The following is a 288,358-nucleotide window of genomic DNA, read 5'->3' as shown; positions in this document are numbered from 1 at the left end:
TAGCCAATTCTGGACACTCTGAGGAGCAAAAGACTTCAGCAGTCCTTAGGGATCTTTGTAAAGCTGTCCACATTTTTAAGCAGAACATGAAATACCTTCTAAGCAAACTTCTCACCACAGTTAATTGCATCCAATTGTTCAGAAACATCCACGTGGTTATCATCTCATAAGCAAGTATAACAGGTAGTAAAAATCATGAAAACTTACATTTTGCCTCTGCTGAATTCCTAAAATTACCTAATTGCAAAGCTAGTTACAAAATGAAGAGGGAGAAAGCTGAGGACAACTACAATAAACTCTAAAGTCAACATTGACAGAGGCAAGGTGGCACATGTCAGATTAGATAAATTAACTTGTGATTCCATACCTCAATGTGGCTTCACTAAAAATACAAACAAATTTAAGCCTGAGGTTATGAAATTGACCTTAAATTGTCTTCATAATGATATCTAAAAATTTCAGAAAATGTTGGCAGAAAAAGAAACTAAAGACAACACTGTAAAGAAGTTTTATTTTTTGTACAAGATAATCAAAATTGAAATAAGCCTTAGGTTGGAAATCAGAAATATAATCTGGCTTCTAATTAACTGGGTAAAATTAGTTAATTAGGTAAAAATTAATTCATGTTACCTTGAGCCTGAAAGAGAAAAATATATAACTAAGTGGAGAAATGCACTTTACCTCCTGTGCTCAGCTGAATTCACGTTGCTATATGTTCAAAGGTACTTACAGTTTGTACATGAACCGTGTCATTATAAGGAAATCTTTACTTCTAAGTAAAAGCTAACCAAGGATCCAGTGCAATCACTGGCCTTCTGATCATTCATACTGGTTAACTCTTGGGTCATTACCTTGCAAGCTCTGTTTTTGACTGTTTCAATCAGACATTTCCAACACAGATCTGCTACTAAGGGACTGGGTCTAAGCATTATAAACTCAGGCTATTCCACATAACTCAGCTGCAGTGCCCCCTTGGTTTTCTTTTACTGAGACATACAGACATAGCCTGGGTAACTTGCTTTTACAATCTCAACCTTGCTGCCCTGCCCTCAGTTTTCCAGTATAGCAGCCACATACACTACACCTCTGCTATAGTTATTTTTTAAGGACACATCAAAGGGTTTTCTTTAAAAAGCGATCAGAACTTAAGCGTGAAGGCTTTGCTCATACAGCCACACCATTAAAGATCATACAGCATAGGCATGCTGTTACATTCTTAGCAGGGGTATGAATTTTGAAGGTATGGTCTATTTTGCTTGGGAAAGTAGAGCCACAGGAAAGCTTAAAGTGGTTTGGTTTGGTTTGGTTTTGTCTTAATCAAGTTAAGCTACAATAGCAAAATCCAAGTTTTGCAGCATAAACTGTGGGATTTCTTCAGCTCATTTCCATCGGTTGCACCATGCCACCCTTTGCTAACACGGTTTTGAGAGCTGAAACTTTTCTGACACCTAGAAAGCTGGCTCCTGTCTTAGGCAATTCCACACATCTGAATACAAAGTCATCCTAGTATAGTTTTAGATATGAGACTTCATTATTAAACACTAGGAAGGTATTTTATCTCTGTCTGACAAACAAAGGATATTAGAAAAGATAAACTGGAGTATCTGAGCCACAGAGGGGCCTAAAACGTTCATTAGATAAAAAATCAACATGAATTTAACTCCTAAACCCAAAAGATAATAGCAAATTGCTTGTGTTTGCATTTCAGCTGGGTGTTTTTTCCAGATTTCTCTACAAGTTAAGAAAAAAGACTTGGAAACAGTGACTCCTAAAACAAACTGAACAAAGATTTATGTCTATTTGCAGAAATATTAGTTCTCAGTGGGTATGTCTGCATTCAATATTTTCTATATTATCACATGGTTTCACTGTTGCCAGAGTCTGTTCAGCTAGTCTAAATATTTTTTTGCTTAAGGATATACTTTATTTCTGTTGATGGGAAAATCTGAGCCTTGTATCTTTCTGGGCTACAAATTCATAACTGACAGTCAGACATGAACAGTATTTCTCTCTCTCCTCATCACACTCGGAAAACACAAACATGGAGACGGTATCTTAAGTATAAGCAGGGAACACTGATGTTAGTGTTGTTTCAAAAACTGCCAGGAAGAAACAATGAAATTCATAGGTATTCAACAAAGAAAACTGAGAAAAAAGAGTGAATTAATCTATTTTCAGCCAGCAAACGTGACACACATTAAAAGGCCAGCAAAACCAAGCTCATGAAATAGGATTCCTCTAGATGAAACTCTTGAATTTGAAAGATGACAGTCATGTAACAAAAGCACTGAAACTTAGGAAATTATTGTCTTCCTCCACCCATTATTCCTCCTACTGAAACACCTCCTTAGAGGAAAGTGGGCTTATCTCACCTATTCAGTCCATGGCATGATGAGACACAGCTCTCCTGTGCAGAAGACTTGAATTTAAAGGACTTGAATAATGTGGTAAAATAAATAAAATTATGACTACGATAGAGGTTTTGACAGGTGCAGAGGTGCTATCTGTGTAGTTCCTTTTAGAGTAGGATTAAAGCTGCTAATCAAGGATTTTAGATTTGACTCAGCTCTTGCCATTGAATTTCCTGCTAACACTTGCAAACCTGCCTGGGGTAGAAACAGGACTTTTTTTGTAATAATCTTTTAATTATGATGTAAGTGAAGCAATTCTATAAAAATACTTGGGAAGTTAATGGGCAACAGAAAATCAAATTCAATTAAATAAAACAGAATCTTTGTAAAATATTATGAAGTACTGACACAAACATAGAAGAATATTACTTTGTCAACAGCATCAGAACAGTTCTGCAATAATCTTTAAGACAAGTGTGATACCTTTTAAAACTAATCATTAAAAATACATGGGAGAAAAAGAAAAAATCTATGTATCTACAAACCTTCAGCTTCGGAAAAACACAAAGATGCCAGCAGTAACACCTAGACACCACAAATGTATTCAATAAGAACACAAAAGCAGATGAGGCATAAGTGCTAAAATGACAAAGAGCTTTGCAGGATAATACATCCCCACTGAAGCACTTGCACAGTAAAATATAATATGAGGCAGCTGCTCCTAAAGCCTCTGCACTAGCACTGAGGAACCAGGTATCAGCTGAACGTCAGGCCCTTGAACCCTCCATCAACACTGCAATGAAAGTGCCATAACCAAGATCTCTGCGCTTCAGCACAGCGCACAGTGTGGAAATAATAGAGACTCATTAGAAAGCACAATGTGATAACAGGTAGTGAATGTTGACTTCTGCCAGTGACTGTGCAATTTTTTTTCTTTGCATTTTTAGCTTCACATCTTGACTGCTGAAAAACACTTTTCTTAGGGCTATCTTTGAAACATATAGAGAAATCTTGTCTGGCAGAAAATACAATGTGCATGACCTACTGTGGTACATATAAGCATGTGCTGTACTCTCTCATAGCTATCTGTTTGCTTCTGGGTGTTATTAGAGGTACCAGTCACCCTCCTAAACTCGTACTGCATATGTAACAATTTATCTTCAAAAGATTGCTTTTCTCATTGAATCTCTCACAGCAGTAGCAATGCTTTGCTTCCCTATTTCTGCGCAGTCCTAGGACTACATCTGGAGATGCCAGATATCCTACATGCATGGGCCACGCTCCTGGCCTTTCCCCTTGCAGGGCTCCAGAGAGAATCCCAGCTCCTGCAGTCAATAAAACTTACAGCTTGGATGTAACTCACAGCAAAAATTAAAAACTAAAAAACCACATTCACAACAACACCCCTGCACAACACATGCAGTGACACCGCCCTAGCCCAAAGGCAGCTCAAAACACAGTCCCTGAGAGAGGTAAATTGCCACATGTAGGATTATTGCTCCAATGCATAACAAAACAACTTCACACAGGAGAAAATGATGCAGCAGATCCAAAATATATTAACTGATCTATTTATATTTCTGACATAAACAGTAGGGAGGACTAGAGCCACCTACACCCCTCTGAGGTGCAACAGAGACTTCTGTAACTGCTGCCAGAGGAAAGAGTCATAGAATCATAGAATCGTTTCGGTTGGAAAAGACCTTTAAGATCATCAAGTCCAACCGTAAACCTAACCCTGCTGAGTCCACCAGACTACTAAGTCTCTGCCCATGGGTTCTGTCTTGCACCCTGGAAGAGCAACTGGGCCCAGCTCCAGTACAAGCTGAGCCAGAGCGTGGGGTGGGCCCTGGATGCCACTGGTCTGGCCCTGGGTGCTCAGCGGGTGCTCCTGAGCCCACAGGTGCCGAGCCAACAAGTACCATGCAAAGCCTGTAATTGCCTGCTACCCCGACACGCAGCAGCAGGCAACAGGGGTGGTGGTCGTTTTTCAGAAGACGTTTTGTAATTGCAACTGTGTGTTTCATATACAGCAGCAAGATGCCTGGGGGGAAGGAGGGGGAAGAGCTATAAATCTATAAACAAGTAATGGAGTGTTGGGCTATGAAATTCATAGATTAACATTGGAGAAATTCTCTCAGTGGCGGCATTAACTCCAGCACAGCGTTCAGCTGTTTATCACTTTGAAACGGCTCCTGCCTCTCTCCACAAAGGCCGTGCGGGGCTTGCCTGGGCTCCTGTGTGCTTTCCTAGTGTTCATCTCTGGCCATAAAGAATTAATTCGTCACTGAGACGGTACAATCAGGATCTCGGGCTCCGCTAATATCTGCTTAAATAATATGACTCTGCCTCATGTAACTCTCTGGTCTCAGAGTGCGGCTTGGTCCTCACTGCCTGTCTGGGAAGTTTTGGGGGAACAAGAGGCACAAGGGGCCACCTCAAGCCTACTTCTGCTCTCACGCTGTGAGCCCACACTTGACATCAGAGACCCCAAGGTCACGGCAATATTCCACACGCTTGAGACAGATCTGTGAGAGGATTTATCATTCTCTGAGAACGCCAAGAGCCACTCCTGGCTGTCAAGCAAGGACCGATGCAAACCTGCAGAAGCCCTTCCACATACTGCTTTCTCAGGGAGGAATTTAACACTCCTTAAACACAGCGGCACCCAGCTGCATGCTGTGCAGGCTCAGCAGGTGCTGGTACTGTGTCTGGTGGAGAGCTGCTGCCACGACCTGCAGGTGCCCAGCAGAGCCACGTCTGAAGTGGCGACCATCTTCCCAAAGCTGCCTCCCCCACGGCCCCCTCTGCTTCCCACCGCCCAGGGCACCACTGAGACTGCTGGCACCCCTGGGGCAGCTGCTCACCACGGTGGGTAGCTCCAAGCCTGTTTCTAACCCCGCTCTTGCAGGGACAATACGCACTTTGCCTCGCCCAGCTGCCCAGCTCAACACAAGACCTTGCCCTAGGTTTCCCTGCCGAGGGCAGACCCCAAGTGCAGAACGGGGTACGGGCTCTTGCACAGCTCACGGAGATACCTCTCTGTCCAGCACTTCAAACCCACGGCTCCTCTCTGTCTACACTTATCCTGTCCCTTACCTGTTTTATAATGCTTCTCTGACTGACTATCATCTTCCATCATGGAAATATCATAGGCTTTGTAGTTAGTCACTTTATTCCTGTGCCAAGGATGCTCTCAAGCTCCTGTCACTAGAAGCACCCTGTGTTCTCTTCATGCCATAGATCTTTAAATGCAGTAGTTATGCATTACTTGAGCTGCACATATTTCTTCCTAAAATAACACAGGCGTCTCTATAGACCTTCACTAGGCCTTTGATGCACTCCAGGCATCTTGCTTTTCAGTCTATTATTCAGTAGCACAACTAAAATAATTGGGCCTCAGTACTTTCTAAGTCTTCACAATTTTTTTGACTGCTAACAGGGTGAGTGGTCAGGTGTGATACAGAGGAAGCTGGAAGAAAAGAGAATAGATGAGTATGCTAGGAATTAAGCTAGTTCTTGTTGTTTGCCTCTGTAGAGGGGTGTAAGGCCTACAGAGGAGAAAATCATAGATAGTACTATCCTGAAAACAAGTGAAGAAGGTGAATGAATGGAAAAAATGTAAGTCAAAGCCCACAAAAAGTGTGGAGCTCCTGAAGAAGCATTTCATTGCTCTCAAAACACTAAGTAAAATCCGTGGAGATTCCTGTCTCGAGCAGACCAGCAGGGAAGTCCACAACTGTAGCGTGTGTGAGACAAATCTTGTTCCAGCTGCTTCACTGGGTGCTGCCTGATCTCAGACAGGAACATCCTGGAAGGATGCACGAGGTGCCCAGACCTGAGTCACTGAGACATCTATGCTGTCCAGGTGGAGCACTCCCCATTTTCAACCATGGTCCTGAAATCCCAGTTGCCCAGGGTGCATACATGTTGTAATTTGCATCTAGTCTTTGCTATGGAGTGAATTAGTTCTCTAGACAGGGAAACGTGAGTACAAATGAGACACTGGAGCTGATGGAGACTAAGCCCTCACAGTACATGCACGCTAAACATGATGCCTTTGGCCTGCTCCAGTTCTGTAAGGCTTCCCCAGCAAGGTCCTCATCCTGCCACAGCCCCCCAAGCCCATGCACTGTGTCCCCAAGTACTGTGGCTTGACACAAAAATGTGGTAATAGCAGGCTGCAAACCAACCTTCCCATTTGCTCCTAGATTTTCTGCCTACACATGTCACGTGTGCATTGTTTGAGATGAACGTCTGGAGACGACAAGGACCTGCTTCTTTGTGGATACCACATTTATAGACACAGATTTGTAGGTGGGAAAAACTGTTCTGAAAAAATACAGGTATTCTGGACTTGTGGTATGTCCTTTGCTAGGGCCCAGGAGTATCATCCACTTGGGTAATAGGGTCCTGGCATATCAGGGAGCAATATATCTTGTGACATACCTGTTGTCATCATTTTGAAGTACCTTTCCACTACTACCAGAGCTCTGGTGGCTTGGGGTTAAATGTTTATTAATTGAACAGAGTCAAATCATTATATATCTTTTTAACGCAGTCAACATTTGAAGTATTACAGCCTAAAGAGGCAAATTAGAACACTGATGAGGAAAACCACAGAATATCTGTTAAAAAAGACCCAGGGTCTGAAATAGGATGTACAGGTTGTAAACATATTCCATCATTTAGCTGCACCACTCTCTCCAAGGAAGCAGCCATGGGATATGCTCCCTACATACTAAGCTCCAGGAAAACATTTCTTCAGTATTGAGGCGTGCTGGCCAGACTTGCCCTGGAATCGTCTCTTGCGTGATCCCACTGAAATTAGTAGGGTTGAACAGGCTTTTATGTCAGGAAAGCAGGATGCCCACTTCTAGCTGTCAAAGTTGCAAACTAAATCTGATGATCACAGCCAGAAATGTATAACAGTTTGGTTAAAACGTTACAGAGGAGTCTAGAGATGGTGTGGCAAAAGTTCATGCTGTTTACTCCAGTAAGCCCCAAGCACTTCTGTTTAGGTAGGTAATTTTTTCCCCAGGTTTAAACCATTGGGACTACAAGCAGAGTTTGGAACAAGGGATGCAGTTTTGCCCGTGGCTGGCAGATAACTGAAGTCAGGAAGTTTTTTGCTGAAGTCAGATTAGTTGGGTAAGGGGAGCTGGACGAGGCCATAGGATGGCTCCTTGAGCAACGTGTGACATCAGTAACACCTGAAGTGGAAAATGCTCCATCCTAAAAAAGAAGACAAGAGAATGACTCTAGAGGCAGACTCTTGTTTTATTAGGTGTAAATCAGATGTGGTATTGCATCCATACGGTAAAGGTTAACATGTAAGAAGTATTGCATATTGATCGCAGCACTTCAGAATTGGCCCATTTTTCATTAGCGTTTTATTGGCTTCACAATAGGCAGCAACACTGATACAGAATGCCTAAGAATTAACTGCAACAGTAAATGATCATGCAAGTTTTAAAAAGATAATAATGTCTTCCTTACACTTGTGATGATAACAAACAATAGAGATCCCTAATAGCAGCATCCATTCCATCTCACAAACAAGGAAAAATTAACATGGGAGAAAGAAACTATGCAGATCTACCAATAAAATCATAAAGCTGATAGTAAAATGATCCAGCAGCAGAGGAAAAAGCAAAATCAATAGCAAAAATATATTAATTAGTACCTTCTCCATTCCGCTGCACGTATGTCAGACTCCAGTGCTTGCAAAAGCAGGAAAGCTTGTGGTATCAAGTCTCAGGTCTCTGAAACTCATCTTTCTATGACAGAGCAATTATCCCCAAAAGCCACTGAATTAAGTAGAGGGAGGCAGAGACAGTAACGTTTTTTTCCCAAGGACATAAGTGGATTGTAAGATTAGACATCTCCCTGGCACTGCTCTCGATGGAACTGTAACACGCTGCTTCCCCCTTATCGCCGCATATTAACATCCCAAACGCTGCACAATACCTCTGCAATGGGCACACCAGACCTGGCGGTGGCCCTGCACACTGACAGGAGTGGGCTGGGGTAGGCAGGAGGTGGGCTTCGAGCCCCCCTCAGTCCCTTCGAGGTCTGTGCCTCTCACAGCAGGGAGCAGTGGTCGGTCCTTGGCTCTGGGAATTACCCCACTGCTTGATCCTCGGGCTCACGCAGGGAGATCTGTGCTGATTTTTGTTTGATTTGCGTTTCACCGGCATGCCTGTTTAAATGTAAGTAACTGGGACTGTGAGCACAGAAAGTACACACGGTAAGGAAGGTACCAGTGAGTGAAACCACAGCCTGCAGCTCCACCTGGACCTGGACCTGTGCACCATCCTGTCAGCTGAGCAGAGCCCACACGCACGACTGAAGTTGGTTCTGGCCACCAGCACGTGCCCCACAGCAGCCCAGAGGCTGGGGGCCTCCGAGTCCCACCAGCGGCTGGGGAGCAGAGACGCTTTTTGAGCCAGGGAGAGCACAGTGATGGTTGGCATTCAGCAGACAGCTGAGCTGAGGATTTACACCACAGCAAAACAGTGAATTTTGTTCTGTGTGCCTCTGCCAGCAGTTCCAGGCAGACTCTTTTCTTTTTACCTCTTGCCTGCTGCTGAACACTGCTCTTTTCAGAAAACTGCCTGTTACAGCCCAAGCTCTTTCCCAAGCAGTAATAGCTAGGTCAGACCCCATTGTTGTGCATATAAAGCTTGGAGAAAATCTCCATTTGCACTGCTTTCTACCCGTCAGCACTGAATTTCACCTGCTGTTTTACTGTGTGGTCATTCAGTGTCACAAAATCCTTCTGCAACTCTCCAGACAGCTTTCATTTGCACTGCCCATGGTACCTTAGTGCCATCAGCCAGAGATGAAGTTATTTTGGCAAGTTATCTGAAATGTGGTCTTTTCCAAAAAAAAAAATTATTCTGTCAAATAAACAATCCCTCTTCTGTGAGCACACCACTCCAATTAATGGAGGTTAATTGTGTATAACAAACAACCATTCAATGTATTCATCGCACTAATGAGATTTCCTTTTTAGAGGATTTATTAGTTGAAAAATACACTTTTGTTCACTCAGCTTTTAACTGCAGCAAGGAAATGCGCTTGAATTTGGGGAAATCTTTCATTCCAAGAGAAAATTACAAACTACTCTTAAAAGAAAATGGATATTTATCCACTAGTTGACACTTTAGATCTCCCTGAGCAAAAGACCGAAACAACTACTTTCAAATGCATTAATTTAATATGCATTTTGTATTTTTTATATATGTGTCATAGTCCAGTTGCACGCACTTGTTACATTAATTATAAAGATTTTTTAAATCATAACTGACCCTAAGAAAGCAATCTGTCTTCCTATGTCACCACCAAGTTGCCATCATAGAGCTAAAATTACCTATTTTTAACAGCAATGTGCTGGAAAGCCAGTGTTAAGTAACAGTTAAGAGACTTTCAATTCTCTTATTTTAAAGTTTTCACAGTTAAAATAATTTGGCTGGTCAAACATTGCCCATTAAAATTAAAAGGCATGTATCACCAGAGACAATTACACTGGGCTGGGTTTGGCACTGCTAGAGCCAGACAACTACATCTTGTTAATTTAGAATTAGGCTGTGTATTGCTGTTCTGCCCTCCATTCATATCCATGTTTTCAGTGCAGACTATACCTCAAATAAGAGTCTAGTGTTTTAATGATTAATAAAGCAATATTCAAACTATTTGATAAGAAAAAAATAGATTTTGGTACACAGATACTAGCAAGCCCTTAAAGAAGGAAAGAGAATACATTGACTATGACCTTTGTCACATATTCCTAAGCCCACTCATAGCATTTTCACATCCTGTGAGTATTTGTGCAACTCTCATTTTGCTTGCACAAATGTTTGTGCTGATCCCTCTTCATTGTTGTGTGCCACATACTAAGCTGCTATCATAAACAAGGCTTCTTCAGGCCAGGTGTTCTGCAAAGACCTATAAAGAAATTCTATCCCAAGAAATTTGAAACTAAGAAATTTATAAAGCAACCACAGTGGTAACAACTTTAAGTCTTATGCACATGGCTTTATGGTATTTACCTGCCACTCATTTAGACTGCATTTGCCCTCACATCTGGGTGAAACTCCACCTCGAAGGTAAGGTCCTCCAGTGAGGTTGTCCATGTGCATGTGGACATGTAGTCATCACTTGTTAAAGATATGTAAAAGCTACATGATGTCTTATGAGGGAAGTGCTCTGCAGTACTTAGAGCAATTTTGATTTGATGACGAAAGAAGGCATATATAGGATGGTGAATATGAAGGGAGAGAAATGGGAAAGGAAAGATAATGAGAAGCCCCAGCAAAAAGACAGATTAAAAGCCTCAGGTACTCCACCATGCCAACAAGCCAACTCATTCTGAGTCACTTCCACAGGGCCAGTTTCACTTATCTTTTCCAAATAATACTTCTTTAGCTTTCAAGAAGGGCTTAGCTGTGAAGACTGAAAAACAGCATGGGCCACAGGGCAAAGAATGGTGCATGAATGTTTATAAGAGCATCTACTTAAAAGTAAAAACTAACTTTCATTGTAGGTGTAGGTTCATTTCTCACTTCAGCTGTGTGTGAAGAAAAGATCATTAAGAGCACAGGCATGAGTTATGAAAATATTTGACTGCAACTAATAAATGCTAATCTGAACAAAATGTGATGGAAAACACATCTCTTGGCATGGATTCCACCACTGATCCTTTTGGACTGAAGAAAGCAAATACCGGCTTCAACTCAATTATTTTACTCCAGCAAAAACCACTGTGGCCTTATTCATCCTATTGAATTTGCCTTCTCTTCATGTCTCACATATAGCTACTCCTCCATGAATGCAGAGACTAGCCAGATGCCCCCTGCCAATCACAGAATCACAGAATGATAGGGGTTGGAAGGGACCTCTGGAGATCATCTAGTCCAACCCCCCCGCCAGACAAGGTTCACCTAGAGCAGATCGCACAGGAATGCGTCCAGGCGAGTTTTGAGTATCTCCAGAGAAGGAGACTTCGCAGCCTCTCTGGGCAGCTTGTTCCAGTGCTGTGCCACCCTCAAAGTCAAGAAGTTCCTCCTCATGTTTAGATGGAACTTCCTATGACCAAGTTTGTGCCCGTTGCCTCTCATCCTGTCACTGGGCACCACTGAAAAAAAGACCGGCCCCATCCTCCTGGCACCCACCCCTTAAGTATTTATAAGCATTAATAAGATCCCACCTCAGTCTTCTCTTCTCCAGACTAAAAAGACCCAAGTCCCTCAGCCCCTCCTCGTAAGAAAGATGCTCCAGTACCCTAATCATCTTCGTAGCCCTTTGCTGTACCCTCTCCAGCAGCTCCCTGTCCTTCTTGAACCAGGGAGCCCAGGACTGGACACAATACTCCAGAGGCGGCCTCACCAGGCCGGAGTAGAGAGGGAGGATAACCTCTCTCAACCTGCTTGCCACACTCTTCTTGATACACCCCAGGATGCCGTTGGCCTTCTTGGCCACAAGGACACATTGCTGGCTCGTGGTCATCCTGTTGTCCACCAGGACTCCCAGGTCCCTTTCCACAGAGCTGCTCTCCAGCAGGTCAGCCCCTAACCCGTACTGATGCATGAGGTTATTCCACCCCACATGCAGTACCCTATACTTGCCTTTGTTGAATTTCATAAGGTTCAAATGACACCATGGTATTTTTACCAAAGATAAGTTCCAATATGCTGTTCCTGATCATTTTGAGGCAGAATCACCTCTAAATATAATCCACTTCTCTCAGTCCCCTTCCCCAAAGTCTCCCAACTAGTCAGACAGGCAGCCAGTAAAACAAATACAAAACACTACTCCATCAGAACTCATATTAACAGATTACAGCCTGAGGGACTGCTGCCACTCTGGGTAGTTTCTCAAAGCTAGCACTTCCAAATGAAACCTTTATCATGTGCCTTGGATATGCGATACCTTCTGGGTGAATGGGCTTAGGAACATTTTATTAATGCCAATTAAACAGCAAGAGTAGAAAAGGCATAAGATGTTCCAAAAATGAAACATTTAGTAAGAGTAAATAAAAAGAAAAAAGTGTAAAAAACAAGAATCCTCAATGTCACTTGATTAGGTGATACTGCTTTAATCAGCAAATTGCAATCTTGTTTCAGACTGAAGATTGTTGCTATGAAGAGCATAAGAACAAACTAAATCATCTAGCACTTATTTTAAATGCTGCAACACCAGCAGGCTTATTGTAATATAACAGAGTAGTAGTGCAATTACACTCTGAGATTAAAGTTTATAGAACACAATCAGATTTTCCTTATTTAAAATACTATTCAATAAATTGTGCTCCTTAAAAGCACCTTCAAAGTTGATGTAGGGTTTGAAATAAGTCTTGACAGAAAGGTATCAAGACCCTGGCAGGAATCTGGAACAATGTTCACTGCCCCTCAGAGATCACATGTGGTGTGGTGCCTGCAAGTCTTGCAGTTCAGGAGCGAGGATCTCCCTTTCTCATCTTAAGGAATAAACACAAGAGAGATTAGGGGATGGGTTATAAAACGGCATGAAGTAGGTGCTGTGAAAGGGATTTGCAACATTGCCTGGGACAATGGCCATTCTGTAGCAAGAAACACAAGAAACCAACAGAGGTCAGATACAGAACCTCACCAGGAGGAGGGAGAGGAGGATATTTTTCCACAAGCAATCCAAAAACTGTGATACTGACATACCAGCAATCCCTGTGAAGCCAGAGCCTCAGACAATTGAGTGCGAACCTCCAGGATGACCGGTCAGTGACACAAGGACGCAGTGACACAGTTCCCCGGGTTTCTTTCTTCCTGGATGGTACCCTCTCTCGAGCAGGAGCTGTTTGTCACCAGGTGTTCATACTGCCCAAAGCCCAAGCATGACCGGTCCAGGCGAAGGCCTCTATGGGCTATTGCAACACAAATGGTGTGTAATGATGACTATTATTTCTGGAATATAGTTAGAACTAGCATTGGAGCTTTTAAACTATTTACTTTAAATGTGAGAAAGGTATATGCCATGATTTCCTTATGTGAGTCAGAGCAAGAACAGTGCCCAGATTACAGAAAGAGAGATGAAGCTACAAGGTAACAAATCCCTTACACCCACAGCATAGGGGATGGATGTCTGCTTTCCATCAGTAGGAACTGACAGCATTTTAAGGTGCCAATTGCTAGTACTGCCAATTCTCAGCCCAATGTCTTCTGCTGTAGTGAGCCATGCTTCAAATTGCAAAATGCACGCCCATTTTATAGCGGGGTGTGAGAGTGTTGTTAATTGCTTAGCTGTACTCTTCAGGAAACTATTTCTTACATCTGAGTGTGTATAACTCTTGATCATTTTGTTCTTTGGCTTGTAATTCCCACTTCCTTTTACTGTAGAGTAAATACTCAAAGTGCTTTATAAACTTTGCACCTAATGTTACTAACCAAGACATGACTTTGCTTTATAAGCATGTGGGAAAGTCCTTCAGTTTCCCTGTCTTCAAGGTATGTCTTGCTTATAGACAGGACAAAACTGTCACCGGGTTCTGGAGTGCTCAGCATCCAGTTTCTCTGGTATTAGCAGAGATTCCCAGATCCTGCTCCTGGGACATCGCAGTCTCACTCAGCACCCAAAAGCTGCTTGGTGCTGCCCAGTGGAACCTAAGTTCAACCCAACACCCTCCTCAGATTAGCCTGGGGAAAAACTCCATGCCTCTCCTCTCTGGAAACAGCCTGCGACAGCAGTGGAGTGGAAGACAGCACAACCAAGTATCTTCATAGAGAATAATGGTAGGTGGGTTACAGCAGACACACAAATGGAGAAAACAGAATACTTGAGATTAAATTAATTAAATTAATTTCTGATACAGCTTCTGGCTTCAGCAAACCTGGGTTTTTACATCTCACCAAACACACAGCTCCCTGGCCTCCCTTCTTTGCGTTCAAATTGTAAGGCAAGTTTCTTGTTTGTTCGTACCCCCTGATCAGCTTCCTGGCAATAGCTGTCAGCAGTGGACGTCTTTTGACGTCATTTCACTAACAGGGACAACTTGCAAAGTATCAGTGCAACACAGAGCAAAAAATGTTTCAGATTTCATTTTAGAAAGCACTGAATAGCATATAGCATCCACCATGTAATTCCCCTGTACAGTCTCTGTTAACTGCTCAGAGGTGCTCAGTACTTCAAAATCCTTGAAATAAAAGAGCATTTCCTCTTGTGACTTGATCCAGACAAGCCCAGGCTGATTGGGGTTGCTGGCAGAACTGAAAACAGTTTTGCCCTCTGTCTTTTTTAAAATAGCAGCCAACCCTGTCAGTCCAGCTTTGCTTGTGACATGAGTAGGAGCTACAACAGGGCCACTTTCATTGTTTGTTTTTTAATTTCCGTCCATCAAACTGTACTTTATTTCACTTCACCTTCATATCTTGCCTGGCAATCCAGTGATTCACAAATTTATCTTTTTCATATCTTTAGCAAAGATATTTTAATAAAAATATTAGCTTGACTTAGGTGAACGATGCCAAAGTGTACTTCCAAGTGTAAGTCTGAATTGAAAATCAGGAATTTGCTTTGGTATTCACAGGGCCTTTGGTCCTTGTCAATATTCATAGAAAGGGTTTTTTCTCTACAAAGGCAACTGATATGTTTGCAAGTTCATGTGAAGGCACTGGCATTTTTATAAACAACAACAAGATAGTCATCTATTACAGAACAAAACAAATAGCAGGGGACTTAAGTGGCTATTCCAGCATCAGAAATAATACAGTACAAATGGATGACAATATAAATATTACCACGCGCAGGGGAATAAGAGTGTGACTTGTACTCACCTCTACCAATATATTAATCCATCTCTCATATGTATTATTGTTTTCATTATTTAAATAAACAGATGGATTTCTCCATCTTCAGTGGCTAATTCGGAAAGAGAAGATTCCTATTCCTACATCACATGGGTGAAACTAGAGAGGAAATCATAATTCTGTTTCCAGAAAAGAGACCAATCAGTACTGGATCACTGATTCTGTAATAGAGCTCAACATTTAATCCCATGTATCTCTTAGTTTTCTTTTTAACTTTTAGATTTAATTCTTTCTCTTTTTTTAATTTTTATTTTTCCTGTCTGAAATAATTAGTCGTGTTTTACATGTGAACCTGGAAAGTGCATCAGCTGGATCATATTCATTTAGAAGTTCAACTAGAAAAGTGCATTCTTGAACATAGACCCATTCCAGGAAGTCAGTTCCTGGTGTCTTGTGGAAGATGGGGAAAACACTTTGTGGTTTGCAACCTGCATCTTGAAGAGGGAGCGCCCGCAGTGCCTGACACTCCTCTGCACTCCTGAGAAAGATTATCAGGCTGCAGACCCAGGAAGGGCCTAAACTTTATTTCTTCACTTGAGGTGCACGAAGTGGGCAACAAAAACAAAGCACTGTACGGAAGTGCTGTGCAGCACGGGGCTGTGGCTGCTCACGGTGGCTGTCCTCTCCTTCTTCCCCCTGTTGCCACAGCTCAGTGATGAGCTGGTGTGGTGGGTTGACCCTTGCTGGACGTCAGGTCCCCATCAGGCCGCTCTGTCACTCCCCTCCTCAACTGGACAGGGGAGAAAAAAAATACAACAAAAGGCTCGTTGGTCGAGATAAGGACAGGAAGATCCCTTGCCATTACCATCATGGGCAAAACAGACTCAGCTCGGGGAAATTAATCTAATTTATTACCAATCAAACCAGAGTAGGGTAATGAGAAATAAAACCAAATCTTAAAAAAAACCACCTTCCCCCCACCCCTCCCTTCTTCATGGGCTCAACTTCACTCCCGATTTTCTCTACCTCCTCCCCCCAGGCAGTGCAGGGCGACGGGGAATGGGGGTGACTGTCAGTTCAACACACATTGTCTCTGCCACTCCTTCCTCCTCACACTCTTCCCCTGCTCCAGTGTGGGGTCCCTCCCACTGGAGACATTCCTCCATGAACTTCTCCAACGTGGGTCCTTCCCACGGGCTGCAGTTCTTCACGAACTGCTCCAGCATGAGTCCTTTCCACGGGGTGCAGTCCTTCAGGAACAGACTGCTCCAGCGTGAGTCCCCCATGGGGTCACAAGTCCTGACAGCAAACCTGCTCCAGCGTGGGCTCCTCTCTCCACGGGTCCACAAGTCTTGCCAGGAGCCTGCTCCAGTGCGGGCTTCCCACAGGGTCACAGACTCCTTTGGGCACATCCACCTGCTCCTGCATGGGGTCCTCCATGGGCTGCAGGTGGATATCTGCTCCACCATGGACCCCCATGGGCTGCAGGGACACAGCCTGCCTCACCATGGTCTTCACCATGGGCTGCAGGGGAATCTCTGCTTTGGTGCCTGGAGCACCGCCTCCCCCTCCTTCTTCACTGACCTTGGTGTCTGCAGGGTTGTTTCTCTCACATATTCTCACTCCTCTCTCCCAGCTGCTGTTGCACAGCAGTTTTCTCCCCTTCTTAAATATGTTATCACAGAGGTGCTACCACTGTCACTGATGGGCTCAGCCTTGGCCAGCAGCGGGTCCCTCTTGGAGCCGGCTGGCATTGGCTCTATTGGACATGGGGGAAGCCTCTAGCAGCTTCTCACAGAAGCCACCCCTGTAGCCCCCCTGCTACCAAAACCCTGCCACGCAAACCCAATACAGCTCGCTGTTTAAACAGTGTGGAAGATGGGACTGGTTTGTGAAATTCTTTTCCTGTGGATCAAAATGCTTTGTATGCGGTCTTTTTGACAGGTAGAAGCTCCTGTGCACTCCAAGGCTTCCTTTTCTCCTTTATTTAGGAATTCTTAATTTTAACATGAGAATATTGACTGTTGCAACCATGAGAAAAGTTATATGGTGTCAATCTCAGATATGATGTAGAAGGAACTGGTACAGAAAAGACTGCAGGTAAATTAATGCATGCTGTCAATCTATACTCACTGTTGCCAGGCATTTATAACCCCGTATCTAAATTATATTCATTTTTGACTGTCCATACTGCCAGCCTGACAGATGACTGGTTCATGTCATACATGTATTTTCTTCTCATTAAAAGATACTTGCAAAAGCATCTTTAAACAAATATACAAGTCACACGACAAGAAAGCCGTGTTTTTCTAGCAACCTTTGCTCTACATGTTTCTGGCAGGTTTTTTCACCACATTCCACATCAATAATCCAACAGCAACCAAAAGGCGGTGTAGGCATTTAATCTGTGAGTGCTGAAGGCACACAGCTACCGGCTGAATGCTCTGCAAACATCCTCTGTCATGTGCTTCCACTCCAGGGAGTTGCCATTGGAGACTCCTCAAAGTCTAAGTTAGATTCATTTTAAAATATAGCACTTTTTGACACTAAATAAGACAAACTCTTAGCTTTATTGAATTATATGAAGTGCTGCAGAAAAAAGAAGAAAAATTATGTCTTTAAACTGTATCCTTGTCTCATCTGAAAACAGCTACCAGGAGCAGACTAAAACTTTCAAGTGATGGCATGTAAAAGTACCCTTTGTCCAATTTATAACTTGTATATATCTACATAAATGTATATATCATCTTTCTTACTGCACCCAACAGAGCTACTTAACAGTGATGCCAGCAGGAGAGAAAGAGCAACCAAAGACAGCACAAAGAAAGGAAGCAGGGCTACAAAATGAAAGGACAGACAGACTCCATATCTACTCTCATGCAAGGAGAATGGAGCAATACAAATTATTTTCTCCAATGGTGTCTTCCAGACACAGCTGAAGATGCTCTGTTTGACCTTGCCCTATGCTTTGATATCATTCACTTAGTTAGACCAACAAATAAATACGGAAAGCAATTATTTTCGTGAAACGTGCTTTGAACAGTGAAATATTATTGATTACAACTTGTATCCCATTATATACACATTGCCAAAGTGAAATTAATCGTATGCAAACATTATAAACATTATCGTTGTCAATATTTAAAATCCATATAAATGCTTTTGCGGGTAATTAACATACAGAAAGCATACCCTCAGTTAAGGAAAGAGAACACCTAAGGAATAATATGGTAATCTTATCTTCTCTCAAAGGCAAAACTGTAAAGATTTTAGTGGTGACACTGTCTCTGTAATAAATGTAGGCTGCCTGAGCTAAACACATGAGAATATATATATATATAGCATGAACTTCTAAATAAAAGTTAGCTTGTTGTCCACAGAAAAATAAGAGGTTTTTCTCCCTTTTCTTGCATCTTCTGGTACTTTCTGACTCCTTAATGCCAGGAAGTAGAAAAAGCAACTGATATTAAAAATTACTGTCATTACATAGCAAATAATATATTACATAGTGCCCCTGACACCAAATCTTAGACAAGAATTTGGTCCACAAGAGGACCCTATTGGAAATGTTATTGTGCAACTGCCAAAAGAGAGACACAACCCTTGGTTTTGCTTCTCAGTCCCAGGGGCAGAAATAAAAATAGAAACTCCAGGGGGAGCAGGGACAGGAAAGCTCGGAGGGAAAGCAACTGGACTGCCTTCACTTCTTCCCTCTTGCAATGTCGCAGTAATCTGCTCCTGCTGTTATCCTAAGTATGCGTCTGTTGCCACTGGAAGGTCCTTGGCATAGCACAGTTTGAAAAAAACACTGCAGTTCACCAGAGGGAAAAGATACTGAGAGTAATGAAGTTAAAGGATAATCCTTTCTACCCATGAATATATATCCTTATACTTTATCTGCTGAATTTCTGGAACATCCAAGAACTTAGTCTTTGCATGTTCCTTGAAAAAAGAAGTGTACATAAACATACGGCAAACATGTTCCAGGAAAGAAAGCTCCTAATAAACGGGCTCTGAATTAGGTGACAAACCTGCTATAGGGGGAACGGCTGGAAAGATCAAGGTATACCCGCACTGTCGACTGTGATAGAGCTGCAATTGCTACTGTAAGTGCAGCAGTGCAGGTCTGGCGTTGTGCTAACTGCTTCTTGGGTGGGTTTGGCAGCCCAAGCTGTACTCGGAGCTGCTACCACTGAACTGCAGGCAGCAGCTGCGAGAGTTAATTTAAGGCTGGCTTGAGCATCCTTCCAGTATAGTGCTGCAATAGCACTGACTTCAGTGTACTGTTTAGGCAGTATTACAAAACTATAGAAGTATTATATATAAAATAATGATTAATGTAAACTAGGTAGATGGGTGTTTCTTATTTACTCTTTCGCATAAAACAGCACTAGGACAGCGTCGGTAAAATAGAAAACAAACACATCTAGGACAGACTTTTGCACGCGAGGCATAATTAGCTGACGCAGTTCCTCTCTAGCACACATTACTACGCCCAACAAATCAGAAGAATTCCAAAAAGGGTAGACATTCTATAAACTGTGAGAAGAGAGTGAAGAAGACAAATCACACATAAATACTGAAAAACATTAATGCTAAAGGCAACAGCAAAAACTCTCTTTCAACTGTTAGGATTTAGGAAGACTACAGACAATATGTTTCATAGTTGTTTCTTACACCATTTTCTAAACCGTTTGGCGTGGGCTGGTCTCAGAAACTGCTGCACATTGGAATAGAGGAGTTCCCAGTATGGGATTTGATACAGGAGGTGCTAATGATGCTGGGAATGATCATCACAGTTGCTCAGCACGCATTCCCCGGACGCGAAGCAAGTCTACAGATGCTGTTTGTGAACGCAGCTCTCCTTTTGTCCTGAGATGTTGAGCAGTGATACACTCAACAGCTCACTCTTTTACTGTATTGTTTTTATAGTCTTTAAAGGTCTGAATATGCCTTTCCATCCTTCCGGCAGTGCTTTTTCTTTATTGCTTGCATGAGTTGTTCCATTTCATTACCCACCAGCATAGTATATCTTCCTTTTTTTGACAGGGACTGTTCTGTTACAATTACCTGCTGTCGTTGCGGTTCAAGTGAAGGTGCTGCCAGCTGGACAGAGCTGTAAAGCAACACGAGTGAATTCCCCAATGTTAAAGTCTTTTTGAAAATACAGGAAGCAATTAGCTATAGCTATATTTAGAAGAGTGCTTGTATTGCAATGAGACACTGCCAGCCTGAGGTTGGGGGCAGATGGGGGGTGGATGCTTCCCAAACTTCAGAGATGTTTGACTTTTTCATCACATTTAAAAACTCTTCATCTCATCTGGAAAATTCATAACGTATAGGAACATGTGATACTTAGCCACAAAATAACATGGCGATAAACTGCACCAGACCCTTCAAGAGCAGTATTCCACATCATTCTTACAAGGGGAAACAAAAAGTTCATGACTGGTGGCAGAACTGACAGAAGAAGGAGGTGACTGAGCACCTCTTTGCCTCAGCTAATCTGAGTAGGAATCAGTAGGTAACAGAAACTAGGGCTTACCGGCATTACAGGTCTGCATCCAAAAACACAGAAAGGAAAGGGAGAGGATGCAGGAGATGGCAGCACGGGCTCATGCAGGTCACCTGCTCCACTACCAATGGATGGACAAGGAACTCCCTCACGCACCTGCTGGAGGAACAGTCTGTGGCTGATGGTGACCACTGGACCTGGACTGCTGGAGGAAAGTCTTAGGGCATATGGGACACCTACTATCTCCCTAAATATTTGTTCACACACTGTAACTACAAAAAAACCCCCAAAATACAAAAAAAACCCCAGTCTCATTTTAAGAAATTAACAAACACAGCATAATATTTCCAAGTCCTTTTTCAAAAAAATTACTAGAGCACATTTGGAGGCCATCACAACCCCAAAGCATACTACCATTAAACCAGACTTTGCAACCAATCATGCAGCTTCAGCAATGGATGAGTACAGACCAGAAGGCTGAAGCCATATATGAGAGGCTCTGCTCCTACGTGTGGGATAGAAGACTCAGAGAAAAAGAGGAATTTCAACTATGACATGATAACTGAAGCTAATCAAAATTTAGTACATTTAGCACGGTTAGTACTTTTTGCCAAATTAGTCTTAGTTAAATAAATTATCCTTATTTGCCTTAATAAGGAATAGAAACAATTTTTGACATTTTTTGCAACTCGTTTCTAGTGAGCTAGTAAGTCTAGAAATAATCAGTATCTGAAAAATCAAAATTCACCTCTTACTCGCTTGTTCTCTCTAAAAGGTTACTTGCTAATCATAATTGCAATATCCTTTCCTTTTTACAGACTATACAGTACAAACAGAAATATTTTTCTTCTCCAAAGCAGCTTCGGTTTCATGGAAACCTAGAGAGATTCCTGTAATTTTCCAACTACTACAGTCCCCAAACATTTTACTCTTGAACATTATTGTTAAATCCACCAGTTTTGTCTTTCATCTGTGTGTTCCTAACAGATGAGCTGGTTTTGTACCCGCTCATAAACTTACAAATTAAACTCCTACATGTTCTCCTGCTTCATAATTTGGTGCTTTGGGACAACACTGCTATTAGTTCACTTAAGAATGAAACCGTTACTCAGATGAGCTACAACTGCCTCATCTTCAAACAGCAAACTGCAACTTACAAATTTGCACTACAATATTTAGCTTAAAGATTGAGTACCACACAATACAAGCTCACGTGCATTCAATTTAATCATACATGGAAGAAATTCTTTCCAGAAAAGTAAAGTGAAATTTCTGTCAGAAGTCTGGGGTAATCTTGTGTTAATGAAGATGTTTTTGATGGGTTTTTTATAGTCAGATTCATCACTGACTGCCCCTTGCAGCACTGACAAGTGAATATGGGTAACTATTCTCAGGAGCAGCATATAATTGCCACTTTATACAGTATAAATAATTGCTTAGGCAGTGAAAAAATAGTGAACTGTTTGTTCCCTAGGCTTTAAACTGGACTATTAATTTTTTAACATAGAGAGACATACTGTAGCCTCTCACTGGAGTGTGTGATCCAATAATGAGGCATAAGGATAAGGAGGCAAGTTAATCCCTAACTCCTAAAGGCAATTGGGGTACCTAAAAGTACTAATTGCCAGAATGCTTCTAGTGACACTCTAGTGACGCTCAGTAGATAGCAAATTCAGGGATTGCAAGTGTCACGCCTTTGAAAGGTGCAGTGTATGCTCCAGGCCCAAAGCTACCAGCCAGTTTAGGGGAAAATACAGAGGTATTTTTGTCCTCACTTACACGGCAATGAGAGTGTGCAGGGGGCAGGCTAAACCTTGCTGTTTCCCCAACCCTGCACACTTGTTAAAGGTGGTCAATAATTGGCCTAAAATATTTAGCTCCGTTTTCTAACAACACTTGCATGAGGATAGCAATCTTCATAGAGCAGGCTGCAAATGTACACAAGAAATAACTATCAACACAGCAGCAGCTGCTGCCCTTCCAGAGGGATTGATGTGCCCAGGGGAGGGAAGCAGTGCTGGAAAAGAAGGTTTGGTCCTCCAGTTTCTTCCTAGAGGTAAGAAATACTTGTGAAACAGGCCAGCGTGGGTCAGCTAATTAAGAGATATGAGTAAACTCAGTCTCCTAGTGCTAAGGATGAGAGATTAAGCTAAGGAGCCATATAGCCAGGGAAGTCATGATGTAAATGAGACGTTACCTGAACAAAGCCTCCATTCATTTAATGAAAAAGTCCTTACAGAGACCTTTCTGGTGGACCTATGAACCCTCTCCTGTGTCCTAGCAAGGATGACATCCAGACAACCCCAGGTTCACAAAGGTCAGAACAATTCTAGGCTGCTGAAAGGTGTATGGTAGTGAAAGCAAAAAAACCCCAAACCTGATATTTGATATACAGTCCAGAGGTAAAAAGTGGAACTTCGATTACAGTAGAAGTGCTCTCATTAAAATCTTCCTCTTTCTGTTTCAAATGCTTATTAGTTGGAATACAGAGAACTACATGCAGGTTTTTACAAATCAAACAGCGCTGCATTTATGAGGGCTTATGATGCAGCGATGCCATTTTAATAATAATAATCATGATTATTGTTTTACTTTTGAAAAAATGTATATCTGAATATGACTTCTAACTCAGTAAATAAGTCTCATCTAGCTTGCAATTTAACTTTTTGAAAGAAATTACCAACTGTTTTAGAATTTGAAACAGTTGCTATTGAAATATTCACAGTGCTTTAAGTACATCATTTTACACAGGATTTAATTTCATATGGGTATGTATCCTAGGGAAACAATACCTATTTTGTCTCTTTGGACTGCACTGGTAGGTGACAGGTATGGCTCCCTGCATTCCTGCCCAGGTGAAACCAGGTAATCAAATCACTGTACCAGAAGGGGTCTAGGTACCCAACCAAGTTAACAATGTCATCCCGAACTGATGCCATGAAACACAGCACTGTTAATTCATTTCCCTGAAAGGTACAAGATATTTGGGAAAGTGCACTCACATGGTGACTGATATCCATAGATGTACATCTCCTTGCCCTGGCTTAATCTCTACCACCCTTAGCTCCAGGAGACCCATTTCCACCCAACTCTGAATTAACAAGCTGTTACACACGCTGCGTCTGTCTCCCTCCCCACTTCTCTCTCAGTGTGGATATCAGCTTCCATTTGCTGACAACCCACTTCTTATTCCTCAGATGAGAATTTGTGAGGTTCAAGCATTCCCGTTCATTTCAAGCCTTGGGAAGAGTAAACACTTCTATACTGGATGAAGTCAGGCATGTGGGTTTTTTTTTCCCTTACTCTGCTATTTTTCCTAAGGCAATTCTATTTTTCCTGTTGTTTCTTCTCCTGTGTAATTTTCCTTTACTGCCCTCTTCTGATTTAACTCTTGGATATTAGGTAGGTGAGTAAGGTAACCTGCAAGTCATCCAATATTGTAAAGATATTGTAAATATTACTGGCACTTCCCTCACTCTGCCTATTATAAATATTCATCATTATATGTTCAGTGATAGCATACACATAAAACATCACCAAGGACGCTAGACAAGAGAATCCCCAAGTTTAGTGGATAAATCAGAAAAATTAAATCAATATAAACATCCATACTTTCTACAAACTTCTATCACTGCCAGCAGTACATTTTGAGATGATGTCATAACGTGTACATCACAAATATCCAGATAAGCAAGGCTTGTAGCAATCTTCCTAGCAAACAGCCAGAGAGCATACATATATGAATATCTTTTTGACAGTATTTGTGCTGCAAGAAAAAACAACATTTTTCTCAGGCTTACCAAAAAGCAATCGGCTTTTTAAGCACAGGGTTTCATCCATGGGGGTTTATTTAGGGGACTTTATTGTTTTCAGCATTTTGTCATTGCACATTGATACAAACAACTTATTCTACGCATATTTTAAATTTTGGTTTTGCTCATTGCGAAATTAAATAGCCTGATAAGAAATTTGAAATTACATTCTTTTATTTCTGTGTAAATAGGATCTCCCAATAAAGTAACCTGTAATGCAGTTATGGAAGGAAATTATTTTAGAAATGGCAATTCTCAGTTGAATCAATCTGCTCCCTTTATAGATGGAGTCACCACATCTTTATAGACAAATGTTAGTCTTTACTACTTTTGCTTTTGCAAGTACTGCATTCACCTCTAGGAGCCTAAACTGGGGTGTCTTTATGAATCACTAGACTTCAAGAATCACAATGAGACCTATTAACTGCATCCCAAATTCAGAAATCCTGCTGCTGGTTGTTTACAAGCTATAGAGAACACAATCTTAATTTGCAGGATACATTTGCATCTGACAAAGCAATACACCTGACATAGAAATGACAGAGGTAGTCCATCTGGAGCCCTCCTGTCACCAATTTTACAGTCTTGTTTCAGTCCAGAGCTGCAGAGTCCTAACAGCACTTTTGGCCAGGGGTTTCTTGAATGAAGAGCAAGTTGGTTGCATCCATCGGTTCAGAGCACAAGAGGCAGGTTAAAGGATTGCTAACCTCCCCAGAAACAGTGGACTTTGGACCTCAGTCTTCTGAATCCTTATCAACTCAGCTGGATTTCTAGGAGGGGAACATCTGAAGTCGGCACAGTCAGACAAATGGAGATCCTCCCTCCAGTCTGCCAGACAACGGTTTAAGCAGCTGCTTTAACCTTGCCGAACCTGATTTAATCAGAAGAGGTGAGCCTCATCTTCTAATCACTCTGTCATAAAAAAGACTTTATGGCACCAGCTTAGAAACTCTCCCATGATAGAAAAGGACAGGTAAAGGGAGAGGTAAAGGGAGAGGTAAGGGGGCACAGGACAGCACATGCACCATAGCCCTAAAGAGGCTGGAAGGTCCTTACTATATCCTCACGTCAGGCGACTGTCTAATCATCATGGTCTGTGACCTCTTGCTCATGGCATTTGTCTCTGGCACAGCTAGCTAGCTGAACTGAACCACAACAATCATCCAAGCTGAACTGTAGGTAGAGATGTAATTGCACACACCCTGCTGCCACACTGAAAAAACTCACACACTGTAGGTTGGGGTGTTTCCAGGGCCCCAGGCAGTGTCTCACTGACAATACTTCTTATGTTTAGAAGCCACTCTCCTTTAATAGCCAAGTTAAGATTCCGTATATTACTCTTACAGCTTTCACTCTGTGACTTTTTAATGACTCAGCTATTAAAATCTATAGACTTTAAATGCAACAAAGGTGTAGCTTAAAAAAAAGAGAATCCCCAAAGCCCTACTATTGGTAGGTGGTAATGGCTGAGTTAAAAGGGGTGTTATTTCTCAGAAAGGATCACTCAAAGGGAAATTAGGAAACTCTGGAAACATGAACTGCCCGTTAAAGAGAAGGTCCCAGCAGTGGGAGTGAAGTGTAACAAGACAGACGCTGACGCAGAGTGAAGTTCATGCAGACTGCAAGGTAAGCTAAACAGAGAGAGAAAGGATCAGAAGTAGGTATGAGAAGAATTTAAGAAATGAGTTAAAGATCAGAATGAGGCACACAGAATAATACGGGAATATTCTATAGAAAAGATTTTAAAGTTCAAAGGTGTACCTTTGATCAGGACTGGTACGGACAGAAAGCCATAGACCCTGAGATTAAGAAAAAGTATTTTTATTTATAGGTCCAAGTAAAGAATAAAGCTACATATTTTTGGACCAAAGAGAGGACAAAGAAAGCTTAGGAGTACTAAAACCCTAAAATTAAACTCTGGAGGGCTGTAAGTATTGGTTTTAAAATACAGAACTAAGAAAATGCTTGGTATAAATATTTCTTGTTTCCATAACGGAAGACCAAACTCTCAGATTAGAATCCCTTCATATTTAAGGAGCAAGGCTGTGAACATCCTATAATAAGGACTCTCACTAACTTACTTCCAATCAACTTCAGGTCTCTAAAGTATAGGCTATAACATGCAATAGAGGATGAAGATGTTTCTAAATAAGCTTTGACGCCTGAGGAGGTCCAGAATGACACTTTTATTCCTCCAGGGATGCTGTGGAAATAGCTAACCGGGCTTTTGGCAGAGGTAGAGCACACCTACTCAGTGCAGGTCCATACTATAGAGCAGCAAATGCCTGAGCAGAAACATGCCCATGCCTAACATCTCTTTCTTTCTTCACCCTGGTGAGCAAACTCCACTGTCTTTGCAGTGCAGAGGTGGAGCATGATCAGCTCTGGCAGGAGAGCAAAGGGGTCCCAGTTCAGCTGCCGTGGTGCAGCTGTTATCTCCACCTGAGCGCTCCTGTCGGGGAAGCTGTAACGCTGGTACATCCTCAGCAGAAGTCCATACCTACTGGATAATATAGCAGAAGATAGGAACCAGTAGCTGTTTTTCAGGGGAAAAAAAAAAAAAAGAAGGCTATAAACATGGACTGAAGACTTACAGCAAGCTACTTAAACGCAACTCTTTAAATGCTAGTTGATCTATGTTTTAAACACAAAACTCAACACTTCCTTATTGTGAGAAAAACGTAAAATCTTCAGCGTGCAGCAAGGTCTCCACGAACTTTGCTCTCCATGGGTACATGTGTGACCCTGTTCTGCCGAAACCTAACCCTTTCACAAGGGCAAGGTGACTACTTTTAATAAGGTGTTTAAATAATATGGTAGGGTGTGGGGGGAAGGTTTCTATAACGCCCAGATTAGGAAATTCGTGGTTATTTATACCCAGTAACACTGAGCTAGAGGCAGGCCCAGGTGAATGGGAGTTCACAGCTTGCAGCCAGGGCAGTGACTTCTGCATGATGGTGTAACCTGAGGTACTGCTGCATCGTACGTGACCAAGAGGACTCAGGTCACAACCCAAGTCCCCTTAGTTATGTATTCTGCCTGCGCAGCACCCATGACATGTGAATTTCTTTCTGGAGGGAATATACGCTAAAAAAGGTTTTCAAACTGAACCATGTAATTGATGTCCTCTCACAGTCTGTACTGCTTAATTTCTGCCTCCGCTCCAATTACATCAAAAAGTAAAAGCTGTCTTCCAGGAGATTTATGGCCTTCATATCACATTGCATCGAGCTCATCAAAATTTAAGATCAATTGACAAGACACAGCGCATGAGACTTCTTAGTTTGTGGACATCCACACTATTAGGGAAGTGGAAAAGACATAAACTCAGCAGTACAAAAGGACAAGACTATGAGCTTGGACAAATCTTAGGCAGGTTTTTTTTTTTTCTTATCCAGGATGGAAAACCCACCCATTAAAGCAGATGTGAACAAAACAAAGACGGAGACAGGAGTCTCCATGGTTCTGCGGGATAACCTATCATTTTGCAAATGATTGCTTATTTTAAATGGAAATATTTCTAACCTCTGGTTTGTTCAGATAGCTACAGCCATGGTTGTGGTGCAACAGCAGAACCACTCTGTTCTGATCCTTGTTCTGATGTTTATATGACAGTTGAGGAATACTGGTTATTAATAAATTGGCCATAGCTGTATCTCCTTTCTTTTATGAAGTACTTTACTGAGGCAGATTTACCTTGGGGTAAAAGACAGGCAGATGGCAGGGATATACAGGTCATGTGCTCCTCAACACTGACAAAGGAACTCCTCCATGCCTATACATTGTCTGTCTCCTGCTGACTAAGACTGAGAATAACTATAAAAGCACTCATTATAAACTGAAATATCTGAACTTAAGGATAAACATACTGCCTAAACTAATTGTTATGTTCAATTCTATATATCCCCTGTGAAAATAGATTTCCTGATTAAACAAAATAAAGCATCTGATCACCCAAAATATGAAAGTGACACAATCTGCTGGTTTTTTCTATTGTTCCTATTGATTCCTCTAATTAGCACCTTTGACTTCCAAATGGGTGGACTAGGTGACACCATCTAATCTAGGATCATGTCAGCAGCTGTTGACAGTCCCAGATGCTTCAGATGAAGAAAACAAAATCCTCTTCTTTGTACAAAGATGAAATAGCCAGTCCGTTTCCTTATTTTAATGTTTGTTTTTAAGTCCCTGAATTATGATCATTTTTACTATCCTTCCTCTTCAGTCCTATGCATACTGTAGTATGTTCTATTTGAGGACATAAATATATTTTAACTTCCTCCATCTGGTTCTACTCCTGGTCTCAGAATTATAGTCTAGTATTGCATCCATTGCTGTCCATTATCCAATCTGTCTTTATTTAAATATGATAAGTTTTATCTTTTTTGTTTGACATTTGGATTGATTGAACATCTCCTTGATCGTGTATTATAACTAAAAATACAAGAACATGAAATGCCTTCCCTTGACTATTTTTAATGTGCACTTCTACAGTTACCCATTAATTTCTTATCCAGATAATCCTAATTTCAAGTTTATACGGAAATTTTTCTGTCATTCTTCCCAGTTGCTTCTAAATTCTTCTTTTCTGCTGCTTATTCTTTTTACATGATAACCAGAACTGAAATGTTCCAAATAAACATACCAGATTTATTTAGCATATAAATCCATACCTTCTTCCATGCCACTCCTAGATTTGCACTGAAGTTTTCACTCAAAACTTTCTTTTTTACTGGTTGCCATTAACTTTGAGCTCTGACATCTGTATAAGCAGTCCAGGCAATTCTTCCAAAATGCAATACCCACATTAATTTTCACCTGATGCTCGGTGACATAGCTTAGCTATCTCAGTAGTTTTCTTCGGTCTTCTCTTGTTTTAATTATCCCAAACAATTTTGTCATATTGCAAACGTTGCCACCTCACTGATCATTCTTTTTCAGACTGTGAATTATATTAATCACTGAGTACTGGTACTCAGCCTCAGGCCATTCCACCACTTCTTTTGACATTTATCTGTCTCACCGTGTTTCTACAACAACTTTTTCTTCCCCCACAACAATTAGCTTTTTTCACAGGTTCCTACAAAGAATTTTTCAGAAATAAAATACTTTTTATTAATTTCTGTAGAAAATCTGGCATTTTCTTTGATGGAAAAATGTTTGTTCCTACCACATTACATCCACTTAGGTGTCTCGTACCTATTCAGAATTGTTTAATCCAATTTATCCAGCAGTTAAGCAAAGCTTACAACGGCTGTAATCACAAGATTGTCCAGAGCACTTATAATCTGTTCAGCTGTCTAATACCTTTGCAATGTCTCATTTCCCATTTGCGCAGCACCTCCCTGGAACAAAAGCCAGCCCGGTGATGCAGGCAGAAGGCTCGGAGTCAACACTGGATTCTTTCTCCAGCTCTGCCAGCTACTGGCAGCGTAACCTTAAGTAAGTTCTCTAACCTTTCTGCATCTCCCTCCTTTCTCCAATGCAGATGGTGCTTAACAACATCACAGGAATAGATTTGACAGGTCTCTCCATTTGTCTTACTGCCAATTTCTGGGGGCTTGTTACGATGTCTCCAGCAGAGCATTAGAAGTTGGGGTACATGAGCGCAGAGCAAGCAGGGTGCCCTGCTCTTCTGCACATCTCTGAATACCCCACCAGCTTTCCAAGGATTTCCTTTCTGGATGGGACAGGGAACACTTTGCAGGCACCGGGTGGAGGCTGGCTCTGCGGGGCCAGAGAGTGGGGCTTTAAACTGTCCACCTGTGGGAGCAGACACATCTGGAAAAGCAACACATGAAGTTTTTATGAAGCTTGACTATTAACATTTTGTAAAATGCTTGGAGATCCTTGGTAGGAAAATTTTTCCACTTGCTAAGCCTTCTATAAATATTTCCAAGCAGGGCACAGTTGCCAAACGTTTTGGTTCAAGTTTAACTGTTCTAACACTGATGTGGGGGGAATTTTCATGACAACCCCAATCTTCTTCCTGAACAAATGTTTTACACTGTTCATTTTCCTGGTTTCTGTCTCAACAGTCCCCATTGTTTCCTGCCCTAACTTGTCCTTTAAATGGTCATTGTAATCACAGATATAAACATTTTTTTGTCAAATGTGTGTCTTCCTTCTGAAAGCCAGAACTATACAGTCTTAGTATTAATGCACCAGTATGCTGCAGATATTAGTTTCAAGGTCTTAACATACGTAATGTAATTAGAGAATCTGAATAACTTGTTCCAGTATTGTCATTTTAACACTGTATTGGTTTTCAGCTTCATGGAGTATTATTGCATAGGACCCTAACTGCAGAAAGTCTGAGATAAATTACACCACTTGAATTTTTGAATTATTTACTCAATCAGTAGCTTGTAGCAAAGTTCATAGCAGTAATTCTATTGGGCAAATTATGGTTGTAACTTTCTGGCAGCTTTATTTAAAATATTAGTACCTGACATCAAAATTAGTGAAGCGATTTAGTCCCATTCAAAATGATGCAAGACCAATATGCAAGTGGAAGAGAGAGAGCTTTAGAAATGTAAAACTATTACAATTTGAATACATATGTATTTAAATTTGTATTTAAATAAATACATCACAGAGACACCAGCCAATGCCAGTTGGTCCTGCTACAGTGTAGGCTGGCTTTGATCTCCATGTTCCACATATTTCTTTCCTTATTTCAGGAGAACTCTTGATGTTCTCTCTGCCAAAGCACCATCTAAATGGCTGACTTCAGAGCAAAGTTTTTCTTTTCTTTTCCACATGCTGGTACTTGAATCAGAAAATACTATTCTGATTTTGTGCTATATTTGTGTAGGACACGATTTTTCCTTATCTCTGTTTGCTGTGGTAAAGACAGGAGAGTAAAACTGTTTCATCGTTCCTGTTGAATTCCTGGCAACAACCTCTCATACTGTAAAGAAGATCCCGCTTGGGTCACTTTTCACTTAGCATCTCTCCCTTAAGCGTACTAAGAAGACAGGGGTAAAAATACACAGAATTGTATTGGGGAGTAATGTTTTCTTCATGTTGTATGTCCGGTCTACATGACCTGAAGATCTACTCTAAAAGCTTGGTGTTCTGCAGCAAGAAGCAGCAGCAAAGAAATTACTATCCAGGGCAGGCTACGGGGGGCGCGGGGATTCCTCAGTTAGTATCTCTCCTGCATTATCTCCCCCTTGGAGGGAGGTTTTTTTACTGCAGGCTGAAAATGAGCCAGGCATGCTTTCAGAGTGTACTTACTTGAGTTTGATATCACCATACAGAAGGCTGATTCAGTTAAACAGACAAAAGAAAGTTTTGGGATACTTAAACACACACTTAACCTTATGTATGAGAGAGCCCAAGTTTAAGGAACAGATTATAGATGTGATCTTTCAGTGTGCTGCAGGATTGAACCCCCAGGGTTTAAGATTGTGTAGGGACAAGGCTTTTTCTATACTATTTCTCCTTCCCAAAATGTTTTCCCAAACATTTTGCCTATCTGTCGAAGAATGACAAAGGTGCTTAAAATTGACCTTGAGTCAAACAAAGAGGAAAAAAAAGAAGATTTAATTTTGAGTCAAGAACTAAGTTTAATCAATTCTTTTCGTAAGATTAATTTAAGAAAGTCTCATGAGCAGTCTTCTGCTATATTTAGGGCTACTGTGTCATTTTTGTGACATGAAAAATCAAAGCATAAAGAGGAAAAGGTAAAATGAAAAATCAGGCAAATGCATAACGCAGTATCTAAGAAACAGCAAATTATGCTACCAGCCTCCTCTTATTTGAAGTGAGAGGTTAAACTTAAAAGAAAACAAAAAGCAGAAGTTCTTTTGAAAATCTTAACTTTTGATTTCAAATGTAATTCTAGTAAAACAAGAATATGCTGAGTAACAGCATACAGGTCTGCTGAGGGTAACAGGGCTGCTGAGACCTGTGACATTTTCACATTGAAGATGGAATCCCTCAGGTGTTGAAATTCAAACTTTTTACTTACAATTAAATTGCCAGCATTTTTTGCCTGTCCACAACAAATTATTTCTGTAAACGCTTTCAGCATTGGCGAGCATGTTGCAGAGATGAGTGATAGTTACGAGTGCTATCCATAGACTTCAAAGTACGAGACCTGAGAACATTTTCTGCACCGCAGCTGCTGTTAGCTGACAGTATCAGCTGTAAAGCTGGCCAGTGCAGGGAGCCGCAGCTTCCCAGAGCTCTGGAAAAAGCCAGGAGCTGGTGCAGAGAGCCAGGTTAAGGCATGGTGGTCAGTAAGATATCAGACAGGGAATGAATCAGATTTCACTCAAACATCTTGGCTCTGTATGCTTACAGAACGATGCCTGGAACCAAAAATAAAATTAACTAAGGGTATAACTTCACTGAAGACTGCAACGGACAGCACAGATATCTGAGCGAAATTTAAATTAGAGAGCTTTCATCAGAGCAAATTAACCTATGCAGAGCTTCGTGCTGTCATGTACAACTAGCTTAGCATATGAGCACACTCTTAGAAGTTTAGTCATAGTTGCTTTAGTTTATGACGTTTAAACTAAGGTATATAATCTTGCAACTGGGATGTGCCGGATGCTTAGGGACCAATAGACATCCATTTCGGTTGTAGCAGTCGTGGCAGAACCTCATGTGTTCAGTCAAAATGAGCTGGGTAGCTTCAGCAATTTAAATAATAAGTCTTCATTAATCCAGCTCATTTTCTAGAATGGTTTAGGAAATGATCACACGAGGGAGGTTGATGTTATCATTAGTATACCTAGCCTGACAGACAAGAAAGGGTTTAAAGATTCCTTGGAGAGATGAATGTTGTAGGCAAATTTGTGCCTGACGGAGCTGCCAGAACCAGCTTTCTAAGCCTGCTGCTCTACAAAACAGAGGACATGGCAAAGTGCTTGAGAAACGAGCGCCACCGCTAGCGACAAAGCTTCTGAGAAACTGAAGGAGAGGCCTGGAAAAGCAATCACAACACAAAGTTTTCTGCCACCCGCTCGGAGAAAGGCAGGGGCACAAGTCCTCTTTGAGCTGCATGGCAGCAGCGTGCATGTCGCAAGTGTCAACAAAATGCCAGCGCCCTCAAAAGGAGAGGGAGGCGATGGTCAACAGCCCCGCAGCTAGAAAGGTTCTCGCTCTCATTCCCCAGAGTTCAGTTTTAGCTGAAAGTGACTGTCAGCCACAGGGACCTGGGAAATTGTACTTTAAAGAGGGATATTCAGCTAGAGATAGGGGATTTGCAACTTAAATGTAAACCTAGGTAAGTTTTGGTGGTTGGAGGCACACTTTCCCGTTTAACAATAGGGCCGTGGTTCAAAGTCCAGAGTCAGATTTTACGTGAATCAAGCAGATAAAAAGCAACGGTAAAAACAGAATACGGATTTTGATTGTCAAAACTGCTCTTACAAACAAGTTTCTTACAAAATGTAATTAAAACTATTTACATACTGTGCCCAGCACATTATACTGTCTTTGCGGATTATCACGCTAGAATTGGGGGAAGCTCTTAGCGACAAATGGATGCTTAAAGACACTAGAGTGGTCATTTTTAAGATGTTATTGAAAAATGATAAAATGGACAGAGGTAACTCATTTAGGGATTGAAAACTCTAAGAGAAGGCCTAGAGATTTGTCCTGATCCTAAACAACTGATGCCATTAAGGAAGTGGTAAGACTTGTCAGATGGCACAGCAAGTGCTTGTTCCCAATGCAAAGGAGAAACAAACTTGCATGTACTGGCTGGAAAAGGAAAATATACAGTCAGCAGTCCCTTGCTCCTAGATATGTATTTAGAGTATTCTCATTTTCCTGAGATAGTGTTGCTAGAAAACATAACGGCTTATAAAGATGACATCCCAAGTTTGATTCGATATGCTAGGCCTGGTATACCTGATGTAGTAATGTCTGACATTTGTCAGGCTCGTGTTTAATCTTTCTGCTCTGAAATATAAGTTTAGTCATATAACCATAACCTCCATTATCTTGAGCCTCTGAAGGCTAGCAGAAAATATGTTAAAGAATATACAGGAACGGATGCCAATTCTGATCCATACTTGGCACTGTTAAATAACAGAGTGGTACCAACGTAACATGGCTTGTTACTTGCTGGTATTTTATTCAACAGAAAACTGAAAACAAGAGTACCTTCTCTTGAGCGCCTATTAGGAACTCATGTCAAAGTCACGGCAACTAGCAGATGTATGGGAAAGCTGACGGGGTAGGGGGAAGGTAAAAGGGAAACATAATCTGGGGTACTGGGTGCTGTCATCAGTTTGTAAAAAACAACTGTGAGAATGTCTATCATGAAAAGCAATGACTGCAAACAGCAATAACGTCACAAGAAATATCTTGTGGTCAGAGACAAACTTGACACACCAGGTGGACATATGCAGAGGAATAATTGACACTTTCTCCAAAGGATGGGTACCAACACAGCCATTTTACCCGAGAAATTCTGACAGCCAACAGCCACAGCAGGTTGAGATGAATTAGTTTCAGGACACGGCACAACTGGAACTAACAGACTTGCTGCCACCTGACAGCAAGAGTATTGATACTCTGGGAGAGATTTCTAGTTACATCAATCAGTGCAGAGTACCTCAGAGACTAATTGAACATGTGCTTGTTCATTACGTTAGATTAAGTTAGTATCTGAACTTCCTTATTATGTTAATATTTAATTTCAGGATGCAGAGAGAAGTTGCTGAGAACCATGTCTTTAAGAGATTCTGGCTTGAACCAGTTGTTAAATACAAGATACAAAGTGCAATGCTCTTGTTAAGAGCTCACACTCCGAGTAAGGCAGATCCCTATCAAACTCCATGGTGCCTGCTGGTCGCAGGACAACCCAGACATATGGAGGAGACATCTTTTTCACTTCTGTGGAAGGTGAAAGCCAGACCAGGAAAAAATAATACAATTCTCATTACTTTTTTAAAAGCTAGTAAATTTCTCCTTTTCTTTTAGGGTGCCCATTACTATATTAATGGAATTGTTTAAAGCATCCCTCTGAAAGATCAAAGGCAATATATCCCTGTTTTTTATAAGGGAAACTTAGGAACTTTGCTGGAGCTAATTGCTGCCTCCCCAGCATATCCAGAGTGATTATGCCCCAGAAATGCCTGTATCTGTTGACTAGATGTAAAGGAAGCCCAGATAACTAGTTCAGATGTAGACCTCTATACCATTGGTGTCTAAAGTTACATGAGATGATTCGTGTTAGAAACTCACAAGATGAGAAAACAGAATTAACGATCACTTGCCAAAAGCTTGGTTTACCTGACCAAGCTGGGCACTGGCTGTAGCTATACAGCAGAGTCAATAATATTGTGTTTTCCAATATACCATTCCTGGTGTGCGTGCCCTTCACATTCTTGAGCTGACATGCTTCTGGATAGGTACAACTACTGTGGACCACATCTGGTTTGGGATTATCTTCATACTTCCAACCAAAGACACCAAAGGAGGGTCAACACAACCACCATCAGGCCTAGTACTGTGAGTCACAACTCTTCCACTCATGGTATGATTTACCCATTGTTCTGACAATTACTGTAAATAAGTACTTAGCAATAATTATTAGATATCAATGCTAAGTTAGAAGTTTTTTAGATAGTATCGCCTTTCTTCTGAAACAAGAAAACACTCGATCCTGTTTTGTTCTTATTTGAAAGAATCAGTTATTATGACTGAACTCAAGCACCCTGTCTAAGAGTTGTCCTTTATCCAAAACTCTAATGACTGAGCACAGCCACACCCAAAGCCTGTGGGTGTGGAGCACATAATGGACACCATGGTATTTGTAAATTTTCCTCAAAGAGAATCCAAACAGCAAGGGAGTCTGAGGGATTTGAATGGCACATAGTGACAGCATGGTGAGGACACCAGTGTGTATTCCTGCTCTGGGCTGACCTCAGAGATGCTTCTCTGTTCCTGTGCCTGTTACAGCACAGAGGTTTGGGTGGACTGTCAGCAACAGGGATGGCTTTAATTAGCCTAAAAACACGGCAGTGTAAGTGGGTAGTTCAGAGTCTGAGTGACAGGCTACACAGCTATCTGTTCCATAGGCTGGGGGAGACAAGAGGTGTTAAAGTAGATCCCCCTTTCTTCATCATCAGAGCCCTAATTTTCTTAAGTTCCTTCTGAAGAAGCCAATACATCCATCCAGAACCCAGCTCTACAGCGACTAAAGCAGGAATTATTTAGAATTCATCAAAAAGTGTTACTTCTGGCTCTTTTCCTCACAGAAAACATAATTACTCCTAAAGCTGTGTCCTCCTGATAATTTACAGTAAAAATATAATCTTCCGAATTTAGTTCTGCTAGATGCTCTTGGCTTACTTGTGCTAGGGACATCACCAGCATCAGACAGAGCTTCTGATTAGGAATCATCATCCATAAAATACATACTAAGTTAGAACAGGTATTCTCAGTTTTTTAAAAAGTGTTTATACATTTCCGTGATCCTTGATTTTCCTCTGCTTCTATGATAACATATGGATTTTACATTGGTGAAGGAGCAGAGAGATGTGTTTGATGTTGCTGTACACCTGGAGCTGTGAGAAAACTGAGGGCAAAGTCTTGTCTCCAGATGAGCACTGTTGGCTGAAAAAACCTGAAGCTGAGCATACTGGCCTCATGTATAAACAGTGAGCAAAGCATCACCAGGGATCACACTTTACTACAAGGTAAATAACAATTTGTTCACCTGTGCGTCAATCTCCTGTCCTAACATCAAGATCCTCCTCCCACTTCTTCCCACCTTCTGTTATATTCTCCATTGACATTCCAACAGTGAGAGCAAATAGGGCAGCAGTCCTGAAAATAGTCTCACACATAGCACACAAATGCCTTTTCCCAAAGAAAAAAATATTTTGCCTTTGTGGAAGTATTTTTTTCCTCCTAAATGAAAAGGCCCCAACCTACTCATAAAAATCTCTGCTGAGATTCGGACCATGTGCAGCACACAGATGATCATCAGGGGAGTATGGCTCAAATCTCTTCAAAGGCTGCTCTTAAGCCCATAAAGGAAGAGATCAAAGAGATACTATGTGCTGGGTTTAGAGAGAGCTGTTACAGAGCATGGTTTTGGTTTTTCTCTCTCTGCTGTCTTCAAACTTCACTTTCATGACAGCTTTTTAGCTACAGCCAGAGTGTCAGGCTCCCAGCACAATGCTGCGTGCAGTGGACGCTACTTGGGACAGGAATACCCAGAGCCAGTCCCCTTGGGTGGCTGCCAGAGTGCTGCTGCCAACCATAGGAAGAAAGGGTATTTCTCTACCAGTTTCTCCCTCTGCCAGAGCTGAGTAGAATTTCATGGGACACAGAAAAGCATACATCTTTGCCCTCCAGGACTTTTTCCCTGCTAAATTTCAAGTATCTGTTGCAAACAATCTATGAATTGGATTTCTGCAGGCAAAAGATTTACGAGAAGCTTTCTCAATGGTAACTTGGCCAGTCCGAATCATGAAGTTGATACGAACTCCTTCAGTTGCAGGTGGTTTTGTTCTTGAAGGACAAAAGAGCCTCGAAGTTTGGGTGTGAATAATCATGCAGTGTCAGCATAACACTTCAGAAAGGGAGAGTGTAAGGAAGAGGGAGAAGGAAGTGGGAAGTAACTAAGTGGCCAGGCAAGAGGTGTTTGCTCTCTTCTGTGAAGCTATACCCCATCTGAAAAAAAGGTAGGCTGAGAAAACCAGGAGGAAAGGAAAAAAAGCTGGATGGCAAGGAGGAAGACAGAATACTTAGCAAATAATTATTTACAGAATTAGTATTCTCTTCTAAAGTTATAAAATGTGGTAAGCTTGGTTTACCCTGAGGCTATAGGATAAGTGGTAAAGCCATAGCTGTGTCTTAGAAGTCTTCAACTGTAAGCCTTGTCAGCTTTTGGGTTGTATTACTGCACATTAATAGAAATAGTGATCTGGGAAATGCAGTAAGAAAAAATAGGTATCTCAAACCTCATAAATAGGGTTTGGAAAATAAATTGGTGGCAGAATGAGAACAAAATAAAGGACAAAGCTGGGAATGAAAAATGAAACATACGATGAAACTAAAAGCCTGAGAATATAAGAAATGCCCTACCAGGTCCACCTAGCCCTACTTACCCAACAGAGCACAGACTGAGATCAATAATGTGGCCTTCGTGGGTAAGGATATTCTTTGCATTCCAGGTATGCTGACTCATGTGATTTCCCCGAATGTGGAGAAGCTGACTGCATAATTTGTAGTGAAAGACTGTATTTACACCTTTAAAAATTAAAACAGAGCAGTGGCAGTAGGAGATAATTTAGAAAGTGCATGAAAGCCTAGCCACTATCTGCAGTCAGTTCCCCTTCCACCTCCCCAGCATCTACATTTGCTGTACTATGGATGCTCCATGGAACACCCCTGCCTATTCCTTCCAGTATGTGTTAATAATGATGTGCCATCCCTGAAATGGTCTAATTCCTTTTTGAACCTGCTGATACTATTGGTCTCCACAGCCCCCTGTGGCAGCAAGTTCTCAAAGTTCACTATCATAAATATATGTGTGTATATCTTTTTTAAAAGGTGCTTTCATTTATCTGTCTTAAACAACCTTCCTACTTGTTTTACTGAGTGCCCCTTAGTTTTAGTATTGCAGGACGTGGTGAACAACATCCTTCACCTTATCTACCACCTTCGTGATTTTGTAAACCTCAACCATATCCTACCTCAGTTGTCTTTTCTGCAAATTGACAAGTCCCAACCTTTTGCCCTCTTGTGGCAAGGTGGATGGCTCATCCTCGGTTTCTTTTGGTCCCTTTCTCCCTCTGTTCCTTTGCAAACTCCTTTGTGTCCTCCTGGAAACAGGGCGGCCTGAAATGTCCCAGCCCTCCAGCTGTGCGTGCACCAAAGCTTTATATGGAGGCAAAATGACACCTTCTGCCTTGTTTTCATGCCTGTTCTGATACGCCCAGTATTTTATTGGCTTTTTTTGACCATCACTGCACCCTGCAGCAATGGTTTCAGAGAACTGCCAGGGTGAGTCTGAGGGCTCCTTTCAGAGCTGCAACTGCCAGTTTCAAGTTCAGCATCATGCAGGGATGGTGTAGATGAGGATTTCCACTAGATGCAGTATTCCTTGCCATCTATCTACACCAAAGCTCCTCTGGACACTTTCTCTGCTTTGCGGGGCCCTTCTGGAGTTCCTAACTATTAGGATGGCACCGGTCTACTCAAAAGAGCTTAATACGTTTCTACAAAAGATAGTAGGAAGGTAAGAAATGCAAGAAAAAAGGAAAAAATATATGAAAGGAAAATAGAGGTTTTGGGGGGTTTTTTGGTTTTATTTCAGTGCTAGTACATAGCATTTTGATATTGTCCTTATGACGTGATTTTTTATTATTTTTCTGTATATAGGTGCATGACTGGAGCATATGGTTGCAAATTTCTGTTTGGGATAACGATGAAAAGATAACTGGAATTTTGAGTTGGTTTTATTATCTGGTTTTTATCCCCTGTACATCTTGTAAGATCTTTTTAATTTAATAAAGTTTCAATAAAAGCATCATGGAGAGATTTCCTCCACAATAATTACTATTTAATCTATACCCTTCAATGAGGAAAAGTTGCAACTGGGGAGAAAAGAAATAAGCATCTCCAGTAATCCCAACAAGATTGTTCACAGGTACACAGTACGCAACGAAGGGGAAAATAACCAGAATGGCAAGGAATAGCTGAAAAAGAAACTCCATTAAGTAGGGGTTTGTGTAATTTTTAAGTTTTCCTCTCTCTTATGATGTTGCCAGCTGTTCCTACCTGGGATTGTTTCACCTTTTGAAATTGATTTTGAAGGGTGACCATGAGCTTCTTTGGCAGTATCAGATAGGCTCAGCTTTTGTTTAGTTTACTACCTATCTTCAGTAGTGGTACCGTAATTTATGTTTAATTATGACTACGATCTAATTACAGATGAGGAACGTGACTTTTTCCCTTACCATCCCTTGACCAAGACCTGGCTGATTACTTGACCTGGCACTCTCTCCCAGGGTTGGAAAGGGTGACTGGGTCAGCAGGAGCCGAGCTCTGGCAAAGGTCACCATGTCTGAAAGGCAGTGAAAAAAAATTCCTCATTCAAAAGAGGCAGCTTTTAGCCAGTTGCCTGAGGAAATGATGTTTATGCTTTGCTGTGTTACATATACATACAAGCCTGTATCTTTCCCAGGAACTTTTGAACCTGGAGGTCAATTTCAACAGAATTAGATGCCGGCAAGGTACAGATTCCAGAGATAAGCCCCAACTGTCCTTTGAAGATAGGGGGCTGCAGAAAAGAGACCTGATAGTGTCTTCAGTGAGGAAGGGTGGCAGTGAAAGTCCACTTCTTGTTGAACAATGGAGAACTGACACCACGGAGGAACTCAAAAAAAACTCCATTACGGAGAAAAAAAGCAGTTGGAGATTTATCTTCCTAGACAAACATCATTCACCTGTTAAGACACTCATTCGTGGGAAACCCGGCCTCCTTAATTACGGTGTGGCACGACTTGTCCAGTGTGCTACACCTGAGCTCTGCAGCTGCAGACTGCCCTGCCACATAGTAGGTTTCTAAGCTGATTTAATGATATATTTTTGTAAAAAGTTATCCAGACTTTTTCAGGGTTGGCTGATGGCTTTTTAGGGTTCTTTTGACCAACATTTTTTACAAGGATTGACAATGTCTGTGTCTGTCGTGATCAAAACATTGCCTATTTTCATTGCAACCAAAATACATTTCTATTGCCCAAAATATGAACTATTTTCAGTTCATAGAATTTGCACTCCTGAACAATACAGCAGTTTGTCAGAAATCCAGTAGGCCTCCAATATTCTCTCTTATGAAGTACAAACAGTCCATACCCATCTTCAGTGTCAGTATCATCCTCACACTTTGTAAGAGGGCGTGAATTAACGCCCACGTTACAAATGAAAGTACCCAGGTCCCTGTTATACTTGGAATCTGAGGTACAGAATTTGATGCTTTCTACATCTTTTGGATTATAGAACACTGTCAAACTCTTAGAATTTCTTGTTCATCATCACCTTTTACATCACACTTTTAAATGAAAACACTGTAAAGGCTGTTTGGAGGTAAGGGATAACTATGGTTCTACAAACAACCTTTGAAAAACTTACCTGCCCCATGGCTCACCAACAGTGTGCAGACCGTATGTGCACACCCTACAAAGACCACAGCCAAATAAAACTTGAAAACCCCATAAAATTTTAAGAAATGGGTTTTCTAGTGCCCGAGCCCACAGTCAGCTATTTTTTATGACTTTCAAATAAACTTTTGAATTAAACAATATCGGTTTGCCTAAAAATACACCACCTCAACCTGGCAGTTCAGAATCTGACAGACAGGCAGCTCAAACACATGCAGTGGTTTGGGGAAGGCTACTAGGGATTGTAAAGCATTTCCTTCCTGTGAATAGTCAGTGTCCTTTTCTTGCTATTTCCCTATGAAGAAGTCCCTTTCCCACCCCTGAAACGGCTGATGCCCTGAACTGTTTTCAGAACAACCATTAACCTTGCCAGTAAATGATTCCAAGTCTCAATTCTGCTTGTATATCAAACATTATTGTTACATACTTTTTAATAAGATGTTAGATGTGCGTATTTCAGAATTTAACCTTCAACTTTTAAATTAACTCTAGACACTATAAGGACATGCATTGGATACCTGGGTGAAAATCAAGAATGCCTGCCTGCGAAAGGGAAAGGCAATGACTACTTTCAAACTTGTGGCTGAAATTCATGATCACAAACATATCTGCATGTGCATTGCTTGGATGGTCATATTATTGGGTATTGGCTGCTGGCAAAATAATGCTCATATTTTCTTGATCCCATTCAATCTGAAACTGAGTTACAGCATAGTTCTCATTTGTTCTAGTAATTACTGATGTAGTGGTATCTTTGCTGCTTTTGCTGGTTCAGTATGCAACTTTTTATGATACAGATCTGCACACAAATCCCAGTTCAGACAGATTCTTCTCATGCAACTGAAATGGTAGGTAGAACCCGTTTGCACTCTCCCCCTGCACTGAATGTGGACAACTGACACGTTTGTAGGCTTTGATACATCTGCCTTGATTCTTGCCAGCCTAAGCAATGAATGCTACAGCTGCTCTAACAAGCATGTCATCTGTGCCTCAGAATGGAAAAAAACCAAAAATAGGAAGCCCAGCCCATCAGATGAAAAAAGCAGCCACTACCCTCCTTAGTGGAAGGTAATAGGACCCTTCAAGTAGGCTAGGTGCCAGGGAATGAACTGCCTCTCTTAGCGAAAGCCCATTTTGTTCAGTGTCTTCCAAGAAACTACCTTCCCACAACAACTCCAACTCTCCAACCTGTGCTCTGAGGCCCCGTCCATTAGCAGAAAAAGCACGTTTATGTGCTGTGTCATGTCAAAACGGAGCAAACTGCCCTCCAAAGCTCTTAAAGGGTTTGTTCTATTACAATATTTTGGCTCAAAGTCCCCCATGTACTATGCTTGGTATTCCTTGTTTTCAGTTTAATCTGTCACACCTGGGTGATGCGGCCTGGTGTGACTCTTAGCACCCGGCATCCAGGGGAAGGCGAGACCTCCATGAAGTGATGCTGCTAGAGTGGTAGAAGCATTTGCCTCAGCTTGGAAAGGGATCTGTTTTGAGCATTTTTCTTCCTTGTGCATTTTTGTATTGTTTTTTCTTGCTAACTTCTAATGATGGCTTTGCATATAGTCAGACTGCATATAGTCTGCTCTAAATAGAATTGAATGCTCACCCATATTCTAAAACTTACTACTGTCAGGGCTTTGTGATACTCAGCCTGATGGCCTCGCAAAAGGAAAAAATGGTTGTCCACATGTTTAGCTGTGTGAAATTTACGGAACAATCTAAATATATTGGCTTCTCGTTTGCATTCCAAATAGCAGATGGTGTTTAAACATTTTTTAAAGGTTTGTGTGGCGTAGAGCACAGCCTCACAGGAATGTCTCTCACCTTATATGCCACCATTGTGCAGGAGATAGATGTAATTATTTTCACAGCTTTTCTTGATTTTTTTCTTTTGAATTCATCTGGAGACAGGAACAAGGTGCTCTTGGTGAAGTGTCATCAGGTCTGCATTTTAAAGCTAACCTTTAAACCATTTCATCAGATAATTCTGCTTTGAGAGGTTTTTTCTGTGTGTGGGCAACAACTGTATAATTTACCTTTGTTAATGAGTTTTAAGAAGTTGCACGTGTGCTAAAGTACTTTGGCAAAAATAAATACTTTGTAAACTGCAACAGTTCCTGAGTAATTCCTTCAAAAGAGAGTTGCTTTCTTCTACAAACCATCTAATTCAAAACTTGGAAAAGCACACACATGTGCAACTTACACCTGTCTTTCGTATATAGTTTTCTGTGGAAAGTTATAAATCAGGGAACACGATACATCAGGTAAGTACTTAGTGTTTCAAAATCCACCGGATGTCTCAGACATTGTTTTTAAGTAGCTATTAAGAGAAACAACAGCCACCAGTGATTTGCCCAATTGGAAGAGTGTATCTAAGAGCGCTCCTAAAAGGTTCTTTTAATTCACTACTTTTAGGGCTAAAAAAAAGATGACTGCTTTCCTAATAACAAAGAGGGTTCAAATTGTGCTCCAGAAAATACTTACATCCTCTTGGGAAAAAAAAAAAAAAAAGCACTTTAACCGCCCCCGGACAAAGCTCTACACGCCCAGCTTTGCACAGAGGTTCTGTATTACTACAGCCGAGCTCGTGAGAAGGAGAAGGGACGCCGGTCCCTGCAGACCACGCGTGCAGCTGAAGCGCCATACCCTTTACCGAAGCAGCGGCCTTCGCGACCCGCTTTGGGAGCGGCAAAACTCCTCCTCCCCGCACCTGCCTACGCGCCGCACGCCCCCCAGCTCCAGGGCCGCGCTCCGCCGCGGCCTCAGCGCGGCGGGGCCGCCACTCCTTCTGCCGCCGGCTCCGCGGGAGCCGCCGGCGCTCAGCAGGTCGGCGGCGCGGAGCGGCCTGCCGGGCAGATAAAGAAGGTCGGTACCTGAGCCCCGCCCGGCCCTGCTCGCCGCCAGCCGCTCCCCCCACCCCAGCCCGACCGCGCCCTCGCTCAGCACAGCCGCCGACACCGACAACCGCCCCGCCGAGCCCCCTCCCCGCGCCATGACGTCATCCCCGCCCGCGCCTGCGCACACCGGCCCAGCCGACCCCCCTCTCCCTCTCCGACCCCCCAATAGGATGGTGGGCGGGGCCCCGCGCGCGATTCGGGCGGGGCGGGAGGGGGGTGGGGAGAAAGGGAGCGGAAGCGAACGCAGCCCCCCGCGTGCGTGCGTGCCGCGCCTGCTCGGCCTCTCAGGGCGCGCGCCCCGGTGCCCGCCCCCGCGCGCGCGCGCGCGCGCGCCGTGACGGCTTTGCGTGACGGCGGCGGGGCGCGCGCGCGCCCGCCCTCCAGTAAAGCAAGCGCCTATCGCGGCCGCTGCCGCTGTTGCTGCTACTGCTGCTTCTCCTCCTCCTCCTCGCGCCTGGGAGCGTAATCAACGGCCGCGCCTGCGACTCCCCGCCCCTCCCCCTTCCACTATTATCCTCCCTCCCGGCGCGCGCCCCCCCCCCGCCCCGGGAGCGCGCGGCCGCCCGCCCGCTCGGCGAGGGAGCGAGACAGCGCTGCCGCCGGCCCCTCTCCCCGCCGCGCCGCGCAGATCCCCTCCATGGACCTCGCGCCGCCCCGCTAGCTGGAGCCGCCCGCTGGCGCTGGGGAGTAGCCGGCTGAGAGGGGGAGGGAGGGGGCGGGAGGGGGGTGGGGGGCGGAGGAAGGTGGGGTCGCGGAGTGTGTGACACGCGCGGGGAGCGGCGGCGGCGGCTGCGGCCCTCGGGAGGAGGAGCGGGGAGTCCCGGCGCGGCCGCGGGAGCCCCCGGGCGGGCGGCGGCGGCGCCCCAGGAAGGTGGCGGCGGCGGCGGCGGCGGCGGCGGCGGCGGCAGCTGCTGTAGCGGTTGGGATTTACCGTGGTGGTGGCGGTTGGCGCTGACCGGCAGGGGAGCGCGCCGCGCGGCGGGGACCGTGCCCGCGGCCCCCCCTCCCCCCTCCCTCGCCCCCCCTTCCTCCCTCCCTCCCGCCCCCCCCCCCCGGGGCCGCCGCCTCTCGGGCTGATCCCCCCCGCCCGCACCATGGCCGACGACGACGTGCTGTTCGAGGACGTGTACGAGCTCTGCGAGGTGATCGGCAAGTGAGTCCCGCGGGGAGCGGGAGGCGGGCAGGGCAGGGCAGGGCACGGCGGGGCGGGCGTGTGCGCCACCGGGCAGAGCGGGGGAGGCGGCGGCGGTGCCCCCGTGCCCGGCCCCTCCCGCTGGGCGCGGGAGGGAGAGGGATGCTCTGCTCGGCACCCACCTGAGTCGCCGCCGCCAGCGGGTCCGTGGGAGCGGGGCGGGGTGCGGGTCCCCCCGGCGACGGTGGCGGTGACACGGCGAGTGCCTGCGCCGCGCTGCCCACCTGCGTTATTACGCGGGGGGCGGAAGGGGGAGAAGTGACCCCATGTTTCCTCGGCCACCATGATTAACCACCTAACCATCGCTCAGGCTGGCTGCAGCAAGCGGCAACCACTTCCCACCCCTTTTCTTCTCCTCCCCCCTATATCCCATTGCTGGCACACCCATCAAGGATTGCCTATTGGGGACGGGAAAGGGAAGATCTCTCTCTGTAGGTCCACCTATTCACTGGATGTCTGCGTATTTGTGCGCCAGGTGTCGGTTTTTCCTCTTCTTCGCTGCATAATAACCAGCTTGTTAGTGGCAGCACTAGTGACGCTCGGGTAGCGCTCGGTTTTCGTCCACATCTTTCCCTCCACTCTCATTCGTGTGGAAATAGAGATGTACGAGGCAGTAGGAGTGCTTGGCCTTTTGAGTCTTATTATGCAACTGCTATTAAAACGATGTTCGAGGCTTGTATCAAGCCAAGGAGTTGAGGTAGTTGCTAGCGTTCCCCAGATGCCTGTTTCGGGTAACCGCTGTTGTAGGGTGGATGAAAATGACAGTTCAAGTCTCAATTTGTGTAATCGCACCAAGAAAATGCATAGAATCCCCTAAATCAGATGGTGATAGAGAATTAAAGCTGAACTCCGTTCCCCCCCCCCCCCCATTTTTGTGGCTGCCCCGTTTCGAAATCCATTTTTTATTTATTTGTCATCTTTCATGTGTTTTCTGTAGTTGTGTCTGTGTTGCAAAATGGACATGAAAGATGTGGCAATATTGTGACTTCCTAAATTTTCTGTATGTTTCTGATTCCGAAGCTGAGATTGCTGTGGAAGCATTAGTAGTGACACTGTTCAGTGTGTTTGCATTTTTTTTTCTTCCTGACAATGAATTTTATAAGAGTAATTGTTCATTATGTTTTGATTACAAACAAAGAATTTTTTCTGCATGTGTTCTTTTGTCTGCTCTCCACCAGTATGCTTTTCATTTTATATCAAGTGCTGTCTACTTTCAAAGCTAGGGCTAAAAATATTCTAGAATTAATCTTTCCGCAGGATTATACTAAAATGCTCGTCTTGGACTTAGCAGGTGACTTTGTTGTCAGCAGAAGTTTCAGCACTCAGTTCTGTCATTTCACAAGGTGTTACTACCTTTCTTTTAACACAAACAACTTTTTAAAATATTGAGCTTAAAGGGCCTTGTTTGCTGTCATAAATGGTAAGCGATTGCTTTACCTTGATGCTGGTTGTTGGTGAGGAGCTTCTGTAGCTGAGAAGCAAAACTCTGTTATTAAACATGTTTTGAAGACAATTTTTGGCACACTCCATTCACAAGTGTTTTTATGCTAACCACTGCAGTTCACACACTTTTATTCGTACCTGATTACTGTTCGAAAGAAGGTGCAGTGATTATGCATGACTGCACACCCTTTTAGAGAATGCATGATCCACAGGGGTCCAGATGCTTGCAGATCTCAAATGACTTTTTGTTTTGTGATCGGAGAATTTTGAAGAGAGAGCTTAAAAACTGTGGATTAGGTATTAAATACAGAAGTTCCACATGAGATTTAGGTAGTGTAGATAGTGTTGTGATGTAATCAGATCTAACAGATAAATATTGAATCACAGTAGCATAATGATGCCAAGAGCACTGTAGCAAAAACAGGGTGGATCACTGAAAATAGCAGCAGTGATGGTGTGAAGAGTTGATAGCTCGTTGTGATTGCTCAGGCTTTTCTGCACAGATGTCATGTCAGTCCTCTAAAAAAACATTTAAAATAAATACACAATTTCATATGCAGTTGTATAAGTAGTATCGCTGTTTCTTTGCAGTACTACGCAGGTGACTTCCAGGGAGCCAGGCATGCAGCATCTTTATTTAGCTTACAGATTTTGGGTACCACTTTGCTTGTTTTTAAGCAACTTGAGGAAAGCTGCTGTAAATCTGCTTTGAATTGCTACATACGCATCTTGCTAAACATGTTTCAGTGAAACATGCACTAAATGTCTGCACGTTCCTGTGATTTATTATTGATTGATACAGTAATTTAGTTCTTGCAAGTAGCACATCTGGCCCTGATTTGCATTTCAGACACATGAAATATTAAAACATGTCATTTATCTGTCCTAAATAGGTAGTTACCACTGTCATTTAAGGTAGTAAAAGGTATTTTCACAAAGGGTGTGGGAAAGAGATCTTTGCCTGTAAAGTGTCTGACTATTTAGTCTAAGAGAAGTCCCAAAGTTCCCATACAACTCACTAGAGAAATCAGGAGATAGTTTCTTAGCTGACAGTATGCGGGCTGATTTGTTGAGGTGTAGTCTGATCTTTAGGATAAACTTTAAACACTTTTACATACAATAAACTGATAATACTTTGTGTAAACACAGTGATAATAGCTTTTGGTGTGCTGGAGTGTGGAACAATTACAATGCAATAGTTTATGAAAGAATTCATTGGAACGACAGTGATAAACTGTTTATTACGTGGCATTTAATGTGTTTAAGTTCTGCAAGTATGCATTTCTCATTTTGAATGGGTGCGGGAGCAAAGAAAGGCCAGGAGAGATAGAGAGAAATTCTAGTTCATGTTTCCTTTAGAAAAAAAAATTAAGGGAAATGTTCATTTGCATATATTTCCAGTATATCCTTCCATTGCTGAAAGCTCTACAGAGATAAAAATTTGAATAATAATCCCAATTTATTGTTGAACTTTTTAAAGTGGCATCTATGACGCTAACATTAGCCGTGCAGTTTTACTTTACCAGATGTATTACATTCTGAGTTACTGTCTTGTCTTCAGACCTGGCTGACACAAACACACTTCAAGCAAAAAGGGGATTTCTATATTAGCCTTCAAAAATATGTTAACGTATCTCAGGATAACTGGCAGTGATGAAAACCCCAGGTGTGCCATTTTTTTCCAAACTTGCTTCCAGGTAACTTTGAAGAGATTCTCCCTGTGTATTGCATTTGATTGACAGTTCACAGATGATAATGCTAAGTGTACTTCTTTATTTTTTATTAAAATTTTCATTCAGAATGTGTTGAGTAGTTTATAAAACATAGTAGGTGTAGAGTTGAAAGAAACAACTTGGGTGTTCATCTGAGGTGAAAACTGTTCTGAATTTATCATAGGAGTTCCACATACACATAGCAGTAGTTTTCTTTATGTCAAAGAGAGAATGCCTGTCTTTAGTTGGTATTGAATCTAGAAGACTGAAGCATGGCTTTTATGATAGAGTCCTTATTCTGCAAGGACTTTATTTTACATTATCTGTTTTTTACTTTCTCTTAAAATTCATGTCGGTTTATGTTAGCATTAGAGGAGTACGTAAGATTGTCTGATCTTTCTAACAGTAGGATTGCAGGTTGCTTAAAAATTTCTCCAAATTTTTAAGTTGTAAATACTATGTGATAGAGTTGGTAAAAGTTTATTTACATTAAAAAGGGTATTGGTCACAACTGAGATCATTAGTCTTCATATTAATAGTCACTTAAACTGTAAATTTTTGTAATTTTGTCTTCCACTTATGGACCATATATATGTACAATCATTGTGCACAGTAGTAGTGCAGTCGTTGGTATTTTTAATACCAAAGTATAATGTGATGATTGATGCTATTGTAGCTTTCAGGATGTTCTCTGCAATATGACTGGATTCAGTCTGGTCCTTTTCTGCACTGCACACTGAGGATTTTAGATTGCTTTCATCCCTCCTTCCCCTGTGATGGGATGATTCTCTCTGCTTGGGCTCTTCTGTCTAGCACAGAGGAGTTAAAGTGCCTAGAGCCTGCAGGTGTTCCTCTCTTCTGCAGGCTACCAGCTCTGCTGGAACACTGCAGGAGATGCCAGGGGAGGATGCAAGGTCTTGGGGCAGGAAGTGGGATGGGGGATATTTTGCATTAAAGTATGAAGGCTTATATCCCATTGAAGTCAGACAAGAGGATGGTGGTTGCAGTCCCATCCTAAGCTATTACCCTGAGATAGAGATGCTTTGGATTTGTGCCCCAGTCTGGGATTGTTTGGGAAAGGGAGGACAGAGCTCATGGATTCCTTGTCCAAGAAATATTTTAATAGTTTTAAGTATTGTGATAACAAAATTATCTAGAAGTATTTTGGTGGTTTCAGTGATACTGTTTTTCATTATTGCCTCCATTTTCTCTGCACGGGAGTGAGAATACCATTGACTGTCAAATGTAGTTTTTCTCTAGTACACCGCTGAAATTTTGTATCTCCCATAAAACCGATGCACATAACCAAATAAGTGATGGGTATAATTTTGACAAACCAAATGAAAATGTGAAACAACTGTGTTACATACTCACTGTTTGGAAAGGGCGGAGAGGGAAGGGAACTTCTCTGGGATATGGGAAGTGGTTTGTCTAGTTTAGCTTTTGAGTTTCTTAGTACTGTTTGAAACACTAGTGTACTAATAAAACATTCTCAGCAGTTTTCTGTGTTACAGTGTTTAAGATGAACAGATTATAATAAGTATTTGATTTAAGCATGAGGTCATAATGTGCATTGCTTCAGGAAAATAACAGTAGTTTATTTGAAGTGTATAGTTGCTAGAATATCTCCTTAGCTACGTTATTCTGCTATGGATTCTAACTGTAATAGTGACCTGTTTCTACTTAAGAGGTTCTACTTAGCCCTCTGTCTGATACACTGGCCTTTTTATAATCTCTTATACAGATTGCATGACAATGCAAGGTAATTGAGCAGTATTAACCCTACTACTTTTCGGAAACCTGTAGTCATATTAAAAGTGCCATCTAACGAATGGTGACTTCAGAATTGAAAGTGGTTGTTGTTGATGCCAAATTATGGAGTTAATAAAAAAAACCCCACCTCCTAGAAATTCTCCTTTTTCCAGGAGTGAGCACTTTTTTTCAATATGCAGTGTGAAAATATGTATGCAGGATATATTACATGCATGGCCAGAATTATCATCCCTAGTTGTTTAAATATTAGACTGATCTCTTACGATAGTGTACTAATCAGCTACTATGCCCATCGAAAGAACGTCAAGAAACCCTTTTCTTTTTCTTTGCATCTATCAGATAAGCATGTAAGAGGATACCTAGATAAAGCATCCAAAGCTTCTGCTGTATTCAGAGTAAGTTACACTGTTTCATGGGAGATGTCTATTGGTAAAAGGAATGGCTCCCTTGTCGGAAACAGAAGTGCACAGCAAGCTTTGGCATTTCAGTTACAAGACTGTTACTAGTGTTTAAGCTCCATTCTTACCAGAATCTTTGTTTTTCTGAAATGAACACTGCTAAATAAGGTTTGGAATAATTTTTGGAGCTTGACCATAAAAGGCCTTTGCATTATAATAAGGGTTTAATTTTCCACTTCAGCTTGTATGAGAAGCAAAGGCATCTTTTCAGAGAAGTGTCTAGAAAACTGTTACAGGATAAATTTAGGACTAAAAGGACCGAGGACTATTTCCTAATGTATTCTCAGATGACAGAAGTAACCCTCCCTTGGTTAACAAGTGCCTTGCTCTTTTACTTTCATAGCTTTTTGCTGGAATAGGGTAAGAAGGGGTAGCCAGAAAGTTACTACATACCTACTGTCTTTTATTGCAATATTCAAGGTACAGTGGGGCTGTACTTTCCTTCCAGGCTTAGGATTTGTCAGAATTTTTGTATTGTCAATATTTTGTTAATTTCTATATTGGCTTAGCTTTTTCAAAAACCAATAGTTAAAACATGTCTTCACCATGTTAAGACGCTTATAATTGATGCATAGTTCTTACACACTTACAGAGTTCATTGTGTGCCCTGTAAGTTCTGTATATTTTTCTTCCACCAGAGGTTTCTAAATAGCATTTGGTTAAATAGATTTTCACTTGGCTCCTTCACCTGTTTCTTTGGCTACTGAATGGCATGTGTAACTGCTTGCAAGTACTCTGATTTCATTTTTGACTAACATCCCCATTTTCTTTTCTGGGTAGTGTGGATATAAGTGGTTACTCCTAGCATTTAATACTGAGTAAATTTCCTAGGATATGTGAATTAAGAAGGCTGAAAAGAGCTTGCCTCTGAACAAAATTTTTACAAGTAAAAGCTGGGGTATAAGTCTTATATAGGCATTTAAATTGGTATAAAATATGTTTTGTTTCAGTTCAGTTGTTTAGGAAGTGCTTTCAGCTAAGTTGAAAAACTTGTTTTATCTCATCAAAGTGTCAGTTCTGCTGTATTTGAGATTGAGAAACCCTTACAATTTCCAAGTGTGCCTTTCGAGGCAACACGTGATTCTTACATAACTCGTGACTTCATTTAAACTCACTGTTACCAGGATTTGGAAGGTGGTTCACATTTGGAAATTTTTGATCCAAAGAGTTCTAGGGGTCAGGAAAAGGTCTTAGCTGAGTCTTCTCAGGTACAGTGGCCTTTAAGATATTCAGAACTTTATGAAATCTGTCTCTAGATGTCGTCTTACGTGGGTACATAAAGTATCCATTTTTCTTTTGTGCCTTCAGGATTCGTTATGGACTTTCCCGGTATTAGAGCTGTTGTCTTTTTTTTTAAAAAAAAAAAAAAAGCCTTTACAAAGGTGGGCCCCATTTCATTGTTTTTTGTCACCCTGAAGCTTCTCCTCAACTCTTCTACCTTTTTGATGGAGTACTGTATTGCTCTTTCCAGAGGTGAAAAAACCCAAACAACAAAACACAACAAAAACCCACAGTATTTCTCCTAAAAGGAAGTTTAACTTGTCCTGACAAGATCTTCAGATATGTTCCTCTATCTTCTTTATTCTCCCAATTTTGTTTTGAGGAGAGGGTCTATGAGTAAAACCTTTGGCTGCATTCCTGATGTTCTAGCTTAGAGAAGCCAGCCAAAAGGGTCTTCTGTGACTTTACTTCCACCCTGCTCCAGGGAAATCCTGCAGTGGTTGCTGCAAATGGAGTTCTCAGCTGCCCACTTTTCTCCTTTTTTTTTTGGCTCCAGATGTTGTTCCTGACACTGAACAGAGAGGAACAGTGGGAAAGCACTAATTTACACTGGATTAGAGGGATCTGTACACTTGTAAATGGAAGGGACAGTGAAGAAGCAAGTGAGGTAATCTTATCTCCCTTCTCCAAACCTCCCCCCTACCCCTCTCTTATTGGTTAGGAAAAGATGACGTAGAAGGTGTGAGTGAGGGTAGCCTGGGAAGATTACAGAAAAATTAGGGAATTACGTATTTCAGTGATAGGATCTTTCCTGCATCAATAGTGTTCTGACCAAGTAACTTTTCCTGGAACAGAGCAGATCTTTGTGGAGCTCTTTAGGTTTGCCAGGGTTGAATTTGAATCCAGCAGGACTGGATAGGTTGGGTTCAGATGGGTTTTAGAGAAAACATCTGTCTGGTCAGCACTGGTCTAGCTGTTCAGAGCAGCTAACCAGAGTGGGAATTGAGGTGAAGTCCTGCATCTCTGTAATCCTGCAGCCTCTTTAAGGATATCATGATTCCTGAAGGAGAGCTGTATCAAGTTGCAGCTAGTCTGTAGATTCTGTAAACATGGTGGTAGTAGCCTTTCTCCTCCTTTTGCCCTGTGTGAGGCACTGTGGGAGTCTATGAGTGCAATTTTGTGATGTGAGCTGAATTAAGTTTGCTGCTCCTGGAAGAGGGAGGTCTTGCTCTCTTTACGTGCTTCCATGCCCTGCGTGATCCACCCTTCCTCTGTGCCAGCTTTAGCATTCATCTGATCTATATAAGCCAGGTGCGCTACAAAAATACTCACTTGTTGGATGGGTTATTCTTCTGCTGTTTTCACTGGCTTGACGAGACCTACAATGCAGTCAGGGCTAGCTCAAGTTAGAAGATTTAAGGATGGAGAGAGATAAGGTGTGCAGAACCCCTCCCCTCTCCCCACCTTTGACAACAATGAACTATTATGTTAGGCCATATGATAAAATGCTTTGTTGTTGTTTTTTAAAGTATGTTTGGCTTTTTTGCATAATAAGCAGAAAAATAGCCTCCAAACTCTTTCTGCAATAATCCAGAAAATGGTAAGGAAAGGGGAGGAAAAAAGGGAGAGATATATATTTTTTTTTTAAGGAAAAAAATAAGTTGCAAATTGACAAACAATTATTAACATGCACACAAAAAATCACACTTAGTTGCTTTTACGTTAAATGCTTCTTCCTTCTTTCTATACACATAGACATTCCCCGTAATTAAAACCAAGCACTAACTTTATGTCAGAACCTCACCTCATTTGGGATTTAAATTGGATACACAATAGAGTCAAATTAAAGTTAGGAAGGCAACTGTGAAATCTGGAATTTTTATTTTTTGAATGTTTGAATTAACTCTTTGAAGCATATTAGCTTACGACATAGATGCTCTTCAAGTGTGCATGTATTTTGTTGGGTCCTTCAGGACTTAAATATTAGCAGTTGGATGTAATCTGAACTGCAAGCATGCTTAATGTCTGTGAGTGCTTCTAATTTATATAGAAACCAAATCTAGTTCTGTTACTTCTGGTTCTGATGTGATTATGCGCAAAAGTACTGATAGCATATATAAGAGAATTCAAGAAATTAAAAACCAAAATTTTCCTGAGCTACCGTTTTTCAGATTTTGTTTTGCTCTAAACCTAAATTTAAAATGTACTGCATTGATCAAGAACTTGTTTCAATTAAAATAATTGCCTTTTTTTTTTAAGGAAAAGTTCTGTGTTAGTGTATCTAGATCAAGTTTAGATTGAAAAGTGCCAGCCTCTGCTTACAGAAAACAGTTTTCCTATTTACAGCCCCCAAACTAGAGGTGATCTCTTCCTTAGTATGTTCCTGCAAGCATCTTAATTCCAGAGCTTCAGCACTACAGAGATGAAAGCAACAAAAAGGGCTTTCAAAACTGAAGGTCAGACCGAACTGTTTTGCTCGGTTACAGCTATGAGATTAAGAATATTTTTTTTTTTTTTAACTTTTTCCTCTGTTGAAAAAACTGTTACCTGTTGGCTGGGTTTCTCGGATGTTCAGCCCTTAAGGTTCAATTATCTTTAAAAGCATAAAGTAAACAAGGTGCTTAAAATATCAGGAGCTCTTTCTCTAATCTTAGATCTCAAGTGTGTCACTTTTTTTTTATCAGCTGCAGGCACTTCCAATTGGAAAGTATTCGTTACTTCATAGCTGGCATTGAGACAGGATACTTTCTCAGCTCTTGCAGATGTATCTTCTTTCTTGGATTCTTCTTTTCTTAGTTGTTTGAAGTTTTCAGAAGTCAGAATTGTCCGTTTGCTCTGCTGGTTAGGGATGTTTTCAAATAGATTGCTGGCTGTAGAGTTGGTTTCCTTGTGTTGTGTGTATGAAATACTTACAATTCTCTCAGAACAGGGACTGGGAATCAGATTTCTTCTTTTTTGCTTAGTGAGTATGATCATCACGGATGCTTCTTAGTGATCTGGTGACTATTAAATGATTCCATAAAACATCAGCTGGGAGTGTTGAGAATACAATACCTTTGTTTCCCGTATCTTCTAGTCTGGTGAGTGCTTTTTCACATGCTCGGTGTTAGGGAAGGACTTGAATATGGGCCTCCCAATTTCGGAGTGAGTGTTCCAAGCACTGATGAGTGAGTAGCAGCTGCCGCTGCACTGGGCATGGACCGGCAGGTTGGGTCTGAGAATGTGTCCCATTTAGTAGCTAGGCAAAATACATGGCAGAACTGTTGTTTTGGGTATTCTCCTTAGTTGTGAGATACTAAGCTATTCGTTGCTGTTGGACAATGCTTTTCAATATGCTGGGATCCTTTCCTTTTAGAATTAAACTGCAAACTCAGAAGTGTAGAATTTTTAGAGTATTCTTGGGGATGCAGTTTAGCAGAAAGGTGAGATCACTTTGTGAAAATTTTGTGATTCTTTCCCTGAATATTTGTCGTTTTTCAGAATAGGGCTTAGTTTCCTATATTGCTAACGTATTTTTAAAAAATGTGAAGTGTTGCAGAAAACTAAGAGTTGAAAATTCTCTTCCTGAAACAGAGCTTATACCCAGCTTTTCAGTATTTGTTACAGTTGCAAAGCCAAGGAAAAGCATGAGAATAGTACCTTCCTGAAATGTGGTTTCAGATACATGGCTGGAACATTCAGAAATCGGTGGTGACTTCTGAGAATATTGATACATGGTAGATATAAACATGGATATTTTGTTGAAAGCTGTTTTAAAATGCTAAAAATTGATCTGTAAAGTAATTGAATTTAAAAATAAAGCCTTACTGTGATTTATACCTGTTCTTTCTAATGGGTTTCCAATATTTTGACACTTTAAAAAAGGAAAAAACAACTCGAAATGTTTACTGTTTGAACAAAGCTGTAAGAATTATTCAGAACTTTCCCTTTCATTTAACTTTTTCTCTTACTCTCAATTGCTAGCTTGAGACTTTGCTGCCATCTCTAGTTTCTTGATGAAATTTATCTTGAGCTGCTGTTTGGTCCTACATTTTCATCTGTGCTCTTAAAAAGACAAATTTTGGCCGGATTTCATGACTGACTGCTGTAAGAAGAGTTTGTTTTGTAAAGCCTGTATCAGTGAAGAAGATAGCTGTGTCCTGTGTTTGTTTCCTTTAGAAAACATTAGGGAGTTTCTCTAAAGAGAAGTATCTTGTATTCTTTCTTGTCTCATCTTCAGATACAGCTGTAGTTAATAAGCAAACTTTTAGCACTTTTTCCTCTCATTTCGACTGTTAAAAATTTGCAAGGCACGCTCCTGTTACTGTTCTTACTATGATATAATATCTTAAGTTTATGTTCTTAGTTTATTTTCTGTATTATTAAGAGATATTTCAGAAAGATTGTAGTTTGGTTTTAGAGATTAATACATTGTCTTATACCACTTTTATGCACATTTATAACTTTTGTAAAAAGTAGTTTTGTTCATCTTCCTCCTTCCTACACCTTTGAGTGCTTTCAGAATATCTTGAAGAAAACATTATACTGGATCTGACTGCCTTCTCTGTTGGTTGGTTAATGAATACAGAAAAGTTTTGTTTTTTGCTAGTCTCTTCAGTACCATTTGGGTGTCAGTATGCCTTAATGTTTTTTAAGGGTTTCTCTGCCAGTTCTCATTCTTTCAGCATTTCTTTTATAATATAAAGCTCCTCAGTAGTTCTGCCAAAGGTTCTTTCTGGATTTTTTTCCCCAATTTGCCTTCCATGTCTTTTTCATATCAATACTTCTATATGTTGTTTCACTTTGTATGTGCTGGCATACACTGAGATCTCGTTTAGTTTTCTTCAGACTCTGTGGCCTCCCAGCAGACTGTAAGATGTCCGTCAGTCAGAATTTTGCTTCCATGGAAACTGGCTTGCTGCAAAATTGAGCTTTGATTTCAGTTTCTGAAGTCAAAACTAACAAAAAGGTTCTCTAGTCCTCATAGTTACAAGAACCAGAACCTTTGAAAAAGTGTCATTATTGTAGATTTAGCTTTGAACCTGCAGCCAACTGCAGACCGTAGTGTTGTGACCTGGATTGTTTTCCTTAGAGGGAGTGGTACACAGTAACCTGTTCTGTTACCGTCTCCTGAAAGTCCTGATGACAGCTTAGGTATTTAATATGTGATGCTTTTTTTTTTTTTAACTTCTCTTTTCTTTTTTTTTTTTCATAATATTTGTAAAAGCTGTGGGGGAAAGAGCTTTTCTTTTAGCAGGTTGGCTTTGCCTCTGCAGCATGGAAAAATTAAAGTTTTGTGGCTTTGCTGCTTCTGCCTAGAATTCAAGGAAGAGAGGTAGTTCTCTGCACTCTACTTGTGTCCCTGTGAGCATGTGTGGAAGAAGGAAATTTACCTGATCTTTTCTTACTGGGGGAATAAGAACTTGGCCTTCTTGTTTGAGCAGCCATGCTTCCCTATCCAATCAGTTTTGGGGGAAAAGAAGGGTTTTTCAGCACACAAGCATGTTTTATACTTAATAAGTACAAACCTGCTCCAGTCTTTACTGTATACTGTAACTAGCAGAAAATATTTCTTATATTTTTCACATTTTTCTACTTTATCTAATCTCTGTGGCTTTGGGGAGGGGTTGGGGGTGGTCCTCAAAGAATGATTAAAAAATGCTTATTTTTTTCTCCCTGCTACTTTTGTTAAGCTGCTGCTGTTCTACAGGATAACTCTTGAAACCTCAGGAAATGGAAACTTGCATGCCTACTGCCCATGTTCGAGGTCCTGTTACTTCCAGAAATATAAGCCTCCCAGGGAAAGGAGGAAGTCGTATCTCCCAAGTCTGAACATGTAACCTGTCTTCTGCAGGACTATATGTGTTCTGTGGGAAACGTTATGCCAATAAGCTTGATTGAAGGGGTGTGATCCTGTCCTGTTAGTAAATGAGAGATGATATCAACACTGTACTTTTTTTTTTTTTTTAACTTTATCCACATGTAAATGGGCTGGTGGTAGAATTTGTCATTTTTCCCTCCATTCTCCTTCACTTCTAGTAAACATAAATATGATCTTCCATCCTATCAGCTTAAATGCTATTTGGAAATTTGTTGTTTATAAACCTTCAGAAAGTATGCAGTTCTTTAATGACCTGCAAAAATCTTTTGATCAGCATTCTTTGGAGTGGCTGAAATGCACAGAGGTGTGCTAAGTCCAAATACACATTTGACCAAGTGCTAATTAAGTTTTTTTCTTGTTTGGAGTTGAGACCCTGTGAAACATGCAAAAACCCTGTATTCTTGTCTGCTCTAATGGATATGAGCTGAGTTGTGATGGTCAGTATCTTGCTCAGGAGTAAATTTTTGATCCTGGCATACTTAATGCATACAGTAGGGATGAGAAAGTGGACAGTATTGATCTAACATGAAAATATCCTTTATTTTTTTGTGGGTTTTTTGGGGGGGAGGTTTAGTTGTTTCAGGTATTTTCTATATGCTCCCTAGTCCTGTTTCTCAGTAAAGCATGTGTAATCTGTTACCTCCTCTTTTCTAACAGGTAGATTGGGAAGGGCTGTTCAACAATGTAAATATGCTGATATGGCTTGGAATGATCCAATATCCAAAACTGTCAGTGTATGTATGAATGTTAGGTGCCATTCAGAGTGGACTGAAAAAATCATGTTCAGCTTCTCAGTATTATGTTGGGGGTGACTTCCTAATTAAAATTGGTTAGCATACGCTCTTTAGTCAGTTAAAACGGTTTCTCGATTTATGTTCTTGAGAAAATGTGCCTGGTAGTGGAAGATGCTAACTGTAATCAGACAGTTGTCATAAAAACAGTTTATTTAAATTATAGTCCATGTTGGTTTACGTAAACAGTTTGTAATGTTTATGTAGTATATTAAAATCTTACAGATTTACATCGGTAATTCCGTAAAATAGGAGTTACTTCCTTGTGAGGAAGTTGACAGCAAATAGTAGAAAATGTTCACAATATTAATATTACAGATCAAATTCATCTTCAACTTGTACAGAAAAGAGTTTCTGTGCAAATGTCCGCTTTCAAAGATTTTTACATTTCATAGTAAAATGTATATAATGAAGTTCTTAAAAAATCTGTCAAGCAGTGTTCCTTCAGATGTGTTACCCCCTTCCTTGTAATTTCTGTTAATGGTTTTATTGTTTTGGGGCCTAATCTAGCCTGAAAAAAAACTAGGATTAAAAGAGTGTCTCTCTCTCCCCCTGCCCCTTTCGTAAATTTCCCACTGAGTCATTCTCTTCAGGGATTTTGGCTAGTTTTCCAACTGCAGAGCAATTGCTCTTAAAACCTTCCATCTTTACCTGGATAGGAATCAAGGAGCACTGGAAAGCAAATTGCTGTATGAACAGGCATGTGTCTTCATGAAAAGTTTTGTTTTTTACCTCTCAGGCAAGTATTTTCTGCTTCTCAGCGGATTATGTGTGGTTGTCACATGACATGCTTTGAAGCTGGAAAACATCGGTAAGGGAAGGGGCTCCCTTTCAGTGATGCTACCTTAGTGATGCATGAAATCCGTCATATTTGGAATCTAGTTTGTCACAGAGTAGATTCATATAGTAAAGAGACTGATCTCTCTCTTGACTGTCGCATGTGTAGAAATTATTTTGTTAAGAACCAGGCCAGCATCTTCCTTGAGTTTTCCAAAAAAGCCCAGGAAGAGGAGGAGAAGCTAAAAGGACCAGGAGATTATTAGTAGTTTTGAATATACATATTTTTAAAAAACTTCTTTTAGTTTGGCATAATCTTCCTCCAGCTTGTATTTGAAGCCACATTCAGACTAGACTCTCAATAATAAAGTAATGGTTTTAAAGCTTTGTTCGGGGCAGATTCTTGTAGAAAGGACAAGACTGTAAACGTTGAGTTTTCTAGTCTTATGAAGGGAGTCCTTTCTCCTTAAGGTAGGAAATGAGCAGTCAACTGGAAATAATAAATTCTGAAAGTGTGCATCAACCATTTAAAAAAAAATGCTGCTACCCTAGACATACAGTTGAACTATGACATCCATGAACTATGTAAAATGATTTCTAGATATCTTACAATCCATAAAAAGAGTGCTCTATATTCTGGGTTTTGCCATAGTAGGATCTGGTTTTGGCTGTAGCAGTTGGTGTTGAGTAAGACTTCCGTAACAAATGGAGGGATCACCTTCTTTGTATTCAGAGGGAAAATACCCTAGGTGTAGAGGAGATGGTGTTTATTCTGCATTCCAAGTCTGCACCCAGAGGAGAGAAAAGAAGCAACATTTGAATCCCAAGAGGTGTGCAGAGGGTTGCTTTATTTCTTTCAGTTGCAGTTTAAGCTAAAAATGAGGAAGGGGGCTTCAGTTCAATTTGTAGTATGTGTTTGCATTGAGAATCAGGAACTGGGATCTCCATTAGTTTCATTTGTAGGGGCTAGTTAAGGTGGCAGTTCTAGACCTATTCAGCTGCTTCTCAGTTGAATGTGGAGAGAAAAAGCACATAATAGCAGTGACAATTGGTCTCCCTAGTTCCTGCTAACATATCACTGGGTCTTCAGGCAGAAGTAAACAAGACTTGTTTTTTGCAAGGCAGGGTAGATTTTAAATGGATGCTTGGGTAAAGTTATTAAAGAAAACTTTACTTAGCTGCTGCAAGTCCTTATTTTATTTAGTACCTTAGCTTCTGAAATATGGCCTAAGCTTACCCAACAGGGTTTTAGAATAAGCTGATAACTGTCTGCGGGGAGAAAAAGGGTTTGTTCATTTGTTTATTTTTAAAGCATACACACAGCATAATTTTTAGCATGTTGGGGAAAAAAAAGGGAGTTTTGTACAAACTGCTTGGCAGTAAATCCTTTCTTTCAGCATTCAACTTTATTCCAGCTGTGAAGGTTCATGCAATACAGCCTTGAAACTTTTTTCTGTTTGTTGCAGCTGTACTGAAGTTGCATCTCTGCAGAAGGCTGTGTCAGATTTATCATCTGCTACCATGTCTACAGAAGGCTTTCACCACCAGTCAGGATGCATGCTTCAGTTCTCTTTTGCCAGTTACTCATTGCCAAAAATGAGCCTTGTCTGCGCCCAAACTTGAGGCGTGTAAATGCACTTACCGTAGTATCTGCAAACCTTTCTTTATTCAAGATGTAACTGAAGAGAGAAAACTATCCGCTGAAATACTTTCATGCTGTTCTGTCCAGTCAAAGGATGTAATTTTTGCTTTTTTTGTACTTACCACTCATATTGAGCTGCTGAGGTTTATCTTAATTAGTATTTTGCCATTGCTACTTTAAGATGACTGAAACTATTATGTTTTTCCAAATATCCCCAGTGCAGATGGTTTTGAAACATATTCACATCTCTTATGGGTTATAAGGTATAAAAGCAAATTAAAAGTTTGAGCTTTATATTGTGACAAACTGAAGGGATTGTTATCTGTGGTTTAATGACATTGAGTTCATCATTGGGCTTTTTGACCTGGTAACAGCAAATGTGCAGTTTCTAGGGATGAAGTTCTACCTTTAAAAACAAACAAACAAACAAACAAACCAAACTGCCTAATACTTCTGAAGTGTAATTTAATTTTTTTCCCCACAGAATTGGCTTTAGTCGTATAATGTACTTTCTAAAATTATTGGTCAGTTCCAGTCACTTCTTGAATAGACCTGTGCAAGAAAAATACACATCTGTGTGTTAAATGAAATTGATTCAGGGCTGGATTTAGACCAAGGATTTTGCCCAAATTCTGCTTTCAGAAGTCTAGCAGAGCCTCAGTGGTAGGTTGTGGTTTGCTTTTACATATTATTTTGTTGTTGTTATTTATTTAAAGCTTCACATGTACCTTAATTTCACATGGTATTGAAAATAATTGATACTTACATTTTTGAGCAATAGATCAGCAATGTGCTTCAGCAAAGTCTACAAACTCATGCTCAGATCTCCTGGTCTGCCCAGATAGTTGAGCTCTATTGTGTTGCAGCAGTGAAGGCAACAGTGGAAAAGTTCTCAGCCCTTGAATGTTTTTACATAAGCTTTCTCAGGTCACGTCTGGCCATTTTAGAATATCTTGAACTCGGTGTGGAGCTCATCAAGCATGGTTAGTTTTGACCAAAACTGGGGGAAGGGGGGACGGGGAAGGAGAGTAGGAAGCAACTTCCTTTTGTCCGGTGCATGGTTAGTGCACCAGCCCTGGCTGTTGGAGACCTGAGTTTGACTGGGTGCCCAGAGTACTATGTTAGAAGTCAGACTTAGATGTGGAGCTCTACAATCCTGCTGTTCTAGCTGGGTGACTCTGTACCCCAGAATACACTATTACAGGGCTACAGGTAGTGGGGAATTTAGATTGTATTCATGCCTGTGAAGGGAACTGCACTGTACAGGTTGGAGCTTCTAATGCTGTTTATGCATCTTGTTCAATGCTGATGTAATGAAGAGTACTTAAGTCTTTGGAGCAGGAGAAGTGTTAGAGCCATCTAGGATTTCAGTATATCCATAAAAGTATGATCTGCTCCTTCTGGCTGTTTTTGTGGGAGGAAGGGGAAGGGAGAAGGATGAGTAGAGTAGGTTGATAGGAAGGAAGGAATAAGGAATTGTGTTTGAAAAATGAAATTGAATAACCACCCAGAGGAGGATTTTGGATTGCCAGCCTTCAAGGACAGAGAAAATGAATTGAGGGAGGGAACCGGAGCAGTAAGTAGAAATTAATTTACAGGTTAATAACAGAATATTTGCAAAGGTGAGAGGGAAAACATCCTAGCTGAGCTAAAGGTTGTGGAAACAAAGCAGCTGGTACCTCAGAAGGTCTGGTGGAAGAGGAATCTAAGTGAGATGGGAATCATGAAAGGCAAGATTAGGATTAGCGAGGTGATAATCAGACAGGAGAGAGACCATTTTAGCAAAGTGGAGTAGGCAGAAGGGTGTGAAGATTGATTCGTGAGTAGGGATGGGATGTTTGACAAGGTTATTGCCATCAATTTTTTCCCCAATATTCAGTGGCTTGTAGGTAGAATGGGTTTTAATTGCAGTGATTTATTTCTTTATTTGTGTGCCATTTAGCAACATCAGCAAACAGAGTAGAGGTTACTAGTATGTGAAACTAAGCTATGAACAAAAATACTGACTTCAGAAACTTCACTGAGCTGAATCACAGAGGATAATTGTGGATGGTAACAGTTGGCTTTTGTCAGCCATCTCAAGTTATATTTTCCCTGTTTCTTAATCCTATATATTAACTGATTATATTATTCCTTCTGAATCTTCATTCTTGCTCTTCCTTCCCCCTTGTTCCCAGTGCTTACGGCACAGCTTCTTTAATTTTAAATGAATTGGGTTAATTTAAATGTTTCAAATATTATGTCTCGCTAACCTAGCTCATTCAGACTAAAGCATGTTAGGGAACAATTGCACAAACAGCCAAGGTGAGGGATGAAAGCATGCCTCAACTCTGACAGAGGAAACAACAGTTGTTTATAGCTGGGTTTGACAGCTCTGTGCCAGCTTGGATTCTCTGATCCCGTATGCATGCATCTTACTGCAGCTATCTTGTGAATACATATAAATTCACAATTTAGTAAAAGTTATTTAGGTTTTTTTAATACAAACTCCATAACATTATGCTAAGGTTATTCAGATTTTGAATATATTAAAAATATTTTTAATATATTTATCTGTTGGTTCAACCTAGCTTGAAGATGTTTTCTGGACAAAAGTTGGTGGATCACTCCCAGTTGACAGACCTATTGTTTTCAGACAGCGCAGAAAGTAGAAGACTTTTTACCTTTTGATAGTCAGATGTTAAATCTTGAGGTCACAGCAGACACTTTGTTTGGTTTTTTGTTTAGTTGGTGTTTTTTTTCTGGTGTTTCATTTTCAGGGGGTTTTGTGGGGTTTTTTTTTGTCTCCTAAAGCTGGGTGCTCAATATATTCTGTGTTAACATTATGATTCTGAGTCCTGTGGATTTCTTTTAGCTACATACTGGTACTTCTATTGTCTTTCTTCTGAAAGAATTAAGTTTCTCCACTTCTTGAGATTCTTTGTATTTTGTTCTTCGTTAACATTTCCACAAGATGCATGTAAGTCATTGGTTTAAGAAAAAAAAAAATCCTGTTAGTACTGCAAACTTAAAATTAGCCAGGACTAATTAGTAAGTGTGACTCTTATAATTATACCTTTTCTGTGATGTGTAGTGTGAATACTATAACCAGAGTGGCTTTTTAAATCTACTGTCTAGACTTGAATGAGTTGCACAGAACTCAGCATATGGTTGTTAATCTGGCAATGGTTTCCTAGATCATATCCTTGCAGTGTCCTTGAGTAAGGGTAGGATTGTACAAGGTTACCAACAGATAGAATTCAGCTTGCAGCCCTGCTGTTGTTGATGGCACATTACAAAGAAAAAGCACTCAATTAAACATTCTTGGAAGGATGTTGCCGTATAGAAATACTCATTTTACAAATATAAACCTGGAAATTACCTTCTACTTACGTGCTGCTTTTCTGTAAAAGAACCTTCTGTATAGATATAATAAAAAAAATAGCCGTTGCTTATATAGTATTTTTGTATACTGGCTTAGCAGAAATCAAACACTGTAATTTTTATATTTCCTTCTTAAAAATATGCAAGAATCTGTGATGCCACTCAGCTTTGCGTGTGTCTCTGGAATTGTGTGATGGTCTTATCTGTCGCTGAAAAAGAAGATTCCAGTGTATGGATGTAGTCAGAGGATGGGGTTTTTTGTGTCAATTGGACAGTTGTTTATATTCAGTTAACAATAGGAAATGGTGCTCTATCCCTCCTCCCCATGGATTTTTTTCTCTCTTTTATGCTGCTGGAAAAAAGCAGGTGCTTGTCAACTCTCTGCCTCAGACTAATGAGACTGGAGATGCTTAATGTATTGTATAGTATGAATGCAGTAGAAACTCTCTTGCTGCTGGCCTGTTGGAATGTCTGAAGATTTATGGGTGAGAAAATGAAGAATATCCCTTTAAGCCTTTGTTGCTGTGGCAGTTTTCTTTCCCATATGGTGACCCATCAGTCCAGAGACAGCAGGATGGATAAATAAGATCTGTATTGCATTGTTCCTTTGGCAAAACAAACAAAAATCCCTGAAGACTCAGATAAATGAATGAGGTTTTGGGAATGAAAGAGTTATGCTGTGTATGCTTACTACATGTATGCTGTTTAGGCCACTGCAAACATAAAGTAAAATTGATTTCATAGAATCTTTCAGATTAAAGGGCACTTGAGAGGTCTTCAGTCTGATCTGCCTTAAGCTGATGCTCAGTTGGGTCTAGAAAAGGATGGAGAGCCATAATTTCCCTGGCCAGCCTGTTCCAGTGTTTAATTATTTTCCTAGGGAAAAACGTTTTCTTTATATCCAGATGGAACCTTCAGTGTTTCTCTTTATGACTGTTCTGGCACATTCTTCCACTGTATACCTTGGCAAAGAGCTTGGCTTTATCTTCTCGATAACCTCCTAGGTGTTGAAAGAATACTGCTAGGTACCCTGTTAAGGTTTCTCTTCTCTAGGCTATACAAGCTCACTTTCCTCAGCTTGTCCTCATAGGCCAAATGTTTGGAATTTAATCAGATGCTAGATTTGTCAGTTGTTTGGGTTTTTTTCAAGAACCTTTGGTCCCTGTTTGCAGTTGGCACATCTTCATCTTTTTTTTTTTTTTTCCCTATGAAAAAAAATCATGGTAGATGAGTGGACTGCAAGGGATATTGTCCGTGTAGCCTTCACGAAGGCCTTTGACACTGTCTCCCAAAAGGTCCTCATAGAAAAGCTGAAGGAGTATAGGATGGATGAGCAGACAGTGAGGTGGATTGAAGGCTGGCTGAATGGATGGACCTAGAGGGTGCTCATCAGTGGCACGAAGTCTAGTTGGAGGCCAGTAACTACCATTGTACCCCAGGGGTCAATACTGGTTCCAATCCTCTTCAACATCTTTACTGCTCTGGGCGATGCGGCAGAGTGTACCCTCAGCAAAACTGCAAATGACACCAAACTGGGAGGAGTGGCTGATATAGCAGAGGGTCATGCTGGCATCCAGAGAGTCCTTGACAGGCTGGAGAAATGGACTGACAGGAACCTCATGAAGTTCAACAATGGGAAGTGTACAAAGTCTTTCGTTTGGGGAGAAACAACCCCAGGCACCAGTACATACTGGGAGCTGACCAGTTGGAAAGCGTCTTTGCAGAAAAGGCCCTGTGATGGTCCTGGTGGACACCAAGTTGAACATGAGCCAGCGATGTGCCCTTGTGACAAAGAAGGGCTAAAGGTATCCTGGGCTGCCTTGGGGGTGTTGCCAGGAGGATGAGAGAGGCAGTGGGCACAAACTGTAACACAGGAGGCTCTGTCTGAACATCAGGAAACAGGTATTTTTTACTGTGAGAATGACTGAGCACTGGCACAGGTTATTCAGAGAGGTTGTGGAGTTTCCATCCTTGGAGGTATTTAAAAGCCAGTAGTCCTCAGCAGCTTGTTCTAGGTGGCCCTGCTTGAGCAGGGTGGTTGGACCAGATGACCTCCAGAGGTTGGTCCCTTCCAACCTCAGCCATTCACTGATTCTGTGTATATAATTTAGAGAAATAGATGGTGTATATCATGTTTTTTATAAGCTCTATGGCAAGTTTCCTCAGCAGTAGGCTGAAGGCTTGAGTTTAATTGGATCCAACCCAGGTTTGCATATGGCAGCTGCTTTTGATGTTTCTGAGAGTGGAATGGCCTCTGAAAGTATATTCAACATCTTGCAGTTTATAAAAATAATGGTAATGGGATGCACAGTTCTACATGCTCAGGTTTACTCTGATTAGAAATACATTGAGAATCTGGCTGTAATATACCTTTAAGTTTGTCATCTTAAGCTGGATCTTCATTTAGTACTGAAAGTTATCAGACAGCATTCCAGACCTCATATCCTTCTACACCTGGGGGGCGCACACAACTTCCAAAACATTTGGAAACATTTCTTATGATGCCTCAGTTCCTAATTGCTGCCTCATTCACTATGTATGTATGACAATGCTTTCTCCCACAGCGTGGTGCTATTGTGTTTAGCTCTGTAAAGCTCGTAACAGAACTGAAATAAATCATTCTTTAAAAAGGTATAAGACGATAGTGCTACAGCTAAGAAGGATCCTAATATTTTCCCCCTTCTAAACACCACATTCCAGTTAAGTTTGTTATAGTAGAAGCTGTGAGTATGGACAAGGTTTGCATGGGGTTTTGTGCTGGTAAACCTCATTATTGTTGAAGTTTTAGTGGCTTTGCAGCCTCCTCTCATTTTGAGTTGTAAAGAGAAGCAAGAAGTGGAATGTTTTTTAAAGGTAGTCTTTCACTGCATCCCTCACAGAAGCATGAATGAACATGCATGTTGCTTGTAGGTTTTCCGTGTGGTCTTCTATAGAGAAGGGAAATAATAGCAGTAGGTGAAACACATGGGTACAAGGTGGTTCTTTTTTCCACTTCAGTCTCCGCTAAATTAATGTAGCATTTTACTAGGTCATTGGACCACCTTTACTAAACCAGAAGTGAATATACTTCTGCACAGGAGTGGAAAAAAATTAGCTTAACTTAAAACCATTATTTAATTTTGTTTAATTATGAATGTTGATTTCCCCTTCCCTCCCCTTCAAATGATAGTGGAATTTAAACAGAAATGTTAAACCAGTGGGATCTTATATTCAGATACACCTTACATTGAAAGTGAGATGTAGTAAACTGGGGTCATCATTAATTATTTTATTTCCTGTAACAAAATGTGCCCAGCTGCTTGCAGTTCATGAATAGTTGTCACTTGTGCTTGTTCTTTTTTCCCTTTTTTTTTTGCTTTTCTTGATTGAGAATCAAGAATTTGTGTTTCTTAAGACTGGTGTACACTAATGTGGCCATGAGTGTTTCTAATAGAGCTTTCTTTGCTTTTTTTGGCATGTTCTTCAAGTGTCTTAATTTTCACCCCATTGCATACACTGAGTTCAGATTCTTTTTCTTCCTTTTTTTTTTTTTAATCTTTTCATCACATTCTTCTCTTCTTTTTCTGAGTTGCATCTTTCTGCCTGAAATGACATCTGTGCAGCAGTAATGTTTACTCTTCTCTGTTTTAGCTACAAGGGTCTGTGATTTTAAGCCTCTCTCCTGTTACTGAGACCCAGTGCCAAATACCAAAATTAGCTTATTTAAATCCAGTTACAAAAAGGTTATTAGTTCTTGAATTTGTCATGCTGATTTAGTATGCATGTACAGGCTTTTACTTGAAGGTGATGTAATGAATGGCTTGTTTGCTGTGATTGTTCAGTTTGTTTGAATTTATGACGTCCTTTAATGTAACATACTCTGTAATTATTAAAGGTGTGAAGGGCTTCAAGATTAGTGTTGGCAACAAACTTAATAGCATGTTGCTTAAGCTTTAAAATGTTTTGAAGAAACAGAGGCTTATGCAGTTATTTTTAAGTTATTGCATCTTAAATAAACAAATCTTCAAATAACTGTTAAATAGGCTAATAAGACTTATCTGGCCTTCACCATGTTTATTCTATAAATAGATCTAAAGCCAGTCCTTGGCAGCAGGCCGCTTAACAGGCTTCTGTGTGGCTTTACAGCTAGAGCTGTGTATGTCTGGGAGACCCACCTGGTGAGTAAGCTCACTTTTTAAATCGACCTTTTTTTCAATGGTGAAAGTAAATAAGAAAAGAAGTAAAATTTATAGTTATGGGAAAAGAGGGAGGGGGCTGGGTCCATGTAGTGATTTTAGCTCTTCTAGAATCTTCAAGAGTTAACAGCATGCCTGTGCTACCTCAGTAATTAGATGAATAAATTGATCGTCAAATATCCAAGGAGTATTCTGTTTTTCTTTGAGTATACCATGCTTAACACATCACAATTGATATAATTTATAATTTCTTCAGTGATTGAAAAAGACATAAGTAAAAATGTGGTATGTAAAAGAGCATAAAGGATCACCTGCTCCAAGCTTGCCACTCAGGAAGAGTAAACATAAAATACCCTTCCCATAGTTACATTGTAGTTGAGCATATGTCCCAATTTAGGGCACAAATAAGGTAATTGGAAAGAATGTCCTCAAAATTTGTTACACTAGAATGGGAGACCAGATATCACCTGGACTGTTTTAGATACATAATTTAAATTTTTAGAGAGATGTCAAGGTAATGGGGGGTCAGATTGAAATAGTTTTTTTACTGAGAGATAGAATTTAAAAATCTTTTTCAGGAGAGCTTGATGCTATTTCTGTCATTTAAATGATCTTCTAGGCATTTGATGAAAAATTAGGTCTTTAAAGAATGTATGTTTAGATTCATTTCTGAATCTGCTTAAAATTGTGTATACATACATATGTACAAGTGGCTGAAGTGCATCAGAAATTTCTCTATTATGCATTATCCATAAAAACAACCCCAAGATATGTATTTGAGATGATACACTGTACACTCTAATTGTTTTATGCAAAGCAGCATGTCTTGTTTTCTGCACATACAGTGACAAATGGAGGGAGGAATTTCATGAGAGACAAAGCAGCTTCTTGATTAACAGTGTCAAGAGTTCTGTTTAACTGCCAGTAGTACTGAAACCTGTCAGTTATGTGCTGTTTTGCATTTGTACCTAATACTGGAATTAGTTGTAGTAGTTACTTGCTTAGAAGTATTGACCTCTTAGGACAGTAGGCATGTTTCTGATTTCCAACCCAGTCACACAGAACTTTAATTTTAAAACAAAATTAAGGAAACTAACAGCTGGGAAACCAATAGTGTCTTAAATACATTTGTGAGCTGAAAAATAACTAGTATGGCAGCGAATTAACAATTTGGGCAAACTTTTGTTTTGTTTTGTTTTTTTAATCTGTGTTCTTTTGTGCAAAGAGTGTTACTAATGAATGCGTGCATTTCCTCTGAACATAATTTGTTTGGGGTTTAAGGAGATGGTTATAGCCTTAATGCCAGCCATGATATAGAAAATTCTATTATTCTATAACAAAACTGTTTTCTAACATAATTGTGGCAAAGACTTTTAATATTGGTACATAAAGACAATTCATTTCATGAGCACACACCCCCCCAATCCTGAAAAGTACTGCTTTTGCAAATACAGAGTGAAATGAAGAAATTAGTTTCACTAATAATGGGAGAATGTATTATTTGCTCATTTTACTTAGAACTTTAATTTTCTTTTAGTGTTAGATAAGTGAGAAATAAAAAAGGTACAAATTTCTCAGCCTTGGCTCTACATTGATATCACCATGCACAGTATTCTAGAGTTGTGTTCTGTAGTATGTAGTCTGTATGCATGTAAATATAATTTATAGGGTATCTAATAGTGTCTCTTTGAAAAGTGTTGAATACAAATTTATTGGAAGGTTCATCTTGGAACATTATGGAGAAAAATTAACGTTTGTTACTGCTTTCTTGCATTGTCTTAGGAACTCCATGTACTTAAAATTAAACCATATTAGATATTCTGTGAGGCTTGAACTTTTCCAAGAAACATAGAACTGTATGTTGTTTGCTTTATATGTTTCCCCGAACTGATGTGTTTTACCGTATACACTACATTGTCAATGGGATCTGTGTATGAAATACACATGTAAGAGGTATTAATGACAGGAGCACCAGGAGCACCACTTACAGAGGCAAATGAGTATAATTAATCAGGTTCTATTGTTTTGGCAATGGTGTAGCTTATTAATATGGGTAATGTTTAAGTGAGTTTATCCTGCATGTAGTAATGCTTTATAGCACAGTGCTTGAATAGTAATTTTAGTGGTTTGATTTCTTTTGTTTAAGGTCCTCTAAACCCAAGGTTGTGGCCTGAGCAGATGCTACTTATGAATGACCAGACCGTTTTCAATTAAGTGAAAACAGAAATGAAATAGTTTCCAATTCAGCTACCAGTGAGCAGTGATTCTTTAATACAAAACAACAGTGCTACTGTTTTTGATTGCAAGCACAATGCTGTAAGTTAGACACAATGACAACTTTCTTGACAACTTTCTTAGCTATGAATTTTTCTTCCTTATAACTTTACCTGTAACTGCTTCACTTGTATTCCTTATGGATCTGTTAATCTTTCTGTTCAAAACCGAAGAATAATTTTACATACTGCATAACAGTAGATGCAAATACGTACCAAACAGGTAACAATCATTAAAGTGCCTGTGGAATTCCTTTACATTTTTCAGGTAACTTTCTTTATTGCATGCTGTAAAAAACTGCTGTACTACTGTTGTGTATTATAATAAACTGATCTCCACACATCTTCTCCAACAGTTAAAATACATCTCAAAGTAACACTGAAATGCTTTTCTAAAAGCACGATTAAAAGTGCTTTTTATAATATTCCTGTGCACAAACTGTGACCTAAATGTTAGTCTGTTTAAAAACAATCAAACAAACAAAACCAATAAAAAAACCCCACAACAAAACAAAACCAAAACAAACAAGGAAAAAATCCACATAAAACCAAACCAAACCAACAAACCCCACAACAAAACAAAACCCCACAAACACACACAACATACAGGCCCCCCCCCAATACACATCTTGTGTTGAAGAGCCATGTTCCATGTATACGGAAGTTTTACAGTGGTTCAAGTAATGAAATAACATTAAGTGAATATGATGACCATAAGGAATATGTGCAGAACTTAGTTCTATGTGTTTAGTTTTATATGTGCCTCGAATTAAACTACTTTGCTCTTCAAGGGGCTTTGTTTTTGTCGTAGCCATTAGGAGTAGCATCTTATTTTCTGTGTTAGATATGCAGACTACGATTCTCTGATGTCCTCTTTTGTAACAGTGTGTAGCTTTTCTAGCATGTCCGTGTTCACTGACAGATGGTTAGAACTGGACTAGAGGAGAGAGTGCCCCACTTCGTGTCATTTGATGCAATCATTCCTGTCTATGAAATTTTGGGAGTTAATGAGAGCTACTTAATTCTGTTTCTAAGACAAAACTATTGGCTGCCTAGAATTTTTACTAGTTGGAACAAATGTTTTGGCCTTATGCTTTGTGTGTGTTTGGGGAATTTAATATTGTTAAAATAACTGCTTGTTCATGCTAAAATATTCTAACAAAATCGGAATGCAATCAGTAAAATGCATGTTGTTGTGGGATTAGAGTTACATTAAACTCTACTGTCAGAACTCATTAGGGGAAGTATTGTCTGAATGCTTTTTTAAACCTGTATGAGTAGGACTTACATAACTCCCTGCAAATGCTATTCTTTCATAGCTGTTATGGTCTAAGCATATTACACTATTGCTAGAAGTATTTGCTTAATTTCTTTAATATTGGTAACAGTAAGGCTATCATTCAGATATACAGGCGTTCAGTAGCTTTCACCATTTCTGGATTATGGCTTACTTTACTCCTGCAGTTAAAATACTTAGGGTAAATTGAATTACCCCTTGTTCAAATAGAATTCTGTATTGTCTTTTCTAAATACACTGAAGTGAATATAATGTATCTCAAGGTTATTTGCAGATAACAGGGTTGATATTTTCACTATAAAAAATTCTTTCAATGAGTTGCATCATTTTTACTAAAAACTGTGCCCTGCTGATACTTGTGCTTATGAGTAAGTTGAGAAATGTTATATCTAGCAAATTTGGCTTATTGCTTTTATTAACAAAACAAGACTGTGTTTTAAATTTCCACAATTCTAGCATTACTGTGTTACTAGTATTATCTGTACATACCGATGCAGTTTAAAGCTGATCAAGCATTCTATACAATACCTTGATTTTGTTCTGAGCACTGGTAACAGTAGCTTGCTGTTTGCTTTGGAGTCTGACCTTTCAAACTGAAGAACAGAATGAGTTGTATGTTGATTTCATTGGTTTTGTGGAATGTATTTAAGTTGCATCCTAGCTGTAACATCTCCTCTGCTAGTAGCAGATTCTTACAGATCCTGATGGGGACTGGGGGGTGGGGGGGGGAAGCAGATTAAGTCTGTAACTTGAGCAGCAAAGTCTAGGACCAAAACTTCTACAAACTTCTGTAGTGTACAGTTAAACAAATTCCACTAACTTTTTAAAGTGTCATTTTTTTGGAAACTTTTTCTGTACTGGTTGCCAACATAATAACATTATTAACTAACAGTGAGAATGTAAGCCAGTAAAAGAAATTATCTTTGTATATCTGTTTTTTAACACTGATACAGTGAATGCAGATAGATTCCATACAACTTGCATGCATCTTGCCTTCTAGATGGTCCAACTGTATATATTATGCTTTAGGGCATACACCTGTGATCTTAAAAAATAGCCAGTAAATAAGTTGAAATATAAAATCAAAATGTTTAAATTGCATAGTTGTTAGCTCTCTCCATGGCTTAATTTTTGATTGCTTCCACTGCCTCTCTCAAAAAAACCAACCAACTTCTGTAGAAGCTGTAAGCAATGCATATATGAGCCAGGTGGTGTTGCTTGGCCTAGGGTCCAGGAATGCGTCTTTGGTTGTCTCTTATTTGACTGTTCCAACAGTTCAAAGGTCAATTTCTAACTTCTTACATCTGAATGTACAAAATTATTATCTGAAATAAACACTTTAATTATTACTTGCAATTACAAATGCAGTGTTCCAGACTGTATAGCAGACTATCTCTAACAAGTACAGTATAGGTAAGTATTTTAAATATCGTCTTCCCAAATCATTTAAACTGTAGGTTGATGTGATTGCAGAGGGAGGAGGTGGAGAGCAAGTCAGAATTAATTAAGAAAAAAAAAAAAAAGAAGCATAAAATAGCAAAAATTAACTACATGTACAAAAGTTGGAGTATGGAAAAGCAATTTGATCTCTTGAGGTCTAATAACAGTGGAGATGTGAAAGAGGGAACTGGGGCTGTTAGGGAACTGGGGTTGTTCAGTCTGCAGAAGAGGAGGCTGAAGGAGACCTTATCGCTCTCTACAGTTACCTGAAAGGAGGTTGCAGAGAGGTGGGTGTTGGTCTCTTCTCCCAAGTGACTAGCAACAGAACAAGAGGAAATGGCCTCAGGTTGCGCCAGGGGAGCTTCCGGCTGGATATTAGGAAAAATTTCTTTACTGAGAGAGTGGTGAAACACTGGAACAGGCTGCCCAGGGAAGTGGTGGAGTCACCATCCCTGGAGGCATTCAAGGAAGTGTGGACGAGGCATTGTGGGACATGGTTTAGTGGGAATGGTGGTGTTTGTTGATGGTTGGACTTGATGATCTTACAGGTCTTTTCCAACCACAGTGATTCTGTGATTCAGTGTAACAGTATTTCTGCTCATAGATTACATGGTGCATCTGTTGATAGAGTATCTTTGGAAGATTGCTGCAAAAGTACTTAAATGTTAATTTAGTGTTCCCCTTGTGAGTTCTGTGGAAAAAAGGGAAAACCAAGAGATTAATTAGGCAATGTAAATAAATTTGAGACAGAGCATACTGAACTCTCCAGTCACATCTTATATTAATTCTTCAAAGGGAAACAATTGCATTTTTATTATTTGTTAAAATTTTAAATTTGTCTGATATTTTTGCTGGGTGGTTGTTGTTGTTTTTCCAGATGTCTGCCTCACAGTAGTATGACTTTAGTGTTTCCAAGTCACATCAATATATATCATAGTTTAACTTTTAATGGCATTTGAGAGAAGAGGATGGCTCTTAACACGGGGCTTTTTCAGAAATGTGTAAGCCATACTACTTCTCTGGACTTTGTCAAAACATTTTTAAACACTTAGAATTTACCAATCTAATACATGAAAATTAGCATACACTTTCCCCAAGAACAAATGTGGAAGAAAGATACAACACTGTAAATCCCTTTGCAGTGTAGGTTGTTTTTAAGTATGTGATGTAGTTTTCCATCTTTCCAGTGCGAGTTTTAGATTTCTTTGTAACAGGAAAATATTTTTTTAAATCAGCAGACCTGCAATATGGGGGTGTGTCTCTATTGGTGTTTTATTTCAGGTCATGAGTGCTCTTTTGAATTAAGTCTCTTGATCATCCAACCTTAATGTGCTTTGCTTCATGTCATACAGTAAAGTGACCTCAGAGTGTGTGAACTGAATTCTTTTTGAATTAGACTAAACTGAATATTGCACTCTGAAGGTGAATGTAATGCTCTCCAGCTGTTAATGGGTATTTAGGCCATGGGACCAAGCTAGAGCTAGTTCGGAGCAAAACCTCTGAAAACACTTCCAGTGTTTGGATTCTCAATACTCTCTCACTCTACCAATCTATTCCTATTGCACTGCACCTCTTGCTAATGTAGACTTGTGCTCTGGTACATAATTTGAAATTATTTTTTAACAGGAGAGGTGTTGCAGAATGTTCATCTTTAGCTGTCCTAGTGACTTTGACAGATGGTTTTATCTCTTAGGTTGTCTTTCTTTTCGGATGTATATGGTACCAAAGTTTTGATACAAATTGGTTTACTGAAACATTTTAGAGCATGTGATTGCAGTGGTAGTAAAGTATGAGGGATGTTGGGTTGGGTGGTGGTTGTATTGCTTTAGGTATCTTGACTACCTACCATTTGAAGGTAGGGAGCTATTGCTACTCTGAAGGTGGTGGGAAAGGGCAGGGATAATCAACTTCTTCCAGCATTACCTTCACCATAGCTCTGCTTTCCAAAGAGGGAAAGCACATGGGTTTGACCTGGTTAGCTTGGACTGATTTAAACCTCATCACATGTTGGTCATATTTCAGATTAGAAACACAAAGGTGAAAGTTTCACTATTAATGCCCTGTTTATATAGAGCTTGCCCTTCACTTAAAGACAAACCTGTCCATTGTCTTGCATTATCAGAATGTGGTTTCTTATTGAAGTGAAACTGTGTGGGGTGTGTGTTTGGTTTTGGAGGGCCTTCCACATATAGCAGGCTTGCTCAAAGGCAGTGCATCAGTGCTCTGGGTTCTCTGTGTGGCAGTGGGCAGATTGAAACCCTGTGCTGCTCTATGGGTTAGCTGCTTCTAGCTTCCGAAAGGTAACTGTGGAGAAGAGTGAGGCAGTGACTGACAGATTTTAAGCCAAAGTAAACTAGGATAGCTAACTGGTGTGCTGAAGGCCAGACCTGACGGTTAAGACAGCTTTATTTGGCCCTGGGAAACACTGACAAAGGACAGTCCATCACAAAGTCAGGGTTGTTGCTGGTGGGTTACAGGTGGGTCTAGTGGTAGTTATTGGCTCAGCTGCAGCATCTTATACTTGGTTTGTCAGTCACCACCTGGGATGGGTTTATCACACCCAGCTGGAATGAAAGTGACACCTGAGAATGCAGAAATTTGTCACCTCTTACATAAACACCTTTGAAACTACTCTTGTCTGCTTTTATAGTTTTAAGGAAGAACTTTCAAACTGACTCTCTCCTTTTCCTAAGATTTTGGACTTCACATAGCTCAGTGCACCCTCCTGTGCTAGCCAGGCTAGATGTTGAAAAGAGACTACAGAATTTTGTTCTGTTTATCTTGAAGTTTATCTTGACAGATGTAAATATGGTAACTTTTACCAGGGAATTTACCATCTGGAAAAATTGATGGGGATGGAAGCTTATTCTGATTTCTCCAGAGAAACTGTTCTGTGCTCCTTTGTGTGTGCATGCAACTGAATTGTACCAGGATGACAGATGGCTTTTGACAAACAGCTTTTGATTTGTGACATTCCAGATGTTAGCTGTGATGTGTGTCAAGAATCACACAAACCTGATTATGAGTGACATCAACACAGATGTGAAGAGATGATTTAGCATGTAGTTGGGTTGTCCTGTAATAGCAGAACAAAATACTGTAGTTTCATGTACAGTGCATTGTATAGTATAAATATTGTAGTGTTACTGGTCTTTGTCAGTTTGCATTCATTTTTTGAGAAGATAATGTGATGGATTCTGTAAATTATTGGTAATTGATCTGAATTAAAGAAGGATGCTACAGGAGTAATCAGCATGGATTTACCAAGGGGAAGTCATGCTTGACCAACTTGAGAAACTTCCAAGATGAAACAACTGGTCTGGTAGATGAAGGAGAGCAAGGGATTTTGTCTACCTAGACTTCAGGAAGGCCTTTGACACGTGCCTCCCATAAGATCCTCACAGAGAAGCTGAAGGAGTATGGGCTGGTTGGGGAGACAGTGAGGTGACTAGAAAACTGGCTGAACAGCTGGGCCCAGGGGGTGGTGATCAGTGGCACAAAGTCTAGTTAAAGGGCAGTAACTACTGTTGTACTCCAGGGGTCAATGCTGGGTCTAGTCCTCTTTCACATCTTCACTAATGATCTGAGTGGTGGGACAGAGTGTACCCTTCGCAAGTTTGCAGGTGACACTAACCTGGGAGGAATGGCTGATACACCAGAGGGTTGTGCTGCCACCCAGAGGGACCACGACAGGCTGGAGAAATGGATTGACAGGAACCTCATGCAGTTCAACAATGGGAAGTGTGCAGTATCCTGCAGGTGGGGAGAAACAACCCCAGGCACCAGTACATACTGGGAGCTGACCAGTTGGAAAGCGTCTTTGCAGAAAAGGCCCTGTGGTGGTCCTGGTGGACACCAAGTTGAACATGAGCCGGGGACGTGCCCTTGCCGCAAGAAAGGATAAAGGTATCCTGGGCTGCCTTAGGAGGAGTGTTGCCAGCAAGTGGAGGGAGGTGATCCTTCCCCCCTACTCAGCACTGGTGAGGCCACACCCAGAGTGGTGTGCCCCAGCGCTGGGCTCCCCAGTACAAGAGAGACATGGAGCTACCGGAGAGAGTCCAGCAAAGGGCACCACGACCAAGATGATGAAGGTACTGGAGCATCTCTCATCTGAGGAAAGGCTGTGAGACCTGGCACGGTTTAGCTTGGAGAAGGGAAGGCTCAAGTGGGATCTCATCAATGTGTACAAATACCTGAAGGGAGGGTGCAAAGCAAATGGAGCCAGGCTCTTTTCAGTGGTGCCCAGTGACAGGACCAGAGGCAGTAGGCACAAACTGCAACAGAGGTGGCTCTGTCTGAACATGAGGAAACACTTTTTTTACTGTGAGGGTGACCGAGCCCTGGCACAGGTTGCCCAGAGAGGTTGTGAACTTTCCATCCTTGGAGATATTCAGAAGCTGCCTGGACACAGTCCTGGGCAACTGGCTCTAGATGGCCCTACTTAACCGGGGGGGTTGGACCAGATGACCTCCAGAGGTCCCTTCCAACCTATGAAATACATTTTACAGTGAAAAAGCAAATGTGGAAATAAATGTTGAAAATGCATTTGGACTGAAATTTGTGGGAAATAACACTGGATAGTTTTAAATAGTTGCTTTTGCTTTAGAAGAAGGTTTTTGTGGAGATTTTTTAGGAAGCTTACTTAAGTGGTAGTATATATTGAAGATTGACCAAATGCTGCTCACTTAAAATTATTTTCCTTTTGTTGCATTTGGCATGTGAATTGCAAGATTATTTCAGGAAGCTGTTATGCCTAAAATAACCTCTGAACTTGTGTAATTGCAGAAGTGCAGTGTGGGTGGTCTAATTGAGAATGAAATACAGGTTTTGGAGAGGTTTCTTTATGATCATCTAATTGCATACTAAAGCATATTAAGATTTCGTGACTATTTCAATAGCTGTTTGTAGGAACAGCAAAAAGGTTTTGTTTCTGGGTTTTGTATTGTGTGATTCTCAGCTATATTAAAAATAGTTTTGAATGATAGGTTAATTCTTTGCATCTAAACTTTAGGCAAAAGTGAATTAGCTTTTGACAGAAGAGAAGTCATGGAATGTCAATTTTGCTTTTATACTAGTGAGATACTAGCTTTACTTTTATAATTAAGTTTCTGACTGGAGTAATCTTAGTGATAGCAGTGGCTGTAATTTTAATTTGTGTAAAATCAGAGAGTATCAGTATAAAAGAGAAGCCAAACCTGTTTTGTAAATAGGATTGTTCAAAAGTTTTTAAGACCTGTCTGGTTCTGCTAGCAATCTTTTGTCCTTTAACATTGATAAACACTCGAGTTATGCTTTCATTTCTTTATTTCAAGCTGGTTGAAGTAACTTTTGTTTCTGAAAGAGGTGATCCTTCCAGTGACCAGAAGAGAACTGAAAACCGACTCATCTAAGCCCAGTTCTTTGTGATGGGTTGTTTTTCACTACGTACATTTCTTACCTGTCTGTCCTGTGTCCACACAACTGCCAATGCCAATACAAGGAACCTGGCAGAAATGCATGCCTGGAAGGGCAGGATTTCCTCATTTGATGACTACCTGTATAATGGTTCATCTTAAAGCAGTCATCAAGCCATAGTCCAGGTGGCAGCTGGAGTCACTTTTGGCATCTGTCCAACTTTTCTGCTCTTGAAAAAGATCCAGAGGTGCAGTAGAGCACAGGAAAGTCACTGAAGTCTGGCCAAAATAACCTGCTTGTGTGTAAATGAGGTGCATACTTGTCTAGCATGGAAAGCTGTCTGCTTGTGCTGCAAATTCATGTTAAGTAATAGTGTTTTTTTAATTGGTGCTATCATTTTTGACCCAATATGGTACCTAAATTGCATTTACATTACAGTAAGGCATGTATTAAAATGTTTATACTTTTTTTTATAGTAAGTTTGTCTTCTGTTTGTTATTTGATGCATTGAGGGCAGGAAATAAGCACTTATGATCTATATTTTAGGTGCAAAGAAGCAGTCTGAACTCTAACGTGTAAAAAATTGTAAAATAATACACCATAGAGTGTATTTTTCAGTTTTGATAAATATCATAGTACCAAGACATGCATAAGCATTGCATTCTCAGCTTTGCTACTTACATATCCAGGAATAATCTTTTTGTTGTAATTTCTGGATAGCTAATTGGCTAAATAAGCTTTGGCCATAAATTGTTTGCTAAAATTCTGAACAGTGCTTGCAAAAGCTACTTGTCCGTGGCAGAAGAGAGATGATTCTAGAGGCAAGGTGGTGATAAAAGCTGCAGATACATGCAGAACCTGGAACTTACGTTTCAAAAACTATTTTTTAAAAAAATCTCTTATGTGTGAAAATAAATTTCTTACAGGTAATCTAGTTCAGTACTTGTGTCTTAAAGCACCAGAAGCAGCACAGAACTGATTGACATTCTCCAGAGAGGAACTGGATATCTTGCAGGTGTTAATCTTGGTTGAACTTGTTGATAATTTTTTGAACTGTGAAGATTTGCAATTTCATCAGGTTTTTTTTAACCCTTGTTGCTTGGTAGAGCTATGTTTATAAGTGTAGCAGAGACAGTTGGTGAAGAATGATAACAGTTATGTGCTAGAGAATTTGACTTTTGCAGTCAGCTTGAATCTCTCAACTTGTTCCTGCCTTAAGGAGGTGTCCTTGTCCATTGCAATACCTATATGTATGGGACTGGGGTGAAGGGCTGTCAAACCTACTGTATAGGCAGAGATTCAGTATGCCCAGCATTTTATTATAAATAGCCCATTCTGTGTTTGGCAGAATGGTTGTAGAAGGGGGTTAGAAGCCCTTGAGAGCTATTAACAGACTGCTGCTCCTACAGTCTGTCCAATGCATAACCTGTTCTCTGGTTGCTCTTGGGAAGGAAGGTTGCTGGGAAAGCAGCCAGTCTTGAAAGACTTCTGTTCAGATACAGTGTGAATGTTTTTGCACCCTGTATTGAATTGTGAAGACTATGTAGCTTTGTCATTCAGTCACAGTTGTAATGTTCAACCACTTTGGTGTGGCCTATGTTGATCTTAAGGTGCAAAGAAAGATGCTATGTGTAAGTGTGTAAGGCAAGCAGTCAGCTTAAAATTGAAAATAATGCATTTCCAGGAACTCTAGTTGATAACCTGTGACTGACTTCTTTTTCTTTCTGATTTTCATGTTTTTGAGTGTTTAGGTTTTATGGAGAACTCTTTTATTATGTTACAAATATGTAGAATATATGAGAAAAAATTTGCTAAAACTGTAGCTCTTGCTGATAGGAAGTGCCTCCATTAATAAGGCAACGTTAGTCAATTACTGAAGGAGCTTTTTCTAAAGATTTGCAGAGAATATGGTAGTTTTGGGTGCTGCAAGGTGGATAACAGAAGAACTGTCATGGCTCTGTCAAACTTCATGACCATACAGAGGAGAAGAATTTTAAGAGCTTGCTACGAAGTTCTAATAAGAAGGAGGTCTTGAGCAGATTCTAATCTGTTGCTGTATAGGCAGCTCTATTTGTTTTCATAGCTTTCGACATAACTTTTGCAAACAGTAGAAGAGAAGAATGCTCTGAGAAAAGAAGCATCATCCATTTGTATTTACTCTTTCCTGGTAAATTTGTGATATCCATGTTTCTTTCCCAGTGTACGTGAAAGCACAGGAGCTAGCTTTTTCTCTGCTGGTGTCACAGCGCTCCTTAAATTCTGAATGAAAACCTGCATAAACTGCTGTTTTCTTCCCCCAAAGTGGTCTTATTTGCTCTCAGTAGGGCAACTGGAAACTTAATTTAGGCAGATTATGATGTAGCTTTTAAAATGTTTGGGGTTTTTTAGAGAAATTTAAAAAGATACGGGGATTCTCCTATAAAATATTGGTAGATGGCAAACTTACATAGCTCTACATTTCACTCATGCCTCCTGAAGAATTGAGAGGTCAAGGAGCAACGTCCCCTGTGATCTTCTTCTGTAACTGATATCAAGGGTTTACCTGGGGAGAGGGAACATGAATACCAGATATCATTGCGTACTTACAGTGTGCTCTTGTGAATATGTATGCATATCAACATAGAAACGTAACTGATTTTCAAAGCCTTTAGCATGCCTTTTCTGTAAGAACTTCAGAAACTAGACTTCTGTGCTACTTGGATAATTTATTTTTTTTTAATCTTGCCTATGGATTTAAATAGCTATCAGTTGTTGAAAATGGTCTGTATTCTAAATGTATTCTGCTGTTTCATTTCTGCTGTCTGTAGAGGAATTTTTTTTAAACTTAAATTCAGTGCCTGCTGTTCCTATAGAAAGATCTGATGCACAACATAAAAATATTGATTAAAATATTTGTGTAGGATTGTCTTTTGTGAGATTGTGATCTGAAGCTAAACCTTTTTCAATAGATGTGAAAGATGGATAGGGAAACAGAGAAGACAAGACATAACTGTGCATTCTAACCAAAAATCCAAATCTGCGCTTGACTAAAATACGATAAAGAAAGTCTTTATTATGAATCATGAATATAGACTTTGCAAAACTGGAATGGGCTCCTTGTGTTGCTGTTGAGCTTGCAATTTGTAGAAGTGGAGTTTTCTATGTGCTTGAGACAGTTACTCTTGAGAATTACGCAGCAGTAATTGCTAGGAGGAATGGTAAATTTCAGTAATGCACTGGGTTTACAGTTTTATTGGAATTTAATTCTTTTAACTTTCCTGAACAAACAAGAAAATTTCTATCCTTGTTTTTCTGTTTGTACTAATGGGTGAAAAGAGTAAAGAACGTGGGACAGCTAGTGAAAGAGGTTCTATCAGTTGACAGGCTGACAAGAGGTATCAAAGTCAATCCTGCTGAATTGGTTTTTGCTGTTCTGTGAAGCTAAATCTTGAGATGCTTCATAGACATAAGCACTTCTTCTCTCTTGTAGCAAACTAAGATCTGTGACTGATGAATTTCGCTCAGCTATAGCTTTTGCAGGATGGATTAAATTGTTGTCTGATCAGCAACTACATTGTTGATAAATGCGACTGAACACTACCAAATTTATTATCAGGTCTTAAATTATTGGGGTTTTGACTCATTGTCAACACATTACACAAGATGTTTTTGTGCTGGTGTGCTACAATAATTAAAATATGTAACTTTAAGGTAGTGAAAATTTATACCTCAGACATGTGCATTTTATGCAAGAGTGGATGGAACTGAAAACTTAAAACTTATAAGGATGCTTTTATCAGGCTTTTTTTCAGAATGAGATAACTTTATCTGGTAACTTTCTGTTGTGACCATGAGCAGGCTTGCATACTTGGGCTTTGCAGAACAAGAACTCCAGTAGAATGAAATATAGAAGAATGATGTGAGCTATTTAATTATGGCACAATAACTCAGTCTCAAATTAAGTATTTTTGGAGAAGAAAACGAGATTTCAAAAGTGTTTGCAAAAGATTTGACTTGAACATATGTTGGAATTGCTTTGGCATACCGCAGCTCTGGGGCCCCCAGCATAAGGAGGACATGGATGTATTGTAGCTAGTCCAGAGGAGGGCCACGAAGATGATGAGAGGGCTGGAGCATCTCTCCTATGAGGACAGGCTGAGAGAGTTGGGGCTGTTCAGCCTGGAGAAGAGAAGGCTCCAGGGAGACCTTATAGCAGCCTTCCAGTACCTGAAGGGGGCCTACAAGAAAGCTGGAGAGGGACTTTTTACAAGGGCATATAGTGATAGGACAAGGGGTGATGGCTTTAAGCTGGAAGAGGGTAGATGTAGATTAGATATAAGGAAGAAATTCTTCACTATGAGAGTGGTGAGACACTGGAACAGGTTGTCCAGAGAAGTTGTGGATGTCCCAACCCTGGAAGTGTTCAAGGACAGGTTGGATGGGGCTTTGGGCAACCTGGTGTAGTAGAAGGTGTCCCTGCCCATGGCAGGGGGGTTGGAACTAGATGATCTTTAAGGTCCCTTCCAACCCAAACCATTTTATGATTCTATGATTTTAATACTCTGTGTGTGTGTGTACATATATGGGGGAGAGGTTTTTGTGTGTGTATGTGTATGCATCATGTATATCTATGCCAATTTATATTGTTAACAATGTACTCATTCAACTACCTCAACTGAAATTCCATGGAAAGGCTAGGTCCAGCTTGGATATCTCCTTGAAGTTGCTGTTATTTTGAGTGAGTGTTTTGAATGTTATAGCAGTTTTGCCAAGGAATTGGGTATAGGAATTCCTCATGGTATGCAGGAATCACTGCTCTAAAATATGTTGCCACATGTTCATTTTAGTGTGAAACTTAGTTTAGTACTATCAGCCAATAAAGTTTCCATCTGCAGGGGTATTGCTGAGCTTCTGATGAAGCCATAATTTATTATAAGAGTTTATCTGGGGATGCCACAGACATTAAAGTAAGTTGGAAACTAAAATATGCAGCTGAGCTAAGAGCAAAACTCTTATTCTGACAGTTACCTGAACAAGTAGATTTTGTATCTAAATGACTGAATACAAAACAGCCTGATTAAAATTCCCTTTTAATTCTGGTATTGCAAGATGTGAAAGCTACTTTCTGACATCAGTTTTTTATTTTCTTTTGTTGCTCTGTATTTGCCATCATTCTTTGATTCTTATGCTGAACCAGGTGTACTAGTAAGCTACAAGAAGTATGTCTCCTGCTCTCATTTCTGTGCTAAAGTCTAGGGTTGTGATACCACTTTTTGCCTTGCTCCTTCCTCTTGGGATCCTGAATTCCACCATCTCATGTTCCTGCAGCAAAGGCTGCCCCTGATCTTCATGAGTTGGTTCTTGTTTGTAACTCTGAGGTTTCAACAGACCATCTCCCCTCATTGTTTCCTCAATCACTTGTTTCAGGAAGTGTGCTCGAGAAACCTCCTGGATTGCCTGCACCCTACTGCTTTGTCCCTCCAGCAGATATACCAGGGTGTTTAAAGTTCCCCATGAGGACCACGGCCTGCAAACATGAGGCTTCTTCCAGTTCTCTGAAAAAGACCTCATCTGCTTCATGGAATAGAGCCTGCTAGAGGATATGTCAAAACATGCGGAAAGCAGAGAGGTGATTAGAGACAGCCAACATGGCTTTACCAAGGGCAAATCGTGCCTGACTAATCTAGTGGCCTTCTATGATGGAGTGACTGCATCAGCAGACAAGGGAAGAGCTACAGATGTCATCTACCTAGACTTCTGTAAGGCCTTTCATACAGTCCTTCGCAACGTTCTTGCCTCTAAATTGGAGAGAGGTGGTTTTGACAGATGGACTGTTAGATGGATAAGGAATTGGCTGGATGGCTGCATACAAAGTTACAGTCAATGGCTAAATATCCAAGTGGAAACCAGTAGTGAGTGATGTCGCTCAACAGTCCGTACTGGGACCAGTACTATTTAACATCTTCATCAATGACATAGGCAGTGGGATTGAATGCATCTTCAGCAAGTTTGCAGATGACACCAAGCTGAGTGGTGAAGTTGGTTCCCTAGAGGGATGGGATGCCATCCAGAGGGACCTTGACAGGCTTGAGGAGTAGGCCTGTGCAAATCACATGAAGTTCAACAAGTCCAAGTACAAGGTCCTGCACGCAGGTCAGGGTAATCCTCAGTATCAATACAGACTGGGAGATTAATGGATTGAGAGCAGCCCTGCAGAGAAGGACTTGGGGATACTCGTGGACAAAAAATAGGACATGAGCCAGCCATGTGTGCTGGCAGCCCAGAAAGCCAATCATATTCTGGACTGCATAAAAAGAACTGTGGCCAGCAGGTCAAGGGAGGTGATTCTGCCCCTCTGCTCTGCTCTCATGGGACCCTACCTGGAGTACTGTGTCCAGTTCTGGAGTCCCCAGCATAAGAAAGACATGAACCTGTTGGAGCGAGTCCAGAGGAGGGCCACAAATATGGTCAGGGGGCTAGAGCACTTCCTCTATGAAGAAAGGCTGAGGAAGTTGCGGTTGTTCAGCGTGGAGAAGAGAAGGCTCCAGTGAGACTTTATTGCAGTCTCTCAGTATGTAAATGGGGCTTATAAGAAAGATGGGGACAGACTTTTTAGTAGCGACTGTAGTGACAAGAGAAGGGGCAATGGTTTTAAACTGGAAGAGAGTAGGTTTAGATTGGACATAAGGAAGAAATTTTTTACTGTGAGGGTGGTGAGGCACTGGAACAGGTTGCTTAGAGAAGTGGATACCCCATTACAGGAGGTGTTCAAGGTCAGGTCGGATGGAGCTTTGAGCAACCTGATCTAGTGAAAGATGTCCCTGCCCATGGCAGCGGGGGTTGGACTAGATGACCTTTAAAAGTCCCTTCGAACCCAAACCATCCTATGATTCTGCATTTTCCTGACCAGGCAGTCTGTAGCATACACCCACCACAGTGTCTCCCATATTGGTTATATGCTAATCCTGACCCATAATCTGTCTCCTGACCTCTCATCAGTCCCAAGGCAGAGCTACACACGTGAAGTTGCTCTCTTACATAAAGAGCAACTCCCCCTCCTTACTGTCCCAGCCTGTCCTTTCTAAAGCCTTGTACCCACCCATTGCAGCAGTCCAGCTGTGTGAGCCAGCCCACCATGTTTTTGTGAAACAAATGAGACTGTATCCTTGCACCTGCACACACACATCTGACTCTTCATGTTAATTCCCCATGTGGCATGAGTTATTGTATAGGCACTTCAGAAAAGCACCTAGTTGTGGTGCTTTCCCAGAAGAGCTGTCCCTGTGCTGTTCTGTAGGTGCTTCCTTATATACTAAGCTTGAAATCGGTCATTACAAGGTCTCTGCTGTCTGTATCACCCTGCTCACTTTGGTCCTCATTTCCCTTCCCTGTCATTCCTAGCGTAAAACTTCCCTTTACCAGGATGACCACCCTGTTGGCAAAAATGCTTTTTGCCCTACTTGGGTGGAAACTGTCACTTCCTAGAAGTCCTTGATCCTTGAAGAGGATCCCATGCTCCTAAAAACCAAATAAATCCTTGTTGTCAACTTCAGCTGCACAATCAGTTGCCCATTAGTATGCCTTAAAAACTGCTGGATGGGTGTTTGAACGGAATAAGATTTCATTAAAGCTTTAAGGTTTGGTTTTAGTTTTCACTTGTATATGTTTGACCCAAAGTATTGGATGTTGGGTATTTATATTTTTACATCTTTACAAGTAGGGTTGTACAGTTATTTGAAAACCCTGCCAACAGGAAGTTGCTTTCTGTGGTTGAGTAATACTCTATGTATTCTCTGCGATCTATAGTGCTTCTCTTTGTCTCTTTCTCTTGAAATTATTTGGACTAGAGAAGCATAATGAAGAAAAAACAGTATCATAATTTGATTTCTTCTTCCCATTTCCCGCTCCCCCATCCTCAACTGCCAGTGCTTTTCTCCTCATTCACTTTTTCCTAAATGTTGCCTTTCTTAGCAGTTTACTTCTGGTTCTGTGTTGTATAGCCCTAATTCATCTAAAAATATGGTTAGACTTAAATTTACAATGAAATTCCTAGTATAAAGCAGGAGGGTGCTATGGTAGGGTTCTGTAGCACATGTTCATATGTTTAGTCCAAAAGCAATTTGTAGTTTTAAATCCTAGTTTTGTTCAAATTTGTAACCTCAGTGTTTGAATACTTGGGATTCTTCATAGCTCCAAGAATGTGCCATCATTCAAACCATAGTACTAGATAAATTCTCTATTTTTGCTTTCTTTTAAAAAGACAGGGAAGTTGGTGTGGATATGTGCTTACTCCTTTGTCTGTATATAGCCCAGAACAAAGCTGGAAGCTGCATTTCTACTGCTGGGCACCTTTCTGGTGACAGCAGTAGCAGCTGCCACCAGCTACTTGTGGCAGCCAAGCAAGCTAAGCTTGGGAATGCCTCAAATAGGCAGCAGCAAGTTTCTTACTGAACAGTCTCCTAATTCTTTTTTAGGACTTCTGCCAATGTCACTAGACATTGTATTTATTTATTTATTTTTTAAACATCAGTACACAGGTGGTTTGGTGCTTTGAGACAGTAATTTAGGGAATGACTTTGATTCTGTGGTCCAAATCAGGGACCACAGCATTTATTGCTGCAGTTGAAATCACTTTTAGTTTGATTTGAATTTAGAGTGACATAACTGAAAGAATACTTTGACTTTTTGCTTGTTGGTGTGAGAATATGTAAAGAAACAAACTGACATCTACTCTTGGACCCAAGGTGTTGCTCATCGCTTCATTTCACTATTCAGTCCTTGAATAAAGTAAATAAAGGGCAGCTGGAAACTGATGAAATGTCAGATGCTCTTCCTGACCTGGACCATGAATTCAACTTCCTATATTTGTCAATGTCCCAAAGGTCAAATAATCACTTGCAGGAGTGTGGGATCTTTCGTCGTGTGCACCTTATATGGTCACGCAGAGATGGAGTCAGTGGTCTGATTCCTATAATTTCATAATTCCAGGAATAATTTGTAGTTTGGTCGTTTTAAAAAAGCAGTAATAAACCCCTTGTCCTCTCCTGGCAGGTTGCTAGCACCCCTGTGCTATCTTCACATGGGTACTGGCACAAACTCTAGTACAACTGTGTCGCAGAGCTGACTGGGAAATTGATCCAGGCAGATTTTCCTTTTTTGTAATGAAAAAAGGAAGACTATTAAATGTGGCTTTTAAGTAAAGGCTTTACATTTAGGTTGTTAACAGTTCTATTACATGTTTAGCAATTAGAAAAATAATGTTGTGGGCTTTTCAGTAAAGAAATTGTGAAATGATCATACGATACATTATGCTATATGTCTATTAATAATTGTGTTGTAGATGATTATGGTTTATATAGTAATAATTGTCCTGTAGTTAATACAAGATATTTTGTATGGTAGAGTCTTTCTAATGACAAGATCATGCTAAGGAGAGACCTTTAACTTTAAATTTAGCACATGAAGAGAAGAGTTGAATTTAAAGTTCATTAACAATTGTTTTACAGGAAGCTGGTATCTCATGTTTAAATACTTAGGGTATTTGTTACTTTTACGAACAACAGTGGTTAATTTTCCTACTATACTTATATAAGAATATACCTTCCAAATATTAAGTGAATAGCCCTATATAGTTTTAAAGGTTTTTCATGTAGTTGGGAGGGAGCGTTGATCTGCTCGAGGGTCGGAAGGCTCTGCAGAGGGATCTGGACAGGCTGGATCGATGGGCCGAGGCCAATTGGATGAAGTTCAACAAGGCCAAGTGCCGGGTTCTGCATTTCAGTCACAACAACCCCATGCAAAGCTACAGGATTGGGGACGAGTGGCTGGAAAGCTGCCCTGCGGAAAAGGACCTGGGGGTGTTGATTGACAGCCGGCTGAATATGAGCCAGCAGTGTGCCCAGGTGGCCAAGAAGGCCAACGGCATCCTGGCCTGTATCAGAAATGGTGTGGCCAGCAGGAGTAGGGAGGTGATCGTGCCTCTGTACTCGGCGCTGGTGAGGCCGCACCTCGAATACAGTGTTCAGTTTTGGGCCCCTCACTACAAGAAGGACATTGAGGTGCTGGAACGTGTCCAGAGAAGGGCGACGAAGCTGGTGAGGGGTCTGGAGCACAAGTCTTGTGAGGAGCGGCTGAGGGAAGTGGGGTTGTTCAGCCTGGAGAAGAGAAGTCTGAGGGGAGACCTCATCGCTCTCTACAGTTGCTTGAAAGGGGGTTGCAGAGAGGTGGGTGTTGGTCTCTTCTCCCAAGTGACGAGTGACAGGACAAGAGGAAATGGCCTCAAGTTGCGCCAGGGGAGATACAGACTGGATATTAGGAAAAATTTCTTTACTGAGAGAGTGGTAACACAGTGGAATAGACTGCCCAGGGAGGTAGTGGAGTCACCCTTCCCGGAGGTATTCAAGGAGCGTGTGGATGTGGCATTGTGGGATGTGGCTTGATGGGCATGGTGCTGTGTGGTGTGGGTGGGTTTTTTTGTGTGGTGGTTTTTTGTGTGGGGGGTTTTTTTGTGGTGGCGTTTTTTTTTTTTTATGGTTGGACTTGATGATCTTACAGGACTTTTCCAACCTCAGCGATTCTGTGATTCTATGATTAGCTTTTTCCAAGACATCTTTAATTTTTTGAAGTTAGTGAGAGAGATGACATTTGTAAATAAACTACTAAAAAGTAACTTGTTTAAAGTTTAGGAAAAGGCTGAACTAGTACAAATGGTATAGACTTCAGTCTGCAGAAGAGGAGGCTGAGGGGAGACCTTATCACTCTCTACAACTACCTGAAAGGAGGTTGCAGAGAGGTGGGTGTTGGTCTCTTCTCCCAAGTGACTAGCGACAGGACAAGAGGAAATGGCCTCAAGTTGCGCCAGGGGAGGTTCCGGCTGGATATTAGGAAAAATTTCTTTACTGAGAGAGTGGTGAAACACTGGAACAGGCTGCCCAGGGAAGTGGTGGAGTCACCATCCCTGGAGGCGTTCAAGGAATGTGTGGATGTGGCATTGTGAGACATGGTTTAATGGGCATGGTGGTGTTTGTTGGTCGATGGTTGGACTTGATGATCTTACAGGTCTTTTCCAACCTTCGTGATTCTGTGATTCTGTGACTAATGTTTTTTTCATACAGATATCTAGGCTGTTGAAATGCAATCTGTACTTTTAAAAAATTTAAAAAAACACACCCTGACTTTAAAAGTAGTTTATATGCATTAAATTTATAAAAATACAGGGAACTACTGTTCAGAAACCTAACAGATCCAGATGGAAGAGAGAAACTAAATTTTCTTATCTTCTCTGTGTCAGATTTTTCATTCCAGTATGTTGTTGAAAGCTTCAGATTTCAAGAGGTCAGAATTCATTCATTTCTCCCCTAGAGAGAGAATTCAACAACCGTCTATGAATATTATAACTAGGAATTTTTTTCCCAATACTCAGCTGAACGTTCTTAATAAATCCCATAATCCTTCCACAATTTAAAATGTTATGAATCACCCTAAAGGCTGATGATTTGAGTCATAAATTCAATTTTTGAAATACTGGAAGTCTTCCAACATCTTTAAAAGAAAATGTCAAGTATTTATGTGTTCCTTCACTTCATACATGATCTTGATGACAACGTATGTAATTTAATACTAATCTGCATACTTTTGAGACACACAGGACAGACTGTCTTTTCAGGATACTTTTCGTTTTCCTAACACATGAAGGTGTTTGGCAGTTCAGAGGCCAAAGTCCTGTAAGAAGTACAGGAAGCTGTCTGTCTGGATCAAGATTCTTTGGATAATTTAGCTTGACTGATCAGTGCTGCACCAGAGAACTTTCTCACTTAGAAACTTAGTCTCTCTCGCTGACCTCAGTAACTTCTATTTGTTGGTTCCAAAGGGTCTTGTGAATGCACACAGAAATATCCTTGAGGCCATGATTTTAAGTGACAGTTAAACTGAACTGAGATGATTATTTTTTTTAATGCAAAATGTAAATATTGAGCTATACAGGAAGCAATTTTGATTGAACTGATTACCAGAATAAATTCTGGTTAGATTCAGGTATTGGTTTTGTGGGAGATACGAATTTCTTGTGTGTGTGTGTTTTAAAAATATTGTTTTGTTTGACCATTGCTATCTTTCAAGTTTGAGACTTAACTATTGTGTAGGTAAGCAAATTAAATGGGAGTTTTGCTGTTAGTCAGATATAGGGAAGATATTCTGACCTTTTGCGTATATTACAGTATAAAGGTGACACACTTTTAATTCTGAGGAACTGTCATAAGTTACATAGCCTCCTTTAAATACTGTTGTTATTTCCAACAAAAATATTAAGTTTCTTCTCTACTTCTGTGGTGGCCTATATGAGTCCGTTGTATCTTTCTCCATTCACATGTACGTGTAGGAAACTTATGATTTTTGTATTGCAGCACTGTTGAGGCAGCTGAATTGCGGTGGTGTATTCCAAGCAATGAGAAAACCCCTTCTATCAGACAGATCTGCTAGTGCTTCCCTCTCACTTCCCTGTTGTAGTTTGGGTTGCTGGTTTCTTTAAAACAAAAAAAAAAAGATTACAGTACCATAAATGGGAAGTATTCCATAATGGACTAAAGAGGAAATGAAAACAGGGCATTCAAAGAGGAAATAGTGAAAAAAGTGAAGTTTTCTCACTGCTCAGTTTTGGATTAGTTGTCTGTCAGGTTATTTTAAAAGAAAAAACTAATTGGACTGTAGTGATTAAACTATGCTTTTTTTGATGCAACATTTGAGTATAATTGCTGCAAAGGAGGATCTGGACATCATCCAGAAAGGAAAAAAAAAAAGACTATAGTAGTGGAAATTACGAACGTCTAAATACAGGATCCACCACTTGAGAACACAAAAACTAGTAACAGGCTTTGGGGTAGGCTAAGGCTGGTTGGTTGGAAACAACTGAGGAGAAGAATGCAGCTATACTAGGTGGCCATATGATGTAGGTGTGGAGAAGGTGAGTACAGGGTTGTACCAGGCACAATATTTTCGGCAGAGAAGAAACATTGTGCAAACTTTTGCTAAGACCTCATCTGGAGTACTACTCACAATTCTGGTTGCTTTTGTGAAGAAAAATTAAAACTGGAACAGATGTAGGGAAGAGATTCTGAAATGAGAGACCCTATCATTAAAAAGTGCATTTTGTTAGGCTTGGCAAAATCTGTGGGAGAGACAGAAGAGGAAGTAGTATGTGAGGTCAGTTCTGTTAGCAGGACTAATATATATAAAGTGGCCATTAATAATCTTAAAGTGGAAATTTAAAATAGAACCACAATGCAGGAGGGGGAGAGTAAAAGTAAGTCTTTTTACTTTCGGTTGTGGGGAGCGGTTGATGCATGTAAGTTCACCTGAGTGTTTAATCTCATGAAGAAATTTTTGGTAACAGTGGTGGCTGACATATTCCTATTCTTCTTTCTCATCTTGCTCTGTGTGCTATGTGTTGTTGAAAGCACTTGTAGTTGCAAGACAAAATATGCACAGTGGAGCCAGCTGTATGTGGATTTGCCTAAGACTTTCTCAGTTAGATGAGTTTCTTTACTTCATTGCACGATTGCATGTATGTTATATTAGTGCCGGTCCTACAGGTGGCTGTAGGACCATATGAAAAATCATTGTGGTCTGAGACTAGATTCACTTTTAGCAGCAGTGCTGCTTAAGCACCCCCTGTGTCCTAGCCATTTGTTCCTGGTTTTGACTGTCTTGACACAGCTCTTTGGGTAGCCATGCTTTAAGCCAAATCAAGAGACTGCTCTGGATGAAAAGTAACACAGTAAAAAATGGGAGAAGTGGTTTGTGTGGAATATTTGGGTGGTTTTTGCTGCTTCTTTGATTTAGTTCAGTGTAACCATACCAAAGCTGTTTCAGGACAACACAATAGCTAGAAGCGTTGCTGGTTTGGCCAGTACTGCTGTAGAAGAAGTGCTGGTGAAGCCACAGCCTGAGATGGAACAAGTCTGTGTTAATACATGAATGGGATAAAAACATTCTCTCAATGGGAAAAGAGAAAAGTAATGATCATTGTCTCTAGCTGATGAGACTGAAGATACTCTGCAACCTTTCTCTATTCTTTTGGAGGCAAAGCTATTATTTTTAATATACTCCCTTTTGTTCCTGTGATTGAAGTGCTCCTTTTAACACATTTGTTCATTCTTGCTGCTTTTCTTCTCACTGTTGAATGATTTCATACCTAATGTAGTTTTATAAATTTTTTTCCAGATTTCCTTCACTGCCTCCTGATCTTGTGCACTAGGTCTTTCTTCACAAAGAAGAGAAAGGGGCAAAAGATTTGGTCAGATATTAAAGGAGTCTGTTAGGAGAACAGCATCAGTTTTTCTGAACACTTTTGAACTGATGCTCTTGATTCAACTGCTGGTGTGTTGTATTTTTCTGTGAAGTATTACATAATGTTAGAGCATAAAAATAAAATTTTGGGGATTTTGATGCCATGCTTTTATTGCAGTATTTCCAGTGGGAATTTATCAGTGAACAAAGCTCTCCTTATTTCCCCCCTCTCCTGTTCAAGATGTAGGTTTTGTGCTTTGATTACCAGTCTCCACCTGCCCTAAATCACTTCTTGCATGAGATGTAGATTGTCACCTACCTTAAAATGAACCAGAGCACGATGGGAGAGTTATATTTGTCATCATTTCTTTACTGTGGGAGGACAGGATGTTTCATCTCAGCCTAACAAAACAATTTTCATTCTTCTTTCTAACCAACAGTTTAAAACCTGCACCATTTTCTGAGACTTTATAATTATTTATATCTCAGTTAAGAGAATGTCTCATAATTGTTCCAAAAAGCTTACAGGTCTTAACAAAAGTACCCTCACGATTCCTGCTACGGCTGCAGCTTTCAGACCAACTCTTTTAAGACCATGAGACCTATTACTACAATAACTGAAAGCAGAATTTGCTTGTCTATGTGCTGAGGTGAATAATTATTTGTAAATGGTTGTTTTCAGAGAGTGAGGTAGTTTCTGCTGTTTTCTCAAAAAAAAAAAAAGTAGTAACATGGTAGTATAATTTTTGATAGCAACAAGTAGATGTTCTGACAAAATTTATTAAGCATGTCCCTTCAGAAGTACCCTCCAGCCTAAATTCTTCTATAAGTCTATGAATAAAATGGGAGAATTTACAAGGATAAGGTCAGTGTTAACTAATCGTTATGGAATTCTGAAAATTAAGGGTATTGTAGTGTATGTGAACATAAAAGTATTTTCTGAATAGCTTGCATGTGAAAAATGCTCTTCATGACTGGTGCTGAAATTTTTATTTCATGGTAATAGAATAGAGAATCTAATGAGCATCTTATCTCAATGTTCTTCCTTTCCCATCCCCTCAATATTCCAGCCAGTCAATGTAAAATAAGAGTTGTTTACAAACTATAGATACATTAAAGATATTTTCACATACCAGCATCTGTTTATAGCATATGTATGCCTAAGAGATTTGGTAGATAGATACCTCATATATTAAAATGTAGAATGACTGATGAATTAATTCCTGCTTTTTTGCTTGATAAGAAGAAAAATCAGGCCACAAACTTACCATTTCTGTTGATAGAGGTTACAGATCAGTTAAGGATAGCTTCTGCAGTTCTTCTGCAGTTTCTTGTGGAAGGAAAGAAATGGTTAAGGGAAAAGAAAGGTTAAAAAGGCTGGAAGCTCCTCCTGTCTGCTCTCTCTTTTTCTCTGCGGTAGCTCTGCCAACGTTTTGGCGCTGAACGTAATCTTCTGTTGGTCTTTGCAGTTTTAGTTTTCATTTCCTCCATTTCTGTGTCAGATGAGGCTTTGAGGAGGGCTGAAAAAGTGGGTTCTAACAACACTGCAATGAGAGGAACGCTGTCGGAAGGGCAGTAGGTTTTAAGGAGGACCATAACTGGGTTTCTGGTCCACACTAGCAGCCAGTGCTTCTGACTGGAGTTGCTTCTGACAGTAGAAAGACTGAGTGGTAAGGTCATTCTGGGTGTCTAATTGGCTCTTATAGTGCACTGCATGGATATGATTATGCTTTTTTTTTAGCGTGTTTCCCACCCGTACCTCCCACCAGGTATTTCTATGTTGAATAGCCTAAGTTTAAGTTACTCCAGGTTTTTTTGACAAGTGTTTTCTCTGAAGTTTTTGTTCCTATGTAAAAAAGCTTGCCTAAGCATTTAAAATAGATGGTAGTTGAATATTTTTAAGCTGTAACAATAATTTCTTATAAATCATGTTTTATCACTTAGCTAATATGTTTTTAAATTCTTTAAATGCTCTTATTTACAAAATGCCTGCCATTTCCAAATCTTTTCTTGACTTTAGTTTCACTGTTTTTAAATTACCTGTTTCAAACCCTATCACTTTACTCAGTAGCCTTTCTCGAGTTAATTATTTACAAAATCATTAGAAAAGAAAATCTACATTGTACTCAAATATTATGTAAGCATGATGATTGAGTACTTTCAAAGGTGTTTAAGTGATCATGTCTCACAAAAATGATCATGAAGGTGAAGGAAGACCTGTGAGGTTATTTGTTTTTATTTTTTTTCCTACCTTAGAACCACAGCTTCGGTACTCTGTATGATTTTTTTTTTCTGTTGGATTAATATTAGAAAGTATGTACCCATATTGGACTGAGATCCAGTGAACTGCTGTCTTGTGCTGTGTTCTTTGTATGTTTTATCCTAAAGCTGAGTTAAAATTCAGACTTGGTTTTGAAGATGTGAACTGTCAAAGCATACCTGTGATAGAAACGTTGCTGCTTGGGAACTCAGTTTTGTGACTTGTACAGGGATATCTGATTTTCCAGAGAAGTATTACATCTTCAACCCAAATGTTTTTCTGTGCCACAGTCATATAAATGCAGTATTTTAAATTTTCATTTGAGAATAAAACAAAAAATGTCTACCCAACATTGTCAGTGAAGTTTTTTTAAATGTGGATGCCCTCTAATCCAATGTGCTAGTTCACAGAGAGATTCAATCACTGTTTTAAGCTGCAGTTACATGTGCAAATGGACTGATACAGTGACTACCTGCAGGTTTAAATAATGTTGGAAATACTTAATTTTCCAAAGAGGTTCACTTCAGTCAAAGGGAAAAGTAAAGAACAAGTATATGTTATAAATGGCATGGTTGAGTGAAAAGGGAAAGAGATCTCTTTAAAATGTGGTTGTAATTTGCTTTCTTTACAACAACTTTCGTCAATTTGGATGCAATTGTTTTGGAAGTATTAACCACATTAGTGCAAAGCAGTGTTGTCTGCTGCTTAGGTAAGCAAATGCATAGCCTTTAAATGAAAAAAAAAAAAAAAATTTGGGTATATATGTCTTTTCTTATGTGACTTTGTATACATTTATAGTATCTTAATGCAACAAACTGACATAATCCCTTCTAGGAAACATTGATCTTCCATTTAAAATGTTGAATAAAGGTAACATTAAGACCTGTATTGCATGTTTGTCGTGGTTTAAGCCCAGCCGGACTAATCACCACACAGCTGCTCACTCACTCCCCTTCCTCAACTGGACAGGAGAGAGAAAATATGAAGAAAAGGCTCGTAGGTCGAGATAAGGACATAGGGAGATCACTCACCAACTACCATCATGGGCAAAACAGACTTGACTTGGGGAAATTAGTTTAATTTATTACCAATCAAAATCAGAGTAGGATAATGAGAAGTAAAACCAAATCTTAAAAAAACAACACCTTCCCCCCACCCCTCCCTTCTTCCCGGGCTCAACTTCACTCCCGATTTTCTACCTCTCCCCCCGAGTGGCGCAGGGGGACAGGGAATGGGGGTTGCAGTCAGTTCATCACACGTTGTTTCTGCCGCTCCTTCCTCCTCACACTCTTTCCCTGCTCCAGCGTGGGGTCCCTCCCACGGGAGACAGTTCTCCACGAACTTCTCCAACGTGGGTTCTTCCCACGGGCTGCAGTTCTTCATGAACTGCTCCAGCATGGGTCCGTTCCACGGGGTGCACTCCTTCAGGAACAGACTGCTCCAGCGTGGGTCCCCCGCGGGATCGCAAGTCCTGCCAGCAAACCTGCTCCAGTGTGGGCTCCTCTCTCCACGGCTCCACAGGTCCTGCCAGGAGCCTGCTCCAGCATGGGCTTCCCACAGGATCACAGCCTCCTTCGGGCATCCACCAGCTCCAGCGTGGGGTCCTCCACGGGCTGCAGGTGGATATCTGCTCCACCATGGACCTCCATGGGCTGCAGGGACACAGCCTGCCTCACCATGGTCTTCACCACGGGCTGCAGGAGAATCTCTGCTTTGGTGCCTGGAGCACCTCCTCCCCCTCCTTCTTCACTGACCTTGGTGTCTGCGGAGTTGTTTCTCTCACATATTCTCACTCCTCTCTCCTCCGGCTGCCGCTTCCCGGTTTTTCCCCCCTTCTTAAATATGTTATCACAGAGGCGCTACCACTGTTGCTGATTAGCTCGGCCCTAGCCAGTGGCAGATCCGTCTTGAAGTCGGCTGGCATTGGCTCTATCAGGCATAGGAGAAGCTTCTAGCAGCTTCTCACAGAAGCCACCCCTGTAGCCCCCCCTGCTACCAAAGCACTGCCACGCAAACCCAATACACATGTTTCAGGTTCTTAATAGTTGAGCCCAGTTAAATAAGAAAAAGGAGTCTAAGGCCTTTTACTTCTAAATGGAAGCTCTTTTTAAAGGAGCACTCTGTTCATTGGAAGAGATGTTCACTATTGTTGGTTTTACTGACAAAATGTTCAACTTGTATTTCTTACTTCTTTTTTTTAACTTAAATTAATGAAACTGAATTTGAGAGCCAAAATGTATTGGTTTATATTAAGTTCTCAAAAAATTGTGACTCACTTGGGAGAGGTGTTGAGCAAATTCTTAGTGGTCTGATATGTAAATGACTTAAAATCTGAAGTTTTGGGGTTCTGAAGCATAGAAGTTCAGAAAGCATCTTTATAGCATCCGACAGTAGGAACTCCATTCCCACAGGTCAACTCAGTTCATTCAGGACATGGAAAGGAAACAGGCTGTAGTTACTGGTTGCAAGTATTTGTGCTTGTTAGGAATCAACAAGGAATATTTTAATCACAAACAGTTCTCATTCTTGCACACCAGCATGGATTGGAGGAAAGGGGAAAGGAGGCAGAACAGACAGACAAACCAACAAGATTCTAGTATAAAAAAATAAAGTTTGCAAAATACTGGCTTATGATCTTTATCTTTGAAGTCCTAATGACATACACTAAGTAAAATAATTGAAAGTGAAGGAGATGATAAAAAAGGCTTTGATGGTCTCAAATTTCTAGGATTTAGTTCTAATTCAGGTGTTGTACTCCTGAAGGAGAGAGTAATTAATAATTGATAATTTATTTTATTCAAGTTTGTATCTAGCTGATATAAAATTAACTGTTCTGTGCTAGACAGTAAAGCTGATCACCAGAAAATAGTTTCACTAGGGTTAAGGTTACATCAGGACCTGCCCTGCTTACTCACTCAAAATTTTGGAAGCAGGAAATGAACTGGTTATGAGGCATCTCTTCAGCATTCCTATCTACTTTTTTATGGCCTACATGTAATCAATAACCTCCTTTAATAATGTATTGTAATACTTTGATTTCCATCTGCAGTAGAAGCAAAAATCAGCATGCACCCCAACTTCAGTTTGAGAAAATACATTTTGCTTTTTGGTATACATTGCAGGTGGGACTCAAAGTATTGCAGGTGTTGAAATGTGCTGCTGCCAGTGTTGACAAATTATCAGTGAAGAAATCACCTGTCCTTACTCCTTGCATATTTTAATTATTTTCATACTTTGAGCTACTGTAGTCTGTTGTGTGCATGCTAATTGCAGTGAAAGATTTTGAAAGCTTGGTGGGAAGCGAGAGGATGGGTCTGAAACCAAAGATTAGCATACCTCGGCAGGTATGTCTGTTAAGGGTAGCACAGAGAGAAATGAAATATGAAACACATTACATTATAATTTTAGTTTCTATGACTGTTGCAAGATGAATTCTTATTACGCAACTTAACTCAATTCCTCCAATTTAATAAACAAGTAGTCTGATCTACCTATAACAGTTTTGATGATCTGTATCAGAGTTACAGTTGTTCCTTCCCTGATCTACATCACCTCCGTATTTTACATCTGTATAATTTGAGCTGCAGGGTTACTAAAATGAGCTATAGAAATTGTCATTTAGTGACAGACACAACTGTTGAATAGCTCCTTGTCTCATTTGAGAGATGAAATATTGTAGTCCTTTTCCTGACTGAGTGTGATTTTAGTGCTGAGACTGAGGTTAGCCTGAAAGACTTTTGTTACTTAACTTCCAAATAAGGTTTGAAACTACTATGTTAGGAAGCACGGATTTTTGTTTTCTGACTCAGATTAGACAGTATCACTGTGGGCTATTACAACTTTATTTGTGAAATTGCTGTGTTTCATTGCAGCTATGAGGAAAAAGTCAAAAAGCTAACTGCAACCATAATTTATTTAAAAACTCCTTTCTGTTAATTGGCATGTGGAAGCAATTGTGTCTGTTTAATTGATGAGGGCACCTCTCATGAGTGTTTTAAAATTACCTAAAATTGGAAAATTCAAGCCTTTATTGTGTTGCTTTTGTCATGGAATGTATTAATCTAATGTATCGTCATAACATATAGTATTTTGAGAGAGCTTGAATATGAGAGAGCTAGTTTTGATAAAGTTGGAAATCTGAGGCTTGTAAATAGCTGAATCTTCAGGTTATGTTTAAAAATCTTTTGATTTCTATAGGAAACTCTAAACTGGTGTATTTTTTTAATAGAATTAGTTCACTGTGAGCATCACTGAACTCTTCTGTGCTTTACTACACCTTTGATATACTTAAGAGTCTTTGGCATTCTTCATTCTAAGTAGAGAAGGCTCTGTTAAAACCATAGCTAAGTTTCAATATGGCCATAAAGGTTGCGGCTGTATGGATGTCTCTTGTACCCTCTCTGTTACAGGAATGAATAAAATGCTTAATATTTTGTCCCAGACTTAATAATGCAGGAAGGAAATTGCTCAAGTCAGCGTTCTAAAATGTTAATACATAATGGAAAGAAAAATAAGTCATGGTTACAAGAGAGAAAGGTAGGGGTGACCACAAGTCTGATTCCTCTTGGAGCTACAGTTTGTATGCTCCTTTTTGATTTATGATTCTTCCAACTATCTCTCCTTGTCTGCCTGAAGTATATTCATATATTCAAGTGGGTGGGCAAGCTCTCCAGTCCAGACTTGAGAAAACCAGGAAATCTAGAAGTAGCTTGGTCACCAGCAAGAAATATTTACATTCATAAAATTTATGTGAATGAACAGAAGTCAGCAGTCTACCTATAAGTAAGGATACGGTCTTGTCAGGCATCTCTAAACTCTAGTGATCTACCATTCTGTATCAGATTATGTTAAAAGTGTTATTTAATGTCTTCACAAAGGCTTAGGGTGGGGAAAAAACAATGTGAATGAAAAGAATGAAAAGAAAAAGGGTAATTTTGATGAAAAACATTTATTTTCTAGTGGGAGTCACCATCACTGGAGGTGGTCAAGGAACATGTGGACGTGGCATTGTGGGACATGGTTTAGTGGGTTGATAGTTGGACTTGATCTTACAGGTCTTTTCCAACCTTAATGATTCTCTGATTCTGTGATAATTTGTGGCAATTATGAATGAAAACGAGTATTGCCAATGTTACTCCAAAGCTGTGGTTTAGGTTTTGAAATGTTTTTAAATTACCGTAATTTAAATGTGTTTATACTATTTTAAAGCAATTTTACTTTGACAGGTGCTGAAAGAGTAGGCAGAGACTTGGGATAAGAAGGTGACACTGATCTGTATACAATGGGACTTTTTATTAAAAAGATTACTTTTTGAAATATGGGGGAAGGATACCAAGTCAATAGCTGTAGTCCTTCAGATGCCAAATGAAGTCAGTTGGTCTTTTGCATTTACAGATGGAAGTGGATTTGTATGTATGAGAGTCTTAATTGACCATCTTTTTAAAAATATCTGTGGTAACTGTTGGTAAAAGACCAGATACTAAATAAAAGTGGGGTGTGGATTCAGAAGAGAAAATAGCTATCAGTATGGGGGATTTCATTGTATGTTAGGAGGAAGGAAAGAGGCGTTTTCTTGTATAGTTAGTTCTGTTTGAGCACATCAGCATAATTCACATGTATATAGTTGTGCTAATAAATATTTTCGTTGTTTGTGAATATTTAGATTGTGATTCATTGACTGGTGTTGGTATTCATGTTCTGTGTCAGAAATTATGCTGTTTCAAGAAATCTTTGCAAGTATGTTGTTTAAAGAGTACAAAAACTGAATTTTAGCTATGGGAGTACAGGTTTGGTAGTGTGATGAATTACATCCTTTGAATCATCCGGTACATAAAGGAATACCAAAAGCCAGTTATAAAGGTTTGTAAGTGCCCTCAGAGGGACATTTCTCCCTTTTCAGGGAACCTTTTGTTTTGAGAATTGTGTTGCTTTGTAATCTCATTGCTCAGAAACCTGTGAACTAACTTCCAATTCACTGCTTGAATGGAAGAATTTGTCTTTTAAGCTATATTTAAGCGTTTATTTCACTCAACAGGTGAATGTTCACTCAGTAGATGAACTTCTGAACAAAGGCTATTTCCGTCCTCAAATTTTCCCTTGCATCTTTTTCAGAAGACCTTCGAATGGATTTCTTTAGAACTATCGTTTATTAAATAAGTAGCAGTAAAAAAGAATTGATTTGCCACAGCTGTTGCAGTCCTGAAACAATCCTATTTTGTTTTCATAACCTATTAATTTTTCCTGTTTGAAAGCTTGATCTACCGTAATTATTTGATTGTACTGTTTGTTGTTAACATTGGATGGAAGATTCCATATTTTCAGTCAAGGCACCAAGTACTTAAATCATCTACTAAAAGAAGCTTTCAAAAATGCATATTGGTGGTGATGGTTTTTAAAAGGTTGCCATTGTTCTAACTCGTGTTTTGGCAAATGTAATTTAAATTTTGAAAAATAACTAGCTTTTTATTAGTTGAGTGCAATACTAACATCTGTCTGAAGTAATTTTAATAAATCTTTTTATCTGTAACTTTTGGGGGGGTTCTTTAAGTGCCATAGATGAGAGAAAATTACAAACTTTTGTGGAATTTCGAAGTATTGTAATGGAGGTTGTTTAGATCTAGTGGTGTCAAATAAGCTCAAAATAAACCTAGTTTGTGTAAAACAAACAAACAAATAAAAAAACCCAAACCGCATCACTTAACAATTTTATTACTCTTATCATTGTTTTGAAGGAATATCCTTTCAGTTGTTTCAGATAGTAATTTCTAAACTCTAGTTTAGGACTGAAAGCAAGAATGTGTTTATCGCCTCTATTTTTTTTCCCTATTTGGATTATGCATCAAAATAAAGTCCACTTAGATTTTAATAATAATGTCAGTATATTACACAAGGTTTCTAAGCCTTTCTAAACTGGCAGTGTAAGATAATATGTCTTTAATATAGGAAAATACAAAACTCATTTGGTGTTCTTTACACTAATCTGTAGTTAAAATTATTAATTTCACATTTAATGGGCAGCAAGGATGAGAGGTATAAACTTCTGTGTAAATACTACACTTGAATGTTGGAATCTAAACTTAGTTTAGAAATAACAGAATTGTAGCTCAACACATAAAAGAGAACACGTCATTTATTGCTGTTTTCTGTGTGTGTGTGTTTCAGGGGTCCATTCAGCGTTGTGCGGCGATGTATCAACAGGGAAACAGGGCAACAGTTTGCTGTAAAGATTGTCGATGTAGCAAAATTCACTTCAAGTCCTGGATTAAGCACAGAAGGTAAGAATGAAAAATTAAGCAAATTCTAAGCAGACAGTTTTTTTGATTTGTCAACCTTTTTCTATGTTTGCTTGCTTTGTAAGATCCTTTCTGGTTTGTATTTTGTAGAAGTTTTAAAGCAAAGTCTTATATCTCAGATTTAACTTGATTTAACTTATTGCATACATTTCTAATCTTTAGTAGTTCCTACAGCTATTCAGTTGTGTTGATAAATATTAGAAAGAATAGTAAGTGTATACTAACTCTAAGCTATTGCTATTTCTGTTTGGATTTTTTTTTTTTAAGAATGTGAATTTCTTGAAGAAAAAAGTTAATTCTGAATCAAAAAAGCATACAAAGGAAGTAAAATAAGAACACATCAGTTTTGTTTTTACTAGTCTAGATTTAGCAAGTGATTTGCTATAAAATGGGTGAAAATTTGCAATTAAAGTGTGCAAAATTATATAAAGAACTGTATACATTTTTCATACAGTAAACAAAAGGCTGTAACTCTTAGCATTTCCTGTTTTAGGGTAAAACAATATGTCTCTTCTAAGTTGAATATGCAACTCGTGTGCATAAAGTGCTTCTTTTACACTATATGAAAAAGAGCATGGTAACTGAATGACAATCACTGCATATTCCATGTCCAGTCCATATTTTTGCTGGAGATCGTAATCTTTCGTACAGTAATGCTTTTTGGGGATTCCACTTGCGCCATCTAAGTCCTTATGAACCCAAGTTCAGCAGCAAAAAAGGGTCAATGACTTTTGTTGGTAATTAAACAGTATCTTAAGCCTTAAGCTAGTTTGATTTACAAGGTAAATCTCAGGTCTTGCTTCAGACTTTACCAAAGATTTTCATTTAAATCTGATAACGCTATTGCTAGTTTCTTTCTCCTAGCCCTCCAACAAAATATAAGCAGCACTTTCCATAATATTCAGGTGGTATATAGCCACATTATGGTTTTGGCAGGTTATACCAAAACCATTGCATTTTGAGCTAGTGTATTTTTACTAAAATGATTTGGTATCTTTTAAAGAAGTTCTGTCCATATTCTAGTCTTTTTCTGAGTTTCATCTTAACTACTGATGCTAGGACACGTTTCTACCTTTAGTGCAGTACTGCTTTCCTAGCTCCATGATGGTAAAATTCAACCTTTTGGGGCCATGAAGGAATTGCTGAAAGGGAGAAATAGTAGACAAAAGAGCAGGGACTCATTGGGAGGAAGAGAGAAGCCAACAGGAATTATAGGTTCACTGAAAAAATGAAGGATAGCTGTTGATGGTTTGCATTTGCTGCTTAGATCTAAAGAAAAGGCTTGGGAGTATATGAAGGAATTTTGTTTTTTCAATTCCACTTGTATTATATTGATATAGTTATAATTCAAGCTGGCAGGTCATTGAGTTAACAGATCATAAACACTTTCTGGGTTTAGTAGGTTGTGTTGTTTTGTTTTGTGTTTTTGATTGTGGGTTCTTGTTGGGTTTTTTTTTTGTTTTGAGGTTTTTAAAGGTTTGAATTGTTATGCATTAAATTTTGTAATATTAAGACACATAAGCTGTATAAGTGAATGTGGAGCAAGTCTTTAACTCTACATAAGAATCTGAGCCTGTTTTTCACAAACTCTTTCCATCTTGTGTACTCTTTATTTTGTTTTTCTGCTGCGCTTTTTTTTTTCTTTTGTGGACCTTTCCTCTATCCAGGTTCTAGGTTTATTTTTTCAAAGATTTTATTTTTCTTAGTTTTTTTTAATTTGTTTGGCTTTTTTCTGGTATGTCATTCCTTAAACAAATTGGTGGGGGGCCACGATGGTGGTACTTGCATAAAATAAATATTAGACAACTTAACTGGGAGGAGGCTGTATTTGCAAATTGTGTTAAAGTGTAAGCTGGAATGGAATGGTAAGATTAATCCTTAGGAATATTCTTTACCTCAAAGTTTTGCCCTCTGCAAGACCATTTTGGTCTTGAAGGTTATCTTTGTACAACTTTTCACCTCCAGTCTTTCTCTGAGGCACAGGAGTGGGAGAACAGGGCATTCTGCATGTGAGGGAGCTGATAACAATTCCTTCCATTAATTTCACATACATGTAGAGTGCTGAGAGGTAAAGGGCCCAATATGCCTCAACGCTTAAGATTTAATCAAAAAAGTCTCTGTTCTTGAGTGCTTTCGGGTAAGTACCCATGTGGGATGAAATGTGTTTATGGGTAAGAACTTCATCATTTGTAGTGTATTTACATTTGTCAGCAGTGTACTCTTGTGGCAAAGGCAGCCAACTGCATAGAAGACTGTTGGCAAAAGTGTAGCCAGCAAGTCAAAGGAAGTGATTATTCTCTCTATACATCCCTGTGAGACCACATCTGGAGCAGTGTGTGCAGTCTGGGTTTCCCCAGTAAAAGAAAAACAATGTCATAGAATCATTTAGGTTGGAAAAGACCTTTAAAGTCAAGTCCAACCGTAGACCTAACCCTGCTAAGTCCACCACTAAACCATGTCGTACTGGCATGAGTCCAACAGAGGTGGACTGAGAGAATTGGGTTTGTCGAGCCTTAAGAAGAGAAGCTAAGGTGAGATTTACTGCTGTCTTCAACTACTTAATAGAAGGGTATAGAGCAGATGGAGCCAAACTCTTCATGTAGGTACACAGTGAAAAAACAAGAGGCCATGCGGACAAGTTGCAACATGGAAAATTCCAATTAGAAACAAGAAAGAAGGAATCACCCTGTGAATGGTAAAACAGGTTGCATAGAGAGATTGTGGAGAGCATCCTCGGAGATGCTCAGAACTGGGGTACACGAGGCCCTGAGCTGCCTGATCTACTTTGACCTGCTTTAAGCAAGAGTTTGGACTAGGTGTCCGCCAGAGGTTCTTTCCAACCTACATGATTCGGTCATTCTGTGGCATTAGTATCAACAGTCTAGATGTGATCTGTGGGGCTTTAATACTACTTAGGGAGAAAATATAGATGTAACAGTACTGTGCTTAAAAAAGAGGTAATTTAAACCTTTTATGAGACAATGTTTCAATTTCTTTAACTGCGACAAGGTTGAATATGTATACCCTTTAAAAGAAAGGCTATTTGCTAGTCTAAACAATAAAAAAAAAGTTATACTAAAGCCTTACGTTAATGGTGTCTGTCTTACCATAGTAACAAAAGCAATCAAGCTTTGAAAAATTGATACTTCTCTAGGCTAATCTGTGTTTATCAATTGGTACTATCATGAGCATTTGTGATGTATGATAGAGAAGCCACTAGCTTGCAAGACAAACTTTTACCTAGTATAGTATTCTTTACATAAGGCTGCTCAATACATGTAGTGTGTAGACACAGATACCTCAAGTGATTTTTGTCTGTGTGCATCTCTGCAGTGGTTTGGTAATAGGAAAAAACACGAATGCTATGTACTGATGCCTGACAGCTAGCAAATCTAATTTACAGTAAATTCTATTGGATTTAAGTATTCATGGTCTTGCATACTGTGTGTCATCAATCTCTGTAGTGTTGTAATTCAACCATATTAATGAAGTATATTGACACCTTGTCACTGTTCGAGTGGCCGTGTGATCTACTGGATTAATGTTGGCTATTTTACATGATGACAGATTCTACTACAGTTCACTATGCTTTCATATCACAGAGATATGAAATATTCAAAATATACATAAGAAAATGTGAAACTTGACTATTTTTTAATATAAAAGGGGCTATTTTGTACAGTTCTATTTAGAGGATTCATGTGGAAGAGTGCTTGATGGTCTCAGAAGCTAGTTTACTCATTGAGGTCTAATAAAAATATCAGTGTAAATAAACTTTTTTTCAAATACAGCTCTTAATTGCTATACTCAGAGCTTTTGGTATAGAAAAGTGTAAAAAAGCGTGTTCCTTATTTCTGAATTTGTTAAAGCTCACACCATAGTTACCTTTTACTGTCCATTTCTTCTGCTGCTTTCTTCACATCCCATGCGTTTTCTTTCTCTTTTATTTTTCTCTGCGTGGCTTGCATATCTTGCTTTAGGTTAGCTGTTCTAATGCCAAATATCTATAAGAGCAAACACTATTTCTTGGGAAGAGAATGGTGATCGGTTCCTTACTACTTAGTAAAAGCCAATATATGTTATTTGTGCAGCTTTTCTTGGTGTCAGAATGCTTTCTTGTAACATGCCGAGTGTTTTTTAAAGCAATTTAAAGGGCAGTGCCCTGTGCTTACAGTGCATGTCTCTTTGAAGTGGTTTTTCAAGATTTAATTTGTCGTATATTACATTCAGTTATCTGTAATTCGTTTTGATAGAGATGTCATCACAAAGAAAGTGATTACCATTACTTCCACAACCTCCTAACAGGCTAGACCTTATTTATTAGGCTGATATATGCATCTGTACAGGTTTGTATGCATGCAAGCCACTGTGAAGCTTAATAGATGAGCTGATAAGGAAAGATACAGGTTTCCTTTAGATCCCCAACTGGTTCTACTGGAAGCAAGCTGTGAAGACAGTCTCTGCAAGATGGTTTGGGCTGTGACAGGGAACAAAATTGTAGCCAGGAAAAAAGTGTTTTGAATATAGTTCTTGGACTACTTCTAGCACTGAGATGGGCAAGATAATTGAACCAAACTGGTATTGCTATGGATCATTCATTTTAGGAGAAGAATTCCAAAATTATTTTGTTGGGGAAAAAAATGTGAAAGATGGCATCAGTTTGGGTTTTTTTTCTAGAAAGGGCCCACAGATCTTTTCCCTGACATTTTCAGCTTGTCTGTGATCTTCTTACAGTTGCGACCTAAACTCTTGTTCTGCTTATTTCCTTAAATAGTTTAGCCGTGTTGATTTTATTTTTAATTTCTTTATTTAGACTTGCATTTCTTAAATCACTTTATCAGTGCAGTTCATTTTAAAGGCATAGCTTAATTCTGAGTAAAGATGCGCAACAGAGTATCTTAACCTTTTGATATGGCTGTGGTGAATCACAAGTTATTTCTTGCAAAAGTTCCTGTGTGTAAGATTCTGCACCTCCCTCCCTGTTTTTTCAAGGGTTTAAGCAAAAAATGCAGTGTCAGTGTTGAGCTCAAATCTTTGAGTAAAAATATGAGAAATCTGTATGTCATCAAATTTTATTATACTATACCATATGTGGACTGGACTTGAAGAGAGAACGAGTGACTGTTTGCCTTTGATTTGGAAACACCAACTTACCTGCAATTTCTGGTGGTTGTCAGTTCTGTGTTGTTCCATATTTCACAGATCAAGGGAAGTTACTTCCTTCTGTGTGGCATTATTGGGCCCACACCTAAGCTATCGTGTCCAGTTTGGGGCTTCACAATTTGAGGGATGCTAAAGAACTGGAAAGGTCCCAACAAAAGACTATCAAGATAGTCAGGACCCTACAGCATGTTAGTCTGGTGAAGAGGAGGCTAAGAGGGTGATACAATAGTAGTCTACAACTACTCGAAGAATTTAAAAAAAGGCAGAGCCAAGCTGTTTTTAACAGTGACAGCTATTAGAACAAAGAGTAATGGCCAGAAATTGTTGCTTGGAAGGTTCAGGTTGGACATGAGGAAAAACTTGTCCACTGGGAGGGTAGTGCAGCAGGTACAGATAGTCCAGAGAGGTTATAGGACCTCTGTCCCTGGAGGTTTTCAAGGCTTTGCTAGATGAAGGCACAGCTGTCCTGATCTAATGTTAGCAGTAACCTCACTTGGAGTTCGGGTTGGATTGGATGACCATCAGAGGTCGTTTCCCACCAGCATTTCTGTGATTTAGTGAAAATATGAGGAAGGCACCATTATAGGTTTTCTTTCATTGAAGGTAGAAAATACGAGGATATTTCAGAGAATGAAAAGCTGCATCAGCTTGACTTTGCTTTTTCTTTTATTTTTTTAAGCCTGTGAGAAATTTTAAAGTATTTAGTGATAGTAGTGTTGCTGATATAACTCTATTATACAGGAGCTTTCTTGAAAATTCATTGAGTGTGTATGTCTTGGTACTGAAGAGGTCGAGGCATCTGTTTATAGACTGCAAAAAACACATGGTATTAGTGACAACCCTGTTAATAAGAAAGTGCATGAACATGGAATTTTGAAGCCAAGGTGGTTAAAATGTTGGTAGCTGCCTGTCATGTGGCTTATGTTGCTGGTCTTTTAAATACCTCTATAGTTTCTGTGTATGCTGTACAAATAATAAAGCAGGTTGGGGTAAAAAGGTAGGAAGCATTTGAATTTGCCATGTAGCTATGGTAATACAAAATCAAGTATCAAAAGAATACTTTTTAGGAAAATCAAAGAGAAAAAAAGGGTGTCAAGGTCATGATGAAGGGGACCTGTACTAGACTTTGTGCCTATCAGCAGGACTTGAAGACTGATGCTTAAAACCACTTTTGATGTTTGCCATTCAAGAGTCTACCTTTCTGGGGAATGTGTAGTTCCTAGCTTAATTCTGCTGATTCTTTCACACATGGGTAGAACTATTCCTGTTTTGGTACAGGAAAGGTTACCTAAGCCTTTCTGAGGAGTTGGCTTGTTTTAACATAATGAAGGATTTGAGTTTTCTTCTTTTCTTTTTCTGGAGAAGCCATAAGCTGGCTTGCTTATAAAATCGGTTCAACTAATTTGTACATATAAATTTCGTAAATGTCTAACTGTTTTATAGTTCTGCTATAACTTTCATAAACAAAGTGTCATTAGAAATAAATACTTCTGTGCAGAAATATAACATAAGAAATGGAGCCAAGCTTTTTTCCCCAGAAGACATTTCTATAAGTGTTGAAGCATGTTAACCATATAATAGATACAATGAATCACAAGAATGCATGAAAACGTAACAAGGATTTCTTTTTCAGGACTCCTTTTTTTTTTTCTTGCTACTGGAAGTCAGTTCACTGCAGAAATGGTGCACGTGTTTTTTTGGTTGGAAATACAGAATACAGTTTTGAGCAACACTTCACATAATACAATTTTTTTTTAAAGTGTAAAATACAATGTTATGTATTAGAGGCCTTTTTTGTGCTGTTTCTGGCATGTGCCCAGATACAGGCTTCCAGGAGTGGGATACTAAGTGTCACTGATCAAATTATCATTGTTTTGACCTCTTTTGGAGTCCCACATATGAATTTGATTAGTCCAGGGAAGCAAATACGAAGTTCTAAGGAAAAATGGCCTTTCATACAGATCATAAGCAAAGAGTAGTAAAGATCAACTATATGGTATTATTTTATTGAAAGAACATAAAATTTCTTGAAATTTGATGCAAGCATATTCACAGTAGTGTTGATGTAATGCTTTCCCTTTCCATCTTCAGAAGGGAAAGCATAGCTTGTGAATTTATTACACTCACTTTAAAGCACATAAGAGTATTTACCTAATTTATTATGAACTATTGCTTAAATAGAAGGAAGATGTGGCACTGCGGGATATGGTTTAGTGGGCATGGTGGTGTTGGGTTGATGGTTGGACTTGATGACCTTACAGGTCTTTTCCAACCATAATGATTCTGTGAAGATCATTGAATTTTTATGCATTGCAAGCAATTGGTTCTTTATTCCTCCTAATCAGTCTCCAAAACAAGGACAGCTTTGTTTGCTGTATGACTTCAGTCCCTTGCCTTTAATATCTATCTCTTTTTACTGGATTTACTGTAGTACTGAACACAAAATGGCTTTGGAGGAGCGAACCTCTTCTCCTCCTCCCCTCTTTTAATCTTTACTACTTGGCTACACATTGCTCTGCTAACTTTGTTCATCTGTTCTTGGTTTCACTGTAGTGCCAGCATTGTAAAAATGACTATTATATTTAGTGGCTGAAACAACTATGGACTAGTTGCACATTGCCAGATTAGGTAGGTCTTTACATAACGTTGTGAAACTGCTTTTGAGGGTGGTATCATGCAAGATTAGTCAACATATTTCCTAATTTTATAAATGTAAAAGGTACACTTGAGGTTTCAAAATGCAATTATATGAAGTGTATTAGACTGTCCTTTTAATAATTATTCATTTTAAGAATAACATATTAGAGTATTAATAAAAAAATTGCTCTATCTTGAAATTCTTAGAACACATATAATAATGAAGTAATTATGTAATTAGTACTAAACAGAATTTGTACAGCAGATAACACATAATTTAACTGTTGTTTTCGTTATATAACTGAGTATGCAGTTGACCTGGATTTTTAAAAAAGCAATCATAATTGATTGAAAAGTGCTCCTGAAGTAAAATTGTTATTATCTTTTATCTCACTTTACATCCCACTTCCATATATGTGGAACAAGAAAATACGTTCACATATGTGAACAAGAAAATGAGACCTATGCAAATGAATCTTTTTATGAAAACTTTCTTTAAACTTCCTGTCATTTAAGTCAGTGAATATGGTTTGTCACTTAAAGGTTAATTCCTCTTTGTACATATAAAATAGGTCTTAGTAACCATTTGATTAAAACCTTTAGTGAAATAACTAGTATTGTTAAATATGTGGATCTTGTTGGGTAATACGTAATATCAAACCATTTTCCCAAAGAAATACACGTAATTTATGCACATCTTAGTCATCTCAAGTCATAAAGGATATTTAGTAATTGAGGAAAACTTCTGTACAGACTTGTATGTATGCACCACTTCTGCTTAATCTGGACAAAAACTGGTTGGTCCTTTATATATGTTATTTGAATCCCATCTGTACCTGGGAACTCACAACCATTTAGAATGCAAGTTTCACTGAGAATTAAACTTGAAATATTTTAATTTATTTAATTAATTTAATTTATTTAATAGAATTTTTGAATTTAGGAAAAACATTTTCAGATAGTACTTGTGGTTTAACATAGATCACAGAACCCAAAAGGTAAGCTGCAGCTGATACTATTTATTCCAAGCAGACTAGCAAAATGATGCCTGCCAGGTAATTGGGACATCCTATGGTGTACTGAATACCTTACAAAAGTCTTGGAAATAACTGTTCAAGGTTTGTTTTGTGGGGTTTTTTGCTGGCAGTAAGCCTGTCATTGAAATGTCCATTCCACTCAGCTACAGTTGCATCCTCAGTCAGTCACTCTGAACCTGATACTGCTTTCCAAACCATATCTCCCAAACTGTAATGAGAAAGATTGCAATTGAGCAGGGTTCTAAAAAGCCTGCTATACTAATCCTCTCTCTCCCCAGAAAAACACTTCACTGTTATTCAAAAATAGGCTTTAAAATCTCATACTATTTCGATCTTGTCTGTCCTGTTACTAAATATTTAGTTGCATGCATGTGGTAGTTTAAGAGTATGATGACTTATGTGCTTACGTTTGGTATTTAAATATGTGAAATATTCAGTAAAGGAGATGTCTAAGAACTCTCTGCTTTGTGTCAATCAGAAACAGGCCTGGAGCACCTAACGATACGTTACCCACTTAAAGTGTTCATTGTCTCTAAGTATATTTACATAGATGTGGGTCCATTCCATCAGGGCCCAAAAGTGCTGATGGAGCTGAGAGATATCATTGCGAGGCCACTCCGGATAATCTTTGAATGATGATGGTGACTGGGAGAGGTGCCTAAGGACTGGAGGAGAGCAAATGTCACTCCTGTCTTCAAGAAGGGCAAGAAGGAAGACCCAGGGAACTATAGGTCAGTCAGCTTCACCTCCATCCCTGGGAAGATGATGGAGCAACTAATTGTGGAAACAATTTCCAGCCACGTGAAGGACAAGAAAGTCTAGACTAGTAGTCAGCATGGATTTACCAAGGGGAAGTCATGCTTGACCAACTTGAGAAACTTCCAAGATGAAACAACTGGTCTGATAGATGAAGGAGAGCAAGGGATTTTGTCTACCTAGACTTCAGGAAGGCCTTTGACACGTGCCTCCCATAAGATCCTCACAGAGAAGCTGAAGGAGTATGGGCTGGTTGGGGAGACAGTGAGGTGACTAGAAAACTGGCTGAACAGCTGGGCCCAGGGGGTGGTGATCAGTGGCACAAAGTCTAGTTAAAGGGCAGTAACTACTGTTGTACTCCAGGGGTCAATGCTGGGTCTAGTCCTCTTTCACATCTTCACTAATGATCTGAGTGGTGGGACAGAGTGTACCCTTCGCAAGTTTGCAGGTGACACTAACCTGGGAGGAATGGCTGATACACCAGAGGGTTGTGCTGCCACCCAGAGGGACCACGACAGGCTGGAGAAATGGATTGACAGGAACCTCATGCAGTTCAACAATGGGAAGTGTGCAGTATCCTGCAGGTGGGGAGGAACAAGCCCATGCACCAGCATATGCTGGGGCTGAGCAGCTGGAAAGCGTCTTTGCAGAAAAGGCCCTGTGGTGGTCCTGGTGGACACCAAGTTGAACATGAGCCGGGGACGTGCCCTTGCCGCAAGAAAGGATAAAGGTATCCTGGGCTGCCTTAGGAGGAGTGTTGCCAGCAAGTGGAGGGAGGTGATCCTTCCCCCCTACTCAGCACTGGTGAGGCCGCACCCAGAGTGGTGTGCCCCAGCGCTGGGCTCCCCAGTACAAGAGAGACATGGAGCTACCGGAGAGAGTCCAGCAAAGGGCACCACGACCAAGATGATGAAGGTACTGGAGCATCTCTCATCTGAGGAAAGGCTGTGAGACCTGGCACGGTTTAGCTTGGAGAAGGGAAGGCTCAAGTGGGATCTCATCAATGTGTACAAATACCTGAAGGGAGGGTGCAAAGCAAATGGAGCCAGGCTCTTTTCAGTGGTGCCCAGTGACAGGACCAGAGGCAGTAGGCACAAACTGCAACAGAGGTGGCTCTGTCTGAACATGAGGAAACACTTTTTTTACTGTGAGGGTGACCGAGCCCTGGCACAGGTTGCCCAGAGAGGTTGTGAACTTTCCATCCTTGGAGATATTCAGAAGCTGCCTGGACACAGTCCTGGGCAACTGGCTCTAGATGGCCCTACTTAACCGGGGGGGTTGGACCAGATGACCTCCAGAGGTCCCTTCCAACCTCAACCGTTTTGTGATTCTACAAATGCAGCTTCATAACTTCTTTGATGGGTGGATGGCTCTCCTGTGATGGGCCGGGGAGCAGCTGAGCGGGGTACTATTTGCACTCCCCCTGCCCCACACACCATTGTCTTTCTGTGGTCCTTTGTGGGTGTGCAGATGAGGTTTTATCACATAACCTAACAACGTTTTTCTTTTCTAAAATCGTAGTTTAATTATAGCTGCCTTCTTGCTTAAGAAAGAAAACTGAGAAAGAGTTTGAGAAAAGCAAGTTTGTTTGAAAAAGAAATCTAGGTTGGAGGGGGAAGCAGGGATATTCCTGCTTTGATACTCCTAAAGTAGTAAGCAATGCCTGGAGCTTTTACCAGTACAATAAGCCAAATGGCAAAGGTGTGTTTCTTCACCCTCTTTGCAAAGCAAAGTCCTAATTAAATTTATGCAAAGAAATCTGGAAATATGCTTTTTAAAAGATTTATTTTGAGAACGCTCTCAAGTCTTCATTCTTAAACGTTGTTGTCTTCAATCTCTTTCCAAGTGCATGAGGTGTGTCCAACTTCTGTTCTGAAGAATGAAAATGCTTTCCAAAACACTTGTGTCTTTGTATTCAGTCTGTACTCATGTAACAAATCGGGATTCTTGCCAATAGTCCAGAAATAGGCTTCTAACTGTGCTTGCCATAATTCAGGCTGGTTACAAACATAGGGAAGATAATAAGCATCAGCTGTATTTTCAAATATTTTCTGTTTGTATGCGAGCATGTATTCTGTTCTGGTTTGTGCAATCAACAAAACTCAAGATTAATTGCAGCTGAGCTGCAATTTCTGTTAATTCATTGATCCAAAGAGAACCTTCTTTGACTCTTAAATGCAGGGTTTTGTTGTTTTGTGCATCTAAAAATGTATGTCACTGTGATATGATAAATAATAATCCTTGTGCAGTATCACTCTTCTAGAACTGGTTTTCATGTTAGAATGACAAACCTGATCTTTGTGGAAACTTTCGTTCTAACATCTGCATCAGCAAATACTTATGACTAATACGTGAAGTATATAGAAATTGAGAGATCTCTATAGTACGTCGTTATGTGGGAGAATGGAAATACTTTGAGGAGAAGAAAATTCAAAATATATGGGGTTCAGGAAGTTGTCAGTATGTCAGCTGCTTGTGAGAATTAAGTACTTTAGATCACATTAGCACATACTAACCTGTACAGATGCCAAGGTATCCGTCTTTCTTGAGTGTAAGTCAATGGATTTAGTCCAGTTGTAAACACTGCCAAACAATGGCTGTGTTTTCCAGGGTAAGAGTTGTTTCAGTAGGAAAAAAATAAAAATCTTGTAAACTTTCTGAGTAAAAAAAAATCTTTGTAGAAAAGAAAAAAAATGTTAAGAGAAACAATTAAGTCTACCTAATATGAAGGCAGATGGAAATATTTGTTGTTTGGAAGCTATCTTGTAAAACAGCCAAGATCTTTTCTTTAAACTAACATATAGAGTAGAATATTGGAGATATTTAGCTTCTCAATGAAGAGAAGCATTTTGATTTAAATAAATCAAAGAGGTCCTGAGAAGACCTCTGAACTTAATTCTGTTTCTTAAAGACTTTCTACATTTTATCTGCTATTCTAGTTCTACCATGTCAAATATTATCGTGTCAGTTGTCTTCCAATATATTAATTATTTTAAGAGAATGAAAGGAGTTAGGTACAAACAGTAAGTGATTGTCTAGACAGTTAAATTCAAGATAAAAATCCACTTTAAAAAACTTGAATGAACTTACATTATATTAATTCAATTTTATCTTTAACTTTAATACTGCATTGAATTTCTTCCTAATTCTACATTTTAAAACTATTGCATGTATAAACCACGACATAAGTAAGACTTATGGTGTGTTTCTTGGTTGGGGGAGGGGATTGTTCTACTTATTTATTTTGTCTAAAATATTCAATGGTCAAATTCTTTCTTTTTTGAAGATGCTGTAGAAGAAAAAGCCTGATTGCAAATGAGACTGGTGCTAAAAAGTAATGTTTTATTCTTTCAGAATGCCTTAGCATTTGTTAAGGCACTTAAATGAGGATTTATTTTTAATACTTTATGGAACTGAGAAATTACTTTAAAGATATATTCCAAGTGCCACAGAAAGTTACTAGCAGAGTAAGCGATATAAAACCCAAGCTTCGTGATTTCCTCTGGTTTCCCAGAAGACTAACTAAATAAAGTTAGGTTAAAAAATTTATTGTTGGATCTGCTGTGACAGAGGCAGTTATTGTAGATTTCTTAATATCTGTCATTTTTAACATTGCCTGTGGTATAGTGACAATTAACAATTGCAGGTCCTGGTGAAAGTATCGCCTTAGTTTATAGCATCATAAATAATGAAAATGGCTTATGAAGTACTACTTTGCCTGAGTAAGGTAGATTTTTCCCCCCCCCCCCCCCTTTGCCAAATCAAAAAAGTATTTGAATCCAGGTTGCCACCACATACATGTTTGTTATAATAGGTATGTGTTACACATCAGTGTTTTCAGGTCTGTACAGGTTATCATCACTGTGTTCTCTTTTGTCCTCTTGGTTCTCTTTGCAAAGCTGTGCCAAACTGGAGCCTGTGTTTCCAGCACAGGGCTGGACAAGTGGGGTTGATGTGTTTGGAAAGAAGCTTTTAATCTCTGATGTTGTAGTTTTACAAGAACCTCTGTTCTTCTTGTGCTGCAGAGTGATAGGGCACCTACCATCTCTGTCTCTCAAAAGCTTATCTGTTTGATGGGAAAACCAGTGAAGAAACTAGTATGCCCTGGAAATGTAGGATGCTAACATCTAGGATTATTGGATGCCACTTACCATCTGTGCAGTGTGTGGGTGAGGCTCGCTGCTTTGCATCTCCTTCCCTTCCCTCCTCAGTAAGACTGGCTGAGCTGATTTAACAGCTCCTGGCTGCTGAAAGGGGAGGGAAAGCCCTGTTTCTTCAACCCAGGTTCCTTACTTTGCGGTCCTGTTGCTTCATTTGCATTGGTTTTGGTACTTTATTGGCCTTTGAACTGATTTATTTTAACTCAAGTTGGGGAAAAAAGCAAACAGAGAGAGGACTCGCACCCTGAGTCTCCTACTCTTTACTTTCTTGTCGATTGGCTAGCTTCCGTTTTTAAATGCACCTTATTTAGAAACTTGTTAGGGTTAAAGAAGAATTATCTTGTTAAGGGGAAAGCGGAAACAAGCATAATTTGTATTGATTCAGCTGTGAATTTTGGTATTTTCTTTAGAGGAAAGTATTTCTGTATATTGTGTGCTAGTCTAGAATCTGAGATCCCACCGGTGTGGGATGGTTAGAAAACAGAAGAGAGGTTCACTTCTTCTAAGGGCTACCAGTGACTCTGTTTAACACATGAGTACAAGCTGCACTTGGAGTAGAAACTGTGGGAGCATGTCTTGTAAAAAGCTGTGGTTGCTACCTCAGTTCCTTCCTAAATAGCTGACAGGCATTGTTTGTTTTTTTCCTTTTGCCTTAAATAACAAGCAAGCAGGCTAGCTGGAGAAAGTGCATGCACATTAACAAGAGGGTGAGAGGAGAAAACTTCAAATCTTATCAAAGCTGCTATCCTTATCTGTGCTACTGTCCATCTGGTAGGACTGGTCAGCAATTAAATCTCAATTAAGGATTTGAAGATATGTATTCTGTTCTAGAAATTGTCCGGACTACCAGGCTTTTTCCACCCAATTTCCTATTTTTGGTCATGTTCTGTGTTGTTTGTGAGCGTGGAGCTGTCTGTATGATTTGGCTCTTCTTAAGGGTGCCTGATTTACTGAAGGCACGCGTTCAGTTGGTATTTACTGCTTTTGTGTCATCATCCCCTCCCTCCCCCATCACGTGGCCAAAAGAAGAGTTTACTAATGTCGGGGGAATTTCAATCAATTTAATTTATTGTCAGTTAACAAAATTCTAATCACTGATTCTAGTATTGAAACAAACACAGACAGTTAGACAAAACATCCCTTGCCTCCTCCTTTCCTGGTCGCCACTCCCCTGGCCACACGTAGCATTCAGTCCCTTCTGAGAGGCAGCGGGCAGGTGGGAGATGGGGTCAGCGCATGCTGGTTCCTGCAGTGGTAGCAGCCTCTGTGGAGCTGTACCTCTCGGCGCTGCTCTGGTTGCTGCTCTGCTCCAGCCCCTAGTCTGCTCTCCTGCTCCAGCCTGCTCCTTTTTCCTTCTGGCTCCTGACTTCTCCTACTCTGGCCTTGTTGTTCCTTTTATTTTCTCTTGGTTTTTTGGTGTTTACTGCCCTGTCTTAAACATGTTTTCACAGAGACTCTATGAAGTCCTCTGGTTCAGAGGTGCCACATGTGGCTGACGGGGCTCAGCTGTGTCCTGTGGTAGGTCCATTGCGGAGCCAGCTGTGCCTGGCATGGGGCAGCCCCTCATCTCTTCCCACTGAGCGCACCCTCACAGCCACCTGCTACCAACACCTCACCAGTTGTGCCTAATACACACAAACACATCCCACCACTCTTTTATGAACTTGTATGAATTTGCTCTTCTTTTTCTTTTTTTGGTCTTTGCAGTCTTGCTTTTCCTTGCCCTATTTGAAGACATTTGCTGTTAAGTAATGTTGGCGTAAATTGATAACAGGGGAAATACAGCTGGAGTTCAGTGCAGGGTACTGTTTTGTTCCTTGCTTATCCATTTGCCTGTTACAACATAAGAGAAATGTCTACCTTGGTTCTGTTGCATTTAGTAACATCCTTCTATAGAGTATAGTAACAACTTTTGAGGAATTACGGGCTCACTAACAGTCAAAGCTATTCACAGCTTCAGGGTATGGTGATCCGAGTTGCAGATGCTGGTCTGAGGACTGAGGGCACATATATGTGCCAAGATATGTAACGAACTTTGGAAAAAAAAAAAATCTTAATATCTGTTCTGTTTTTTTAATAAAAATAACTTACATTTTGAAAACTTTTTAGGTCTTCCATGTAGTGCCAACTACTGCAAAAAATTTGTTTCTTCAGTGATATAAAAACTGATAGGGAGAGATAGTTTCTTTATAAAATTGGGTATTTTCTGGGTTAGTATTTAGAAATGTTATGTTGTAGAACAGAGCTTTAGAGCTGGTCATGCTGTGGTGACAGTTTGTTTGCTGATAGGAAGGCAGGTTCATGTCCTGAATCAAATCTTATACCCTCATGTGACATTGCAATAACTAGATTTCTGCTTGGCACTGTTCTTCACTGTCACCCTAGCCTCTTGCAACCTGATTGCTGGATTTGCCCAAGAGAAGTAGCTCCTCTGAAGAACATCATGTCAGATGAAGAGGATTCTGCTATGCTTTGTTTTTCTGAAATTTTGATTCTCTTCCTAGTAACAAGCCTTGGACCTTCAGTTCCTGTACGTGCTTTGTTTCCTCAGCTTGTTGGCTGTATTCATGATCTAGTGGCCCAAAAAAGAAATGAATACACCTGGTCTAGTTCTGAGGTAAAGAGGAGGAACTGCTACACTTGAGGGCACTGGCTTTGCTGAGATAATGCCAATTTCAGGATTTGCTTCATCATCTCAGAAGATTCTGTCCTCCTCCTGTATCAGTTAGTACAGAATTTCTGAGTTGTGCATCACCCCACATTTGCCACATTTATGTTTTGTAGATGCTGGATGTCACTTGTGCATAATTTTGTTTTGCCCTTCCTGTTATTAATGAGGGTCTTTCTTATGGGGAAGGTAAGAGTTCCTTACCTCGCCAGGTGGACTAGATTCTGGCTTAGTATTCCTACAGATTGAACTTTCCACTGCAGTTGTCTGGGACTGTGAGAGCTTAAGGAATCTTGTTTCTTTCATAGTTGGATGGAGTCTGTCTGGCAGCAATTCTTGTCATGTGTTAGTAGGAATTGGTGTTCACTTAGACGTTTGCATATAGGAAAAGTTGAACCTATTGAAGAAGGACCCAATTCCCAACAGAGTTTAGAGGTTTTAAGGACTACAATGGGGCAACACTTAATTTTTTTTGCAATGTAATATGTGTTATTACTTTTGTGTAAATGGTGATCTGGGTAGCTGTTAGTTCTCTGAAGTGGTATGGGGAGGGCAAACTTCCCTACAGTTAATTCTTCTCATGCTGTTCTTTAAAGATACAGTGTTTCCTCAAGTATTCTTCCAAAGATTAATTCCACCTAAAACAGGATGTTAGCTTTTGCCACAGAAGTACAGTTTTTTGAGAGTACAAAAGAGAAGATACGTTTTACATCACAGACCTGCAGAGGAATCTTTTGAATAATAACAAGACCAGATTCTTAAGGCAGGTCCAATGCTATTTGCACTGATGTATCTATAGGAATACCCATTCCCATGCATGGACTCGAGAGGAAAAATGGGTGCAATAAACGTCTACTGTAACAGTGTCAAGGTGGACTACTTTTCAATTATAAAAATACACTCTAAGGCAGAAAATATGTTGGTTGCCTTGTTGAGTAATATTTCCAACCTTAATATTTTCTAAACAGCCAGTTGGAGCTCCCTTCACATTTTAAGGAAGTGATATGCTGTGCTGAAGTGTCCATTCTTGACAGAGGTGGTCCTGCAGTTTGAGGTGATTCCACTTCCCAGAAACGGTGATTATGAGCTCCTGGAGTCTCTCAAATCTGATTTAAGGAAAAAAAGACAACAAACAAACAAAAACACCAACCTAATTTAATGAAGACTGCTTTTTATTGTTTTTTTTAAAACTATTCTTAAGTTTCTTTGAGCAGTGAAGGCTACATGTACATTCACTTTTGCTCTCTTCTTTCCACTCTCCCACTGCTCTGAAATTCCTTCAGCATCTGATTAGGCTCAAAAGGGAACAAAAAGAAGTGTCTTTGCAATGTTTCTTTTCGTGTAATTGTAGGGCACGCGTTCTGGTAGCACTGACTGGCAGAGAGTTAAAGCTGGACAATTGTCCTTTCACATCTACTAGCATGACCTAGATGGGCATGCTTTCTCTGTTTGGTCTTTGGACTTGCTTGTGGGCGTTGTGTGATTTACATGTTGTATTTTGATGTGATGCCGTAACCTGGGGGCCTGATGGCATCCACCCAAGGGTGATGAGGGAGCTGGCGGAGGAGCTTGCCAAGCCGCTCTCCATCATTTATCAACAGTCCTGGTTAACGGGGGAGGTCCCGGACGACTGGAGGCTTGCCAACGTGACACCCATCTACAAGAAGGGTCGGAAGGAGGATCCGGGGAACTACAGGCCTGTCAGCCTGACCTCGGTGCCGGGGAAGGTTATGGAGAGGCTCATCTTGAGGGCGCTCACGGGACACGTGCAGGACAACCAAGGGATCAGGCCCAGCCAGCACGGGTTCATGAAAGGCAGGTCCTGCTTGACCAACCTGATCTCTTTCTATGACCAGGTGACCCACCTAGTGGATGAGGGAAAGGCTGTGGATATTGTCTGCCTGGACTTTAGTAAAGCCTTTGACGCTGTTCCCCACAGTATTCTCCTAGAGAAGCTGGCGGCCCATGGTTTAGACAGGTACACTCTTCGCTGGGTAAAAAACTGGCTGGATGGCCGAGCCCAGAGAGTTGTGGTGAATGGGGTGAAATCCAGTTGGTGGTCGGTCACAAGCGGAGTCCCCCAGGGCTCAGTTTTGGGACCGGTCTTGTTTAATGTCTTTATTGATGATCTGGATGAGGGGATAGAGTGCACCCTCAGCAAGTTTGCAGACGACACCAAGTTGGGTGGGAGTGTTGATCTGCTTGAGGGTAGGAACGCTCTGCAGAGGGATCTGGACAGGCTGGATCAATGGGCTGAGGCCAACCGGATGACGTTCAACAAGGCCAAGTGCCGGGTTCTACACTTTGGCCACAACAACCCCAGGCAAAACTACAGGCTTGGGGATGAGTGGCTGGAAAGCTCCCCCGCAGAAAAGGACCTGGGGGTGTTGATCGACAGCCGGCTGAATATGAGCCAGCAGTGTGCCCAGGTGGCCAAGAAGGCCAACGGCATCCTGGCTTGTATCAGAAATGGTGTGGCCAGCAGGAGCAGGGAGGTGATCATGCCTCTGTACTCGGCTCTGGTAAGGCCGCACCTCGAATCCTGTGTTCAGTTTTGGGCCCCTCACTACAAGAAAGACATTGAGGTGCTGGAGCGTGTCCAGAGAAGGGCGACGAAGCTGGTGAGGGGTCTGGAGCGCAAGTCTTATGAGGAGTGGCTGAGGGAAGTGGGGTTGTTCAGCCTGGAGAAGAGGAGGCTGAGGGGAGACCTCATCGCTCTCTACAGTTACCTGAAAGGAGGTTGCAGAGAGGTGGGTGTTGGTCTCTTCTCCCAAGTGACTAGTGACAGGACTAGAGGAAATGGCCTCAAGTTGCGCCAGGGGAGGTTCAGGCTGGATATTAGGAAAAAGTTCTTTACTGAGAGAGTAGTGAAACATTGGAATAGGCTGCCCAGGGAGGTGGTAGAGTCACCCTCCCTGGAGGTATTCAAGGAGCGTGTGGATGTGGCATTGTGGGATGTGGCTTGATGGGCATGGTGCTGTGTGGTGTTGGGTGGGTTGGTTTTTGGTGTGTTGTGTGGTTTGTTTTTGGGGTTTTTTTGTTTGTTTGGGTTTTTTTGTTTGTTTGTTTGTTTGTTTGTTTTAGGTTGGACTTGATGATCTTACAGGTCTTTTCCAACCTTAGTGATTCTGTGATTCTGTGATTCTGATTCTGTAACGTGGCAGCCATTGTAACAAGTGCTAAAACAGGAAAAGGAGCAGTTTTGTTTGTGTAGAGTAACTTATATGTTGTTCCTCCAGTATTGAGATGTAAATTGTCATTCTCATTTGGTCTGTAGGCTTTTGCACAAAGGCTAACCCGGAAGAGTGTTCCGAGGTCAGGTGGTTTGCTTTGGTTGTTACAGCAGTGGAGTTTATTCTATCCATCGGAACTGTTTCCAAAAAGGATGGCATGTTTCATGTATCAGGACTTCAAGAAAGAGTTTGTAAAACCAAGCAAGCTCTGCTCTAGGCTTGCCTTTCTTAGGCCTGCTGTCTGGGCAGGTCCCTGTTGGACCCTGTTGCAACTCCGTGGCTCCTTAGGTCTTGAAAGATTATAGAACGTGAAATTTTTTTCCCTTTCATCTGATACTACGCTGATACTTTATTTCAATGCCCAAGTCCGTTCTTCAACAGATTTTAACCACTCAAAGAATGGTCAAAGTCTAACTCAAAGATCAGTTATTGCTGAAGGTCTTGTAACTTACAGTATGAGGTGATTATACTGAAAATGTGTTATAGTAATGAAGGGTATGTGTAGACAAGAAGCAGAAGAAAATTTTTGAGCTTTTAAAATTAGAAAATGAAAGTTTTAGTAAATTTTCTTAAAAGTTTTTTGTGCTTACTAATTACATTATTTGTAAATAATAGGTTTGTTTAAAATCCTTTTCCAAACTAGAGACAATTGATCAGATTTCATTGCTATTAGCAGGCAACTGGTTTTACATAATTTTTATCATGTGAATTTTATCAGTATTTTGAGAACTTGAAGATAAATTTGCAGTTAAAAGATAGGAAAGCAAATAAAAGTAGTCTGTAGGAGAAATGGTTGTTACATTTGTGCAGTATTTACATTTATACTTACATATAATAAGTTAAAGTTCAGTCAATGTTGTAACTGTCCTCAAAGTTTAATTTGGCATGTAACTTAGACTTTTGGTACATGTATTTTTGCAAAAACTCTTAAAAATTGGTTACGACGGATAGGTCGCTGTCTGCTTTCACCATTGTTTGATTCCAGTATTCATTGCTGGCAACACATTGCACTTTTGTGTCTATGATTGTTCTTAAGTTGGCACGAGCATCACTTGAATAATATTGCTGTGGTAACAAAATGTTTGTATGGATTCCAGTTTCATGATTTTCTGTGGCATTTGGAAAACAAAAGATGATTTAATTTAATAAAGCACATCTCAAGAATGCTGAAAAGTTCAAAGCTTTAGGCTCACGTTCAATGCTAAAGGTTCAAAGGTTTAAAAAAATGTGTTGAGAGTTTTAATTCATTTTTTTCAGCTTAAGAATGTTATGATGCAGTTTATTGTGTTTTAAAATCCTACTTACCTTATAAGAAGTTACAAAGAGGTTTTCCAAACTGATTGTACTATGTGGAAAACATAGGCTTTATATAAACTGTATAAATTCCTCTGTGCCCTGAGGCCATTTTACTTCCCTAATTAGTTGTTCATGGATGAAGATTTATGCAATAGGATGATTTAAGCAGCCAAATCTTACTTCTCTTTGGTAAATGGAGACTGAGGTACTGCAGCTATTAAGAAAAAAGAAGGGCAATAATACAGGTGCAGTGGGATGTGTTAGAAAGCATGTGGATGTGCAAAACATTTACAGTGTGCTTGTATCTGTTGAAATGTGTGAGCTCTAGCTCAGCACCAGTCCAGAACTGACCCTTTGGAGGGTGTCAGCCCCATTTTCTTGATGCTCCATTTCTGTGTCTGTTTATTACCATATCCATAGCTGGGCTAATAAATCCTCAAGAATCAGGGTCACTGTGACTTTCAAGTGACCTTACATGGAGCTAGCTCAAGTCCATCATGGTTCATTAATTCAGGTATTGACTGGGAGAGACTATACTGTATCATCATGCCCTGAAGGAGCATAGCTGTTTTGCATATACTACGTTTAAGCTAATAAATTCTGCTAGACCTGAGCTGGCTCTTAATATTGTTGCAGATGCATATGCAACCTGCATAAGCAGTTCACAGATTTGCAAATTTGACTTTTTATGTCAAAGTCACAGGCATGTAACTCATCTCCTTCCTCAGTTTCTTGTCGTCTTCTGCCTACTGCAGTATCCTGGAAAAATGAGAACATGGTTGTGCAGTGTGAGACACACTGAACAGGTTGTTTCACCAGAAGAGGTTTGTGAGGGAAGGGAGGTCAGGCTGAAACTAGTATTTGCTTCCTCCTTCAAGGAGGAGGTGGGGAGTACATTTTGTGCAACTAACTGTGCCTCAGATTATTTTCAGGGTCTGGACAATGCTGCATTCAGCCTGAGACTCAAGTGTTGTCATGTTAAGACATGGTTTTGATTTTGTTGTGCAGACAGGAAAGGTGGTCTAAAGAATCTGTGGAATGGGTCAGGGGTCTCTTAATTCAGCTGACCTATGTGAGTGTTGTGGTTTATGTTTCGAAGTACCCCGTCATGTCAATGAAATTCTTTATCCTAGTGGTATTTAATGTAGACAGATACTTAATCTTTTTTTTTTTAACTTGTGAGGAAAGAAAATTTGATTCTTTCTTTTAACAAAAGAACCCTGTTGACTGTTTCTTCCAGTGCTCTTATAAAGCTCTGTTTTGCAGAGAGGATATAGATTATTATCAGTTATTCTACTTCTGTGGACTTCTAAAATATAATAGCGGACATATGCTTTGACTATTTAGTATCTATGCAAGCTTATTGTTGCTCTTGCACTTAAGAGCAAGAAAAATGGGCAGAATTTTTAAAGTTCTGTTCTTACTCTAATTGATTGTCATTTCACATTTGGATACCAAAGAAAGAAAATGGATCTCATGCTAAGCATGCAGGAGTGAGATAGTACAGGTTAGTTGTTGGAACAAATTTGAGGCAAGCCTTTTAATACCTGAAGAAGGTTCATTCAGTTCTGAGAGTGTTTTACATGCAAGTACTATCAGTGTAAGTACTTAATAATCTTTGCTCTGTCAAGCAGGAGGAGCAATCCGTTATCCCCAGCTGGTTACTGCAAGACTTTATAGATCGATGCCAGTCCCTCAAAATACACTGTAACAGTGAAGGAAATTGTTGTATATTACTATGTGGTTCTTGCTTTTGGCATCACCTGGAATTTCAGAGGCAGTGGGAAAGTCACTCAGAAATTAGTTAAAAAGCTATGCAGATATACTGTTTCCAAGTCTATATCTCCTGCTTTCTGATATAATTTCCAAGTTCACAGATTAGATTAGGTGACCAAACTGTTTCTAATTCAATTTTTGCTGAGTATGAATTTTAGGTATTTTTTGTTCCCCGCTCATAACCAGGAAATAGAGGGGAAATGAAATACTGTTTTCTTGACACTTGGGTGAGATTAAAGAAGTAAACTCTTCCTGTCTGTATTGGTGAAGAGGAATTGTCCTTTAAATATCATGAGAAGTGTGTGAATGTTATGAAAGAAAATATTTTTCAGATTACCTTTAATTGCGAAAGGATTCAAATCAGTTCATAGGCAAAATTGCCACTGGATAGGTTCTTTATGGGGATATGTTACCTCTGTCATTTTTGGCTACTTTACAGATCAAAGCATAAGTGACTATTTGTAAAATGTTGCAGTATTTTCAGCCTGTTGTACAATCCAAGTTAGGCAAGTTAAAACTTTATTCCTAGAGCTGTGACTTGAATGTTGCTAGAAACAAGTTTGAGCTCAGTTGCACTGGTTTCTTTCATCACTAACACTTGATTTTTGTGGAATGAAAGGGGGTATGTATTTTAAGGGCACTGGTTTCAGAGGCTTGGAGGAGTATTGCAACTGCATAAGCAGAAAAGGGAAAAGGTGCTCTTTAAAGCACTACAACCTTAATAGACAGTATTTAAAAGTATTTTACGAATATGTGGAAATAGTAAGTCTAATTAAAACATTGTTGGTTCTTAGCATGAAATCCTGAAAGTGCTGGTAAAGAATACATTCAGTAGTGGCTTTTTATTACTAAACTAAGACATGCACACCTGTTTTACAAAACTTGCTTTATAATGTGTCCATTAACAAAGAAAAAAAAATGTTGTATGACTTTTGGTAATAATTGCAAAGAGAAGCATGTACAGAAGTGAAGCAAACCAAAACTAGCTTTTTTCTTATCCTTAATTACTGCTGCTTGGAGTTTTCTGGTTCCTGACATTATTCTGTCACTGAACCAGAAAACAAGTTTCGTTAAGGTAATTGTTCTTCAGCATTCAGACATCACTCTACTACAGGATTTCCTAGTTAGACAGAATTGATATGATCCTTAAAAGTTGCCAGATAGTTATCTATTACTTGGGGTGTGTCTGCAGTGCACTGTGGATGCTGTTTGTCCTAGAATTCAGTGTGCTGTGGAGGGAGCTTTTGGTACTCAGGCTGTCTCAGGACAGCCTCTCATAATGCAGCTTGCGCTGTTTTACCTACCTAAGAAAAACTATAAGGTAACCTGTGCTGCATGCCACAGCTACCACAACTAAAACTCTGTCACTCACTGAGCTATGTGGCATTGCAGAATTAATTTCATCAGAGTAGATTGGTATTTTGGATGCTGGTTTTGCCTGGGTTGTCTAGACTTGATATAGGCAAAATAGACTATATTCCGTTTCTGGCATTAGTGAGCAATTGATTTTGCATTGGCTATGCAAAGCCTGGCAGTTCAAGACCAAAGAAACTTTGATCAAAGCAAACAAACAAACAAGTAAATTTTGTCTGCATGAGAAACATCTTAAGCAGTCAATTCCCTTTTCTAAGTGTCTTTGGGCACTCTATTTCTGCCTGTTAGTGTTCAACAGCAGCAGTGTAATGGATTATTTAACCCTTCCTAGAATAGGAGTTAGGGACAGTTTGTCTAGACTAGCCAAATCTCTTAAAAATAGATTTCCTTTGTGTCTTTCAAATTCCAGACTTTTTCCTGTAAAACTGAGATTCTTTGTTAATACCACAAAGTAAATTTCCCTGTCATTATGTTCAGGAAAAGGCTAGGCCATGGGAGAAAAGACATTTCAAATAAAAAGAAAACTGCAAATATTATAATGAACAGCAACAGAAATAACATTTAATTTTTTAGGATCAAGTAACATTCTTTGCTTGATAATGTTCCATTGCCTTCTAGGGCACTTACTTGATGTAATGTCATTACATTTTAGTACATATTTAAAGGACTGCAGAGTCTAACCTTTAGTTAACCTGATCTGCCTAAGTGAATTTTGGCCAAAATATTAAAGAGTTGTCAAAGTTTGGTGTAAAAATTTTCTGCTGATCTGAATTTAACATTGATAATGATACTCTTAGCACATTCTGAGATATGCATCACCTGTATTGCCCTGGCCAAAGGCTGAAGAGAAAACATAAACAGACACATAATACATGCGCGCGCACACACCCCCCGCAGCAAAAAAAAAAAAAGAAAAAAAACAAATCCCCTGAAACAAACAAAAAAAAAAAAACCAAAAAAAACCACCCCACCCCACACTGTGTGATTAACCTTTAAAAAAGAGAAATTCCAGTGATTTAAACTGGACTACTTGCAAGTTCTAGCTTTCTAAAGCTTTTTGCTGGCCTTCAAAGTAATAAACACACTGCTCTGTTACAGTTTTTTGGATTAAACAAAGAACTTCTGGCTCACAGCAGCGAACTGTTTAAATGTATTCCAGTTGTGTAATACAATTATCGATGTGTGCAGTGTAGTAGGTTACTGGTGTAGACATCAGCTCTGAATGGCTCGTTAGGCATAGGGGAGAGAATGGCTTTCCACAGAATCTGGATAAAAGGGTGCTTAGCCCTCGGTGTACCTTAATTATTTTAGGGTGGCATACTTTTCTTTTGTTCTTAGGCCTGAACTGTAATCATCATTAATCAGATCAATGGTATAAAACTGGCCAAACGTAAAGCTGTCTGCGGCTAAATAAATGCAGCCAGCTTTTGTATTCAGTTGCTGACTACATACCAGATCAAAGCAGGAGCTGTATTGCCACCTAGTGAGAAACCTGTAGGTACGCATGTTGACTTGGAGTTGCATAAACATAGGAAATTACAGAGAGGAAAGAGAAATAGGACCTGACTTGTAAGTTCATTTTTCAATTTTAATTTGAGTTTCAGTTAAATGTATGGAAGTATAAAGCTACTGCAAGTTAGCATTTCCTGATAATACTGTGAAGTCTGGTATTCTCAGTTTTCTGACTTCTTTAGTCTTTGGGAGGAGGACAGCGATGTTCTAGACAGTTGTGATTTGACATATTGTCAAACACTTTAAGCCAGTGCTGCTGTTGAGATGAGGAATGCTGCTGTAATCTGGCCGTTTGTTTCTATTGCTGTGCTATCAACTCTGTTGTGTTTATAAGTGTTTGTGCAGATACCTAGAACTAGCCAGAACTAGTCTGGTTGAAAAACAGCTCTAAGGGGAGGGGAAAAAAGATCGTTTGCAGTCGGATCAATTCCTTGATTCTGTTTATTGTGGAGTTGCACAAGCAGTTGCCCTAGCACGAAGGAGAGAGGTGGTGCAGGAGGGGAGAGTGAGTTGACAAAAGAGGGAACAATTGCTGCTTTTAACGGGGCTGCTAGTTTAAAGTATTTATCAGTCAGTTTTCACTACAAGAAAAAACAATCTGTGTAACTTTATGAAATTATGACCTTCCAGTCATTTCAATAAAGAAGACCAGTGTGACCTTACAGCTGAGCATTTTGCCAGTTCAGTGCTCCAGCCAGCATGTAGCATTCTTTTACCAAATACACATCTTGTCTCTAACTGTTTTTCTATTTTTTTGTTTTATTTTTTAAAGAAGTTTCACAGCATATTCTGACAGAGCAACGGCTGCACATACCCTTCCATTTCCCTCTGTTAAAGAATTCATTGTATCACAAAGTGTTTAAAATTGTTGTTTGTAGTGTAGCAACATGTGGTCTATGGTAATTGGGAAGGTGTTGGGTTTCAGACTATGCTACAGTGCTGCACAACAGGTGGGAACATGGGATTTAATATAATATAGTTATCAGTAGTGAAGCCACTTTTATAATTTGATTGATCATGTCTTGAGAGTCAATGCCTATTTTCAATTTCGTCTCATTAATTATTGAAAACAGAGCAATGTTAGGAGAAAAGGAAAGTGTTTCAGATTTTACAGCAGAGGTTCCAAAATGTCTTCAGCAGCAACTCCATTTCTGTTTGGAAATCCAAACTTGTGACAGAGACAGCCCTCCTTATTCCTTTTTAAATTAATTTATGGAGTTTATAACACTGCTTCTGATTATCGTGTCCCTACTTGAGTTTGTGAAATACTTTTGAAACTGCTACTTTGCAGCAGGGAGGACTACTAACACTGTTTTGAAATACAGATTGTGCATCTTTAAAAAAATGTAGGAAGTGCTGGTTTCATTTTTTCTGTGTTTCCCCTCTTCTTCTTCTGTTCCCTTACTTCACTGAACCTGCTGTTGAGTATAAACCAAGAGGATGTAGAATGTAGAAAATCTTAGATGAGAGATATGGGCTTATCCAATCTTTGTTCCTGCTTGAGAAAGATTAGATTTGATTTTTATTTTTTTTTTCATTGTGGTGGGTGCTTTGTAAAAAGTTGCTTAGAATTATCATTTAGTTAAATAAAATTAAATTATTTTGTTTTAATTATCTGCAATAGGCAGCTGTTAATATTCTTTCAGACATTCTTAAACATTTTTATTAGTTCAAGTTGAGTCATTATGCAAAATACACCATCGTATTTATGGAAATGAGTGAAAGGAGGGAGGCTTTGCTTTCACAAACACAACCATGCAAACCAACATACCGTGTCTGTCAGATATGTGATTCTGGACAAGTCTGGTGGATGTATCGGAAGTCATGAGAGAAAAGGAAAGGAAAGTGTTTTTTCACACCCACTTTCATGTTCTTCATAGCTGATGGAGTATGAACTGAGGAAGGAAAATTGCCTTTTAAGTCTCTCAAGACACCCAACTCCAGCTAACAAGCCATTAACATGTTTATGTCCAAACACTGAGAAAGGATAGAGTAGAAAATCAAAGTTATTCAGAATTTAGCAAGTGTCTATAAAGTCTGATTCCACGAAATGGAGACTTCCATTGGTTTCTGCATGGGGGGGCTCAGAAATGGATTTTGGTTGTTGAATATTAGCTGTAACTGCATTTTCTTTTTCTTTCTTCATGTCATTGTTTTGTTTCCAAATGCTACAGTAGCATTAAAATAAAAGATACTGACTAGAGATGGATTATCTCACATTGTTGTTGTAATTGTTGATTACCATGGTGTTTTTATCAAGAGCCATTCAAAATCTACATGCATTTGTTTCTTTTTGATATATGTTTTAAGCATGTTTGTTAAGGTACAGATTGATTGTACAATAAAAGATTTGGTGACAACGGAGACACTTTGCAGGGAAAGGTGTGCACTTGTGTTTTGCAACATCCTAAGCAGCTCCGAGTGCTGGCTTTCATAGTCTTATTTGCTTTCTCCTTCCATATTCCTTTCCTTTCTTTTAAGCCAGCTTCTCTGCTTGAGATTGCTCACTGAGCCATTTCACATGCTAAGACTGCATGACACCGAGCCAGTGGGGAAAAAAATGAATTTTTTTTTTACTGAGTTAACACTGAAATGGTTTGGTGTGTGGTGTGACAAGCTCCAAGCTGCTGCACAGTGGAACAGAGGGCAAGAATGTGTGTGGGATGAAGGGAGATACAGCCAGCAGTTAAATCAGCTTGGCTACCACAGAGTTTTAGCCACCCCAAAGTGTGTGGGAGGGGAGGTAGGAAAGCTTTTACTACGTGTTGAGGCAAGGAGTCATTAAGTGGTCAGATGTAACCGTGTGATGAGGAGTCAGTCACATACACCAGGAAGGCAGGCAGCATGGTTTTAATTAAGAGAAAGGGGAGTACTCTCTCATGGAAGAAAAAAATAAAACATCTTTGAGGCAGAAACTTCACTGTGGTTCTGTAGTATAGGAGTTTCATTGCCAATGTCAGTATAAGATGTTCCAACCTCCAGCTGCTCATTCCTGTTGCAGTATGTTGCCTGTGCTGAGAGCTTGTATGACTTCCTTGCTCTATTATTAGAATAATAAAACCTAAAAGTAATTTTCACAGAGGAGCAAGAATGAGAGAGAGGATAGGGAAACTTTTTAAGCTAGTATTGCCCTGAAAGTTCACCTGGTTTTGGAAGTGAGGTTAAACTGTAGTTTGCTGTTGTGCAGGATGTGTCATGTGCTTGTTGCATGCTGTCTTGAAGCAGAGGTGAATAGCGGTATGCTCAGCTTGGAGGTAGTCAACTCCTCTGGAGCCCCTTGAAGCACAGTGTCTAGTGCAGTCTTGGCTACTAGAAAATGGAGCAGACCTGTATTAAATATAAGTGGTAAGTTTTCGGTCATGAGAGCCTGCAGGGGCGGCTTCCGTGGGAAGAGGCTCGGGGCTGCCCTGTGCTGGGCACAGCCGGTTCCAGATGGCTCCAACGGACCAGAGCTGAACCCATCAGCCGTGTGTGTGGCGCTTCTGTGAAAATACATTTAAGGAAGGGTAGGAAACACTGGAGCAAGGCGTGGGTAGTGTGAAACAAAAAGAGGGAATACCAAGATCAGGGAAGGAGGAGGTTCACCGTGGCAGAGCAGCAGATATCCCCTGCAGCCCATGGAGGACCCGTGCTGGAGCAGCAGAAAGATGTGAGAAGAAAGAAGCAGCAGAGAGGAAACACTGTGTACTGAACATGACCCCGACCCGCCCTGCACCAGTCAGAGTTGGGGGGTAGAGGAGTCTGGAGTGAAGTTGAGCCTGGGAAAGGGGAGAGAAAATTTGTTGGTTTAATGTTTAACTTTTTTTGATTCCCTCTACCCAAATCAATAAGTATTTATTTATTTTAATTGGTAATAAATTGAGTTAACTTTGTCAAGTAAGGCAATTCTGCCCACAGTAGTAACTGGTAAGAAATTTCCCTGTCTTTATCTCAACCCATGAGCTTTTTTTGTTCCTGTTGTTTGTATTTTCTGCCCCCGACCTGCTGAGAGCAGAGAGTGAACAAGAGCCTGGGCAGGACTTTATCAGCTAGCCAAGGCTAATCCACAAAACAAAAACCAATGTGTTTGTAGAGTGAAAGAAGCAGTTGGTGCTGACTTCTCAGTGTCTGCCTTATACGTGCTTCAGGGGGTTACTTTGAACTAGGCCTAGTCTGGCTTTGTGGCCTGTTCAAGAGTGGAGTGCATCAGGCACATTTCCAAAGCACATCATTCAGTTTAGCTGTATCTGGAAGAATTCCATTTGGAGTGGTCAGCAGCTTCTCCATGATGCGCACCAAAGGATGGTAGGTGAGAGTGACACAACCAAATGAAAAAAGCTTATTGATTTCCTTTTAAAACTTAGCACTACCACATCTATTTAAATTATGTATAATCATTTTCTCACTGTAGAAAAAATATAGAAGCATTTTAAGCAAGAAGTTTCCTACTGATGTAGATCATTCCTTTCAAAATACTGTCATACCTGAGCTGTGGCTGGAGAACCAATCCTTTAAAGGACTGAGCCTGGAAAATCAGAATGCTGTATGTTTAAAAATGACGTATGTCTTCCATCTTCCTAAGAAACTTGATGCCGTCCTTCCCCAAAAAAGATGTGTCTGTTAAAGTCCGTGCATGTCACTTTTAAGATGTTAAAATGGTGCTATAATCCAGGCTGCTAGAGAGCATCTAATTCTTCCATGCTGCAGGATACCAGCAGCATACTTTCAAAATATGTTCAGTATGTTTGAGATGTTTTAAAACCTTGGCTATCAAATTTTGAAAGGAAATTAGGTGTTTGCCAGAATTGTCAGAGATGCGTAGGATATTAGGTAGTTAACTCCCATGGAAATTTTAAGTGATGTTCATGTTTTATATTTTCTATCAAAGACTGACATATCTTTCTTTACAATTATTTAGAGCAGTTATCTTTTCAGTGCTTCCAGCAATTCATTTTCAGTGTCGCTATCCAAACACAAGGCTGCATTTTTCTCTGGGTGGTGATCATCGCTGGGAATTCCCTTTTCCATCTTGGAAGTCTGAACTTTCATGCCATTTCAACAACTTCAGTGACTCTCTCTAAATAATTAGCCATGTATAAAATGGAAACTTGATGTGTCTCCAGCTGCTAAAAAAAGTCAAAGTTTTGTAAACAGACTGAAATTCTGGAATGTTTATTGGTAACTGTTGTGTAAAATGACAGCTTTTAAATGCTTTTCAAATTATGATCAGCAAGTTAAATGAAACACCACATCTTTCTCCCTATTTCTGGTTGTGTAACAATACCTTTCATCAGTTGGCAGAGAAACTTTCAAAGCTTGTGCTTTTAAAACTTGCTGTTCTATTTATTATCACTGTTGTCATTAATGTTTAATTTTGAAAGAAGTGCTGACAGAGAAGGCTTAAAGAATGGACTGGAAAGTCATTTCTTCAGCCGTATCTAGAAGAGAAAAAATAATAGATGAAGTGTTCGAAAAGGATTCAAATATAAAGTAATATAGTCCAGCAATTAACAGATGACTGTTTGGTTTAGATTCTAAGACCTTGTCTTGCCTTAGGTTATGTTCTTTTAGGTAAATTTTGTTTACTAGTGAAGGAGACTGTTCTAAATATGAGATACATAATCATTAGTAAATAGTACATGTCACGTCCTGCTGCTTAAAGCCAACTTAGTCCATTGGCAGGTTCTAGAGTTGTCCTGAAGCTCTTTTAGGTGTTTGGAATATGAAAGACTTATTTTGATATGGGATGTGTGGGACCTTTATTACTGTAGGACATGGCTAAAGTACTCAGCAGAGGTTTAGATAACTTAACAGGAGGTAGCAAATAGTTCATACCATGTTATATTCAGAATGATAAGTTACCGATAATATGGTGGCTCGCAAGGTAATAATGGGATTTTTCTTAGAAAATCTTCAGTCACCTGCTTGCAGCCAAACATCTGCTTGGTTTTATGTTGTATTCAGAACTGGAACAGTATCTGTAGGCACTTGGGATTTTAAATACCTCTTGAGGAACATGTGGATATGAAATTTAATTCAGTCTGGTAAAAGCATTTGTTAAAGGATTTAGTAGATTATGATGTCATTTTTTTAAGTGAAAACAATGAAATATCTGTGCCATCTCTGCCTTTTCTTCTCCCTCCCCTTTCCTTTTTACTGGCCTTAATCATGACATATTTTGACATTTGGGTCACAGTCCAAATGGACTTCAGAATCCATCATCTCTTTTCTGCCCTGTGGCTTTGTTGAATCAATGTGGTATATGCTCCTCTGTCTCTTTATACCTAGTTTTCTTCTTTTATAATATGTCTACTGTTAAACAAGTCCCGCCTGTTTTTAAAATAGGACTTTGTTCTGCCCTTAGCCCCAAGACCCCTTAGTCATACAAAACCTTGTTCTGTGACTTCTGTTCATCTGTTTTCCTGTTCGGAGATTTTATTTTCCACTTTCTGTTTCCCTTCCTCTGCTGCTGATGCTCAGTCTGTGACCAATTGTTTCATTCATGCAATATTACACAAAGGAATGAGGTAAATGGCAGCATGTATTTTCTTCCTCACAGTTCTACTTCCCTTCAAAATACAAATAAAGCCCACAAGAAATTACTAAAGTATAAAGTGGCCAAAATAAACTATTTTGAACACAATTTTTACCCGTAAATAAAGCAGAACTTTTCTGTCATTTCCTATTGGATTTTCACTTTGCTTTCCATCTGAAATAGGTATCAGATAGCATGTGTGGTAGCATTAAAGTCATTATACAATAAGAGACAAAATAAAAGCACCATATTATCTGGAGATCATAGTTATTCGCAGAATCAGATAGTTTTCTATTCTCCTATGCTATCTGTTGGTATGTTAACCTGTGATCCTATTTAGGAAAGACTGGATGTGTACTTCAGTGAAAGACAAGGAGAACCTCACTGCCTAGAAAAGAGGTGGTAATGATTAACTGTCAAATCAATGCCTAAGCATGATGGAAGGGAACATTGCAATATGGTTTTAGTAGTTCCTCTACATGAAGGTGGTGTAGAAACTGATACACAAGTATTTTCAATGATGAAAGACGTACTGCTATTTTCTTACTTGATAGAAAAGGGCAAATTTTACATTAATTGCTTTATCTAAATTTCCTCTGCCTCAGTGAGGGACAGTTATTTGCTTTTTTTTTGCTGCTCTGCTTGCAATTCCTAAGATGACATTACATAATCGTTCTGTGGGGTTGCTCTGCTCATTTTGCTTTTAGATTGTATTTGCAACAATGTGAGGGAAGGAAGTGCATAGTGCAAGTGTAATATGAAAGTTCTAGTATGAAAATTTGTACTTTGTGAATCTGAAATTTTTTCTTGGATTAAAAATCAGTCATTTCCAAATTGTGAGCATTTCTTCTGAATTTATAAATGACTAAAAGATCAAAAGTCTAGCATAAATCTGAGTAACCTGTTAAATTATTCACATGAAAGAATATTCATCTCAGTGCTTGTATTTTTGAATGTTACTGATTCGTGTTAGAAATGTAATAGGGCACATATGAAAATAGTGCATTTTAAATTTCTTTCTAGTGTAGCACAACAATGTGGTAAGCATTCTCAAACCAAGAAACCGTATTTATATTTTCCCATAAATACATATGTAGGTCATTCTTGAGCAATGAACAATTGTATGGAAAGAGAAATAGAAAAGTAAAATGTCTACTTCAGAAAACAGACTGATATTTTCCACTTTTCTCAAATTATCATCAAGGCTATTCATTCAGGATTTTGCTATTTTTCTAGAACACTAGTGGTAAGTTACAAGAGAAAAAAATTAAGGTTGATTGATAACAAAAATAGCGGTTTCAACAAAGAAAAAAGAAAACTAATTCAATGTGGTTTGGTTCTTTACATTTCTATATTAGCAGAAGGATTGATTTGTGATCAGAAAAAGTGTTGTTTGGTTAAAAACCAAATCTCTCAAGCTTTGAGAGTTGTCACAGTGGTTTCTGCTCTTTCTTTATTCACAAGTGTTTCTGCTTTTCTCCCTCTTCCGTAGAACAGAGGTGCAAGCTGTTTAAAACTTACGCCAGTGTCATTTCATATATTGTGATTTAAAAAGAAATAATCACTATTAAAGAAGTAAACTGCAAGAAATTTGAATGTAAGAAAAGACTTGTTTACTTATGAGGGTGATCACATACCGGTATAGTTTCCTAGACAGGTTGTAGAGTCTCCATTCTTGGAGATGTTCAAAACCCAACTGGATGTGGTCCTGGGCAACCTGCTCTAGTTGACCTTGCTTTGAGCTGAGGGATCAGACTAGAGACCTCCAGGTTTTAATAGTTCTGTAGTGTGGTAAAAGAGCCAGTCTTCCATATTTGGAGATAATTTTGCAGTGATATTGGACATTTAGGATGAAAACCTTGCTGTAGTCTGCATATGTGCATTAAAGGAACTTACTAACATACAGTTCTTCAGATTATGACCAAGGAGATCTTTTATTAATAGGTCAAATCAAGAAAGCTATTAAGTTTTATGTGTTTATATTTTGAGATCTATGTGAGTTTTTTAACTTAATTTTGCACTTAAGTTCTGAAGGAGAATAATTAAATATCATCTCATCAGTGTTCTTTATAAAGATTAAAGAATTTATTAGAAATTTCAGATGTGTACATGTTTTCAAACATTGTGTTCTGTTTTCAATTTTTTTTTTTTTTATACAACAGCTTGATTATTTAGCTAATACACTACCTTATTATCTTCCACAGATCTGAAGAGGGAAGCCAGTATTTGTCACATGCTGAAGCATCCTCATATTGTTGAACTGTTGGAGACATACAGCTCAGATGGAATGCTTTATATGGTCTTTGAGTTGTAAGTTTCCCTCTTTGATTTTACCTTTCTTTGTTGTCATTTGCTAAATAAATCCTGAAAGTATGTCTGCTTCCACCTGCTTGTTTTGTAGCTCAGAAGTCTTGACTGCTATGAAAATATTTATTTCTGGCAAGTACAGGTTGTTCCATATAAAAAAAAGTTGTCACACTGGCTAACTGGCTAACATCAGGCTGATTCTTTATAGCATGCTTTCTGAGGGCAGATGTGCTGTTCATTGATGGCTGCTTTGTCCCTAATAGGGTACATGAGAACGAGTTAAAAATCTGCTGATAGTCATCATCTTTGCGTAACTGTTGGTATGCTATTCCAGTTGTGAAGTTTTGTTTGTTTTTTTCCAGACTATTGTTTCTTTAGCACTGCTTTTCCTTTTCTAGATTAAAAAGTAAAGCTTAGTGGAGTATTTAAGTATTCTTGTAAATTGATATGCCTGTTCACATCATATGAAAAGAGGCGTTTGTCTAAAAGATATGTTTTGGAAGCTTGAATGTAAGAGTTTAGTTACCATTGGCATATGGAAGAGTGAACAAAACATGACTTTTCAGCAGTGTACAGGTATTTTTAATCGACAACAAGAAACAAAAGGGCGGACAGCCCCCAAATCGCTTCATTCCTTCTTTGAGGGGAAAATTATTAGTCCTTCTTGAGTTAGGTTTTAGCTAACTGGGAAGGACAAGAACAGACATGCAGAATGCTGATTTGTGCATCTTCCGTATTCGATATTCCTTCTCTTCTCTGTACCTACCAGCTCTTCTTTTTATGTTCCCCATATATGCTTTCCTAGTGTGTCTGGGCATATGTGTTTATACCTCTTTAATTTCCCTGATCTTCCTGCATTATGTTTTCTGATGCATTTGGCCAGCTTACATTGGAGCAAGCCACATCATGCCAATGTGTTAGGTTGAACTGGCATGTCCACTAGAGCCAAATATTTGACTTGAGATACGCATTTAAAAAATAATTCTCACATGTTAGTTTTACCATTGAGGTACAGAAAAAGCTAGGTGGTAAAAGCAAAAAAAAACTATGTAAAGCTGAAAATTGTTGCTTGAAAGTCTTCTGCTTTTTTTTTTTAGGTGAGTTTATAAACTTATGATTGTGTTAAATAATTGTTTTATGCTTTCCTTTCTGTAAGTTTTGATTCAATACTGACTTTGTTTTTTATTTTGTAAATCCCAAAGTGTGGACCAAGGGACTTGAATTATCCTATTATCAAATAATTATGTACACCTTGGGGAGACATACTGTGATAATTAACAACATTTTGAAATGCAAAAAGGATTTGCTTCTATTTTTACCATGCCGGTAGCTCAGAAATAGGAGACAAAAGTGGTAATTACTTTTTAATGACAAGCCTATTATCATTTATGTTTGTATACATAAAAAGTAAGTCTGAACAATTGGGGTTACTACACAAATACTGTACCTGACTTCAGGCCACATGAAAGAGAAAATAGGAGGCTAAATTTATTTGTAGGATAATAATTCTTTACTATCTCGTATGTCCTCATCTCCCTTGTACGCTACAAGACATCACTCTTTTGTAACAAACAGTGATAGAAAATGAGACAGTACGAGCACCTGTGCTCAAAAAGTAGCAGGGAATGGAAGAGTTGTGGGTGCAGTGTGTTATGCTGGAGGGGATCCTTTGGTGAAGTGATTCAACAGAAGACTGATGTTTGCTGTGGAGTAAGACTGCATTGTCTGAGTTTGATTGGGTTAGTGGCATACTATATAATTGTGACCATAATAAGAAATTTATAGTAGTAGAAAAGCATCTGTGTATTTGTAGGTAACTTACTTTCCCTCATACTGCTTTCTGTTCATTATGCTATTATTATAACGAACTTAACTACTTTGCAATTAAGTTCTGTCTACAGTGATAAAATGTATTTTATTAGGGTCTAGTTATTCTGAAATGACAGAAAAGGGGAAGACAACACAGATCTGCAGAGGAGATATAAGCCCAGCTGGTGCTGGGCTATTTCTGGACTGGCAGATGCTTTGCGTGAAAATTAATTCAGGTCCAGCACATGGACACAATAACCTAAAACTTTGTGCCATCAGTTGCACGTAAATGAAACATAGGTCCACTACTGTTTCGTAAGCTGTGAGCTACATGGAGCAGCTGCTAAAATGACTCCAAATATCTTACCAAATGTATTGTTACGAAAAAGTACAAGTTAAATAATCAAATGCAGCATATATCTGATAACAAGAGATTGTACTACTCAGGAAAAATACAATCTGGGCCCAATTTTGAAAATATTTGTTACAATAAACGTAAAAAAAATAAAGTCACAATTCATAGAAGCACTGATGAACATGAACAGTAGCAATGAAGTTTAACACCAAAGAATTAGCTTTTTTTTTAACCACTATTTATACACAGAGTCAAGCACTCTTTAGAATGGGGCCATCATGTCATGTTACCAATAGGTTGCCATTAGGTACTGCTGTAATAAACTGCGTAGAAGCATTTGGCTGTAATAGATGAAGTGCATGTGTAGAGTAAGAAGCAGACCCTGTCCCAGAAAGTCTTATTCTTAACATGTAAATACTTTTCAAATAATAATTTTACTTTATTACATCATAAATGAGAGAGTATGTGCCTGTGCCAAGTGATTTCCCCCACACACCTCCCAGCTGCTCCCCAGAAGGGTAATGGACTCTTTCCACTGATGGAAGAGATCCCTTGGAGGCTCTAGAGAGACCTTGCATCTGAGATAGGGCCAGCTCTAGTCTTTATCATACAGTTGCAATTTTCTTTGCCTTTCTGTGGTGTTATTTGCTGATAGCTGTATATCATCATTAGTCTCAAGTTAACTATGACCTTTTACCTAATAAAAGCATGTAGTCAATAGAAGTACACAAAACAGATATATTTTTACCATGTCAAAACAGATGAAAGCAATCATTTTTTTAAGTCTGTGCCTTGCAAAGAACAAAATAATATGCAAAACTCTCCTATTTAAAAATTCCATTTATGAAATGTGGTGCAATCTGCTTTCTTTTGTATTTGTTCAATAATGTGCTATTCTAGTCGGAGCTGTCCCTGTCACATGGTGTTTGCTTGGTAGTTTATGCATGTGGTGGGGGGAGGAACACTGGTTTTACATAGACTGCTGTTTTCTGTTTGGTCTATAACTATCATTTTTGCTTTTACATTCTATTGCTTATTACTTTTTTTTTTTCCTAATGACCATTGGTCTTTATCAATGAGAATACTTTGAGAAGGGTCAGATACTTGCAATATTTCTAAAGCAGAGCAAATATTCCATTTGAAGTGTCTAAAAACCACGTTTTAGACTTAGAGTACCTTATATGCAGTTTATCCTCAGAATAATCAAAGTATGTAGACTGAGAGTGCTTACCTTTTCATGCTGAAGAGCTCAGATACATGAGTAGTGAGTGAATTGCAGATACCTTATTATCTGGTCATTTGCAGAACATTGTCTCACCACTATATGTAGGTGGTTTGCTTTTCTTAGTGCATTCTAAGAGAGATTTATCTCTTGGGACATTAGAAGAACTGATCTTACTTAGATTTACCAGTTAGGCTCTATATATATAGTTAGATACATATAACTTTGCAGTTTAACCTAGCTAACATGTAAAAATGCTTTAGTTTTAAAATCTCAAATTCATTAAAGCAGTACTTTAAAATGGTTGCAGTTACTTAGGTTTATGTTAAGCATAAGCTGATAAGCATTTAAATGACAGTTAGTACATTCAATCATGTGGTTTTGTTGAAGTGTTAAGAAAAAAAGAAGGGGAAAAAATGAATGCTATCTATTTATTCTGCTTTGTTACAATACTGTGAAATAGCACACCTTCTTAGTTTATGGAGTGCAAACTTTTTTTCATTATTTTAGTTAATCATATTAGGATTCTGGTTATGGTTTTATTCTTAAATGCAGTCTCGCCTGTAGTCCTTCCTCTTTTATATGGCTTTATTCTGTTCTTTCATACTTGCATAATGCATTATCTAGGATAAAAATAAGTCTTGACTGCTAACTTTTAAAAGTAAAATCAAAAGAAACTAAAATCTGTATTTTTCACACCAAAACAGGTTGCTGTGATTACTGAAAGAAAGTAGTTTCAGATGATTCTAGTTTTAACATTTGGGCCAGACTTTCAAAATATCCAACAAATGGAAAAACTTTCAAATTCATTTTTAAAAGCTTACAGTACACTTAAAGAAGTCATTAAATTAGCGGTTCTGTCTGTCTTAACTTCAGATGTTTAAAAATTACACTCTAAATCTGAGGCATCTCTGTACATGCTGGTTTTTTACTGTGGACTGAAAGGGGGCCTAAAGTGACTAACTAATTTTAAATGCTTTAAGGCAACCAAATTCCACAAAGTATTGAATATGCTGATATCAAATGCTTTGACATAAAGACAGATTTTTTTTTTTTTTTACTTGATAAAACTCATGTTTACATTGTGTTTGTATTGGGGATTTTTTTGTTCTTTTTTTGATGTGTTATGCATATTCAGTATGTCATAGCCTTGTTACTTGTAGACACAAAGTTTGGGCAATTATTTGGTCTGGGTATACTGTTACTCTTTTGTCCCCCATAGCCTGTGAACTATTGACTGATTACAGTCAAAGGAAGTGATAGAGAATTTAAAGCTAACGTATGTTTGAGGAAAGAGATACCAGGTTTTCATCTTACGATTGCTTAATATTTGTTGATTTCATTCATTTGATGGACAGGAATTAATAGGAAACCAGACTTCATTAGTTTTAATGCTTAAAGAGCAATCTTTGCAGGGTTTCCTGTTGACAAGGCCAGACTTAGAAATCAGGTTTTTTATCTTGGATGAAATTTTGGCTCTTTTATAGTAAGTGGCAAAATTTGGCAGAGCAACTGAGAATTCAGAGCATTGAGACATTGATGCATTGAAATTTCAGCATTTCTTATAACTTTAATTATCACAGGCTGTTAAGTTGCATTATTTTAGCAAGGCTTCAGAAGACCCACTTTTAAGCAAAATTAACTGGTAGAAATCAATATAAAATGTTAATGCGCATACTTGTATTTTCAAGAGTTTGTATAAATACAAACTAATTCACACAGCATTGCTATAAAGTGAATATTTTTGTATGGCCTCATGGTACTCGCTGACATATGGAGGTTTTAACATTAAATTGGAGTATGGATTAAAGGTACCAGGTTAGGTATAGTACTACTTTTATATTATCACCTAAAACACTGCTTTTTAAGGATGCATATGTTTTTTCTTTCGTGCTATTCAATAATCAGGTTGAATCATCACTATGAAAACATTAGTAGAAAATTGTTTCCAAGTATACCTATTTAGAATTACTTACTCCTCCTAAGATCATCTTCTACACCATGATTTAGGAATTAAGTATTACTCAGTGTAGTTCGTCCGTTGTTTGTGACTAAATGGAATGAGTCAGTTTATGAAAAGCACTGAAATTCAGCCCTTAGCTGCCAGCAAAGTTGTAAAAATGTCTCAATCTAAAGTACTGAAAAGCCTCTAAACAGATGCTGAGAAGGTAAACTCAGGAACATCACTTAATTGTCTGGAATGAGCTAAACCCTGGATGCATGGGCAATATAAAGGAAATAAGAGTTTCTGTACTTTTTGGTCTTAATTTTCAGAGGTTACTACACAGGGCTTCAAGAAAAGTTAAATACTGTATTTTTAAAGTTAATTTATGGCAGTTTATTTGTAGTAAGTGAAGATGGCAAGTACATAAAAACTGTCCAACTGAAGGAAAAAATGCCATTGTGCACAGACTTTTAACATACATGGTACAAAACTCAATTCAGTTACGAGCAATATGCCAAGTCTTTCTTTTTTTTTTTTTTTAAGTAGTAATTCAACTCCCTAAAGCAGTGCTTCTCAAGCTTTCTGATTCTTCGTCAATAAATTAAGTTGTAGGCCATGTCTTATTAGGTCATATGCATATTCAAAGCTATCATACCCCAGTATTAAAATGCAGATCTCTTCTGGAGTATACTGTCTATTCTTCAGTGTGACTGTTAGCCTCAGAACGTATTTCGGCATTAAACATGGCTCAGGAGTACACTTTCTGGGTAGGTTGCAACTTATTATCAGATTTGTGCAGAATAGTAGAAAGATTTTCAAGGTGCACAGTAGCACTGATCAGAGCTATGGAAAGAAACATTTATCCAAAGGGCTGAGATCCAGGCACAGTTCTGCTGAAAATATGGAAAAATCAACAGTAGAATATGGGAAATTGGAGGACATAGTTCATACTGATACCCAAAACAATTCAGATGTGGTGGTGGTGCCTGTTAACTCCCTGTTCAAAGCTGCTCTAGCTGGCACTTGCAGTGTAAATACCATAAACTGTCCCAGTTATTTTATGTGGCTTCCATGAGTGCCCTCTGCTGGTATCAGATGAGTCTCAGATTATGAGTGTGCCGTAATTTTACCAACTTTTTTTGCATCATCTGCTTCTGTCTTCAGCATGTATATATCTCTGTGTGTTTATTTTAGTGGATTTCAACTTACCTTATGTTTACGGTTTTCACATGCCTAATGCAAATACTTAGAAAACCTTGAGACATCCTGAACTTTCATTTCATCGGTATCTCAAAACTTTAATGCTCTTGCATCACATAAGGCTTTCAGTTTCTGCAAAGTCACCTTTTAAGTTGTGATGTTGCTGAGTTTTCAGTCTGTTAGCGTACTGCATTTTCTGGGGTTTCTTATAATTGAGGCCAACTCTTGCTTTTGCAGCCTCAGCTGGTTAAGTCTCATAAGATTTTCAGATAAAATTCAACACCTTTGGGGTGATACAAGCCCTATTTATACATGAAGAAAAATCTAGTCTAAAAATAAGATATTGCCTTGAAAAAGTAGTCAGTTGAAGTCAGAGATTAAGATACACCTGCCATATATTTGTGCTTTTGAGATCAACAGAGTTCATCTTAATGGAATAAAACTTTCAAACATTACTGCTCACAGTCTGTAGCCTTTTTTAATATCAATATAATTTAAACTAATTGAAAAATATTTGCAAAAAAAATCAAACTGCCACTTACTGTTACAAAATTTCAATGAAAAATGCTGGTATGTCTAAGTAGGAGGTAGAAATACATGTTAAAGACCGTACTGATTATAAACACCTTGTTTAATAGAAAAGTTAGTGTAAAGTAATGACACTCGTGGCTCAGTGTCTCAGCAGCTATTGATACTGCTAAAAAACTTGAGTGCCTCTGGATCTTTATTCATCTGTAGTTTATAACAAGTCAGAGTGAAATTAGTCTTCTAAAGGATTCTGCTGCAGAGAATGACATCTCCGAATTTTTCGTAGTTAATCATACATTTTGTGTGTTCTGCAGTGCTTGGTGTCGCTCAAGTTTCAGTTTTGTTTCCCATCTAGCTGAAATAAATTGTTGGGAGGAAGCATTGAAAGGGAGATTGACATGAGGGTTTTTTTCCAGTGAGCTAGCTAAATCCAGACTTACGCTGTTCTCATTGAACACTCACACCTTTGCCACTATGGGGTACTCTGTGTAGTGCAGCACAGTATATTCTCTGTCTGAGTTATATTTAGCTATGTATACAGACTAGGTGTATGAAATTGAGCAAGACAGAAAAACTACTGGGAAAAAAACTACAGAGGAATATATGTCATGGTTTGGCAATATGGGTTTCCGATTTGTGGAGCTTGGTAAATCCAAAGATGGTACCAGTTGCTGAAATAACTGGCCAGGATTTTTTTTTTCCACCTACTTAAATGAATGCGCATTTCTTTTGGTCACCAGTCTCTCTTATAGTTGTCAGTGCTCTATCCACATGATAGTGTATTTTGCATGGGGATACCTTTTGGATTTATTTGGGAATTAAAGCTTCTGCGCATTGCTTGTGACTCCCTAAGCAGAAGTTTTGCATTGCAGGTGTGTAACAAAGCAGAAATGATTGTATGCTGACATTCTGGATAGCTTATCAAAATGGCCCTGATAATGTTGGCTTTCTAGATAGATACCTTGCAAATTCGGCTTCCCCCTCTCCCACCCTGCCTTGAGTCTTTGGTGAAGAGGAAAAAGAACAGGTGTGAAGACTGAAAAAGACAGTACAATCGATATTTTTGCAAGTACCTTGTTAGGCATGAATTATAATATGTGATTTTTATTGTTCCTGTTAACTCTTGTTACTCTCTTCTTGCCCCGTCAAACAATGAACATTTTTAGATATAAATCTGCCTTAGGTTATTTACAGGAGAAAGAAAAGGAGGGCAGTTATGCCACACCAAGCCACGTTGGTTTTAGAGAAATGGTAGTCTAATTTTAGCCTAAGGACTATTAATAATGTGCATCTAAAAGTGTTATACTACTCAATGTGGGAAGTTTTCATAAATACTACAGACAATAAGGGAGAAAAAACAAATTATCAAGTATCAGAGCTAGTGATACAGTATGTGTGCTGTCACTGTTTTCAGGTGCCTTCAGTGAGGCTGTGAGGTCTAAAATATCCTCTTGGCTCCTTACTTATCCATATGAGAATGCTAACTGGAAAGACTATAATACATTTCTAGAGTATTTTTTTAAAGTCTTCATTTAAAATTCAGTTTGAGTAAGATTTTTGTGTAACTACAGTCTTTATTATACAGTTGCAGTTGTAATGCTTTTAAGAACACAACATAGTATCATGCATTAATTGTTAACTTGCAGAGACTTCTTGTACAGGGCATTGACTTTCTGCTGTCTTGCACTCCTTGTTCAAGGAGCAGTAGGAGAAATGTTTGGTTTTGCTTATATTTTGAGAGGACTGTTATATGACCTGAGGGGCATGAAATGGTTAACCTGTAGCAAGCCATATTCTATTAGATTACCTATTAAATGCTGGTTTAATTAGTAATGCATTGTATATGTATCTAGAGTATTTTATGTAGGATTTATATAAGTGGAGAAAATAGATTTTTTGGAGCATTTTTATATAATTGATTGTAGTTATCTGTCTTAAGCATTGTTCCCTCCTTTTACCTGCAGTATGGATGGAGCAGATCTGTGTTTTGAAATTGTGAAGAGAGCAGATGCTGGATTTGTGTACAGTGAGGCCGTAGCCAGGTATGTATTATAATTTTAATTAATCCCACAGGATAAATAGAAAAGAATGGAATATACTGTTGTACAATCTGGTAGCTAAAAGTTGGAATACTATAAATAATCCTGTTTCCACAGTCTGAATGTTTATTACAATAATTAGCATAATAAACGTAGAATTTTAGAGCATTTTGTCATTTACTAGTTGTGTATTTGGATGGAATTACTGAATAAAATAGTATTTCACATCCAATACTTAATTCTCTGTCTTTGCTTTTTATGGATCTCTCATACGATGGCATTAGGTGACTTGCCAGACAGGTGTGAGTTTTATTGGTCTTGCTAGATGGAGTAGTCTCTTTTTTTTTTAATATCACTTTAATTATGGTCACTTCAACTTTTCACTTACAAGGTAAAGTACAATCAAAGAGTCTATATAATTGCAGAAGGTCAACAAAGCCCAGTGTCCTAGTGGCATGGTAATTGAGCTCAAAGCCCATGAGATTCTTTGTTTGCTTTTCTTGACACTGCAGATTTTTTTAGCGTCATAGAAGCCAGGTTGGAAGAGACATCAAGAGGTCTTTACTTCAACCTCCTGCTCAAGGCAGGGTCAACATTGCATTTGGATCATGTTGCTCAAGGCTTTGTCCACTGGGGTCTAGAAAACCTCCAAGAATGGAGATCCCACAGCCTCCCTGGGCAACTTGATCCATGCTTCCATATAACTAGCTGGAACCTCCAGAGGACAAGGATTGCCTCCCTTAGCCCACTAATAATGGTCTGCCTGATGCAGCACAGGATGCTGTTGGTTTTCTTGGCTTTCTAGTACGGTCAGTAATCTGTTAGGGAATCCTTACAGGGGAGAAAGATGTTAGTCTTCAGTCTGCATCAAGCAAGCCAAGATCTTGGTTCTATCCCTTTCTAGATAAATCAGGCACTGATACTCACTTTTTTCCTTTCTGTGTTTTGTTATTAAAAAAACGTGAAGGGTCCTGACTTCCTTGTTGTATGAAGCAGAATTATTGAACATCTGAGACCTTTACAAAATGGAAAATGCAGATTTTTCTTTCCTAATTTTCCTTGGCTTCAGTCAGAATAATCCTCAAACTTTAGATTTTATTATTCATTATTATAAACACAAACTCCATTGTACTGAACTCTGTATATTTAAGGTTAAGTTGGTTGATTAATTTTATGTAGTTTGGCTCCTAAAACTTAGTTTGTTATATGTGTACAGTAATTTTTCCTGCAGGTTTGTCATGTATGATGTCTTTGTTTTTTCAGTCATTACATGAGACAGATACTGGAAGCTCTACGTTACTGTCATGATAATAATATAATTCACAGGGATGTGAAGGTAAGGGGTTTTAATTATTTTTTTTCTTCACCTCAATAATGCGAACTAGTGAATTTTGATTTCTGTAATTTAGAGGAAGGGGGAAGCTGTAGAAAAGGAAGCTATATTTGCTGAGTGTGTGTTTACTCTTACTGTGTCATGTAAGATTAAAGCCCATCTCTAATTGCATCAATACAGAACATTTAGGAGAGTCACAGATTATATATGCATTTGATTCCAGCTTACTTTGAAACTCAGTTTAATTTCTATTTTTTGAATATTCATATGAAATCTGCTTGCATTTTTTTTCTTGTTAGGAAAATGTGCATATAAATTAATTGCATAAATTAAACTGGAATTGGTGGGTTAATGGCATCATTTTGACAGCATAATGACAGTCTTCATCCAAACTAAGATTTCAGAGATGCGCATGCTTAAATGCTACGATATCGGTAGCATTATGTACTTCTTGCAAGCAGTCTTAAACATTTATTGTTATGAAAACTTCTCTAATACAAACAAGTCTGGGAGGAGAAATACAGTGTTTAAGAACAGTGTATGTATATACTCTTTGATCTGGTGAATTTTGTACAATTTTCTGGATATTTATGGAACTAGTTTATCCCGAAGTACTGTAATGTAAGTAATTGGGAGTTTTAATCTAAGTGGGTTTGACTCTCTTCAATTTGAATATATGTGTTCTTTGTTAATAACATGGTCTAAGATAGTTATTCCCACTTGTCTTCTCTAAGAGTTTGCTTTTATCCAAAGTGAGTCAAGCACTATAGGAGTTAATGAAAATTCTGACGAGCTCTGATGGTGCAGTTTGAGAAGTGAATCTTAGGTTTTAGTGAATAGAGAAGACTGAGAGAGGGTAAGCTGTGCTTCAGACTCCTACAGGTGATCTGTGAGGGAAGAGAGTATGGACACTGAACTGATGATTTTCATTTCAGGAGTCATTTGGTCTTCCATACACAGGCATTGCAGACCTTTCCCAATCTCTTTTTCCTTTCCTTCTAAAATCAAGAAAATTATTCCATGTAATAGGCTTTTTTTTTTTTTTTTTTTTTTTTTTTTTTTTAAAGTTTGGTATTTTAAGAGTCATTTCTCACAGCAAATTGTAAAGATGGCCTCTTACTGCTGGTAGAATGTCTCATCTTGCTCTGTCTTGAAGGTTCTAGATTCTTTTAATTATTAATTTTTGGTACCGCATGAGAATTTCAGAATTAACATCATCTTTATGTTGCTGTGTCTTCCTGAAAGCTGCAGCTGTTTTTGTTGGACCATGTTCTTGAACAAAAACAAATTTCAGTTTCAAGGGCCTCTGAGGGAGGCCCATTTTACTGAGTGTAAAATGGGAATTTGTTTTGCAGCTTATCCAGTCTCTGAAAGCTTGAAAATCGTTTTTATTAAATATCATCCTTAGAAATAAACCTGTTCAATTACATGAGTGAGTAAGAATTTTTAATGTATCGGTCTAAAGTAGTGTAAACCAACAGACAGTGTTTCATCTTGGCAAAAGCAGTGCAGAAAAATAACTGTAGGGTTTGGGTGTAGAACATATTATGCTAACTGCAATATCCCAGCTCTAGATGTCACTGTAGACATTGTTTTGAAAGGAAGTAGACTAAATGACCAATCTCCAAATTAGCTGAGTGGATGAAAGTGAATTAATAAAAGTCTGTAAGGTTGATACAGTCATACCACATTTTTCCCCTTTTAAGCTTTCTGTGAATGTTATTTTGAACTGCAAAAGGGTTGATCGTTATCTGATGCACAGGAAAATTTGCACCTTGTAGTCCCTGTAAGAATTAGGTGTCTTTAGGCCACTTTTGTGCTCCCTTAGCTCTCAACTGATTAGGAAGAGTTAGACAGGAATACTTCAGTTTGCTGTACTCTGGTGCCAGAAACTTCACCTGACTTGTCTAAGTGACAAGATCTACCAAAGCTTCTGGAGCACTACGAGTGCAGCCTGTGATAAACTCCTGTATGCTCCAGATTCACCTCAGATAACAGAATCAAAACATTAAAACTTTCACGAGATGGCCTGTAGTTGTCTTAATTTCCTTCGCTGCTCTGTGAGACCAGACATTTCTTGAGCCTCTGTGTATCATTTGACCCCCTTCAACATTGCTTAAAGTCTTTATAATCAGTGACAATTGCACCTTCGCTTCACTTTCAGTTAATGTGACCCTGCATTCATTCACTGCTTGTAGTTGGATTGTATAATAAGAAAAGTAGAAAATGATAATGCAGGAAGGTGGAAAACTCAAGACAACTATGCATCAGAAATGTGAATGTCAAGAACTTTTTCCCTTAGCACAACATTTATTCCTATTCTGCCAACCTAGTGATACAGGACTCAACCATTCCTTTTGTTCTTTCAAAACCTTGCTGTGTTGGAAATAGCCAGAAGATGGCTAACAAAAGTAGCAACATTGAAATGGGGTCTTTTCCAATATAGAGTATTATTACACAGTAGTTCGTATACAGAATTATCTTTATGTAAGAGAACAAAAAAAGGGAAATGGTAGTAATGTGGGTCTGAAACGAGATGCTTGTCTTTTTCCATAAAACCCTTGCTAGAGTTTGAGTGCCATTTGTCACTGAAGTCAGCCACTTTCTCTTGAGCTGTCAGTATTAGACAATAATGAAAGTATTTTGTTAATGATGAGTAAAACCCTAGGCCACCAGAGTTTCTCTTCATCTGTGATACTTCACCCCTGCAGGTTATCTGTCACCATCAAAACTTTCTCTTCAGAGTCACCCTGTTGCAGATGTAATTAAGTAGCACTGTGGCCATGATAGGAAATGTCAGAGCAGGGTGATAAATCAGTTAAATCTAAGTCTGACATTTGTGCTATTTTAGTAAAGCTTTTTCTGTAGTAAAACTTTTTCTGTGAAGGCTGGAATTAAAAAAGTGCATCATTTCTTGACACAGTTTTTTATTCCTAAAAACCAGTTACTATATCAAAACCCTAATGTGATGGACATAGCTAAAGTAAGTAACAGCATTTTTCAGTAAATTTAGAATAAGATGTCATCAAGAACTTTTCTTTATGCACTAAAGAGTTTTAGTATCTCATGATGCATTCCCCATTAAAAAAAAAAGGAATCAACCTTCTACTCAAATACTCCTGAATAAAAAAATATATGTTAATCTTGAATGTGTTTTATAGCTCTCTGTGCCTGCTTCCTTAAGCCTTTGATACATGGTTCAGCCATCCAGATAAAACATTTGGGCTTTGTTCAGCCTTTTTTCTAAAGGAAACCCATGTCCATAACCTGGGACTCATTTATTGATGCTAAAAGAGAACTGGGTCCTCCACTTCAGCCTAGTTTCTGCCTTCTTCCGTAATTATTTAGGTAGAAAACACTGTCCATAGGTCAAACTTAAAATGTTTTTTGCATTGCATGGATAAAGGGGTGTTACACAGTTCAATGTATCAATCACTTGGATTCATTTGGATATAACATCAGATTTATTATGGCTAATGTTGATGTAGCAAGCAAGGTCATTTGAGGAAAAAAAATACAAGTAATATGTTTTTTTATTTAAATATTTACCATTTCATATCAAAGTCTGGTTATAGGTAGTTAAAATGAGTTCATTGTTCCTTATATTCTGCTAAAACCTTTCCATATTCCTTCACATTTCGGGAGTCTCTTCAGTGAAAATACCAGCTTTACATTTGTGGTGTCCTGGTGTGGATTTTGTAAACAGGCCATACAGACTTTTCTTAAATGTTTTATCTAGCAGAAGGGTTATAACTGGATCTAAACTACTCTTAGCAGCAGCAAGACAAGTAAGGAAATTTTTAATTTCCACTAGATAGTTTAACATTGGGCAGTCATTATTTTTAAGCAGTACATAAAAAATTGGCCTAAAAATATGATATGGAAGAAAGCAGACAGTTAATATCATCTGGATGACAAGAATGTTTCTTTTCACTGTTCTATAAATTAGATGTTTTTCTCCAATACAAGTATTTTTTTGTATTTTACTCAGATGTCTGGTAAGAGAATAGTATGACAACAAAACTGTCATAAAAGATAGAAAAAAACATGCAGTGGCAACAGAAGATGCAATCATTGTGATAAATTCACCAGCTTCTACCCTGATGTTGTAGCATCTGTGATATTCTTCCGTAGCCCTTGCCTGGACGTTATATGTTATAGCTATTACTGTTATGCAGAGCACAGTAAGCCATATAATGATGCACAAATATTTAGCGAACTTTGGCTGACGAAACTTTTCAAGTACACATCTGTAAAAGTTTTCATTAACTGCTTGAGAGTATTGTGCATCACTGTTTTTCTTCAGTGTTGCATACTGACTTAGAGCAGTCGAACATAAAATTATAATCGTAACATACATACTGACGTGCATAACGAGAGTCCCAATGTGATTTGCTATTCTACATGCTACCGAGTCATAAGTCCATTGGTACCCTCTTGCAAAATACGCAGCCAGAAAAGGCATAGTGCCACATATGAGCAAATTTGCAGTGACAAGGTTTACCAGGTAAATGTATTGTGTTCTTTTTGTGGGTGCTTGCCTTGAAAATATCCAGGCCGTGAGAATATTTCCAAAACTTCCAGCAGGAAATAGGAAAGAGTAGATGACTGGTAGAGCTACAGTAGTAGCCAACGATGGCTGAAGAAGACATGTTGAATTCCTCATTTATGCCGGTATTTCTTGAATGAATGGTCAGAGCTGAAACACAATTAAAAGAATTATTCTTCTGTAATGTGCATCTAACATATCTTTTATTTTTTGCTGTTATTTTAACTGTTTCTTTTTCTCCCCTACTTTTCAGTGTTACTAACTGCTGTTTGTCCTCTGGGGTTATCATCTTGAGTTTGCATGAGGTTACTGTTTGGGTGTTCTCTTCCACTGAGATTTTGTGATGGAAAGTTGGCTGATGTTAAACCCCAAAGATTTTCATGCATGGAATCTAATAAAATAAATGAGGAAACAGAAGGTTCAAGCTAGGGTCTGGCAATAATTTGTGTGGTCTTGGTTTATTTCTCAATTTTCTGGAACATCTGTAACCTACTTTGGAAACCACTTCTAGACTATTTTAAGTTAGATAAGCAAAATAAGCGCAAAGTGTTACCTTAGTTGCGGAAGTGCAGAGGAGTATCCTGTACTTCCATTTAAGCACAAATTAAACTGCATGATGCAGGAATCTGGCTAGATGCATTTATTTTGTGCTGATTTCTGTATCTAATGTTACTTTGTTCAGAGCTCTAATCTTATATGTACATTTTGCATAAACAGTTCAGTCTGTATTTTTAAACATATGAAATGGTTGTTGCAAATGGAAATATATTTATTTTTTCCAAGTTCAGCTTTCAAACTTTTCTCAATTTCCAGACTGCAAATAAGAAATCAAAGCTCTATACAATGACTGCATATAAAAACTGGCATTTCAGCTTACTAACCTGTAGTGCAGAGATTTTTTCTTGTAGAGATACTATTTTAGTGAAGTGTATCCTAGTTAGCTTTTGTTCTGTATAAAAGCATATGGAAAAAATTAACATATTTCAAACTTACAGACTGGTAATAAATTTTTTGAAACAGCTGTAAGCAAATGAACTCAGATACCAAAGAGCATTCTGTGTAGCTATGATAAAAAGCCCAGACTCCAGGTTGATTAGATAGCAAAAAGATGTAAAAGTCATATTTAAAAATTATGCTGTAAGCCATGTTTGACAACTTGCAAATTAAACTAACTTTTATAGTTGTTGCATTTTAGTGTACACTAAGTCCCGTGTGGATTGTTGAACCAAAATGTATTAAATTCTTTTATTACAATGAGTTGAATTCAGTCATTTAGAAGTCTAATGATAATTTTTCAGTCAATGCCCAAATTTTGTCAGGTGAAACAACAAAGTAGTAGTTTTAAGCTTACCTATGCAAGCTGCAGGCACCTTCCTTTGCAGAGAGGAAATTTTTCTGTCTGCTGTCCTTTTTATCTCCACTGCTGCAATGAAAAGGATAATATTTGAATCTGGAAGTACAGTTAGGAGCAATATCTCTCAGACATAAGTAGGTTTTCAGGATGTACACTTTTCTTTTACAGTGTCAAAAACTGGCTAGGCATTTAAAGTTCAGACAAGGTGATGTTGTCTGTGCAAAAAAGACTTTGAAAGGATGCAGCTCCATTAGAGAAATTAAAAAAAAAAAAGAGATACTGTGGAAGAGCAATTGTAACAGTCCTTTGGTCATGTAGGTATGGCACAGAAACACCTTACAATCCTTTATATTGTGCTTTGCTCTTTTTGGGGGTGGAGGAATTGTTACTGCCATTCTCTTTAGGACTGCCCACTTTGCAGAATGGGAAAAAAAAAAAATTTTGCTATTTCAGGCATGAAGACTTGTATTTTCAATGACATTTAACTGTTCTTCAGCTCCAAGAGCTATCACAAAGCTGACTGTCTATTCCTGAAGCAATTATACTGTATCCATGTCTGTCCTCATATGAGTGACCTACTAAACACATCTCCTATGTCTAGTCAGTTGATGGATGGCATGGAAGCAATTTACAGCTGATGCGTTTTAGGCATCAGTTGGGGAAAACTGACTCTGTGTCCAAGAAATACAGTATTTTATACAAATCATCCAGAAGTGTGCACAGGACAGTTTCCTTCCTCCACAGGAAAGGTTTGATCACAGATCAGTCAAACTCTGTTTAGCTCTGCAGAGCTTGAGACCTTTGAATTTCCTTGTGTCTGATAACATCTGTGGTTGTCAGATACAGCTTTTCAACAGCTATAAGTAAGTTCCTTTATGAGAACAGAGGAGATACCATATAAAAACTTCTGCAATTTTGGTTAGGTTCTTGTTTTGTTAGTTTTGCATTATGTTTAAACATACCTTGTGAGAATCTACCTCAGTGATCTACTATTAATGTTATTGTCCAGTCACATTATTAATTTTATATTTTTTTTTACTAAAATGATGGACATGTATGCTGGCCTCCTATTTAGACTACATAGTTGATCTCATTTAAGATTAAATTTAAGTGAGGGAAACTTGCTGTGAAGTATTAGTAATTAGTTTGTAATGCTGTAGTCAGTTTGCATGTACTTCAATTTTTGTTCCTGTTCGATTTAGTTACACCTTGGTTTTATGTTTTCCACTTTTGAATGTATAGTTACATTAAAATTTGTTCTAACAGAAAGAGTCTTGTATTAATTAAATATTTAATAGTCTCTTAATTAGTCCTAGAAGTCCTTGTTACTGTGGTGTTTTGTCCAGGTTTAGACGCAAGAATGCATATCCTGAAAATTTTCTAAGAAGAGACATGCCAAAAAATGATGTGAGCAATTCCAGGTAGCAGGGTTTTTTTTTTTAATTATTATCATTCAGTTGGTTATTAACTGTAGCCTGTAGTGTTTATAATTCAATGACCATAACTCTTGCTGTAGGAAGAGATAATGCTACAATTTTTTTCTGAATTACTGTATGATAATAGATTATTATAGTGAATTACAGTCTATCAGACTTCATTCTGGAACTCATTAGTGAGACGAGTATCAAAGGATGGGCTACTATAAGTTAAAAAAACCAAAAAAACAGAAATACGTTACAGTTGGTTCTAAGCTGTAGTAAGCACCTTCATTATTCTTTTAGTGGAGTATTTCCATTCACCTGACTTATAAATGGTATATTTTATCTAAAATACATTTAATGATATTCAGATGGCACAAGTGCATCTTTTATGCGATTCACTCTTAAGTTCTTCATAATGACTTTCACGTGCATTCTTCACCTCAATTATTTATGTTGTCTGTACTCTTAAAACATGATCACTTTCTAATTTATGCATGCTACTAGAGTTTATATGCCAGTAAGCAGCATATGTCGAATTTTGCCATTGCATGCAGACAACTTACTTTGTGGCCCAAAAGCACGAAATGAGGGAAATTGCCCGTGGTGAAAGATATTTCAATCAGCCATTTGTAACCCATACCTAGCACGTTATGTAATGTAATCATATATGACAGAGTGATCCGCTTGCAGGCTGCCTGGCCACTTCCTCTCCCCTGCTCCAGCTTGAGATGCTAGAAGACAGCCCAGTCAACCTCGTATCTCGACGTGCCTGTCACAAACCAAATGGAGAACTGGACTGTTCCTGCTGTCCAAGAGAGTATATGATGTGTTGGCAGCTGTTGCTCGTTGTAGGATGGAAGAAGGCAACAGCTCAGTTACCTCTGGCTCCTGTATCAGTCCTGGCTCTCTCTGTGCTGTGGAAGGCTGAAGAGATGCACTCAGTCTCTGCATCTTGAAGGATGGAAGGCAACTGCTGAGCATAGGGCACAGAAAAGTGTGCGACCCTTGGTATGGCTACTATGGGTGCTGAGGATGAATCATACTGAATAAATGTATAGCATGCACCAAACGTGTAGCAGCCTTTAACTTGAGATTTAATTTCATGTATAATACTTGGAATTTGAGCTACTGTATGGCATTCAATACCAAGATAAGTCTCTAAGATGCACTGGCTACTACACAAGTGCAATCCACATTTTCTTTCAAAAACAAATCATTTACCAAGTGGCTTGCCTAGAACTTTGACTTTTGGTGCTTAGTTTCGTTGGGAAATTTTTTTCCTTAAACATTAAAATTGAAAGTTTTTTTGACTGCATAAATTCTTAAGACAGATGCAATACACGGTAACCGTTTTAGGTTGGACATCTGTATCAGGAGAGTTGTTGCAGAGCACCATGGTTCCTCTCTGCCTGCTCGTCAGCTTTCCGTGCAGGGGTGTCCCAGTATGTGTGCAGCTCTTCTCCTGACTTGATATAATGAGGATTTTAGCTATAGTCAGTATATGTATTTAATATTGTAAGAAGTGCCTATCAAAGCAAAATCATCTAAGCTTATGTTTAAATCTACTCTAGTTGAGTCAAGCTGAATCAGTGAAGATAAAATATTTGGCAGGTTTGAGCTGGGTCTGTGTTTGCTGTTCCGTAAGGATTTATTTTCACCAGTTTTAGAACTGCCCTTGTGGTTCAGCAAAATAGACCCAGAATGAAAGTTCTTATGTTGTCTGATGAATTACAAGTGTATGTAGAATAACTCTCTGGCATCCTTAGGGATATAGAAATGGGGATATATTGCACTCATAGCTTCAATTCTTTGGTTATCATAAAATATGCAAATTTAAGCATTTCACAGGCTCCAGGTAGTTGTTTTACATAGACAAAACACAAGCCAAACAATGTCTTTTAGGCAGGAAAATTTATCTTGAAGTTGAGAGAACTAACAAAAATAATCTTCTGACATTTTTATACTTCAGGTCTTTAATGCTAAATACTTTGTATTTTTTCCCCAATTACATTCTTTCTGCAGCTCCCAGAGGTGTCTCTAACTGTATTTGCTTCTAAAAAAGCAGTGGCTCTGTATTGGCCATGATGATTTTTACTTTTAACTTAAGAAGTCAGTTTTTAATGTGAAAACTGTGTTGATCATCATAGTCAAATAGGACGTTCTCGCTGTGTTTTTCTGCCCCATACTACAATTTTTGGGTTTTTACGTTAAATATGTTTGTGTGTAACAGCTTTTGGGCTTTTCCAGGTTCTCCTTAAGCTTCTGTGAAAACGCAAAAGTAATAAAGCAAAAATAAAAACCTAAAACATGGCAGTAAAAGCAAAACTGATACTTAAAAGGTAGATTCTGTTGGCTGCAAGCTGGGGAGTTCTGGCTGCAAAATTAATTTCTTGCTGGTAAAGAACATTTCCATACCCCCTGACAAAAATGATCCTGTCTTTTTATCAGACTTTTAATTTGTTGTTGATCGTGCTTATGTTAACAACTTTACATAGTGAGAATTTTTGTGGAAGGAATAGCAAGTACATTTTTCTTCTTAAAGCACAATCATTTATATCTGTGGTTTGCGAGTTCTATGAAGAAGCTGGCCTTGCTTTGTAATAAGTGCAAAGGTGTATTATCCCTCTCTGTATGCAGACCTAAAGGAACAAGGACTCACCATTTACAGGCAAAAGCAAGATAATTTTTGAAAGTAGCACATACCATAATATATAATTGTGGTATATTTTAAATAATTGATTCAGCTTGTTAAAACATTGGCTTGTAAGTAAACCCTAGCTTTTTTTTCCTCCTCATTTTGCAGTACCATGATACACAATTAGCCATTTCTCTGTCATTCATGTTCTTATTTCTACACTTCCCACTCTAACTGTGCAGTTTGAATGTTAAGGCTTTTTCCAGCTTCATCCCTTCCCCCCAGTTATTCTTTCTCTCATGATGTCTGTGAACAACTTCTGTGCAAGGATTTTTCCTACCTATTCACCATTCAGCAGTGAATGGTGACAGCTTTGTAGCACCTTCTCCATTCTCTTGGATTCCACAGAGCCCTCAGTAGTTGGGATTTTGTGTAAGGGATGGAAAAAAGGCTGGCAGAAGGTTCCCAGTGCTACAGAGAATACGTTGAAAATATATTTTGGATTTGTGGAACATTATCAATGGATTCTTTTTCCCTGAACACTTTATTTGTATTGAGCAACACAACTCCTTCCTCTCCACCTTGATTCTGTATGTGCTTTCAGAGAAAGCATTAAACTAAAGCATCCATATGTGAATTTTCCAGTTCCAGGAATAATGTGACTCTCACTTGTTTATCAGTGATGTAAGTTGCATTCCTCTTTTATGGTTTAATTGACTGATGTTGTGAGGGAAGTCGTTCAATTAAATTTTTCCATGTTGTGTTATCAAAACAATTGATACTTGTCTGCCCTCATGAAAAATACCAATTTTCAGGTTAAAACCATAGTTACAGTTAATTTCAGTGTGAAAATGAAAGTTGATGTTGTGGTTTAACTCTGGTAGGCAGGTAAGCCCCACACAGCCACTCGCTCACTCCCCCTCAGGGGGATGGGGAAGAGAATCGGAAGGGTAAAAGTGCAAAAACTTGTTTATGATTTCTGTCTATTTCCCCTCCTGTTCTTGTGGCTGCTCTGCTGCAGAACAGGCTGCTTCTTCTGATGCTCTCTTATGTTCCCTCTAACACACTCTGGTCAAATCTGTCATTATGTTGGGTGCCAAAAAGGGTTGTTGTGGTTTAATCCCAGTAGGCAGCTAAGCCCTGTGGAGCCACTCGCTTACTCCCCCTCCAGTGGGCTGGGGGGAAGAATTGTTAGAGTAAAAGTGAGAAAACTCATTATTTGAGATAAAGAGAGTTTAATAAGTTTAAAGAAAGGGGGGGGGGGGGGGGGGGAACCAAAACCAAGAAAAACAAGTGACGCAAAAAAACCCCAGTTGCTTACCACCAGCTGACCGATGCCCAGCCAGTTCCTGAGAAATGGCAGCCCTGGCAAACTTCCTCCCCGGCTTTTATTGCTGAGCATGAGGTCATATGGTATGGGATACACCTTGGGGGGTGTGTCCCCTCCCAATTTCCTGTGCACTCCCAGACCGCGCACTGGTGAGGCAGCATGAGAAGAAGAGGCCTTGACACTGTGCAAGCACTGTTCTGTGGTAACTAAAGCATCCCTGTGTTATCAACACTGTTTACATCATAAACTCAAAACATAGCCCTATACAAGCTACTGTGAAGAAATTTAACTCTATCCCAGCCAAAACCAGTACAGCTGTTTACTCAAACCAGGTATTGGGTATGTTTATTATTCAAGTTATAAACTTGAATCGGGCAAACAGTTTTGTTTCTTGGCTTATGTTTTCCATTCATTTTAAGGAATATATGTATGACAATGTATCTATTAATGTATTTGTGAAGTCTAAAAGGTACAGAAGTGACTAGCCAGCATGTATACTTTATATGCGTTTTGTAACTAGTATTTATTCTAATGAAGAATATGCGCTCCTTTTTACATAGTAAAAACGAGGTCATATTTTGGTACACCAGCTGAAATTTGAGGAGGTGTTGTAGATTTGAATAAAGAAGGAAAATGAGGTTCATGCAGGTTATGTGGAGATGTGCATTGACTTAGCCTCTACCTACAGAAAGAAGAATAACTAGAATGATTTTCATGTTGAAATTCAGCTGAAGACTCAACTAATTGCTATAGTTGGCCCCAATAGTACTTAGGAAGCACTGCTAAGACAAGAAGTAAGAGTGACTAATTATATGGTCATTTAACATGTCACAGTGTAACTTTCAGCAGACCTCCCAAGATGCTTCAGGACTTTTTGCTCTTCAGTAATACTGGTTTGCAGAGCCTGGCGTTTTACCCTCAAATTGGGGAAAATGGATTGCAGTAAAAAATATGTAAGGTTTAAATATTTTTTAAAAATAGTAAAGCTGCCTGCTTTTGTTTTTTGGTCAGTAGTAATTGTTTCCTACATGACAGTGCTGTCTAGTTTCAGATCCCTTTCTGAGCCAGTTGATACATCCAGCCTTTAACATCTTGAAGCACTGATTTACATAGTTGTGGAAATCCATAAGTATTTTCACTTGTCTGGTTGCTTTTTGGGGTTGTTTTTTTGTTCTAACTGCTACTCCCTTAATGTCACACTCTGACAAAGATCGTATAGTCATACCTGTTCCCCTCTTCTGTGCCATAACTGCTGTTACAGACTTGTGCTCTCTTTCAGATTCTCATTTCTGAGCTGAAGAGTTGATTTATTTAATGTAGTCTGTATAGAATCTGTATCATATTAATTATATAATAGCACAATGATGACTTCTCAGGTTTTTTCCTCCTAATTTTAACAGTCTGTTTGCTCTTTTATTGCTGTTGAGCAGAGAGTTATATCTGGAACTTTTTTTAGGTTTGACTACCCTGAATAACTGTGTTGTTTGAAAACTTTGTCATCTTCTTACTCTCACTCATTCCAGATTGTAGTGTTAAACATATTCATAAATGTATCTGTTTGCAGATTCTTAGGGAATATCATGAAGAAAAAAGACTATGTATTTTTAAGCTTTCTTTCTGATTTTTAACCAGTTCTAAAACAAGAATTAACATCTAACATCCTACAGTTTCTTAGAGCCTTTGGTAAGTGACTTTACTGAAGTCCAAGTACAGCATATCACCTTTATCACAGTGCTTCTCAGCTCTTCCAGAGAGCTCCTCTGTTTTTGATTTTTTGGTACATGGCTTCCCTCAAACAAATCTATTCACTTTTCCCTAGGGTACCTTATACACCCTAGCTTGCCTAATTTTATTTGTCTTTATAGGTGCTATGGATTTGCCTAATACGAACATCAGACCGTAGCTCCTGAAATCTCTCTAAAAGATTTGGGTCATATTTGCTGCTTGTGTACAGTGGCTGGTTTAAGCGATAGATTATCCTGTATTGAAACGCTTTTGAAATATTTTAATGTGCAGCATGTAGTCCTGGGAAAGTGTTACACTTCAATATTTCTTCTAAAACGTTTTTTTCTGAAACCTTGTCTGCTGATATTGTGCATGGCTTCCTTGGTGCTCCTTCTGTAAAATCTGTAAAGAATGGCTGTCACGTAGAACACATCTGATCAATGCAAATAGGTGTGGGTATTTAAGGCTTTCCTGTTGAAGAAAATACTGACTAGATTTCACTGTTAAAATTATTAAAATCAAAAAAGCCCATGTAATACTAGTTACATGATGGACCAGAATCTTGAACTTGTACTACAAGACTATTTTCCTGTTGTCATTTTATGTGTTTAGTTGCTTGCAAAATAATACTATAGTAACCAAGTAAATGTTACATAATTTAAAAAAGCATGCCCAGAATACTAAGGTGGTCTGGGTTTTGTCCTGTGGAACACATTTCTATTTGCCTTTGGCTTTAAAAGTCAACTTCATTTGTAGCATTGAAGCCTTGTACTATTACTTGATCTTCTGAAGAGATCTGAGTCTATTTTTGCAATCATGCAGTGTCCATAAATTGCAATCCTTGTAAATGAAAATTTTGGTTTAAATGGAACGCTTTATTCAAAATAATTTTAGAATTCAAATTTTGTTCAAGCCTCACCATGTCGTTCATGTCCATCCTGTCCTGTGTTCCCTCCCCACCCCCCAGCCTGGTGATCAGTGTCATCAATCAACTACTCATAGTAGAAGAAATGTAGGCAAAGAAAGAATGGTAAGATAAAGTATATATCTAGTGAAATGATGGTTTATAAACTCCACTAGATTTACCAGAGTTGATGTAACTATGTAGAACTACTATACTGCATAGGAGAATTACAGAGGACAAGGAACATGCTATTCCTTGCGCTGTACAAATACAGAGCCAAGACAGTTCTTGCTTCAGTGTACATATAATAGGATGACAAGATGATAGATAAAAGATCATTAAAAATATAACGCAATTATTGTGAGAATCAATCAGAAATTATTGTACAAATATCTTAATTGTATGCTGAAATGTTTAAGAAAAAACGCAGTTACCATTGTACTTTTATGGAAACTACATGTTTGTAGGAATCTGTATCTCTTGAAGATTAAGAAAGTCCACCCTTTTTTGGTTGGTTTTTTTTTTTTAAATACACTGGCTAGTCATTGTAATTCGTTTAACATGTTTATACCCACTTTCACCAAAATTGAATGAACTAAATCACATAAAAATTAAACCAAGTTTATATCTAGCAGAGGTGAAATGTTATGTTTACTTTTCTTTAAAACCAGAATATTATGCAGAATTAGTAAAAATCCACAAGTTTTGACACAGATGTGGCATAAAAAGTCACATGATCGATCAGAGACGTTACTGGTAGTTGTATTAAAACCAGCTTCTTTACACCAGCTTACTTGAGCAATATTGCTTGTATGTGTTCAGGATAATAAACCCTTATTTTATGGAGCTTAACATCCAGTGTCTAATTTGTTCACCTTTCAGCCCTGTCATGCCAGAGGCTTAAGTTGTTCTTGGTATAACTGCCTCTTTACTTATCTTTGGGTCTAACAACCCCCACCTTCAGCCCCCTTTTGCTTAAACAACATTACAGTTTGAAATTTTTGTTTGTGCCTAAATACATAAACGTGTTTTGTTTTAATCTGAGAATATAGTTGTATCTATGGGACATTGCTGTTACATTGCTATTTACGTAGCATCAGCAATTATCAAGATTATTTTAATCACGTGAAAAGAGAAGGTCTGTGCCAGGGAGGAAGCATGCAGCTGAAATGCATGGCTTCGGAAATCTGTAAGTAGACCAGTGACTGAGCCTGAGCGGAGATCAGAGCTGACGTGTCAGGTGTTCATGAGAGCTAATTTTTCTATTGTGCTCTTTATGCTGAGTTCTGTGAGTTTATTTTCCTCGTTGAACTACTTTGTGTAGCTCCAGTCACCAAATTTGTCAGAGAAAATACCCGTATGTCATCTGTCCTCCTTTAATTTCTGATTTTCCAAAAGCATTGCTTACTTTTCCTCAGGTGTTCGACCTTGACATTCATTAAAATGTTGAAAATATAATAGGACTTAGGAGACTTGAATATTTTAACTTTGCTGTTTAATAAAACTAAGTGTATCTTCTGTAATTATAACTGAATTAATGGCAGTCGTATTCTTCACCTCATTTTTAAGCCACATATGTTGCTAAATTCTCAAACATTTTCTTGGAAAAAATACTTATATAAATGTAGTTAAAATGCTGATCTCTTGAAAACCTATTAAAACAGAGAAATACATAAAATCTGTAATGATTTACATTGGTCTTTCGAACAGGACACAATTTACTTCTTGCAAAATTCATCTATTATTTACATACGTGAGTTGGTAATATTAATCTCTATATACAAGATTCCTTATACAGGTTCAAACCACTTCGTGGAAATCTCCTTAAAGAGTTAGTGTTCTAGTTTAGTCCTACAGAAAATGTTCGAGAACTTCCTATTTCGATTTCTTGGATAAACAAGAATTAAATACTTCTGAAAAGTAACTTCTCATTTTCACAAACAGAAGTAAGACTTCTCATTTTTGAACAGGAAGAAAGAGGCAGGATTAGTAGCTGTACAGTATTGCCTTTGGTACGTCTTAAATTGATGTCCTGGAGTGACAGAGGGAAACTAGTATCCATTCATTTAAACAATCAAATCACAGACTTCTTCCTTAAAGAACTTGAGTGGGGAGTGGTAGTAGATAATCGCTCTTGTGTGTATTGTCCAAGTTTTATTTCTGAAGTGCTTTCCAGAGTTAGGCCTGAATCTCCATGAAGTCTTTTGCAAATAAGTTGGAATACAGTCTTACGGACACTTCTGGACATTAGGAAATACATAACTGGGTCTAAGCAGCTGTTAAAAGATGAAAATATGAGCATCACCTCATTGCATTTGTGCATTATTTCCTTCCAATAACAGGATGGATTTTGTAACTGTGATGTAATGTAGGCAAACCGGAACACGTGGTAAGGAACAAAACAGATGGTGAAAATGATGAGTACAATGAAAGAATTCCTTGCTGTCTGGGTGTATTTTCCTGCGTTGGGAAAATTTGCTCTTTTCTTCGAAATTTTCAGAAGGTTCTTGGCAATTTTAACATACGAAAGTATCAAAAGGAAAAAAACTATCCAAAAAATTATTACAATAATGTAATTTAAAATTGCCTCTGTCTTTGCATTCTGTTTATTTCGGTAATGAAAGCACATAGTAGAATTGCTGTCCTCACTCTTAAAGAAAGATGGTGCAACTACTATTATAAATCCTGTTAGTGCAACTGCCCACACCACGCAACAAATATGTATACTTCGTGTAATAGTTAACATTTTAGGACGTTTCACAGACTTATTTATTTTTATGTAACGATCTAGACTAATTAGTCCCAACAGTACTATGCTAATATACATGTTCATATAAAATAGAGTTCCTACAATCTTGCATAAAATCAGTCCAAACATCCAGATGTTTTTGGTAACATGATAGAGTATTCGGAAGGGAAGACAGAAGATCAGCAGAAGGTCTGCAATGGCTACATTTAGCAAGTAAATTTGAATAGAATTCTTTTTCTGATGAATGCACAGGAAAGCAAACAGGGCTATAATATTTCCAACCAATCCAATGACAAAAATAATAGAGTAAAAAACGATCAAAGCAAGTGACAGTGAATTGTCTTCTAAGGGACAACTAGCGTTGTTTTGAATTTCCGAGGCATTTATGGCTAGGTTAGTTTGGTTACTCCAGAAGACTTCCTTGTACGGCAGAATGGTCAGTAAATCAGCTGAAGCTGCAGCCATCATTTGTGAGGATTTTTTAGCTGTTCTGTAAGGATGCAAAGAGAAATTTCAAGAATTAGATCGCCATGGGACCATTTTCACATTTGCTTGCTTTATTGCATGTAGTCTTATGTGATTAAAAACATAAAAGGCAAAAACTGAAAAAAAGTAAGTGCACCAAAGTATCACTGTAGCTGAGTAGAAGGACTTTCAGCTGGGTATCATGATACAATGTAAGTCCAGAATAATTGGTTCCCTGGTTTTCTTCATGTGAAGTAGGCAAGAACAGATGGTACAGAGCACTCACACAGATAACTATTTTTGTGATTACAACTTTATTGTATTGTTGCCTTGTATTGTTTAAAAATCAACTATTATGTTTTGCTGCCAATTTTAGAAATGTAAAATTTTATTTTTATCTGTAATTTTTTTAAGTTCTGATGTTAGGGTTAGTCTTTCTGAAACAGAAAATTTTTTAATTAAGATGCAAAAAAGGGTAAGCATAGCTAAGTGAAATATTCTTGGTGTTGATACAAAGTATGTAGAAATATAGCAAAACAATTCTAAACTCATCAGTATTAATTTTAAATAAGTACTCAGCATCTCTTGCTTGCAAGTCATTAGTTTTCAATTTGCAAAGCAATTGTCAATATTTATTTGGCTAGGTGATCTGTTACAAGTAATGCTGTGAGTCAGTACTATTACAGTAGCTTGTTTTTAATAACTTCATGTAAATGTAAGTATTTTTTTCCTTTTCTTGACTTTTCAAAAATCAATATTATGCAATAATAGTAGCTGGAAAACACACTAATGCAGTAACAGATTGTTTTCACATCTTCCTTGTTTTCATTGTTTTCCTTGTTTTCACTTCAAAGTTTTTAATTTTACGAAGCTTATTTTTGACCAGGAAGGTACAATCTGGAAGATAAAGGTCAGCTTTGACCAAAGAAGGAAAACAAAAAAAGTGTGTGGTTACGAGAGTGGAATCACAATGAGTTGTTTAGAGATATGTTTAAGACTGATTAGTAATGATACAACTTCTGTCCTCTATTTGTATGTCATAGTGATAAAAGATTCCATGAATAAGTTTATTTAGATTTTTTTTTTTAAAGGGGCAAGATTTTTTCCCCTTATCTCACAAAAACTTCAGAATTGGTTTTGGTACTCTGAAGTTCTACTGTCTAACAACAGTAACAAGAAAAAAATAACCACCAAAATTTGCACGCTAGGTCTTAAAAATGCAAATTTACATTTAAATGTGTGCTATAGCTACAGCAGTGAAAATGGCAGCATTTTAGGTAAAATTCTTAGTAAGACCTAATGTACTTACGGAATCTGACTTATTGAGAGGGCAGTCTAAACTATTTTAACATCCTATGTTGGCTGATCTTACAGTGGCATTTAATTTGTATGCTATGTTAGCAGTTTTAACAATATTTCTGTTTTCATTTTTGGCATTCCATTTTGTCAGGGCAAGAAGTAATTTTAAAAGTTTGTTTAAAAGAAACACGATGCTTTCAAATATGTCTTGAACCCTATCTACTACTATAATTTCTTGTTTATGTTGCTTTGCTATAAAAATGCTTGACATCATGACTTGCATAACTAGGGACAAGCTTTAGGTCAATGAGAGAGAGAAAAATTAATTACACTGCAGATACATTAGAAACATAACTTTCAGCTGTCATAAGTTTTGTCATCTGTAAGCAAGCAGGCATGCTTAAACATAGGTATATTTAAGAAAGAGTTTGAAGGTCAGTAGTACCTTTGCAGTTAAGAGAAATTTTAATAGAGATTTGTTTTAAGGAAGCCACTTACCATTTATATATTGAGAACTTCTGCTGATTTTCAAAACTGCTGGTGAAGACAGGGGGAGTAACATGCAAGTCCTCTTATTAGAAAGCTAAAGCACCAGCTTCTCTATGAAAGTGATGAGAATCAGCTGACACAGTACAATTAGCAACAAGAGGAAGTTTAACTAGTGTTGCAACTGTTTTTTTTTAAAAAGATATTTTTAACTAGCAAAACTCAAGTCTATTGAAAAGATCAATTTTTCTGTTAATTTGGGCTATGCTGGGAGAGGTTCTAGAATAGTTTTCTCTGAGTTTCACTCTGAATTGGAGATTCTGATTTTTCTCAGAAACTTTGTTTCTGGTGAGCAGTGTCAGTGGCTTCTTTTTTGGATGACAGTTCTGTTGGTACAACCTGTCTACTTTTTAATACTGTCATGGAAGTAGTATCACTTTTTCAAATGCTGGGTAAAGAGGAATCAACATCACAGTGAAATGGTACGTTTTGCTTATGTTGGTGTAGTTCTCCCATCTACTTTCCTTCTTGCCTGGGATCAGAAATTTGAGGTTGATCTTTTTCACTCAAAATGACAGCAATGAGAGAATGTGAAAGTGCCCGAAGTGTGTGGCTTAACAATTTCATTAAGGCAGAAGTGAAATATAATACTCAGAGATAATACCACCTGGTAATACTATTTTAAATAGGATGTAAGGAATTGAAAAATTACATTTATACATCGCAAATTTATAAATGGATTCTAGAAGCCCTGATAGAAGGTAGCCTAAATTTAATGATCATCTCAAGAACATTGTCTTGACTTAATATTCTCCTTAGCATTTGAAATGAGAATTTCCAATGTTAACTTTCATCTGTTTAGGAATCAAGATTTTATGGGATTCAGCATATTTCAGTTAGAATTGTAAACAAGCTATGCATTCTTACTTGAAGGTACTTGTTCTCATACACCTGAAACTTTTTAAAAGAAGGCATGGGTGGTTACAGGTGATGACTTTACAGGTAGTCAGATTGAGCTTGTTGTAGCTCCTTTGCACTATTTTGAGTTCGTAGTTTTGTAATTGAAGCAGAAATGTATTCTCAAGAAGCAGTATACAAATTTTACATTCTTCCTTTTAAATAATATGGTTGACTGAAAAGGGAGGCTTTGAGTAAATGCAGGAAGTCATTCTATATTAAATGCAGTAGTTTGGCTATGTGTACTAATACTAAATTGTGTTCTAATAGATTTTTTTTTTTCTGTATGTTGCATCCTCCTACACCAGTCAGTATCCATCCAAATTGCTGTATAATACGATTCCATTTTTATACATTATACCTTACTCTCATTAGCAGAAAGACTCTGCCTGGAATCCAGCTTAGAAACCTAAACAATTTCCCCCCCTCACTGGAATATTTATTAGAAACATCACAGGGATGTTCCTTTTCTTTTCTGCAGTTGGAAAGTGATCAGTGAATTCTGTGATTAAGGCTCAAAATAGTGTTTTATGTTCTCTGTGTGAAGAATAAAATCCCACAAAGTGTATGATAGGCAGGATGTTTCTGCTGGAGAATTGAAACCGTGTAAGGCTTAAGGGTGAAAGGTAAAAAGAAAAAGTAATACAAGGTAAGAAATTATAGGCGTTAATTTTTATCTCCATTTTATTATGATTTCACTTTGTGTTCCTTGCAAATTCTGTTAAGTCCTGAAAGGATTTTGCTGTGCCTCGGACATTTGAAAGGGAAGCCAATGAAGAAAGAGTTGTCCATGCCAGAAAAAAATAATCTGAAATTAAGAAATTCTTTCAAAAAACCCCAAAGATTCTAGCTTCTGTTTGCAAATTTGTGAAAATAAGTTCTAAAATGCAAATTGTATTTCTCAAATAATATAATATTTTTTTCTGGGTTTTTGTCTTTTCAGCCACACTGTGTACTGCTTGCCTCAAAAGAGAATTCAGCCCCAGTAAAGCTTGGTGGCTTCGGAGTAGCAATTCAGTTAGGAGAGTCTGGGCTAGTTGCTGGAGGTAAGAAGGTTTTTTTTGAAGTTATGTAATATTATGCATGTTGTACTGCAGAGTTCTGTTCTTCCAGCACAGCCTGACCTACAAAACAAGAGCGCAAAAATAATCTTTCACTGAAGACTTTTGTTAACATTATAAATGCACACAGTTAATCTAAATTGCTAGTAGAATGTAACATTTTTGTACATATATATGTTGAGTATTAAATCCCTCTAAATGTTATTCAACAGGAGCTTACACTGGTTTGATCAAAATAAAATTGAAAAAAAGCAAAGAATTTCCCATTTTAATACAATCTTTGGCATAATTCTTCTATGCTTGACAAATCAAATAAAATAAAAATGCTATCAGGATTGAAATGTATGTCAAAGCAATTGAGTAAGCACTTACTACAGCATCCTCAGTGCTCCCCTACGTTTCTTAGGCAATTTCTGTCAGAATGCTACGCTGTTAAATAGCAAAATCTTACTAGTTTTCACACGTGACTCTTTTCTGTGTTTTAGTATTTCATTGTAATTATTGTATAAGACATCAATATCTTGATACGTATGTATATTTTTTGACTGTGTTTTGTTTTCTGTGGATTTTATTTCCTCTAGCTGCCTTCCATATTGTTCCAGACAATAGGGTTATGCTTTAATAAGCCTGCACAGATGAAGACCCAATCAATTTTCTGATGCTTTCATTGCCAGAGTAGGAGACCACAACAAAAGATTTTGTTAGTTTTCATTTTTTTTCTTCAAAACAAGTAACTTCTTCTCAGTATCATGCTTCTTCAAAAACTCAGATTTCCTAATCTAATCACTTATAGGTCTGCGTCAATTTGGCTTTTATATGCTCTTTAAAATAAAAATCAAATCCATTATAAGCATACCAGCAGCTTCCATTATCTTCCAGATATCGCTAATACCCTGGAAATATCCAGGTATCTTATAACCTAGAGACCTAGACACACCTTTTCAAACAAAATATCCATTCAGTTAAGCTGCTGTGGTTTCCTTAATAAAGAGGTCACTCCTTTCTTTACTTTTCCTCTGTTTCTCAAATTTTTTTGTACCTCAGCCACTGCTTTTTTTAGTGATAGTTCCTACACTTTTGTTTATGATTCTCTCATTTTTCTTCCTTATATTCTTACTGAGCAACTTTATCCATTTCTTCTGTTTCAGCTACTCTTCTGGAGGTAGTCAGATACAGTGTGCTTTCTTTCAGACTACTAGCTGTCTCGCAAGAAACCTCAAGTTCGACTTGGAAAAAAAATCCTGCATTTTTCCCCAAATTTGTCATGTCCTTCCTTTCCTGTTATCATTCACTGTTCTGCGATCCAACTCATCGTTCATGTGCTCAGCCTCCATGCGGTTATCAGTACTGGTCTGGTCTTTCCTTTTCTATGTAAAAGTGTTTTCATTCCTTTCTGGTTCTGTTTGCAGTACTTACAGAAGCTTCTTTCTTAAGCCTCATCAGCATAATATTTCTCTGTATCTGTATCTTTTGCCTCATCCATCTCAACTTCTGCCATATCAGTCTGCCGCCTTTTTTTCTTTTTTTCCTCTCTCTTAACTGTCATTCCCAATTTGTAGCCTTTCATTAGCAGTTGTTACTTTCAGCTTCAATTTCCTCTCGCTTTCAGGGATACCCAGAGTAATTCCACTTCATTTATATACCAAAGAAGGTCACAGTTCTACTACTTGTTTCAAGCTTTCTCCTTAACAGATTCCTTATCTCTTTCTTCTCATCTTCCATTCCAGTCTTTATACCACAAACTACACCTGTTACCTGGCAATTCTTTTCCGTTCCAGATTCCTACCTGAAGGCATATTACTAGACAGTTCCCTACACAGCACTTGCAAGATTTTATTTCTTCAACTTTACAATATCACCCCATATGAAAGTTAACAATATTGTTTGTCTGAACTGGGCTATAAATTTCTTGTAAAAAAAAAAAATTATCTACATATTTGTTTAAGTAAGTCATCCATATGCCCTATGGATAAGTTTTGGGATGTAATAACAATAATAATAAATTACAGGCACGACTTATTTCTCAATAGTCTCCTAAATTAAATAGAAACTGCCTTATACTTACAGAAAGTGCAATACTTACTAATCTTTCTGTATCTAGGTAATGTGTATTACCATGATATCCTAGCAGAATATACTCATTACTAGTGTAAATCCCTATGTAGATGACCCAGGTGTTCAAGAAAAGAAATCTTTTATCTTTATTTTAAGTTGCTTGGAGTAGTTTATCTTTTAAACCAGAAAAGGACAGCTTTCCTTTAGAAAAAGCACGTCAACATTGAAAGTAATGTAACTGTAGTAAAGTTCAACTGATAGGACTCTTCCCTTAATCTTGCATAAAAACCCAGCCATTACACAAAAGCTCTTGAATATCTCTGATGGTCACTCTCTTTTGTGGTAGTATTTTTCTCCTAACATAGGAGTTGCTATATCTAAAACATTCAGAGGTTACCAATGTTCTAAAGATTATTTTTTTTTCATGCATTTGCATTTGTGCCATTTTGCTTGCCTTTTTACATTGACACACCTGTGCCTGACAAGACCAGATTGTGTATAGCCTAGGAGAACACAAATAGAAGGGGATTTTCTCCCTCAATGTCTTCGAAGCCTGCCTTCTAGGGTACAGCTTTTGCTTTGTTTGGGACTACGGAATTTTTTTAACTTAACAAAAAGACATCTTTTTTCCAGTGTGTGTAAATTGGTTTTTTTGGGGGAAAGGGAATTTTTGTAATAAAGTTATACTAAGTCCCAGGTATTGAAAGTAGACGAGTCCCAATCTTTTGATGTAAGTCCAAAGATAGACTTCTGTTCTTTAGAAGGGCTACAACTACAGTGTTCTTTCAAGCAGATAGAGGATTATTTAACAGAAGTGTAAGGGAGGTCATGATAACAAGCTATGACATCATCACAGTATCACTACGGTTGGAAAAGACCTGTAAGATCATCAAGTCCAACCATCAACCAACACCACCATGCCCATTAAACCATGTCCCACAATGCCATGTCCACACGTTCCTTGAACACCTCATCATACTAGATGTCATTAATGAAAATGTCTGTGGAATAGATTTTAGGAACATGACTGTATTTTATCAGCTAACAACCCAGCAGAGTTTATTTTTAAAGGAGTTTAATTATTATTCAGTAACAAAAAAAAAGACATAGCCGTAACTCATTTTTTATAAGACCAGAAGGGAAATGTAAGGAAATACTTTTTGTTCCACTGTGTTTGCCCATAAGCTACAATGCAATGAATAAGAAGCATGTGTCATCTTCTGAGTTACAGGAAATTGTTTTCATGAGCTACCAGTCTCTGAAGGTCTCTTCTTGCAGTTCTTATGATCCGAAGTGGAAAGTTTTGCTAAGTGTATTCATTTGAAGCATTGAAGTAGGTACTTTAATATGGAATTCTGGCAGTATAGACAGTAGTTACAGATCATCATAATTTATAAGTGAACTCTTTTACGCAACAGGATGTAGATGGGAAGCAGTCCATGTTTGCATGGTTATGATGCAGCTGGAGTAGTGGAACCTCTGGGAAGTCAGTGATTTAATAGAGCAATCTCATATTACGATCTCTGTCTTCTTCCTTGGACAACTTTTCTTTCACAATGTGGTATGAATTGCCACAATATTTTCTTAAATAAATGTGACATCAGATTTATCAGATAGCAAATATCTTGGATGCTAAATCTTGGGATTTTTAGCTAGTATGTGGTATAAAAGTCTGAAGGAAAAAAAGCCATTGAGTTCACAAGTGCTATTTCCTCCACTTAATCTACTTATTTTCTCCTGGTTTCAAGAAGTGCAAAATAAGATAACTGTATAGACCTAAATGTTATGAGGTTCTATACTAACTGTCAAGTCTTATCTATGGATAGTTAACTGCTTTTTTTTTACCTTTAGCAGCGAAATGTCACAGGTACCATGATGCTAATCCAATCCCGTATTGATTTTTATGTATTATTAGTTAGCTCCCCTAAGTTGTTTCAGAATCCTATAGTATCTTCAGGTATCCCAACACAACTGTCATCATCTTACTGGAAAACATCTTGTATGTTCTTAGTAGAAGTACAACTCATAAATATCAAATGTTCTTCGTTCTTCATCAGCTAGCCTTTTAAACTTACTACAAAAATAGCAAAGGAAGGCATTACCACAAATTTCCCTGCAAATAAGACTATGGAATTGGGGGGGAGGGAAGGTGGATTTTTTAAGTTCCTTATTTTTGTTTCGTTCCCATCGATGTTAAAAGGATCATAGAATCATAGAATGGTTTGGGTTGAAAGGGACCTTTAAAGGTCATCTAGTCCAACCCCCCTGCAATGAGCAGGGACATCTTCAGCTAGATCAGGTTGCTCAAAGCCCCGTCCAACCTGACCTTGAATGTTTCCAGAGACGGGGCATTTACAACCTCTCTGGGCAACCTGTTCCAGTGTTTCACCAAACTGGATCTTCTTGGTGGGTTTATAAAACCCAGTTTAAAAATCATATTTTTTGAAATGTTGGTTTTTTACACTGCATAGACTTTTTTCCTTTTCATCATCAATGTCTGAATGATATAGCAAATCTTTCTTTTGTTTTCCAAGGAGAGGTAAATGTTTGTAAGCTGAGGTCCTACACTAGTATTCTGCTTTCACTTAAATGGTAGTGTTTCTTTCCTCTGCAAAGCAAGAGCACTATTTCACTTTTTTTTTCCCCTGAAAAATAAAAAAAAATGTGAGCATCTTCAATGCTTTGCCTCTGATAGACTTTGTTTTATTTAAAAGATACAACTGTGGTTTATTGTCTCTCAGAAATTCTGCTTCACATCTGGGTTGATTTGAGAGTGCTTACAGGAGGCTAATGTGTTTAAAAGTCAATTTAGGTTTACTTCCTCCATCACAGTTTTATGGCTGAAAAGGCCATTGAATCAATTATTATAATTTGTCTGGTTAACATGTGATCTTTGCTTTGTTCGTTTTCTGGACACTAATATCCAGTTGTCCAGTTGTCTGCTGCTGCATCTTTTAAAATACATTCTCTTCAGACAATCTTCTGTGCTGAAGCTGAATTGCCTTTTTTCTTTTCTTTTTTTTTTTTTAATCTATTCATCTTCTCTGTACACCTGCTTTAAACATCTCTATTGTCTGGAGTAATGTGGAAAGGAATTAAAAGTAGTAAGGTATTGACCAATCTGATCTGTTGTGTGTGATTCTTCGATTCCTTCCACATTATTCTGGACATCCCACTCTTTCAGAAACTCCTTAATTTATGAACATATTTCTTATTACACTATTGTGAGAGGTCAGATGGTGATGTTTATTAGTACCTCACATTTTTTTCCTAAAAATTATTTGTTCCAGTTGTTTCCTTATACATCGTTCAGATACTACTGCTGTTGAAAGACTCTCCTTCTGATATCTTGGTCATCAATCCCCTGCCTTAGGGATGACAAAATCTGATTGGGTCTCTGTATATGCTCTTCTTCTTGTGGAAAGCATAGCCCTATTGTCTGGAATAATATGGAAAAGAGTCATAGAAACTAAATTGTCAAAGGTAAGTCAAAATTTATCTTTAGTGCTTGTGAATGATATCAGATTGACAACACCTGAAGACTGAAGCTCTCTGTTTATCCACAGGAAAAATCAGCTAAATTAGCAATTTTGTAAATTTCCAGACTACCAACATGCCTCAAAACTCGCTGATAAGAAAGCTTACCTCTAGAAATAAGATGTCTAATTGTCTGTACCTATTCAGGCATTGAGTGCTTCCTAAGTCAGCAAACACTTCGATGTAGTCATTTATTTACAGTGAATTGGATGGAGGCCAGTATAATATTGAATACATACTGCTGCCGAGTTTTCATATAGTGATGATTTTTCAGTTAATGCTACTCTAGAACAGATAAGAAGAACCTAGAAGCACATAGAAAATTGATCCCAGTCTTTCATATCATTTCTTCTCACATACAGATACAACTAAAAACTATGTGTGTGTGCATGCATACAATATTTATTTAAATAAAATAACATTATTTTTTCATGGGCAGTCATTCGAATATGTCCATGACTATTCTTATATTCTGAAGAATAAAAGAGCTGTGGAAAGCAGAAGTTACCTATTAAAGAGAGAAAAATGCTGTTGCTTACTGTTCTTTCTCACACTGGCCTCCAAAAAGATGCAAAGCTTCTGCCAAAACACCAAAGAAAATTCAAAACCTTCTAAAATATTCTAAAACAATTGAAATGTTGAGAACAATTTTAAAATTTTACAGTGGATGTGTTTAGAAGGCAAATTTTCTACTAGATAATGTTCAGCAGAAGTGATACTTGGTCTAAAGAGCAGTGAGTATCCATGATTTTAGAAAACTTTGCTGTCTATAGATTTTATTTATCCTGTTACTGATATCCACCTTAAAGTTCTTGTAGTTGCAGCATAAGAAGAATCCTTATATATGTAGGTTCATGTGTGCACTCCATTCATTTTGCTGAGCTAAGTGCAGCTCAAAAGTGCAGCTCAGCAGTCCTTGCTCAGGTCAGATTTTAGAATAACCTCAAAATCATCATTTGCTCCTTTGATGAACCCAGTGAAGTGGCTAGTTGTCACGAGGATGACAGCTTCCCCAGAGATGACTTTAGCCTTTTAAAGTTTCTAATACATACATACACATATATGTGCATTTTTTTACCCTGTTTAACTGGACAGTTCAGTCTCAACCAATTAAGTTTCTGTTTGTTCTGGGTTTGCTTTTTCATGGAGATGAAATTGTGATTTCCATCACCATCACCACCACCCCCCTCATCTAAAGTATCAGGATCTTGTAATCTGCACTAAAAAGGTTAGGAAACCAAATAATTCTGTAATTATTTTCATTAATTATAATCTAGCAGAAGTAAATGGCAGGATTTTATTAAGTTAGCCCAGCCTTCTTTCTCATTTCATTTGTATTTATGGAGTTCTAATTTTAAAAGAGAGTATTAAGGTTTTGTAGTACTGGGTTTTCAGCATTCTATTAAGTAGCATCCATTTTTCATCTAGTTTATAGCAGCAGTCTGTTGGGGTCTTAAACAGCTGTGTAGAATGTTACCTATTACTGAACTAGTCTAGTCCTTCTGCTTAACATCAAGCAGTTCATTAAGTGGATTTTTATGGTATACTGGTTTTGAACCAGGGCAACAAACATCCAGTTTTTCCACCTGTGATCTAAGTTCTTTAACTTCCAAGGGAGGAGAAAGAAAATTTGGGATGATCAGAGAGGGACGGTGTTTTTTAACCATAACTTCTATGTCTGTCATTTTGTCTGTAAGAGCTCTTGAGTACTAAGTAAACATGCAGCCTCACATTCTGATGTGATATCACCAGACAAAGCAGAATAGGAACCTTGAAGTATCAAGAGGCTATAATTTGTCTATTGTCACACAGAATGTAGGAAATAAACATCAAGAAGCTTGTTATGTTAGAAAAAAAAGTGTCTATGGAAAAAAATTATAACGTGATGAAGGTTATTGCTAATGAACGGAGTGCTGGCAGTGGATGGCTACTGCATAAGAAATCCTTGCATTTTATGTTTTGCCTGCAATTTTGATAAGCATACTGCTGCAAGTTATGTTTGCTACTTGTTGATATTCAGTAGTTCTGTAAGTATTTTTGTATTTCCAAGTAAGTATTTTTTATTTTCCTGTGGTCAGAAAGGGAAGTAGAGAGGGAAAGGAAATCTGAAATTGTTGTCCACCATGAAGACCCCGCTTTGCAAAATTTGGGGAAGTTGATTAATGCTCAGTTTCAAGAAACTATTCTGTTTTGCATATATTTATGAGTGCATATAAATAATGAAGGAATTTTCTTGCTTATCAATTTCTGCAAAGTAATTTTAATTTAAAACTTCATTTGCTGAAGGGGGAGAAGGAAGCAAAACAATATGCACTTTTAATACTCTCTTGACACTGTAGATTACTTACTTAATACAGCCCATGATTAAATCAGGTAAGGTGGTATTTGAAAACTAAAAATGAAAGAAACAAGCTGTATCTTTAGAGGAAGATTCATCTTTTTTTTCCCCATTTAATCGGTATTCTGTATGTTAATACCAGCATAACCATGTGTGGCGGGTTGACCTTGGCTAAGGGCCAAACTCCCACCAGCTGCTCACTCACTCCCCCTCCTCAGCAGAGCAGGAGGAAAAAATAGGACGAAAAAGCTCATGGATCGAGGTAAATACACGCAAACTGCTTACCAGTTACCATCACAGGTAAAACACACTTGACTTGGGGAAAACCAGTTTAATTTATTGCCAATTCAAATAGATTTGGTTAGTGGGAAACAAAGACAAAAATGAAAAGACCACCTCCCCTTTTCCCCTTCCCAGGCTCAACTTTACTCCTTCGCTCCCGAGTCCCTTACCTGCAATCCCCGAGTGGTGCAGAGGGATGGGGAATGGGCGGCTCTGGTCAGTCCATAACAGCCTCTCTTTGCCACGCCTTCCTTCTCGCACTTTTCTCCTTCTTCAGTGTGGGTCCTCCCATGGGCTGCAGTCCTTCAGAAGAAGCCTGCCCCTGTGTGGGTCCTCCACAGGCCACAGTTCCTTCAGGGAATATCCACCTGCTCCCGTAGGGGATCCGCCATGGGCTGCAGGGTGGATACCTGCTCTGGTGTGGGGTCCTCCAGGGGCTGCGGGGGCGTACCTGCTCCACCGTGGCCTCCCCAGGGACTGCAGGGGAATCTCTGCCGGAGCACCTGGAGCCCCTCTTCCACTTCCTCCTGCTCTCGCCTCGGTGCTTACAGGCTGTTTCTCACACTTTTTCCCATACTCCTTACTGCTGGGCAATGTTTTTCCCTTTCTCACACAATTCCCCTGGGGCATCACCATCTTGGCTGCAGTGGGTCCATTTGAATCGGCTGTGTCTGGCACAGGGCAGCCCCAGCCTCCCCTCACAGAGACCATCCCTGCAGCCTGCCACTGCCAGCAGCTTGACGTCTAAACACCTGCAGCCAGTAATGCTATTGTATTGCTTATGTAGCATGTGTTGCTGCTAGTATGCTCTTTTACACCATAGGAGAAAATGAAGGATGGCTAACCCTTTGCAAGGACACATTTTCCTCAGAACAAGATGTTCTATAGGTTGGCCTTCACTGTACTGCAAATGCCCAGCAGACTTAAATGCGTTGGCCAAAAAAAAGCAAAAACAAAACCCAAACCTTTAGGTCTGCTTCTCACAGCAGTCTTTTTTTTACCATGTTCATCTCTGCAATTGTTTACTTAAAACACAGAGAAGGTCCCGAGCTGAGAGGAGTGGCACATAATTACTGGAAATGCACATTAAATCAACTTAGATATCATTTGATACATAGGATTCTTAGTTTCATTAACTACTTGATCCAGATGACTGCGTATCTCCCTGCAGTTTAATGCCTCTTTTAAATAGCTTTGTTTGTCCTTGTGATATCTTGTCTTCTAGTGATTTCTGCTCTTTGTCTTTTCAATAATCGCTTTTCTCTAGACTTCCCAGACTTCATAACAGCAATTAGAAAGCCTGGTAGGAAGGCAGAATCTTCAGACTATATATGATTTTCCATTCATATTGATAAAAAATATTTGAACGAGCTTTATTACCACAAATGTTTTTTTCAATGTGTAAGAAAGGTTACACCTGCTCCAAAATTGCAAACGGGTTTCTCTGCACCCAAATGCCAGGAAGTTTACCACTGAGATAAACAAGACTTGAGTAAGCCAGGCTGCTCTGTGGTCTTGCATGATGTCTTCTGTACTAAAGATTTCCAGACTGTGGTATGCATACCACTAATTTCACATGAGCAGTCTAAGTGATATACAAATACTGTTTGAACAGGCAGGTGTTGCTGCTTATGTACATGCACAGCCTGATACAGAGCTGGAAATGTCGATGCTTCTGCCGTTACAAATTATGGCACCTTAGGGAAAAAAAAGTTAGGAAACCCTTATAGATAGAGATTTGTAGGTGCATGGGAAAAAAAAAAAAAAGGCAAAAACCCCAGAGTTCTCAGCAACTTGCACGTACTGGATGTATATACTTTCCATTTTCTTTCCCTTCCCTGTCACCAGGCATCTAAAAGAGACTTTGGGTCATCTGAGGAGATAATTCTTCCCCTCATATTTGTGAGCTTGAAGATTTGGCTTTGAGGTTTATCAGTTAGGCTGATGATGATGAAAGATACGTCATAAGCCTATAAATTGTGTGTAACCAACAAGCAGAATTAGTAATGTTTCCCCATGTCCATCTCTGTCTTTCTCTGTCCAGAGTAAATATCCTTCCTCTTCCCCCAGTGATGAGAGAGATGAGCTGGACTTGCAGCATCTTGCTGTTTTACTCTTTTTTAGCCTGGGAAGGAACTGCCCCTTTGCTATCATGTCAGCCTAGACTGCATGGACTTTTTAAGATGCTGACCTAGCTTAGTGGTGAGGTAATGTTCCTTTGTCACAGGCAGATTCGTATCATTTGTTTGGCAGAGGGATTGCCTCATAAACTGGGAATGAGAAGGTTTAACACAAAGTCAGGTGAAGTAGTTTGACAATGGTGTTGTTTCTCCTTAAGAATAGTGTGGTAGAAAAGCTACTGTCTTTCTGTCAATTTTTTAATCCTTGTAGATGCAAAAAGGAGTGAGTGGGGACTAGTTAACCGAGCATGGTTAGATCATATTCCTGCGTTAGGTGGTATAAACAAAGGATGGTCTTTACTGAGTAAGGTACTGCCAGATGGTCTCCTAGGTGTTTCTTACCAGTGCTACAACTTAGCTTCACATTCAAATTGTGTGCAGGATAGGCTGGTCTAGCAAGAGTCTCTTTACAAGAGAAGACTGAATTAAATACATGCCATGTGAACACCTCGGATTCTCTAGGCTGCATTGTAAACTCTCCTAGCCAGCACAAAGGTGCTGCAAGCCTTGAATGGAGCCTCTGAAGTCCACTGTAGTATCAGTGAGCAAGAAAAATTTATGAAGGTGGTACAAGTGGTAACAGCTTGCTATAGTTGCGGGTTTTTTCTTCTGTTGGTACTTGGTTGAACCTGGGTAGTCCAAAGACTACAGTATTTGTAAGTGTCAATGATGCCCTGAGCATACAAAGCTTAATTCTTGCAAATCCTTTGCAGTGGAAACAAACCTCATTACAATGGGAAGCCTTTATAGGGAGAGGTAAAATATTTGTTGCTTTTATTTTGCTAATGTATTACATAGAAATTGAATGAAGTAATTCTAATCAGTTTACCCACTCAGAAGATTAGTTGGTACTAAATACGTTTCATTTCCGTGGGTGTACATTCACTACCAATCCAAAATCACTACTGTCCCAGAACCATTACTGTGTGGCACTCATTGAAAGCACTCTGTGAAACAAATTAGCATAATCTTTTTATCTGTGGTGAGATATTGCCTACTTCAAATAAATGAACAACACATTTGCTAGCATTTTGCGTTCTTGTTGGCAGTTTCAGTAGACTGGCTGAGGTTTGGGCAGAGGATCAGACCAAACTATGCTCTCACCAGTTAGAGGCAGCTTTTTCAAGTAAGCAGTGTAGACTAGAAGTCTACAATATCTTTGTATATGCTTTCTGGATAAATAATTCCTGTTTCAAAGGTTGTCCAAATTGATATTTTTACTTTTACATGGCATGTTTCACTGAAGAATCTTAGTGGTCTTATATAAGTCTTGTTTCACAGTCTGCAGGGTAGGACAGAATATTCCTCAATTTATAGAAGTATAAATCAAGCAAAAGGGAAACTACTGATTTGTCTCACTGGATATATTTAATAAATATTACACTTAAGGAAAAAAGAATTGTGTTAGAAGTTTAACCCATGAACAAAACTTATTAAAACTGTTTAATGCAGTGATATTCTTCATTTCCATGTTTGACACACATCATTTTGACTCAATTTTGTTTTTATTTTCATTTAGGACGTGTAGGAACACCTCATTTTATGGCCCCAGAAGTGGTAAAAAGGGAACCTTACGGGAAGCCTGTAGATGTTTGGGGTTGTGGCGTGATCCTTTTTATCCTGCTAAGTGGATGTTTGCCTTTTTATGGAACCAAGGAAAGATTATTTGAAGGCATTATTAAAGGAAAATACAAGGTAAATTACACTATACCTGAGTCCTTTTCCAGTGAGATGAGCTCTGCTGGTAAAATTTCTGGAAGTTGATTTTTGTATTTAGCCTGATGTAAATTTGAAGCTTATAGAAATCTGTCTGTGATATACAGGAAGGGAGATGATTTTTTCTCTGCGGTCTATCTTGTTCCTGCTGTGTTTTGTATCAATGCTAGGAATTAGAATACAGAAATACTTACTCAGATGAAATAATAAATGGCTGCAACAACTAGCCCCTAATTGTATATTGAGCTCAGTAGGATTACATAAAGTTTATCTGGGAAGTATAACATACTGTACGTTACCTTAGGTTTATAGATCATTAAAATTTTTTAATCAACTAAAAGAACTATCATAAAGGCTGATCATCGTATTGCCTTGATTTAAAACAACATGCATGTTACTGCAGAATGCATTTTTCTTTTTAGTACAGTATGTAGTAAAGTGAAGCTGATGGTTCAAAAGGAGCCACTTGCAACTGAAAGCAAATCGATATGCGTGCAAGCTAAGCGTGTTTCACAACGTAAGCATCCTAGGACCATTATGGAGACAAATATAAAGCTTCGACTTCACTATTTTTGCAGTTTCGTCGAAGATCAGTTTTGCTCTACTTTGCAACCAAGGTCATACATGAGCTGTGTATTAGCGAATTAAGAGTGGAAACTCCTAAAACTGTCTGATAGTCTGTAAGATGGTTTAGGAAGTATTTTATTATATGAACTTAAAAGTAGTCTGCTAAAATGTAAGTGACAGCAGTGGTACTGCATTTGGTCAGGAGCACGTTTTTCATTCTTTAAATTTTGTATTCCTAGAAACAGCAGGATTTCGTGATGGCACTAGTTTTGGGATTGCATAGACTGGTAGACGTTCCAGTTTCACTTTATGGAAGATTTCTTTATGGAGTCTCTTAAGTAGCTAAAACTTTCCGGAAGCATAGAAGTTAACTTTTCTTTGTTTAAAAAAAAGTCATGGCTAGCACATTGTGTCTTCTCAGTTCCTTTTCTGTTCCTGTTTCCACAATAATATGTCTATTCAGTGAAAATAGTATAAGGATTTCAAAACAGTCTAGCTGCAAATTGCAATTACCTTCATTTCATTAGAGCTGAAAAAGAAATGACAAATCACAACTATAAATGTGCATTTCATGGCCAGAAAATGTTCCTGAGTGCTCCGATTTAAAGCAATCATTTTTCATAAAGACCAATCTTAAATAAAATTGACCTTTTTAAATGAACAGATTATAACATTGAAAAAGTTATAATTTTGAATTTTCTTTTAGTACCTTGTAAAATTAGAAGTGTACCATCTAAATAAAACTTAACTTCTTCCTAAATTAAAGAAATACTAGAAATAGCTTTTAAGGATAGAATCCTTTATCACAGAAAGAATTTTCTTACTTTAGTATGGTTTTATCGGGTGTCCGTCATCTTGACTAGTTGGACACAAACCTGCATATGCACAAGATGAAAATATATTCTAAATCATCCTTCACATTGTTGTCTCCTGAAGATACAGTTCTGCTCTAGAAAGTGTTGCAATTGCTTGTATTGTTGATCACATGTCAGTATGCTTTCCTACCTGAGTGGCCAAAGATACTTAACTGTTGTAAAGTTGAAAGGAATTTACTGGGAAGAGCCATTGTCCATGATACCTGTGGAACAGGACCAGAGTAGTTCACAACAGGCATTAGCTGACCCCCTTCTTACTCAGCATCACTGGCATGAAATTGTGGGTTGATATAGATAGACTGTCATCCATTCCTTATATTGATTTCAGGATTAGATTTAAGTACTACATTTATCATATGCATAGTTAACTGTCAGACAAAGGCTAATTATTTTTTCTTTTTCTAGTGAAGGGTCACTTTTATCTGAACAAAATGTAGAATAGATAAAAAATTATACTGTTATTACAATGTAATACCAAGGATATGTCAGCTTTTATGTGATACAGTGCTCACTGTTTTCAATTTTTTATGCCATTTCAATAGCAACTTATGTACCATTTTGTACGTTATTAAAAAACTTACAAACTTCCTTTTACATTTATTGTAATAAAATGTTTGCAAGAACCAACCACTGTTAAATCTCTGCAATTACTTTACCAAAAAAAGTAGGTTATTTTCTGTATTATTACTACTAATTTAATTTCTTTTTTCTTGCTTGTAATCAGATGAATCCTAGGCAATGGAGCCATATTTCTGAAAGTGCCAAAGATCTGGTACGCCGCATGCTTATGCTGGATCCAGCAGAAAGAATAACAGTATATGAAGCACTGAATCATCCCTGGTTAAAGGTAGTAAAAGCAGCTGTTTACATATAGTAAAAGCAGCTGTTTACATACAAGTTTCCTCTTCTTTGCTCAGTCATATGTAGACCTCTTTCCTATTATGCATGTAGCCATGCAGTTTATTGCAGTACATTTGCTACTTAACTGCTGCTTTCTTACATTAGATTACATTAGATTCCTGAAATATCCCACTAGAGTGAAGGAAGTATGTAGTGGTGTGTAGCTCAAAGGCTGCTGTAACTACATAAAATTATAGGCATCTGGTAATCAAATTCTTTTTCAGTGGTGGCAGAATTTACAACACAGTTTGAGCCAGTGGAAGAGTAGTTGCTGGACACTGAAGGTTAACAACAGGAGTCGGAGAATATATACCTAGCTTCTCAGCAGTCCCATTAATAGGCTGTGCTAAACATTGGAGTTGGAGAATGATGGGTGTGTTGCAGGTTTAAAAGGTGGAAAGTACTCATTCGGAGCATTGTATTTTCTTTGGCAGAAACTGATGAATTAACTATTTTTCTTTGTTACCCTCTATTACTTTTCTGTAGTGTGGGCCCAGGGTAGAGAAGGTCATAATATCATTAACTTAAACAGGGCGTTTATTTGGAAAGGGTGCTATTCTCGTGTCTGCTACTGGACTGTTTATATGTTCTACATTAGACAAATATTGACACACAAAAAAAAAAAAAACCCACACAAAAAGAACCTGGGAACCACAGGCTCATATGTTCTTCTTCTCCCTCCAGTTAAATGGTCTAACTACTAGTGAATGGAGTCGTTCTTCCAATTCTCTGCTCTCTTTCTGGCTCTGACTCTCATATTTCAAGCTGCAGAATGGTCTAGCTTATAAAAGGAGGGCAGGAGTGTGCACCTCTTAGGAGTAACAGTGGTTAAGGCACTCTCCTGAATATTGGGAAACCGCAGGTTCAAATCTTTCCACTTGAAAGGACCCAAAGTCCTGTCTGTTCATCTGGGGCATACCTAGTGCATCAAATATTTCAGAGTATAGGAATGGACACCATGTTTGGGAATCCCTAAATGATCATTCTCTAGTGATTGAGTCTGTGGTAAACACAGATGATCTGGTTTTACCTGCTTGTAATTTGAGTTTTTCCTCACTTTGTGAGCTTGTCCACATTTAGATGCCAAAGCAAGGGGTTTGTTGAGGGTTATTTTGGCAGAAAACTTTGCCGTTTTTTTGTTTGAGCAACTAAGCTGATTAGGCTTTTTAAAAAGATAATTCTGTAATGCAAATGTGCAAGTTCTGCCTATATAGCATAGCTCTTTTGATGTCTGTGGTCTCTTTCTGATCTTGCTGTTATTTGTTGAAAGACGAGCAAGGAGAGAGAAGATTTAGTTTGAGACAACTTTGTTTCCAAGCTTAGGCCAGCATTCTGTCAGTCAGTCCTCTCTTATTTTTGCCTACAATAAACTGAACTGACTCAGAATTTTCTTCTAAACCATTTATAGATAGCAGCCAAATACAGCATGAGACAGAGACATCTTTAGTGCTGTAGAGAGACTGAATTACTTCTGCCAGTGATTTCACTCTGATTCAGGAGATGCATGTGATAAACCTCTACATTAAATTAATAAGTGTATATAGTTTCTGTGATGATTTGGGGCAGGGGAAGAAAGTAGTCAGCTACTGCAAGTTCTGTCCCCACTGTCTGCTGTTCATTGGCAAATTTTTCATCTGCATCTACAATGGAGAATTCTTCCTGTAAGCTAGCACGTGGTGTCACCAGCCATCGACATGGCACTTCCTGCTCTGTTGGACACACACCCCATCTCCCAAGCTTATCTGAAGTATCAAGCACCCCTTAAAAGAGTGCTTGAACACGTTGCTTCACTGGGAGTTGTGAATCCCAAGAAGCAGAACTATTTTGTGCTTGCCACCTTCAAAGTTCAATGCTAGCCACAAACTGACTAACAACACAACAGTAAAACAAAAGACTAGGCTCTTACTACAAAGGGGGAAACAAAATTACAAAAAGAAAATATCCCTGGCCCAAGTTTAGAATTCTTTCAAAATACATTAATCCCTCTCAGTTTCTTGAAGTTTTCCTTAAGTTGCAACAAATGCTCATTCTCCTTAGGATACTTATTCGCTGGTACACTTCTTGTCTGGTTTGTTAATGTCAAGAGAGTATTAAGAGCTTGTATTTAATGTCTTTTGTTTTGTTTTTTATGGGGGTTTTTAAGGAGAGAGATCGCTATGCATACAAGATTCATCTTCCAGAAACAGTAGAACAATTGAGAAAATTCAATGCAAGACGAAAACTAAAGGTAAAATTAATGTGGTGTTAAAACAATGTAATTACATAACTTGAATTTTGTGTGATACTTTATTCATTTTAAAAGTGCTAAGAGAAACCTATGCTCTGAATTCGGCAATAAAATAAAAAGTTGAAACAGGCCTTCACAGTTGTTTATTGCTATGATGTCTTCTTAAGGGTATTCGTCCTTTCTTTTTTAGTGCATAGTTTTCAAACTAAATTTCAGCACAAATTGTCTGGGATCAACCAAGGTGTGTATGAGGTCTTCATCTTAAATTAATTCAGTAATTCTGTGCAATAGGAATTATTGGAGAGGAGAGAATAGTACAATGGCTTCTGTTGTTATTGTGTTACTTTTATAATAAAAGGAACATAGTAATGTTTTAATGTCTGTTTTCAAGAAGGGCAAAGATATATTCTTCAGTTTATCCCTGTTATGTTTAACTATACGCAAGATTATTTCTCAGCTGTATTGAAAGGAATGTTAACATTTTAGTCCAAAACAACACGGTTTCCCTTCAGTTCCTATATTGGAAAGTTTAACAGAAACATTTTTAAAGTCACTGAAAGGTTGAGAAAATTTTAACAGAAGCATGCAGCATTACAATTAATGAGGTTTTTTTATAATTTGTAATAAAACACAGAATCAAATATACGCACTGAGTTGCTGCTTTGCAAAAGTTTAATGTAGCTGAAAAAACAACTGATTATTAGGATGCAACTGTTGCTGTAGTTCATGCTAAACCGCACTTTCTCTTAGGTGGTTTGTATGTCCAGGTAGTGCTTTCATTAAAATGTTAGCTAGTACGTTTTAGAATATGACCTGGTTTCCTGCTCTAGACACAGTTTCAGGTCTTTCCCAGATTTCTTCCTGGGGAGGCAAATATATTTAGTCTCCTGAGAGCTTTTATACCTGTGCTATTTGTTTTCTACCATTTTATCCAAAGCACTCTTCTGCAGAATGTTTCCTGAAATTGATTGTTGTCCGTTTTGCCTTCTGCCACAACTGTATTAAAATCTGAGTGATTAAACTGTAATTTTCTTGAACAAGTAAATATATGTCAGAGCAGATAACCGTTTTTCTGGCTTTGTAACTTCCCATGTAACACTCGTTCTGGGAGTCTGAGATTATTACATTTTCATATAGATATATTATAGATGTAAAATATCCTAGTGCTGTTGGTGTCAGAGTCTGACAATTTCTCAAATAACAACATATTGTGTTGCTTTAAAGAGTGAATTTTTATACTTGCTAAGTCACACAGTCTAGGTAAGAGGGAAGAGAAATAAATTAGTTATTTTGTTTACATTGTACTATGGGAATTTATGCCTCACACTTACTATTTTTAAATGCTTTCCCATAAAGAATTGTTCTCATGAATCCCCTCACAAAGAATATATTTACTGTTTATTAAAGTAGTGTATGACCAGCTCTTCTGTTAGATAGGGACACTGGTAGCAGTGAAGCAGAGCTGGAGACTATAAAATTTATTTACTCTTCAGTGACAACACACAAGAGACCTCGGGAGATTAAGTAATCCAAGGTGTCCGGAAATGTTTCATTATCCTTCTTTGTGTAATTTAGACTTTGTGGGTATTTTTATTCAGGGGGCAGTACTAGCAGCTGTGTCAAGCCACAAATTCAACTCCTTCTATGGTGATCCCCCTGAAGAGCTGCCAGACTTCTCTGAAGATCCCACCTCCTCAGGTATTTTAACAGAAAGTATATTTACTGCAGTCAACCTGTTTTAATTCTGTACTGACTAGAGTACAAAGTATTTACTAATTTCTCATGATTTCATAAAGATGCATATTAAGTTAACATTTAAATGTGAAAGCATAAATAATTTTCAGTCATAATGATGTTAGTGACTGGAGAAAGCAAAGAGAAAATCTCTGCGAAGTTGTAAGTTTCTACAGAAATTCTTTCTGATTTTTTTATTTGTTGTATGTACATTTAATTACAAATGGAGCTATAACCTCGTATTTCTCTTTATATTACTTGATTGTAAAAGCTTATTGAAATTTTGTCTTGAATTCTTAAGCAGGAGCAAGTTTCTCATACCTTACTAATAGTTATTTATAAAAAGAAACCATTGTGTATCAGAGCTTCTTGACCTGTTTCAGAGAACGGTATGATTAAGAGGTCTCCTCTTTAAAGAACGCTGGACATTATTTCTGATACTATAACCCAGACCCCAAATCTTCAGAGACACACAATACATGTACTTCAAGGACCTCCCAACATACTTCAAATGGGACGATAATACCTTTGCTGTGCTGTAATCACTTAGCTAGGCCTTTGGCAGGACAGTGATCTTACTCTAAGCAGTCCTTTTGTCTTCAGCCCATATTCAGGAATTTAAATAACCTGGCAGTCCCTATACTAACACAGTCCTGTCATAGTTATGTATCTTAATTTTGACATAACATTACTCACATTTGCAGTGCAAAAGTCTGGGTTGGTCTATCTGACCTAAATTTAGGACTTAGGATCAAGTTAAATGAACTTTTAAGGAAAATCTAAGGCCAATAGGACTCTCTCTTTTATTTTTCTAAACAACTAAATAGTACTGGCAGAGTATTTCAGCTAAACACTGACATTACTAGAAGACATTTCAGGAACTTAATTACATGTGCTGAACTGCTGTGTGATAATTCTCTTTCCCAATATTTTTATAGCTGAGAAAATTACTTATTGGCTGCATATGTTAACTGTTCCTTTTCTGCTCTTTCATATAAGCAAGTAATTTTTATAAATTATTTCAGTGTTATTAATATAGGAATTGGGGGCAGTTCTTTTTGTTGAAATTCTTAAATTTCATTTCTTGGAATTCAAGTTTGAATACTTAAATTAAAAGATTGCTTTGTCCTTAAAGATGCACACTGCTCATAATTTCCGTAGAAGTGAATGGAAATCTCAGATCATTTATTGCAAATGGGTAATCACAGCCTCATGGCTTAACTTCAGGCAGCCAGCTTTTGAGTACTTGATGTACTTGTAAGTAAGGATTCATATATTCTTTTAAAGAAAGAATAAGTTGGTTTTACTTCACCCAGAATTACTTGCAGTACTTGAAATTTTGTTTCCAGCTACTTCCCCCATTTCAATAAAACGAATAGGCCACCAACATGATTGACAATAGCAACTTTCCTAATCTAAAAACTGCAGTTCCTCTTTCCAGTTTCAGTCTCACATCAACAGAGCATGTGTCTTCCTCATAGGATGATGTAATTGCAGATATCAGTACACAGCAAAGGTACAAGTTCTATTTTTTCTGCTCACAGAATACATGAATCCAGTACACATGTAAATTCTATAGAATATCTGTGCTGGATCCACTGTTATCTTCTGTTCATCTCTGAAATAACTGAAAATAACAGCTTGGATTTTCCAGGAAAGCATAGTTATTCTCTAAAATAACATTGTTGATCTCACTGATGGGAGATCACAGTGATCAGGAAACCATACTAAGTGGGTAGTTTTAATGATGTTTCCTTGACCAACTACATTAGCTGATAAAATATTTAATATCTCAGGATAAACACTGAGGCTTACAAGAAAAGATACTGCAACTTTCAGCTTCTGAAATCGCTGGATACAGAAATCTATTTTGTTTCCTCTTCAGAAGTACACTAATAAAGTTCTCAGATATTTCTAGCTTGCAAAGATAGGCCCCTGTGATGATTCTAAACTGAACTAGCTTATAGAAATTAGACATAAAATTCTTGAATTGCAGTAGAAACTTGACTATCTTAAGGTTATTTAAGTTTCCTTCCTAACATCTCATAATGTTTTTCCAGATCATAAACTCTAATGAAGAGCGATTAATATTTTAGATGTTGCTGCCTATTTAATCCTCCCATAAAATTTCATTAAGCTTACTATTAAAATTAAATGATTTGTTAGAAATGGGCAAACGTGGAACTCCTACTGAGATAAAGATGCAGAAATGTAAATGCTTATTAGGTTATGCAAATTGTATATCCTGTCCTCTTCCAGGTCTTTCTAAACACAGAAACAGAAAATTTTAGTTCTGTCTTTTTTGCAGATTAATCTAGAGGTGTTCTTCCTCAGAGTTCAGTGAACCTGGGATTGCTGGACCCTTTGAGCATCTTCTTATACTACCAGAGTAATTGCCTGGGATATGAAGTCACTATAGGTGGCAAGTCAGATGACTTTGTTAGATGCAGAATCACAAAGGATATTCTTGTCAGAGAGCTTTCCAATAAGGGTCAGCAAATTGCATAACTACATTAGATGGGAATGAACACAGATAAATTTCATTTAAAGTCAAGCAGGTATTTTTCTGTACACATCTTCCTTTCATTTGTCAGAGTGTGTTAATAATTCTTGGTTCCCACAGCTTGTTCTGGGTGATCTATTTCCTCTTTTCATTAGCAACTGTCCTCTGAAGGACTTAACTTAATCCTGCTATCATTCTGTTGGTAACGTGGCAGAAGTTAGTCTTGCTGAATTTTGAGAGAGTATGATAAAGGCTTTTAAAATGTTTTGAAAAATTAGGTAAATATTTATTAAACTAAAATATTACTTTACTGCTGATAGATTGTGTTCAGTAACTTCTTTAGTAAAGCCACTAAACAGCTGAAATGATAAGCGTCTTGCAAATGTTTTTTGCTAGAATGTAAAACATTTGGCTTTCAGGATGCCTGTCTTCAAGACATTGTAAAATGTCAATTTCCCAAGGCAGTGAATGTTTTGGATATTTTTAATATGCTGAAACAAATATAAATCAGAAGTTAGCCTTTAGGGCTGCTGATTGCTAAATCTGGCACATGAGAAAAATTGGCCCAGTAGAGAGTATTTGAAGTGGACCATGAAATTAATTAGGTGCTAGAGAAATCACAATCAGTTTGCTCTCTGCCACCCTTCCGCATCCTACTCCCTCCGCTCTCCCCCGCCCTCCCTGGCTCTCCTATCACCTGATTGGACACTAGATCAAGGCAGAGGATTTCCTCTCTTGTGTCATATGCTGACCATTTGTCCCCTAACGGAGAGTACGGGTTATAATTTTCAAGTGCTTTGATAACAATGCCTCAGGCTGAAGAATGAACATCACCAGTGTAAAGCTTTTCATTTTTCCTCCTTTTGCTTCTTCAGCACCCCATTCTGCGGCAGCCCAAAGAAAGGCTGTGGAATTGTTTGACTTTTTGACGTGGGAAGTGAATTCAGGAAGACCATTTAGTTTACTTTGGAGTTCTAAGTAGATTCAGGATGTTTTAGGTTTTTAGTTAGAAAAGCCAGTAAATTGAAGTGGTTTTTTATAACTTTGTGTTTCCAAAAACCGTTTCGTAGCCACATTAACACTGACTCAGCAGTTCTGAAAGAGTTAAGCCAGTGGATAGTCCATAGCCTTTGGAAAACTGCGTAACTAATTTTTAGATTAAAGCAAATCTTACCTTTTGGTTAAAGGACTTTCCTCTATAATGCCTGCTTGAACTGCTTGGTTTATAGTGCTCATATTCTGAAACATGACTAACAGGTTTCAGAGTAGCTTTTTGCTGCAAACAGTTCTAAATTCCTGTAAGGCATTTTATAATGCTGTGTTTCAGTTTAACCACAGAGAAAGTAGAGCAGCATACAACAGACTGACTGACCAAATGTACTTAGTTAGCCTAGGCTAACAAATGGCACTGTTGCAGGACTTCCTGAACATTTATGTGCTCTCTGAGCTCTGTGGTAATGGTGTAAGGTGATGAATACAGAAGCAATGTTTTTGCATTGCACAGAAAGCAGGCACGTTAAGTCTACATCAGTGTTTCTAGCTTGTTTTCTCAAACCGCAAGGCACAAATTTCATATGGCATTTTTAGAAATGCATTTTGATGTTTTGTCTCAGGATTGCTATATGTAAATTGAAATCGTCATTCTTTTTCATCTTGTTAGAATCTATTGTCATATCAAACAAGAAAATTTTAACAGTATGAGATCTTGATTTTCGAATTTGAAAATAATAATGGGAAAAAAGCTAAATCTGATAGTCTTTTAGAGTGGGATCAAACAGCAAACGTATGGCCAATTTGTAAGATCACTGTTTCCAACATACATGGAACTAGCTTAACTCACAAGTTAGTGAGTGGTTAGTAGTTTCATGGGATTTAGATTCCATGAAATATGGGCAATATAAGCCCGTAGCTTAAAAATGATCAGTCTCATGACATGAGGAAGAAAAATAAAATACTGTTGTTATGCAAAAATTACCACTGATTTTGTAAATATTTGCAAAGGGTTTTGTGTAACATTTTTAAGTATGACTGTTTGAAAAAAAAAATTACATTCACCTTATAATTTACTGTTATTAATTCTTTATCTAGTATTACAGGTATAACTGACTATCAGCTTTGAGATCATGAGTATGAGTGTTTCCAATACTCTATTATTATCTTTATCACTTTTCAGCTATTTAATCTTTGTTCTGGTATATTTAAATACAAAAACTTTTAAGTATATAAAGTCTCACTGTTAATTAAAATCAATAATAAACTGGTTGTATTTCTAAATGGTTCTTATAATGGTTCTCACTGAAACTTTTGTAAAAAAAATTATTTCAATATAATATGGCTAAATTCTAGTTAGTAAATATATTAATTAATAGGATGTTATGCTTTGTCTGCAGTATCTTGAAATAGTTTGTCAGTTCACCTCTTACGATGTTTTTACTTGAAATCATTTTTTGTCCGTGAGTTTTCTAAAATGGTTTAATCAATGCTGGGAAAAGTCTGGTATTATAGATACCTAACACTGTGTACATGTGCTACCTTCCCAATGCCGAGTGTTTGTTTTCCTCCCATCCCAGTCTGCAAGTCCCATTTGCTTCACACATAGAAACCATATTAAAAAAAGGGGGGGTTCTTGTTAGTTTGTTCATACTATTTTGTGGCTAAACTAGTGTGCTAGGTTGCAGCTTTATAAATCGCTTGTTCTGAAATCTTCATACTGTTTGTTGTTTGTCCAAATGCTGCCCTCCTACTAGGACTTCTAGCAGCAGAAAGTAGGTATCCCTTTGTTTTCCTTTAAGGCGTGTCATTCAGCTATGGTGTGTGTCTTTGCATGTTTAAAAATCAGCTTTCTTTTCTTCTCTTTGCTATTTTCAATTTTAATACTGCCTGTTCAACAAAAATAGCCTGTATATTTTTGACTAAATCTCTCTGTAACTTTGAAAGTACAATTAGCCAGAAGTAATATGATTTCCAGGGAATTCTGAAGATTGTACTTTAGAGGCAGTATTAAAATTACCTGGTTTTTTCTTTTCAATATTTGCAACACAGCTGAAATAAAATTTCATTTTCACTAAATTAATAAAGGGTAAAATGGTTTGGGTTTGTATTTTAGTTCCAAAATTGATGTTTTTATGGACTAAGGGGCTTTTTTCTCCTAACACTAAACATATACTGTAATCTTAGTCATATTTTATTTTCTTGCAATACCCTTGCATGAACTTCCTTGATCATTCTGTGTCAATGTGATACATGATATATGCATATGCATTATGTATATGCATACACCTGATTTAAATAACTATCCAATATGTGTCACCTTAATGAAGGAATATTATTAACATGTATGGAGGAGATTCTGCTGCAAGTTAGTTGCACACTTCATGAGAGACTGAAAGCGCAAGCACTTCTAAAATGTGCAGACTGTACTAGACAGAACAGAAGGTGTTGAAATTCTAGACCCTTTGATACAAACCGCAACCATTTCAAAACCAACAAACTCAGCATCTCAAAATACAGGCTATAAAAGGTGGGGGGTTTCTCTAGCATTTTAAGATTTGTAGGCTAACAGTTCTTCTTCTGTCTTAGGTCAGGGCAGCAAGACATATGTCCATGTCTTCATTTCTGATAAAAGTCATGGATTTTGTTGTTGTTTGGTTCATTCTTTTGATCTTAGCGGTTGTTGGAGATGTTGTTCCTTGTCCTCCTATTTCCCCATCTCAGAATGCCTGTACTGTAATGTGAGAGTGAGAACTCAGTGGAGTTTTATATAAAAGTTTCACGACGGTATTATTTTTATACAGTTGTAGGGAGAAAAGACACCACATACAGAGCCTCTGCCACTGATTTTTGGGTTTTGTTTGTACATAGAGACTTTCTTCAGTAAACTTACTGACTGATAGGATGTGCTGCCCTCATACTGGTCAGAAGAGGGTCTCCATATAATTTTGCAATGAGGAAGAAAGTATCTAAGGAAGTAATAGTGAAGGGCATTCATTTGTTAAAATAGTTATTTGTTTAGTTGAATGTGAGTGTGCTACTTGTAATATGCAGGTCTGGACTGAAAAACAATACCTTCTCATTACATATTTCTTTACCACCACACTAGACTGCCTTCTGTCATATTTGTGGCTAGTTTTACAGTGAGAGATAACAGGGAAAAGGAATTGAAAAACTTCGCGTAAAGGTCCCAAGTATGGAGACAGGAGAAAGCTGGAGACATGCATACACACAGTGCCCCTGTGTGTGCAGAATAAAACGAAGACTATCTTCAAAATCAAGTATCAGTTTCTCCCACCCGCCCCGCTTCCCTCTCTCCCCTCACCCCCTCCATTTTTGTATTTCCATATACAGTACTCTCCTCTGCATTCTTGCTTGTGTTTGGGAACACTTCATCTCTTGTTTTCTCTTTTTTTTTCTTCCTCTTTCTTTTTTCTTTCTTTGGTCTTTTCCACTTTCTCCCTGTTTTTCTGTCCCTTTGGTTTTCTTCTCTGACTTTTACATGTCTTTCCTTCCCTTCTTGTATTCCATAGGTAGTCTTATCTTCTTTAATATAGTTGTAAATCCCAATACCCTTCCATCACACAAACTGCCTTCTTTCTGCAGTTTCACTGTAGTCTCCATAACCTCTATCTTTCTAGTTCTCTCCCTAGACTCTTCCTGATTGTTTTTATATATATATACACACACATATATATATAAAAAAATACATAAATACATAAATATATAGTGCATATGTATCATTACTGTCTTAATTGCTTCCTAGTAGCATTCACAGAACTGCATGCATGTAGGAGCTTATTTGTAAATTTAAAGAATGTCTAAACTTGGCTGTTTGGTTTCTGTCCAAGAAGGAAGAAGTAATTAAACACTATATAGCTCAAATTTGAGGAGGATAGTGTTCTTACTTACCTTTTGTTTTAATTACACTGTTGTGTATATATGTGAAACATGTATCTCCCACCTTATTTAAAACTATTATAGGCATATATATACACATGCTTTGGCTGTCACCTGTCCTTACAGAGGTAGTTGCTCTGGAATATAGTAAACAGCAAAGAGCAACAAATTACTGTGTGAGGTTAGAGGCATCTCAAATCCAGTGATTCTTGCAGATGCAGTTTAAAGTGATGAAGAGCATCTGATCCTCAGCTGGCTTTCTCTTCATCTAAGAAGTTACATCAGCACAAGTAGTGGAAAGGTCCCATGTCTGTAAAAGATTCTTTTCTCGCCTTTAATGGGAACAGCATATGTTTAGTATTTTCTTTACAGGACCAACAGGAAACAGAGGTGTTCTTTCTTACACATTTTTAACTCCTGTCCACTGCTACTAAGGCAAACCTGGCCTTGTATATAACATGGGCATAGTGTTTTATAATTATGCTGATATTGAGCTTAGACTTTCATGTTTGGCTAAAGTGAACAGTTTTAAATGTGTATGTGATTGTGATTTGAAAACCTCAGCTGACAGACACCCCTTCATTTCCACAGCATTTTGATGTAGTGCTTAATTACCTAACGTGTTAAACATTTATGCCTTGTGTTTTTAGGGTATCGTAATTAGATGCTAGCAAAACAAAACTACTGGAGGCACTGATTTACACAGTTATCACTAAATAGGTCATTTAAAGGTATAAGTGTTGCTGGAGTCTTAAAGCAGAAGCAAAGAATGTTTGTTTTATTTGTCATATGTGAAAAATAAAAAAAAAATCCATGAAACTTGAATCTCACATTACAGAGTTGGTAAAAATCATCTCATTGTCACTTCACCAGATGTGCTCTATCAGAATGTCACAATATTCATATGATTTTTTTTTCTGATAACTGTACTTTAGAATAATGCCCATGCTTGTTTTTTATGAGATTGTATCCAGTGACTTCATTTAGTGATTCTAATATTTGATCTCTCTAAAATCTAACAATATCTGATGGTTTTGTTTCTGTCCTTGCTGTACGTGCTAGCCTCAGACCTCTTCATAAACAAAGTGAAATGTAAATCCTACCTTCTGAAATGCCTGTTCTTTGAGAGCCAGGATTGTTTTTTAATTTCATCTCCAGCAGCTGCACACAAGGCGGCAGCCAAGAGATGAAGCTGGGAGAAATCAGCTTGTGTTGATTGTAGATTGACTGGCAGAAGGACTGAATTGTGATATATACAGAAATTGCAAATAGCAGCTAAGCTTGGTTAGTCATTTAAAAACCACTGTAAAATCTTCAAGCCATAGTTACTTACCTATTTATACAACATATAGAATAGTTGAAAAGCCAATCCGAATTAAGGTAGTTTATAAGAATGAACAGGCTTAAAATGAGTGGTTGGTGTCAGGAACTTAATCTTATACAGTTCTACAAATAAGTTATTATTATAATGGCTGTTGTAAGGTCTTCTGCAGAGTCATTTCCTGGAATACTAGTTGAAGGAGACTTGCAAAAAGGTCATGGTTTTATAGTTTCGTGTTTAAACAAGGTCAGGCTTCCTCTAACAAGTTTTCATTGTTCAGAAGAGGGTTTATGGCTGACCAAGACTTAAATGGGCATTTGTAATCTTCAATATTAAAAAAATAAAACAAAGAATTCTTTTACCCTTTCTCAGAATGTGTTTGTAGTCAGAATGTGGTCTTTGTGTTTTGCAGCAAGACCTGTCTTTTTACCTGAACACTCTTTTAGTCATACGCTGTCACAGATCACTGCTGCATGAAAAGAAGCTAGTAATTCTCTGTACTGCCTGCTGCATAAGAGAGGAAGTCAGTTCTACCTGCCTTGTTTGCTGAGCCTCAGAAAAGCAAACTTTCGGGATGTTTTGTGGTGGAGACATATTACTGTTGGAGAATATGTAGAAAATTCTTGGAATAGTATTCTAAAGATTTTTCTTTTGTTCTGTTTTATTATCTTTTATTCTCTTCTCTCCTCTTCTGGGAGAAGTAAGCAACTCCTACCTACCTCTAAGGTTCAGTTTCTCTAGGCAAACTGCCTGTTCCAGATTAGAATAGCTAGATGCCAGGATGTAATATCAGCATTCTGTTTTACCAAAGCTTTGTCTACTTGCAACTTGATGAACCAGTGTCCATACCAACTTCAGGTGGTATTAAGGGCACTGTATGAGAACTACAAAGACTCTAGAGATAGAATTCAGCTCTGAGAGAACTATTTCTGAATGACCATGTCCATAAATGAGGTAACAGAACTTGCAGGAAATGCCTATGACAATTTTGACTACGCACTGGGTGAAGAAATAATCCCAGGTTATTGCCTTGTAAAGCAAATATGTCTAACTGACAAATAAATAGATCTGCCTTAGTAGGCAGAAAGCTACTCAGTTGATCTCCATCTTCCTAGAAGCAATTTGGTATCATCTTTAAGAAGTCATTCCACTAACTATAAAAACATTTCCTGTAGTAGTACTGACTGCAGAAGACTGTCATAATCATTCTGACTTTTTTTTTTTTAAATATAGTGAGAGCCCATAGTTTTCAACTTTTCAGAGCTGTCAGCCCCAAGGAAACGGAATAGTTGCAGCCATCCTTTCTTATGTAGTCTTGTGGGAATACAAGAAAGACAAGGTTGTGTGCATAGCCCAGAATATCACTGCTGATTTGCACACTGAGAACATATGTGCAGTTACAGTAGGATCCACAGTTACCACAGTCTTCTCACAGAACTGTGTTTGGTGTAGATTTTGTTCCTATTACTGTGGAGAAGAGTCTTCTACTTGTATCACTGGAATTAAAACCTTTTCTGCGCAATCATGTATATATATTTTTATAGTAACTTAAGGTGCAGGGTGAGATTCATCTCACCTAAGTGGTTCGGGCTACTTGAAAGTTCCGTGGCAGTAAGCAGCATTTTCTAACAAAGTTTACTTTAGGGAGTCTTAAAAAACAAACAAACAAAGCCAGTCAAGTTAGTGAACTTCCTTTTTTTCCGGCTTCCTAATATTTATGCATCATTCTAATTTTTGTATTTCTAGATTCTGTCTGTAACTGCTACAGACCATGAGAAATCTGAAATTTTAGATTGTATGACTGTATAATACCTCACTTAAGTCCTTCCTTTATCATCTATGCTGAGGCTAACATGGGTGCATTTGCAATGATGAAAAGACGTTACATCCTATTTCTAGAGGATACAAGCTTTAATTATAAATATTGAGTGCTTTTACACTTTCCCCAAAGGTTAGAAATTTAGCTTTAATATGATAGAATATGAATCTTCTTAGGGACAAGTGTGCTATAAAGGTTGGTTAATTTTGTTTTATGTAGTATCTTTTATCTGAATTTAAAACTCTTTGGAAAAGTACTCTTAGGCTTTCAAACAGATGTCTGTAACAGAGTTTAGATGTTCACAAAAATGCCTGTAGAATTGTTCTATCACTTTTTATGCAATAACATGCTGTCAGTATATTGCTACTCTGCCATTTTCTCATGCAGATAGGTGCATGTTATTTGTAAATGCGTGAAGGCCATGGCAGTAGATAAAGCATAAGACTGTAGGTAAAAAAACCCATAAGGTAGAACTGTGATTTTGAGGGATTAGCAAAAGTCACTGTCAGAACTTCTCATCAAATTTGTTAAGAATATTCTTGGAAACTTTCTTTTACAGCCATCTCTTCAATGCGACCAATGGGCAGGAGAAAAAAGACCTAATGAACAAAGCTTTAATGTTATGGAATTCCCAGATATTCAAAAGGTTGATGAGATGCAAATATTAAAAACTAGTAACTTTTATTTCTATTTGAAAGAACTCAAAGTATTCCACAAAATAAAATTCCCACAGTAAATAATACTGCCAAATGAATAATGTGGTGGTCCAGAGCATTCAGTGTTTCACAATAATGCAGCACTGCAGACAACTTTGAACATACTCCTCATTGGTTCTGGTTTTGGCTCAAGTTTTAGTGGTTATGAGCAACATTGAGCAGTATTAGAGACTCTTAAGATATCCAAGCCTCTGAAGTGAATCTTCTCTTGATTTTTCCTTAAAGTAAACACTCCAAATACACAGAAAGGGCTTTGAACCCAGAAAGTGAAGTTTTGCTAGAAAAGAAAATAATTTAAACTCTGAGCATGACAAGAATAGAAGTGAAAGAGAATTCTAATAGATTTCCTTCTGCCAACTGCATCCTGGAAGGTCAAGCACTTTCCTTCAGGCTTGAGGATCTCTAAGTTCATCAATCCTTAACATACTGAAAATGTTAAAAGAAACTCAGCACAGTCCCTTTTGGGTCCGTAGGTATTGTTTTTCTTCCTTGCCTTTGAGGTTTAGCTGTGATCTCTCCATGCTCTTACCAGCAGATTCCCAGTCCCTGTATTTTCTCAGGTTTCCTTCTGCGTCTCCCAGTGTGGAAGCTGTGGTGCAGGCAGAGGAATATGGACAGTTCCTTTCAGCTGAGCATGCTTATTCATTATCAAAGACAGAGCAGTTTTTTCTCTTCTTCAGTGCACGTGACCCCATGCACAGCAACTATAATAAGGCAAACCATTAGTTTTATTTGCTGACCAGCCACCACTTTTTTAAAGGAACATAACTTAAATTAATACATCAGCTGAAAATAAGTAGTCAGACACATTTAATGGGGGAGGACTAAGAAGTCTTACTGCTCCTGAGCCGTGAGTTGTGAGTGAAGGGAATATTGTGGTCCTTAACCTTGGTGTACAAGGAGCTGTGAGGAGAATCCTAGGCTGGGATTTGTACTAAATGTGATGTAAGAGTTTCTAGACTTGTAACTTACTCATCCTTCTAAGCCATGAGGTCACAAGTCTTGTATAACAGTTTTTGTGTATTTTGTTATGTTTATTCCAGTTTTTCAAGGTTTTCAGAGAAATAAGTGAATTTAACTTGTTTCCTTGTGTCGTTAAGAGGGGGTTGGGTTATTTTTAATTACATTCTGGAAATGTAGTACATTACAAAAGGGCTTGAGTTAAGGAAGGCTGGTAAGAATTATTCGTACAGTGGAGAACGGAATTTCAGGAAATATAGCAAATTTTTAGATATTTTGTATCTTGACAAAAGGACACTGACAAATGAATAAGTAAACAGAATAAACATATTAAGGAGAAATTAGTGAAATACAGAATGTGTAGAATTCTGTATCCAGAATTAAGAATTTATTTATGAAAAAGCATTCAGCAGTTCACTGTCAGACACCAGCATTTCTGCAGACTAATGATGGATATGCTACCATCTTTCCAGATGCTTATACCACTGTGGAAAAACTGAACACATGGGCTGTGGGTGTTTAGATAAGCCAGAGTTAGCATTCTAGTAATGCACACAAGTGGCAGCCACCACTGATACCTGATTTTTAAAACAAGTTGTTCCACAAGGAACCAATATGAGCTGGTTTACTATGGATTTGTGTTGTGTTTCTGTATCCTCCCCTGCTGTGAGTTCAACTCTCCTCATGGACTTCCACCTTCCATAATACCTCTTGTTTCTCCTTTTTTTGTCCCCATATCCCTCATTTCTCTTTTCACCCTTACACCATATAAAAATCATCCCCATCTTCCTATGACCCAAAACAATCCACTGGTCAAAAGGCAGCAAGTGCTATAACTGGGTCTGAGATAACCAGGCAAGCAGAACAAACAGAACAAAAACCAAAGCTCATGTTAAAGCCTTTTTTTCTCCTCCAGAGGACACAGCAGTCAGGTCTTTCACTCTCTTCCCTCCTCTATCCAGATGCTGATTTTAAAAGAATTTGAGAGACCATTGGTTCTTTCAAATTTTTACTGATTTGGAATATGTATTTGAAATTGGCCAGCAGTTCAAAAAGTGAAAAAAAGAGAAGGATGGGGTGAGAATGGTGAGGACAGGCAGTCGGGCAGATAATCCAAGTAACTTTGTAAGACATCATTGGAAACCAGGCTAAAATAGAACAAAGCTAAGCTTAATAGAAACAGGTTTTAACCTCTCTTCAGTTAAACCATTCCTTATGTATAATTACACTATATATGGGCACTGTTGATATATGTAAAGTTTATTCAGTGAGTTTTTCTGTAAAAACTCCAGCTTTTTAAAGTTCCTGTTTCAGTTGTATCAGATGAAGTGAAAGTTTCCTTTTCCAAAGTTCAGTTTACCGTGAGTCTTTGCTTTATTGATTTTCATTCTTTCTTTTTTTTCTATTTATTGCCCCATAGGAGCAGTCTCACAGGTGCTAGACAGCCTGGAAGAAATTCATGCACTTACAGACTGCAGCGAAAAAGATTTAGATTTTCTTCACAGTGTATTCCAGGATCAGCATCTTCACACACTACTAGATGTAAGTTTTCTTTGATACAACTTGAATGCATTTCTGTATCTGTTGTTCATTGGATATTTTATTTTATCCCGAATATCTTATCTTTATTTGTTTCATACCAAAGTGAATTTATTTAAGTTTGGAATGTAGCAATCAACTACCACTTTACACAAAAATACATTTTAGGACTGTACATACAGAATATTTTAGAATATGTAAGTGGTTGATGACTTGGTTTGAATTAATAGCTTTGCTTTAAAATAATTTATCAGAATAGGCTTTTTTCTTTTGATAAGGGCTGGATTTTAGTTTTTATTTTAAATGTGAATTGTAACTTTATAACTGTACAGATTAATTCCTTTTTTTACAATTTTTAAGTAATGTAATAATCTTAGACCAGTTCTATGGATATTCCTACAAGTATGACATTTTTTCTGTGAAACACCTAGGTATGCTTCTTTCTGTCCTATTCTTGAACACAGTATGTAATAGGCCCAGTCATTTAAATCTATATTATTCTGTGGTTCATGAGAGCTATTTCTCCATAAGACAGCAGTGGGTGTTCCACGAGAAACTGTGGAAAAATTACAAAGCTGGAAGATACAGGTTAGTGGCTCCTGGTAGGCGTAATCAGGATCTGGTTCACGTTTCTTCACTGTCTATCTGTAAGCATAGCTCACTGTCCGGCTACACATACAGATCAACTGTGATATCAGGTGGTTCATAGATTTTTATTTTTTTTCTTCCAGAAAACTGAAGTGCTCTATTTTGCAAAAATTATTTTGAAAAGCAAGTAGTCTGGTGTTTGAGAGAAAAATGCTTGCACGCTACTTATCTTTCTGTGCCTTGAGGACTTCCTGTTTTCAACGTTTCGTGCTATCTTGTCACATGCAGAAATCCTGTTTATATTTCCCAATAGTTTTTTAACCCAGAAGGCCTAACAAACAAATACATTGTACTTTCTCCAAAATGGTGGGAATTTGGGGAAACATATGTATAGTTGTGAGGTAGAAGTATTTGCTGAACTTCAACACTCTGCAAAAACAGGGACCTTCAGCATCACTGCAGGCTTACACTCCATCCCTCACATTGAGTGCCAAGACCCTCATTGAAGGACAAATTCAAAAGCATATCATGCTGTCATTGATTTCTGTGTCTACACAGTATTGGGGTCTAAATTAAATGTCAAAAAGAAGCAGAAAAAACTTTCCCTGATTTTTTTTCTGGGGTATGTTGGTACCTCATGTTGAAGACAGAGGACTTGCTTTCAGGCAAGACAAACTTTTTCTGAAGCAATCTACCCATTCTACTGAGAAAAAAGTCACAATGGAACCAAATCCACAGAGGCATAGGCTATGTCCACATTAGCAAGTACTACAACATAACAATAGCACATCTGTAGAGCAAAGCAGTTGACACTGAGGACCCAGTGTCGAAAATTCTGAGTATGTTGATGGCTTTTACTTTATACTAGCTATATGGCAGCCCTATGGACTGAATAACCACTGGTAGGTGAGCAGCATTTTCTATTTTAGTGTCATTTGAGAGTAAATATGCTCTGGTAACACTGTAAAATGAAAACCAAAGAATGGTAGGTGGGCATAATCAGAAGATTAATTTCAAAAATGCACTTCTGAATCAAACCAAAATGCTCATGTGACCATATAGATGATGACCATTTTATTACTATGTCTTAAATTTAACAACTTGGATACCTCAGTGAATATTGCAAATCTAACAAGATGTCTATGCTTTTTAGCCAGTGAAAGACACACAGGAGTAGGAGTCATTCCAGCTATCTGATCTGCAGGTAGATGATTATGGTTGTAGAAACTTTAAAGAGTTTCTGAAAAATTGTTGAATGCTTTAGCTCCTCTATGCAGCTTTGCGGGGGTATGATCTGAATGTAAATGGTGCCATAGTTCCTCTGGTGTACAAACTCTTTAAAATGCAGTAGATGATTTGTACATTTCCTACAATTTGTTTAGCAATTGGTGAATAGTGGGCCACCTGGGTTCTATGCATCCTTCAACTTTAAAGGATTCAAATCCACACATATTTCCTTCTGGAAGAGGACCCAGCTGCAGGGTTCAGAACTGGCCTATATGGGAACATAAGCCATCTGGTAAAGCTTCCCCACAACGTAGCTGCCCATATGACTCCAGGAACCAGAGATAGTTAGCTGTTAAGTGAGGGGAGCATTGCTCTGGCACAAGATTCTACAGTTCTAATGTTTGTTCTTGATAACTGTTCATACATTTTACATTAACCTGTCATTGGATAGAAATACATGAAGCATGCAGGAAGACAGGATTAGAAGCTAATGACTTTCTTGAATTGCATCTCCAACAACTGATCTTGCAATTTGAATTAAAATATGAATCTTTTTTCCCCGTTGTAAGTTCATCTAGCTTGTGTTCCAGATGCATAAATTGCTCTGTCTTTTTATATTGCATGCTGCATTATCGAAAGGTGATCAGATAATATGAATGAGAAATAAAAATCTGGACAGGAAGAGAATAACATAAGTGTCAAAAACACCTGTGTCACTCATGCGGGAAGGTTTTAGATATCTATTAACCATTATTATGTTGTCATATAACTTTTGGGCTTTGGTAAACCAGATGGCCTTAGCTGAAGTATTTTGCTGTATGACAGGTCTACCAGTCATTAACTCACACTTCTGCAATGCTTTTGCTTTTTTCTGTTCTTTACAGTACCAGTCTGGTTCCACTAATGATCTAATATTTCTGTAATGGTCTGCTGTAGCCTTTTAAACAAGAAAAAACTGCAATGAATTCATGCCATTTTGCCATTCGTTTTTTAAAAGTCATGGTTATTCTCTTAGACAGAAAGGAATCCATTTAAATGCACACTATAATAACGTATTTGTGAAAACAAAACACTATCAAAAAGCATTTTTGGTTTCTTATGCTATGTGGAAGGGGGATGATAGTATCTTCACAAAGATACTTTGATTAGAATAATACAAAATAAAATTCTAAAAGATTGCAATGTCTTGAAATACGTATTTGAAAGACTGAAGCAAGTCACAGACAATATGATTTGAAAGGGTAGCTTTTTCATTTCAGTAACTTGAATCTGGGAGATTGATTTCTGTTTATGTATTGATACTATTCCAGTTTCTCTCAGAACTCTGCAAAAATCATCAGTTGTACTTGGATGAAGTTCTGTGAGGGAAACTGTTTATTCCGCTCAGAGTATTTGGGGTTAATGAGGCCACCAGAACAAGTCACCTGTAAAGCATTATATTTCACCAAGTAGGAATTTTATAATCTGTTGTGAAGTTGTGGCTGTCACTTTGCATTAAAACTACTGTTCCTCTTCCTTGGCCTTTTTCCACAGTTAAAATTGTTCTCACGTTCCTACTCTTTCTCAAGAGTTATCCTTATTTTTAGATTAGGCACATGATGATAGTTCACTCCTGCTGCTGAAATACCTTCTTTTGCTTCTGAACTAACTCTTTTTCTGAAAGCAAAAAAAAGTAAGGACAGTCTTTGTGTTTGTTACAAGTTGCCCACTTGTTGTTTCTTCAGGTAATACAGATCACGAAATAGAAGTCATCTTTCTCAGTAATTCATTAACTTAGGTGTTATGAGGACAGGCACCTCTGAAGGTCATAGAAGGCAGGGTTCCTACCATCCCATTGATTGTTTCTAATTGATTCATTTATGTATGTCTGTTTAGATAGCTATCATAAGACTCTGTTCCACTTTATTTGGGTGCCAAAGCTGTTCAAAACAAGGGGAGAAAGGTGCCAAGTACTTACACAGTAATTTATATTCACTCTGGGACGAATCCTGTAATACACCAGCATATCCTGTTGTGGGCTTATTGAATGGTTTCACTGTGTGATTTTTTTCATAATTTTACAGAATCTCTCCATTGTGTTGAGTGTTTTTTTCCTGTACAAAAGTTACACAATTCATTATTAAAAATTTAATTTTGTTTACTGAGGAGAGTAAAGAAAAGAAACAACCGTTTAGAAATATTCACTACCTAAGAAAAAATCTATTGTTTAATAATTGATCTTTCTTGTAAAGTAAGAGTAACTTTGGGTTGGAGAGATTCTATTTTTTTCTCACTTCTGTTAGAAATATGATGATCAAAATTTTGGTGAATGCTGTAGGACATTCCTTTGTGTGACTTAGAACTGTCTGGGTTTATGCCTATATAAAGCTTTATATATTTTTTCATTCTGGTATCCGATTTAGATAATTAAAAATGTAATGAAGTTAAGTAAAGAATATAAATAACTTTGTGGAAAAACAGAGCTAAATTTAAGTAATGAAGCAGCTTTTTATTACCACTGACAGATTTTTAGAAGCTTTGTCAAATGCTTTGATTAAGATTTTTTTATTGACTTCCATGAAAGAAATCCTGGGAGGCATTGCTGTCTTGTGTCAGCAGTACTGATAAAAGAAGTTGGAAATAAATATGAAGAGGTTACTAATTTTTGAGACATTGGCATTTGGCTATTTTCTGTATCATGACAAAAGATTTTACTTTAACAATTATTTGTTTTGAAAAGTGTACTGGGCTTCAAGGCTGTGCCTAATGGGGAAGATCTTTACACATTGTGTTTCATCTCTATCGGTGCATCAAAGGAATCCAGGTTTGCTAAAAAGTAAAACCAGAAGCTGCTATTTTATGCAGCTGCCTACATTGAAGGAGACAAGAGAAATCTTTCTCCTGTTGAGTCAAGTAGTTTGGACACCTCTCCAGGGACTCTTTCTGTGGGTGATTCTGAATGCAGATGTCATTCAATTTACAAGTGGGGTTTTCGCTCTGCAGGAGAACAATATCAGCTTTTGTGTGACTGGGGCCTCTCTATGCTACTGGCTTTGTCTGCCTCTGTCTGTCCTGAGTCAGATAGTTCTCTGGGCTGATATCTTTTGGCTGTTATTTTAAGAATTTTGTTACATTATTTTCATAGATGGAATCGTTAAGGTAAGTGTTTTTATTTCTGCAAGTATAGCTGCGATAGACGTGTTATGAACTTTGAAGACAGTTTATTTTACCTTTTGCTGGCATAATGCATTACACATGCACAGTTTTAACTAAATGAGATTAAATAAATTTTTGAGTAGTTATATGTATCATATGTATATGTGTAGCCACTTCTTCCCTTTAGAGTTTAATTTATATTCATAGTGCATATATTTAAGGCATACTGATTTTTCAGGAGAATCTCGCTTTTATGTCTGTTATCCTTTGCTGCTAATGGTAATGTTTCAAAGGAACATGCATCCATGCACACTTCAGAGTTCCCTTGGTATTTCTTTTGAACTCAGTCATTCAAACAGATTTGGTCCACAAGTCCAGACTTTTAGGGAAAGATATTTTCTCCTTTGCTAGAAAGAATGTTGTTAGGACCTCTGTTTAGCCTCTTACATGGTTGGCTAAAGCTTTCTACTGGATTTGTTTTGATTTTTTTCTGTTTACCCTCTCAATGTTAGATGTTGGCACGGTAGATTTGAACAACTTTTGTAAAAGTATCAGTTATTCAGCGGTGTCCAGCCATGCTGATACTATAGTTCTCTATTTGAAAATGTTTTAAACTCTTCATACATTTATCCCTGATTTGCTCTTTTCTGAGCAAAATGTATTAATTTAACAATTCTATTATATCCTTTGGAAAAAAACAAAGCAAGAGACATTTTGATTTCTATTTTCAGGATGATATCATTTCGTTTTTCCTTTCTTTTCTTTTAAATCATGAATAGACTGGTGGAATATCTATCATATGATATGGAAAAGAAAGTAAAACCAGGAGCTGTGTATAAAAAGCTGAAATATTTTCATGAATCATCTAATTTTTCTATGTTTTTATTTGAATAAGAATGGCTGTCTGTGTGAATCGCATAGTATGGTTCAATTTTTTTGGATCAACATTGGTCCTTACCCTCTTGAATATTGATTATGTTAAAACTAGTAAGTAGAACATGTTTTAGTGAAACATGAATGCATTTCTTTTGCAAAAACAGATCAGAAGGTGTATGTGTGCTAGAAATCTTGCTAAACTCCCTCAGAATGTGTTATGCTTATGTAAAATAATCCTTTCTCATTTTTAAAACACCTTTTTTTCCTATTTTTAATTATTCTTTAATTGATATGTTTGTAAGACAAAAGCAAATGGAAAATATTTGTTAAAAAAAAAAGAAAAACTATGTTGGCAGGAAAGCACCTTGCTATTTGGGGAACGAAATCTGGCTTTTATCCCAGTCCAGCAGAGGCAGCATGCTTAGCCCCAGGGAGTGGGAGGGACTGTCTCTCACACTGCAATGGAAACTCCTTTCCCAAGTACTGTAGAAGAACATTGACCAAACCTTAGGGAGAACTGCTTGAAGAATTCCTTGAGCAAGTGGGCTGGATCCTCATCACCAGTGCAGTATGCTTTTTCTCTAAAAGGTAACTTCTCTGGAAGGCTATATCTGAAAGAACACTAAAAGCAGAGGCTATTCTAGAATTTTTTCTGCTTTATTTCATAATCATTCTCTAAAATACCTTCCATTTTCTACTTCCTTCATACCTTTGCATTTCATTTTCTGTGTTCCTGGGATATGTAGATCACTGTGCTAGTCAGCATCATCTCATTGTTTTCTTGTTCTTCCTGTTTGTCTTACAAATTTATATAGAAAATTTGTCTTGTATTTAGTCTGCTTAGCAGAAACCATTTTTGTTCCATGTTTTTATAATATCTTATATAACACTGATATGTGACTTGGTCTCTTAAACACAAGACGAATACAAATAAGAACTAACAGTAACTTTTATATTGATTAAGATTCCTTTTTGAGAAATGTATGTATCCACCACTTTCCAGCAATGCAAAATTCTGTGTTGGATTGCATGACACTGTGATAGTTGCTTTGTTGCACTTAACCTGTTTTCTTTCTAACTAATGTTCTGTCATTTCTGAGTATTCATAAGCATAGTACTGATGTGGTGAATCAAGTGAAATTCAGCTTAATAAAGTATGTACTTTAAATGAGAATTGTACTATTTAGCCCATTCCTCTTGGCCTAATGTCATCTTCCCTGTGTCAGTGGTGTGCCATTGTGAGTGTCTTCGCAAGTGCATATGTGTATGTGTGTCTGTGTGCACCAATGTATGTTACCCCAAAAGCATAAATCCATAGACATTTTTTAGTATGTAGAATTAAGAATTCCCTTTATTACAGTGGATTTTTATGTTACTGGGCCCTGATCTGTCAAAGAACACAAGAATTACATTCCTGGCACTTGTAGAACATTTAATAAACTTCACTGATACTGTTTTGAGGTAAAGAGGATCATTTTCATATTGGACTTTCTACATTTTCTTCATTTCTTTTTATGTTGAGTGTAGTTCACATTAGTTTCACTTCCTTTTTTACCATAAGGGCTACCTGTTGGGGTTTTTATTCCTTATAAAACTTCAGATTCATTATTTCTCCAGGAGCTTGGGACTTACTCTGAGAAATGACAAAAATAAAGAAATGCTACAGCACCTGGGATGCAGCCAACAAATCTTGAATAACACTTCCGCTTTCTTGGTGCTGGGAGCTTTCTTCAGAATGATATTTCAGTCTACACAATTTACATTAAAATACCCAAAGGCGATGTAGTAACAGCCCAGTAAGCTATGCTTCTATCTTTGAAGTCAGGCAGGCCTCACTGCCTCCTACTTCCAGTTACTCAAGTAGTTGGCTGGTACATGTTGACTGTTCTTTGTACTAATGAGCTCATTGCAGTATATTTTTATTCTCAGTATATCATTACAAAAAATTTACATGGATAAGGAGAAATAAAAATGGTTGTAACTCCAACACAGGCACCTTCTGGTGCAAGATATGCTCAGTGTCACAAAGCAGGTGAGAAGGTGTGTCCTTTGCCAACCTTCTGTAATCATTGTGGGTTTAACTAGTTTTATATGGATCCTATGTCCCCCTGGAATGAGGTTCATGGTCATTACCATCCTTTTCTTCGAGATGGTGATCTAACCCTTAAGAGTTAATTCAACTGACAGAATTGGGAATGAAGCCTCTTTAGCCTTAAGCTGAGTCTATAGTTCCTGCTATAGGTCATTAGTCCATATTGAGGGGGCGGGGGGGACAAGACGGGGGCAAAGGCTGTTCTGTGAGGTGTATCAAGGTGTTGTCCATGAAGCGTAACTCCTTTTATAGCCCTTCCTGTGTTGAGGGATTAGTTTTCCCTCGTGCTTATAGAACCATTTAGGTTGGAAAAGACCTTTAAGATCATCAAGTCCAACTGTTAACCTAACACTGCCAAGTCCACCAGTAAACCATGTCCCTAAGTGTGCCACATGGTGGTGAGGCCGCACCTCGAATACTGTGTTCAGTTTTGGGCCCCTCACTACAAGAAGGACATTGAGGTGCTGGAGTGTGTCCAGAGAAGGGCAACAAAGCTGGTGAGGGGTCTGGAGCACAAGTCTTATGAGGAGTGGTTGAAAGAGCTGGGGTTGTTTAGCCTGGAGAAGAGGAGGCTGAGGGGAGACCTTATCGCTCTCTACAACCACCTGAAAGGAGGATGTAGAGAGGTGGGTGCTGGTCTCTTCTGCCAAATGACAAGTGATAGAACAAGAGGAAACTGCCTCAAGTTGCGCCAGGGAAGGATATTGGGAAAAATTTCTTCACTGAAAGTGTTGTCAGACATTGGAACAGGCTGTCCAGGGAGGTGGTTGAGTTACCATCCCTGGAGGTTTTTAAAAGACATGGATGAGGCTCTTGGGGACATGGTTTAGTGGTGGACTTAGCAGTGTTAGGTTAACGGTTGGACTTGATGATCTTAAAGGTCTTTTCCAATCTAAATGGTTCTATGATTCTAAGATTAGATGGCGTACTGAAGATGTCTTGTATAGTGGAGGACTGAAGGGTACCCTGTATATCTGCAGTCGGCTCATGGCAGCAGAAATTGAAGAGTTCCCACCTCCTTTGAGGAGGCAGGAAAACATCTTAGTCAGTCTACTTAAATCTAAATTAAATAGAAGGGAATAATGTCTTGTGTGATTTTGAGGAGTAGCATAACTGTTTATTATCAGTACTTCTGTGACACAGTTTTAAAAAAAAAAAAAGACTTCTTGGTAAATATGAAGCAAATCAAGAGGCACAATTTAAAAGGACAGTTGTGGAAAAAAAATGCATACACCCTGCAGTTTATTTTGTAAGGATATAGTCCTTTTCTCAGCTCTTTTATGTCTGAAGTGTGAAGGCTTTGAAATTACAGAGTAACTGCATAGCACATGGTAGTTTCTGCTAAAAAGGAATATGTTCTACAATAGAGCTAAAATTTGTTCATAGCTCATGTATGCTGGAGGTAAAAAGTTAGCTAGCCCCTTGCAAAGAAATAGAACATACAAGTCAGATATTACGGAACGTCTTGACACTTGACCATGTGGTTGGAACTAGCATAAGCATAAGTGTGTCTTTGAATCTGCTTTTAACTGTATCAGTTTAAAATATAAAATTAGGTCAAAGACTGGTTTAGAACAAACTGTGAAAATATTTGATGTTCTGTGAAGACTGTAAAAAGCAATGTGCTGTGTAATACACAGAAGTAGAAATATTTCCTGTATCATTTTAAAAGCTAAAATTGCAGCTTGTCCAAACAAGCTATATAAGAACTACAGTTAAAAAATGGTTGCATCCACATACGTAAGCACAGTGGATTTAGTGTATGGAGCTGCACAGATTTGTATAGTCTTATTTTCAGATTGAACTTTGTGTGGTTTTCCCCACAGTTCATGACTGCCTGCAGTTTTGTAACCTATTGAGAGAATTTAAACTAGGATATATTTTTGCTTTTTTAAGTTTTGATCAAAAGATAGATACAACAGATATCCCAACATTTAGCTGCATAACAGAATGGAAAACCTTTTCAGTGCTCTATACCTTAACCTTCTGGTTCCCCGGGTATTTCCAAGCATACAAAATATGTCAGTGCAAGATGTAGATGATAAAATATTGAGTGGTAAAGTATGTAATGCCACTTGGCATCTTTGGTTTTTGCCAACACTGGCAAAGGGCTGTATGCTTTCCGTCCAATTGTCATGTAACCAAATTACTACCAATAGACAGACCCTATGAAGGCAATGAGGAGGATTTCCTTCTGGGTTCCTTTTTACCCCTTGGATTACTACGAAGGCAATGCATACACAGTCCTTTGACTGTGCACTTCTTAGGGGTTGGGGGATGTGTTTTCCCTCTGAAAGGAAGCCTACAATCATTTCAGGGTTACACCGTAATAAAACAGATACCATATCTGTCACCTTCTGTCCTTTACTTTATATTCATCCTCAGGAGGGTGAACCTTGATCATTTGTGCTTTACTAAGATGCTGTTCTGGCAACTCAGTAGGACCACATCTGACAGGCAGTGTTTGTTGTCATGTATAGCATTGGTCACTGAAGGGTCAAGGAATTTTATTGTAGTAGTTCTTGAAGTAGATCAGTTAATATATTTTCTCCTTGTCCAGTATTAAGGCATTAACCACTAAGAAACATGTAGTATCCTCTGCATGCATCAGAAATGTGGTCATTAGCAACCTGCTAACATTTATTAAACGTTTTCCAGTTGGCATTTAGCTTCATTGGTATGTCAGTTTTGCATGGTCAGAATTTCAGCTTTTGTGTATGTAGTACAATGAAATTTGTCATTCTTGCTCTCTAGAAGACAATTGTTTGCCAATCATGTGCAGAGGGAATTGAACTAATACACAGAGAAAAATGTTTTGCCCGGTTTGGTTGGGTTTCCTCTCCTCTCCTTTTCCTCCCAAAAGTTAAGTTCTTGATTGAAAATAAAACAAGTGAAGAATCCCAAATGTGGAATGGTCCCAAAAAAAGAAAGCAGCTTGGAGTAAAAGTTGAAATTCCATAGGGTTGATTGAGTGTAAACTGGCATCATTTTTTCTTACCTGTTATTGTTGGTAAAGGCATAAGTAAATCTGGGTTTATGTTCATTTCTGACACAGGTAGCAGCAAGTGTAACTCTGTTCTACAAGTAACACATTGTGAATATGGAAGAATACAGATGACTTTTAAAAACAAATTACAGCTGGCCTACATTTTGCAGATAAAAGTTCCTCTAAAAAGTAAAAGAATATGAGTATTTCAGTTCTATCACATAAATAATCAAAATCAAAGTGAAATTTGGGCTTCTCTTTGCTACTATAAGAGTTTTTTTACAGAAGAGATAATTTCTGTGTTGCATGAATGTGAATATGTGGAAAGAAATTGAGTATTTCAAATTAGCATAACCTCTGTCAGGGTTACTGAAGGTCAAGAGTGCCTGAAGTAGCAAGCTGCATTGATGGCAGCTGTCAGTTCTGTGGCACGACAGAAGCAAACTCTTGTCCGTTCAGACAGAATTAATGTAGTGCTTCAGACTGTCTTGTTCTGTGAATACTGTGTCAGAGAATCTTCATTTTAGCTCATAAACTACTTCCTGAAACCTGTTGAAGTTGTTTTGTTCGCTGTTTAATTGCACAGCATGTCACTGTGTAAGGAACTTGAATGCAAAGGTTGATTGTACTCCTATTCTACAATAAGTGTATGACACACAAAAAAGTTTGAAGCTGTGGAGGACTGTAACCTGTAATGCTCTAAGTCACAAAGTAGAGTCTTAAATATGCTTTGGACTTTCATACGGGACCAGACTATAACATGGGCTGTGGAATTATGCTGGGAAATGAATGTTAGGTCACTAACGCAAAAATGGTAAGTGAGCTTCAAGCATAGTCCTTAACAGTGAAAACCAGAGGGTTTAAAAGAACAAACTGTCTTTAAACAAAGTTGAAGATAAAGCCCCTGCTGACTGTGACCTTGTTATTCAGTGTGTTTTCTGGTAGGATTTGTCACCTTCAGGGATGTGTTTCCTTGAGGACGTAGAATCCCAAGGAAGGAGGCACCCATGGGAAGGTTATAACATTTTGCATGGAAAAGGAGGTGTGAAAAAGAACTGGCAGAAGAAAGAATGAAGTAGCCTATCAATTATCTAATTGGCTCTTTAATTTTAGCACTTCTTTGATATTACTGCTTGTGAATATGATTTCATTCAGTAGGTCATGGATTTCTTTCAGACTTGCAGCACATGAAACCTCTGGGGTAAATGGAGTACCATGACAGGGAGCTGTGAAAGGTAACAGAGCAACAAACCTCTTTGTTAGTAAATGTTGCTGTGCAAGGGGCAGCACCTCCACCCAAGAATTTTTAGATGGTACAAAAACCTAAAAGTGATGGAAAAACAGTCCTCTAATATCGCTATGTTGCGTGTGGTTATATTGTTCAGAAAGCAAAAGTCAAATATATAAGGACATGTTTTAATGATTATTTTGAGATGTTTCGATTTGGGGATTTAATATTTGAGGTTGGCAACTCAGTATCTGTCTGTCTGAATCATAACCTAATCCTCACAAAATGTGTATTTGTGTTGAAAAATCATGGGGGTTTATGCTCTAGCAGTTCAGTGGCTCTTGCTTTAACAAAAGTTTCTCATTCACATCACAGAAACTTACAGATTTTGGATAGATAAAATACTGATTTCACTGTGTGATCTAACTTTGATCACATTCACAGTTAGACCAGGCAGTGAGGCTAAATTTCTGCTAGTTGTCATGTATCTAAATTTTTCAGTGTGATATTGAATGGGGGTTGTGTTTGGACAGTATTCGGACTCCTCTTACAGGAAATGGTTAAAAAGGAATTTCTGCACATCTGAAAAACTAGTCAGAAGAGTTTGTTGTTTTGTCTTGCCTGCCTGATTGTGGATTAGGCTTTGGGCTGTCTGCTTTTAAATATCAGAAGAAACTAGTTCCCTTTATACAGGCGGAAGACAAAGTCTCGACTCCTACGAAGAAAGCTGGTCAACTGATAGTGACACTACTTGACATGTTGTGGGTATTCTTTTCGTAGCATTTGTGTTCTAGCATGAAAAATTTAAAGTAAAACTGGTCTTTTTAAGAGGCAGTACTATTCTGTTAATTAGCTATAATGTCAATTTATGTTTGTTATGTCAAGTTTGTTAATACATCAGTTGTGATTGTTAAGCTTTTCTAGAGTAAGCTCTTAATTTTGATTTTCTGTGTAGCAGAGAACCGGTGCTGAGGAGTGAGACTGAGATGCAAAGTATTCAAAAGTCTGGAAATTCCAAAGGTTACAGTTGCTGTGGCATTTTACAACAATAATTTTTTTTTAATTATTAGAAAATTTTCATTGTTCTGTTTATGCTTATTGCTGAGTGAAATTGTTGGAGGTTGGGCTACTTGGGGGAAGGGGCAGAGTTATTCGGTATCACTTCAAAATAGAGTGTCCCAGCAAAAAGCCCATCATTAGGGCACATACAGATTTTGCCCTGCAGAAAGTCTGTTGGTATTCCATAGAAAAGCATTCTGTTGAGGACAGTGAAGAATGAACCAATTAATTCGGTTCCACAAGAAACCCCCTTTGGTATGGTCCATGAAGGACTTAGGGTTGCAGGGCTGCTGAAAGACAACAGCATTGTAAACAGGCTGGTTTTCTGTGATTAAAATTGTGTAGCTAACTGCACATAGTAATGTGTTCTGTACCACAGGAGTATATAAAGCCTGGCTGTAATTGTCATTAATGTTTACTTTGATCTATGATGTGTGCGAATGGGTTTCACTCAGAGTTTTCTTAACCATTTTGTAAAACATTTGTATAAAGGCATGTTGGATTCTTACGTCCAAGGGAACAAATGTTCTTGTTAATGTGTGTAAATGAAACCTCTAAATTCACATGCTTTCAGATACAAATTATGGAGCTGTAAATTCCTTCTTCTAAATTGCTTCTGCTATAGCTATTGTTTAAGCGCAAAAATCTTCGAAAAGTATTGCAAAACAGTCTTTTTTCAAAGATTGCAAAGAAGGTAGGACTGCTTACAGGTCTTTTCCAACCTTAGTGATTCTGCGATTCTGTGTGATTAATGAATAGTATGAGCTTTGCTCCTCTTACCAGCTTCTGCTGTGTTCTGGCAGAAAGCTTCTAATCATCTTCTGTAACCAGTAAAGACTAATTATTGTTAGAGTTAATGTGGTTTTTTTAAATTAGGCTTAATAACATAATGCTAAAAAATTCTGCCTAGACTGAACGCACAGTTGCTAAAATTGGAAATGAGAGATACAAAATAATATCCTGCATTCGTCCTTCTGTTTATATGAGTACATACCACACAAGAGACACTTTAGGACCAGACATTTTTTGTAACGTTCAAAAAAAATCTGTGAAAGCATTGTTGAAATGATATATTGAAAAAATTAAAATAAAAAGCAGGTACTGAGAGGTAGTAGTCCTTCCTTTGTTTCTGGGCTTACTTATTATTACTTGGCATGTCTTTAAAGATACGTATCTTGGTTCTCTGTTCTTATTTTTTCTTTGACTACATAAACAGTTAATGTAGAAATAGTAATTCTAATACAAACTTGTACATAATATTATTTTAATTTCTCCTAAGGATGCATTAGAAATACATAATGACATGTGAACCTGAACAAGATAAATGGTTCATGGGGTATTGCTGTGTATGTATTTATAGATTTGAAAACAGTCTTGTCATTTTACTGTCTTCAGTGTGTAATAACTGCATGTGTCTTGTGTATTGTAATTTGTGCCCCTACTCTCGAAAATAATTTCGTTTATAATGCGTTATACCAGAGAGAAATTGCGTGCCCTGAACAAAAGGTTGTTTCCAGATGAGATGTGAAAATAGACACTGAGACAGTTTGGTAACAATACTGATTGTCTCCACTAGGAAATTTTTCTGTTGCTAACATGAAATGTCGGTTAATAAGTACAGCTGTTTTTTTGTTTAAAAGGGATTAAAAACAGTTTTAGGTCAAGACAGTGTTCACCATCACTTCAAGAACCACAATTAAAACCTAAGAATTTGTGGCTCGTCTATAAAAAGACAAAGAAACCTTGACATGATGAAAGCCATGGTCAGCTCCTGTTCTAAAAGTAATTCGGAGCACAGAGATAGTAGCAACTAGCTGAACATCGACAGTGTGTTTAAAAAAATATTCTACAGGAATTGACAAGATACATTTTTATTTATATCATTTAGATTTTCTCATGTGGAAATCTTCTTTGACTTCAAATACAAAAAGAGGTCTTTCACTACTGCTATTGGTTCCCTTAAGATAATTAATAAAACACCAGTTTTATTGATATAATTTTCCAACAAATTACAAAATAAATTATTTAGACTGAAATCTTAAAGCTTAATCTGTTGTTTATGGAATATGTGGCTAGGAGAAGCAATTTTAATTATGTAGCCTGGTCCCCTTGTAAGCTAAAAAGTCCATGAACTAACTTGAGTTAGATTCTACCATTTCAAAAATGTCTGTTTCTGATTTTTAAAAATTCCCTAAAGAGTAAATCAATTACACCCATAATTACCTGCAACGTTGATATTTGTGCCTTAATTCTACTCTGAATTTGTCCTGACTACTTCCTTTTATTTGGATCATGTGATAGTTTCGTCATTTAAACTGAATTCCCTTATATTATCAAACTTCTGTCTTCTTTAAGCATTTTATAATAAACTAGGGGGAGTGATGATTTATCTTTTTGGAAAGCTTTTTCTGAGCCCTCTGCATCTTGACATCCTTTTTGTATTTTGAATGTAGAACTGAACAGTGATCTCTTGTGGGCACACCACAAACACATATAACAATCTTATTTCTTAATTGATATTCTCATTCGGGTATGGCATTTGGGCATAGTCTTTCCTGGGAGAAACTCATACGTAGCTGACTTTATGCTTTCTGGCTGCCTGATACTCCCCCTTCCCCCTGCCAAGATAGTTCCTTCTCTTTTAAGCATTACTTGTATTCTTTGTTCTTAGGTGTATGATCTTTTATTTGGGCAGAAAATATGCTTTTCTTTTTCCTTGCATGCAGAGGTTAAAGTGATGGTAACCCAGTTAAACAAATGAAAAAGTGTATTTCTTTCTTTTATTAAATCAGTATACCTTCATGAAATGTCCCTGGTTTTAATTAGGAATTTACCATTTAAAAATGCATTTCAAGTTGGAGAGGTTCAAGTTTCTTTTCAGATTTATTATGGGTTTTGTTTGCTGCTTACTTTTTAGAGTTAAGGTTGAACAGAATTTTAGAGAGAAAAACATTATACTCATGGTAAAAATGTAATGTGGTGTAGGCTGTTTGCATAGTGTTTCCATTAGGCACTGGAATGAGTGCCTTGCACTGTAATGAGCTTTGGAGGTAGAGTACCCAAGAAGATTCTCTAGAAGAGATCTGCTCATGCTAGTGAAGCTACCAAAAATACATCCTTTCTCTAGTTGAGGCTGTTTTCTACTTCCAGAAACAATGAATGGATCCCATGGCTTGAGTAATATATAGACTTTAAGCCTCAATGCAAATATGAAGGGTTTTGTTTTAAGTACTGTCAGAGTCCCTCCTAATGGTTTGGTGCCTTGGAAGCAAATGTCACTAAGTAGCGCTCCTAGAAGATGAAATTTAAGTGCCGTACCTCAGCATGAAGGTGCTACGGAAAAGTAAGTGCACCCTTGTTTAGTCTGAACTTGGCCTTGATTTTTTTCTAAACATTCTTAGAGGCACTTTGTTTCCTACTTTCCTTTTTGCCTCCGTCCTAGTCTCAGAAGATAAATTATCCTCTCCCATGGCAGTGAGAAAAATTGTTTCTGTAGACTGCTGGTTTGTTTGGATCACAATAACGTAGCGACTTGAGTGAAATCGGCAACTTCAGTGACTTTGCTTTTAAACAATTGCTGGAAATAACTAACAAAAATACTTTCATGCAAACTTTTCTGTAATTTCACTAATCTTAAACAGGAGGTGTGTGTGACTTTTAGAAAAATACATTTAGTAATATTCATGTTGGGTATCATGCATTTTCCACAGCTCCTACTGCGCTCTACTCGGTACACAGTGCTTGATGCAGTTTCTTAACAGGTGTATAAATGTGATACTTAATAATTTGGGGTTGCTGGAATTGGGGTAGGTGAAAGGTGAAAAGGTGAAAACAAATAATTGTGTATGCAACTAAAGTAACTCCTGAACTACGAGCTAGCAGAAAGCTTTTATTTTAAAAACTTCAACAGTCAAGGCAAGGCTGCTTAAACTGCTTTGGAATCACAAGGTGAAGTTGTTGGATGTGGAAGAAACTGATTTAGCTTCACTTCTCTACTTTTCTTTCTGCAAGACAGTGGTATAACTGTCCTGCAGGCGATGTTTTTTGGAAGTGACATTGTTTCCTCTTTTTGTATTTATTTGTGTATGGACTTGACATGTTCAACATGTGCATTAGATTGTTAAGAAACACAAGGAAAATTATGATGATGTTGGATTGTGTTTATTGCAATTTACATGTCTTCTAAAACTGAATGGTATTTCATGGTATTTCATGTAGAAAGAGAATAGGGCATTTTTGTAGTTTGACAAGATTCCCTTTTTTCAAACATCCAGGGCCATCCTCAGCCAAACAATGGAGCTGTAAGCTTCTCAGGATAAGCTCCTTGAGAACTCCTTGCTGAACAGCCTACATGGGGGTTGTTATCAACTTATCCTTTACAGTGTTAGCATTTGCTGAAGGTGTTAGATTCCCTTGTGTATTTTGAATGTTTGTTTACATACGCTATTTTGAATTTCAGTTGAATTTTCAGTATTTCCAAAGTTGAGAGATTCCACAACTTCCTGGGCAACTTGTTGCAGTGTTTCACCACCCTCACTGTGATAAGAATGTCTCTTAGTATCCTAAAAATAGTTATTTATATATTTTCTTCTGTCTTATATTTTTTTCTGTCTTATATTTCAAAGAAGTACTCTAACATAAATAGAAAATAATTGCAGGCATGATCATCTTTATTTTGTTTTAGTGGGACGTGGCTTGATGGGCATGGTGCTGTGTGGTGTGGGTGGTGTGGGGTTTTTGTGTGTGGTGGGGTTTTTTTTGGTTTTTTTTTTTTTTTTGGTGGGGTTTTGTTGTTTTTTTTTTTTTTTGTAATGGTTGGACTTGATGATCTTACAGTTCTTTTCCAACCTTAGTGATACTGTGATTCTGTGAAATGCAAGGCAAAAGTTTTTTATTTGAAAATAGTACTTATTACAGTGCCTGTTTATTCTTAAGTATGCGTTTATTCCTTTAAAACATGCACAATCTGTTAGGTTTGTATGAAAGAGAGCCTGTAATATCTACCTCTAATTTGAAATTGAAGATAGAACTTTCTCCTAGTGTGTTTTGCATAGTTGAGGGGTTTTTTAAGGTTTTTTTTTAAAAAAATAATTAACCTGGAAGTTTTACAATTTCCTACTTAAATACATTGGCATTCTTCTCTTCAACAGAAAATAAGGGTACTCTTTTGTGAGCCCTCTTTCTTGGAAAGGTTTGTTTTTCTCTTCTCCAAAGGCTTTGGCTTTTGTAGCGTTCTATCTTCAAGAGCATTTTCCCATATTCTGAGGTTTATTTAAATCACTGTTTGGAATGTTTGATGATTGATTTATTGAGAAAAGTGGGATATGCAGAGTAATATGATTTGTAGCAGAATTTACAGCAGTAATTCAAGATTCATAGGATCACTTCTAGTAGAATAATATAGTTTCTGTAAATCTGTGGAAAAAGCATGGGAGGTTTGCAGAATCCCTTAACCTTTTGAACTTTCCCATGTCATCCTATGAACTCTGAATCTATGGCACTGTTCAAATCAGGAAATGTTTAAAAATGAAAAGCCAAAACTCTAAGCTGCTAGGTTTTGTATACAAAACATCTGTGGGACTTGCAGTTTAACAATCATCTTAATGATGGTAACATAAGCAGGCTATTGTTAGCGCTCATCATTATTTTATATAAAGTAGCATACGATTTCAGTAGTCTGTTTTCTTATTTCAGCTTTATGACAAAATAAACACAAAATCTTCACCACAAATCAGGAATCCTCCAAGTGATGCTGTACAGAGAGCCAAAGAGGTAATGGCTTTAAAATGTATTTTTTACTTTGAAATTTTGATTGTATTTAAAGTGGAACATTTTTTTCCTTCATTAAGATACTGATATGTATTCTGGCTCATAATCTGAATTATTTCTGGAATTCTACCATTGCTTACTTAAGTTACGTAACATGTTGCATAAACTTGCAGAATTCCATTATGTCTGTAAGGATTTTATATATTACTCAGTTTCATCATTTAACCTTTGCTGCAACAACAGTGGTCTTAAAAGGAATAATCTTGTTGGGTAAATGCAACGTCTGTCACGTTCAGTTTATATATGACTTAGTCACAAAAAAGATACGTTTCTAGGTACCAGCTTTTTAAATTGACAAAACAAGTTTATCATAGATAGTTCTAAGAAGAGCAGGCCTAGAAATGCAATGAAGGTGGCCCATTAAGATGAAAGATAAATAGACACAGATGTTCTTAATTCTTATACCTGACAAATAGTATTTTATTTGTTTATTTATTGCAAGTAGTAAAAAAAATAGTTGTATTATATATTATCAGTAAAAATAAGTACAGTTGTTGGGGGTAATATCATAGGAAAACATTGTTTATAGTGCTATTAAAATAGAATGAACAGGAAGACTAGAACACTGTGTAATAACTGCAGTCACACTGATAGACACCCCAAAGACCTATTCTGCAAAATTTCCTGGCAGTTAATCCTGGGAGGTGCTTCCAGAAGCGAAATACTCTGCTTTCGTTGTCCAAGTAGTTGCATGTTGAAAATAAAGGTGAAAGTATCAGGTTGCAAGCAAATGCCTCCTGCCTCCTCCTTCCCCCAATGATAAGCTGAAATATGGCTCAGATTTTATAAAATCTGGAGCTTTGAGGTGGCGTAGCAGATGGACCACCTACACTTGATGTCTTTAACAATTTAATTTGTGGAGAAAAGATTTTTATGAGTATTTTTAATTCTGCTTTTAAACTGATTGTTTTAAGAAGTTGAGACCATGTGTGAAAGTAGCAATTGGTGGTGGTGATGTGTGTTACCTATGTTAGCACTTCATTTCTGTCTCCATATATTTAGCTATTGGAGGAATACTGTCAATTGAAAAAAGAGCAACTGTTTCCTTCAAATTTCTGTTTTATTCTCTCTCAGAAAGAAAATTGAAATTAGGTGTTTTGTTCTCTTGGAGTGGAGGGTGGGAGGGGGCATATTTTCCTAAGCCCTTTCCTGTTAAAAACATTCTTTTGTGTAATCATTTGGAGATATTCTGACTGATGAGCGAGGGTTTCATTTGTTTGATTAATCGCTTTACTTAAAAGAAAGTTACTATGGGCATTTCTCCTACTTGTTTTGCAGGTATTGGAAGAAATTTCATGTTACCCAGAGAACAATGATGCAAAGGAGCTAAAGCGTATTTTAACACAACCTCATTTCATGGTAAGTAACTCTTGTTGGGGGGTTTTTTGTTGTTTTTTTTTATATTCTTTGTATTAGAAAACTTAAGTTCAGTAAGTTCTCCCTAAAATCTGCAGGTGATAAAACTGCATACAGTACAATATGCCTATTAATAAATATTTCTAAACTGCTGGTTTGGCAAAATAGTTTCTGTTACTACTACTGTTGGTCCCCACTACTGTGCTGAAAACTTGTCAGTAGTTTGGAGTAATCTGTGGAGCAGTTTCACTGTCTTTTTGGGGGGAGCTGCATTGCACATGGAAAGAAGAATGAATCCTTTTGAATGTTCATAGGTAGAGCTGGGGTCCTCCTTTTTCTTTTTCCCAAGGTCTTGTTAGGATAAAGGTATGTGAAGTCATTGCAAAATAAGTGTTTATTTAACATTATTTTACAAAAAAATCAATAGCTTGTACAGTCTAGTGAATTTCTGTTACACACCAACTCCTACTGTGTCTGTTTCAGAAACCTGATTTGTGGGCAGAATTGTCCTAAGTTCAGGGACATGACTGCTTAATAACTTGGTTCAAGTTACTGAAATCCAGCCTTTTGAAATGATTTAAAGGATTTCTTTTGTTTATGCTGTGGATGAAGTTCATAAGTTCAGAAATAAAAGTGTTTGTTTAAATCTGCTATACACTATTGTCAGTTTAAAATCATGAATTTGACTTTCCCTAACACAAGGATTATATGCAGGGGACTTTGTGGAATTTGCTCACCTGAAAGCTGAATTACTGTAAGTCTGAAGGATAAACCTAATTTCCAGGAAAGAGTGAGCTGAAACCAACCTCATATTCAGGTATAAGATGAAATCTGGATAGCTGCATGTTCCAGTGTGTTCCTTTGATGGCCACTGTAGCTTCAGGTGCATTAATTTTAGTACTTCAAATCAGATCAGGAGTGTGCTTTTGAAGTGAGTCTCCTGATCGTCCCCTTACAATGCTTTGGCTTGTATCATGTAAGAGTCTCAGAGCATGCAAACTAGACTCCTTTCAGATAAAATTAAACTCGAAGATGTACACCAAAACCTCAGCCAGTGTAATCCAGCAGCTGATGGGCATTCAGTCCACAGGGCAAGATGGAAGCTGGTCAGAAGTAAAAACTCCTGCAATGCGTTCAGTGTGTACATTGGATCCTCACTAACCCAATTGTCAATCCATTCCTATTTCATTGCACTAACTGCTAATGCAGACATTGGCTTTTTACGTTGTAGTCAGCAACACACTGATATGTCATTGCCTGGAGATGATAGCTATCCTGAAGTCTGTAACAAATCAGGTTCAACATTTAACAGGAATACCTGCTTGAAATAGAACAGAAAACAAGGTGGAATGGTACTCAGCCATATTGTAAAAGATTTAAAAAAAAAAACCACACACAGGGAAAAAAACACAAGAACAGTACTCTCTGGTACTCAGCTTCTTTATTTGGAATATGACAGGTTCATTTGATTTACCTTTTTTTGCGTAATTACCACACACTATTGCAAAAACATTACGCACTGTGCAGAAAGAACATTTTGTAAGTATAAATTATTTTTTGAGTAGGCATTGATAAAAATTACTCTGGCTTATAAAAATTTAATGTATCAAATCAAGTGACAGGAAAGGTGAGTTGGAAATTATCTTTTATAGGTATCTCTGTTTCCACCTGATATCCTCATAAATTTAAAACCATCTGTCAGAATTCTTTTGCTGCAATTCTGTAAAAGGTATTTTTTTGTACGGAATAAGCCGCAATTCCATAACAAGTATTCTTGATGAGGAGTAATTTCAGTAAGTTAGTCTATGGCATCCCAAGCTAAATTACTAGTTGATGGAGTCCCATCCCTTCTCCCCCTGTTTCATCCTCTACCTTGCAGTTATTCTGACATTCATCTGACACTGCACTTCGGTATTGCACTGTGCTAAACTAGTAGAAAACTGCTCCAACAAAATGATGATCAGTTTAGCAAAAAGAGTTAGGGACAACTGGAATGCTGCCAGAGCCAGAATGAGCAAGGGGACAGAAACACGCAATCCAGGATAGAAGGGAATGGCACAAACATGTAAAGCAGCAGTTAAATCAGCATATGTTGCAGTGAAACCATACCTTTAGGGTGCAGATACCAAAGAGTCTCCAGATGTCAAAGAGGCAATCCCATCCTCTCCCATCATTCCCACTCCTGCTCCCAGACACACCTTTTGTAAGGTAGCACACCTTACAAAATTATTCATAAGTATGTGGCATTCTGCCAAACTTTCCTTCAGAGCCAAAGCCTTTAAAATAGATAATCTTAGGAAAGGAAATAATTGTTTAAAACAATATCGTCAGCCTACACTCCATGTGTTTACCAAGCATTGTACAGAACAATAGTCTGGTTAGTAAGTTGTTGAGCTCTGATGCACAGAGGCTGAATCAATAAGGTGTAGTAAGTGGGATCATGTGCATTAACGCCTGTGTGATAGCAGAGTATTTTACTATTCTTTATATGATTATCTAATCGGAAGGCAATGGAGTATAGTCTGTCTCGTTTACTTAAACATAGTATTAGTAGTTTAGACTGTGTATAGACCTTCACAGAACCAAAACCAATAAAGTATGCATTTGTAAGTACTCTTACTGGGACTGAGATCTTCGAGTTCAAAGTTTTTTGTTCTTTTAGTTTTGTTTTACCCTTGTGTGCCTTAAGGGTACAGGAATAAATTATAAATCTAGTCTGTACATGCTTAACACTTTAATTTAAGGAAATGTATGTAAATTTTGCGTAAAGGTCTTTCAGTAGATAATTAATTTAAGAATTGTTCAAAAGATTTTCAAGTACCTCATTTGTTGTGTACAAATTTCAAGAAGCTTTTATTCCATTACACAACTTTGAGTAGTTTTTCAAATGCACCAGTTTTATCTGTAAAAGGTTTTATTATATATGTTTAGTATATGGCAGCAATTGACACGTTTGCTGTACTAGGAGACTTTTACTTAATTGCATATTGAAGTTATATTCATCATCATGTGCCTTCCTACACTGTTCTTTGCAGACAATGATCCTGCAATATAGTAGAAAGCAGTTGTTCTCACTAAACTTATTTTCAGCAGGATTATCATGTTCTGCAAAGGAAAAAGAGACAGGAAAAAAAATCTAAATTATCAAAATTAACAGAAATGCATGAAAACTAGTATCTTTAAGTATAAAGTCCAATAGCGGTCTTTATATTAAATGTTTTCAATGTTTAAATTGAGCTTGCTGTACTTTAACATCTGGTGTTTCTGAATTTGTGTTATTTTTTGTTAACACATTCAGAAATCATCTAGTATAATTATGAACCTTTTAAAATGTTCAAATTACCATATTTTAATCTCCTACAAGGTGTATATTATTGCTAAAAATCTAGTATAAAGCAAGGCAAGTATTTGATGTGAAACAAATGTAAGGCCCTGAATTAAATAAGAAACGTAATATTAAAGTGTGGAGAGTATAACAGGTACAGGCACGTGGTGCATGAAGCTGAGTAAGTAGCTTTGAGTAAATTGAGCTGAAAGAAGCACAGAAGATCACCCTACTCTGTTAAAGAGTGCTTGCGCGCAAAGCCAAGACCACACACACTCCTACAGTGGATGTTTTTTGTAACAGCCAGAGCTAAGGCATGATTGCACATGGATGCTCTTGTCTTATTTGGGACAACTGCAAACAGTGTTCAGATACTAGAATGAGAATTAAGCTAAATCCCTAAATCTGTATAGGAGCATTCACACCAAAGTTTACACCCAATTAAATAAATCAAATTAAGAATTGATTTAATTAAAGTGGTTTAACTTACATATATGGTCCAGATCTCTAAATATAAAATGTTGCTTCAGTAGTACAGGCTAATGCAGAGGAATTGTTGCAAGTTTGAGCTTAGTGGCTGACAAAATAAGGTGAAAAACAGAAAATGCAGATACTGTTTAGTATTTAACTAAAAACAATATTGGTGTAGGTGGGCTTGAAACACTGGGAAAACAGGAGGGAATGTGGGCAGAGCATTGCTAGTTTACGGAATTCCATTCCATCATTTTAATGCTGAATTCCCAACTATAATTTGAAACTGATTTGAGGACAGGGAACTTAAACTGTTTATGAAGTTATCTTTTATAACATGGTACACTCTAGAAGTGCTAGCTTGGGAACAAATTTAGGATTTTGTAGAGACCATGAAAATCCCATTTCTGCCTTGGATTCCACTTTAGAAATACATCTGTAGGAATGGTTTTTTACCACTTCTTTTGTTTAAGTTCTGCTTAAACATTTTAGTTGAAGACAAAGACGTTGCAGAGTCAGATTTCTCTGCTAAAACAAATTTTAGATTGTCAATCTCGAGCCTTGCAAGATTGATGGGTTTTGCAAGTTAAGATCTATAAGCATTGAAATTAAAATTTAACAAGATGTTAACTATAATATAGATTGACCTAACTGCAACGGTGGCCGATATCGCTACTGTTGTAGAGATATTGTAAGAGCTAGGCCTGATTTATCAATCCTTATCTGAGAAACCCATCCATTTCGGTATAGAGACAGGATCTATCTCTGGTCCTTGATGAGTTAGTATAGAACTAACATGTTCACATATAAATTGTATTTAGTTTTTGGACAGAAGCAAGCTAGCTATAATATACTCGTTAATATTAAGAGTTGAAAGCAAATGTGAAATGGATGTGATACGAGGCTCTTAAAGATACCCTGGAGAACAGTGGAATGTTATACCATAAAAAAGCCTGGTACTATCGAATACTGCTTTGCAAATGTTTACACTTTGTCCAAGTTTTATCTCGTAATACTCTGTTACACTTTTTACAGTTATACAGGCTTCATGTCTTTGCCCTAGCTTAGAGTTCTTACACAGTCAGTTGTTCTGCTTATCAAAGATATTTAAATACATTTAATCAATTCCATGTTTTACCATTCTTTGCATCAAGAAACAGTGTGAAACTAATTAAGTAGTATTTGGGCAGTTTGTTGGTTTAGATTGTAATTTTTAGCAGGTATTTTGAACTCAGTGTGGTTGCACTGGGTCCGTGCTCTAGGGGAAGGGGAGAATATGGAATTGATTATGCTAGTAACCAACAAAAAATGGTATTTCATTCTTTCAGTCAGTACCAATCCACAGTTTGTCTTTATTAGAATGAAATCCCATGGGATCTGAATAACTTTTCATTTTACCAGGGTAATTATTATAGAATAGTTTGCTCAGAAAGGTAGCTTCCTAATTCTGTGTCTAGGCATGTAAGTAAAGATGGATTAATTCTGACACCTTGCAGGTGTCGAGAAGATGGGGGACAGGGAAGCAGCATCGTTCTCACTGAGGTATCTACAGTAGAAAATCAGGTTTACTCATGCAGATTTTAAAGGCTAGGTATGTGTGTATGCATTTGCAGTCTGCTGAAGTTTATCTTAGACTCCTTTAAGGGAAAAGTTCCTACATAGAAAGTGAGGCACAAATATCTTGAATTTCCTTTAATTTCTGGAAAGCTTCAAAAATACTTACAAGGAATGAGTGGGAGGCATCTGAGATGATGGAAGTCTGATATTTTGTTGCTGTCATCTCCTCTAGGCCTTACTTCAAACTCATGATGTAGTGGCACATGAAGTTTACAGTGATGAAGCGCTGAGAGTTACACCTCCTCCCACCTCTCCATACTTAAACGGAGATTCTCCAGAAAGCGCCAACGGTGACATGGATATGGAGAACGTAACACGAGTTCGACTGGTGCAGTTCCAGAAGAACACAGATGAACCAATGGTATGGAGGGAACCTCGGTATTTCTCTTGACTCTTTACTCTTTACTGGTAAAGACCAGTATTATAATGATTTTAATGACAGTTTCTACATTTTGAAGTAGGGTTGCCAGTATAATTGGAATAGTTCAGCAGCCATTGTAGATACTTAAACTTCTGTGTACATCCTTAAGTTAAAATGCCATGTGTGCATTCATACTACTGCTGTACCACTAGAGCTGTTTTTGTTTAAAATCAACCTTGTAGTAGTTATAGCAGATTAGGCTTTAAACCAAACTGGACGCTTTGCACATCAATACAAAATTACATTTTTAACAAAACAGACTCTTTTATGCTCATGTATTAAATTATTGCATCTTCACTTATAAATAGCATTTGTTTTCATTGCTCATATTTATGTGAGTGGCGAAGTTTTTATTTTAACCTGGAAATTTATACACTGCCTTCAAGCTTTTAGGAAAAGTGACTGTTCTTAACCACTCAAGAATCATACTGCTTAATGTTTTATTTTAAGAGTATAAGCATTTCTTTTTGTAGGGAATCACTTTAAAAATGAATGAGCTGAACCATTGCATTGTGGCAAGAATTATGCACGGAGGAATGATTCACCGGCAAGGTAATCATGTGTCATAAATAGTTTTGTCTTCAAACACAATTATTTAGATCATTTTGTACAAACGGTGTAACGGTACATGCTTCTCATTTTGATTGATACTATTCCATAGTAGTGTACCTCTGCATCTGGATGGAGTCCTGTTAACTGCCTTTGCTACCTTCCAGTTGCAGACGTCTTTGAGCGTTTTGAGATGAGGGCCCACTATGTTTCATTTAGGCCTTAATTAGGATAATGGGAGTATAGCTCAGTAAGAGATTGAAATGCCAATAATTTCTGGAGCTGTACTTATTTAATTCTCTGTTTAAAAAAAAAATAAATCCTTAGACTAGTTACAGCACGTTTTCTTGCAAAAATGGAAGACCTTTTTTCAACAAAAAATTTAAATTTCTCCATATATTTTTCACACAGTTCTTGAGCATCTTTGTACTTTTGATGTTGAGGCTTATAAAAATGATTTGTGAAATAAAAATATTTCTTGTGCCTAGAACTTGAATCTTTATTTTCAGTTTTCACTATACTATAGCAAACCTTGCAGACATGCATCTTTTCTCATCTCCAGTCTACTCCTTTTTTCCATTTTGTGTGTCCAGATCAGATGTCAAAAAATAGCTGGGCTTTGTCCTACTTTAAACAGATAAACTTCCCTGCTAGGTTGTTAGCTGCAAGTTTGGATTGCACCCTTAAAAGGGTTACTTCGGGTCTTCCAGTTTGCCATCTTTTTCTTTTGATGAACACAAAAACTTCCATCAATTGTCAGACTGAAGTTCCTTCTAGCCTACGGTTCTGTTTCAGAGGAAGCTAGGAACAGGTAATGAGGAAGACAAAACATGAAATGGGGAAAGAGTGCAGTGATCCTTTCCCTGACACATTCACTTTGTCTCCTTGACATGATCAAGCCTGTCAAGAAGCAGGAAAGATAAAAATTTTCATACAAGCAAAGATGCAATTCATTTATAGACTTCTGTATTCTTTTAGAGGACCCTCTGAATTGAAATTTATTTGGCTTCTAAAAGTGAATTTTAGAAGGAGATTACTCCAAGATTCGCAGAAGGAAGGTTTTCATCCAACTGTACTTAAGTAGTGGTGATCCTCTGCAGAGCATTGTTTCAAATGACTGTGTTCCATAATGGGGGGTAATAAAACTTTTAAAACCTGTTAAAACTGGGAAAAAAAAATTCAACTATGCCCATTAGAATTCTGTTCCTTTCTTTTTAATTATACAGTGTCTTTTGGGAAATTTAACCCATTCTATATGTGCTTCATCTAACTAAGGTAGCTCTTCTGCACATAGCTTTAGTCTGAAAATTAACTATACTTCAGTGTTTCTGTAGTATTGTCATCTTTTTTTTAAAATGTTTCTAATTTTGTTAGTGCTCTAGATGCCTCTTAGCTTCACTGCTTCATTCAAAATACCTATATTTAGAATATTTTTACTGAATAGAACAATAGAAATGTGAGTTGACAATGATCTCAAGCACAACGTGTCTTTGAATCCTGTTGACAGGGTCTGTGGATTTTATTTGTTTCAGGGGTTTTTTATGTTGTTTCTGCTGTCTCCTCTTGCTATATGGAAAACTGCCAGGCAATAACAGCAATGACTAGATAATAGATCTACTGAGAGGGTTAGAGGAACTCTATAATTTCAGGTCTAGCAATATTAAGTACAAAACTGTGCAATTCCCAATCACAAAATAGTAGCTGCTGTGAAGTCTGCCTCCTGTCTCTATGCCAGCTGTATCTAGTCCTGCTGGTTATAGTTGTCCCTATTCAAAAGGTGGGGAAGTTGAAGTAGGGAGACAGGCTTGTAAAGATGCTGTCTACTTGCACCTTCCAGAGGATTGAGCTCAATGAAAATGAAACGTTGTCTTTTTGTTGACTTATCGGCTTTTTTAGGATCAGTAAATGAGTTGTATCTTAGATCTTAGGCTTTTATTTATGTCTTGGCTTTCACCTTTGTGTCTGTGCCTTACCTTAGCTCGGTTCTCCATTCACTTTTTACCTGTGCATTCTGTTTAGACTACTCATAGTGTAAGTATTATTTTCAGGGGATCTGCATATAGCCTGAGTTCTCAGCAGCCCTCAGTATCTTAACCTATAGGTTTTTTGCTGCTGACTGGTTTTGGGGCACACGTGCTTAAATGTGAATTCATTCTTAAAATGCATTTAAGAAGAGGTTCTAATATGGCATTTAAAAAGATTTCCAAAGAAGAGAGGGGACTTATTGGCTGCCCGTTTAACGTCACCAGAAAAACAGCAGTTGTACATTGTCTGTTCTACATTGTCAGAGTGACTTAATGTAAAGCTTACACCGATTTTTAAAATGCTGATACCCCTGATAACGTTTATTCAATTCTAACAAAATGTATGTGATTACTTGGTGAAAATATGATTATACATTCACAGCCTTTCACTTTCCAAGCTACAGAATTTTCTTTTAGCTACAAAACATGTTTCAGAACAGGGACTCCAAGAGTTTGTTCTTCCTAATAGGGTAGGATTTCTCATACTTCTGTGCAGAGCAAGAGCACACACTTCCTAAAACTGTCTTCACTCTCGCTTGCAAAGACAAAGAAGAAAATAATTTACTCCAGAAATACATCCATTCTTTGTTATTACAGATGTGTTATACATCAGTAATTCATGAATAGCTTAAGTTCTAAATAAACACTGCACTGCCAATAGAAAAGGAACAAAAGCAACCAAAATTGGACGGTTAAGCATATAGGTATCATGGGAGCTACAAATGGTACAGAAGACTCATTGTTCAAAGATGTCATGAATACTCTTTTCCAACAAGAATATTTATAAAGAGTAACAAGTTTCTGCAAATAGTAAAAGCCTCTTCCCTCCGACTGAAAATGTCTTTCTATGGTTTATCAGTGCATCCAACCCCCAAAACAGAATGACCATCTACTGCCAGATGTCCATGCTTTATTCCCAACTTTTATGTATACTGCTCCATTCCAGGCATGAACAGAACAATATTCACTTCTGTCAGAGTAACAGAAATGGGAAATGCTCCAGAAGATGGGATTTTATTTAAATGCATTGTTGAAATTATTTGATACGGGGATGTTACTGAGTCTGATTCTCATTCTAATATTTAATTCCATCAGATTTATTTTTTTAATAATGCCAGAGAATCTTTATACTGTTGCAGGACATATACTCTTTCTGATTCAGTATTATTGTTTAATAACAATTACACTGACTTCAAGCACAATTTGATTTGGGCATGATACAGTCAACACAGACCCTCATTTTTTTTAGAATGTTTTTTTTAAGAATTGGGTATTGAATGCCTTCCTGAGAAAGTCTGCCAAAACTGAAATTTCAAAGTGTTTCACTAGAGATTTGGTCATCAATATTCTAGATGTGAACTAGATTAACTTGAAATTCAGATGCAGGACTGCTGCATTCACAGTCAGTAGACTATTAATTGTGATAATTTTTCCACTGGAGAGTGGAAGAAGAATTGTGATGAGTCTTTTTTTATTATTTCACTATCAGCAGATCAGCTCCTGTAGAAATGTTTGGAGCATTTAATGTGGCTGAAAGACTTACTCTTGAGAGTACTGAAAGTTTTCGTAAGCTTTGGCTCCCTCCAGTAGCACTGCCAAGTGAGCTTCTGTTTTGCAGGAGAGAGCCCAAAAGGAATCATAGCAACAGAGCTTTTCAGGATTTTTCTCCTTGGTTCAGGCTATGCTTGTGTTTGGCACACACACAGTTTGATTTTTCATATGTTTGTCCAGCTAAAAGTTTTGCTTGCATGGTATTCTTTGGGAAAACTGACTGTTTTGGTTCAGGAAAAGAATTTTAAGGATTTGTCAGGATTCTTGTTGAATGAAGTTTTTCAGGTAATTTTCCGTAGACGTGTTTTAGTTTAGGAAATGTTTGCCAGTTGCTAGTTTTCCAAGTAAGATTAATTATATTAGGTACAGTAATTGTATTAGGTACAGTATTTAGAAAAGGATACTTGCACAAATTATTTAAATCATACAGCAGAAGGAAACAAATGTGAAGTAAATGGCCTTGTCATATTCCATTATATATGAAACACATTCTTCTGGCTAATAATTAACCATGGAAGTTTTTTTTGAGAACTGCTAGAGAATTAGGTGGGCTTGAGTTACTCAAGTCAGAAATTATCATCCAAAAAGAGCCTCCTATGTTGCTTCTAATCCTGACGATAATTAATTCATTCACTGCCGCCTCCCTGTTAACCTTTCTAGTGTCTTAGAGCCATGTTGCAGCATGCCGTTCCCGTCCCAGCTTCAGCAGGTCATTTTATGACTTGCCTAAGCTAAGCAGATTTTTGTTTCGTCAGCTGCCATTGTAGGTAGTCACACCAATCATTTACATTCAAGCTGAAGTCAAGTGTACGTACAGAAAATGCATATTGTAACTATGACAAATCAAAATCAGAGAAGTGAAAAAATGCAGCAGTCTGATAGATAAAATTAAGACTAAATAAAATTAAGATAGATAAAATTATGCCCAGAAGCCAAACTGCATTAAGTAGTCATCTGATAAAATACTGCTTGAATATCTCTGAACGTTTCCAGCTGACTAGTTGCAGGTGACTTTCTTTTTGATGTGTGGCTTTTTGCAGTGTCCTTATAAGGGACTGATGTTTTCCCCATGTACTTTATAGGGTGCTTGGGCATCTCATGCTGGTGTATTGACTGCACTCTGAAAGACAGATCCATAATCTTTGGTAGCTAATACATAGCTACTAAAGTCCTCTGAATCTAGCAAAAAAACTTATTTTAATGTTGTTTCATATTTATGCCTTCATATGTATATTAGTACTGTCTTACAATTATCTCGATTTGTAAAAAGATGTTTGAGGTGATTGTGTGTTTTATTAACTCCACAGGTACGCTACATGTAGGGGATGAAATCCGAGAAATAAATGGAATCAGTGTGGCAAATCAAACTGTAGAACAACTACAAAAAATGCTTGTAAGTGTCTGAAATCTTTCTCATGTTCTTTATAAAAGTGCCTGTCTTGTTTTGACAAAACTTTTAGTAATTGCATTGTGACTTCCCCTCTTTCTTCTATTCTTCATAGCCTACATGTGCATGTAACACAAAGTCTTCCCGTGTTCAACTGTTAAAGACTTCTACAGGCTCTCCCCTGGTTTTTTGTAGTGGCTTTTTTGCACATTATACCCAGGAATGGTAGAAGGCACCTCCAGGTGCCGTTTTATTTAGTCCATTTAGTCCCACGGAAAAGGTCATTGACACTCAACCAATCCTGACAGATGTATGTCTGACCAGCTTTTAAGAAAACTTGAGTAAGGAGGTTCCCCAAATTCTCTGGGCAGTTGACTTTAGTGTATAACTCTTCTATGTTTTAGAAAGAAAGTCTTTTCTAACATCTGAGTTTCCTTTGTTGAAATGCAGCAGTTTCTTCTCTTGTCTCTAGTAGGCATATCAGAAAAAATACTGCTTTCCTCCTAATACTCATCCCAAGTTAGTCTATAAAGATCATGCCCTTATTTTAAATCTTCAGTCTACACTAAGTGTAGTCACTGAGTATACTATGAGAGAGAGGAAACTTTTCTTGCCTGTTGGTATAATTGCTACACAAAAACGAAACAATAAATCATAGAACCATTCAGGTTCGAATCTCCTGCATAAAGCAGGGTCAACATTGAATTCAGCCCAGGTTAAGCCTTTAAAATATCCAAGGACAGAGATTTGACAGGACAGGTGCCTCTTTGAGCAACCTGTTCCAACACTTCATTATCATCATAAGGAAAAATGTGTTCCTTATATGTAGCTGGAACATCCCTTCTTTCTATTTGTAAGTGTTGTGGCTCATGCTTATTGATGTTACAAACTAAAAAAAAATATTTTGAGCTCAGACAGTCTGGTGTTTTTCAGGAAAACTCCATCCTGGGCCTTGCTAGTAGAGTCAGTATGATATTCCATGACACTTGCAAATTTTTCTGCATGCAACCCTAATCTTGGGATCTTGGATGATATCACTAATCCTTTTTTCGTGTCCAGAACTATATAGACAAGCTTAAGTGAGTCCAGGCAAATAGCGTTTTTTTGGCTCACAACAAGCCAGCCAAAGAGAGAAGGGATGAAAACTCCAAGATCACTTGAAGCGATCGGCTTACCTTTCTGCCCAGATCAAGTCCTGCAGTTGTCAGCCTTGTGGTGGTACTTATATTCAAATTGTCATTTAAGAAAATATGGCTGAGCAAATATGTTGCCACAGTCTGCTGCTGTTCTGCAGTTACTACTTGTTATGAATATTCTCATACTATAGTAAATGCAAACTAGCAGACTTCATGTTCTGTTCTGATGAAAGGCTATTTCTTACATTTCTACCTTTAGTAGAGTAACGTGCAGCTTTCCAGAAATTGTGAATATGCTTTTGCTATTTAACATGTATGATGAAAGGGAAGAAAATACCACTTCAGTAGCAAACATTCTGTGGATCACAAGAATATAGCTACAAAGAAGAAAAAGATTGACATGGGAGAAACCTACATATCTGTGAATTCCTCACCTTAAAATACAGCTGTATGTTCTAGGCATTCAAAAGCTGGTCGGGCAAACAAACTAATAATGTACGTTTATCTTTTAGATTAACAAGACACGATCTAAATGTTTGTTTAAGTGAAATGACAAATGAGCCATAGTATTTTAGCTTTGCTGAATATTTACTTTAGGAAAACATAGTGCTGCTTTCAAACTATGATGCTTTCCTTTCAAGCATTGCTGATTTGGAGTATTTATCTTCAGTGTGTTATTCTTTAAAAAGTGCTTCTCTTTTTGCAGAGGGAAATGCGTGGAAGTATCACCTTTAAGATTGTGCCAAGTTATCGCACGCAATCTTCATCCTGTGAGGTAATGAATTTAATGAACCCTCCCATTTCTTCCTCAGTCCTGTAACTAACTGCCTGCTGATGGCTGAATGTTACTGCTTTCTGGGAAATTGTTTCTGCCTGTCCTGTTAGATCACGCACACCAATTTTACAACAAAGATAACGGAACACGAGTAGGTCCCATCTACCTACTCAGCCCTGCCTTCATATTCATCTCATCAGCACCTTAACTAACTCTTTACAGCCTATTTTTTAAAAAAAAAAAAAAAAAAAAAAAAAAAAAAAAAAACAAACAAAAGGAAAGGGGATCCTCAACTCATGCATTTAAGAAGCCCCTTTAAAAAAATTACAGTTTAAACTCATTCTCCAGAAAGTCTGTTAAAGTTCCTAAGCTGAGGAACAATCCTCCTTTTTTTAGGCATTAAACATTATTTTACTGCTTTGGGCTGTTAAGGGTTAATTGAAGAATCTGTTTCTGTATAACCCTGTTGAGGTAAATTTGTGATGGTTGTCTGTAACAGTTACACGTGGCTTAATATTATGTTTCCATGAAAAAATGGTATTTGTCGTTACAGAAGAAAAACAGATTTGGAGTTAGTTCTTGTTGAACTAGAAACTTGGTATTATGGTTTTTACACAGTAATGTTTAATTCCCTTCTGCTCACAAAGTTATATTCCAGATTGCAACTGCAGGGAATTAAATTCTAGAAAATGGCTTCTTGAGAGATACTGTTCCAATTTAAGCATACAGATGGCATATGCACTATGCAGATGATGCCAGTCTTTCTGTGCCACACGCTTAACTGCAGAAACAGTTCCCAAATTAGAATTCCAAGAGTGAAATCACAACCCCTGTTGGAGTCAAGCACCTTATCTTAATTAGAGCTGTGATTTCACCCTAATTGTTTTTGTGTCTCAGCAGATGCTAGAACACACAGAAACGGCTGTTGTGATTGTCAGAACAATCTGTTTGAAAGAAAAAAAATTCTTCTCTTTGGTTGCCTTCTGTACTTTTAATAGAAGTCAACAAGAACTAAAAGGTTTTAGAGGTAGAAGGTTTGATAAATTTTCACCTATGAGGCCGATTTTCCTAAAAGCTATAAATATGAAATGCAAAGGCTTTAAAAAAAACCACCTCAAATAGAAATTCTAGAGTGTGCTGACAAATTTATGTATTGAATTCTCTGCTGTAAATAATAAAAGATACCTCACTTCCAATATTAAAATACAGAAATTGGTGAAACTATATACCAGCTGTGAAGATTATTATTTGGAGAAAATAATTCAGCATGCAGCTTTAAATTAATACCATTCGGTGTCATTTTAGTAGTAGCAGGTCATTTGTGTCCTTAGGTTCTTCATGACTATTCATTTCACGGAAGAGAGGAAAATAGACTCTGACCTTCCTTTGGAAAAAACAGCAAAACTAGAAATGTGTGATCAAAGACAGGAAAAAAAATAAACATGTCTAATTATCACACTTTGTGGCATTTAGCATTCGTTTAATCAGAGGTGGCTGAGTCTGTTCCACCTGCTCGGCCACACCATGACTTTGGCTAGATTTTCAACTGTTACAAAGAGCCAACATTTTTAAATCATCCTATTAAAGCATCACTAGTCCTTTGGTACAGAGATATTTTTTTTTCACAGAATTTTTCAGGATTGTGATTCAGATGATGAATCAAATCCTTAACCATTGATACAGGCTAAAAATGAATGTTGAATGACATTACTAAGACAAAAAAAGCTTGCTTCTAATGCTGTCTAGCAGGATAAATTCAGAGATACTGAGTCTTCACTAGTATAATCTTACTAGTTAAGGTATTTGTTGGCAATATTTCAGTATAAATTTATGTTTGGTGTCCGTCCCTCCCCCTTCAGTCATGGACTGGTGCTCACGTAGTATAGTTTTACCAGAAAAGCAATATAAAACAGAATCAATAATTGGGGGTTTTTGAGACTCCTACCATGATCACATCATTGGATTGCAAAACATCTTGTTAATCTTGAATAAGAAAAACTAAGTATTAGTAGAATCAAAGGTGAACTGCCTTTTATATAGAATCTGTCTATATACCTTTATATACAAAGGTGAGGGGGGTGCAGGATGTTATTTTTGTAAATAACTGAGATTTGCATTTCACTTGCCATATTTTTCTTCTTTTGTAGGCATTTAAGAGAAGTGTTGTAGTGGTGTTTTCTAAGTATTGAGCCACTTCTGCATATTTAGGGAAGTCTTGTCCCTATAGTACGTAATGGTACTTCAGTGTCACTAGGCAGTTTCCCAAATCTCAACTGAATAATTTCAGGTTTCTTGGGGATTTGTGGCTTTTGCTGCACCCATGCCTTCCATTCAGTTACCAGGTCTTCTATTTCGTGGAGTAGACTTGAAAACATAGTACTTCTGAATTCCCTTGTATAAAAATTTGATCAATTGATCTACTGTGAGATGACCTGTTTAGGCACTGGTATGGCAAATGGCTTGAGTTACCTAGATACCTAGATAACACAATGGCCAGGATGTTGTGTTTTCTGCTTCATCTGAAGCAGAAATTACACCCAGGAAATTACACACTTGCATAAATATGAACTTAAGTAATTACTGCAGTACTTTCTTCTTGTGGCTAATGACTGTGTATGCTGTTTATACATTTCAGCTTTATCCAACTGAGTAAGCATTTTGCCCTAGCTACATTTGCATTCTTACTTTGTACTGACAAAACACCCCAAGTAACTTTTTGTAGTGTCAGGTAGATGAGAATGGTAAGGGAAGTGCTACCTTTTTTTTTTCTTTCTTTCTTTTTTAACAAAAAAAATTTCCTTATAAACATCCCTTACGTTTCAGATCGTCTTCGTGAAACACTTAAGCTGTTTCATTAGGAAGAAAAGCCTTTATATATATATTATTTTTTAAAAAAAAATCTGGTGGTAATCACCATGGATTTTTTCCTTTAGTCTTGCGGTATTTCTATTAGTGCTCAGAATATAAGACTTTTTATAGTCTTAAACCTTTTTTATATTTGTACTAAAAATACTGCCAGAAAGGTTCCTTGAGAAAGACTGAAATTGAAATGTATTTTCACGTTTTTGGAAAGTCTCTCTCATTGTTTTGTGGCTCTAACAACAGCGTCATTAATATAGCTGTTCTTGTCCGTATCTAATTTGATCAGGCCACATCTTGTAGATATAATTGACTTCTGCTATAGGATTGCATCTCAGATGCATTTATTTATCATTCATAATCCACACTTAAGAACAAGGAATCAACGGGAAACTAGTTTTGCCATCATTTGGAAATAATTGTGATTGTTTCTTCTAAGGCTTCAGCTGTGGTGCTTGAACTGAAGAGCAAGGATCCAAAAGACTGCCATTCTGTTATTTGGCTTGGGGCTAGACAAGATTGGGAAGTCTAGATAGTCAAGTTATACTGAAACATGATGATAACACTTCTACACTACTCAGAATCGTTGGATCCTCGAAATGTTTTTCTGCTTTTATCCCTAGGAGAACTAGGGCTTTTTCGGATTTACTGGAGAAACAAACTCACAACCAAAGCTGAAGTTTTCCAGTCCAGTTCTAAGCAGTCCTAGCATTCTACAAGGATCTCTCTACTCATTGATTTGTCTCATTAGACTGTACATAATACAGTTTTTCTCTTAACTTTTGAGTCTGATATTTTTGGAAAGAAAGACCAGGTCCCTAGGAAATTAAGACTCTAAATGCCTTTGAAATTGAGGTTGAACTGCCTAATTATTTATAAATTGTACATATGCCTCTTGACTAGCTTGATAGATTAATTTCTTACAGTTAGTACTGAAATCACCAATAGCACTGAAAATGTGTATTTTCCTCAGTGTGTTATGATGAACATTTGCTTTGAGTACTATGCTGTTTTCTGTTGAGAATTGTTGGAGGAATACAAATGAAAACATTCTCAAGCTGACAAAATTTCCTTCAAAGGGAGAAGCCTTCAAGAGAGTCCAGAAATAGTGTCATTATCCAAGTTACTCTAAACTTGCTTTTCTCCAGATGACTTGGGTGCTTGCATCACTTTCCAAAGCTTTCCCTTGCTAAACCATCACTGACTAGCAGATCATAACAAACCAGGTTTTTAAAAAAAAAAAAAAAGTAAAATTAATTTTTCACCTCTTCTTGAAAGTGAGAAATTGGCAGGAACAGAATTGCAGAGCAAGCAGAAAATCTCATTATAAAAGAAGGAAGTCACTGCTTTTTTGGAAAAGAAGTATCTCCTAGCTGCTATTTGATAAAGGTGACGTTGATAATCCCATACACAAAAAAAACGGAATAATGGTTCCTTTAGGCTTTTCTTTTTTCTGTTTTTTTTTTTTTTTTTTTTTTAGTAATGAATAGCTTATTTGACCTCATTTGAACATTTTAAACTTGTTATGCTGGAGTTATTTTGTAAATAGAATTAGAGCTGATTTCCCCCAGTCAGTTATATGTTGCAAATAGTTGTGGGAACCAAATGAGCATTTTGTTCTTAGGCATGTAGCAGAAGTATACAGACCTACGTACTTTGAACCACAATGACTTTACAGTCATAATATTGTCAGATCTGTCCTCAATTGTGTTAAAATCAAAGCAAGCTTCTAGATAGCTGCACATGGAACTTTCTGTGAAATCATATCTAATGAGTCCACAAAAAAGTGCAGAAGTTCTACACAAGTTTGTCGCACATCGAGCATACAGGCAGCAAGAGTGATAAAGTATTGCCTGTCATTTTAACTTTTCGTGATGCTTTTAAACAGCTGTGAGTGCTATCACATAATTAGTATAAGTTCAAGAATATTAGTAGAGGACCTTTACCTGATTAATGTTGTTGCATGAACAGTTTAGCTCTAATTCTGGTTTTTAATTTGTTCAAAGAGGGCACTTGTACTGATAAAATTTGACAGGGATAACTTTGTTTTCTTTGAAAACTGTTTTAGCCCTTTTATTCTGCTATCATTGTCGTTATGCAAAATTCCTAAATTGCCCTTTGACAGGGAATATTATATTCCAAAATTCTTTTGGGGGTAAAGGGGATTTTTTTTTTCACAATGTATGATTGAATTATTTTATTTCCTGAAGAGGCGGCTCAGTTACCTGATCTTACAGAATTAAGTAGTATACAATCAAAATGGCATGTGAAAAAGATTGTTCTACAAGTGACTTTCTTGCCTCTGCAAAACCCAGTCAGAAATTCCTATTATCCTTTCTGTAGAATTTTCCGGTATGCACCCTCCGTCTGCTGTCTCCTCACTGAAGTGTAGGACCACACTGGTAATCTGAGTTAAGAGAGGTGGCTTTTTTAAAGCGATATATTTTGGCAAAGTTTAATGTTTTTAAGCCTATAAGAATGCTGGAGGAAAAAAACCCTCAGTATGCTGTAAAATGGATGAGGAGGGAGAAGAGGGTATCCAGCTTCCTTCTCGTGTGTTAGCTTCAGTGTCTTTGGGACACTGCAGAGAGACTCATCTTACAGAGTAGAATCTGATCAACACTGGCCTCCACCACATAGCTAAAAAGAAATTTAGAAGAGTCTTTAAAATGGAATATGAGCCTCATTCTATTCAAAGTATTATTCCACATATAACTTTCAGGTAATTACAAAGACACCGGTATGACTAATGGCCTTTAGCATTGTCAGCCACATGAGATCTAAGAGGTCCCAGATACTCAGTAATTAAAAAGCTGTTTGATTGCTAAGGCAATATAAAAATAGTTATTAGCTAGGATACATCAGAATGTCAAACCTGAATCTTAAACTATGAAAGAAGTTTTCAGATTTATGGAGTTTGTAGTGTGGAAGCTTTTGCAGATGAAGCAGCTAAGCAAATGGTTATAAGGCTGTGGATGTAACTGTTCTTTTAAATATGTGTTCCTGTGATAGTGTTGTGTTGTTAATGAACCTTGTGTCTTATTTCAGAGAGATTCCCCCTCTACATCCAGACAGTCCCCAGCTAATGGTCATAGCAGCACTAACAATTCTGTTTCGGTAAGATTTCCAGTTCCACGCAGAGAAAGTGTGAAAGTTTTGTTGGTGCTCATCTGCCATTACTGTTATACTTATCGTGTGGTCAGTAGCAAATTTTGTCCTGCTGATAGAACCAAGGTTATTACATATGTAACTCCCCATTTTCTTTTTTTAGGGGTTTTTTCCAACATATTCTTCTCATTAAAAGCCATATAGTGAGTTAAATGTTAATAACTGTCATGTGACACTTCCATCATCCTTAAATCATTGTTAGCAGTTTCCTCAAAACTAAGCAAAGGTTTAAAGTGGAAGTTTTATTTCCATCCTGAACTTTGGAAGCAGTGTTTGAAGAAAGAATAACTGTGCAGTTGGTATTTCAAGACATTTTAGACTCTCTTGAGTTTTGTGTTTTGAGAGGCCTCTGGAACGTGTATTGGTTTCCGCTATCTGAGTTAACGAATTGGTGTGCCCTCTGCTCTTGTGGTACGTGCACATACTTTGTGAAATATGAGCCTTGCCTGGACATGAAAAGCAAAAGGAAGTGGCTTTAAACTGCACTACAAACCAAGCTATTACCATCACATCTTTAACACAAAGTACTTCTGTTTCGTATGCATTCAGGTAGAAAGGTGCTGTTGATCTCCTGTTTTTTCTAAAGTATATTCATGTTAAAATTTGTGTTGTTTATCATTTGTCATTGTTCGGACTAATGTAGTAACTGTACACGCAAGTTCCTTCAGTAAGAGTGCTGTCAGTATCATGAGTTCATGGGACCAGCTAAAAAAAACCAAAACTGAGTAACTACTCTTTTATCTATTAAAAAAATTACAACTTCAAAATTATTTGCCACACGGTAAAGTGCTTATTAATGAATACAATGAAAAATAATTGTGGATGAGAAATGCAAGAAATTTTTGTGAATTAAATTGTATTTGTAACACCATTAGTAGTTATTATCTTATTCCTCAGCACAATTAATCACATTATACATTTTTAATAATAAAAATTTGAGTATTTATAATAGTCATCCTTCACTTTTAAAAACAAGACTAAGTATTGAATGGAAAAGTCATTCACATAAAGAACCTCTTTCACTTGACAGTGCTTTTGTGTTGAAGATGATGAATTATTTATTAAAAAGCACATTCTCTATCTGCTTAAACTTTTTACCTGCTTTCTTCAGCTTGCTGCTAAACAGCCTGGGTTTGATTTTTCTTTAAGAAAAAAATATTTCTAAACATGGGTCAATGCTTTATACTTTGTCTGACTTACCATTTTACTGTAATGTAGTATGAATCACTAACAAATGGTGTTGTATACCCTTAAAAAGTAAAATGAAAATTTCTTCTCCTGGGTTGACTTTATTCTGCAGGACTTGCCATCGACAACACAACCAAAAGGACGACAGGTGAATAGATATCCTCCCTGGGAATTTTTGTAAACTTAGCTGCTAGTGAACATCCCTGCTTATCTTTTTCCCCCTCATATTCTGTATGTGCTGGACTAAAACATTTAAGCTTGGAAAATTTGTTCCATTTTTTTCATTTTTCTTTTTAACTCATTTGTTTGTGGCTAATTAAAAATAGCATTTTTTTCATGCATCCATATGTGTGAGAGTTACAAAGTCATTGTAAATTTAACTGGAGATGTTGTTTTAGTTCAGAATGCATTAATAGACTTACTGTTGTGCAGTGACCTGTGCAGATTTTCATCTTAGAGGAAAGCTCAAACTTACATTTTAGCTGAAATGGAGACTAGTATGGCAAGTGTCCAGTAATCTACTCTAAAACATTGTACTGACAAAGATTCTAAAGCTTGAGTTGGTCTGTAACTAATTATTAACATTAAGAAAGCTCTTCAAAGAAAAACATTAAGGACAGTTTCTATTAAGAGTTTGTAAGTCTTGAAGATAGCCTCTTACATTTTCAGTCCTAAGGCCTGGATTCAGTAACCTCCCTTAGCTTTGTTACTTTGACGGTAGTACATGTCATCATGGACCGAAGTAAGTTCTTCCCTCTCCAGAGACTTCCAAGAAAGCTTAAGAGCTCTGCAGAGGATTCCCTATGATTCCCTTTGCAGTTTTAAGAATTTTTGGTTTTTTACAGCAGCCTCCAAATCAACACAGACCATCAAGTGATTTGTGATTCATCTTCAGTAACTGCTGTTTATATATAGCCCTTCCAGACTCTGCCTCTGAATCTTAACCATGGACTCGACCTCTTACTCTACCAAGGGTTTTAATAATAACTCTTGCAATTCCATTCAAAAGAGTCAATGGACTCTATGATCTGTAGTCTTGGACAATCTTTTTATACTACTGTCTGGTTGAGTTGGCTGGAACATCTATTGCAAGGATGGATTGCTCTCACTTCGTTTCCCATTTTTAAAGCTTACAGCTATATGGTTCTTTCAACTTTCTATTGTGTTGGGTTTTAGTTTTCCTCTCATAAACTATTTTTCCCAGGAGAAGAAACTTTGTTCAAGGCAGCATCAGAATAATGATGTTCCTCGTACTCACACCATATACAGCTACCTGTTTTTTTCAAGAGCCTTTTCCCATTGAACCAGCATATTTTTCTGGGAGCTTGTCATCCTTGAAGACAGTAAGGGCTTGGATAACAGATACATTGCTATCTGTAACGTTCCATGAAGAGCCCATATGTGGTGGATAGTGGCTCAAACTGTAGCAGGGACTTGAAAAGCAAGGAGGTTTCTAGATGATAAAAATACTGCTCACTTTTCTAGACCTATGTTAGGTAGAGTTGAGGGGAAATAAGGGATTGGTTCAATACTGATTACTTCATAGAAAGCGAATTACTAAATAAATGTAGTTCGTTTTAAAATATCCTATTTTTCAGGTGATTAAAAGAAGTTAGGTTGCTTGTCTAAACTCACATGCTCAATGCACAGCAGAACAAGGGTCAGATTTAGTATACTAAGATTTGCGTTCTATATAAAATACAGATAAAAATACATCAGGTACAGGATAGTAGTGATTAGCGATTTTAAGTTAATTTATTCATATGTTGGGTTGCAGATTGGATTACTATAGGAATGAATTTAAAGTGCCATGAATAGTGCTAACACTACATAGTTACAGCTATTTTTGGAGCAGAATTTGAGCAAAGTTGAAAAGTGTTTGTTACAGTTTAAATGAAGGGTATTACTTCGCAATGTAATACTTTTTTTTTAAATCTATTAAATTTTTAGTAAGAAAATCAGCCGTAGAATACACATGGCTGTCTGAGATGCTATAGGGTGATGTTTGAAGTTCATAAACTGTAGAAATTACCCATCTTGGACATGACATTTAATTCTGATTTTATCCTTGGATGCGTCAAGGCTGTAATTAGCAACCAAAAGTGGAGATCACTTTTATTTTTATTTTCTAGGGTTGAGACCTCACTAACACACAAAGCAAGGATTGGTATACTATTTTGAATTGTGAATTCAGAATCTGAATTCTTTCTGTTAATACTCCTTAGAGAATAACTTACTCAAATCGTTAGTTTTCATTTATATAGGAGTAAACTCTTACTGAGAAACCCATGCAGAGAATTCCCAGATTCCCCCCAAGTAACTATATGTGACAGGTACAACACAGGAATTCCTATTTAGTCTAAAAAAAAAGGTACTAAATTTCCAGTCTAAATACTAAAAATCAGTAAGGTAGCTGAAGTCCCTTATACTGTCCAATAAAATTTCCTGTCATACAAATTTTTGAAATATATCATGGGACTTCAGTTGGAAAATACAGTACAGTTCAAGTTGTAATCTGCTGTCTTTTAGTCTGTAATGATTCATGATAGCTAATATTGATTTAAGGGACTCTATCAGTTTATTACATATGTTCATTTTTGCTGTTCAGTTTTTACACTATATAAATACATGAGCTTTCAAAATAACATGTCTCCATTGTTTGCTGGGTTGTTTTTTTCTGTTTCATTTTCAACTATCACTTACGCTTTTGCCATTCTGTTTCTTCCTTTGCTTGTTGCAAACAGTATGTGTAACTACATGCACAGATCAAATTTTCATCTGTTACTCTTAATACTGTACCAGTAATAATATCGCAGTGTCTTTTATAAACTCTTTTTTATAGATATATGTAAGAGCACAATTTGAATATGATCCAGCAAAGGATGACCTCATTCCTTGCAAAGAAGCTGGCATCAGATTCCGAGTTGGTGATATTATCCAAATCATTAGCAAAGATGATCACAACTGGTGGCAGGGTAAACTTGAGAACTCCAAAAATGGTACCGCAGGTCTTATTCCTTCTCCTGAACTTCAAGAATGGTATGACTTAAGTTTTCTATAAAAATGAATGTAGCTTTGCTTTTATTTCAAGTCTTTCATGCTTTTCATTGTTGTATAGCTAGTTTTTGTATAATTTTTTCTTTTTTTAAAAAAAAGTATATATTGCCTCAGTTTGTATGGCATTATTTTTTTTCTCATATATGCATAGCAGTAAGGGTTGCATGCAATACCATATGTGTGGTTACATTAGAAAAATAAACACCTGTGTTTAGTAAACATTGTTTGTGCTTTCTGATATACTATAGGAAACTAGGATTGAAGGCTACATACAGATTGTTTACGTAAGGGGGTCAAATTAATTTCTCTTTTAGGTTCTAAACACTGTTTTCATTAGTACTGCTTATATGCAAGTGCTGCAGGATGTCAAGCACAAAGGTCATTGGGGAACTTTTGGGGTTTTCTCTCCTTTCCCTTTTTCATGTGAAAGCCAAAAAGTAGAAAGAACTCACAGTGCAAAGATTCCTGAATGACAGATTCAATGAACAGCAGTGGCACTGAGTACCTCAAAAGCAACGCAGAGCTCTTGCAGAAGCTGTTCAGTAAATATTTTAAATGTATCAGCACAAACTTTGGCAAGCAAGTCCTGCGCCATGAATGTTATGGCCATAACTCAAGGAAGTTTATCAATATGAATAATCTAGCCCAAAATATTTCATACAAGATTTGCTACCTAAAAGAATTGGAGTAAGTGGTCTACAGCCGTTTTAGTAGCTACCTTTCCTCCCATGCTCACTTGATCTCTGAGCTTTAGTGATCTGTCACTAAGAAGGTATTCTTGATATCAAAATACCTCTGTGTATATATATATAAAAGTGCTTTTAAGTCATCAAAAAAAGGTTTTGAAAAGTTTTACTGTACTCTTGTACTATTAAAAAGTCTTCTCTTTCTAATTCATTCTGTGTGGTTTTTTAAAAATACATTGATTACAACAAAAAAATTTTTTTCTCCTCCATATGCCAGGCGAGTTGCTTGTATTGCCATGGAGAAGACCAAACAGGAGCAACAGGCCAGCTGTACTTGGTTTGGAAAGAAAAAAAAGCAGTACAAAGACAAATATTTGGCAAAGCACAACGCAGGTATGAAAAAAAAAAATGCAAGTATCTTCAACAGGTTCAATTATTTACAATCTAAACCTTGCCATAAATTGTTCAGCTGGCACTGTTACATAAACCTAATGAGTTAGTTAGGAAAATAAAATTAAAATTCTAATTATGCCAACTTTACTCTGCTTGTTCTTTGCTATTTAAACATATAGCTTAATCAGTGAGAAGCAAGCTGCAACAAAATAAATGCATCATAATATATCCTAATATAGACTTACATTGGTTTAGCTTTTATATTTAAAGGAGCACTAGAAACCAATAGGATATGAATTTTGCAATCTATATAACTGTACAGTGCTCTACAAAAGACTTTTCAGTAGCATCCGTGTTAATATGTGTTTATAGTTATAGATTATATATGTGAAAACATCATGAAAGGGCATTTTTCTTGAAGCGTTATAGCTGGAACTGGAATAAGAGCCATTGCGTAGTCAGTGTGTTATTTACAATTCACAAATAGAACAAATTGTGCAATTTTATCCTCCTGCGGTGATTTCTGCCTGAATCCTAAGTTTTGGGTTTCTATTTAGACTGCTGAAAAATTTAATTGTTTTAGAAAATTTTGAAAGTAGAACTGTAGAGTAAGAGATCCTTGCTGAGCAAAATTCATTAGTTTTAGTAGTAAAGAAGGAAGACCCCTTCATTCATGAGTGGAATTTAGTTCTTTTCTTCTTTTAATATAAAATACTTAATGTGTTGAAACTGTTTCTATTGCTTTTGCATTGATATCACATACTGTGTTGATAAATATGTTGTTGTGGTCTCTTGGGAGACTTGCAGAGAGTTTTATTAGAATTGAAAAAGATACCTGTCCAAACAATGTAATGAAAGTATTATATTAATTGCAATATATTAATTAATTGCAATATATTGTATTAATTTCTGGGGTTTTTTCAGTTGCATTCTTGAACACACCAATTAAACAATATAAATCTGTGTTTTCACATTTCTCCTTACCTGTACAATCTGTGTGCAGTATCAGAACTCGTAATATATCAGTACTACAGAATTTATATTCACTTAAAAGTCATTTGAAAGCAAAATCTAAGAAAGTCAAAGAACAATAATTGTCATTTATACCTCTTAATTTATCGTCCCATTTAAGATGTTCACAGTTAAATACAAAATTACTCGTTACCCTGAAAACCTTTTTGGATTGTCTCTAAATATTTATTAGACAAGTAAAGATTGAAAGCTTTAAATTGTTTCCCTCCGTTTGCTGGTTTGACATTCTGGTTGTTTTAATGTTTCCACTTCATTGTAGTAGCACTTAACCATGTTTTACTAATTATGACCTTAACAAAATTTGTTGAGAATAAACTGGATTTTATGACAAGTCTTTGACAATACTGGTTTTAAAGTATTATCAATTGCTCCCAGCATACATTCCCACAGCATTGCTACTCCCTTCAGTTGTGCCAGTATAACTTTGTGTGGCCATACTGTTAACTGGATTAACTGAAGAACAACCCAACAAAAAACATTGATTCTTTTTCTTTAGGGCAGATACATTTCTTAATACAGTTCACAGTGCAGCTACATAGTTAATAATGTCAGTGTGACAGCATGCTACAAAGGAATAAGCAAAGGAAAGAGGATGGCCAGGGAAGGAGAAGAAGCGGGCAATATTTTGGAGAAAAAACTAGTTCAAAGACTTTGTATCCATTAAATCCCTGAAAGGAAGGTAATCTAGACTATCCTGTCTTAACGAAGGGGAGGCATTTTGGAGAAGGCTGACAGCACTTCAAGTCACACAGTTTGCCTGCCTTAGTGCTTGCCACTGTCAGTGCTGTTAGTCACTTGACATCAGAGCAGTGTTTGCCAAAAACATGAACATTAAAAATATTCATAATGACCATAAAAGAAACTGTTCTTTTCAGAATACCATCTGACACTTCCCCTTCCCCCCAAGAAGTCAAAAAGTTAATGAAAGCGCAGATTGGAATCAAGATTTCTCGTAGAAATGTTTATTTATCTTAGTGTGCTTAAGGTATTAGAGGTGATGCCAGTAATACTGTAGGATATAAAGAGGTTCACTGAAATGCTGTGGTGTTTACATGAGTTTAACTAAGGTGGTACTGAATTTACCTCTCTGAACTACTCTGTCACGTCTGGTATTGTTAGTCAGAAATATGACAACATTGGCTCTTGCAAGCTTTCAGTGCATCTATCTCAGAATAAAAACCAGATGTTTTCTTCTGTTGGATCCAAACTAAGTATAATTAATTTGGAACTGAGAAGTCTAATCCAAATGTCAAAATGTTGCTCTTATAAGAAATAAAATCTCATTTCTTGTATCTTAGTATAAGATTCAATAAATCGTTTAGCATTACGTCATCTATTTGGACTTCCCTGTTGTTTTTGTCTTAGGGATGAGACTGAACTGGGGTGCTGAGAAATGACCTAGTAAAATACTTCATAGTCAACTAAGATTTGTGTGGCTAGCTGATGATTTGAGAGTTAAGATTTTGGTGTGATATATTGGGATGTTACTGGAACTAGAAATGAGATTATTCTGCAAATCAGACATAGTTTATGAAGTAGAGAGGAGAATATTTCAGTTACTTTTTATAATTAAAAGCAAATACATTCTCCTTTACAAGAAAAATATCATCCCGTTTTTCTTTCCTCCATACTTGATATTAGAGTATTGTGTCCTTCAAGAGACAATTTCACAATCCTACGTCTTATCATTGTAAAGTCAGTTTTAAACCAAAGCCCACAGAAAAAATTAAATATTTTTCATTATTAGGTTCACTGACGTTTTTATAAATGCTCTAGAGATATACTGCAGTGATATCTAGATACATTTGTTATTTATTTTACTGAAATATTGTTGCAGGACTTCATAAAAGAACACTCTTTACATCATACTAGAACTATGCTTCATAATAATAATGCATAATGTAGAAAATTGCCAAGCTTTTATAAAATATGTTTATCATTTCTTAATGTGATTTATTTGCCTTGTGTTTAGACTATTGCATGGTAAAGTTTATTTTGTGCATATACTTTTTATTTTACTAATATATTACAAGCCATATCTCAATGACCCCTGTACATTTTTCATGCTGTCTTACTCCCAATGGCCTCTGTGCATGTAAGTAACCTGTCAAGTGACAATGCCTCTTTATTTGCTTCTTACTGTTTCCGTTCAAGAACTCCTTTTCTTTATTAGCTAGTAACACAGAAACATAAAAGTTCAGTCTTTAAATGTGCCCTGTATTCCTCATATCTTGTGTATATTAAAAAATTAATCATTTTTCTTTTGCATTTAAAAACCCTACAATCATTAGTTAAATCCATGTAGACTGAGACACATCTTCTCCATGCTGCTCGTTTGTGATGAAGGCGTTAATATGTATCATTTCCGTTGTTATGTTCCTGTTGTTTCTATCTAACATAATGTGGTTTTGTTCAAGAAGAAAACAAGGGATTGATTTTTTTATTATTATTTCTTAATGGGAAAAGATACTTGCAGGCCTGAATGGTTAGAGTGGTAAAACTGTTTAACGTTGTAGATTTTTAACCCTTTCTAATATGAAATGAATTATTAATTAGTTTAAATAGTGTGAAGTTGCAAAAAGGACAGTAGTAAGAATTCCATGTTTGTGGAATGGAAGAAAAATATTATTAAATTCTTGCTTGTAATATTTGGGGAAAGGTTGAAAGAGATTCTTCTGTAGGATGAAATTCAAAATGCTTCAAATGGACTAGGAAGTTTTCATATCTGTATCCTTTCAAGGTCTTAAAGAGTTGAGTATGTCAATTGACTAATTTGTAGTTTGACCAAATTGAAGTAGTTGTACTTTTTCTCTAGGGTAGAAAGACTGCTGTTGAATTGAAAAATCTGCCCTATAAAAAGAGATACGTTAAGTTAAATCCTTTGCTTCTTTAACTGGGACTTCAATACAAAGAGCACATGCTTTCTGGTAGGCTCCGCAGTCTTAATGCTGATCTTGGTGGCTGGGGACTTCTGGAGCAAGGAAACTAAAGCTCCCACCACTGCCTACTTTGCTAAGGGGCTTTGGATAGAGGGAGAGCGATATATCAAGACTCATCCTAAAAGATGGATGGGATATAGTTGACGTGAATACACCAGCTTAGAACTTAACACTCGAAGATCCCATACTTTAGATGCAGTCTCTCCTCCCTTTTTTTTACAGCATGCATAAATACAGAAGTGAAAACTCTTGTTCGTTATTCTGCTCACAATTGCTGATTGCTGCAATCTTTATAAATATAATTAACTGCCTCCTGGCTTCTTTTTTCATTAGAATTCTGCAGGAATTACCAGAGATGATGTGTTGTTGGGCACAGGAGGAATGAACTGTTTTTAATGAACAAAACTTGATTTGTCAATCATTATATACCTTGGCAATTGACAACAGATTGATAGGCATGATGGAATTAATCCAATTTCAACTGCAGTTGAAATTACCTCTTATATAATACTTTTACAATTTTTCCCTAAATATGGTGGAGGTTCTTTTATGTAATGCCATCACTTTTCGTTAGAATTCTTCATTCTGTCACAAGTGTTAAGAGCATGTCAATTTAACTAGCACGTGTGTTTAAAGAGAACTCTAATTACAATTAATATGGTGGTAGTTTTGAAGAATAAATACCACAAAGTATTAACACTCTTCTTTATACATTTCTCATAGATCTTTTTAAAACATCTTTATGAAAGTATCCCTATCTTTAGTGTAAATAGATGTTCTCGTATTGTATTCATGTTGGTCACTGTCTACAGATCTTTCTTCAGTATTGCTATTTCTTAGGAATGCAAACATGAATGGCATGTCATTTTAGCTAATTTTTGTGGTCTGCTGAGTACTGCATGAAAGGACATGCAAACTTTCCTGAGCATTTCAGTAGCTTTGTTATTGCTTTTTAACAGTGAACACTTTGTTAAAATTGCATAATTAAATTGTTTTATTTTCCATAACATATTACTTTGTATTGTAAAACTTAAACTTGCTAAAATTATGATTTGTAGCACAATTAATTGTCACCCTTAATGTGCCTTTTTTTCTTATCCCTGTGGGGGTTTCTTTTGTGTTTTAGTGTTTGATCAATTAGATCTCGTCACATATGAAGAAGTAGTAAAACTGCCAGCATTCAAAAGGAAAACACTAGTCTTACTAGGTAATTTTGAGTTATTATTCTGAACATAACAGCATAGTTTTGAACCCCTTCTGGTGGAAAATTTGTAACTCATTTTTGTGTTGTGGATTAGGTGCACATGGTGTGGGAAGAAGACACATAAAAAACACACTCATCACAAAACACCCGGACAGATTTGCTTACCCCATTCCTCGTAAGTAGCAATATTCAATGTACTGCAAAATTGTTTGTATCAACCTTGACAACACACCCATTGTACTACTGCATGTGTTCAGTTCTGCTGAGACGAATCCCATCTTAAAGGTGGGAACTGTGATAGGACTGGGTATATTTCTTCTTCTGTTTTTTCAGAGGGAAGGGTAGTAAGTAGCACCACTTCTACATCGAATGTTTCTTAGTAGTCACAAAACTTCTTGTTAAGCATACTTCTCTCTACCCCCAAATGTTTTGTTAATTTAGAATAAAGGCTAAAACATTTTTCATTTTTCTGTGCTAATTTTACATTTACAGTTCAAGTAAGACTGGAACAGCCTTGATGTTTAAAACTGTGTATAATTCCCGTGAGAAGAAATATAAACTGGATTTAGAGGAAACCTTTAATGTGTACTTTATCTGAATGTTTTAAATTACTTTTCACAGCCTAGCCTTGAGGACTGGTGTTATACTACAATAACTTCAAGAAAAAGAAAATGCAATTAACTTCGCTGCTTACAAGTGGGTTGTTACGAAGAGCACAGGGGTGTTTTCCCATCATGATAATATCTATCAATACCATGGCAGGAATTGCATATCCTACTACATGATCTCTTGGAGATGCGCCCTTTTTCCTCAAGCTAGGCATTCTGAAACAAGAGCGTCCAGCAAACTCTGTCCACTCTATTTCAGGCTGACTTCAGAAACACCGTACATGGCTCAGAAGTGACATTGATGGCCATTATGCATTAATTTAATTTTCTTTATACCTTGTTAGTTCTTTACTTTAAAATTGCACTTAGGTGTTTTTCTACCTGTAAGGATTTTGTTGTTGCTAAAAAGCATTCTTTTTATGAACTTACCTGTAAACCTATTTGGAAGGGGAAAAGGATTAGTTCCCCAGGGTTGCTCACTAAGGAGTTAGACAAAGACCCATGCCAGCAGAAGGAAAACAGAAAGACCTAGCCATTTTGAAAGCATGAGCCATTAGATCACCCCAGCAGCAATGTGCAACTGCACTGTTTGTCACACTGCTGTTTATATTAGGTGCTAAAATCCTGGATTAGACACTTTAAAAGTGCAGTGCCAGGAGCATGTGATGTACATTGTACCTATGTTATTCAGTACAGACAAGATTATATGGGGGGAACGGAGTAGTAACCCAGCAAGTATGTTCTCCATTAGAAAGAACTAAAACAAAACAAAAGAGTAATAAATGTTCTACAGTGTGCTTTTCACCCAGTCCCTCTCAAGTACTAACTGTATTGCTGTGGGAAGGTAGAAGCTGAACTAGTTCTTTTATCTTCAAATACCTACTAAAATGGACTCACCTATACCGTGATGACCATGCCTGAGATTGTCTGCATTAGGTTCCTGCTCTGTGGAAGCACTGAAATTGCTTCACTGATTACATAAGAAGACTAAAAAGACTAGACTGCAAATCAGGATGAAATTCAGGTGCTTAAGCATCAGTATGATGTTTAAATGCCTGTTTTAGATACTGCCTGACCTCCAGCACCACTCCAGAAGAGCAACAGTCTCCTTTAACTCCTGTGTTATATCTAATAGTCCTGTGTAGATGTTTCAGATTTAAGGCATTTAGGGCATTTAAAATAGCACTTTATGCTTGTGTTTAGAGACCCAAATTACTTCCTTATGTTAGTGATACAAATAGATCATATAAAATATATCACATACACTTTGAGTATTATGGGAACCTGATCTGTTTTTCAGCTGACTCTAGGTAATTGAATTTATTCTCTCCAACTCTCAGGGATAGATTTTACTGCATTTTCTGCATTCTTTTACAAAACTGTGGTAGGAGTAGGTAGCTTTTGAGATAGGCCTTAAGTTGGGTGTGGAGTTTTGGGGAATGCTTTATGAAGAAATTATCTACCTACTGAAAACCAATCATAAAGGTCATGTCACACACAATAGCAGTTAATTAAAAGGATTAGTAGGCCATACATCTTGTACCACATAGGTCTGCAGAAGCAATATATTCGAAAAGTATGTTATTACTAAGTAGCTTTCATCTCTCTTGACCACAAGTAATCAGGCCCTCACGCACTTTTTAGGCTTACACTTTCACACTCAGAAGAAGAAAACCTCGTAAGAATTTAAATTAAAAAAGGAAAATACAGGAATGTTTTTACAAAAGAAGATGTTTTGGGGGAAATGTAAGAGTATGTTAAGTTCAGTAGACCTAGGGCAGCAGTGAGTAGTATAGTGTTATTATATGGTTTATATAATCCATTGTTCTTGAATTTCTTAAGATAATAACTATGATCGATAATATTTCTATAGAACTTTTCATCTTTGAAATATGCTAATTAATCCTCAGAGCATTGCTAGTTAATCCTTCAGAACAGCAATAGGTATAATTAAAAATAGAAGATGAGGTCAATTTTTGGATACCTTGTTTGAAATTATGATAGGATTGTTGGAAGGTATGGGATTAGATTGGGAAGAGATGTGGTGTTTCAGATATGTCACCAACATGAATGTGATAGTGGAAAAATACAAGAGCAAATCAGTATGTGAGGGAATATTAGAAGAAAGATAAGTAAGTGGATATCAGCGCACCTGTGGGGAAAAGAGGAGGAGCCGATGACCTACAGAATCACAGAATCCTTACCTCTGGAAGTCATTTGGTCCAATCCCCCTGCTCAAGCAGGGCCACCTAGAGCCAGTTGCCCAAGACCATGTCCAGAAGACTTTTGAATAGCTCCAAGGATGGAGACTCCACCACCTCTCTGGGCAACCTGTGCCAGGGCTCGGTCACCCTCAGAGTGAAAAAGTGTTTCCTTACATTCAGACAGAAGCTCCCATGTTTCAGTGTGTGCCCATTGTCTCTGGTCCTGTCATTGAGCACCACTGAAAAGAGACTGGCTTCATCTTCTTCACACCTTCACTTTAGATATTTGTATTCATTGATGAGATCCCCCTGAGCCTTTTCTTCTCCAGGCTGAACAGTCCTAGCTCTCTCAGCCTTTCCCCATGAGAGAAATGCTCCAGTCCATTAGTGCCCCTTCAATGAACTTTCTCCAGTATGTCCACGTCTCTCTTGTACTGGGGAGCCCAGAACTGGACACAGCACTCCAGGTTTGGCCTCACCAGTGCTGAGTAGAGGGGAAGAATCACCTTCCTCCACCTGCTGCCAATACTTTATCTAATGCAGCCCAGGATACTTTTAGCCCTTCTCTGCCACAGGGGCACCTTTCTGGCTTATGTTCAACTGAGTGTCTACCAGGATACCCCACAGGGCCTTTTCTGGAGAGCTGCTTTCCAACTGGTCAGCCCCCAGCAGGTACTGGTGCATGGGGTTGTTCCTCCCCAGGTGCAGGACTTGGCACTTCCCCTTGTTGAACTTCATGAGGTTCCTGTCAGCTTGTTTCTCCAGCTTGTCAAGGTCGCTCTGGATGGCAGCACAACCCTCTGGCATATCAGTTTTGTATCATTGGCATCCTTGCTGAGGGTACACTCTGCCCCATCATCCAGATCACTAATGAAGTTGTTGAACAGGATTGGGCCCAGTACTGGTGCCTGGGGTAACATGGAGATGTTAATTGAATTGTTTAGAAACTATAAAAACTGTGAGATCTGGCCTTTGTTTGCTGTTGAAAGCAGTTGATAGAGTCTTATAGTCTTGACCAGGTAAAGGTTATTTATGACCTTCTGTTCTTCCTTTGTTACCTTTTGATTTTTACCTTTTCCACATCCCTTCATCTCCTGCTTTTCCGAACACATATCCCCCAGACTCCCGCTTCTCCCAGCCCCTGTCACTCTGCCTACCCCAAGTTCATGCTTCATTGTTCTATATGTGATTTGACAGGTCATCATTCAGTGAATAAGTATTGATAAACCAAACAAAAAGCCATACATAAGCTTAATATTGCTTTTGTACTAAAAATACTTTGTATTTTCAGACACAACCCGACCTCCAAAGAAAGATGAAGAAAATGGGAAAAATTACTACTTTGTATCACATGACCAAATGATGCAGGATATATCAAACAATGAATATTTGGAATATGGCAGCCATGAGGATGCAATGTATGGGACAAAACTGGAAACAATACGAAAGATCCATGAGCAGGGACTAATTGCAATACTTGATGTAGAACCTCAGGTAACTGATTAGAAGTATATGAAAATGGGACTTATCACAAATCCTTCAACCTTCTTTTATTGAGATATATTTATTTTTATTGATTGCACACTAGATAAGTAATGCATACAGTAATGTGCCACAAAAGTCCCTGGAACACCAAGGTATCAATCTGTGAAGTAGAATTCTGGTAATCATCTGGTTAGAAGAACATACAGCAGAAACAAATTCATAGTTTAGCTTGGTATGCAACCACTATAGCTTGAAAATCTACTTACCGTGTAACTTTTTAATATATTAGTCTCATGTCCAGTGAAATGTATCAAAACAAGTGATTGTCATTGCCTGCCAGGAGTAATGTTTCGGTATTTTCAAAAAATTCTCTTTGATGCTGTATTAGAGAGTAGTCTTGTTCCTGACTGACTCTTGGCTCCATATCACTATTGAGCATGGTCAGAAACACTTGTGGTCAATCACTGGTACTGATCCTGTTTGCACAATGACCAGATCAATGTTGTTACTTTGTAAACTCCTTTCTGTGTTGCGGTATTATACTTTTTGGAAGAGGGTGGGAGGGAAAATCAGGCTCTCAAGAAACACTGATAGTTTGTTCATTCATTATATAAAATTTTCAGTGGGAAATTCTGATACATTTCCTTTGAAACATCCATGTAGCCATGACTTTCAGTTCACAGGGATGTGTTTATATGTTTTGTGAAGTAGAACAACGTGAATACGGATAAATGTGATGTTTCTATTATTCTAGCAGATTGAAGGAAATGGGAGAAAAGACAAATTAAAATTGTGGCCAGTGTTATCTATTTAAATTTGCTGCCTTCTTTCTTCTTTGTGAATAGATTCAAGAAGTTAAAATTCTTTAAGAATTTAATGACAGAAATAAGATACCTGACTAAATTATTTAGGACAGCTCACGTAGTATGCTGGTGTGGTGCTGTTCTGAAAAATGAAATCCCACATTTAACAGTTTTCAGGGAGAGCAGCATTTATAGTTAATTCAAATGGAGCAGCTGTTAAAAGCAAACTCTCTTGATAAACCATTTCAACTTGCATTATTCAGAAGCATTACAATTCTCAGAAGCCATTTTAATCTTTGTTAGAATATATTTACATTTGGTAACAGCCGCCTTTGCTACACTTCCTCCAGCATGTGTCTAGCAAGCCTCTTAGCCAGCTTCCTCATGCATCCACCTCAGCTCATTAAGGCCCGCCTGTCTGTGGACTTATTCCTTGTTATCTTACACCGCTTGCTTGTTTACCCTTGGGTACTCTTAGTTATGTGAGTTTTCTTGACTTTCACATATGGGGTTTATCTCTTGTTTAGAGGAGGTTGGCATAGCTGGTACATATAGGTGGGTTTCAAGCAGCAGAGGTGAAAACCTCTTAAACTTGGGAAGAGGATGGATTAGGGTTTTTTGTTTGTTTGTTTGTTTAAAAAAAAACAAACTTTGGAGAAGACAGAAAGCAGAAGGAGCTCTATCTTGTCCATCCATTTGAGTTCAGCTGAGGTATGTTTACTTTCTGTCCTGCACTTCAGTCTAGCTTGGATCTGTACCAAGGTTTCACTTATGGCAGCTCTGTGTGTCACTCAGTAAATTATGACTAAGTCAACTTTTTAATGAGAACTCTTTTCTTTTGCATAGATTTGGTTCAGGGGATTGGTGCTACATTTCCTGCATTAGTGCTATGCTCACTTTTTTAAAACTTCGAATATCTCGCATCACATTTTCATTTGTTTCAGAAAATAATAATAAAAAAGTCTTAGTAGGTAGAAAAAGACAAAAAATTATACTCTAATGAATATTTATTCTAAAACACACTTGGCTCTTCCCTATTTATGGCATGACTGAGTATTTTTACCTGTTGTTAATCATTCAGTTTAAATGCAAACAGAATTCTGCACTCTTTGAGACTGTATGGTAACAACCTCTCTGGAAATGCCAAAGCTTTCATTGTCTTGAAAACTCACTTTAATTAAGGATAAATACACAGTTTGACCACCAAAAATGTAAGATAATGCAAAAAGTTAAGTGTGTGTATTACTAAGGTCTTGACTTCAGGTCAGTTAAAAACAAATACCAGCGTTGGTAAATCATGATTTTGTATCTTTTGCTTGTGTGACTAAACTTACTTCACGTTGATTGTTGCGGGATTCTTCTAAGCGTCTGATCTTTTTTTCACCTAGGCATTGAAGGTCCTGAGAACTGCAGAGTTTGCTCCTTTTGTTGTTTTTATTGCTGCACCTACGATTACCCCAGGCATTAATGAGGTATGGCATGTTGCAATCTAATGTCCTATCAGAGACAGAATTAAGGATGAGATTCAAATATGCAGATAAGACTCTTTGTTTCCTTGTTTGTAAATGGAGAGGCAGAAAGACAGTTGTATAGCAGCATTAAGTTGATTGAGAGGTATTTATTGTTTATTAACTGATTTTTCTAAGTCAGAATATGAACTTCAAGTTAAAGGATCCACATGATATATTCTAAAAATACGTATGCCTTTATTTCATTCCCTGCCCTAGCTCAAAGATCCATTTCCACATCCTTGACAAATCATTAGCACAAACTACTCAATTCTCTGTTGCAATTCTAGCTCTAGATTACAGGACTGTTCTCTAAGAATTGGAAGCTCTGACCAAAGGGGTAATTGCTTGTGGAATAATGTTAAGTATTCATGGAGGCCCACATCCTGAATTTCCTACTTAGGTTTTATAGAGAATCCACTTTGCAGATTGCTGCTGATTTCAAAGATGGTATCAAGCAATTCTGGATTTAGCTCACAACAGGACAAACTGTATTTATACAAACACTTTATCTGCTGAGCCTTTTTTAAACCATGATATTAAGGGATTTTAATTGGATTTGACCACAAATCTGTTCCAAATCTCCTAGATGTCTCCTTGATCACGCAAAAATAAAGCCAGAAGCCCTGTCTCTACAGCCTGTTTCTATAGAAATGTAATTACAATATCATAAGTATGAAACTATGACATCACTGAAGAATCTTGCAGGAAAATAAGGAACAAGACAAACATACTTAAATGCAAATACCCTGAATGATTGTTAAAATAGCAAGTGGAGAGTGAAAAATATTGGCCTCGAGCTGCAATTTTACTGGCAGCTGAAGCATTCTACTAGTTCACTGTTGCTGAAGGGAGTGATTCTCTCTAACTTGCTTTTGGGACATATACTGCCAGTCTGCACTGGCCATGGCACTTAACAGATCCTTTAGTGAGCTACTTTAGCTCTAAGTCAGATTTTTGTCAGTTCTCAAGCAGCTCACAAAGGCTCTGAGAAGCACCAATGCCAGAACAAGCAGTGAAAGCATATAGCCAGGAAGAGAGATGGGAGAGGGAAGAAGGATCTTTTAACTTTTCACAGTAATAAGTTATGTCATTCCACTATATCTTACGGACCCATACCCTAACTGGTAAATGTCACGAGTGTACAGACAAAGATTTCTCAGAACATCACAATTTGCAATGTTAGTGGAGTGACAGTTTGTCTAACTGCTGGTGTTGGCATATGCTGTAAATCAGTATGGTCTTGAGAAAATACTAAAATTTTGTAGTCTACACTGAATTTGCTTTTGTGCAAGCAAATGGCATGGCATCACTTAAAAAATAGCTAGAATCGTTCTTAGGATGTGTCAGGCAAGTATTGTGCTTCCAGTGGCACACGGGTAGCCAGGTACCCTGTGGAATTACGTAATTTCCTGGGTTTGTTGCCTCCGTACTTGTGTCTCACTTCCCAAATAGTCTTCCTTGGCCTCACTCGTCTGCCAGTGGTGCTTAACTTTTAATCTTCCAGCTGCAGGATATAATACAGAGACATTTGGGACCGTTCATATGAGGGAGAAAATGTTTTCCATGGTACACTGGCAAGAGGACAGAAATGTACCTTTTATAGTTGTGGTGGGGAAATATTTGTTCATACCAAAGAAATATGAGTAGAAGTAAAGTATTCTGTTCTACATATTTGCATTCATGCTGTAAGACTGTGTCTTTATTTTAAGCTCTTGCGACTAAAGCCTCTGTGCACAGAGGGTTTCGCTCAGGCACATGAATTGCTGAACTGAGGCCACACTTATAAAGCATGCTAATTTATGAATCAATTAAACTTAAGGAAAGGCAAGGGCAGGAAATGGTAATAGCAACAGACCCTACCCGAATAGAGGATCCTATTTTCCAAGGTTTACTGGGCTGCATGAAGGGACATGTGGAAATTGTGTCTGTGTGTTAGCAGCCTGCAAGGCAGCAAACAAGGGTGGAGAGTGTGTGTTTCGTATTTCCCATTCATGCTTCCTTTGAAAGGTTTATTTGCATAATGAGTATCCCTTTCTGTTTATCCTCTTATCCTGCTTTGTTTATTTTACTTACACTTTTTGAGAACACTTCTGTAAATGACTGTCCTTTTTCCCCCCGTCATGTTTTCTTAAATTTCATCTTTGCTTTTCTTTTCATTTTCCTGCACTCGTACTAATTGTACATAGCTTCCAAAATGGTGCAGAAAATTGCCTGTAAGTACCAGCTAGGGGCTGACAAGGTAGTCCTGGTTATTTCATTAGTTTTAGAATGTAGATATGCTCGTTCCCATTCAACGTTACTTTTGCCATTGGAATAGAAATTCAATGTAATAATGACTTCAGATATCTGCGCTAAAATTAACTGTGCTAAAAAGAAACTAGAGAGTAAAATTTCTACTCTTAGAGCTGCACATCTGAACTTTGTGGTAAAATCAGTGCAGAGGCCTGATCCTAAAACTATCTCTCTTGAGACACTTCAGCCTGTCATAGACACACACAAAATATCTCAATAATCAAGGAGCACACAGCAAGAGTTAGGAGACAAAATATTATGCTTTCCAACTGAATATAGCAGTGCACTATGAGCAATTCCGCAAAGCACAAAACCAATTTAAATCATATAGGAAATCTCCCAGAGTGTACCCACCTGTCTAATCACAAAGGAAACTTAAATCAGATTATTGCTGTGCTAAAACAGAGAGAGAGAGCATATCAGGAAACACTGGAGTAGTTCCTCTTTCATCCAGCTGTCTTCTGCCTTCCATTGCCCAGACAGCAGCAAAGAGGAGTTGACAGGCTCCACTTTTTTGATCTGAATCTTTACTGAGCCATGTGTCAATCTTCACTGAGCCAAATTCTTCTGAATTTTAGCTATGCTTCCTCCCTTTCTACAGCCAAAGAATAAAAGGAATTTTTCTTAAGAAGTTTGCAGTCCACCAGCTGTTTAAATTGAGGAGAATTTCTTTCTGTTGGAGCAAAATTGGCAAAGGCCCGATGGTGTGTTTGTTCACAGCCTTAGAAGGGGATATTAGTAATTTGTTAGGCTTTGACTGTCACAAGCGGCAGCTATTGTCCTATGTACTTTAAGGCCAAAATAAACCAGCCCTCAGAGACTGAAGATATCACTGGTGGCCATTATGCACATGGGAGAGATTTTGTGGATAAAAGCCATGTTTCACTCCTTTCTGTCCCAGCTGTGGTAGAGAAGGAGAGAAGATTAGGAAAGTGAATTGAATTCTAGTGGTAGGAGAGAAAGGTCTGTTCCAATAATGGACACAGTGCAACTAGACCCACAACAAAATGCCTATTGCATGAGAGCTGAGGGAAGAAAAAAAGACAGATGTTCTGCTCCCAAATGTGAAATTAGTGAAGTTGTGGCCATTCATTTGTCTGTCTGCAGCTAGCTGAACATTTTGATAAATATCTTCTTTCTTGACACTATTGAGAGTACGACTGCTGGAGAGTAATCTTCTTGGACAATAATCTGGGATGTTCAGTATTCAAAATTTAATTAAGAAATTCTAGAGAAATTGAGAGGAACTTACCACAGCAAAAATTTTGAGCTTTGAAGATTTATTTTGGCATTTAAGACTTACAGACAGAGAGAAAACACTTAGCCAAGTCTGATGTGGTTTTGAATCTACAAATAGGTATTCTATCACAGACACAGGTGAAACTTGGTCCCAGAATAAAACAAAAATCAAGAACTGTAATCTCTTTTCTTTTTGCAGAACTTGAGAAAGTTTGAACCTATTTGAAAACTGCTGCAATGGCCTGTCCCAAACCTATTACTGCCCCTAAAAGTATATGAAAGAAGTAATGTTTTACATTTCCAACAGGCTACTAAATTCAGATATTCCAAAATACGACCCACTTTGATCCCAATAAAGTTGGATCTAGGAGAAGCTAAGTCAGAAAAATATTAAAATTTAATGATTTTTTGAAACTCTTAGTTTTGTGACATCTATGCGTGCAAGGTAAATATTAGTATTCATTCTTCTCTACCTACCAGTTGTTTTTTTTAAGATGGCATAGCTGTAAGTTTTTCAGATTTTTACTGTCAGTCACAGTAAGATAGATAGATGCTTTAGTGAGAAAAGTTCATTCTCATACTTGTAGGTAAAGACGACACTGATGGGAAATCTGAAGAGCAGTTAAAAAGCTACATATGGCTTAACAGTTCTAAGGCTTCCTGGGGGTTTTTCAGGTGCTGTTAGCCTTGTGCCATGAGAATAAAACTCTTTTAAAGCTGCAATATGATTTTGCTAAGACTGGCTTTAAATATAAAATTAATCTTAGCTAGATATGTTTAAAGCACTGAAAATATTCTGCTTGACAAGTATGATTTTTTTTTTTTTTTTTCCTTTGTAGGTTAATTTAAGCAGAAAATTTAAATCCTCTGCTGATATAAATTGATGTCTCTTTTGGAATTTATGAGAAGTTGGCAGTTTACCTAACTAGGTTTTTGGCTGGGCCACATGAAATGTTCCACAAAAATATTTAATATTAGTATTGATCCATATTGTCCAATTTGTTAATAGCATAAATTAAGTTTGCATGCACTGGTACTTTCTACGGAATTTCCAGGCATCACTGGCGATGCTTAATGGTCCATACAAGGAGCCCCCCTAGTGCAGAAGCGCATGTGAGGAGTATTTTTCTGACTTGGAATGAAATTTGTAGTGATTATCAAGTGAAGGCAACATCCCTCCCCCTCATTTGAGGCTGCAACTTCAGGAGAGAAGCAGAACTGTAACTTTGGTACAGAACTCCTCCAGAAGTGGCTGGTTTCACAGCTACAGGGAAGGAGAACTGTCTCAACACAGGTTATTCCCTTCAGAGGACCTGAAAGCCACTGTTCCACAGCCACTTGTCACTGTAATTACAAATACTTGGGAAGTTTAAACAGAAAAAAGGGGAGGGGGGGAGTCTCTCATTAGCTGGATAAAATTCTTTTCCCAGAGTAATTTCTTGTGAAAACAGCTATAGGCACTGTGTCTGTACTTCCTGCAGCCTAAAACTCTGTAATAATAAAGTCTCTCCCAGTTGATTGATCAAGTAGGGTGACCCTATAGATACTACGGAGCAGCAGGAGTCTATACTGTTCATATGTAATTTTGCCCCATATCCACCCTAAACCAGTGGGGCAGGAAGGATGTGATTACTTTCCTGTGGCTATTTCAAGGTTCCTGAAAGCAGCAAATGATTTTTTTAAATTTCTAAGGGCATTTCCAGGAATAGAATTCAAACGTACAATTGCTACAGAGCCCTAGAAAGAAGCCTTTTGCAATCCCGCTCTCTCAGAAAGGCAGACCTCGCTAACAAAGCCCATCGCTGTAGAGTTGCTGGCTGCACAGAGTCCAGTAGCGCACCCACAAAGGAGGATGCACTTTTTTCTGTAAAGACGTCGATACAAAGCCATGGAGAGCACCAGCCTGCTGTCACTGGCCCTTCTTGAGCACAGGCTGCGTGGTTCGACTCCAGGATCTCACACTAACCGATACTGGAAATGGCATGCTCTGAAATAGGAACCATAGAGTAACACGGAGCGAGAACTTCCTTATCAGTAAATGATTATTAAAGGAAGTAGATCCAGAAGACTGGTGTTGAACAGAAAACATTACCAAAACTGGGAACAGCTGATACCTGATAATATACCCTCTCCTGTTTCTTGTGTTCTTACCTGGGCATAGGCCCAATAGCTCGTATTTGTGTACTTGGTACATTTTATTCACAGAATCACTAAGGTTGGAAAAGACCTGTAAGATCATCAAGTCCAACCATAAAAAAAAAAAAAAAAAAAAAAAACACACCACCACCACACACCCCCCCACAAAAAAACCCAAAACCACCCACAAACCACAAAACACACCACAACCCACACCAAAACAACCCACCCACACCACACAGCACCATGCCCATCAAGCCACATCCCACAATGCCACATCCACACGCTCCTTGAATACCTTCAGGGAGGGTGACTCTACCACCTCCCTGGGCAGCCTGTTCCAATGTTTCACTACTCTCTCAGTAAAGAACTTTTTCCTAATATCCAGCATGAACCTCCCCTGGCGCAACTTGAGGCCATTTCCTCCTGTCCTGTCACTAGTCACTTGGAAGAAGAGACCAACACCCACCTCTCTGCAACCCCCTTTCAGGTAGTTGTAGAGAGCGATGAGGTCTCCCCTCAGCCTCCTCTTCTCCAGGCTGAACAACCCCAGCTCCCTCAGCATATACGGTCTCCATTGTTCATGTCTGTGCTGCTTTTCTAAGCTTCCATCCTCTGCCTTGCTTTTTTAATTCTAGGCTTATGTTTTGTCTCAAGTAATGTCAATAACTGAGTGCTGTTTGAATGTCAGCTTCAAGAGAGAAATTGTACCATTTCTCCCGTGTGATTTCCATAGATTTAGGTGGGGGATCTAAACAATATAGGCCTCCCTAGGGCTTTTTTGCCTGTTTCCTTCTCTATAAGCGACAGTTAGAAAGCTGTTGTGGAAGAGTACGAAGGATCCAACTTCTCTCTCTCCCATTTTCTTTTCTGACTGCCGAACAGGATGAATCTCTTCAGCGCCTGCAGAAGGAGTCTGAAATCTTACAGAGAACATATGCACACTACTTTGACCTAACAATTATCAACAATGAAATTGATGAAACTATCAGGCACCTGGAGGAAGCCATCGAGCTTGTGTGTACGGCCTCACAGTGGGTCCCGGTCTCCTGGGTCTACTAGACCGGTCACGAGAGAATTGAAAAAAAATCTGTCATTACTGGGAACCACCTCATACATGGAAAACCTCTTCGTTATTGACCTTGTGTCAACAGGTCTTGGCCCCTAGAGACTACCTAGATGTAGTGTGACCTAAAATATAATTATTGTCATGTCCAAATAGATAGGAGGAGGGGGAAAAAAAAAATTAAACACTAATTTAAAGAGACAGTATCTTTTTTTTTAATCATTTCTCCTAAACTTTAATAAAATGTATCTTTAAATATATGTATTATTCAGTCCTTTGGAATGTTATATTTTTGGAAATCATAGCTTTTTATTTCAAGGGCCCCTAAAAACTGCACAAAATAGATGCTGCTTTCTATAATCTATTTTAATAGTAATAATAATATGATTCTGTTACCTTAACTTGGGGGTGGAACACTACATTCTTTTTAGAGTCTGATTTTATGGATTGCAATACTTTGCTTTCCTTTATTTATTTGAAGTAATTAGTCTAGTGGTTACGAAACAAATTCATAAATTTTAAAGGCCTTTTTTCGCTTTTTTTTTCTAGGATAGTGTTTTTAAGTACTTTTGTGTAACATCCAGATAATGTGATACTGTCTCTTTGAAGAACTCTGTAAAACTTTTAGAAATTTGAAATTGGGTCTTGACTCTTAATGCATGTGGACAGTCGCAAGCGTTCATGCCGTTGGTGTATCTGTGTTGATAAAACCTGTAATCTACAGCAAAGTACATTCCGTTCATGGGAACACGTACCCAAGGGAATAAAGTAAAATATTATTCTGACTAAGTTGTAAACCTATGCACATCCCTTGCATTTTGGGCAACTTTATAAAAAAAAAAAACTGATTTTTATTAATAATAATCATGTAGTGAAATGTGTTTGTAATTTTGTCTCAATTTAATTTGTTGTAAGGTGGGAGGGGGCAATTACTGGTTTCACCATTTCAGATCTGTGTTGTCTGAGAGTATTAACATTTTAATTAAGTTTAAGCAAAGAAATGCTGATTTTTAATATGTATGTAATTGTTTAAAGATGCACACATTATAAAAGAAAATACTGTGCAATGAAGAAACCAGTTTAGGCATTGCGATAAACTGACTATTCCAAAAGACTCATCTACAACAGCCCTGTAAATTCCTTTTAAAATGGTAATTGACTCTACAGTCTGACCAATTTTTTTTATTTTAAATATACTTCCTTTTATGTGTTCAACAATTAAACGCTTTTGGGTCCTTCATTTCATCGCAGGGAGTTTCAAGAACACAGCAGTGATTTGTGCAGTGAGAAGAGGTTTCTTAAAGTCTGTTAAGGCAAGGCCCTTGTAGGGGCATAGCCTGTAGTCTATTCCAGGGGCTTTGCTCCGCCTGTATGAGCACAAGTTCAACTAGTTTAGAATTAGAGCAGAGCCAAGTAAGAAAATTTAACCATGTGCTGACCTGGTGGTTTGTTTCCCTTCTTCATGCTTTCAGTGGCCCAGACAGGTTGCATTTTTTTCTGAAAATGTTTAACAGAAGCAAGCGTTGCCACCTCTTTTTAGGCATCAGAAATACAGTGTTCCTTAAAATGATTTATCTTCAAAGCTTGGTTGGCTGTGCTGTTGCATAGTATGAAGTTTAGTGTTTATATTAAAATGATACAGTGTTCTCAAAGGATTTATCCTCCAAGTTGAACTATCAGCTGTAATTGATCTGTGGGCTGTTCCAGTTGTTTGGGACCACTGCACGTGTAATCAGAAAAGGTTCTCAGAGTTGAACCCTTATCATAGGGGTAATTATCATGAAGCGCATAGGTTGCTAATTTTCTCCCGACTACTCCTACTGCAAGTCGGGTGGTCAAATTTCTATTCTTGTAAAATCCTTGGGCGAAACCTAGGTCCAGCTACGCATCCCAGCCAGCCAGGTCAGGCAAGGTGTTTCTTTTGTGCAGCGTTCGCAGCACCGCTTGCAGCCTGCAGCGCAGAAGGGAACTCGATCCGTTGCTTTACCCCGCCTGCTGAACCCACTTACACTACAGCTGGAATCACAGTTCTGTGACTGCCTCCCAAAACAAGTACTGTAACCAAGTCCCTTGAGTTTGTAGTTTGTGGAGTGCTGGAAACTAACCGATGAGAAACTATCAGTGTGGGCCTCACGTAAGCAAGCCAGCGAGTAAGAGGGAACCTGTCAGAGTAATAGTAGCTGCTCATCTGTTCTGAATTTACCCCCCGTAAAAGGGGATAGGTGCAAACTGTGAACTGTCTAGTGAGTAAGAGGTAAATTTTCAAGTCGTCGTGCGGTGTCATTTTAGTCCTGGATGAACCTTAGCAGGTGTTCCTGTAGGGCAGCTGTTGCAATGGTAGTATTACACACTAGCTGAGTTCATCAAAGTGACAGGTTCATTCACTCTCAGAACTACCTCTTTTCCCAGTAAAGCACAAAGATGGGAAGACCTACTGAAAATCAAGCAGTGGAGTGTTTCTGATGTTAGAAATACAAATTTCTTCTCTGGTAAGCGTTGGTATCTGACTTCAGTGACGCATTCTTCATCTCAAACGTTTATGACATTAAACAGGTAAAGTAATTTTGATAATTGGGGTACAGTCCACCATAAATGTTTTGACTACACACTTTTGACTCTGTTAATGTGAATTTCCTGGAGTTTCTGTGTATCCAGCCTGTAAGGAAAGAAAACTCCTAAGGCCCATGAGGGTGCTTCTGCCTTACGTAGATGACAATAACCAGTGATTTAATGTAACATACGCTTTTCTTCTGTTAAGTGTAGCTACCATTCAGTTAATATTACACAGTAGAAAGACTAACTTAGAGAGCTTTGTTTCTTTTATTCTCACTGTATAGCCTTTTATCAAGAGACAAAAACTGTAAAGCACATCAGTTAGCATACTGTCCTGCCTCCTCTTTACCACAGACTGTTTTCCTTGTAGGAACCTTCAGTAGCAAAAGATTAACTTGGAACCCCCCTGGGCTTTAAGTACAGCTGAACAGCAGCCCAGTGGGCTCCGTGAACCGGTTTCACCACAGTCCCAGGAAGCGCAGAGCAAGCCCAGGACTCCTCAGTGTGCCCGATCCATGCCTCCCCTGCCTCCTGCCCTGCCCAAACCCTTCTGATGCATCTCTGTTATTTGTGTGGTACCTAGAGGGCAAAAGGCTGCTATAAATTCAGCTGCAAGCTTCGCTTGCATAGGGAAGATTCATGCAGGTGTAGAGCTAATATTACGATTTTTTTTTCCAATCTCCAACTGGAGGAGGGTCCTTCTAGTACTGTAAATATCACTGCATAATTTAGAGCGCCTCTTGGACTTCTCTAAACTTATGCTGAATGTGACCTCAGAAGCAGCCCTGGGGTTGGGAAGAAACAAATATTTCTGTTTGCCCCTTTTATACTTTATTTTTGTACAGGGGCTCATAGATTTGTAAAGAAAACTTGATCTTATCAGTATGCTGCCTCTCAGTCTGACTGATGCCTGTGATTTCAAGGTGTTAAGTTGGTCCAATAAATGTTCATTAACCTCTGCTTCCATTTACTTAATAAAAGTACAGTAGGTTATTCAATGTCTCGGAGTGGTAAGATTATTGCATGGAAATGGTAACACAGACCAAGGCAGTCTAAACTCAGACTTTAATTACCAGGTTTTTTTCCTCTTGTCATTTGAAAATCCCTGAACCTCACTTAAGTAATCCACATGCTCTCTTCAAGAGTTCATACCCAACCCAATTTGGATTTATAAGGTACCTATCAATAGAAATTAAATCTTGAGTTTAAGACCAAAGTTTTAAATATTTAAGTCTTGTTTTTAAAGCTTGGGGGTCTCTTACTGGACTGTAGCATAAAAGCATGGGAAGTCACATACAAATTAGGGTTTTATTGCTATAAGACTTTACAAATTTAACATAACCCAACATTATTTTGGAAACATTATATCTAGCCCAGAGTATTTGCTGTGTTGGTGGCTACTACCCCATTCCAATAACATCTATTTTTTAAAGGCCAACCTAGGAAGTCCACATCCCCTTTTCTGAGCATCACTTTCAACTTGCTCAAGCTGTAGCATCACAACATAACATAACATAACATAACATAACATAACATAACATAACATAACATAACATAACATAACTTTTATTATAGTTTTTGTCATAAAAATATTTTTATATTAAATTTATGGTTTTAAAATAATTTATAGTTTATATTGAAATTTATAACAAAATTTTATTAGTATTGTACTGTTATAATATCACAGGGGCTGGTATCTTGGTTTCCTGCATTTAGTCAGATGCCAATAAGTAGGAGACAACTGGAGCTGGACCTCAGGTGTCGCAGCATGCACAGTTGAGACTCGGTTATAATGGTTGTCAGCAGTCACTGGAGGACCCACCACAGACAAGGTCTGAGCCAAGAACAGAGAAACCCAGCTCTACTCTTAAAGTGACAGCTAGGAGGAAGAAAGTAGAAAAGCCCCATAAATCAAAGTGAACCCTCCACATCTCCAGGGGATCCTCTGGTGAAGGTCGTTGTGCCCTGTGGCACAGAGCAGAGATGTCTCACTTGGTCCTAGAATTTGTGATCACTTGTGTCCCACGCTGCCCGTGATCTGTGCGGTGTTGGTTAACCGGCTTGCTCACAGACGCTTTCAAAGAAGACAAAGGGAGCTTCATAGCTCCCACAAGACTTACCACTTTCTAGGTCTCTCCATCTAAACCAGACGTACCACCTTGTAGGTCTCACATTCTAAACAAAGCCAGTCTTTTCAGTTCTGGCTAATGAAAAATCTTAGTTTCATGACTCATTTACTTCTGTCACCAAACTTTATTTCTGCTATGTCTTTTCTGAGGTGGCAAGACATAAGCTAGACATAGTCCAGATAAGGATGTACTACTAAAAGGCATAATAGTCTATCACATTATCATTTGCTATTTTTCCTGTCCCAGTCTTTGTTACTTACAGCATTTTGTTTGGTTTACAATGTCAGTTATCTACCAGCCCTCCACAGCAATTCTCAGGTCTTCTTTTCTCAAGAGCTCAGCCATGCCTGTGAGCAGTTCAGGTTTTGTCTACCAATATGTATTACCTTACATATGTCAACTTCTATTTTATCTATCACATTGCTCCAAATTACCTGGCTTTCAAGTAATTTGGAATTCATCAAAACCTACTTTTGGCTTTACTGGCCTAGAAAAATTCTGCACCTGCAAACTTCAGCACTACTTTTTGCCTATTAAAATAATCAGTCACCTGTTTCAGCACAGATATTTACAACAAACTTTGTCTGATTGCAAGTTTATAATTTATTTCTATGCTTTGTCTTCTGACTCTTTGCCAGCCTCATACATCAAGAAAGTGCCTGTCCACATAGTGTCTGATACATATCTTATTGTCACAGCACATTGAGACATAACCATTCAGCACGGTGAGGAATTGCTACCGCCAACTCCATCCCAATTTATATGCACCCAGCTAGTTGTCCTTTGTTACTGATTTATCACATTGCTGCTGACAGGAACAGCCCCTTCCCCATGTTCTCATTCCCCAAGAGCCAGTTCAGGAAACCAGTTTTGTCCAAAACTGACCCAGAGATGGCAGTTCCTAATCCAGCTGTCACACAGCTGTGCAAATGCTAGCACCAGCCCAGGAGAGAAGGAGAACAGGACCACTGCCTGAGACCTTCACCTCATTTGGGCTACAGTGCAGGTCAGGGCTGTGGTGGACTGAAGCTCCCTGAAGATTCCACACAACCACAGCTGTGTGTTGTGTGATCCCACACGACCAGCTCTGTGTCTGTGCACAGAATTGCGCTCCTCCTTTCTTATTAGACCAAGGCACGGCTTGATCCTGTTCCAGCTGAAGCCAGATAACTCCCAGCAACGATTTTTATAGTACATGGTCAGATCTGATCAGTTGTTAGCTGTTTACTTGTTGCATATCATTTTAATTAAAGAATATAAGTAACCAACTCAGAGGCTGTTCATGTGTTGTTTCAGGGGAGATGCAGGAGGAGACAGAAAAGCTGCGAAGAAGTCATCTTCAAAAAAAGCTGTTTGCACTAAGTAGGGCTAATGACAAGAGTTAATGACAAAAGTCCTAGAATAAGAGCATTTTTACAGTGTGTCTTAAACTATAGTGTAGGGCCTATTTTGCTGAAGTGTTTCTTAAATTCAATTGTTAATTTATTTGGGTCCTGAAAAAGGAGAACACCTCTTCCTGTACCTTCGCACCAGACCCATGCCGGCATGAGTAAATCATACGGTGCAAACCAGCAACTGAGTATGACCTTTCCAATTTAGCTTGTCCCCCTTTCAGATATAGCAATTACATTTTTTTATTATTATCCCCAGTTTAACCTACTTATGCCCCACCTGACTCATAAAATTTCAGGGGAAATAGTTGGGCTCCTAACCATCAGAAAAGAGGGAGGGGGTGGATGTTGGTTTTAACTGGGATGTTTCAGTGATTCAGTTTCAAGCACAGCCAGCCCTACTGCAGCAGTGCAATGAGGGCATGGGCAAGTTTTGGCTTGGAACAGGAACAAGCAGTTGCAAACGGGGAAAGGAGGGTGGGGAAAACAAGGCAGGGGCAGAAGAAGGACACCTTAAGCTTGTCTCATTGCAAACCTATAGCCACATCAAGAAGCTCCTGTCACAGGTCAAAAACCCCATCTTGGATGCGGAACAAGCACAAAGTGAAATTAGCTGTTAATCCAAAAAGCAAATAAATAGGATATGCACGTCAAGTAAACCATGGGATGGGTGAGTATAATAAAGCTAATGGAAGTTTTAGGTCTTTTTAAAATGCCTTGGGATTCTTCATAGATAATAAAAGATTTATGCTGTACAAGTTACGAATTAGCTCTAAATCAGTCCTTAAAAGGGAGGGAGATTAAGAGGGAAGTGCAATAAAAATCAAAGGATGTGGTGAAGGTCAAAGGTGAGAAAAACTGCAGAAGTAATGAACTTTTCTCATTCAAGGCTAAAACTAACCACAGAGTACAAGATCAGACCAGTTCAAATAACCACAGGGTCAACAAAATCAGGCTTTGGGCAAGATCTATTCTGTCCAGAAATATCTATTTCCCATATTTGTGTTTATCTTCATATTAGAGTTTAAAAGACCAGCTTTGCCCCAAGACAAAGAGACCTTTTGGTGCTGATCTTGTGCATGTTTAGGTTTTGACCTATAGGTGCTTCTTCATCATGTAAAATCTAAAGCTTGTCCAACAGCTGGCCACTTGGTAGTGTTCCTTGACACAGTTGCTTCCTAGACCTTATGCATTTTCAGTATTAAGATTATTTTGTCATGCTTAAAAAATTCACTACATGTTTTTCTTTAAAGTAATACTTGTGATGCTGCTTTTTTTTTATTCATTGTCTTTATTCCACGGTTAACATTTTCCATAAAGCCCTTTTAAAATTGTTTTGGAGGTCACTGCAGCAGATTCTTCAAACTCCACAGGTCTTTATCAGATTCAGGTGTGGGGAAAGGAAGGACCAATATTATCAGTGTTTGTGCAGCAAACCCGTACCTTGACTCTACAAAAGCAGACATTTAGAAATGTATGCTTGATGTAACTAGAAAATATTTTTTTCTTACCCAAACTAGCCCCATTTTCTGAAACTCACACTGGAGCAGCAGTGATCATTACAGGCTATTTTCTTGCAAGGCTTCATATAGTCCAAGGGAGGAACAGCAGTTTTCTGGAATAAGAAACTTCTTTAACTCAGTTGATTTGGTTCCTCTTGAATTTGTGACCCCAAAAATTATAAGGGGAAAACTCAAAAATTTTTTAAGAGCTAGCAGCCAGATGTTGTAAAGGCAAGAATTAGCTAAAATGCGCAACAACCCACTTTTAAAAATTGGCGATGAAGTTCCTGAGTCTCAGCTGGCGGGCATCTGCTGCCTTTCCAGCAAAAGTTATTTTTATTTACAGTGATTCTTCTTACCCTGGACTTCATATTTCTTTCCAAAACAGAAAAACAGCGTAAGACTCCACAAGATAAGCAAAATAACTAATAGCTACAGTTCACAGGAGGTTACTGGCAGTAGCTGTAAATTTAAAGTGAAGAAAAAGGGACATGAAGCTAATAGTCATGTTAAACACCGAGTATGACTCCTAGGAATGCAACACAGGGGCAGAATTCTGAGCCCAAGAGATGATATCCAAAATGAGGTAATTTCTTTTTTCTGTTATTTGATTTGACCACTTCTCCTTTCTAATTTAATAGCAATTGTCATAGAGCATAGAATATAGTTGCACCAGTGAAGAGCACTGTGTTAACAGGTACCATACATGAAAACAAATTGCCTTCTCCCAGGACCGCAGATGCTTTGGTCTGGGAACACCAGCAATCTGAATAAACCTCACTCAGGAGGTAGATCCTAACACCAGGCAATTTGTGAACATCCCTCCCCACTGCTCCACGTAAATGTCCAGCACCTCACACTGAGGGCAGGACTGAAGAGTGCCCACATCACTCTCCCAGATGGGGCTTTGCTGAAAATGTTTGTAGTTAGTCCAAACAGACACTGGTTTGGCAGATATTTTCAGCCCTTTTCCATGCCTTCCAGATTACAGGCAGTCAATGCAATCAAAACTGATCAATCAGTCAAAAAAAAAATTCTTTGAAGGTTTCCTACCAGCTCCTACCCCAGCTTCTGCCTGACCTGGGACAGGAGTGCAGAGTCTGTGCAGGTTTGTAACCTGGGACCCTAATGAAAGGATATCATGGGTGAGAGCTAGAACGATGCCCTCCCCCATGCAGGGAATCAGGTCACTTCAAGGGAAGGACATCTGCATGAATACCAATGAAATGCTCACCCATCGCTGGCAGGCTGTTAAGGGTTTGCCCTCACCAGTGCACGGAGAGCAGGGTGCTGGAGGATGTGGGTGCAACTGCATCATTGCGCTTTTATGCCCATGTGCTCCTGTGGGAGCAGCAGCAGGTTGCACAGCAGATGATGTGGCCCTGAGCAGTGATGAAGTACTCCTTGTACTCCTGATTTCTCCTTTCTGCTGCCCTCTTGCCCCAGGACAGCCTCAGGCCCTGCAGCACTGCACCTTCCTAGAGCAGAACCTGCTTTATGAGTACCTCAGCCCATGGCAGAGTGACATGGATGTCCCAAAGCCAATGTAAATTGAGACTGGCATTTCAGCTGGGCTTGACCTGTGGTGCTGTGACATCGTTGGAGGTGTCTCAGTCACAAAATAGTGTTGATTTGTGAAGTGACTCTGAGCCATGAAGTTGTAATGAAGAGCAGCAGGTTTACCTGCTGAAGCACAGTTTTGCAGCAGGAGTCAAACTACTCATGCAAAAGGCAGATCCCTAATTTAACTTGTTTTCTTATCAAGAGATTCAAAACAAAGAAAAAAAAGGTAGTTATGAGTTGGCATCACCCATGTAATCAGTGAACTTTGCCAAGACTTCAGGAACAAGGATCATGAAAGAAAGAGTTGGGCAGTTCAAGTCTAATCCAAGCTTTCACGGTGCTGGAAGTCCTGTCAGGGCTTTTGAGCATCCATACTTCGCTGTCCTTCCCAGAAGGCTGCTGCTCTTCCAGGTAAGCGCACACGAAACACGATGCCAAGCTGAGCAGATCGAGTTATGAGGAAGGAGCAACACGGAGAAGACGGGAACAAAGCAGGAGCAATGCACAGACTCAGGGGCTTTTCCTGATTGACTCGAAGCGCTCACATGTCAGATGCTCTGTACCACTGGAAATGCATGTTGCTGATCTCTCGTCTCAGAGGGAAGAGCAGGATTTCAGAGCAGGAGAGCATGAAGTCTGTCCCCATTACTGCACGGAAGCTGAAAGTCCATTACATGCAGCACAATGCCAGCCACGCATTTTCTAGGCAGCCACAGCTGTATTACAGCAGCACAGGGAAAGCTTTCTGGGACGAGCAGTTAGGGTATTTGACTACAAGAAACATTTAAAGCATCAATGCCCAAGGTCACTGGCCTCATTGTCACTCAGTAAAGTATGATATACAGTCCTCTTGTCCATCGCCTGACAGCGCAATCTCTGCTAAAACCTACATTTTAAGATGCTTCACATTCAGATCTGCCATTCTTGCAGATAAAACAGAAGCATCTCTGAAGCACTAATTAACTTGAAAGCCATGCTTAACAATTGCACAGCAAGACGATCTTCAGCTTTAATGTATTTCAGCACAGAAAATGAAAGTGTGCGTTATAAAAAAAAAGTCACTCATGAGGCATCTGTAGTTATAGGAAGTGAAATACAACCATTTGTGCCCAATGGCCTACCATCTGTGCCAAGCCTATTGATAAACCTTCCCTGACAGGATGAAATACTGCTCCTGTAAAGGCATCCTTAACATAATATGCCTCTACAGCATTGGGCTGGACTAGGTTTGAAAAACAGCCTTTTATAATACACGGATGAATTTAGCACTTAAGAAGATTAATGGATTCATAAATAGCCTGGAAATCCAAACTCATTGAATTTAGTTCACGGAACAGGTCAAACAGGCATTTATCAAACCATCTGGCATCTTTCTTCCCTGGGGAAAAACTGTGGTCGAGCTACGGATAGCTGAGGAGCCATCGCAATAGGGAGGGTTTGGTTTTCCCTGTACTCAGCTTTCCTCTAGAAATTAGAAAGCAGTAGATCTCTCTGGACAGAGTGCTTCAGGCCAAAGCAGGCTGCCCCAAGGCATGTGTCTTGAAGCCACTAGACATGCCACCTTTTAGCTGGCAAAATGTACAGGCAAAAAAGTAGCTTCCCTGTTTCACGCAGCAGCTGTTCCGATGATAGTTCAGGAACACGGTCATTTTGCAAGTGAGCTGATGTTGGCTTTCTCCAGAGCTGTTTACCCTACAGGCTGTGGGACCATCCACGGGGCTGTTCACAGGCGTGCTGGGGTGCCAGTGCTGCTTGAGGCCAAGGGCATTAACTCTCGCTGATGGCTGGCCTGGCCTGGCTGGTGTGAACAGACCTGACCCAAGGCACCTTTACTGAAGCGTTGAGCTCTTTTTGAAAAAGTTTATTTATTTCTCCATTCTCCCAGACAATCACAGATGTAAGAGGGCACAGGAGCTGCTAAGACAAGGTCTTCATGCATGAATTTGTGCATTACCCACCATTTTTCAGCTGCTCTATGCCCAAAGCCCATCTTCAACTGGCCTGTCCTTTGCGTACGTTTTTGGGTACTCACTGGTGTGTGACTGGGGGAAGGGGCAGAAGCAAGGACAGCTACTCTCAGTTGTTTTTAGCCAATGTGTTGGCCATACTGAACCACCACCTTAGCAAAGCATGAACCAGGGAGGCCCTCCTCCTCTGCCACTGCAGCTCCAACACCTGCAGGGACTGAGCCGGGGCAGGGGTGGAGTTCACATTTGTGTTGAATTGCTCATAAAAACGCAGGGGTTAGGAAAAAAAAAAAAGGTTTAGGAAAATGTTTGAAAGGTTTTTTTAATTCATTTCCATTTTTATTCCTATTTCAGGACATTTTAGCAGTAATAAAGGATTGTATATGTTGTACCATTTCATATGAACATGTACATCATAGTATGATAAGCCATGTATAATGATTTAATAGAGTTAAAATATCACATAAGTGTATTTCTATATAGTCACTTATTTTTTAAAGCGTTGCTACTTAACACACACGTAAGCACAGTCATGTTCTAAGTTGAAGTGCCTATTCTTTATGCTTCAATAATTAGCTTCCCATTTGCTCTAGACCATGAAAAGGACATTCATGTGCATCCATTTGAGTAGCCTACAAAAAACCCACCAGAGTAATTCAAGGATCTCAAAAAAAAAAGGGTTTTGAGCAGTTAATTTAGTTTTGTGAGAAAAATAATATCAAATTCTTTTATTAATGTGCTCTGATACATAAAACACGATAATTCTTTCTGGTCATATTAGCAGCTTTCATTGAAGATTTCAAAGATAAAACATGTAAGATGCCATATAAAAGAAAATGACGGCATAATTGGTTAGTATGGCATAATATGACACGCCATGTGGTACACATTAGAGGTGGAAATACAACGTATTTAGTAGCACCTGGTTGCATTTGTCATCACCATGTTCTGCCCCTGCTGTCATGCCATGAAATAATCTACAAATAAAAACAATATATTCTTTGAAACAATACATTCATTGAAAAATAAAAACACATTGAAACGATGTTAATAAGTAAGCTGATAAGCTTAAATAGCTTTGCCTCAGAGAAGAACATTTTGACAAACATGGGTCCATCTGGTTCTCCTGCACCTGTGCCAGGATAGCAGGGGGAGAAAGGATCAAAATCCTGTCTGTAGTCATGGCCAAAACACTCTGCCCATCCCAGACCCATCTGGGGCAGGCACCCTCCCCAGATGCTGTTCTCCCATTCACAAAGGCTAGTGCTGCATCCTCAGATGCTGCCCAGGACAGCTCTGCTCCCCCCACGCATGCTGGTGGAAATCAGGAATAGCTCACCAGCCTTCAGCAGCACCCACCGTGGGTCTGGGTGTCTGTTGGGATATGAAGAGAGGGTCTGGTTTTGTTGCCTCGTCTTGCTCTCATAAAGTCGATGATAGGGTCCACTGGAGTTGGCCCAATGGAATAAACAGCACCGCACCACCACCCATACAGTCCCCTCTTCCCTTCGCTCCCAGCAGGGGATGTTGCTCGTCTCTAACCAAAACTCACCCTTACTGCTATTCTTTCATTGTCATCTTCCACACAGCTCTGGGAGTGTCCGGGAGGCTCTGGGACCCCACAGGGCACATTTCTCACCCAGAGTGGGACCCAGCCTTGAACTAGATCCCACCAGCTCCCAGGGGAATCCGGAGCCAGATCCAACCAACCTGCCCAGGAGAGTTCGGAGCCAGATATGTATCCGAGGCCCATGATACGAACTTTTCCCTAATGACTAGGTAGGTACAGGAGCTAAATGCTTAAGCAGGACCCATGCTCCAGGCAGCCCTTGGACTAGTTGATCTGCAAAACAACCACTGTAAAAAGTGCTGGGAGGTAAAAAGAGGAGGCAGCTTCAGTATTGTCTTCCCCCACCCCAGAAGAAACCACATCAGTCAGTCCATCCAGCTGTGTGGTGTTACTGAAGACTTCAGTGGTGTTTGCCACTTCTTCGGGAAGGCCCATCTGGAGCAAGAGTTTAGAGATAAGGCTGCTGAACTTGCTCTCCGTGGTAGACCAAGGCTCTTCACTTGGGGTTGGACCTTCGGATGTGACATTTAGCTCCACTGGGTCGAGACAATAACCTTCTGGTGATCTCTCATAGAGCACGTCCATCAGGTCAATCCCAGCTACTGATGAGGGGGAGGCACAGGGAATATCCCTGACAAGCCTGTAATTCTCCATCCACTCCTTCAGCCACTCGATGCGGCAGTCACATTCCCAAGGGTTGCGGAAGAGGTACAGCCGCCCCAAGAAGTACACCGGCTGGAAGACAGAAAAGGGCAGGGTTGTCAGGTTGTTGCTGTTCAAGTGCAACGTGACCAGGCTGGTAAGGTTTTCAAAAGCCCCTTCCTCAATGTAGTTGATCCTGTTGCGGTCCAGGTAGAGGACCTCCAGCTCCCCCAGGTCCCTGAACCAGGTCTTGGAAACATTCCTGAGGAAATTCCCCCCCAGGTTGAGCATCTTCAGGCACCTCAGGCCATCGAAGGAGTTTTCTGGAAGCTCACTGATCAAATTGTCATTCAGGTACAGGTACTCCATCTTCTGGCAGCCCTGAAAAGCTCGCTCATGAATGACATTTATCCTGTTGTCCTGCAGATTCAGGTATTTCAGCTTGGTCAGGCCCTGCAAGGAGTTATAGGCTACTGCTTCAATCCTGTTTCTCTCCAGGTAAACGTGGGTCAGGTTCTCCATGCCCCTGATGGCACCTGGGATCCTCCGGAAGTTGTTCTGGAAGCAGAAGAGCTCCTGCAGAGCAGGCAGCTCGATGAAGATCCTGTCTGGGATGTTGAAAAGGTTGCAGTCAGCCAGGTCCAGCTTGACCAGTCGTCTGAGGGCAGTGAAAGTCCGTGTGTGGAGATAGCGAATGTACTCATTGTGGGCCATTTTCAGCTCGGTCAAGCTGGGCAGCCCCTTGAAAGCCCCCGGGGTGATGAAGGAGATATTGTTGTGGTTGAGCGACAGGGATTTGAGGGAAGGCAAGGTCCCAAAGGCCCTCTCGGAGAGGAACTTGATGCTGTTTTTGTCCAGGTTGATAGAGGAGGCTTCGCAAGGGAACTCGCTAGGGATCTGCCCCAGACCAGCATGATCGCAGAGGACGGAGCAGCTCCGCTCCTGGGTGCACACGCAGTTGGCAGGGCAGGACCGCACGCAGGCCCACACCGCGTGGATGTGGGGGACCCAAAGGAGCACTGTCAGAGAGGAACGCGCCATCCCCATGGAGGTGTGGGAGGAGAGAATCAGGATGCATTGTTAGCAAACATATTAGTCACAACAGAAAAAAGAAATTATGTTGTCTTTGCCTCGCTTCTACTTGTATGCCACTGCTGACCGAGCAGGTCTCATGAAAGACTGCTAAAAATCTTCTGCTGGGGTTTTTAAACCCTCTGAGAAGACGTACATATATATATAACGTCATGTCTGATTAATTTCTCTCCCCAAGAGGGGGACTTGCCTAGACTTAAGTATTCTCAGTCTCTGTGATCGGTCTCTCAGCAAGCTGACGGGGACATGGTTCGGCTGGGGAGGCCAGGCAGAGATGCTTTGAAGGCCAGCAGCTGTGGATGGGTTGCAGTATTTCGGGGTGGGGAAGAGCAGGGGACAGGGAAGATCAGTTAGTTGCCCGGGGCACATCAAATTCATGCTTTTAGCATCTTCCTTTTCTTTGTTCATTCAACCTAATGTTTCTCCACCAGAGCCATCAGCTGGTGCAGCACTGCAAGGGGAACTATCAGCTGCTAAGGATGCAGTACAGTGTTCAAAAGCACACTGTGTTTTGGTAGAACAGCACGAGGAAAAACAAATTAAGGGATGTTGTTCAACTGCTTTCTTCATGATCTCATCATAGGTGAGATACTCTGCAACTCCAGCACAGTTTTTGCTGCTTTGCCAATTCTCAAGACATTCACCGTAATGCCTTACGCTTAATGGCAGCAGCCACTTTGTCCTTTTATCATCCTGACATGGCAGGTGTGTGGTTATTGTGGTTTCTTTTCAAGTTAGTCCCATGCAGGTGGATGTGCAACAACGAAGAGAAGGAGAAAGCTCTTGGGGAGAAATCAGAGAAGGATGAAAGGAATGGGAGACATCAGCCTCCATGGACAGGCATTTTTGTGGGGAAAAAAACGTCTAGGCAACAAGACATCTGTGAAATAAACTCATTAGAGAGGAAGACTTGAAGGCAGAGCTCATTTTGTAATTGCTCTCACAGGCACATCCTACCTGCCGCCCAACAAAACGAGCAGCCACACAAGCAAACTCTCCATGCAGTCACTAGCAGGAAACTGTGGTATTGCTACTGACTGGTTTTCCTGCTGCAGTTTATTGGCTCCCACACAAGCATAATCCTTTTAGGTTTTTTTCAATGAGACATGAGATACCAACAGCTTTACCAACAGTCACCTTTATTACAGCACTGCTGGGATCATACTGCTGCTGCTCCGTGCATGTCTGGCCCCAAGGGCCAAGGGAAGAGGCTTTCCCACACACTCCTACTGACTGTCTGGAGAGGGAAGCTCCCAGCAGCCAGGCTGCCTCTCCCCGATGGATTGCAGCACAGCGATTGCCCACTACAGCTGTATTCCCGATGGACATTTTTATTAAGACAGACTTGTGAGGTGATATGCCAGGAAACATCAGCTTCAGCAAGCATCAAGCTTTTATTTTTGCAGCCTCTAAGGCTTTAATGAACAGACCAATCTACAGTTCAAACTGCAATTGCTCTGCCCTTTCTCCATCCTTTTTAAAGGCAACATGAACAGTACTGTATTTATGAGTTTACGCTGCCTGTGGCTTCTTCAAGCAGGAGACTTGCAAAAACAGTTGCTGGGCAGGTCCCCATTGACAAGACATCAAGCCAGGCGTCACCCACCCTGGTTCTGTTCGAACCAACCTTGTCATTGCATGTAGAGGAGGGATTTAGATATGTGGAAGGAGCATCCCAGAAGGACTTTAGCTGTGGCCTCTTTATCGAAATTCAAGTCCCCACAAGCCTGGCCACACTATCGTGACCAGAGAATTAACAAAACAGCATCACTTCAAGGATAAATGGTAGTGGACTCTCGAGAGGTGGAAAGGATTTTAGACAGGTTGTCATTTTGCTTGCTTATTTGTATGCTCTTCTCCTTCTTGCTGAGCCCTTATCTAACAGCCACAGCTAACAGAAAGTCCCCTTCAGTCAGGGCCCTGGGTCGACAACAGGTGAGGAGCCTAAGGACAAGAGGAGGATAACACGCCGGCCTCAGATTGCTCTTTCTTTGTGCAGGCTGCCCAGGGACTGCCTCATTTGCTACCCTTTGCGCCAGTCCACACTGTTGCTTGCAAACAGGGGCATATGTTGGTTTTGTTAGGCAGTTACATAAACTGAGGGCCAGACAGATTAAGGATTTGCCTGCTCCCAAATGTCTGACCGCAGGTGGCTGTCTGGAAACATGGATGCAAGAGTTGCTGCTAGAACAAGAGCCTTCCATGGGCTCAGGGTGACATCCAGAGGGGCATATGTGCATAGGCTGTCCTATATGTGAGTCCCAAGCAAGTTCAGTGTTTAGCTACAGCTACCCTAAGATCAGTCACATCTCTGGCCTTCAAAGCAGACCTCTGCCAGCAGCTGTGTACACTGTGTGCAGCGTAGGAATGAGTGTGCTGATAACCAAATCCCCTCTTCCCCCTCCCTGCTTGTTCTCTAATCACTTGATATAGAAAGTGTCTCTACCCAAGCCATATCTAGCCTGTTTTCCTTATGGACATGGGTTTTTTGTGCCAAATCTGGGTCTTCTGCTAGTAGCATTTCAGAGCACCCATCTAAGATCTCTATTTACAACTGTACCTCTCTGCATTGTGCAGTATGTGGAAAACAAACACTTGAGGACCATCCAACTAGAAAATAATCCCCTGGCAATAGGAGCTCAGAGGAGCCCCTCAGCACCGCAGTCTTTGTGGCAATTCTCCCTCTTTCTCTTGCAATGGAAGTCAGAAAAAAATCCTCCATCTGAACCCCACCAAACCCTCAGGAGATCTGCTGCTTAGAGCACAGGAGATCAGATCTCCTCTGTTGGTCAGAGAAGATCTGACCAACATGCATGAAACATTCCCACCTCTCCTTCCTTACTCCTTCCCCTTGCCCAAAAAGGATGTTCTTTGCCTTTTACACTGTGGCAGCAGACAGGCCAGCAGCTGGAAGATCCCTCCAACTCACTAACACAGAGCGGGTTCAAATGAGACGTGTGTTTAAGAAAAAGGGTGAAATACAGCAGTAAGGTCAAAAATATTCATGAGATTAAGGGATAAACAAAATACCACCCAGGGATGATCTCTTTTCCTCTTTTAAATACTACGGTAATTCAGTATTTGAAAGGAAGAGTGAGAGACCGAAAAAATGTTTTCAGAGTTTTTAGAAGGGTAAAGGGACAATGATTGCAATAATTGAGTATTTAGCCTACACCTTTCTGAACAATCTGTCTAATCCATTACTGGGTAATGCAGAATAAGAGTATACTCACCATTTAAAATGATGGCAAACATTACCTTGATTATTCACTAGTGGCATTTCAGGTCTGGCGAGCGAACTTGAGGGATCTAAAAGCACACAGGAAGAGCTGAGACAGGTTTCATCCTCTGTCATTTCCCTGCATCATCTTCCCACAATAAGCTCTATGTTTAGAAAGGAAGATGAAGGAAAAAGGTCCTCTCCCACACGCTTTCAAACTGATGAAGTCCCCAACACCTTCGTGGCCAGTATCCTTCTTCCACCAGTGACCTTCTCCGGGAATCCTGCAGCTCTGTGCTACACCTTTTCACGAACTCATCTGCATCCTTCCCACCAGCTGTGCCAAGGGCAGGTTCCTCTCATCTGAGGTGGGAAAAGATCGTCAACAGTAAGAGACTGGCCATCAACCCAGGCAGTAGGTGCTGGTACAGAGGAACGTCACCAGCTTAGCATCAAACAGTCAAAACTAAAATTCCCAACAGAAATCATCTAGACACATTGCTTACCTAGCTGGGCAGTGGCTGTGTCCTCCCTTCTGCTCATGAGGCTGCCATTAGCCATACAAGTCAGTCTCCGAAAAGTTGGCATTTTTTTCTAGCAAGCTATCATTTAATGGCAGGAAAATCCTCTGTATCAGAGGAGGATTAGCAGAGATGGAAGAATGTGTCTGTCCTCTAAAGCTCCCAAAGCAAAACAGGGATTGCAGACAAACAAAACTGATGCTTTCTGCCCTCTGCCAACCTACTCTCCCCCCACCATTAAATAAAAAAAAAAAAAAAAAAACAGTCCAGAATTGGACTGCTGCCATTCAAACAGCATTGCTGAAAGTCATTACTCCACTCCCATTATATAATGGCAGAGAAGGCGGGAGTGGAGCGTGCAGCCTAAATGGGATTATATTTGGGGGCAAGCACAGGCTTATGGTTTCCCTTTGTTGAGCTCTCAAAACAGATACAGCTTGGGACTCTTCCCCCACGCACACCTTCCCAGCCCCAGCGTGGCTCACATGCTGCTAACAGGATGCCAGTGTGCTTTGCTTTCCTGGGAATTGCTCCTGAAGGACAAGGAGACGCCAACAGCACTGGGAGAAGGGTCAGCAAACACAGGAGCTCACATGGTGTATTTGGCCTTGATAATAATGAACTCTGCCCTGCCTATGAGTGTGTTTCGCTTGTGATGCAGCAGCTGGTGCATGGAAATCATAAGGACAGGTTCTGTATGTGGTGATGTTTCAGCATTCAGGATGGGAATCGATTTTTAAAGCCTTTTCTGACAGAATGATGATGGTTTCTTTGCAGAATGGGGGCTGAATAAGTGGGTTATCTCAGCCTCCCATGCCTTAGGTAATTGTGTTCACCATGTCAGAGGGAAAAATAGCTCTACTCTTTATTTCTAAGTAAGTAAATTATTCTGCTTTTTTTTTTTCAGGAAATGGAATACCTGATGAATTTACGCTTGATACAGCAGGAAAGATTCAGCTGGGAAAGAGCCTGCTGCTGCTTGGCTCTTCCTGCAAATTAAAGCACCCAGCCACATTGGGTTTATTTTGTTTTGGCTTTCCCTCAGTCTTAAGGCATCTGGCTGGCACCTCAGGAAATTTGTGTCTGTCTAAGCAGTGTGTAAGCAGGCTGGTGCTGGGGGACAGGCTGGAGGGAAGGTGGTGACCCATATAGCACTGATTTTATCTGGAGGATACCTTTTCCCACCACGTTGTTGTACCAACACCCCAGCTTTGCACTTCTGCGCTTTGCACCACGCTGCTTTTCACAGAGGAGGAAAGAGATACGCAAAGCCACACACAGGCACATTGCAACCTCCATCACGGAGCTGAAACTGCTGGAGACCTTGTGGGAACAGATTTGGTACTGGCTGGGTGCTCACCAGCACTGGGGCAGCTGGTGTTTCCCCTGAAGGTCCTGGTTCTTACGGGAATACCAGGAAACCACAACCTGTCTGATCACAGAAAGCAGATCACTGGCCTTTCAGCCATGGAGAAAACTGGGGGGGAGGAGTGGGAAGCGCTATTCCCAGCTCCTTCTTCCCCAACATTTACCAGAGCCCTAAAGGCGGTACCAGAAACCTTGTCTCTCCCCAGGTGCACACATGCTGTGAACGAGGGGTGGAGGCAGTGGGCAAGGAGGGTACCTTGGACCTGGGGTCAATTTGGCATGTGATCAGTCGGCTCCCCAGGGACTAGACCTGCTGCTTGGTTTGCACAGCAAAACTAAATGTTCTCGTCAAAAGGAGGAGGGGCTGATCTGCATGAAGGCACCAGATTTTTGCTGAGACTCTGGGGTTCTCCTGTGTCTTGCTGCTGCTCTTCCATATGCACAGTAAGGGACCAGTGGGGATGGGACATGAAAGACCACTGAGCCCCAGAAAGTGCTTATGTGATCTCCAGAGCCACTTCCCCCAGAGGGGCAGCTTGCAGGACCCAGCAAAACACATCCTCTAAGGAGGGCACTGGGAGCCTCCGCTGTGTACAGCCGGTGGGTGAGGGCTGATAGGTTGGGAACTGGGGGGGGTGGTTAAACTGGGAGCTGTATGTACCTCAGCAGTCACTTTCAGGACTGGGGGCAGTAAGTGCCTATTGCAAAATCAGCAGCTGCGATGTCCTTAGCAATGCTGCCAAATCAGGCTCTAGCAGAAGCTGGAAGAATGCTGGCAGGGAACACCTCTCAGAGAGCTACTGCACCAGGCAGCCTCGCTGTAGAAAAGCGCAGAAATTGTTAGCTCCTGCAGGAGCTTCTAACAGCAGCTCTGCCATCAATCAGCATCCCACATGCATAGCTCAGTGGCAGCAGGTGTCTTGGCCATCGAGCCCAGCCCCACTCCAGCCTTTTCTACTGTGGCTGGAGGTAGGAATGGCGGAAACAGCCCATGTCCTGCCCCATCATGAGCCCTCCCACCCACAGCCTCATCAGCCACCCTGTGCTGGCACACCTGGAGCTCCTGTATGGCCAGCAGCAGCAGCTCCAAGGCTTACAGGAGTATATATCTGTGCATCATCTATGGGCTGGAGCCTCGCACACCTCCAGACCACAGCACAGACAAGATATGAACATAGCATATGCACAGGGGGAGACTGGGGGTGGGAGACACACTGAGGCCACAGTTTCTGGGAAAGTCTCCCGCTGCAGGCAGCCAGCCAGCCGGAGAGCATTGTGCTGTGAGAGGTTTCAGCAGAGCGCTGCAGGAGCACCAAGCTCGCCGCCTAGCACCTCCCGTGAACTTCTGCCAGCTCTTGCAACTCCTGGTTTGTTTCCTGATAACCCTTGGTCCTGAAAGGGCATGACAATGTGAGAAAGAGGCCTGGTAAGGACACGTTTCTAGTCTTCTTCAGTAGAAAAATACCAGAGGGTACATAAAGGAGACTTGCATTTATTCTTAAAAGAAACTAATTTGGGCTTTAAACCACACTTCAACATTTTTCAGAGCATGACTCATGGCTGGTTAATGCTGAGGGTTGAGCACGCTGCACATACTCAGTGCTGGGAAGCTGCTGTGGCTGCCAGGCTGGAAGTTTACTCAGAAGCTACAGACCTTGCTACTGAGGCTCTGCGCTGTTAGTTTTTTTGCCACCAAGGGTTCTTCCTCATGACCTATTCTGCCTTTTTTAATCTCTGGGAACTCAGAGAAGCCAGAGGACAACATAGCAGTGGAGCCAAGCCAGAAAGCAGGAGAGCTATGCTGCCACTGAAAAAAAAAATCAAAATAGATGTTTATATCTGATCTTCCACCAAAAGAATTTGGAGAATTCAGCCCTGACCAGAGGAGCCCGCTCTGCTCTGGTGGTGTTTTTTATCTCTACGTTCTTCTGGGAACGTAAGCCTTGGCACAGCTTCACGAGCTGGCAGTGAGGACAAGCCTGCCTTTGCAGGGCAGGCCTGCACAGACTCAGTGCAAGATTGCTTCTAACAACCCTCTTCTTCACGGTCAGGGGCATTTCATGTGACAGTGGGTTAAGGATCTGAATGTAGCTCCTAACTCTGATACACATTGATATGATTTAAAATGATCACTGGGGACCACTTCTTGCAGTGGTTCAGCTGCAGATTAAAATACTCCCTTTATTTTCAAAGGTTGGCTAAAAACAGCTGGTGGGACTCATCTCACCTAACTGAAGGTGAGAGAGGTCTCATCTCACCCACTTTAGCCGCCTACCTGTGGGCGCCACGATGGGCCTCAGCAGGGCCCATTTTCACCGACGGAGGATGACAAGACAGCCAAGGGCGTGCAGCTTTGAGGACACCTCCACGCCATTAGACACCAGCGCTGGGTTAGCTGGACCCCAAGCATCGCACATCCGGACGCTTCCAGCCAAACGCTGCCCTCCTTGGAGCAGTGAAGAGGCAGAGCTGCTTGCCTGACTCTGGTGGCTGAAGATCTTTGGTCCCCTGTTTTTTTGTCTTTAAGAGCTGCTTGCATTCATGGGACTAGTGCGGGGGGGGGTGAGGTCCCAGTGCCTCAGAGCGCCTGAGCCCCTCCACCTGCGCCGGGCTTTGGTTTCCTGAGCTTCTATAATAGCAGCCACAGCTCGGTGCATACTTCCCCTCTTCTCACAGCAGCAGCTGTGTCGTACATCTGAGCCTTTCCTGCACGCATAATCACTGGGGTGACCTTTGAAGTAGCTGCCTCAGCGTTTCTCGTCAGGGGTCCTGTTGTTGGCTCTGCCCCATGAGACCTGGGCTGCATGTACGGTGGGCACCCAGCTGGCCGCACCGCTGCATGCCCAGCCCCGGACAGTGTAGGTTTGGGGCAGGGAGGAGGACTCCTCTGCAGTGGGGACTGCTGTGCTGTGCACAGACAGGACAGACCAGCGTGGCCGTGCTGGGGTTTGCAACTTCAGCACAGCCAGCACCACTGCCAGAAATAGTGCTCAGTGCAGCTGCGATGTTGCTGCTTACAGGAGATGCACAAGCAGCTAAGGAGCCAACGAAGACTTCAAGAGCACAGAGTTAAGAGCCTTTCCCTCGCTCAGAAGAGGGGACAGCTTTTCTTCTGCAGGTGGGGGCTTCGGTTTTGTCTGGACTGAGGCTCAGGCCCCCAGACTTTGCTCAGGCATTAAGCTCCAGGGCCCTGAGAGCACAACAGGCATCTCAGGGAGAGGTCCCCCCTGGAGCCACCCCCACCCCTGCCCAAGGGCCCAGGAGTCCTATTTCATCCCAGCCCAGGGCAGTCAGTCCCTGCCCAGCCTGGGTGCTGCAGGTTGCACGTTGTTGCTGGCCCTCTGCCCCATGTTGCAGCCCCCTCGCAGCCTGCCCACCCCCCTCAGGCTGCTGTGCCGTGCCTTTGTCTGGCTGCCTTTGCCTGGTCTCACCCCAGCCAGAGAAGACCCACACCTCCTCAAGAAACCCCTGGGAAGGGAGAGTTGCTGTGGTGGCCCCCCGCGATGTCCTCACCATGTATCCTCAGCAAGGAGGGCTGCCACCAGTGGCAGCACCTCTGGGCTGTCCAAATAGCTCCTGTCCTTCACCCCAAAGACTGATTTGGGCCCCTAATTCCCCTCAGCAGCCTCTGCCAAGTGTCCAGGTTTGTTCTGTTAGGTGTACATAAAACTGCCCAAGCTTTGACCACCTTCCCTGGCAAGACACAACAGACTGAAGAACAGCCCATCGCCTGGTTTTACGTTCACCATGCTGGCCTGGGGTTGTGTGTGGAATGCTGCAGCCCCGCAGCCACTTCACAGGAGCAGCAGCTGCCCCGCTTTCCCTCCCACCCCGAGCTGTGTCCCCACGGCCGTGCAGGCCTGCACACACGTCACTCAGCAATGGGCTGCCATCGCAGAGTTGGTCTGAGTGGGGACAGTTTCTTGATGGACACCCGCCCATGGACTGAGAGCACGGACAGTGCTGGGCATGTCATGATGCCCAAACCCAGCCCAAGGGCAAAGCAGCCAAGCAGCCGCCTCAGAGCGGAGCTCGGCTGGCTGCGGGCTACCTGCAGGAGTAACTCCCGGGGACTCTTCACCGCCTGGTCCATGGCAGGAGGAAGCAGGGACGAGACGAGGCGGCCAGCAGCAGTGCTTGGCAAGAAATAGCCACCAAAAAGCTGCTTACCCACAGGGAGGGTAAGGAAGTGAAGCCAATGAAGCAGCAGAAAGAGGAGAGGGTCAAAGTGGGCACCGAATTTGAAGCCCCGGCCCA

The 288,358-nt window shown here is 38.8% G+C and overlaps 4 protein-coding genes across 8 annotated transcripts; 1 reads left to right on the top strand and 3 right to left on the bottom strand.

The window, feature by feature from the left end:
- The first annotated feature begins 45,592 nt into the window (after positions 1-45,592).
- CASK (calcium/calmodulin dependent serine protein kinase) lies at positions 45,593-265,891 on the top strand. Of its 5 annotated transcripts, none has more exons than XM_059816864.1 (27): positions 45,593-45,651; positions 102,993-103,105; positions 137,454-137,559; positions 146,580-146,657; positions 147,918-147,990; positions 168,805-168,907; positions 180,834-181,009; positions 183,197-183,319; positions 185,516-185,599; positions 187,198-187,297; positions 192,584-192,601; positions 200,963-201,084; positions 219,967-220,044; positions 221,380-221,460; positions 227,043-227,231; positions 227,765-227,843; positions 232,723-232,808; positions 234,645-234,713; positions 240,621-240,689; positions 242,041-242,076; positions 244,771-244,967; positions 245,949-246,064; positions 251,177-251,242; positions 251,334-251,414; positions 255,343-255,545; positions 257,728-257,811; positions 264,403-265,891. In XM_059816864.1, exons 1-27 carry the CDS (start codon positions 45,593-45,595, stop codon positions 264,577-264,579), a joined length of 2,766 nt encoding a protein of 921 aa, XP_059672847.1. In that variant the 3' UTR covers positions 264,580-265,891. The 5 variants fall into 5 exon arrangements, with proteins under 5 accessions (XP_059672847.1, XP_059672770.1, XP_059672704.1 ...); XM_059816787.1 differs by having other exon boundaries at positions 251,162-251,242; XM_059816721.1 differs by lacking the exon at positions 192,584-192,601 and having other exon boundaries at positions 251,162-251,242.
- Positions 151,619-152,653, bottom strand: GPR82 (G protein-coupled receptor 82). The gene has a single exon (XM_059826076.1). The coding sequence runs from the start codon at positions 152,651-152,653 to the stop codon at positions 151,619-151,621; it is 1,035 nt and encodes a 344-aa protein (XP_059682059.1).
- Positions 163,914-165,122, bottom strand: GPR34 (G protein-coupled receptor 34). Its single transcript, XM_009811850.2, has one exon. It carries the CDS (start codon positions 165,120-165,122, stop codon positions 163,980-163,982), a length of 1,143 nt encoding a protein of 380 aa, XP_009810152.2. The 3' UTR covers positions 163,914-163,979.
- An 8,807-nt stretch (positions 265,892-274,698) lies between the features above and the next one.
- Positions 274,699-282,247, bottom strand: NYX (nyctalopin). Its single transcript, XM_009811857.2, has 3 exons — positions 282,226-282,247; positions 277,544-278,919; positions 274,699-274,722 (listed from the first exon to the last, which is right to left on the bottom strand). The coding sequence occupies exons 1-3, from the start codon at positions 282,245-282,247 to the stop codon at positions 274,699-274,701; spliced, it is 1,422 nt and encodes a 473-aa protein (XP_009810159.2).
- Between the last annotated feature and the right edge of the window lie 6,111 nt (positions 282,248-288,358).

This window comes from Gavia stellata, chromosome 1 (genome assembly GCF_030936135.1).
Source record: "Gavia stellata isolate bGavSte3 chromosome 1, bGavSte3.hap2, whole genome shotgun sequence".
Classification (NCBI taxonomy): domain Eukaryota; kingdom Metazoa; phylum Chordata; class Aves; order Gaviiformes; family Gaviidae; genus Gavia; species Gavia stellata.
The sequence above is the reverse complement of the archived record's forward strand: the minus strand, read 5'-3'. Positions and strand labels throughout refer to the sequence as shown.

Bases quoted from the DNA above. Each gene is read 5' to 3' on its own strand.
- CASK (XM_059816787.1), top strand. From the start codon at position 45,593: ATGGCCGACGACGACGTGCTGTTCGAGGACGTGTACGAGCTCTGCGAG. The intron at 147,991-168,804 runs GTAAGGGGTTTT...TTGTCTTTTCAG, and splicing joins TAATTCACAGGGATGTGAAG to CCACACTGTGTACTGCTTGC. The intron at 232,809-234,644 runs GTAAGTGTCTGA...CTCTTTTTGCAG, and splicing joins AACAACTACAAAAAATGCTT to AGGGAAATGCGTGGAAGTAT.
- GPR82 (XM_059826076.1), bottom strand. From the start codon at position 152,653: ATGAGGAATTCAACATGTCTTCTTCAGCCATCGTTGGCTACTACTGTA.
- GPR34 (XM_009811850.2), bottom strand. From the start codon at position 165,122: ATGATGGCTGCAGCTTCAGCTGATTTACTGACCATTCTGCCGTACAAG.
- NYX (XM_009811857.2), bottom strand. From the start codon at position 282,247: ATGTTTGCCATCATTTTAAATG. The intron at 278,920-282,225 runs GTGAGTATACTC...CCTCTCTGACAG, and splicing joins GTTTGCCATCATTTTAAATG to TGCTCCTTTGGGTCCCCCAC. The intron at 274,723-277,543 runs GTTGTTTTGCAG...TTAAAGCTGAAG, and splicing joins TCCCAGCACTTTTTACAGTG to ATCGTCTTGCTGTGCAATTG.